This window comes from Onychostruthus taczanowskii, unplaced genomic scaffold (assembly GCF_017590055.1).
Source record: "Onychostruthus taczanowskii isolate IOZ18803 unplaced genomic scaffold, ASM1759005v1 scaffold38, whole genome shotgun sequence".
NCBI classification, from domain to species: domain Eukaryota; kingdom Metazoa; phylum Chordata; class Aves; order Passeriformes; family Passeridae; genus Onychostruthus; species Onychostruthus taczanowskii.
The window spans coordinates 5,939,154-6,227,511 of NW_024501237.1; the positions used below are offsets into that span (position 1 = coordinate 5,939,154).

The following is a 288,358-nucleotide window of genomic DNA, read 5'->3' on the forward strand; positions in this document are numbered from 1 at the left end:
TGTGATTCACTTCCAGACACCTTGTAAATCTGAGGGAAGATGAACAGTCTAGGTTATCCCATGTCGTACACTTCAATCATTCTGTGTCCTGGTAGATATTATTTTTTTAAGTATATCTAATTTTGCACTGTAATAATTTTTTTAATTATTCTTCATTAAGTATCTTTTTTTTTAAATCATGCGATTTTTAATTACTCTGCCAAATTCATCACTAATGGGTTCCCTATACATTAAAAAGCTAGCTTTCTTCTGCATGTTTCCATTTCTTTGTTATGTTCTTATGAGCTTGCAAATCTGTAAGCACTTTTCTCCATTTGCAGGCCAGTGGGGGAGGTCAGGATGTTTATAAAGACCTGGAATTCCAAAAAATTCATTTTGTATTTTAGTTTTGATTACTACCACTTAAGTGTAATGACAACATCCATCCAGTTAAAAGTCCAGCTTCATTGGAAATTGTGTTTTTTTTTTTTTCCAGTGAAACACTGCTAATCAAAAATGTATGAGCAATGCTTTCATAAGTAAAACAAAACAAAAAAAAAGGTAAAATAGTCTCATAAAATAAAATAAATAATGGAGAGTGAACAACTTTCTGTTCTAACATGGTCATCTGTCATTTATAAAGACATCACCCCATTAACCTGTCTAATCAACTCCATTCTTTTTTCAGAGTTGGTTAGGTAAGTTTATGAGGAGACATAGATGTTCTCTTGATTAAATGTGTTGTAAAATGGCGTCCCTGGTGTTCTGCTTTGTGTGCATTTACACATGTAAAGGTAATTACAAGTACATATCACTACTGTAAATTCCATGCTTGTCATATTACAGTACATGACATTTTCATTTCCTCTTGGTGAAAATGAAATCTGATATTTTCTGTTCAAGCAATAATGACCAATTAGAATTTGTTACTATTAATGTTTACCCAAAAGTACTCCAAGTCATGGGGTGGTTTCCTCCAAGGCAGCTGAATTTATAACATGGAAAAAAGGGAGTTGACATGTTGCTATACCACCTTCAGCCATTCCCTCTCAAGCCTGGTTATCCCTTCAGCAAACATGTAGATCCTTATGGAAAAGCCACAGTGTAAGGAAGAATATTACTGAGTTCACATTGAGAAATGAGGGATTAGCTCAGTTGGTCAGAGCCTGTTGCTAATAATGCCAAGGTTTTGGGTTTGATCCCTGTATGGGACATTCACTTAAGAGTTGGACTCTGTGGTCCTGGTGGGAGCATTCCAATTCAGAATATTCTGTGAAATCGTTCCTTTCTTTCTGTGAAACCATTCTCCTTGCAGAAATTTCAGAAGTCTGTCTCTGACATTTCCTCCCTGGTATTTTGCTTTTCTCACTGGAAGCAGAGCTCAGTTGTCCTGCTGTACTCGGAGGCAGTTGAGTTTCACCAGTCCCAGTGCAGTGTGGTTAAGTTACCTACACCAGGATTGCTTCAGTGGCCTTGGGGGCCACCAGCAACTGTGGAAATTATTGGACCCTCAGAAGAATTGCCCAAAAATGAATCCAAACTGTGCTGTCCCTGGGAATCATAACAGGAAAGTTTCTCTAGCACGTGGTCAAAGTTTCTGGACATAGCTCAAATACCGAGTATATTTTAAATGCTTGACTGGTCACTTAGGGAAGCCCCAAATAGGTTAACATAAACAGGCATTTGACAAAATGCCATTTTTTTCACTGCAAATTTCAGCATTTGGATTTTTTTTTAATTGCCTACTTCTTTTGTTTTAAAAAGCAGACACATCCTCAAAACCTGAGATGTGTAGATTTTCTCAGATTTACATAGATTTTTCTAAAAAATCCTTCAATGGTGACAGAAAACACCCTTACTTTTAGAAGGATTTGAGTCTGAGAATGAAAATTTGTTATATTTGAAATCTTCCCTCTAGAAACTTTCCTCTCTAGACGTAACCTGAGAGATGGACAACACACAAACCCACAGTGAAGAGAGGAGGAAAACCAGCCCCATATTCTATGGAGAGAGAGAGAGGGTTAAAAAGAGGAAACAGTTGGAATTATGTTGGGGCATATCATAGGACAGAAAGCAGAAGATAATTTTGGGGTGCTCCCTTTGGAAAATGGAAGCAGATCTGCTCTACTCTCACTGAAATTCAGTGGAGGAAGCTGGCTGTGGAGTGTTAGAACTCAAGGAATGGCCAGCACATCTCTTGACATATCTCAGTGCATTAGAAACTCAAAGGCAGCCTAAAAATATTCATATATAAATTAAATACCTATAGCCTTGTGTCTAGCATAGAGACAGAAGAATGGAGAATCTGACTGGTCACTTTTTCCTCTCTCCCAGGTCATAAGCACCTGTGTCACAAACACAAACATAATGTGGCAGCTGTTTCATCACCTTTTTCTCTCTCTGAAGGAAACTGACACTTGAAAAAACAAGGAGTAGGCTTATGTCACCTTTGTGATCTGAAAACAGCAGGATATGATACTATGCAGCAGCTATTTTTAAAACTTTTAAAATTGTGCGGTTTTGAATAATTTGTGCTTTACTGGCTCTTCCCTTAACATTTTTTTTTTCTCAAAAGTGAAGAGACAGAGTAGTATCAGAAGCAGAGAGTAGAAGCAGTAGTGGCAGACTAAAAACTGAAATTCTGCTTGTTCTGGTAGCCAGCAGACAGGATGGCATGAGAATTTGTGGATCCCCATCCCTGGAAGTGTTCAAAGCCAGGCTGGATGGGGCTTTGAGCAACCTGGTTTAGTGGGAGGTACCCCTGCACATGGCAGGCAGGTTGGAATGAGATGATCCTTAAGGACCCTCCCAACCCAAATCACTCTGTGATTCTGTGATTCATGGCAGGGTGCTCTAAAGGGCAAAGGGCCACAGAGACTGGTCAGTCTTGGATGCCAGACTCCTGAAAGCACAGGGACCATCCACCCAGAACTGCAGGAAAATGGGTGTACACAGAAGGCAGCCAGACTGGTTGAACAGGAAACTCCTAACTCAGTTCCAATGTGACAAGGAAGTGTGTGGGGCTGGAAGTGGGTATGGGCTTAGCAGTAGAAATAGAAGTTTTGTGGCTCTGCAGGGATGGAGTTGGGTGTTGCTGCTGCACGTTGCCAGACAGGGTGTCAAATAGACAGCTGTGGAAATTTTAAAAAACTGGAATGCATAAAACCCTGAGCAACCTGACTGAGCTTTCCACCCTAAATTACTAACAATCCTATATTCTTTACAGAAATCAGTGTTGAACAGGCCAGCCTGGACCATTTTCCTCAGGGCATTGTCCATCTGAGTTTTACTCTACAGAAAGGCTACTCGCCATTTTAACTTAGTCATATGAAATGAACCTAACTTAATCCTTTCTGTTTCATTTCTGGCAGTCTTTCTTTTCAGTTTGTGTGACATGTGTGACATGTGTGATATGCATTTCTTTCTTGAAAGGAATGTCCATTTTCAAATCAGGATCTGCATTATTATGAGGATTTAAAGATGGAATCAATGAACACCCTGATTAAATGTAGGGTAGAATTGTTTTTTCCTAAAGAAATAGAGGCTGAAGTCTACATTTTTGTTGTTTCTTTCTATGTGCACAGGCAGTTTATAAATGTATAATATGATATTTTGTAATGAGAGGTATTTCAGGTTCTTGTTAAAAATTGTCTCATTTTGAATATTGGTAGTTATATATAAAAAAAAATATTTACAAATGTTTTCTGATAGCCAGTCAAATCAGAAGAAAAAAATCCATGTGCTGTTAGCATGATGAAAAATAAAGAATACAAGAGTAGCAGGAATTTTCTACAACAATCACTGCACTTTTTATACAACGTTTTATATAAATGAATGGATCTAAAAGTATTTATAGCAGGGAAGTGAACTAGATGACTTCTTGATGGCACTTCCTGTAAAATATTTCTGTGATATTTCTGTGATATCCCATTGCTACAGATGTAAGCCCAGGGTTGAGAAGCCTTTCTGCATCAGTTCATGCGTATTGAAATATGGTGAGGTCTCTTTAGTTAGATCATTGTATTTAGCTCAAAAAGATCCAATAAAGAAGGCCTAAGTGCAGAAATAAAGATTTACATGATCTGGTAATGCAGCTGGACTGATTTCCATGAAAATATCATGGGCGTTTCTCCCCCTTTTATATTTTAAGTACACTTCCAGTAGAATGGCAAGGATATGTATCCATTTGAAAAGAATCGCTCTTTTTCAACTTAAAATTTGTATCTTAAAAGGATACAGAATTAAAATAGGTGCTATCAGATGTTAGCATGTAACCTCACTGTTTAAATTTAATAAATACAGCAAATTGGAGTCCTGCTTAAAGAAAGAAGAAAAACTGGACAAAGGGTTTGGGTTTCAGCTATATAAAATAACTCTAAGTATCACATGTTTTTAAAGGCTTGAATTCCAGCATTACACAAGGAGTGTGAACCTTGTTGGGGACTGGATATAGTATCATTCTAGTGATAAGTCTATTTGCTGCTTTTTGAAAAAGAATTTTCCACTAAAATCATGCCTGCCATATTTCCTACATTCCTTGCTTTCCTCAAATATTTTGAAGGCACCCATCATCTTAATGTAAGCTGTGAAAGGGATGATTTGGCCCTGGGACCACATATGCAGTAGTTCCTATGGCACTTCAGACAGCTGATAGACTGAAAAGCGCAATTTGAAAACTCTTATGTGAGCAAATAATCGTGTTCTCCACTTACTAAATTAATTTAATGGACCACATTGTAAAATTACACTGCAAACCATTCCCGGTCCTTGAGATGAAACATGCTACTCTTCAAATAATGCTGTACAGTGAAATATTTATTCCTTGAAAGGAAAAAAAAAATCACAGAAATATCTTAATTTAGCTGTAGTACCTGATCTTTCATATTTGTAACATATGGACCCAGTAAAAGTGGTGATTGGATAAACAGACATTCAGGCATATGCCTTTTAGACAAAAACTTTCAAAGACTCATTTTCTTAATTTGAAGTGGGTGCTGGATAAAACGCATGAGGAAAGTCAGATTTTTTTGCCAACTGCAGCATAGTGGAAATATTCTTGCATAATGAAGTGTTAACTAAGTCATGCTTTTGGAGAATGATTTAAAGTGTGATTCCAGCACGAAGAGACTCTGAAAAAAGCAGGGCACCATGGTGCCTCAGTAATTTCAGCACAGGATATGCTGAGTTTGCAAGGAAAAAAGGTGGGAATGTTTGGTTTGGGATTTTTTCCCCTTCCTAATTTCCAGCTGCCCAAACTCCTCCTCTGAGTTTTTTTCATTTCATGCATGATTAAGTGGAATAAATTATCATCAGACTAAGTTGCTATGATTGACTATAGCTCAGCTGGTAGGAAAGAAGAAGCGATTTTAAGCTGCACCATAGGCAAATGTGATGGGCAATAACTGATAAAGAAAATTCTTAACCACCTCACTAGGGCTCTTTTACAAAATAATATAGGAGAATCAGATCTTTCAGAATAGCATAACAATGAGCTAAAACAAGCTTCTATTAAAAGATGCATGCTGTTCCAGTTACGGGATAACTCACTAACAATTTTATGGATAAATTCCAGATTGTTCTATCAAACATCAGGAAAAAAACCCCAGGAAATTGAGAAGTAGTCAGGTAAATAAAATTTTGATAATCAATCCTTTGCTTAGGATAGAAGACAGGAAAAGGAAGAAAGAATACACAAAAATGCCCTAAAGCAGGTAAATGTGAACAATCAACTGAAGCATAACCTAAAAGAGCAGAGGATTATGGACCACAGGCACTATCTGCCCCCCCACCCTGTTTAATTTGAAAAAGTGAAAAATTAAGAGGCAGCAGCCTCTTTTCCCTACAGAGGTCACATTTAATTGTACTTACATTAAGAGACCATTATTTTGTCTAAATAGCTTTCTGCTCTTTCAACCAGAGGACTCTTAGGACTCTGGCTCTACCTGTGCCCTCCAAAGCTGCAGCAGAAGGAAATGGGTGGGGATTCTGGGGGAGAGGGCAGGAGTGGCCACTCCCAAGGAAGGGACTAATATGAGACGATGAGAGGGGCTGGAAATTCACTGCGGTCCCTCTTATTACTAATGCTGGGAAGTGATCCATGCTGGCAATAGATTTTTCTTCATAATTTATGTGCTATGCCATGGTGTTTTGCTACAGTGGGATCCACACTATTCCAAGTATTTAATTAACGAGGACCCATAAAGGAAGAATTATATATCCATGCAAGAAAATAAGACAGCAGGGAGGTTTTCATGTGAGCCCGGGCTCTGAAGAAAATGTTGCCAATAAGGCATAAGGCTGCTTGCATTTGGACTTAGACAGTGCTGTAAATACTTTGAGTGAGTTAAATAATATAATTTTGAAACAAAATCAAAAGCAGAGAATTACATAGGCTGTAGAAGTGCTGTAGAAAAGCATATCCTCACCATAAATGAACCCAGTGTGACAAAGTCCTCAGACCTTGATTTTTTTCTGCCTAAATTACACCTGAGCTGTTGACTAATGTCACTCCCAAAGAAATTCGGGTTTGACTAATCATTCCTTAATACCTGCTTGTTGTAGGCAAAAATAAAGTGTTATACATATCAAAACTAAATAATTTTTCCTAAATTAGAGTATCTTAATAAAAATTTAAGTGAATTTGCCATGGAAGTGGGCCATCAGGATCTGGCTGTGCCGAGGTACAGAGCTGGCTTGGCTTTTTTGCTATGCAAGTTATTTCTGGAGATATACCCTGCCTGTAAGATTTGCTAATCTAGAAGTGCAAAAACAGTTGTAGGAGTTATATGAGAAGGGGACAGGAGGACTTAAAACAAAGAGCTTGTGTTTTACTTTGCTTGTAAGGTAAAAACAAGGGGAAATTTGGGGATAATGTGTATTATTTATACTTTATGACAACTAAAATAAAAGGCAAGATACTTTTTCATATCTGGAAAGAATAATTTTCTTGATTCAGATGCTAAATAAAATGATGATAATTTCTCTCTCAAGCACGGAGTACATAAATAAGTTATACAGGAATACTGATTTTGTTGTGCAGTACATTCATAAATATTAGATAAAAAAAGAATCTCAGTTACAGAAAGCAACAAAAGCTGTTGCAGTCTCATGGGTTTTCCTTTTATTAAAATAAGTTAGTAGTCTTGCTTGGATTCTCTAAAATAATTTCTGTCCAGAAGTTAAACATATGTAAATAAATGGACAGAATAGATTTCCAAAGAAAGAAAGGCCCAACATTACTGTCAGATTTATAAAGTTCCCTGTTTTTATTTTAGTAGATGAAAAAATATATTTTGAAAAAAGCACAGTTTATGTTGATTACTTGATCATAGTTTGTATGGTCAATGTATAAAAATAAATGGTTTCTAGAAAAGAGATTGTTTTGGCATGAACTGAAGGTTTTCACTGATGGTTTAAAAAAAAAAGGATACCACAAGATTACATTTCTTAGGAACATTTAAAAATATCTTTGACATGTAGCAATAAGAAAGTGTTATTAAAAGCTTGATCATTTAAAGAGAACTAACAGAAATCCATTTTGTTCAGACTGGATATCTGAAAGGACAAAACTGAACAAGAATTTCATGCCCCTTTTTAAAAAAAGAACAAAGTAATATCCTGAAGTGTTGATTGAGCTGTGCACTCTCAGTTCTCCTTGGCTTTAAAGGTGCCCTACTCTTTGTCTGCAGTGTGTGATAAGGGAAGTGACTTCTTTTTTAAACCTGTGTAAAGATCTTTGGGACTGATTTGATTTTATTTGATTTGGGGAAGTTGAGAACAGGAAATTTCTGGCATTTCCATTGTCCTTATCTTGCATCATGATTATTAGCAAATGGTACTACAGAACCTCTTCATGTTGAGGAAACTCTTTGCAAAGGCCAGTAATTTTGGGTGGTATAGACAAGATCTCAAAACACTTAAGTAGTTTCATGGGAATGGACAAAGCTAGAGGGGAGGGCAGACTTGGCTTCCTCTATGTTTCCACAGTTTTGCCAGGAGCTACATAAAACATCCTGGCTTCTGAAGTAGGAAATCATGTTTATTCCTAGGTGGGAGTTACAACTCTTCATAAGGAGACAAACAGATCCTTTTCTCACAAAGCCTTTCAGCTAGAAATAGAAATTAAATAGACCTTAGGATTTAAAGTGAGAACTTCTTTAGCCCTTAGTTATTATCTTTACACATATATTTTAAACCCAGTTCTAGTGTAGACATGTATTTCACAACCAGTTCTGACCATAGGAAATAATTTTGTCTGACATGGTGGATATGAAAACCACATTTCACAGCTTATCTTCACTTCTGTCTCCTGCCAGTCAGCAGGAGCTGTCACGGGCCAGTCTGGTAGGACAGTGGACAGGAATACCTCTGCTGCTTATAGCCTCTGGTGAAGCCAGTTTTATTTAGAGAAGTACCAAAGCCTAATGAAGCCCTTTACTCAGCACTGTCGATGCCGCACCTGGAGAACTGTGAAGGCCCAGGCAGCCAAGAAGGCCACTGGTATCCTGGCCTGCATCAGCAAGCGTGGCCAGAAGGACCAGGGCAGTGATGATCCCCCTGTGTTTTGTACTGCTGAACCTGCACCCCAAATCCTGTGCTCAGTTCTGGATCCCTCACTACAAGAAGGACATGGAGGTGCGGGGAGTGAACCCAGAGAAAGGAAATGGAGTTTGGGAAGAGCCTGGAGCAGAATTCTGATAAGGGAGATAAGGGTGTTTAGTCTGCAGAAGAGGAGTCTCAGGGGAGCCCTTAGTGCTCTCTAAAACTACCTGAGAGGAAATTGTAGCCAGATAGGGGTTGGTCTCTTCTCCCAGGTAACAAATGACAGGACAAGAGGAAATTGCCTCAAGCTGAGCCAGGAGAGGCTGAGATTGGATAATTAGGAAAAATATACTAGCTGAAAGGGTTGTCAAGCTGTGGAACATGCTGTGTGGTTAAGTGGTGGAGTCACCATCCCTGGAAGCATGCATAACTTATATACAACCCCTTTGCTTTCGCAGTTTAGATGCGGCACTTGGGGAGATGGTCTAGTGGTGGGCTCGGCAGTGCTGGGTTAGCAGTTGGACTCGATGATCTTTAACCCCTAAAGGTGCTTTCTGAGCTGCAGGATTCCGTGACTGCGTGCGAATCCCAGCACAGGGACCAGCATCAGGCACGCCCCCAAGGCCGTGCCGCAGTGCATCTGTGGTGCCACCAGGCGGCGCCAGCGAGGGCGGCTCTGCCTCCCCCGCTCCCCGCTGCTGCGGTGCCGCGCTCCGGACACCAGGCGGCGCCAGCGAGCGCTGGGCGGAAGCGGCGCCGGCGCGGCCGCGCCGCGTAGCCAGCCCCGACCGCATCCCGGTGCTCCACAGCCTCTGGATCGCCCTGCGCTCATCGGATCCTGGTGCTCCGCAGCCTCTGGACTGCCCTGCGCTCATCCCGCTGGGAGATCTGCGTTACTGCGGAGAACTAGCACGGACAGCTCGTGCCAGCACCCAGCGCGGGAGGTTAAATCACAGCTGACGCTGTTTCATCGCCCCCTCCGGAAAAGCTCCCTAGGCCAAGAGAGGAGGGGAAAGGAATGAAGCGCCTTGAGGCACAGGTTTCACGGTGCTCACATGGCTCAAGTACACTACAGGTACTTTTGCTGGACATCATTATGGGAAATAAATACAAACGCGTACATCCTGCTCTCTGAGGAGGAAGTACGCTGGGTTTTGTCCCACGCTAACAAGCTCCCGATAAAATGTACTCTGAGGCACTGGGGAGACCCTGCAGGAAGGCACCCTCAAGGCTATTCCATTCCTTCAGCAAGGCAGACCAAGTGTTACAGTGTTGAAGGCAGTTCTTACCCGGCCATTACTCTGAGATACTTAAATCAGTTTACTGTTACCATCTTCATCCCTCTCCCAGTTAAGAAGTTGAAAACCACCCATTTTTCTAGAACTTTTTTTCCCATGCACAGATGGAGACACGATGCGCAGGTTTTGCCATGGCATTGCTGAGAGTGGGATATCCTGAGAACCCAGGTACCTGAACTACTCCTGCTTGCAGTCGCCACCCTGTGTGTTTCCCCTCAGAAACCAAACTGAAGCAGGGAATTTAAAATGTGTTTTCCAGTTATTGGCTCCTGTGACACTGTGCAGACAATCCCTATGACTGCTGCTGATGGGGGAAACCACAGCCCTGGCCAGACACAGGACACGACAGCAAAGATCTCATCTGTCACCTACAGGCTGCAGAGTCTCAGCAGGACTTGGCCTGGTACTTGTGCTTTGTGCTCTTCTTCTTCATGGAGCTGGCACTCACAGTGGCTTTTCAAGGAAAGGGAAATACTCACAAATATGAATCAGTGCAGTAGGAATTGCAATGCTGCTTCTTTAACTGGCATGAGGGTCATGTTTCGTGATTTATTTCTGTACCAGAGGCCAAGGTTATATTTAAAGTGCCCTCTGTATGCTTGCTGGGGTTGAGGCAGGCAGATGAGCAGACACAGGTCTCAGAAGAACTGCTGATTTCAGAGTTGGTCCTGAGGATGAGCAGCAAGATACAAAAACGATTTTGTCAGTGAGCAATGCATTTACACAGATATATTGCATTTCCAATAGAGCAGGTGATGACTGCCCTGTGCAGACATGGACACAAGGGAATAACTGTGTGGGGAGATAGATTTTTGCCCGTGCAATGATTTGGGGAAAGGGCATTAGAATAACTTTGCAGCTCACCTGCCATCTCACCCCCAGCTTTTACTGTTGCCCAAGATGTCTATGAGAATTTTGGTAGGAAGAGACATGATGAAAAGCCATTGTGGTCCTGCATTTGTAATTCTGTGTCATGGTTTAATCCCAGCCAGTACTTCAGTCCCACAAAGCCACTCAATCACTCCTCTTCCCTGGTTAAAGGGGGAGAGCATCATAAGAGTAAAAGTGAGAAAACTCATGGGTTAAGAGAAAGACAGCTTAATAGGTAAAGCAAAAGCTCCACACACAAGCAAAGGAAAAGTAGGAATTCAGTCACTACTTCCCATGGGCAGGTGTTCAGCCACCCCCAAGAGAGCGGGTTACTTGGGAAGACGAACACCATCACTCTGAATGTGCTTCCCTTCTGCCTTTCCCCCTCACCTTTAATGCTGAGCATGACCCCATATGTTATGGGATATCCCTTGGGTCACTTAGGGTTGGCTGTCCTGGCTGTGTCCCCTCCCAGCTCCTTGTGCACCCCTAGGTCCCACTGCTGGGGTGAAGTGAGAGGCAGAAAAGGCCTTGACTCTGTGTAAGCCCTGTCAGCAATAACAAAAACATCCCTGTGTTATCAACACTATGTCCAGTACAAATCCAAAACACACTTCATGCCAGCTACTGAAGAGAAAAGTAAATCTACTCCAGCCAAAACCAGCACATCCTGGTTCTGTGAGAGAACCCAGTTATTAAAAAGGAAGTACAAGGAGGTCCCCTAACCACCATGTCCTCCTAACCAATCCTTTTCCTTTAGCACCCAAGAGAGACACGATCAAAAGTCCACATCTTCACCCAGGAAGGCTGCAAATAAAACCAAATGGGTTTTATTTATTTACCTCAAAATCTCATTTCATATAAGTGTACAGTATACTCATTCCAGATAAACACCTACACAGCATGAGAGACAGGTTTTCTTGGTGTCAGGCAATTAAACCTTTATCAAGGTTTAAGTTGAAACACCAGGTTACAAATCATTGTCATCAAACATTGCTGGAGGTTATGTTTGCCTGATTCTTTTCTACAGCTTACTATCCGTATCTTTCTGGAATATACTCTTTTAGATTTGTCAGAGAGTAACATAGAACTTGAATTCAGGTATATGAATGAGTCTTAAAATACTGGAAATAACATTGTGAGCTTTTGTTAAAGCTGCTTGTGCCTTCATTTATTGGCTGTTATATTCACTTGAACTTGTGTCATGTTATGGAGAAGTATGCACAGATATAAACCTGTCAGAGGTGTCACAGCCAACTGTTTTGGACTCCAGAGAACCTAAGGATCTGTCCTGTCAGCTGGATTGTGCACCTGTAACTGATACCCACCTGCCCAATTTATACATGTTGGGAAGGTGCCCAACGAGGAGCTGGGGCACCTGCCAGGTCACTGATTTCTGACTGTCACAGGCTGAGGTCTGTGAAATTTGACTTTGCTGTGCTACACAATTACTTAAATGCATTACCTGCCCTTTGAAGCAAACAAATCAAATTTGCTGCTGCTGCTGTACACTGTGTTCTACTGGGCACTGTGCCTTTTATTTATTCCAGCCTTATACCATCAAAGCTTTCATTGAAAGAAGATGTAAAATGGAAGGCAACAAACTGTCTGCATTAAGTGACATTTTACTATGCAGGTCATGCTGGATGGAGTCCAGTTTATCTCCTCTCTGTTGCTGAAAATCAGATCTTTTAGAAAGGAGAATATTTTGCATGGCTATATCAAACATTTTGAATGTAGTTCATGCAAATGTCAAGTGTTCCTATGTGGTCAATAAGTGATAAGCTATGTTTAAAATGCATCAGTTAAAAGACAATCTAAAGGTGCTGCTTTTCCAAAGGATCATGCAGGATTCAGAACATGCTGAACTCAGAAACAGGTACATCACGACTGGTGTGGGAAGTGCAGGCCAAGCAAAAAAGGGACAAGGTGCCTATGGAGAAGAAGAGGTATAAATCTTGCAGGAACAACAGCCAACTCCACTCACCTTTCACAGGATATTAATGCTAACCCTAGGGGCTGGCCTTGACTCCCCTGAAAAGAAGAACCAGGGCCTGTGTCTCTCCATGTCTCCTGTGTGCTAGAGTGCTGCTTTTCAGCCTCTGCAGAGGAACCCTGCAGAACAGCTGGGTTTCCCCCTCAGCTTACAGACACTGTGTGTGGAAAGGATGCTCCACTCCAGCTCTGCAGTTTGGACCCGGATGTACAGCAGCATTTTGGAAAAGGTGCACTCTAGCATCTCATTGGCTGTTCACACTGTGATTTAGGGTTAACAGCTGTTAAGACAGAAGCAGCACGTACATGTTGTTGTTTGTTGCAAGAGCATTAAAAACCAGACCTTGTAAATCTGCAAACAACAGTGGTGTTGGCAACACACTGTGCTCTGTGCAAGGGAGAACTCTGGCCAACCATAGCTGGAGCATGATGATCACAGGGAGGAAGGGAATCAGGGGCCAGAGAAGGGAGAGATTCAACAATTAGATGTGCTCTCACAAAGCATTTTGGCTGGTTCTGTGCTACAGGAAAAACCTTTTTCTTTGCGGCACCAAGCATAAAATATGTTTTTGCTTATTTCAATACATGGATCAAAAAGCATTGGAAAAACAGTCATTTCACAGGGGTGTAGAAAAAGGCAAGAAATTAAATACAGACTGGGAGCAACCTGAAACCCAAAATGAGAGAGAGGGAACAAAATCATGCACAGATGCCACTGTGCAAAGTGACTCACCTGAAACGCAAAAGGCTGAACAGCCCACAAGAGTCTTAAGGAGCAGAGATCAAAGGCACGTGGAGTCAGGACCCATGAGAACTTGTGAGGGAACACTTCTTTTTACTGAGGTTTTTCCATCTGATGGGATAACCTTACGTGTTTTCATTCAGGACTACAGCTGGGCCAGGCTCACCCAGGGTTAGAATACAGTAGGTGACACTGAATCAGGATGTGCCTATCTGCTCAAAATTACCATTTCCTTAGCTAGCTGCAAAAAACAGGTAGGGTCTGCCACCTCCTGTCACAGTAAAGCCAAGAATTAAGGCCATTCTTCATTTTCATTTTCATCAATATTTACTATCATTTCTTTCAGAACAATTATTTTTAAAATAGCCTTCTGAATTACCCTCCACTTGATTTTGAAAACATTAAATTACATTCCTAAAGATCATCCTAGGTAGTTAATCCTGCTCAGGTGGATTAAGCACAGTGTGACATTTAACAACATAACTACCATACCTCCACCCTGTGAACAAAGCTAAATGCAAATATTATTTCTTTCCTCTCCCTGTATTGAGTTGTCCTGAGAACTAAGCAGGTTTTTCCTTCAAATGCTGACAATAAAATTTGTGTTATTCAGCACAAATGTAGAGTTTTGGAATAATCAGAAATGGAAGAAGATGACAGCAGCAGATATTCTGCAAGTGCAGAATCACAGTACCCCAGATTCCCAGTGCCTGTAATGGGCCTGTACAAAAGGTAAAAGACAGAAAAAGGCAAAGCAGCTCAGATCACACACAAAGTATGTTTCTACATTACATTCTCATGCCAAAACCAAAGATTACATACATCTGAAGTTCCATTCAATGGAACATGATTTAGAATGGGACATGATTTAGAACTGGACGTGATTTAGAATGCATCCATCTTCCTGTGGACCCAGTGCCATCCATGCCAGGTCAACATGAGGATTCGCTAAAATTTCCGTATGCTATGGGTCAGGACCTGCAAGTTCCCAGGCTCACTTGTAAACATAAGATTTCATGAAATTGTTTGCATTTCAAAATTATGCTTGAGGATTCCATTTTGCATGTGGGCCCTGGTTTTTTTGGCTTTATACAAACATGTAATTTAATTTGAATATTGCTTCAGTTTTGGTCTTACAGAAGTGGCATGGATTTACAACACTGAATGCTTATTATCCTATTCTTATTTTCTCTTAAGATAAAACAGTAACCCTTTCCATAACAGCAGACAATGGTTGGAGTAACAACTGGTAAGCAAAGATGAGTAGGAAATAAAAAGGAAAAGGAAATAAAAGCTGCTAGTAAGTACAATAATGCCACAAACTGGGTCACACATGAGCTGTCTTCTGCACGATTTCTACTTTGAAGAATTTGTGCTGATTTCTGCCTTCAAACCCATGAATACAAAGTAGCAACTGCTTTCAGAAAGCACTCTCTTTTTCTGTGTCAGTTCTAGAAAAGCCTTTCTCTTGAGAGTTTCTCTTGAGAGTTCTTGAGAGAATGAAAAGCATGGCCAAGCAAGAAGCTACTGCTACACATCAGGCTTACCTAAAGAAACAAGTGTGAGAATCTCTTAAAGAATGCTTGTCAGCAATTACCTCACTTCACCAGCCCTATTTTCCAAGTCTGCCCCCAGAGACGCCAGCACTGCTGGGGCATCCGATGAGGCTCCCACAGGGCTGACGACAAACACCAGGCAAGTGCTCTCCATTCAGATCACTTTAGCACATCTCCCCTGAGCAGCATTTGTTTTCTTGAAGATGCTCAGTTCAGTTCTGCTAAAGGTGCCTTAAATCCCAGATGTCCATAGCAAATAAGGAAGCCAATCCAAATCAGAATGAATACATAACTGGAAAGCTTTGGAGAACAGCAGGAGATGTTCTTTATGTTAATGATGCTTCCAGGATTCTCCATCATTAATGGCTTTACATTCTTATTGATCCTAAATGCTGAATATGAGTTCGAAGGATAAATTATGTGATGCCCCAGACAGCTGAGATGTAAAACAAAAAATAAAAGAATGCAGACTGTGCAGCTAAGAGCTGTGCTTGCTTTCTCTTTTAATGGGGAACCACAAGTCACAAGAATTGTCTTGTGGTGGGGGGTGAAGCATAGACAAATGAGAAATAAACCCCCCATTCCTCGGGGCTGTTGGATAACACAGCCAATGTGAGCATGGCCAGCTCCTCCACCCCTCCGGACGCCTCTGCCAGCTCACCACCAAAAGGTGTATCCTTACTCATCTGCAAAAAAGCCTGGCAGGCAGCAAGCTTCCCTCTGAGCTCCGGGCTGCTGGGCAGTAAGGAACTGCACATGACCCAGCAGTGTTGGAAACGAGTGCCTTTAATACTGCAAGGCTGGTCTGAGTCCAGCAGGATACTTAATAGCATGGACTGATCTCTAAAGAAGAGTGGTTGCCAAGGAAACCACTTAAAAGCCTGCTTTAAAATATTTGCTACATATTCAAAAGCCACAATCATTTCCTGCTGTCAAATTACAACAGCTCTTCAGAAATCATTAGGAATATTCTTTAATCATCAAGGCAGAAATAGCCACGTGGTTATTCTCAGCAGGCAGACGACTGAATTCTGATCTGGAATATTATATTTGTAAAACCAAATCTATGATACTGAAACAAAATCAGCTGTGCTGCTGTGCAGCCATCCCAAAAATCAAATCTTTCATATTCAAATAATACAAAGTTATCATGCATGGCATCCTCATATTTTGAAGTATCACAACTTCTAACTTATGATACTTCCCAATAGAATCATACAATCATTTAGGTTGGAAAAGTTCAAGGAGAAATTCAATTTACACAGCTAACATGCTGTAATTGGAGAATGCCAAAGGCACAATGTGAAGGGATAGGAACATTCTGCTCTAACTCACTTTTCCCTGCACTTAAGAAGGCATATTCTTCACTAGGGGCACAAAAAGCTCAGCCAAATTTTTTGTTTTGTTTTGTTTTTGGTTTTGGTTTTGGTTTTTTTTTTGGGTTTGTTTTGGGTTTTTTTTTGTTTTTTGGGGGTTTTTTTTTTTTGTTGTTGTTTTTTTTGTTTTTTTTTTTTTGGTTTTTTTTTTTTGGTTTTTTTTTTTTTTTTTGTTTGTTTTTGTTTTTGTTTTTGGGGGGTTTTTTTTGTTTCCAAATAAACTGCTTGAATACTCCAAAGCCATTTGAAGTCAGGATAAACAATTCAACTATTTTCTTTTACTTTAGGAAACTCAGTGTGTTGGGTTAGTTAACTTTCTCATAGTAGTCCTAAGTGCTGTGGTTTCTGTTTGTAGCTGGAGTGGTGTTGAAAGCCTAACAGTGGTTTGGCTACTGCTGAGCAGTGATGGTAGTGCTCCAAATAAACTTCTTGAATACTCCAAAGCCATTTGAAGTCAGGATAAACAATTCAACTATTTTCTTTTACTTTAGGAAACTCAGTGTGTTGGGTTAGTTAACTTTCTCATAGTAGTCCTAAGTGCTGTGGTTTCTGTTTGTAGCTGGAGTGGTGTTGAAAGCCTAACAGTGGTTTGGCTACTGCTGAGCAGTGATGGTAGTGCTCACTGAGGAGGGGGAGTGACAGTGGCTTCACTAGGTCAACCCACCACACTGGGGATAACCAAGGAATGAAAGCTGACTTTGATTTGAATGACAACAGCCAATCCCCTAGGCATGCTCTTGATCTGACCTTCCCAGCACAGTGCTTAGATACAGGCATTTATTTTCCATCTTCACCAGGACAGAAGAAGCCATGTCATCTGAATTGAGAGGAATCCTGTGGATTCCCATGGATGTACATTTGACTCCTGCCTTCCCTGCCAGTGAGAACTGGTTCAAAACCTGCAGTTTGATCTGAGCAGGCCTGGGAATGTGCTTAACCTACACCACAGCCCTTCTGTTTCAGAACGCCTTCTGTCTCTGTGTAAACCATGAGTCCCAGATGAAGTAGAAACTTATTGAGTAGGATAATCAGAGGAAACGGGACCACCATATCCCAAAGTCTGAGCACAGAAGGTTTGTCACATCACCCATAAAAGTATAGAGCACAAGCTTGAGAATTAAATGTTGCACATCATTTGAGCAGTGCCAAAACCAATATTTTTTATTTCTTGTTTCTAAACAGAATGCCTATTAGCTTGCTTAGTCATGTTTCAGTGTTAACGCTGTGATTATTTATGCAAGGGCAACACCTGGCAAGAGTGCCAAAAAGCACATTTTCCTGGAAGAAAAAAGCTGCTTTCTACCCATACCCTGAGGACTGTGTGCAGCCCTTGTCAGCAGGGAGAAGCATGGCTGCTCCATCAGGGCTGGGGATAAGGGGGATGGTGAGGCAGGCAGGGACCTCCCTGACAGCTCCATGGCACCTAAGGAGAGCCAGGCCACTGGGGACAGCAACAGGGGGTCAGCTGCAGTCCAGGGACCACCAAGCCTGACCATAGAGACTAGCCAGCTTTGCGGTCAAGACAGAGGATCCGTCAGCCAGGGAAGCACAGGATCAGTGAGGTACAAGGCCAGGCATGGGCACACCCAGAGCATGGCTAAGGCAAGGGTCTGAACTTAAATTTGGCTCCCGATCCAAGGAAAAGAGATCCCCAATAAGCTTTCCTGCAGCCCTTTTCTCATCACCAATATCCACACTGAGAGCTGGAGTATCCAGAGCTTCCATGAGCACAGGCAGTCAAATGGCCATGGCAGGGGTGACACAGTATCTCACCTGATTTCTAAGGGCTGCCTTTGAAAAGCACTGTGAGAAATTACAGCTGTTGCCAGTTATTTGAATGTTGATGTTAAAATAGTGGCCACTCCACCATAGCCACAAGATGTTTTCTGGTCTCTTCTGACCTGCTAGGAGACATAGATTGTACAGACAGATAATAAGCCAGAAGTGTACCATAAGGAAAAATTTTTCTCTTATGAGGATAGAAAGCATGGTGTAAGAGTAAATTCTTCAACCTTTAGCATCATGTGCTGGTGAAAAGAGCATGGTGTTCAGAATCAGCTTGTCCTGCATTTATAGCTTGGTCTGAGATATGATACATGGAGATTACAATGGACATTGCTTTTCCCCCCACCCAGAATTCCAGCTGCTGTTTGTTCAGTTACAATGCTGGGCAGGACAGCACACAGACAACAAACCTGCCACTGCCCCCAGGAGTTTGGTTTGTTTTCCAGTCACACAAGACAGTCCAAGATTAAGGGTTTAGAATTTGAAGATGGAAGATGCAGGAAAGATGAGTGAAAAAAGGGAAGAGGCAGCAGAAGAGAAATAACCACAGAAAAATATGTGCAAATCATTAATAAACTTTAATAAAAAGGATAAAAAATAAAGTAGAATAGGAGGCAAGGGAGGGAAAGCTCAGGAATATCATGAAGCAGCAAAAACAGAGGCAGTAAGACAGAAGAGAGAGAGAACCTTGCAGGAGCAGAAATTCCTTGTTAGGAGAGCTGGAATCTAAGAATACTTAACTCATCCTTTAGGGGAAAAAAACTTGTGAGGGGAAAGTCCAAATTAACTGTTTGCAGTCAAAACCAAATATTGCATAGTACAAATTCCTGCCTTTTGTATTCCAGATTTTTTTTTGCCTCCTGTCCTCCAAGTGTTATCAGAAGCCCCTCAAGTACCAAATGCTGCCCTGCAGCCCATTCTGCCTGCCCTGTGCCCTGACCTCTTCCTCTGTGTGCTCTTGCCATTGTGCCTTGGCCTTGTCTTCAAGCCTTCTGCCTTCTCACAAAGCTATTCTTATGCTTACTGCCTCATTTTTTCCTGCTGCCTCACCAGATGCCTCCCATTTGCCTTCCAAAGCCTTGTAAAGATAAGAGCAGTTCTACTGCGCATAAGGGCTCAACATGAAACATTTATCATTTCCATGCTGGCCTTTCACTGCCAACTCAGTGGGGCAGAAATTGTCTCCCAGCACTTGTGCCTCCATATAGTGTAGGACCCTGACACTTCTGAGAAGACCCCACTGGTGCTACTCTGTAAATCTGTTTTACAGATAATATGCTGGTTTGTTCTCAGGAATTCACTGTGCTAGCTTGGATACACTCCTGTATGAATCCTTTGTGCTCAGGAGAACTGCTACTCTCTGCCCAGTGCCAGGAGAGTTGGCAGGAGAGCTTTGTTTTTCCTGTCTCACTGAGGACAAATGGGAACCAGAGAACAACCTGCAGTGACAGATGACACTGCTGCTATCCCCAAAAGATTCACAGGATCAAATTCCATTCTAAATGCTGAGTGGGACGCCATACATCTGGAAACCAGAACAATCTGGTACGTGCTACCATGTTCATCTAATCCCTTCTTCTACAAGTAGAGCTGTATAGTGAGAGGTCTGAGAGGTTTTATTGCTGCTTTTCTGGTCAGGTTTTGCAGCAACAAAAACCTCACTCCAACAAAACAAAAGCTTCTTTACCTCAAAAATATATAGGACAAACTTGACAGTGACCTCCTTAACCTCCTATGGAAATTGTCTTGGCTCTCACTTTTCCCTCAGGTGTCTGTTTTCGAGTGATCTAGTCTCCAGCAGACAGCACGAGGTGGAATGGAAGGCGTGTTTCAAAGACTTTTGTAATCAGAGCCATCTGATTTGCTAAATTGCATCAAAGGTCAGAGACTGGCAGTAGCACAGTGTGGAGCAAATGATCCCTTTAAAATCTTCATCGGACATGGGTCATGTCAGGAGGCAGCAGGGCTTTGCTCATGGGAACAGCTGCCTCGGAGCAGTGCACACAACTGTGTTTAAATCTTTCGGATATTTGTTGCATTGGGGCATCACTGCTGCTTCCAGAGGCCTCTTGGGCAGCCCGTGGGCAGCAGCTGCAGGCACAGCCTGGCTGTCCTGGCCCTCGGGCTTCCACCTGCCGAATCCAGGCCTGAGAAGAGGCTGTAGCCAGCGGGGGTCGGGCTCTTCTCCCAGCGTCGGGACGACGGGACACGTCCTAAAGCTGCGCCAGGGGAGGGTTAGGCTGGACCCTAGGCAGGCCAGGAGTGGCTCTCCAAATCAGTAAATTCCATGATTCTGTGAAATTAGGGGGAATTCCTTCACAGAAAGGGTGATTAGACATTGGAATGGGCGGCCCAAGGAGATGATGGAGTCACCCTCTCTGGATGTGTTTAAGGAAAGACTGGGTATGGTTGGACTCAATGATCTCTGCGGTCTTTTCCAGCCTAAGCGATTCTGTGATTCTGTGAAACCGGAGCTGTGCAGGGTCACCCCGGCCACAGCCACGGCCGTGTCCGTGCTCCTGGCGCAGACCCAGGCCCGCGTGAGGGGCCGGGCGCAGCCGGCGGGCGGGCCGGGGGCGGCGGGGGAGGCTCGGCCCCGCGCTGCAGCCTTGGCCGGGGAGGCGCCGCTCTCGCACCGCTGAGGCGCTGCCGCCGCCGGGCCCAGGGAAGGAGGTAAGGGCCGCCTGCCCGGGGCAGGGGCAGGGGCCGGGGCCGGGGGGCCGCGCTCGCAAGCGTCTCCTTCTTTTGCCCCTTCCGCTCTCTCTGCTCTCCCTTCTCCTTCAGCCGCGGCTGCTGGGCGGGAAGGACCGCAGCGGGGCTGGGAATGTCAGGGAGCGGGGCTGGCCCATCACGGAGCGGGGCTGGGCACGGCTGGCGTTCCGCAGTGGCTGCCGCTGGACGCCGCAGCTTTGATTAGCACGGAATAAACGCTGTCTGTGGTAATTCGTGATACGCAAACTGCAGCAGAGACGTCTTTTCTTTAAATTGCTGCTGTCCGTGTTCAGTTTGCTGTTCAGGCAGGGAGCCGAGACTAGATTGTCACGGACGATTTAAAAAAATAAAACCAAACAACAAAACAACAGCGCACCTGCTTTATGGCGAGCTTAACACCCAGAACCGTACGGTCCTGCCCACATCCGTGGGGTTGGGAAGGCACGCGAGGCAAGTGCACTTGGAGTCGTGCATTCCTTTTGACGTACGTCGGATCCCCTGGGGCAGCTGGCATGCCTTCGCTTTCTTCCGGGTTTCCTTTTCTTCCCCTTTTCTTCCCCTTTTCTTCTGGCAGCCTGGAAAATTTCCATCTTTCCAGCAGCGGGCAGTCTGTAAAACTACTGTTTTAATCACCTTATCCCGCTTTAAGTGCTGTGTTTCCCTGCCTGTCTGTAGGAGCTGTTTCCCTCCAGGAAAACGTGTACAGATGAACAGGATCAGATGGAGCACCGCAAAGCAGATTTCTGTCTAGAGCTGTCCATCTTGGACTTTGTCTCTAACACCGGTGCCCCCCTTTTCTTTACCTCAGTCTTGTTTTGTCCAGATGGGTCTGCCCAGTGTTTGCAGGCATATCAGCTGGGAAAGCACAGACTGTTGTGTGTCCAGAGCTGTTTACATAACAAACTAAAGAGCAGGTTCCTACTTCTGACTTGCAGAGACATTTGGAAGGCAAAATTATCTCACTATTTTTACTTGCCTGGTGAGAGTTGAATTTGATAGGGAACAAATGCATTAATTAGCTTGTGAGTTTGGACTGATCCTCTGATTCATGCTGTGGATACTGGGTAGTCTAAATATAGTGAGAATTTCATGTTCTCTTCTCAAGCTGACAGAAGTGAAAGCCAGTGTGGGTTTTGCTAATTGACAGGCTTTTAGTTAGGTCCTGCTGTGTTTCACAGAAGGAAGTTAACCTGCTGCTGTTATGAGTCAAGGATAACATGAAAGAAAAAGCAGCTCCAGAAAGTAAACTAGGTTTTAAATACCTGTAAGGATGCTAAAATAAGGGTGTATCACCCTGCAGTAAAATGGAAAATCTAAAGATTTCAAGTAGTTTCATATTCAGCTGGTGCAACAACAGTGATTTCCAGAACATTCAGCCTTTTATCAAGTCAACAGTTAACTTCCAAGTGCTAAGTAAAGAAACCTTTCCTCTTTTCATGCAACCTAATAATTGCATGAAAGGTAAACCCACAGCATCTGAAGCAACATACATTGAGCTGGGAACAACATGTTTATTGAAGGCCTTCTGAAAGCTCTGTTGCTGCCATTTTCTACTAAAGCAACCCATTACTAATTTACCTTCGATTGCATGTTTTTTATGAGTACACAGATTTTTATCTAGCAACTTTAAAACATAGTTTTAACAAATATTTCAGATGCAGAGATGCAGTTGTGATTGGCTTGGACAGAGGACAACAGTGAGGCACTCCAGCCCAGAATTAAAGTGTCTCTGGGGTACAAGTGTTGCTCTTTGCTGCTCAATTACATCAGATTACCCTGCTGTCTTTTTTTTTCTTTTTTTTTCTTTTTTTTTCTTTTTTTTTCTTTTTTTTTCTTTTTTTCATTCACCGTAAGTCTGGGTATATTTAGACCTTTTGTTGTCATATAATACTTCTCACTCATAATTTTACTCTTAGCAAACTTTGAGTAATTAAGTTAGAAATTCCTCACTGGGCTTATATCTTTAGTGTGGTTATTTACAGTGATCTGTGTGGTCCGGTTCGAATTAGTCCATTGCAACAACATGTAATTATTACAAACTGCGTCCTTGGACTTGGTTGAAGTTGGGTGTTACTCTATAAAAGATCAAATAATCCAATCTTTCTACACTTTTCAGCATGCTAGGTGAGTCATCATTAGCGAATTTTCATCTATGCTGATCCAAGTGGTGTGTTTGAATTTATCTGGACTGGAAAAGAGATCTGAGAAGCCAGTAGAAGACCTTGTCTGCCTGTGTTAGCCCATTTCAGGGTTAGGTGGCAGAGAACTTCAAGCCAGACAAAAGAGCAAATAACTGCATGGGGTTTTTTGAGGGAGAAGTTTGTGTGTACAGCTGTGGATGTCCATGGATACACTCTTAGTAGTCATTATTAGAATTTTAAAAAAAATCACAATTAACTTAACAGCTCTGTGTTAAAAGGTATTGTTCAAGACCTCCATAAATGTGACAGCAACAAATATCACATGCAGATAAAAGTTTTAAAATCTAAGCATGTATATTTTTCCTCCCCTCTGGGAGTCACAGTGCAGATATCTCAGCTGGTGTTTGCATAGCATGCATGATAAGCTCATTTTCTCAACCTTATCTCATATTTTCACATATTCATATTTTAGTATTATCATCACTCCCATTTGCTCCATCTCAACCCCTTCAGCCTTTGAAAACTCGGGATGTCATTCTGCAAGGCGCCAGCAGAAGTGCCTCCCTGGCTCTGTGTATGTGGGCTGCTGCTGGGTGTGGGATAGTTTCCCGGTGAGTCACGCAGATCCCGCTGCAGTCGCTTCCAGGGAGGGCTGTGCTCCGCATGATTAGCGGCTCTCAGGGTGACATTGTTTCCTGAATGATGCAACTGAAAATTCCCTTTCCTGTGCTTCTTGTTTCCTGATCGATTTTCCCTCATTCTCTAAGACATTCCAGCAGCTGCACATCTTTTGTTCCTGGTCTCTTTTCCCCTACGAATCTCTGCGAAGACAAGTTATGTCCACAGCTACACTAATTAATTTGGTACGGAATGGAGGGTTCCAAGTAAGAAGGAGAGCCGCGCTCACGTCCCGCTTCCTGCAGGACGAGAAGCGCCCCGCAGCCGCCTGCTCCATCTCCACCTGCGAGCGCCGCGCCTCCCGCTTCGACCCCGACGGGAGCGGGCGTCCGACCACATGGGACACCTTCGGCATCTGGGACAATCGCATCGATGAACCCATTCTCCTCCCACCCAGCATAAAGTACGGGAAGCCGATCCCAAAGGTGAGCCTGAGCAACGTGGGCTGCGCCAGCCACATCGGGAAGCGAAAGGAAAATGAGGACCGGTTCGATTACGCTCAGCTGACAGAGGATATCCTGTACTTCGCAGTGTACGATGGGCACGGCGGGGCAGCAGCTGCAGACTTCTGTCATAAGTACATGGAAAAATATATTAAGTAAGTGCTCATCAAGGCAATGTGTGTCAAATAAGTTGCAGCCGGGATTCCTTCTTTAGGGAATCAATGGGTTGTACATGGTACCTAATCCTCCCAGGTTATGTAGCTGCCTGTCCTTATGGGACAGCAGGAGCACTGGGTGGAACAGACATGCTATGAATTACTTAATGCATCGGTGCCTGCCCCACTGGGCAAGCCCAAAACCCCGGGAGACGAGAGCACAATTGTGCCCACTGTCTAGGAAAGGTCTTGGAACACAGGGAGAGTATGGACTAGCTATTTTCACACAGGCTCTCTGTAATTGCTGACCTATGGTTTGCTTACTGTCTTCTGTATCTATCATATCCCTGGATGCTGGGTATATATATATAAAAACTTAGATATTTGCAAAATTACATTATTATGCTTTCAGTGCACACAGTTAGTAAAATCACATTACCTTTCCACTCAGGTCCAGCATCATTCAGTGGGTGCAGGGAGGAGATAAGACTGCGAAACAGATTGATCAGGATGTATATTGCTTGGAAAGAAGTTTAATTTCTTTGTTTACTTGCTTGCTTCCAGGGAATTTCTTGCTGAGGAGGAGAATTTGGAAAATGTTTTGAGCAAAGCTTTTCTAGAAATAGACAAAGCGTATGAAAGGCATGCTAATCTCTCTGCTGATGGTAGGTAAAAAAAAATATTCATATAGGTGTGGAGAATAAAGTTTGTTTATTTGCTCAGTAGTTTTGCAGTAAAATGTCCAGAAAACTGCTTGAAAACAGTTTTACTTAACACAGGATTTTGCTCTGGTCACTTGCTGCAAATAATACAATTATGCTTTACCTCCTAAAAATGAAATAACTACTGTAAGTCTCAGTCAAATTTACTGGAGGAGTTATGAATCTGAATGTTAGCATAATCATCAATGAATTTATCTTTATGTGGTTCTAAAAAGGATTATGTTTGTCAAGGTAGCAAAGAGTGATTTAGATTTGCAAGGGCCATAATTTTACTGGTAAGAAATGTGGAGAGGGGTGTTTTTGATTCACTTTTTTTTTTATTTTAGGGGTGTGGGGGTGGGTGCTTTTATATGTTCGCTTGTTTTAAAGCTGTTAATCCTGTGGATTGAAAGCACCAGTGTCAAAGTTCCCCTTCCTAACTTGGCTGCTGCACCTGAGGAGGAACATAAGCCAAAATTAATGCAATCAATATTGCTTCTGTACAAACAGAATCACAGGAGTAGCTGAGTGGGAAAGGGAAAAAAGCAGTGAAGAGGAAAACAAGTTTGGCCGTGGTAAGGCTGTGGTAAAGCTGGTACCAGCTCTTATAGATTCCCATTTAATCTTGGCTGTTAATTAAGCTCTTGTATATGTGTCTAGAGACTAAGTACATCTGAAGTTCCAGTTGCAGCAAGCAGAGCTTATAGAGAGTAACTTAGGAAGGGAGATAGAAGTGCCTGTCCCAGTTCTGTCACAGGAGCTTTCTGAGCCATGAGATACAATTTTGAAAGTCAGTTTAGCCAGTTTTAAAAGAAAGCCCCAAACAAACCCAATTAAAAAAAAAAAAAAAAACCAAAAAAAAACCAAAAAAAAAAAAAAACAAAAAAAACCCAAAAAACAAAAAAGCACCTACCCAGGACAGAAAAAGAAAAACAAAAACCTCTCCCTCCCCCTGCTGGTGCAGGCACAGGCAAAATAACTGAGGTTGTACCAGAAGAACAGAAACTGTAAAAGTCTTCTCTCCAAGAAAGACTGGAAACCAAGAAACCCTGTATGGACTGAAGTGATACTGTATTCTCAAGCTGCTTTTCTGAGGCGCTGGTTGAGTACAATCAAGTAATGGAGTAGCTTTCTGCACTTTAATTGCTAGATGAATCTAGGTAGACTCAAATGCAGGTCAGGTAGCCTGACTGCTGCAGCACTGCTTCTTACTTCAGCCTGCACCAAGGGTCAGGAAAAAGTCTTAAGTCCTGAGATACAGCCCTTAAAAAAGGAGGATTGAATCTATAAAGGTAATTTTCCCATTGCATTTCATGTTGTAAAAAAGACCAGAGTTACTTTTGACCTATGAGCTGAGTTTTAGCTGACCTCTTGAGAGACATCAGCAGAGCAGATGTGCTTTTTACCCAGAGCCTCTTTGGAAACAAGTTTGTGTGCTTCCCCGGATCAGACCACTTCATTTTTCCCAGAGCCTCTTTGCAAATGTATTTTCTTACCAACCCAAATCTAAGACAGCATTTGAGTACAAGTTTGTGTGCTTCCCCGGATCAGACCACTTCATTTTCATATCTAATTGTCCCTTTCCCTGCCCCTTTGTGAGTAAGACAGCTCTTGGTTTGGCTCATTGTTGTGCCCTCTGTGTCAGAGCAGCTTCTTGAGGAGAAGGATTGAGAACTGTACTGGATGTATTATTCTGTTTTTTTCTGAAAACTATTTCCAATCATAAAGCTTTGTAGGTGAGACTTACAGAATTGGATAACAACAACATTTGGCAAACTGTGCAGCAAGCAGAGCATTTTGGAACTGCTTATAGGATTTTTTTCATTCCATTTAACTAACTGGTGCTGCTTAATGCCAGAAAAGAAAACGTATGCAATGGTTACCAGGATACTGCACAAGCCCCCTTCATTAAAAAAGCAAAACAGAGGGCAAAAGACTTGCCAAACATCCACAGGGGCCATGCTCTGGCAGGCACTCAGTGTTTCTCAGGTAGGCTGGACACTTGCAAGCTCTTGCAGGAACTTGGGGGATCTAAGAGAGCCCATTGTTCTTGGCTGAAAATCAAGCTCTAAGGCAAAGAATGGAGTAACAGGGTGCAAAGTCAAGTTTGGATTTCTGAACAGATTAAACTTCTTGCGTATCTGTTGTTAAAATAACTCAATACTTTATTGACTGCTTTTTGTGGATATTTTTGTTGTCACTGATGTTTTGAAAGTTACATAAAATTTCAGTGCTTGGCATGTATCTTTGTTAGAAGCCAGCAAAATTTCTGATTGAGTGTGGCTATTCTGGATGTGACAGTCAAGACAGTTGCTAGAGTATCTTGAAGTTGGTGGTTGATTGTTTAACTTGGTGTATCTGGGTTACACTGGATGCTCCCCAAGTCTGACCTCCTTTTGAAACCTGGCCATAGCTGATGTAGTGCAAAATAATAGCTTTGGCTTGTTCAAGCAGATGACCCTTCCAGGGCTCACTCTCTTCACTGTGTCTGCACAAAAACAGTGCACATTCAGGATGTCCAGGTCTTGACTAACACACAGCCAGCTTTAAAACTTGTACCGGGGTGTTTGAAGGAAACTAAACCCTGGGACAAATCCCTGTAGCCAAAATGTCACATTTGAGGCATTGTTTATAGTACTATTTAAGGAGTAAAATCTTACATAAGGCACAAATTTAACAGGACTAGAGGCGTGCCTTGTTGGGAGACCCCAACTATGTCTTCAAGGGTATGTCCCTCTGTAGGTCACTTAACAATGATACAGTATTTGAAAGTAGAGATGGAAAATACATAGCATGGTAGTTCCTGTGAGCTTTCCATAACAAAAATGGTTTCTGTGTGTGTTCCAGGTACTGCTGCTGCGTCTGGCATGCAGTTCACCAGTGCTATTGCCAGCGGTATTGGCCTGCTGGGGCCTGGTCCAGTAACCCCTCTGACAGTGACCTATACCTGTTGTTCCACACAAAAGCATAAAAAACTTGCTGTAGGCAGGTCTGGGATAATCTGTGCTCTGCCTGAATGCTGTGTAATCATTAACAGCTTAGAGCTGTGTCTGAGCCCTGAAGCTTGATGTTTGATACCTCTTCAAAAATGTGTTTTCATTCACATCCATGCATTTAAATACAGGCCAGTCACTTTCAAATCACTGCTAAAGTTAGGTATAGAACATAAGGGAAGCTTACATCCAACAAATGACATTATCCATGGCCCTCAGAGACAAGCAGAACTTTCTGCTATTTTTTACCAGCCATAAGAACGAAAATGTAAAGGCTGAAAAGCTCAGCAGGGATAGAAATAAGAAATTAAATTCTGTGCTTGAGGAAATTTGAGCATTTCCCTGAAGAAATGTGAGACAACCCCTTTCTTGGCCTCCTGGAGTCCTACCTGTTACTGCTTCTGTTCACTGTGAGCCAGAAGAAACAAGAGGGAGTTTGTCCATCAACCTCCACATTCAGTGCATCCAACTCTAATCACATTGGTCACTCACATCTGGAATAGCCATCTTATTAAAACATAGCCAGGTATTAACTTGTCTACCCATGTTTGAAAGGCTTCTTACTCTTGAATCTTATTATGCTGAAAAACAACAGAAGTTATTTTAAAGTAATTATATTTTTAAAGTAATGTTTGTTTTGTTGGTTTTTTTTTAAGTTACCATTCAAAAAATTATTTTCATTTCTTTAAATATGTTAACCTGCAACACTGAGAGAAAGGGAGAGCTGCAGAAATTGTACTTGAGCATTTAATAAATTTATCAGCATTGTAAAGGCAGCCTTTTTATTCAAAGGCTCTGATTATTACCTAATCAATTTAAAATACACTAATTACAATATTAAAGGGATGTTTGTTTTGCCTATTTTTCCATTAGTCAGAACAATTCATAAACTTCTATTCAGTGCCTTTAAGATGGCCCCATTTCATTTGGCACTGGTTTGAACCACCCGTATTGGTGCAATTACCTTGAGGGAGCAGATGTTCTTCAGTGGCCACTCTTGTCATATATGAGACAGCTGATCCTCTAGCACTCATAAAATTCTTAATTTGATCTGTTGGTTGATTACTTATCTCCATAGGGGAAACTAAATTTAGAATTTATTTGGTCTGAATTTAAACTGGTTTTGTCACACAGTTTCAGCGAGAAGGCGAGAACAGTGGCAATTCTCCAGAAATACCAAGGCTGATTTACCAAGGCCAAAGATGCAGGTGCTTCCTACATGACCTGCACAGGGCAGTGCAGGCAGACCTGAGTGACTGACTCCATCTCTTTTCTGCAGCCCTTATTCTTGCATCTCCAGTGTTGCAGGTTTATTTTGTTTGAACAAAGTCCCTGGGTGAATTTCCTATTTGCCTCTGTGTGCGTGTTATTTGTGGCAGACACTGTACCTGGTCAGCAGCTCTAGAACTGGAGGCCCTGGACACTTTAAGCTGGGCTTCAGTGGAAAGAGAGATCTGCTTAATTTTGTCCCAGGTGAAGGAGTCCAGCGGTTCCTAGCCTGGACTACTGGAAGGTTTCCACATCCTCTTTGTCACATTAGTTGAGATGACTTGCAGTAGAAGTTGTCCAGTGAGTGTTAAGAACCTATTGAAACATCTTAGTTTTATAGTGATATTGTTAGGAAAACAAACTCTTTAATTGTTAAAAGCAATACATGTGCTGATGCAACATATTTTGTGTTAAACTAGTAGCAGTTGTAGAAAAGCTTTAGAAATGGTATCCCATCATCATTACTGTGGTTTTGAGCTGTGCTAGAAATCACATAATGCTGCATCTGGCTTAATGCATGTGGCTTCATGCATGTTCTTGCATCCCTACCCAGAGCATGAACTGGATACAAGGAAGAGATTGTGAGCAGCAAGTATTTTTTCCTAGGAGTGCAATTTCATAAACTAATAAACACATAACGTTCAAGTCACTATGTTCATTACCACAATTCTGGACAATGTCTTGTTCTTTAGTACCATCCCTTGATTTTGTGATAGCAACTCTTTTCTTTGGGAGTTTGCACTGAAAAGATGCAGATTCACCTGAATTCCAAATATTTCCAATCTTCTGTGAATTGAAAATTATGATTTAACTTTTTATATGTTTCTCAGCATAGTTCTAAAACCACAGAATGAAATGGGAAAGTAGCAGCAGTTCTGCATTAATTTTAATGTCTAAATAAAAGGTTTCTTCTGTAAAATAAAAAGGTAGTTTAACATAGGTTGCTCTATTTCATTTGTTCTAACTGTTTGCTAAAACAGGTATTTTACTGGTTCTACTAAAATTTCTAATTGCACTGGTACTTTTTAATATGTTATTTTCATAATGTGCCTCAAAGTGACCCTGCGCTGGGCTAGTCCTTGCTTCATTTGAGAAACAGGATGTCGGTGCCCACCAGTGCCACCAGTGAGAAGCTGCCACATCCAGTTTCCCGTGTCCCAGCCTGCGTGGCCCTGGCACAGCCCAAGGTGTGACCATGGCCACTGATGGTCACCCCTGAGCTGCTGGTTCAGTGTTCAGCTAAACCCAGTCCTCACTGCAGTAATAATACCTGTTTTAAATAATAACACCTGCTTAATTAACACCTGTTTGTGAGGATTTGTGTTTGGGTTTTTTCATTCATGGGCTCTATGCTTTCACTGCACAACAAGGCTCAATGCATCTTCCAGGGCTTGGTGACTTCAGTTTACTCCCAGCCCCGTTTGACTTATATGGTGCCGAAACCTCACAGGGTTGGGGAAGGAGGCTGTAGAGATTTCACAGCTCTTGCATTTCTGTTGCTACCTGTTGGCATCTGGTCAGATTTGGGGCTGCTTGGCATTCCTTGGGGTCAAACACAAAGTCCTGTCTCAAATCTGTCCCATGTTCCCCGGGATCAGGGCTGCAGAACCAGAGGTAGGAGCACATGTAGTTGTAGCTGATCTCTGCAGAAGCAGTGGTGGAAAGACAGTGACATGTTAACTGTTAGTACATGAAAACAAGAATATAACTGGGGAGTCACATTTGTAGAGAAGCCCAAAACTCATCTCAAATTGGCTTGCTTTGAAAAACCAGAACAACTGGAAAAGGCCAGAATGCAGGTGACCCACAGAGGGCCTTTCAAGGGAAACTGCATTGGCTGCAGATGCAAGTGTGTTCCAGACAGTAGCTGGTCCTGTCCAGACATTTTGGTGTAACAGCTCAAGTTAGCAGGACCTTTCCAGGCCTCTCTTGCTGGGTTACCTCTGCAGAATCTGAAGGAAGATAACAGCTGTAAAGTGGGACTTGCCCCTTCAAAAAGCAAAGAAAATGAAGAAAGCTGAGCATTTCTTCACTGCAGATGATACAAGAGATCTTTTTCCTGAAATAGGCACTTGCATTTCTCTTTTTCAAGAGGGTGTTGTTTTTTTTTTTTTTTTTTCAAGGGGTTTTTTTTTTTTTTTTTTTTTTTTTTTTTTTTTGGAGGGGGGGTTGTTTGTTTGTTGTGTTTTGTTTGTTGTTGTTGTTGTTGTTTTTGGTTTTTTTGGTTTTTTTTTGTTTTTTTTTTTTTTTGGGAGGGGGGGGTGTGTTTGTTTCTTTGTTTGTTTGTTTTTGGTTTTTTGGTTTTTTTTTTTTGTTTTTTTGTTTTTGTTTTTGTTTTTTGGGGTTTTTTTGTTTTTATTTTTTTGGGTTTTTTTCCCCTCCAGACCATTGTAGCAATTGAAATGAGAAGCCCTTAAATCTGCTTGTGTGAGTGAATCTGGCAGGTCCCTGAATGCAGTCAGCCAGCTCAGCTCACCCCCTTGCCCTGCAGAGAAGGAGGGCAGCACCAGGGCTCTCTTTTGCCCTCTGGGCCCTCACAGTGAGCCCCTGCCAGGTGATCCCAGCAGTGCCCTGGGGAGGCTTCCCAGACAGCCATGGCCACCTGCATCTGTTTTCAGGCACAAGGCAAGGCTGAATCTCAGAATCCAGCTTCACCTTCACACTGGGACCTCCAGCAAGTTGACAGGGAGCACCTTTCCTGGAAAAAGCCAGGAAGCCTGTTGGCTGAATCCTCCTCTGGGGGAAGCAGAGGGGGAGTGTAACAGCTCTGACAGCAACAGAAGGATGCCACAGACTGATCTACTGGTTTCTCCCTGGTGGAATTACAATAACTGTAATTATAATTTATAAATTAATATATAATTTCCCGCTTCACCACCTAACAGAAAGAAAGAGCCATCACCTTTATGGTGACCTACTTGTGCAGTCACTGTGCCCAGGGATAAGAACAATAAGGCTGTAACTTGAGGCAAGCTCATGGGACTGAAAAACTCTGCTAGAAACTGAAAGGAAGTTACTGTGCCTTGTACTGCTTTTATCCCACTTGCCCTGTTTGCATGGAGCCATGTTGTTGCACAGAAACACTTAATCCTTCCCACCCTGCCTTCTCTTCCTCCAGGCCTAGTCCTACATGCATGCATGTTTGCACTTTTTTTTTTTTTTTTTTTATGCATAAATTTAGTTTAAACTTAAAAGCAGTTACTTGCCGATTAGGCAGAGCGCAAGTTGTCTTTATTTTGCCAATTGAAACTGTTGCTGTTATAAAGGGCTCCACTCTTTGAGGCAGTGCTAAAGCTTCTCTCTGATGACATTTGTAGCAACTCTGCTGAGCTCTGGGACCACTGCAACAGTGGCTCTACTCCGGGATGGAATTGAGCTGGTTGTGGCAAGTGTGGGAGACAGTCGCGCTCTGCTGTGCCGGAAAGGAAAGCCCGTGAAACTCACCATTGACCATACTCCAGAGAGAAAGGAGGAGAAGGAAAGGTACCTGCTGGCTGGCTGATGATGTGGCTTCCCAGAGCACAGCCTCAGTCAGGATGGACTCCTGCTCTGCTGCTGGGTTGGGCCATGGAGAAAGAAGAGTTGAACATAGAGCCCTTAGACCGCTCTGAGCTGGCAGTAAGCTCCAGTTAATGCACTGGGTCCTGTTTGGTGGACCAGAGATGTGGAAAGAACTCCATGAGCATAAGATCTCAGCAGTAAGACCAGCATCACAGATTCAGAACAGAGCTATGACCACATGGCTCAGACTTGTCCAAAAGTGGGAAGTTAGAATCAACTTAGAACCTGAGGAAATGCACTGTGATTCCCAGGTCAGGACTCAGCCCACCAAGGCACATCCCTTCCACAGAGCCCTTCAAACAGCTAAAGCCAACCCTCAGCCTCCCAGCTTAGGCTCTCCATACATCATTCCTCATTCTAGCTACTGACAGAAATAGAGAAATAGAGGATAGAGATAGGGGTAATGGTGTGAAACAGTAACTAATTTCCTTTTTTTTTTTTTTTTTTTTTTTTTTTTTTTTTTTTTTTTTTTTTTGGTACCTCTGGACAGGATTAAGAAGTGTGGTGGCTTCATTTCCTGGAACAGTTTGGGACAACCTCATGTGAATGCTAGACTTGCAATGACACGGAGCATAGGAGATTTGGATCTTAAAAACAGTGGTGTGATAGCCCAGCCAGAAACAAAAAGGGTTCAGGTAAAAGAAGGTCTGGTTTACAGGGACAGCAGCACTTGGACTAAGGGCTTCATAGGTATTTGATGCAGTAGTGGTACCCACACAACAGAAGCTCAGGTGAAACCTGATGGCCATGCATTGGTTTTTACTGAAATAACCACAGAACAACTCTCATTAAGTTGTTTCAGATTAATACTAAAAGGACAGAAAGGAATCTGGTACTAAAGTCAACCAGATCAACTTCTAAATCTCACTTCTCACAGCAAAATATATGATGAGGGAAGAAAGATAACACATGATATGTATTACAGATGTTAGTATTGTTTGGGTCCTGTGGTCAAATGAATAATTTTGAGGTTAATGCTGATATAAAACCATCACTGAGAACTGGGTGGGATATGGATGGGCTGCCATCAAAAAAGTAGGATGTATAGAGATTTGCACAGTTGAGATGAAGAGGGGGAGGAGGAAAGGACAGCTGCATGTGTCTTACCATAGTTCTGTAGTCATCTAGAAAACAAATTAAACACCCAGAAGGTATTCAACCTCCACTTTGGCAGGAAGGTCTCCTGCCACTTCATATTATGTTTGTTACTTTTCCCCAGTGCACCTCCCAGGGCCCCAAGAACTTACATTGTTTTTGTCCCAATAAAGTGCCACCCACTAGGGGTTTAGGGAGACAACTGCAGCACTAGCATGTCTTCCTTGAAATCCTCAGCTTCAGGAGAGCACACGGCACCCCAAGAAAATAAAAAAGTGCTCTGCAAGAGTGTAAAACCATGGGGGCTGTTCCCTTGCCTTGCAGCACTCACCAGGGTGATGCATCCCATGTGCCTCTGTTGCAGCTGCACCACGCAGACGACAGCTTCCTGGTGCTGACCACCGACGGTATCAACTTCATCGTGAACAGCCAGGAGATCTGCGACTTCATCAGCCAGTGCCACGACCCTGCTGAGGCCGCCCATGTGGTTACTGAGCAGGTGATGCCAGCACTGCTCTGGGCACCAGGGGCTCCTGGTTGGGCTGGTTTGGCTTAAAAAAGCAAGGTTTTTGTTTACACAATAGCACACATTCAACTGAATTGAACAGTGCAGGCTGGGACATTGACCAATCCTGCTGGCCAGCCTTTTCCTTATCCTGGGTCTCGCCACATCCTTGACAGGCGTCACGTCAATTAGCTTGTTTAGCTCACTGTCCACTGAACGTCATGGGATCGTAATTGCAGCTTCTGCCTGTGCTGAAAATGTCATTGTCATAGACAGAAATGGCCAGTTTCTGACCTTGGTTCTGGATGGTGGCATATCCTATGGGAAGCTCTGGAGCATATCAGAATGGACTATCAGGGCTGGGAAAGGGCAAGGGAGTCTCAGGCCTCAGGATTGGGAAGGGGCAAGGAAGTCTCCGGCCTCAGGATGTGCCATCCCAGGTGAAGCCAGACACTTGTTTTCCTTTCCAAGCAAGATACTGATGCTGACACTTTGTTTCTTCTCTCAGGCAGTGCAGTTCGGCTCTGAAGACAACAGCACAGTTGTCATAGTGCCATTTGGAGCTTGGGGCAAGTACAAGAATGGGGAGATCACCTTCTCCTTCAGCCGCAGCTTCGCTTCCAGCGGGAGGTGGGCGTGAAGACAACGACACAGCGATCCTTTCCTGCCATCACCTGGACACAGCGTGCTACAGAACACCTCCATCTGTTCCTAGGCTGACTCAGTGTCTAGTCCATCTCTTCTGTTCCCAGTGTTAGAAGATGCCGCCGCTCCCTTGGTGTGTAGTGCCCGTGTTGCTTCCTGCTGACCGTGTCTCGCTGCCTGCGTTATTCCCAGCAGCATCGGGGCAGTGCCCTGGGTTTGTCGCCCCAGCAGCTCCGCACATCACTTTGTTCACACAGACGAGGTTCTGGGCTTTCACCTGAGGCTGGAGAGGGTGCACAGTCATTTCATGCCTACTTGTATTCCTCAGGACCCTCAGCTCCCTGGCAGTTGTGAGTCCCTGAGCCACATGCTGACTTCCTTGTCCGATAAAACACAGGGGAACAAACGCACAATGTTCTTAGGTAGACAGAAAGAGGGTTTGTTGTCTTCTTCTGCTGCAGCCACCTGAAACTCCCCTGTGCTCCAGGAGAAGTGGGTGAAAAATAAAGAAGTTTCAGAATGTTTAGGTTCTGATGCCAGTGGCATTTGATGTAGCTTCTCAAGTTCCTGAGACAGTGCTGCTTTGTGCTCTCACTGCCATCATCTGTGATCCTCTAGCTCCAAGGAGACAGACCAGGCTGGAGCCATGTGCTGTTGGACAGATGGGAACCTTTCTCCATTGGGTCCAAAGCCTGTGCAGTCTCTGTGGACCATGCAGCAGCCCCTTGCACTGTCTTCTCTTTGCTGTCAGTGCCTGACAGAAGCACAGAGGAGGGAAAAAGATGCACAGTTTTGATATCCAGAGACTCTCATCAACTTGAATATCTTTTTTTTTTTTTTAAATAAAGAAAATAAGCTAATTTCAAAGAGTTTACTCTTGAAGATCTGATGCGTAAGACAGTTTATTTCTTCATACATACCTGAGGATTTTCCTGCCTTCTGCTGAAGGTGTCTCAGTTAGTTGTGATCTCTCATGTCTCTTCATGGTACACAAGGAAGTATAAAATGCCACAAACAAGCTAGAGAAAGGAGAGAGCATTATAACAATGTAAGGTAATTTTTGTAAGTTTTGGGTATTGTTTCTAGTAGATGTCAGATATTCAGATACCAGAAAGGAATTTTATACTTAAAGAAAGTGTTTCCAGTTCCCTTTTTGGAGGGGAATCTGTATCCAGTGAGGCATGGGGGGACCCGAGCTCTGATCCAGCTCATATCACTGCTGTGATATGGACTGCAGGTGACATATTGGCACAGATGAAGATCTGTCCCAGTGTGCCTCATTCAGACCTCTTCTTTCCTCCATTCCATGTTAGCTGTCAGCTCCTGTGGCAGTGAAATATGGGCAGAGAAGAATTGGTCTTTTCTCAGACTTGCCACAGTATTTTTCCTTCTATGGATGCTTCCAGTAGCACAATTGTAAAAACAAAACGAAATGAAAGAGAAGTTGCCTGATACTAAATCATCTTGTAAAAAAAGAAAAAAAAAATTCTGAGGTGCCTGGACTGATTCTGATTTTTCAGTGTGAAATACATCTCTTCATTTCCTTTAATCCAGGACTGATTCTGATTTTCCAGTGTGAAATACATCTCTTCATTTCCTTTAATCCAGGGTTACCCCTTAGGCAGTCAGTCCATTAGTGTTTCCTTGTCTGTGGTGGAAGGCCCAGCAGCAGCCAGCAGAGCACCGTGTTGTGCTGACAGCGTTAAGTGCTGAGTGGGCAGAGTGCCCTGATTTTGTCTGTCCCATCACTTGGTGTGCCACGGTGTGCACAATGTACTTACTTGGGTTGTAACAGTGCTGTTTGTAAATCTCTGCTGTACTGGATGCTGGTGCCCAGGCCTGTGTAGTGAGCACACCACTGGTTAACAATCCTAATTCTCTCTCCTCAGATTTTCCTCAGAGGTGGGGTTCAGTGTTCACCTGAGGTCAGGAAGGTTGCTGTTGGGGGTTTTTATTTCTCCTAACAGCATAACTGTCTTCTCAGGGGAAGGATCTACCCATAATTTCTTTGAAATTTTACCAAGGAAGGGATAAGACAAAGCTCTGTGAAACAGAGGATGATTAGATTCAGGTGTATTGGTGGTTGTTATTGCTGCTTCTCTACTACTGAAGAAACTCTTGGATTGGGAAGGACTCCCGGGCACCATCTCACCTCCAGCCCTTTCTATTGCACCCATTGTTTTCTTTGAACAGTTTCTTTTCCACTCCTGGGGCAATTCCTGTAGTTGCTGCTGTTGTTTGAGTCCTGCCTCAAGCCCAGCCCTCTCAGAGCGCTGAACTGAGGCTGGGTAGGCACAGGCCAGGCCAGGTATGGGGCAGAAGTTGCTGGTTTTCACTGGGGTGGGCAAGGCACCCCTCCATCAGGTGACACACCGGTTTGCCAGGGTTGGTGCCCATTCAAGGGTAAAGTCCCAGGCTCTGGGTGGTGATACCTGTGCTAGGAACCTGCCCAAATCCTTCCACACACCCTGCCAGCCAGGGAACAGCCACCTCAGGGTGCATTTCAGTATTGCTTCACCCAGAAATCTCCTCTTATACCGTGATCACAGCAGATTCCACCAACCCCATTATGTGCCAACAGTGTTAGTAGCATTAGCAGCTCATGTAAACGTGAATGAGGACCCCTGGACCCTGCACAATCATCCACACCGATCCAGAGTGGGGAGAGGGAGATGTATTCCCTCATCCTCTTGTGGAGACAAGACAGCTCCCGCAGCTCAGCGAGGCTATCCATGCCAGGACACAGCCCAGAGCCATTGTTTGTACTAGCGCATTCCCAGCTTCAGCCTTATAAAGGATGAGCAGTGCAGCCAGCAATCTCCCTGACTCCCACAGGCTGCCGCTGCTGTAGCAATGACACACTGGATACAAAGCGGCCATTGCCACGTCCCATGCTGGGCGCCAAAAAGGACCATGGGAGATGAACCTAGCCTGAACATCAGCTGCCCACCAAGCTGCACGTATCATTCCCCTCCACAGCAGAGTGAGGGCAGGGGGCAGAAAATAAAATGAAAAAAACCCCCAAACCTGGTCAAGATAAAGATAATTAATAGTGTTACCAGCCCCTTTTCAGGTGCCAATACAGCACTGTGAGGATGCTGTGGGCAATGAACTCCATACCAGCCAGGCCTAATAAACACTTCAGGTTTTCCATCTGGTCACGAGGCCTCCTGCAGCCCACGGCAGCTCTGCAAGCAACCAGCTCCACTGTGCCCCACCAGGGACTGGCAAGTTCCTCCCGCACAGCAGAGCTCCTTCAGCTTGAGGACAAAGAGCAAATTGTTCTAAAATGACAGCTGCCTGCCAGAGAGGTTTATTATTCCAGGACAGTGAAGGATCTCACACTTCGAATGAAACAAAATGGAATGTTTGCTCTCTAGCTCACTGTCTTTCTGTGCATCTGAGGTTACAGCAAAAAGAGTAATTTTTGTTTATCACAGGCTGAAACAAACATTAGGGGTGACCTGCTGAGCAAACTGTAAAAAATGTTTGCTTTCTTCTACCTTTTGGGGGATGGATTCTGAAATCCATTGGATTGGTAAGAATATTTTCCTGCCTGAACATGCCCCCTGGAGCAGTGGAATCTCTCTCTGTACAGGCACTGCAGGTGGGTGGGCTGTGGGTGCAGAAAGACAAAAATGCTGTCCAGCTAAGTATTCATTTTTACTGTGAGGATATGGCAGGCATGGGGGTGGTCTTATGTTGCTGGAGGATTTACTAGGAGAGGCGTTGAGATTGCAGATGGATTTCCAACTTAGGTCTCTCCCTACCACTTGCAAAGATGGGGGTTTCATGCTTTATAGAGGGAACTCCCAAAAAAAGTAATTTGCAGCCTGCATTTAGGAGAGCTGGTCTCTGTGGATGATGAACATAGCACAAGAGAGTGAAACGGGACAGAGATCCAGTAATCAATTTAATACAGGCATTCATTACATTTAGTCCCTTTGTGCTGAAATGCTCAGGGCTGGAGAATAATCCTGGAGCAGCTGAAAATGGGGGTGTGGAGAGAAATCAGCAATATCACCATTTTTTATATATTTGGAAATTGAAAGGAGCTTAGACACACCACAGGATTTCAGCTGAGTTCCCAGTGGTCAGGGTTCCATGACCCACATTTTCTGTCTCAGCTGGTGGATGTGCTGTGGTCAAAGACATTGGGATTTTTAGCTAAGGGAATAATTTCTCTTAAAAACCTTCAGCTGGGCACTGCCAGGTCATTGCTCACTCACCCAGGAGGTAAAATGTACAGTACAACCCCACTCTGGGCATTCCTTGGTTCCAAACTGCTGTTCTGAATGCAGAGATACCCATCAGGTGCCCTCTTGACCCGGGATATGAAGTGCTTGAGCAGTGGTGCCTGCCATAACTTTCTTACAGACTTAAGTGCAATTGTGTACATTTACTACATGCTTTGCCTTAGGACTGTGTCTAATTTCTGTGGTTTGATATTTATCTTTGGTGTAATCAGTGTTCAAATTTCATCTACTATGAAATTTTATAGAGGTGCCCATCTTGCTTTTTTTTTTTTTTTAATGTTTTTTTCATCTTCATCAACTCAAAGCTACAGTAGAGCAGCTAAGTCCGTCCTGGAATGCTTTTAAGAGCTTTCAATAAAGGATTGGCTTCTAGGAACTGTGTCACTACAAATGGATTTTTCTTCTTCCACCGCATTGCCAACTACCAGAAAAGCTGCAGCTTCTCAAGCTGTCACAGCTGTCCTGTTAGCCCTGGGCCTCGGTGCTTGCCATAAACAGCTTCTGATAACCAAGGCTTTGGCTACAAAGACGCTCTCCCAGAGATAAGCAGTGCAAAGCACCTCCTGTCTCTGGGCTGTGCTGCACCAGGGTGTCACGTTCTAACTTGCTATTTCTGTCTCCCTGGGTGGCTGTCACGGTGAGCAATGCCAGCCTGTGACACAGGGCAAAGAAACAAATTCGGCCTCTGCAGGAAAATGTAGTTTTGCTGCTGCATGAATTCAACCTGCTCCATTACACTTGAAGAAACTATAAGGAAAAAGTAAGAGCTGAGGGTTTTAACTCAGATGCAGAAGTAACCCTGAGATCACTGGTATTTTTAGTTAATACAGCTTTTCACAGCTGGGCTCAAACCTATTTTACTTTCTCTCCCTTGAAGGCAGCAGCCTTGAATTCAATGAGGTCTTAGTTTCCTACAGCTGAGCTCCAGCATTTCTTTTCAGGAGCAGAGTCCTTTTTTGCTCTCCTTTGTTGCCAATCCACATCTCAGCTCAGTTTGGAGCTGATGAGCTCTTGGATATATGCCCATATCCCATGGTGGTCCTGTAATCACTGCTCACATGGGTAAATTTGGAGAGCTTGGGTGGTGTGTTGGAAAACCTGCTGGCCAGCTCTGCCCTTTCACAGGACTTGGGAAATGGCTCCCAGGCTTCTCTGCAGTTGGAGCATTCATCCTCTAATGAGCATCCCTGTGAGCTGCTGCTTTGTGAGAACAGGGCAGCAAAGCACCAGCAGCACCACAGTGGTTCCTTCCCCAGCTTCAAGATGGTCTGGGCAGAGCAGCCAAGCTTTAAGGAGAGCATAAAGCTCTCAGAACCTGGGCCTGGGAAGAGCTGGGAACTCTTCCGGAGCTCGTGTGAGCACCACCCCACGCACTCACCTGCACAGGATTTTCATCACTGCTGTTGGGCAGAGCCTTTTTACACCTGCCCCCAGCTCAGTGCTGGCAGTGGAAACACTCCCACCCAGACACTGTCTCTGCCCCTGCACCAGGGGCTCTGGTGCCCTCTGGTGCAGGCAGGATTGCATTTAGGTTCATCCATGACCAAGTTTTGGTGCCATTCCTTACAAATTGGCCTTTTTTGGGGGGCCGGGCCCACATTCAACGCAGTGCCACACAACTCTTCCCCAGGAAGACAGGGCAGGATTTGACTCCCAGCGCATCAGCCCTGTTCCTGGGCTTGCTTACCCCATCCTCCTGCCTACGTGGTGTGGTACAGTAACCTCACTACTGAATCAGATCTGTATCCTCACATGGAGATGTGTCCCACTGCCTTAAAAACACTAATGCACTTTATAGAGAACACCAAGCCTGGAAAGCAGCTCAGCCTCACTTTTCTGAACTGAGTTACTGCATCTGTCATGAAAGACAATTCGGTCACAGCAAATTGGCCACAACTTTGGTTTTACCTGCTAAATGGAATTCCTGGTCCCGGGCAGTGCTTCCACCTGGCAGGAACGGTGGTGGAGCCAGAGCTAAAGGCTGGGGCACTTGCAAGGAGCTGTGTCACTCAACAAGTGCCTCATTTCACTGCAAAACTGGCTGCTGGCCCAGCTGATGCCTGTTGGGATTTTACCAAGGGCCGGGACTGCACTTTCGCAGTCAAAAGGTCCATCACGATTGTGGGCTCCACCACTTCCCAGTGCTTGTTCCTGGCACCTCCGCTCTCCATCATGCCTGGAAAATGAGCTTGAAATATTGCATACAGTAACTGACCCAGCTGCACAGAGCAGCCTGGAGCTGCTGTTAGTAGGAAATCTCTCCCCAAAAAGAGTGGGAGGCAATGCTAGACCCCACAGCCCAGAGCTGGTATGGTTACCTGGCTGAGTGCTTCAGTAACATCCATCCATGACCTGCCCCCTGGCAGCAGGACACTCAGGCTGCAGCTGTCAAGTGTCTGCAGCTGCTGAGCAAAGTAACTCCCCCAAAACTGTTGAAGAGAAAGTTTTTTTTAGTGTGTTGAAAGATTTAAAATGTGGAAATGGCCGAGTGTGAAATACCTGAACCTTTGAAAAGTGGACATTACCATCCTATATAACCAAGACATGCCTAAGCAAGGCCATGGAAATGGCTTCTCTAACTCCCTCCTTTTCCACTGCCCTTGTCCAGCATGACTTAATTATTTTTTGTCTGCTTTCACTGTATTGGCAGAGCCTGTTCTTCTACGCACTGTCACATTCTGCTGTTGCAGCGTGGCAGGGTGCCAGGAATGCTGCAGCCTTCTTTGAGGCATCTCCTTCAGAAGTAAGGCCACGGGAACAGCCATTTCCAGTCCATGCACACGCCACAGATGGCTCAGCAGAGGAAAGCCAGGAAGGGTCTTTGCATGATACATTCCAGCCAGGGGTGTATCACACCCACCACACCAGAGGGACCAAAGACAGCACCGTGTGCTCTGCACAACTTAAGCGTGGGGTCAGTGACCAATGACCTGGGGGCACAGGGGCGGGCAAAGGGCAGCAACCTGTAGGGGGATGAGGGATGAGTAACTGGGGTGGGCGGTGTCAGCTGGCCAGTGGGGGAGGCAATCTGATGTGGATTGGCAGCAGTGCTGCCGAGCACCATGGGTTAAGTCTTCTCTATCAGCCTGGGTGGGGAAAGCTCTGTGATATCAGAGGATTCCACATTCTGCTGAATTCACACTCTACAACTTAAAGCAAAAAAGAACAAACTAAGGCACGTGATTTCATGCTGCACCATCATGAATGGGCATACTCACATTCAGAAAGCAAAACTGTGACAAGTAATAGAACCTTACTCCTCATGGTCACACAGAAAAATGTTACTCATTAGTTACCACTCCTGAGTTAAAAACGTTTATTCAACTGCAAATGACGTGTCTTTCCAACAAATGCAAACCATCTTTTTGGTGGTAAATAGCAGGTATTTATTTGAAATGAAAAAAAAAATACTTCAGTACCTGAACTATTGCATTTAATCATGTATTGTTGTAATCGTGTTACTCTACCTTTTTGCATTGGAGACAAATATACAATGAACATTCAGATATCACAGATTGCACACTAGATAGTAAATCGTCAGGCCTTTTACGTAACCACCAAAAAACAGATATTGGATTCTGCAATATAGTACAAAATTCCACACTCCAGTCTCAGCCAGTTATCTTCAATTTACTCCTGATGCTGTACAAATAAATGGCCATTTACCTAGGGCTTACAAGTTAATAACAGAACAAAAAAAATATACATTGCACTGACACAAAAAGTCAGCTGTGTTAATAGTCATGCAACAAGTAACCAAACTTGCTGAAATTAAAAATACTTTCTAAAAACAGTTTTAACTGCATAAGTATTTTATACACAGTTCATTTACCGAAACAAAAGGAGTCTTTAAATGATCCAAAGCAAATATAAGTTTCTACCAATTTTATACATAAGAAAGTGCAAAATAACTTACCTAAAGTGTTTTGCTATTGAACTGATGAATGTTGGCTGGAGGCAGCCAACCCCTCTCAAAAGCATGACATTACAGTTGCACACTACAAACGAATGTTAGGAGTACATGGATAAGTTTACTACAAAGAACAAGGCAGGAGAAGACATGTGAGGTACTTGCAGAGAATACAGTCCACTAATGTTAGTGTAAATGAGTATATTTTTGCTCAACAGATTTTTTACATGGAAAACAAAGCAAGTATTTGCATTAGAAGCTCGAATGAAATGGAAAAAAACCCCACTCCCACATGAACACCACAGTTGCCCACAGCACCAGCTGCCAAAGGGAATATGAGCAGGTGTGTTTGTCCCCCTCCGCCTCCAACAAGCAAAACCATGTTTTTTTGGGAACAGAACTAAGTCAGAGGGCTGTGGTGGTCTGCTTGCAAAATGTAAACTGGGCTTAGCCTGCACACTGCAGAATTTGTAAGGAATAAGGATTTCTTTAGTGCGCTGCCAGTGCCGCAGGCACGAACAACACCCGTACAACGCATGTGGCGACAGCCCCACCCTCAGGACCCCACAGCAGGACTCTGTCCTGGCTGCAGTGCTGGACCACATCAGTGCTGTTGTCATAGCCTTGCTTTTATTAGGGTTTAACAATGTGGCTGTACAAGCTGCAGTCCACAGAGAAGAAGGCTTCCTTAAATTTGGGGATGATTTGGAAATCTGGAGGCAAGGGGAGAAAAACTGTGGACTCAAAGGCATTTAAGAGTTGTCAAAACAGCCTTTTCTTCAAACAGAAAATGTTAAGGCCACTAGCCTGTCTTCTGAACTATGCTGGTTTTGCATCATTTTGGGAAGGGTGAAGGCAACGTTAGAGAGAACAGCTGAACACAGAAATTCCAGTGCTCTGCACATGCTTACCCAGAACCTCTTCCTGTTTTAGGGTCAAATCTTCCAGGTAGCCAGTAGTCAGTGTGGCTACTTGACCATCACTCTTTGGATCCAAAATTTGGGTCAGCTAAGCTCAACAAACCTGCATTTACTCAACAGTGTGCAAGGGCTATAGAGAAGCCTTTCTGCTCATTTGGGGACCTAGTATACATACCTAAACAGGAATATATCTCATTTTACAGACCAGCACATACATAATAAACAAACAAGTATCAAAATACATATTTAACCTTCAGTGCATAAACATGTGATACCAGGGTAAATAGTAAGTGGTCAGAATTAACAAACTATTCACTGCTAAAAGCTCAAATCAAGAGAAGGCAGGGGTGCCCCCACAGTGCCAGGGACCCTCTGGAAGGAGCTCAGCCCAATAGAGAGGGCCTGGAATTTTTGATGGTGCAATTCCAACAACAATGCTGGTTTTAAGGATTTGCTGTCCCAGGGCCAGAGCCTGCCCAAGTCATTCCAAGTGAAGGATAATCTCATCCCTTTGAGTGACAACATTCACTCAAGTACTGCGAGAGCCACCTGTCTTCTGTTGGCCTGGGTCATATCCTTACCTCTGTTTAAAAGAATCCATTGTGAATATACCTAGCTCTAGATCAGTTTGTCACCCTTTTACAAAATATATACACATATGTCAAAAAACAAAAACAAACCGACCACCAGCCTGCCTGCTGCCCTCCCTCTACCCCTTTGCCCAAACAAAAACCCATTGGCAAGACCTCATGCAGAAATTAAGTCCATGGGCCTATCCCAATGCACGTGCTCCAATCCCAGCAGATATCAGTGTCTCTACTTCATCCCACATGTAGTGCAAAATAAATGACAGAGTAGTAAAAAAATACTGCAATTAAATTAATATTGAAACTTAAAAACCATAATGGAAATCTACTGCTGTCCTCAAGCTGATGGTGTGTGCTGAAAGACAAAGAGAGCTCCAAGGAGCATTTCTGACATGACCAAGATCACCCTGCTTTAGAGCAATGCCTGTTGTTACAAAAAGGTTTTTTGCAGAGAAGCTATGGGACAACAGCAGTTCAATTTTATGCACAAGGAATTAATTCTGTACCTATATGCAAAAGCCAATTGCTATTGACTAAAGAAGGTAAAAGCTGGTTCTTGCACCGCATGAATCAGCTGCTAATGAACATTAAGTAATTAACAAAACTGTAGCTCTGACATATGTATAAAAGAGGCCTTATTAAATATGAACAACACTGAGGTGGTAAATATTTTGGTATAAAACGCAACACAAGTGTACAATTTAGTTCCTGGTTATCTTACAGCTAGAATAAAATACTCCAAGTTCCTATTCTCAAAAATGTTTTCTTTTGAAAAAATCTGTGTAATTCTATGAATAGCCTCACTTAAATTAAGATACTGTGGGCAACTGAAAGAACAAACATGCACAGACTGGATTTTTAACAGAAAAACACATAATGCCTTTGAGTTTTCTGTTTTTCTTTTTTTGTTTTTTTTTTTTTTTTTTTTTTTTTGTTTGTTTTTTAACATTCATATTTAAATTGATAGATGAGATAAAGATGCCACACAAAGTACAGTGGTTAATCTGAAGTCCCATGTAACAGGCAGTTAAGTTCATATTTAGATAAAAAGGCCGTTATACCTATTTACAATATACACAGTTGCTTGCGAAGAAGGCAGATTTACAACTATCTTCTAAAAAGCCTTGCCCTCCCTCCCCCCAGTTAAGATGACTAACTCTACAAAAACAAGACAAGAAGGGATGTTTAGGATAAGTGAGGATTTTTGCAACAACCACCCCAGCGTGGGCTCAGGGGCTGCCAGTTCTGTTGGATTTATGGTTATTAACCATGTCTTCCTGGGCCTTGCTCTTCTCCTTACGCTGTTCGCCTCGTCTGCCTTCTGTCAACACAAACCAATGCAATGATCCCTTTTTACTCTTAGTGCTTAGAATGCAGTATAAACATAAGTGTAAACAGACAATATTCCAATTCCTTCCGATGCTCTCACTGGTTCCTGGAGTGACAGCGGGGCTGGATGAGGTTTGCCAGGCCCCCATCAATTTCTAGGCCCCTCCTCTGAGCCCCGCTCGTGCTGCAGATTGTAGAAGCAGTTCTGGCACACCCTGACCGGAGATGAAATCTTCAGCCGTTTGATTTCTGACTGAAACCGGCTGCACCTGTGGAGAATAAACAACCATCACTGAATGCAGGTCCTCCCCATTTCTACCCATTTTCTGACGAGTTGTGGGAATTATCACCACGACTTCAAACACCAGAAAACTGTCCTAACTCACCTTGACAGGGAGATGCAATGCAGTGTGGCAGAAGCAGAATTTAACTCAAATGGTCACCACAGAGTCAATGCAATGAGACTGTGTGACAGATAGCTCAACAACAGCTGTTGTCACCAGTTTAGACTCAGATCAAACTAGAAATATCATCTCTGACCCAGTGGATCAGAGATGAGACTTGCACTTCAGTTTGTGGGTAAGGAGAGCTCACAAACATCCTCTGTGTCATGAGTTTTGTCTAAGGCTACCTGCTAGTGGTCCCTAAATCAGCATCCTCACAGTCCTGCACACAGTTTAGGCAGCCTCAGTGTTTGACAACAGTTCTGTGGTATTTCACAGCTTTACCCCACCTAAAATCCTGTATGGAAAAAAGCCCAGGGGAGGCTGTTGGCTGCTTACTTCTGGCAGAACAGCTGTCCGCAGTTCCTGCAGTGGTGCCGCCTCTCGGTGAGTGAGAAGCGCACGGTGCAGCCCGAGCAGCTATCGCCGCCCTCGTCCTTCACCCAGTGGTCGGCCGCGGACCGGCCCGGCTGATCGCTCACCGACCAGCTGAACACCCTGCCCCGGCCGTCCCCGATCAGGATCCTGCTGTGATCCCTGCAAGGAAAAGCAAAAGCATTCCTGCAACAACTCTGGCACGGTAACGCACAAGCATCGATGCCTGATTTTACATGGCAGAGCATAAAATGATCAAGCACTGGTGTGGTGACTAACGCCCCGACTGCCCTGCTCTAACTGAGAAAGGGGGCTGTGACACTCTGTGTAACACAGTGCAGCTGAACAGGTCTCCCTCTCTTTAGTGCTTTTATCTCAGTCCTTGAAGAAGGCTACCCCGAACAGAAGCACCACAGAACAGAGTTATAAACAGTGGCACTTCTTCCTGCTGACAACAGCCAAAAATGTTTAAAGTCGTCATGTGCGAGCTACTCACTTGGAGATGCCGAGCGCAGTGATTTCTGCTGGGTGTGCGTTGTCCTTGCGATCAAACGCCGTGTGCATAGTTAGTTTGCTTCTGAACACCAGCTGACGCTCCCATCTGTATCCTACAAAGGAGTGGGAAGTTGGAGGGGATATGAGCAAATTTGCTTTTCTCATTTTTGTTCTCTCCTCCCCCAACATACTTGTAACTGCAACTTTGCAACAAGAGCACAATCTCCCTCAGAGATTAAAGTTTTTCTCTTTTTCTATAACATTTCACTTAGGAATAAAACAGGGCTGTGCACAGTTTCTTTTACCTGGTTTGAGCTTGCTGTAGTGCCGTGCTTCGGCATAGCTGGGGTGGGGGTGGTTAACCTGAGCATGGGGATGCATTTTTGCTTGACCCTCCGAATAATTCACAAAGATAAATCCATCTTTCTCATCCAAGCTGAGCTGGTCTGACCAACGCCTGGAGTCATCAGAGCCACTGTCTGCTGACCATGCTGCTGCTGCTCTGGCTGACGATGACCGAGGCCTGTGGCTGGTGCTGCTTGGCTGGCTCTGGCTCTCCTGCACTTTTGTGTCCTGGCCTATGCAAGCATCGTCTGCCTCAGAGTCACTGCTGTCCTCTTCATGGGCTTCCTGCCCTGGATTGGCACAACAGGGGACAAGGCACTGTTAGTGAACCTGGTTATGGCCTGAGCTTTTCCTTATTCTGCTGCTGCGCTGCCTGCAACCCAACGGGCACCAGCTGCTGACAGAGGGACACTGCATGCAGGCATCTCAGAGCCTTTTCAGAGATTCAGCTCCTGCCACAAATCACACCATTCCTATCTTTTGCACTTTTCTCTGTTTTGCCAGAGAATGACACGCTGAAGCTATTTCCTACAGCAGTCTCTCTGATGAAGGCTATGATAGACAGAAGGAGTAAGAACTCCAGAAACACTCAAGCTGGCAAATCCTTTCAGCAAAACTTACACAAGTAAGCACAGTCAGCTATGCAGAAACTCTGACTGAAAAACATGATGCAGACTTGTTAATAACAAGACTTGTTAACACAAAAGAGGAATTAACAAAGACATTTATACTCCAAGTGACACTGAAAATAACCAAAAGTTGTATTTATATAATAACTTATGAGTATCACGAGATTCAGATCCTAATCCAGATCACATCTTCAATATGAAGAGTGCAGGAGGAAGACGAGATGGCTAAAAGAAACAGTCATAATGCATAGAGCAAAAGCTTCCAAGAACAGAAAGGGATATCATTGCTTGTCTTGTTTAAGCTGTTCAATCAGTAGATTTAACTCAGCTGTTGTGCTATAATTCCACTTCATACTAAAAAATATCTAGCTTTTGGACAATCCATTGAGCATGCCAACAGCCGAAACAAACCCAGAGAGAAGTTCCACCTTCACAGAACAAAAAGCTACGACGGGCAACATTTTTCTTGCTCATAGCAACAAGAAACTACCTTAAGTAAGGTAGTGAACACAGAACTCGGATACTCTGTTCATTGTGCCCACTGGATGTCCACTGCCTTTTGAGATAAAATCTCCATCACCTCATTCTGCACTGTATAACCACAGGACTTGACCTACCTATAGCAAAGATCTGATACAAAGGGAAATACCAAACACTTGTCAGGAGACATACCTATCTGTGCGTCCTGACAGTCCTCTTGCATTTCCAGCATCTCCACAGGCTCTGGAGCTGGTGTTTCTGGTACTTGTAAAAACTCCATCCGCCAGAACTGCAGGGACAGGGGATAAGCAGAGTGGCACTTACTGAACTCTTGGCTTTTTCCTGAGCTACTTGAAGAGTTAAAATTGCTTAGTAGAACTGTGTATTCGCACTGGTAGCATGAAAGGCAGGTCACATCTCCATACTAAGCTCTGTTTTTGAGGACTAGAAACTGTAAGAGGACATCTGTGTTCGTGCCTGAATCCACTCTACACAGCTGTCCAACCAGCAGACTCTGCATCCAAAAGTACTGAAAATTTGATTAGACTTGTAGCGATCTGAGATGACACTAAGTTTCTCTTTTCTTTCTAGCCAAGCCAAATGAGTTGTCTCAAGGTGTGTGAAATTAAAATGGTGAACCAAAACGGTAGTCTTCATACCTATGAAAGCTAGTGACCAAAACAGAGCAGGAAAGAAAATGTATGCTCTGCTGACTATTGCTGGTTACCATATCCCAATGTGGACATCAAAAAAGGAGGAGCTGTTCAGGTGAAATTCCCAGGTAAAGCAGGACTGCTTTTGGTCCTGGTCAGGACACTGTGTTGTCCTGGACAGGTATGACTTTTCTAAATACTACCACCACCAAGGCATAAGCTTTATTTTCCAGGCAGTGATTCCTGGTACTTACCCGGACAACTCCGTCCGAGTGCCCCGTTACGATGACATTCTGGGTGTCCCACTCATTCATTTCTGACACAAAACAACACATAATTTGCTGGCTTCGGCCAGTGAAGGTGTTTACACTTGCAGTAGGGCTGCCATTAATGCTCCACACGTGGATGTAAGTGCCAGCACATGATACAATGTCTCCCTGCAAAGAAAAATAACACCTCCAGATTTCAATACAAAGGTGCAGGCATTCTTCAGCAAAAATATAAGTCAAGTTCATTTATAAGTCAAGTTGCAAGGCTGGCACTTTTCAGGAAGTTCTATTCAAGGGGCATCTGGCCAGCTGAAGAAACCTTTAGGATTAAACCATTTTTTTTTGTTTTAAATTCTACCTAGAAAACCACACTTAGTAGCAACCTATTTGTTCTATTTACAGCACAGAATGAGTTGACCAATTCCTCCACTATTCATAACATAACAATCCAACAGCCTATTTTTAGTACTTTCAGTTTCCAAAGACTGCCCATGCTGACATTGCTCTTTTTCACAAATATGTACCACCTTAAATTTCATTTGCTTCCTCATTGGGAACAGTCCAAACTAGCGCAGAGGAAAACAGGAGCTGCAGTCTAAAGCACTGCAGCACTACAGCCAGACCAACAGCTAATAAACTATACTTGCAACACCCTGCTTGCATTACAGCCCTCTCTTGTCTTGATTTTAACCACTGCATCTGCTCCAGCTGCAACAGGGTCCATCCAGCCTTGATGGCCATGCATGGGAGCTGGAAAAATGGTGACTTGTAACTCACAGGACCACCGGGTATGTCTGTTTCCACTACAACTGGCACTGCATTGTCACCCCAGTTTCCTTTAAGTTCAGCATAAGACAAGAGAAGCCAACCAAGGTCACGTATCAAAAGCTCTTCTTAGCTCCTGTGGCAGATCTGGCAGCTCACTTGGAATGTCACATTAATTACACTGCTTCTGGCATTGTTAATAAATAACCTCTTCTGAGCTCAAGCCACTCGGCGTGGAATGCACCTATGTAGGGTTCTACACAAATGACACAAATTATTCCTAAACCAGTTGTTAATCAGTTTTCAGATGAGTTATACAAGTTCTGCCAAATTAACAGGAGAGCCTAGTGGTTTTTTTCCTTTGGTTTAATGATTTCCAGCTCTTGCTACTGTTCCCACTGCAGCCTGGTGGATGGAGTTTGGCTCTCACCGTTAATTCATTTATACAGAGTGCTGAAATTGGAGCCCTGTGCCCTCGGAGCTGTGTCAGGAAGGAAAGCTTATTCAGATCCCAGATGATGCAGGTGCGATCCCGGGATCCACTCACAATTATGTGATACGCTAGTGATGCCGTTAAGCATGTGACAGTGTCAGTGTGACCGAGCAGTGCCTGCAAAACAAGTCAGGAGCAAAAGTGGGAATCAGCAAAGAGCACAAAAATTCCACATCAAATCCTCTTACCGGAAAGATTCAGATAACGTAACCAGAATATTCCATCAGAAGATGCAGCCACCTTATAAGTCTTCAGTTGATAACTATTTCCATAACTGAAAATGGTAAAAGTAACATTTTTTCCCATTTAAAAAGAGCTCTGACAAAACAAAATTTCAAGGGTCTAATGTTACAGATCCTTCCACTGAAGAAAACCCCATTCTGCATCAGCAGCCTGTTTATAAGGTCAGAAAGTGTTCCAGGCTGCACCTGAAATTACATCCTGACTCCTACAGTAACTGCTGATGACTAAGAGAAGACAAAAGAGACAAGAAAGAGTTGCAGCCAAAAAAAAGCAAAGTCAGTTGGAAGGAGGAGAAAAGTATGAACATCTACTCATATTAGGCCCTACTTTTACATTTAGGCTTCATCTAACTATTGGAAAAAGAGTCTGAAATACAGTCAGATTACTGCACCTTACTCAGTTAAAATGAAAGTTGCTGAATACAGTAAATGTATTCAAATATACTGCCCCAAAATTTAAGATACGGTGTTCTATCATGTACAGTTTTAAAGTAAAACACTTCAGAAAAGCAGCTTTGGACAGTTGATTACTGCACAAGGAAAGTTACTGAATAATTCTCTAAATTTCTTTTCATAAATTTGAGGGAAAGACTTCTTCTAAAAAACAGTCCTTCTATTGAGATGCTAATGAAACAGTAACACAACCTATAACAATGATACACAGCTGCTAGAATATCTTGACTTAGTTGTGGTTGGGTTTTTTTGGTTACATTTGTTAGGTTTGTTTTTTCTTTAGTAAACACACAAAACTTACTCTGCACTTAGCTGCAGCTGACTTTAAAGCATGGGTGCTTGTTTTAGATTAAAAAGTGCTATAATTAAAGTAATTTTTTTTTAAAAAGAGGAAAATTAACCTTTAAGGCAGCCTCCTTTTATGTCCTTCCTGACACAGTTTTTAGATGGAGGTATTACACATCTGCTACAAATGATCATTTGTACATTTGTACAAAGCAGCTCATTTCACAAAACTCACTTAATTTTGTTAACATCGCAATCAAATTCCCTTTGTCTCCAGAAAGCTCCTGGTGATCCACTGTTCTTAAAAACAATGCAATTTTAAAGATGCATTTTGCCCATTTTCAATGCAGATCACTATCACAACTACTCCATTCTCCAGAGATCTGCTGGATTCATGGTTTCAAAGGTGGGCAACACCCATTACACAATTACTTTGATCTTATAACATTCCTTTACAGCTTTATTGTATTTTACCTGTTTCAGTGTGAGGGCTTTAGCTTTTTCTTTGGAGACACCCATTTCCCACACACACACTGCTGTGCTTGTTCCTCCAGTGATAACTAATTTGGGGTTGGGGCAAATGGCACACAGGATCTGACCCCATTCTGACAAGCATTCATAAACAATCACAGCCTAAAATACAGAAAACAAAGAATTACTTGCAGAACTAGCACTTTGTAGGATAAAAAATAAAAACATGGCTGCCACTTTGCACTCATTAGGTCACTAAGACCTGGTAAAAAACTATTATGAGTTAATGTTATTCTGCCAGCATCCTGGTGAAGACCCTCAAGAGGGAGCAAAAAAAAAAAATAAAATCTGATGCAGCAGAAGATTATTTCATTCACTTGTGAAATAAATGTCCATTGTTATGTTTTTTTCACTACTGAGTACTGATTGCTGGCACAAATTTCAGATTACAAACCTTGTCTGACTCATAGGTACCCAGTCGGCAGCTGAGGTCTGCATAGCCCCAAGCAAATGTTTTATTCCACGTGGGCGGGATGAGAACCTTGTTCTGCTCTACTGCCAGAATGCCTTTATCAGTACACACGATCTGCCCCACAGGCTCCTTGAGCTCTGAAAGAGAAGATGGGGTTATGTTTTATTGCTGGGAGAGACAAATACTATCTGATCCTTTTAAGTACCTGCTGCTCTTCCAAAGCAAGGTCTCTGTACTGGCTATTTATACATTCTTTGCATCGGCTGCAGTGATGGCAACTTTTGCTCCATTCCTAACAAATGCAGAGCCAAATATAGATTAGAGCTTTCTAATTTCCTGACTTAAGAGTCTTCTCTCTAAGCCCTGCTATGCCCCATTTAATAGAATGTCCTTCTCTCCTTACAGCAGGGAGCCACAGACTGCTTTACAGAAATCCCTGTATAGCATTTACCGGCCTTGCAGACAATTAAGTTTTGTTCACTGTCAGATTTTGTCCAAATAAAAAAACACTTTCTTTTGTCTCAGTGCAGCTACCAACACCATACTTTCCTGCCAACATTCCTTAGTATTTCTCAGCACTTTGATAAATAATCCTTTTGCTGTGAAAATCACAAAAACAGAGGCTATCACAGGCCCAGAAACAACGTATTCTGAATGTTGTTTTTTAAAATTCAAATTCATAAAGAGGTGCTTGGGCTGCATTTTATCCCTTTATTTTAAAAAATGTCATATTAAACTGGTGTATCTAGTGTTTCCCAGGTTCCTTTGAAGTAGCTAAGAACATAATCATACAGCATTAGGATATTTTGAATTTGTCTCTCACAAAACTATGGGCAGTAAGGATATTGGAAGGAAGAAAAAGATGGAAAAGTATGAACTTGCTGAAACTCTGAATGCCTGGGCAACGAAACAGCAATAACTACTGTGAGTTTAAAGCTTACCTTTCACTGGGGCAAGAGATGGCCGCAGGTTGTCCAAATGATGGAAAAAAATCTTGTCACCTGTGGAACCAGGGGGCACAGAGGTTCCCACAGCCTCTCCATTCAGACGGCTTCTAACACGCTTTGGTGGGTGGGGTTTTTTGAAGAGCTGAAATTCATAAAGAAACTAATGATCATCAAAAATTACAGGTTTACAAGGGCACTAGCTTCAAAAGATCATAAATGCACCCAATATGTCTTCTAAAAATTCTGCAGGTAAGCAAATGCTGTACTGCTCTCAGTATTCACTAACAACTCATGGTGAACAGTTCAAAAACCTTCAACAAACAATATGAAAACCAACAAGGAGCAAAGTTGCTCTGCTCCCTCAGGCCGTGGCATCTCAGTACCCTCATGAGAGCCCTCTTCCAAACACACCACCAGCTCTGCAATGTTCTGCATCATAACTTTTTAAAATATAAATCCAAACTGCCAGGCACATTACTAGTGGAAGAGATGGGACAAAGAAGATGCATGTTACATTGTGCAGGAAAGGAGTGCAAAAATCCACAGCAGCCAGGTCACTGAGAGAGCCTGCCCTGGATCCCCCATGGAAAATAACAGAGGGAAACAGCAAAACTCCACAGTTACATAAAAATGTGCTCCAAGAGCACTCACCATCAACAAGACCTTAAGGAAGTTTTGACTTTCCCCAGTTTACTGCAGTCTATTTCCTCCAGCAAAGCATCATGCAATTCCTGGTAGATTTCATCACAACTTTGTACCTAACAGGCATCTGAGGATGCAGGCAGAGCTCTGGACTCAGCTGCAGTGCTCTTCTATTGCCCTGCCCTCTGCCCCAGTCCTTGTCTGTCCATCTGGCTTTAGCTGGGCCACGTCTGATTATCATCACACAGAGGGATTGGTATTACATAAGAGGAGAAAACCATACAGCCACTACATAATTACATTATTGAGAGAGAGCAAGGAAGGGAAAGGATTAAAACCACAGCAGAAGACAGATGAGCAGTTCTTAGCCTTCCTTCCAAGCAATGAGAGACAGACAGCTCTAAGTGGGTTGCCACAGGAAATATCTTGTTTATCCTGAAACATTATGTGCTGAGAGTTGAGTTTAGAGTTTACAACACATGGCTTGAGTTTCCAGCCAATTGCTGAAGGCATCTGTGGCTTCCACCAGATCTAGGATTGGAAATATTTGCCAAAGACATTTAAGATTTTCACTGGATAGCAGAAAGACTCCAAAGAAATGCCCAATAAAAAACCCAAATCAAAACAACCAACACTGAGATCCGCCCCCCAAACCTGGACCTCCAGATCTCATATTACATTGAATTATTTAATGTAGTCTCTTGAAGAGCACACAAACTTTAAAGCTGCAATAAAAACTGGTCTTTACAGCTTCTTAACTATGGCTGTCCTACAAGAGTGAATCACCCATGAGAGTAGGGGAAAAAAAGAAGCAGAAGTTATTATAGAAATTATTACAGGGTAACTTCAAATACCTTAGCACTAGGCATTACTTTGAAGCTGCACTTTCATTCCTCCCCTATGACTTTGTGGCAGGAACATACTTCCTTTTTTTTTTTTGCTGATTTTTAGAGTTGAGCCTTCATTATGCCTTTATTTTAAGGATGTAAAGGTGAAAAAAGACATTTCTAATCTCACAAGTAAAGTCCAAAGTCAATCTTTGTGTAATTTATGATGAAAACATAAATGATTTCGTATCACTGGAAGAATATTTATGAATAAACACTCCCAAGAAGTTTCACCTTCCTGTTTTATATTAACACATTTCAATTTGAGTGTTAACTGGAAAAGAAGAATTCTACAAAGGGTATACCTGCTTTGGTATCTGTCCAAAGTTATTAATGAATCCTATGGTAGCTGTCTCTTTTAAAGGATCATTGATGTTATATATGTCCACTTGTCCCTCATAGAAGAGATGGTGAAAGACATTTACAGCTTCTACTGCAGCAGGACCTTGCTGTTTATAGCCAAAGATCAAATCAATCCACTCATGCAGGTGAGCACTCACAAAGTCACATTCCAGAGCCTGAAATTCAGAAGGCATGCATTAAAATGAGACAAATTGCTCATTGGTTGAGTTTACTACACTTGCTACAAGGAGAAATGCAGAACATGACTTGACATATTTTTGTTACATTTTGACAAAGCTTTTAATTGAAGCAAGTCTTGCCTCAAAGTACTCTGTAGCCAAAAAGGAAGGAGAGGAAACACTGGTTCTACAGACCTTGGCAACAATCAGACACCAACCCTGAGCTCACAGACTGGCCTGTGACTCCACAAATTTAGCTTAGATTAATGTGCAGTGCTAAGTCCCAAAAGACATTGTACTGTCACCATTAAAATTTAAATTACCTCCCGATGGACTCTGATAAACTCACGAGGATCTCCTTTTGCCCATGGAGGGAGTATTACATCACCAAGTTTAGTGCCATTTTGTTTACAACCTAATAAAAAGAAAAAGAAGGAAAAAATTTGGACAGAAGCATTGAAAATGAACTGCAACAGCAAAGGTGAAAAAAAGTGAAAAAAAAAAAAAAGGAATCAAATTCTAATATCATGTATGGTTAAAGGAAGCTATTTCAGTCTTTTGTTTAAAATACCACTGTGGTTTTAAATGTCAGGCAATAAAACATGAAAAATTCTGCCCCGGTTGTTCATGTAAGATGGCTTTCAGGAGAAAGAATCCAAACACTCCTCACTAAGGCTTCTGAAGAGGAAAACAGCATTTTATCATAGAATGAAATGTCATTTTACTCCTGAGAATAGCCTATACTCCTGTGATGTGCAGCCAAATACTCATTTCCTAACATGCAGAGCTAACTGGTATCCCCCACAAGCTCCATGCCCAAGGATACTGCCAATTCCCCTGATATGCCCATGGCCTGGGCACAATACATTCAACTCTGTCCTGGACAGCCCCCTTCTCACTCTGGACATCAAATAGTGGCATGTTGTGATCAACAAAAATATATCTGGTAAAACTCCTCAGTTATATTCTTGTTCTGTCACTTGTTGTCAAGAGACAATTCCACACTTCCCATTAACTCAGAGGAACACCTCCAAATTTCCAACTTTATAGGGGCACACAAAAAATAAGTGCAATGCTCCAACAGAAACATTACTTGCATCAACAAACTTCAAATCTTCCTTTCTTTTCACCTGGCAGGATGGGAAGCAGGATTGCTACAAATTACCACAGTCAAAAGTACCTCAGTGTTTGGCAATTGTTCCTAAAAGAGCCTTTTCTACTGTTGGTCCAAATGCTCAGTGAAGAATTTCCAGTGGTTACAGTCCAAAATTATCAGATACAAAGATAAGTGGACAAGAGCTCAACATTTTTTCAGTAATACCCATATTCTTTAGTGTAAAATACAGATGGAAGAGCTTTTGCAGTGTTCTTTGGGTTTTGCTTTTCTTTTTTTGTAAGGTTGTGCTTCCAATCTGTTACAATATTTAGAATAAAGGACTGCAGGCTGTTAAAACCTATAATTTCATTAATCGTTATTATTGGTAATAGATTCACAGCACAGAGCTCAGAATATAAGAGCTTAATACCAGTGTTAAGAATGACATATAGTAAGTAACATGCATCTCCAACAAACAGGTCTCCTACACGACTCCTGATGAATAATCACTGTCACAAATGCTGTGACGATTCAAAAACCTTTAGGAATATTTTTAAATTAAGTTCTAAAAATGAAGATTTGTCAAACAGATTTTTGAGAAGCTTAAAAAAATTAACAACAAAGATGGCGAACACTATCATGGAATAGGTTACATGGAGAAAAATGCAAAGCAGAGAAACTCTAAGTAAAATGTGTTTATCTGTACATTTTGAACTGGTAAAAAACCCAAAACTGAACACAAAAATACACCCTCCAAACAAAAGTATTTTCAGGGACTAGTTCTGCAATTCTCAGAAGACACTTTGTACTAAACTGCTTACAATGAACACTCTCGGCTTGAGAAAATACCTGAAGTCTGTGTGGCTCTGTTCTCCCACCCACAGCACTGCTATCAAGCTGTTTTTGCCTACCTAAGTCAAAATTGTTGGAATTGAGCAGGAACTCGGGGAGGTAGAAGAACTCTGGGATGAGCTCCTTCACGTCTGCCATGTTGTGCTTGGAGGCGGAGTACCAGGCCTCGCGCACGCTGTGGAACATGCGGTCAGCCAGGTCGAAGTGACCGCCCTGCCAGGCAGAGAGAGGAGCACGTCAGTGTCACAGCACTCCCCAGCATGGCAGGCTTTGCCAGGAAGGTAAATCAGAACATCCTCTGCCAAATGAAGACACTAGTACATAGCATATTTCTTTCTTTAATGCAGCCAGTCCAATCAGCTGCATTACTTTCAGGTACATGATAACAGAAAATATAGATGCAGATAAAGAGAACTTTAGGAAAAGATTCATCTGTCTGATTTCATATCTCTTTCAGAGATATTCTCTTTCGTATTCTCTTTCAGAAAAACAGCAAAATATTTTTCACAATAAAACTCGTTTTGGTTTTTGTCTGCTGCTACTTTGTTTTGCGTACATCTAGAAAAATGTTCAAACTACAAGGGAAAAAAAAAAGGTGAATTCCATCACATCTTTTTAAAAGACATACCAAAAACCTGCCAGGCAATAAGGACTCTGCTAAAAGATGTTTTTTCTATGATATTTGATGAAAACAAAGCTGGCTGATCTTATTTCCTATTGATGTTTGAAATACACAGCAGACAAAAAACTTGAAGTGAGGTGATGTAATTTTTACCTGTAACCGTAAGAAAATCTGAGTAAAAGGCTCCATCCGGACAAGATAGGAAGCCACGATCATGGCTGAGGAATAGTGAGTCCCATAGTGATAAGCTGGGGTTTCCCCTGCAGATTAAAAATCATATACATAGGAGAAATAAGGTAGTTAGGTGACAGAATCATTACTAATGGAAAAAAAAAATTAACACTGCATTTTAATTACTCTGTGGCCTTGGACACATTCAGAACTGGAATTTGTGATTTTCATTCTCAGATGTCTGAAAGCTTTATGTTTTGTCCCTTGAGTTTGGGCTGCAGTGAAGTAGCCTTAATTCAATAGGGCTCTGCAAAGCAGTACTGAATGGTTACTCATTTTTTATTTTAACTAATTGAAATGTTGCAGTGCAACTACAGTGATTTCTGCTGAAGACACATTTTTAAAAAGATCCTTTTTTAATTTTTGGTCTTATTTTTTACTATGGATTTAAAATCTTGGGCAGAAATACTTAACAGAACTGTTGCCTACAGATTTTGTACAGCTTTTACTTTCTTAATTTCATGGCAAAATGTCTGCACAAGCACATTTAGAAAATAGTGATTTGTTTCTAAAAATGAAATGTCTTTGCCACCTACTTCTGTTTGACACAGAACAGCACTGCAGTAGTTAAACAGGCCTCTATCTTCAATGAAAGCACACAAGAAAACTTGTCTTGCCAAACAAAGAAGTTTTATTTTCAATATATAAGGAAGCTCTAAAATCATGACTAGGTAACTTAATTGCATGTCATTCTGAGGCCTTTTTAGCCAAGAAGCTGCTGTTTCCTTAGCCAAAAAAAACACACTTTAAGATTAGATATGTAAAAGTTAGAGTACTGCTAATGCAGAAGCATTTGCATTCTTTGTACTACTAATTTTCATGCAGCAGCAATCAAACTGTGTTAGTGTACACAGCTGTTTGTGTGCTTCACGTGCTGCCCATTCCAGTCTTTATAAAATACAAAAGTCATCTAAATGTGCAACTGTTCTGTTTTTGTTTTTACATATAAACAAAGATGTAATTTAGATTTTAAACAAACAACACAGAAAGAAAGCCAATGTCCAATTATTCTAATTTAGACTTGGTTGGACAGTCAGCAAAAAAACCATGGTAGAGTTCTGCACATCCAAATCCAAATCTCTTCACCCACATTATAAAAAAATCCATGAGTCCCTCCTATGACGCAGGTGCAGGTTCCTCTGCTCTCTCTGCAGGATGGATTATTACTCACCATTGGGATCTTCCCAATCCTTGTATCGCTTCTTGTACTGGGCTAACCTGTCCTCTGTCTGAGCTCCCATGGGCTTGGCCAGGTTTCTGAATGTTTTGGGATTTGTAAGATCCAGTTCCTTTAAAAATAAATCAGACAATTATTTTATAAAACCAAACCACATCCTTTGAAAACTGCTGATTACCACAGTTAACACCACCTTCCTCCTAAGGCTGTTATCCCTGCTTTCTACACACACAGGAAGTGCAATGTTGGATATGCTTAAAACAGTCCTTCAGTCTGATCCAAGACAGCCAGCATGCTTTTCTGAAATCACATCTGGGCTCTGCACAACTTTTGCCCTGCTCCCTTTATCCTATCCCCAGTTTCCCCTAATTTTTTCACAAATACTCAACAAGTCCCCTAACAATATTTTATGTAATGGTCTAGTTGGTGGCAATGGCTGTCCACAGAAGCATTAATAGGATGTTTCACCTTTTTCAAAAGCATATTCTTTCACCGTGGGGTCAGATTTCATAGTAGCCCGTACCATAGTCTTCTGGACAAGGATGCTTTCTCTGTGAGCTTAGCATACTTTAGGATACACAGTTTAAAGCTAATGCAGACTTTTACAGGAACTGCTGCAAGGTAAAGGGGCAAATGTCTCTCTCTGGATCCCAGCCCTCACCTGTGCACAGACCAACAACATCTGTAAAATCAGCCCAGCCAAGATTCTCTAATACCCTCCCTGTTGAGAAGTGGGAGAAACAAAATAGAAACCTTCAACTTATACAAGATTACAATCAAGGCCAACAAGATGTTTTATTTACCTCTGAGTCATAGTCTGCGAGGATCCAGGGGAAGACAGGGTACTGCATGAGGTCGTTATAGGATCTGCCAGCCAGAGTGTTCAAGTGCATCAGGTACTGGAAGTTACTGATTTCTCCTCTCTTAAGGAAGACAGATAACAGCACAGTAAAGTTTTCACTTTACAACAATCAAATGTCAACCTGCCAGACTGTCAATGTGCAGCCCTCTCCAAACATAAAAACTTACTTCAATATTGCAATGCTCACTCTACCTTTATTACAGCTCTCCCCCTGCAATTCAACAGTAGAACCACTTCCTATTTGATGATGATACCATGAAATACTAAAAATTAAATGCTGAGATACACTTTCTACAACAGTATGTTCCACCTGTTAGAACTAAGAGGATGCAACTTATGTGTATTAATTATTTATGTATCACTACAAAATGTGGAATTTAATACAAAAAATATCCCAGCACTTTCATACTTACTTCCCATCTTTGAGTAACAGATTTTTCTCCCACTAAAGTGCTAAGCAAGCCAGACCTAGCGGGAAGAAGAAAGTGAATTTCTTGACTTTGCAGTAAGAACTGGGTTACATCTTCACAAGACAACCCAAAACTTCAAGATTAAAAATTGTAAATTGCAACCATTAGAAGAACATCTCTCTTTTCCTTTTTGCAGTACCTTTTTTTAGAATTCTAAACACACACTGTAAAAATTATGCATGTTAATTACGCAATTCAGTGCAAGTGGTGGCTGATGAGTGAAATATTTTTAACAACTTGGATAAATCTGATGGCTTCAGCACTCCAATACCTTTCAGAATGTATCAGTATACTGATAACGTTAATTCTGATATTCTCCAAATAATCATGATAGCAATGCAAACATAATTTATTGGAAACTGATGAGCCACAGAGGTTGTGAGGAACAGAACCACCTACCCTTGCTCTACGCTGGTGTTTGGTCTTTGTCCAGACACCGACTCCGAGCTGTCGGTCAGAGAGGGCACCACAGCCAAAAACCTGCAGCAGCAGTTAAAAGATTCTGATTAGCGTTTCTGCCCTCGGGATGTCATCTCCTGAATAGCAGCATGCATTCAGTACAGTTACACACTTCCTTTTGAGCACCTCCACAACATCTCCAACAAAATTGCAGGAGCTTCTTCAAGCTCCTGCAATGTAAGTGCCTTCTAGCAGCTCTTTCCTGCAGCAGTAAGGTGCTAGCAGGCACCAAAAAAGCCTCCACATAGGTATTGGCAAACATTCATGTTAAATACTCTAATTTATTTTAACATTACCTTTGATAAACTTTGTTTCTAACCCCTTTCTGGAAAGCTAGAAGATAGTTCCGTCCATCTCCTGAGAAAACTTCAATTGCAATTGGCTGAAAACAAAGAGAAAAAACCCATGTCAACGATAACTTATTATCTTGTCACCTCTGAAGGGCAGGCACAGACCAGTTTAGTCATGCTACATGTGGCACTAAATTATGGTGAAGCAGACTTGGAAGCTTAGTGCAACCAAATGTTTTATTTTTGGACCACTGACATTGACTAACACGCCCAAAAAAACTAGATCTGGGTAAGTTCCAACAAGGATGCCCAACCTAAATGCTTCAATTTCAACACAGTCAATAGCTTTTCTTTCCAAATATTCTTCAGTTATGTATTGATTTTCATTTCTAAAAATTACATCATCAAAACACTCCAAATATGCCTCCCCCTATCCAAATATGGTGTCCAAGTTACCTGCAAAAGGTATCTCCTTTTATGCACCTCCTTGATATCTTCATATGCAAAAATGCTGCAAGTTCTTTTGAGCTGACTTGGACCTTGCCTTGCTCCCCTAGGTATGATTGGCTCATGCATCCTGTAAAGGAACATAAACAGGCACGACATAAGTGATTAAAAAGAAATTTTCTTCTTGGAAAAGAATTATCCAATTAATTTCATATGAGAGTCCAGTTACAGAAACAGCTGATAGCATGTTTTCACAATATATCATACTACAAATTGCTCAGTACCTGAGGTCTTCCTGCATTGTACATTATCTTAGAACTGACTCCTCAAAAACCTCATTGAATACTTCTTGTTCAGCCTCTAAGGATCAAGGAAACTCCCTACAAATGTACTCACTTTGGAGGCAGCGTCTCGATGTCCCGTATCTCCCTGGTGGCTGTCATGGTAAACCCATCGATGACATAGAAGTGCTCTTTTCCAAAAAGCAGCAGCCCCTCACTGGTGTCAAGACCCTGAACCCGAGCACAGCGGTACATGTGCTGGATCTATGAGGAAAAGCAGATGCTTAGGGAAAGCAGGTTAAGGAGCACAGGCTCAGACCCCTGCTCTGGTACACAAGTCCCAGACACTGCTGTATCACTTGCACATACAGCAAAAATCCTGTCAGTCTCTCTCCCCTTTAATCAGGTCTAATCCCAGTGACTAGTAACTGGGGAGGAGGTTGGATAAAGTCTCATTGGTATGATATAAATGTATCTATTTACCAGTTTTATCCACTTGCATGACACTGCCTGAACATATTTTAGAACCTGCAGCCTACTCAACCATGATCACAATGCTATTTAATGGTATACTTCAGGTGGACAAAGCCTGAAACACCAAATATACAGCATGGTAAATCACCAATGATCTCGGGGATAAAATACTACTTATCAAGGCTTCCCATTCTAATGAAGGCAACAATTAATTAGGAACAGCGTGCCAAATTCAGTGCCTATATTTTCAATGTTTATTTTCTATTCTGATCTTTAAGTTGGCAGGACAATAAACCAAGCGTGGGATAGCTCATAGCCTTCATTTCAGGACAGGTGAATTTTCCCTTGCAGGCAGAAGGGGAAAAAAAAAAAGAAAATGTTTCCAGTACAGCATTTTTAGGGTCAGGCACACAAAGTACACATTTTAAGGAAGAAGCTGATGAAATATACAGACCAAGGAAGATATATATGATATTTAGTCATGTTTGGGACACATAATGAAGAAATTCCAATACATTAAGTTCTAAGAGTGTTTGAAACAGTACCTTCTCTCCTTCTTCAAGAAGTCGAAGCAAAGTTGTATTGTCAGTCTTCTCGTCTTCATCAATTGAACTCCCCTCAATAATTTGATCCTGTGACTGGTCCTGGCTCTCATCATCTCCTCCATCAGGAGCAGAGCGAGATCGTTTCAGGGGAGGCTTCACCAGGCCTGGAAAAGAACAGAGACAGATAAATGTCACAAAGAGACATAAAAAATTAACGTCAGAAAACCTACAATCTTTCAAATTACTGACCCAATGCTAAGAGAGAAAAACAAGAGTGCTGCAGGACTTACGCTTGCCTTAATGCAAATGCATGAGAGGATGACAAACCATACCATCTAACCTTTGACTCTTGCAATAGTGTCCTCCCCATGCTCTGGCTCCTGCTGAGCTGTTTCACCAACGGTGTTCTCTTCTATGGCGTCCTGGAAGACCGCGGGGTTTCCAGAAGCCAGGCGCATGTAGTACTCCTTGCTGTCATAGCTGATGGCTCTCCGGTAGCGAGCAGGTTTCTTGGGAATAATGGAAGAAATCGCTTGATCAGTCAACTCCTCACTCAGTGCCTCAGTGAAGGTCTTTCAGGAACAGAGTGTGCAGCACAGTGCATGTCCATTGAGTGTTTTGTGCGTGCTCATATACCAACACAGACAGGAACAGAGACTCTTCAGAAGATCTGATCTGTTGGCTAATTTGCAAGGAGCTATAGAGCCAACTCAAGCAAACACGGGGTTGCAGAAAAGCCTGCAGATGAAACTAGAACATGAGGAGTAGGTGTAGCCAGTATGTTATGAACTGTCATAAAAGGCTGGGATTCTTGTGCTTAACATTGATTGCTCAGAAGGCCATTTTATCATCTTTTTACTCCCTTCCAACATATGCAGTTTATTTGTTAGCTAGCTGACTTCTTTGTCAGGCAGTATTTGAATAAAAAAATTGCCTTAAGAAGATACAGTGATGTGGAAGCTGGTATAAACTAAAAGCACCCAGGGATTTGCTTTAAGTCTCAAAAATTCTTCATTAATTTAGTTGCTTCTTTTTTTAGTAAAGTTTCTGATGGCTTATAGGGAGTAGACTGGCATGAGAATATGCATGTACCTGTAGTAAATATGTGAGCATTGTTTGTACCTTTGTGTGGTGTTTTTGGTCTTTTTTTTTGTGAGGGGTTTTTTGCTTTGTTGAGCGTTTGTTGTTTTGGTTTGGGGTTTTTTTTCTGTGTGTCATGTTTCCTTCCTCTTTGTCTGTCCTAACGCCCATCACAGGATAATTCTTATGTTCCTCACTTAATTAAGGAAGCAATATTCAGAACAGAAATCAAACTAGCATTATTACAAGTTGATGCTCTGGATGATAAAGATACTAAGTTCAGCAACACAGAAATTTATTATTCAGGTCAAATTGACTGCTCCCACAAATCAAAAATTTAAGGCACTGTAATTTAATTTGCTCAGTCATGTTTAACCAAGTTTTCACTCCTTATCAGCACGAAACTGCCACTTAAATGATGCTTGAAACATTTGTGGAAACAACTTGTGTATAACCTACGAAGAGAAATCCTTTATAGCACTGGTAAGGTGAAGAAACGAAGGAAAACAGTAACAATTTATATTAGATATTCTGTATAATAGAATTACTTGCATTTATATGAATTAGACAGTTGTAGAAGGTAATTCAAAATGAGTGAATGCACATTACACGCTGTACTTAGTGATGGGCAAGACTGCAACTCGAATTAACAGAGAAAGACATAATACTGAAATGCTTGCAGAGAAGCCACTTCCAAGCATGTCTGTTCTTTTCAAGAAGGGATTCATATTTTTTAAGCAAATGTGTTCATTTTATTAATAGCAAAACAGAGAAGAGTAAACTAAGACAAAATTAATATGGGCTTTAACAAAAGTCAGCCTTTTAAAGCCCATTATGGACAAAAAGGAGAAAAAACGCTCCTGAGATCCTGTCTTAGAAGGAAACACTTTCCCAGTAAGTGCTTCCAAGTGATGTGTTGCCCATTACTAAATGTGTTCCACTGACCAACAGTTCAGGTCCCAAAGCCACAACACTCCACACAGTGAGAACAGTGGTAGCACAGCCCAACACAGCCTGTTAGTGTGCAGCAAAGAAGGGAAGGTCTACAGAAAGTTTTATTAGGTGAAGGTTGAAGACAGCACAGTAACATCTTCTAATGTGATTACTGAAAAAAACCCTTAGGTCTGGAATTGTTTACTGAAAGAGCAAGTTGAAAGCCAAACGTAGAAGCCTTGTTAAGACTGCCTAACATGCAGGAGAAGTTGTATTTATTTTACATTCTTTCGGTCAGTGTACTTGTTTCTTTACCTTTTGAGGAATGGTATCATCAGATGTCTCAGGAAGTCTGTTTGAGAAGTCAGACTGGAAACAGGGCATCAATTACATAAGCATCAATTACATCAGAGAAAGAACACTTTTGAGAAGAATGTATGATGGCATGTTCTCTACTTCATGTGAATTAGACTGTCACTACAGCTACTGTGTGTCAGACCACAAGCAGGCAAAAATATCTAGTAGTTTCAAATTGATTGACTTCAATTGACTGCTTTTTTAAAGTACTCTGACACTCAGACATAATTTGAGGGGAAAAAATCCTGCATGCTTACACACATGCTTAAAAAGACATAATAAAGACTGCTTCCTTTCTTATAAGCAGTGTTCCAAAATTAACAGTAACTAACTGCAAAGCTTTCAAAGGCCACAAATATTTCTGCTACACAGCCCACCTTCATCTTCACAGACTGATGAAAGTACATTTCACAAGTGCACCCAAACCAAGGCCTGTAGACCTTTTTTCCTTTTTTTTTTTTTTTTTTCCCAGATCACTGTTTTTTTCCACATTATGTAGATTAAGGACAAGAATCTAGACTGAACCTCACACAGTAATGGAACTTTCAGTCTCTGGAGGCTTGTGAAGATGCCAGTGCTGTTTGTTGGCAGGATCACTCAGCACACCTCACATTATATTGCAATATATCCAAATTTGCTTGGTTTTGAGCCAAGTGACTCTGTCCCTTCCCTAAATATATCATGAGGAACAACTGAACTTTACCAACCATTTAGGACAGACACAAGAATATCAGGTCATACCAACAGAGTAAAATATCTTTCTTAAGAAAAACCTATCCAAAAAAAAACCAAAAGAAAAAAATAAAAAAGCATTTTGCAACAGGGTGTGTAATCACCCATCCTAAACTCCTGAATACTTACCAGCAAGTTTGTTTCCTGCTCAGCCTCAGGCATGTAGGGATACTGAGTATAAAACATGTCATTCCGCACCATCTTTTTCCTCATTCTGCAGGGACCCTCAGTCATCTCCAACATCCACTTGTCCAGGTGGGAGCCGATGGGGGGCCCCCAGAGCCCTCGCTCTCGCAGTAACTCGTACTCGATTTGGGACCACTCCTCTGTCACGTATTTCAACGCATTCTGCTGACGCTGAACACAAAGGCATTTGTAAATGCACGGAATTTGAAAAATTATTTTAAGAATGAAACCAGACAGGAGGACTTCCTGTCCTTACTTGCACAGGGGAGAGAAGTTCAATGAAGCAAAGTTTGGTGGTTGTTTTGTTTTTTTTTTTTTTTTTTAACAAATTGCTTTAAATGACCTGTTTCTCTCAGAAGTTACTTCTTAAGATTTACAGCACGTAGCTCAGCAACCAGTTTGAATGAAATGTCTTTGGGAATGTTTGGCAGACACCACAGGGTGGAACAATTTCATTCTGGAAGGCACAGACCAGCCACTTTCTAATACTGCATGATACCATAAAATTTTCTTTGTGTTACTATGAAAGTAGCATTTAGACAATGCTTCTCCACATTTCCTCTTAGATTTTCTACAATGCTTTAGAAACACAGTGTATTTCCAATCACTCTCTTTTTGTTCCCTGTTTTAATTTTTTTACACTTATAAGGAATTTAAGCTTCTTAAAAAGAATTCACACTTAACATGTGATATTGCTACAAGAGTTTTCATCTACAACCAGATCAAAATGAGTTTTGCTATTTGTTTATTTGATTTTACCTAAAAACCCCGTAAAAATAACAACTGTACGTAAACATCCAAGCATTTCAAATATGAGAGCCCAGTATTTCACAAGCTTCATACTGAGAAATGGCATTGGTATAACCTAACAGGCCAAAGTATCAGTGTCAGGTAATTAGCACTGCAAGCCATCCGTACCTCCTGGTATTCTTTATACTGCATATCAACCAGGTCCCGAACCACTGCAATGTGAGTAAACATCCACTGGGAAATTTCCTAAGACAAAAACAAGGTGCCAAACAGAGTAAGACTTTATAAACAAGAGTTTGTTTGAATGAAAACCCTAGGAATGCACCAGGTTGCTAAACTTGCTCACAAAGAATAGTTCCTTAAAATAAACATTCAGAACATTCCCAAACAGACGAAGGTTGACACTGAGAAACACTACTTTTCCCTTCTTCCTTTTAAGTAATATTTTGTGGATGGTGCCTAGTTTGCTGGAAGTCCTCAAGACACCCACCCCTCCTCACTTTGCCCCATGGTATCTCTGTTTTCACTTATTGCTTCCTCTCCTGATACAACCAGGAACAGCTCCTGTGAGCTCTGTTTGTTAAGTTCTTCCCTTTCCCCTTCATTATATACCTGCTCACTGGGAAAAGGACTGAGACCACTGAGAATTCATTAATTTCTCAATTCCACTGATTAATTTTCAGCTCAGAAAGAGAACTAGCAACGTATTTTTCCACAAAATTTTCAAACCCCTCTTTCCATCTTGAGGGCAGAATGGAAAAAAACCCTACATCTGTATCACAGCTTCCATTTCGGTGTAGTATTGCAAAGTGAACTTAAGACCCAGACTACCACAGTCATGAACCAGAAGCAGCTGAGCAGTCTCACTGACAATGAAGGGCTGACTCTTAGCTTAATGTTACAGATGGACCTAATAAATTAGACACACAGAAGCAAGATGCCCAGTCTGAATAGTCAAAAAAGGGGAAGAAAACCAAGCACAAGATAATACTTCACACTGTGCAAGTATTATTGGGATATTTACCACAAATCCTGAACACACATTGCTGGATTTTAGACTGCATGTTATTTCTTGACAGAAAATACCTGTGTAGAGAGGTTGTGTTTACTCAGCCCACTCTCCTTGCGATTTCTCCTGGAACCAGTTAGTTTAGAGAGGCCAAATCCACTGCTGACTCTTGAAAGTTTGGACTGTGTGGCTGGGACCAAAGCCTCTCCTCTACTGATGCATTTTTTCTCATGAGCTGAAAGACAAAGTGTTGGGAGCACTTTTTAGAAGTCTTTTTTCCCCCCTCCCCCCATTATACTTGTTTTTTTTAGACGGAATGACCTTTTCTGTTGCTTCAAAAAGGGTGTAGCTGTACTCAAACACTTTCTGCAAATATACTGGCCATCAGGGAGATACTAGAAACCTGAGCAAATATCAGCCAGAAACACATAGAAACACAGACTGCAAAACAAGTATTCCAGGTTTACAAATATGTTTTCTGTACATCCAGGTTAACCTCAATTACTTCAGAACTGTGAAATCATCAAATGAGTCACATCTATGGAATTTTAATTTCTGCTGTCTAAACTCTTGCTAATACAGTCAAGCATCAGTTGATCTTTATTACACAGATGCAGAGCTAATCTGTCCATAACTTGTTGTCCACCAGGATTCCAAGGTCCTGTTCCTGCAGAACTGCTTCCTATGTTGAACATATTTCCTAGCCAAGAATTAGTCATAGCATCACTGCTGCTAGAGAAGGACTGCTCAGCCACCAATTTCCCATCTCATCACCAGACCAAGAGTTTGCAGGCTGCACCCACACATGCTCAAGAGGATCCCCCTCCCTGCCTGGCACATCTAATCCTGGGAATGGTAATAAAGCTCACCACAATCCAAAGGTTCATGAGAAGGAGCTCAATGCCTCTACCATTTTAATCCACAATATGCTATTTGCTGACTCACAGAGGGCCTTATGCACTGGAGTGTAAGAATATCCCTTTTATAGTCCAATTTCTGAAGGATTCATGTTACACAGTGCCAGTTTGTAGAGTATTTACAGCTACAGGAAAAGTTAAGCCTATATTAAAACATCCAGTGCATACAGTTCACTCTGAGGAAATCCAACCTTCAGGACAGACAAATCCTCAGTCAGGACTTACCTAAATGATTTTGCCAACACTTTAAACTTGCTTCCTCAATGAAAGGTCTGGCAACAGTTATATCCACTTGGCCACGATCATTGACAGGTAGTGTCACTTTGAAAACTTCTTCCAAAACCTGTTTTTTACTGTGGATCAGCTCTGTCCACACTCTGTTTATGGCTTTTAAAAGAAGCTGGCGACCTGCATAGGTACAAGATCACAAACAGCAAGCTCTCTTCAGTGTTCGTAGAATTGGTATTTTTACAGTAGTGAAATTAATAATTTCTGTGATTACACTGTAGTTTCTCCCCCCTTGCATGATGTGTGAAATGCCGTTGGCCAGAGCACTTTTTTTTGCCATTATGTATGCTATCAGAAAGTCTAACAATTAATTTTGGCAGGTTTTTCTCTGTGAATTTGAAACACTGGCTCTGATTAGTTGTGACTCATCTCTCACACCCATCTATTAATAAAATGAGTTTGAAAAAACCTTATACGAGTCTGTGTCTATAAATATATATAATTCTATACATACATTATGCTTCAGCATTTCTACATTTAATGTGTGCCTAAGTACCTGCATCAATATTAAATACATACATTTAAGAATCACCGAATACTTTCTTCCATAGCTAGTTCATAAATTTCCTTTGAGTGAAAGATTGTAAGTATGCCACAAAATAGTAACTGTATAGTTTATACCATATATTTCTTATCTTAAAATGAGCCACTTCTATTGTATTTAAAACAGTGCAATAAAACTGTATTTCTAATTCTGGAGCATATCCAGAAAACAACAAAGAGCTCTCACTATTTTAGCAAAACGTTAATTTATCCTCAATGTGTCTATCTTAGTACTTCCAACAGTCTTTTAATCTATTTTTTACGTAATTTTATACACACACAGCCCCGATGCCCCTCCAGAGAGTAACTGGGTAACACACACATGCCCCGAGTCACTGGGGTAAAAGATCAGTGATGACAATACAGAAGAGGCATTACAAGCATCTGTGGCTTTGTCATTCTCCGATTACCTTCACTGACATCTTGACTGTAGACTCCATCTGGCTCTATATCAGAGGGGATCATAATGTGCCATGTTGTCATCCGGGCTTCTGCTTCCAATCCAAACCCATCAACATTGCTACAAACACACAATGGATTAACAACCATCAGAACAAAAAGACACAAAAACCCAAGCCAAGATAAAGCACTTGATTTTGTATCAGATTCACAAAGATTAATACACACTACTACAGCAAAGCATCTTAACTTCTGTCCATTTGAGTTCTGGCAATTTGTGGTCACAAGCTGAACCAAAGGTTTATGAAGAGATGATGTGCCACAGATACTGGTGTCACTAGCAGAAGATGGTGATATTTGAAGAAACACAAAACAGACAAGGCCAGAAAAGGAGAACACTGAGATTTGATGACTGTTACTAAGCATCTTTGGATGAAAGAAAAGTTGTGGATCTTCTTGGAAAGAACAAATGAAAACGCCAGGCTGGCATTTGCAGCAATGCAGGAAAGTAGGTGTCTACATAATTCGTCACAGACACCTGATTTAATGCATGACTGGCCTCACTCAATGCTATACAGAAGAAATACCAAGATATTGAACTCGTATGAAATGATTCAACAGACAGTAAATCCAGTGACAGGACCCTCTGACTATTAATTACCTAGCACCAGGGTTTCTTTCTATCTTTTAAACATTTAGATTTATAAAAGGTTAACAACAAAATAGTTGGATAAACACATTTGTGAGTATTTAAAATACCTCTGCAAAAGGAGGTAAAAATGTTCTCTATTTCCAGGATCTCCAAACCTAATTTTGTCTCAAAATGAATTTCTTAAGGTTGCTTGCAACCCACTGGCTGGAAAATTATAAACAGCCCTCCAAAATTTGCTGACTTATTTGCAAGGTGAGTAAAAAAGGGTCATTTTAGTACTTCCCTGCCCTGGCTGTGGAATGCACTTCTGCCTGAGACATTTACCTTCCCACATGCAGATTAATCAAGCAGTGAGCTAGGCAGCTGATGAACTCCTGATCATGATTTCCAGGTCCCAAAATTAAGTTCCTGTTCACAGTAAGGACCCTCAGGGAATCAAGGAGAGCCACTTGCTGAGGAACAGTTTTGTGCGCTCTTGAGAACTGATACAGGATGGTTCTGTTCAGGCAGTGATAAATGGCATCCAGCGAGAGTCCCTGAGATCTTCTTTTTGACTGATGGGGTAAAAAAAAACATGATCAGAAGCAGCACCAACTCGTTTTACTGGCACACAATCTTCCGTTGAACTGACCCAAGCTCATTTTCCAGAATTAGCATCTTACTGTGTCAATTCCATCAATTTCAAGGTCTAAAATGACATTAATGATTAAGTACTTTGAATTTTAACATCTATAAAGATGCTGCTGATTTCTAACAGTAAGTCTTCCAACAATTTCCAATAAAAGTGTGTGAGGAAGGTTCCCAAAAATGTCAAAGCAAATTCAGGGAACTTCTCAAAATTCATGTGAGGCAAATTTAGTTGTTTATTTTGGGGGTATTTCTAAAAAATAATGTGATCTGAGAGCAGTTCTGACACAACCGCTCTTCACAGAAAGATGTGCTAAGAAAGCTCTGTAAAGAGAGAGCGAGCCTGAGAAAGAAAAGCATATTTCTGTGCTGACCCAAACATATATCACTAGCAGATTGTTTAGTGACATCACTCCATGCATTTCCACATAATCTGCAAAAATGGTTTTTCAGCCAGGTAATACAACAAACAGCCCTGTTACCTGTGCAATGAGCTGGATTATGAAGTCCACAAGAAGCTTGGATTCTTTGTTGAACATGCCCTGCCAAAGCTTATCTACCACACGCTGTGTAAAATAAAACACATTGTTCACCAGCACTTGGTAGCTTCCTCCACTTGTTATAGGCAGAGATGCATCTTCACCTAGGTAATAAAAAACCCCAAAGTTTTCTACATTTATCCAATAGCCCCATCTGCATAGATACATTCACATTAGTTTATGCTTTCTAGACTTCCATAAAAGAGAAAGAAATTCAGTCAATGAAAGCTAAAACCTCATGGCTTCCCTACAATAGAACTTTCCCTTTGATGTAAGCAATCACAGCTCTGGACTTTTATCTTTAAAAAAATTATTCTGAATTTTGAAAACATGATTCTGGATCAATTTTATTAATGCACTGCACCCACAGAAAGACTGTGGGTCTTATTAAATTAAATTTATTAAATTACTGCTGTGGCAAGAAATGGGGAGCCTTACAAGGAAGTTTGAACAGAAATGCATACAGTCTCTCATGAAACCTGGGATGGAGTTAAAGCAGCCCAAGAGCTTCTGGGAAGTCCAGCAAACCACCATGAAACGTGACTGGGTCCCCTAAGCCATGTAGTTTTTGTGAATAACCTATTTTACAGCTTTGGCACAATGAAGGTAGGGAGGGAACATGCAAGCACATCAACACCATTTACATATCAAAGGGGAAAAAATTAAGATGATCAAATTGCAACAAAAGATAACACTAAAAAAGTCACAGAATCAAAACCTGGTGACCAAATCAATAGACTGACTATTAAACTGTGCTATATTACCCAATAAAACATCAGCTGCAAGTAGGTGGTCCATCACTCCATCTAAAACATATGTCTGAAACTCCTTCTGCTGGGTTCGTGTTGATCTTTCAGGAGAAGCCTAAAAGAAGATATTAAAATAATATTAAGATAATTAATTATCTCTGAATAAAAGAGTGGGAGAGAGAGGGTGTTCTACATTATTTCCTTTTCTCTCAGCTCCCATGAACTACTTTTTTTTTTTTTTTCTCTTAACATTCTCTCTCAAGTAAAAAGTTTTGGCTTTATCAAAAATCTAAGCATGCACATCAAGTATATACTGGCTGCATGCAGTCTTGCAGAGCAGGCATTATTCCTTTTTAAATTCAGGAAATTTATCTTCTGTCATTACAGGTACTAGAAAAGAACACATTCTGAAAAGGTACATGAAACTCTCCACTATAAACGTATGTTCAACCTGTGATTTCCTCAGTTGACACAAGTCATCTCCTTCACTAAACAATGAGCAAATGGGACAGATAAAACGTTTAAGTTGCAGACAGAGAAATAACAGTAAGTTTGGCAGTGTGTACCTACCTAACCCTATTTATGCTAATGGGCAAGTAATGCTGACAAGTGATAACAAGTTAAAAGAGCTGTAAAGAACTGCAGCCACTTCAACATGATCTCAAATATGCCTCCCAGTGTCTGTGGATAACTGACATCTTCTGACATTTCATTTCTTTTTGCTTTGTGACAGCAAAGAGGTGCCCAACTGCCCCAGGAAATTTGTTAGAATATATACAAGCATGCAAGTATGGCCCAAAATTCCTGCAGCTTTCAAAAAAAATCAGGGAGACTCAGCAACATGTAAGGTGAGGTAACTAACAGGTAGATCACGGTGAACAAGAAGTGAACATTTGAAGTACTGTCTGAAGGTGTAGGCAGTAAAATAGTAACTCAACTCCTTACCTCCTTGCCTCACCATTAGCAGGACAATGCTTTCTTCAAGTGTCATGAACTTCAGAAGTTGATTTACAGCAAGATAACACAGTTATTTTGTGAGGTTTTATTGTATATGGCCCCATATGTCTTTTTATCTAACTGACACCACCTATGGCACAATTTCTTTTTATCTAATACAAACAGAACAGAAACGCTAATTTCTGCGGGGGTTTTATATTTTCAACAAAGTCAATACAGATCTCATGGTTGGAAAGGTGTTTAACCATTGAATCATACTCCACAAAATAAAACTTGAGGAAAGCTTCTTATGCTGGTTTTCCAAGCCATTAAAGAAAGGTGAACAAGCTACTCTTTATGAAACATTAGTGTTTCTTTTTATTCCCACTCTTACTTCATGACATTTCTACTGAATCTCAGGTCATTCCTAGTCTAACTTTGTAAGGTAATAGAAGAAAAAATACTTTAGGAAAATAAGATGTCATAACTAAACTCAAATAACAAAACCAAACTAAAACACAAACCACAAAGAAATTCTACCTCTAGCAGAAGGTCTACCAGTGGAGTCTGTTTGCTGGCTGGTGTGAGACATAGGTTATCAATGATCATGACACGCATGAAGTCAAACACGAACTTCTTGGCAGGGTGGTTGGTCAGGTAGGTCTTGGTGCCCACATTGCAGTATTCTGATTGGCTCCTGTTCATGCCAGAATCAGCTGCAAAGGCTTTAAACTCTTCAGCTGGGGACCCAACTTCGTCATCGAGATCAGTGACCTGTAAAAACGAGTACGTTAAAACTGTAGAGATTAGGTAATTAATGGCAGTTTCTTCACTTCTCTATTCTTTGCTTGTCTTTCTAAGGGTATTTCACTTCACATTTTGCTTCTTAAGAAGTCTTTTTAGAAAACTATGATGCTCAGAATCAGTTCCCCAGTATGGAAACATCCAGTTTTGGATTCTCAAGGTAAACAATGATCTGGCATGAGTTACATTTCATGCTCCCTGACCAACAGAATTGGATGATTTCTAGATACTTGGCAAAAATAAATGTTCTCATTGAAAAAAAAAAAAAAAAGAAAAAAAGAAAAAAAAAGTTTTGAAAAAGTTATTAACTAAAGCAGTTAAAATAAAATCAAGACAGAAGCCAACTAAAAAAGGTCATCAAGCTTACATAACATAAAACAAAAAAGGAACTGAGCCTTTTTTTTTTTTCTTTTAATACAATACCTTCATCAGAGTGCAGTTATGGGTAAGCCGGTTTCCCAAAAATCTCTAAAAGAAGAAGAAAAAAAAAAAGGGTCTCCACAGCTTTCCCATTTCTGATGAACAGAAACCTTGAAAGGCTAGCTCTTAAAGAGGACTGTAATAAAAGCACAAACAGTAATGAAAGCTGTCAAATCCAGAAGACTGACTCTTTTTATGCAACTCCCTTCCTTAAATGAAAGAGGAGGCAATATGATTTCCCTCAACAGGCTTCTTGCATCGCCAGCTTACATGTCAAGTAACCAAATGTTCTGAACATTTGGTCTGCTTTAACAGGAGAGTATTTTCAAGAAATTAAGAGAAGCTCAAATACATATTCTTGCTATTTTTAATAGCAATCTCAGAAAAGCTGAAAGACCTTTGAAAAAGTTAAGGATCTTCTCTCAAGGCAGAATTTAGATTATAATGTTTTGTTGCAGAAATCTGGCTGTGATTCAGATATTTTACCAGGCACTGATTAGTGCTACACATTTGGGCAGACAGAAACACTGGAGGAATAAACCAATTTGGAGTGAGGAGCACCCTCAAACAGCAAAGAGCTCAAGTTGCCAGGCACTATGCAGAAATTCAAGTAGTTTAAGCCTGCTTAGAAACACAAGGCTCCTCTAAAAACTCTGTACAGGTGAATGCCAAATCAGCATCACCAGTTTGTAAATGGAACTTTTTTTTGAGAGAGCAAGCTCCTAGTATGTACTTTAAAGGCAAGTTTAGCAAAAAAGCAAAAACCCCCATGTCTTTGTGAGAGACTCACCAGCAGGCACTGTTAAAAACTGGTCTCCCACTTTTACTGACAACAAAACAATAGCACACCACAAGTTACTATTTCCTGAAGTTTTTTTATCATACTCTCCATACTTCTAGCATTTGGCAACCTCTAGACAAATTATTCTTCCATGTTCTTAATAAAATTACTTTTAGATGTTGGCTAACAATATCTGTTTTTTTCCTTTCCATTCATATTCTAGAAATAGTATCATTTGCAAATGACACTAGGCTCAAAGAAAACTTCAGCCAGCAATGCAAGCAAAGTTGAATTTACACCCTCTCTTGGCTTGAACTCAGTAGTTTCAGGAAATACAAGAACACTGTTTTGTGGTTAAGCCACAAAAACAGAAATGGGAATGGGAAATGTGAGGAAAAAGAAGTTTTAGGTTTCATCACATCCTCCAGAGCTGAGGACTGACAGCCTCTTTTGCTTGTATAAATCTCAGCTAGCATTTCTCATACGATGGAAAATAATGTCCACTAGAAAACAAACAAACTGTCTATTGCCCCTAAAATGCTGCTTCTGATGTCCTTGCACAACTACCGCCCTGCAGTTTAACACACTCTTCTCTCAGATCCACAAGTACAAAACATCCAGCTCAGCCCTGATGATGACCTCTTGTGCAAGTGAGTAGAGCTTTATCTTGGTATGACTGGTAACTGATAAATCCGCAAAAGTAACACTCGTGTGAAAAACAGAAAAGGCAAGCAGCTGGATTTCCTACCATCTCAGAGTATGGTCGGATGTTGAAAGGAAACACTGTTGCTGCCAGCGCACACAGGAACTCTGGACTCATCCACAGGGAAATGAGGTCAGGTACATTGTGATACAAATACCGAAAGAACTGCATCAGGGTGACTGGATATTCCCGAAGCCAGGAGCCTTCTTCCTCTGACTGCCAGGGCTGAGTGGAGAAACAAACACCAGATTAGCACAGACAGGGCCAATTGAACACTTACTTCAGAAAGGAAGAGCACACTTTCAAGCACGTCTCAAACAGGAGACCAACCACATTTTACAGCACATCATTGACCATAAGCTAAAATGTGTGCCCTATCATGTAATGACTGAGAAATATTGGCAAACATGACTAGACTGAAGCCAACCCAAAATGTGATGGCACAGTTGAACACGCCTGGTGTCAGCACACAAGACACAGCACGTGTCTCTAAGCATGTCTGAAGTGTAGCCAAACAGGTGAGGACCAAACACAATGATCAGTCACCAGCAGAGAGACAGAACATGTGACAACAGGAATGGGTACTGCAGCAGGTACACTTGTCCAGAAGATGCTTCTGGACATGTTACCTTGGGAGAAACATACAAGCAACAGAGCATATCGCATACACATGATGATCCAACAGGTGACAACCAAATAGGTGCTGCTTTTCAAGCACTTCAAGAGGCAATTTTCAGCAGATAACACATTCTGACTTCAAGGAAATACATGATTTTCCCACTGAGAAACCAACTTTCCCTACTCTTGACGTTAGATTCAAAGATGAGAAGATGACACATTTCTCTGGCAGTAAATTAATTTCCTCTGGCATGGGGCTATTCATAGTTGGGGACTTCTCTGCACAGGGAAGGTTCATGAACGAAATCTGCAACTCACATAGCTGTGAGCAGATGGGATACAGAGTCTCAAACATTCTCCCATGATGTTAATCAGGAAAGAAACTGAATTATCTCTGACAAGGACATTGTATCCTTCTGCTTTCTTGTTTTGTTTTAACTGCAGCTAAACAGAAAGCCCAGCCTTTTTGTGGAAAAGCAGTGATAATTTTGTTGCTACTAAAATTTCTATAGATACAGGGAAAAAAGTAACAGAGAAAAACCCAAGAAAATTACATTTTGCACCCAAGTATTATGAGACTAACAGCCAATTTTGTCATGATACTAACAAAACTTCGACCTTTCTAATTTGGCTTTTAACCATGTGGAAAACTTGAACAACACAGTATATACTGAAATACAAGCAACATTTCTGATGCTTACAGAATTCAGCATGCTCCTCAGCATTCCCAGTAACAAGAAGGCAGCTTCTGTGCAAACACTGTGTATTGAGGAGGTAACAGTGCCACAGGAGGCAGGAACTCCAAATATGAAGGTCCAAATGGAGTCTAAATCAAACTGCAAGAGGTGAAAGAGAAGACATGAAATTATTCTTTTCTCCTGGGCAATTGTATACTGCTTTTTATTACAGATACAATATACTCATTTTGCAGTAGATAAAAAATTAATTGTTTTACACCCTCCAAACTTTATCACCAAACATTATATGAAAGTCACATGTCACTGAAGAAAATTTTTTTAACCATGAGCTAATGCAAACTGCAACTCTCATCTTCTCACTTTCTTCTCACTTCTCATAAAGTATGTAAATATTTTGAAACAAAAGAATTGTCAGCACTCATGCCACACAATCAACTTAGTTGACTGACATCTAGCAGTAAAACCCACATGGTATCCCACAGAAAAAAAAATGAACAACACAAACAAATCAAATTGTATTTTCCAGCAAATCTACATAATTACATCAATTAAAAATAAAAAGGAACCAAGTGTCCACCTCTAGCATTAAGAGTGCTACTAAGTAGTTGAATTTAGTTTCAGTGTAATGGTGTCATATTTCAAAGCTGTAGGAGGAGTGAGTTTCATGCCTCTACCTCATGGTAGCAGTGCTGAATGTGCTGTCAAGTATTCCCCTTGAGAAAAAAGGCAGGCACCTTCTGGTTTGAAAGTTTTACTTTTCAGTTCTCACAGATAAATAATGTCAGCACTGCACCCATTCTAAATAAGCACCCTGTCTATCTGGAGTGTCTGTGGCTTTTCTTCCCTGGGGTTTTCTAGGACTGTTGTAGGTCATATAATATCTACTCACTTACTTCAAGAAAGCCCAAAATAACCTGTTCAGAATAAGAACAACCAACATTTTTCAGCAACAACTGAGTTGTCTCCCTATAAAACCACAGTGACTTTCTGAAATAAAAACAACCTTTTGTTGCCTGTAACCTGTGAACTCTCTTTAACAGAGCAACTGCCGACTCCTTAAACAAAAAACCACAAAAAACCCACCTCACAATCAAAGCAAGCAAGTAAAAGATTATGTTCCCTTCAATGCCCACAGCATGCCAGTTTGAACTAGAGATCTACTTCTCATTTGAACCCAAAATGGACCACAGTGACACCAGTGACTGCTAAGCCATAGCAGGCTGGCTTCTACATAGTCCCAACCCAAAGGGCTTAGCACTAAACACCACATCATGACTGTGAGTCAGCTGCAGAGAAGGAGAGGGCCTGGTTAATTCATTATTTTCTTTCATGACAGACAGAATTACATTCACATCTTACTGGATAATTCCTACCTTGGCACCCTGATTACACTGGCTGCTGATGACAGGTGCACTGACCTGCAGGTTTTCAGGCAGTTCAGTGACTGGCTGCTGCAGGAAAAGGGCCATGAGGAGGAAATAGAGTGCAGGCACGTTAGTGTGCTTTGGGAGAAGGGACTGCAGAATGGGGAAGCCTGGGAAGTGACAAGCATCCCGGTTAATCTCTCGCACTGTCGATCTACCACCAGCACTCCGGCCGACATTGAACCCTATGAGAGAAAACAAGACACAAAGCCAACAACGTTAAGAGGGTGACACCTGTGTGTCACCATGATCTTTTCTGAAAAATCCTCTTTGCCCAGGATTCTTCTCCTGGGAAGATGAACAGCCTCAGAGGAAAAGAAAAGCAATATTATCTGATTGCTTCTCCCTGTGTTTTGCTGCTTAGGAATGTGGTCAGCACATTGTTTACCAACAGGTGCATCTTTGATTGGTTCCATGTGAATTGTGTTGACTTAATGACCAATCCCAGCCCAGCTGTGTCAGGACTTTGTTCAGTCACGGGTTTTTATTATTCATTCTTTTCTAGCCTTCTGTCTGTATCTTTTCTGTATAGTTTAGTATAGTTCTAATATATAATTTCTTTTAATATAACATCAAAAATTAAAAAATAAAGGAAATTACTGCTTTCCAGACCACATAGATGACACTCTTCCATACAGAATGCTTAATATAAATGCTTACACACACACATTAATTTTCTAGCTGTAACGTGGGCTTTTAAAACACCCAGGTTTCTGAAAATAGGTATTTTACTGGCTGAGAGTGAAATATCACCTTAATCTCAGTTACAGATTTATATAATGAAGCAGCAACCCATGATCCATTTAAGTCAATGGGCAGCTAATTGTGTCCAGAGAAGTCTCAAAGGCATCTTATTTCAGGTATTTTGCTAATGATTAATCAGCTGGTAGTAAGCATTAAACAGTCTTATTTTATATAAGTGCTGCCAGAACTACCTTTTTTGACCGTGCTCCTACCTATGTATTTCAACATCCTACTTAAAGGAAAAAGAAAATACACCTGGGTGACAGAAGCACTTATTTTCAAGCAAGGAAAGAGGCAGGAAGACAGTTCAGTCTCCACATCAGCACTGCGAGCCATTGGTCTGACACTGCCAGTGGTCAGATGTTTTTTCTGAGGCTCAAACACAGATACACTTTCCACCAGAAAGTGACTTTTTAATCAGAAAATCTCTAGAAGGAATCAGACTAATGAAATCTGTGCTACATAGTTGCAGAAATTCCATCAGCAACCTTCAACAAAAATTCATCATATTTGGTTTAATGAGAAATCTTGGAGCCAGTATGTTATGATTTCTTAAAAAACACAGCATGCAAAAATTAGATAATCTGTCACTATCAGTTTATGAGACTCAAGAAAAATATCTTTTTCACCACAGTTGAGCTTGGATTCATTTAAAGTGATAGTATAATAGGAAAAATAGGGACACTTGAAAAATGCTTTCAAATGTAATTGTAAATCAAAATCTTACTTAAAAAGATTTTGTAACTGAAGAAAATGTTTATGCTATTGGACATTTAAAGTACATACTAAATAAAAATGGTCCATTCCCTAAAATGCTAATGGTTTTCAGGTTTTTAAAGCACAACCAGGCAAGGGAAATGCATGTGCAAAATTGTTTCTTAAATAAAATAGCAGAACCTTAATCAGAATAAACCAAACAACAGATGCTTTTTATTTTAACAATAAAATATTTGCATGTGTTTTACAGCTTCTGAAAAAACATTTTCCTTAATCCTCCTAAATCATGGCAATGCAAAGAATCATTCTATGCTCGTAGCTGAATATCCTGAGGGATATATTGTGGCAAACAGTAAAAAAAGTTTCCTTTAAGCAAAAAAAACCAAGATACTATATTTGAAATTGATCAAAGATACAAAGCAGAAAGAAATATTTTTTATATTTTTGTATTTTTGTTTTAGGAAGAGCCCTCTTCCTGAAGGAAGATCACTTCAACAACACTTCAATTACTTCCTTATAGTAAACCAATTCAGAAAAACTCTTAGTGCAGTAACAGATCATGTACTGCTGCAACGCAGACAGGTGGCTCCTTGAACAGTTATTTGCAACAATGAAGTACTATTGATACCACTGTTCTGATCTAAAGGTTACCGAGGCTTATGAAAGACCCTCATTTAATGTCAATGAGTTTGCACCAGAGCCTGAATAGACTTCATCTGAAAAGCCCTATTTTATTTAGACTGGGAAAAAAAAAACAGGTCAGTGGGAAATTGCCACTACACCTCTCTATAAAGAACTGACAAATGTTATTTCAAACATTTGGATATACATTTCAGACAGCTCAGAGATGCCCAAAATGGATCCTGTAGAACTAAAGCCTTACACACAATTCTAGGTCACAAGGGGTAACTGAGAGGTCTGATAACCTGGCTAACTGAGGATTTAAGAACCTGAAAAAAAAGCCTTTAATAGAAAGTGTGCTTGTGTACACAAAAATGCAGGAGAGGGAAAGGAAAAGGAATGCTGAGATTATACTGTGAACACATAAATTTCCAAGACAGCAAAAATTCAAACTGGTAAATTTGATGGAAACAGCACTCACAAGGCAAAGCAGCCCAGATATAATGCTGCACAATTAACTATTACAAGTAAACAAACAAGCAAATTTTACTGAATCTTTATTAGTTGTGTGCATAAAGTGCTGCTCTATGCTTCCTTTGCACGTAGCTCAGCCAAGCCTGCCCACAGGACACACTTAACCTTACCCTGATGGTAAGACAAAAAAACCAATTAGCTACATATGATGCACCAAAACTGAACTACAACAACATCTTTGTCATGTCAGCTAAGGGCAGCTTTGTAAAACCACTCCCTTTTGCCTAGGAAATCTTAACTCTTGCTTGTAAGAAAAATGAAGTGCAGAAGCATCTGATTGCAGCACAGACAAGAGTAACAGAAAGGCCTCAGCCAGACAGCACCCCCACAATAACCCATAGTTCAACACTGAAGCACAGGTGCTCCCTGCAATCCCTGAGGGGCTGAGATGCCTACCTAACACAGTACCAATCTTATTGGTCAGGACAGAATCCGTCTGATCCAGCCAGCCTCCACCGCTGAGACCCTCCTTAAACTTCATAAGGATGGACTGATTGCTCAACAGGACCACGAGAATTCGCATGGCTGCTGTGACTGTAGTGGAATGAAGATGTTCTTCCATAAACATCATAATCCAATCAAAACCCAGTGTCTTGACCAGTTCTTCACAAGCCCTAAGCGAAGGGGAAAAAAAAGGCACATTTTACAGCATTTAGTTTCCTACTAGACAGCAAAAATCATTGTCCTCCACTGCAGGGCAAACCTTAACAGCAAATTCTTAGTTAAGTTTGCTACAAACAAGTAATATCACTTATCAAGTCTTTATAAGAAACAGGTAATGTGCATTTGTTCGGAAGAAAGGAAGGACTAAATAGAGCTCCTGGGACTAATTCCATTGCATGAGATTTCTCCAGTTGCTGCTTTTGATAACAAATATGGAATTCTGAACTGAAATCATTTTGTTAAACAAGAAGTTTTCACATCTCCTTAATGAACTAGTATTAAAAAATGAAGGAAGATTGTTTCTTTCTTTGTTTTAATTATAGGAAGAGTTACTTGGGAACATCTGAAAGTGTTTTTTGCAATATTAAGGGGCATTCTAGTGTTGATGATCTTAAGGATAATGCCTACTGAAGCCTCTGGATCTCAGCCCAGTGAGAATCTGACTTAAAATCAAAAGTTTTCTCTTTGACAGATTTTTTTTTCTATAACCACACATGAAGTTGAGAGAAAACAACAAATTTAATACTGTATCCCATTTCTACTAATATAGATATATCCCATAATATCTACTAATATATATATCCCATTTATACTAATATGATACCTGAGAGTAATTCAGTGACATCTACATAAATTATTCATCATTTTCTATTAAATGATGCAATTCAACTAGTGATTTGAAGGGAGGCCCTATAATTCTTCCCCTTGAAATAAAATATTATATATTTTCTCTGTCCCAGGGTTTTTTTTGTACTTACTGCAAATTAACAGTTGTCTTTTCTTTAGATGTATACAGAAGTTTCAGAAGGATATCTAAAAGCCTGTTCCGCAATAGAATAAGATTAGCTGAAACAAGTCCTCCAAAATCATCCTCTGCTCCTAAATATTGAATAAAACCAAACAAAAAAAGAGAGGTAAAATCAAGATTTTGGAACTTGGGCGTTTTAAAGGCTATTCATAAATTCCATACATAAGCAAACACAACCTGACCCCCCACTCAGGCTCCAAGGAAGCTGTGCTAAAGCGCAAGCAGCCCGTAATACGGTGCTGAGAAATGTCTGGTGCCTCCTTATCACTGTCCCACAGACTTTGGGCAGCTTGAAGAACAAAAGGAATTCAAAAGGAACACATGAGGCACAGGAAGATAATGATGAATCCCACCGGACTATGGAATTGTTTGGGTTGGAAGGAACCTTGAAGATCATCAAGTTGCTACCCCCCCTGCCATGGGCAGGGACACCTTCCACTGGACTTCCACTGCTCAGAGCCTCATCCAAACTGGCCTTGAACACACCCAGGGATGGGGCATCCATACCTTCTCTGAGCAACCTGTGCCAGTGCCTCACCACCCTCTCACCACCCTCACAGTAAGGAATTTCTTCCATATATCCAATCTCAAACAACTCTCTTTCAGTTTGAAGCCATTCTCCCTCACCCTATCACTACATGCTCTTGTGAAAAGTCCCTCTCCAGAATGTGCAGACTGCCAAACCCTGTTTTTTGTGACACCACATATAACTAACTGTAAAAGAAGAAACATCTCTCTCACTTGTCCCTCTGCACCAGTGTATTCCCAAGAGATGTAGAACCAGAGGTTCTTTGGATAATTCTACTATTTATTTGGCTGACATCCACTGTGGGACTAAAACATTTCTGTTCAGGGAGACTGAGTGAAAATGCAATTGCGCAAGGTAAATAAGCGTATAAATGGTCTCAAATCAGTTCAATGTAAGAATTATTGAAGGATGGTAACATTTCTTTTTTTGCCTAAGAAAAGTTACTAGGTAGTCTTAGCTAATTCTTTCACTTCTTTCACACCTGGAGGGCTGATGCACCTAGCAACCAGTTGTTTGTTTGTTTTTTTTCCTCCTCTTCCCACAAAGAAGCAGAGATACACAGCTGATTGGAAGGAGCAAGTGGAGGAAAGAGAACAAAACCATAGAGTGTTAAATGAAGGAAACAAAAAAAAAGTGCTTTGCTCCGCTTTGCACTCAATACTGAAAATTAAAGCCCCACTAACTAGCAGCCACGTTATAACAATACTGCAACATTGTTAATGACACTATTTATACATTTTTTGTATTCAAGCACAGAAGAGACCATAATGTATTTTATTCTACTGCTTCTAAATACTGTCAACACTTACCACTATCAAGCTTTTCTTCATTATTAATTTCCATGACTACAAATTTCTCACAGACTGCAAACGTAGGTAAAGTGGAAGAGATGAACTGTCCAAACCTTGACGGATACAGAAAAAACATCACTCATTGATATGACAGATGCACTCTCATCTATCAATAATTCACCTTAAATATAAAACCATGACACCAGTGACAGGGAGATACCCAAAAATGTCAGCTTCCTCACATCTGAAGATTAAATGAAGACCATTTTCATCAAAGTTACTAGCCAAAACACAAATTAATTTGTAGTAATTAATAGAATACTTGCAGACAAGTCTGCAGGAAACAGACTCTAAAAATGCTAGGATTCAGGAAAGGGAACTGGGAGACACCTCTGAGTCCTACTAAAAGGAACACCTCAAGTTAAAGGAGGACAAAACATTATTCTCAACCTCTTAGAGCTGAACAATTATTACATCAAAACGGTGGTTACTCAACTCTGGAAGAACATTTATGCCTATAGCTTGAGGTTATGTAACACAGGGTCATGGTTTTCCATGACAAGACGCTGATGTACCACTCCAAGAAAGGAGATGCAATATATTTCTTTCCTCTGCAGCTAATCTGAAATGGCCCCTAGCGAGTGCAACTTTTCCCAAGTTACGCAACATTTTTCATTCTTTATTTCCAGGAAGGAGAACAGGGAACACCGGTCTACAATCTATTCTGTAACCATTTAAGCATAAAATCAATAGTTTTAGTCTTGAATCATTTTTTGTCCTGTACAATTAAAACAAAGAAAAGATGCTTAGGTTGAGGCTTCTGATACCTTTAATTGTGCTTAAAAGTAAGGAGCTGGAAACATGACCACACATATGCAAAGAGCTCCTAAACCCCAAAATATTTTATCCATTTCTATTATAATGAAATAAGAGATGAAAAAAATCTAGTTATCAAGGAGTTAAACTATACTTAAGGCATTTCAAATACTCCTGTACACATGAATTGCAGTAACTAGTGTAATTTTCATCAGTCAAAATTAGTAGCACTATATCTGACAGCCTTAAATACCTTCTTATACAGTGATGATTAAGAAAAAATCTGAAACTAAACTTTGCATTCAAGACAGTAATCAGAATTGCATTTTAACCAGAAATATCTTTTTAGCCCATGTCAAATAATATTCAGTGGGATTCAGGAGGAGTGCTTAGTGCTTTACATGAACAAAAAGGGCTGCTCAGCACCTTCATTTTTCACTGGTAGAACATTAAGCTAGTTTGACCATTAAACCAGTTTGGCCAGATACAAATTGAAAATCATATGCAAATCAAGGTTTCAATATATTCCTAATGCCTAGTTTAATCTAGTTCATAAAGGAAAAAAAAAGTCAGTATGTGAGCATTCCATGTCACACACTCCTCAGCAGTATGACCATGAAGTACTTTTGACCAAGGTAACAGAACCAAGAAAATGATTCAGGTGTGGGCTACCTGAGTAGGTCATAGCTGCTGGGGAAGCCCTGAAGTAGAAAGCTCAGCACATTGCTAATCGCAGCAATAGTGGGCTGGGACAGGGACATGTCTCGAAGAGTCAACAGCAGTCTTGGGATGAGTTGGAATTCCCTCATTAACTTTGCATTCTTTGCTGCTTCACTGGAAGAAGAAAAGAAATTAGATGACCATTTAAAATTGGATGTATTCTCTACATATCACCTAATCCTGCAAATCCCATTACTAGGCTTGCACCAGTTCGTACCTTGACTCAGTGAGGAGCTCAATGAAGTGCTCAAATAATGACAGATGAAGCTCGTAGGGCGCATGAAGCCAGACCTGAAATACAGAAAAAAACAGTATTTTTTTTGTACATAAATTGACTTGTAGGTTAAAAACAAGCATTAATAAATAAAAGGTTATGAAGATATTAAAATCATTCATATACATGACTCTTTACCTGGGCATGAAGAACAACACACCAGTTCAAAAAATATTCTCTGTAAGGGTACCATGCTGAAAACTTATAAAGGGATCTAGACAAAAGGTCACACACCTTTGTCTTTTTGTACAGACTTTAAACAGACAGTGCAATGACTCCAAGGGAGCTATTGGGATTTACAAGGCTGTGTTAAATTTATTTCATTTAGGTGAAGGTTTATGTATTCATAAAATTAACTTACTACCTTCTTCCAAGATTAAACTCAAGGTTTTCCCTGATTTTATTTTTTACCCTGCATTGCCTGCACTTAAATTATTTAGATTCCTTACCAAAACCCCCAAAATATCAATTGTTCAATCAATAGAAGTAATAGAAGACATAAAAGCCAGAAAGCTCAGCTACAGCTGCAAATCTCAAAACTGATTTGCTATTGAATAAAGCACAATTAATATTTGTTCTCTGGTGTATAAAACTGGCTTAAATGAAAAGCTTTCTAATTTTTGCTTTTCTCCTAATCTTATAATTTAAATGATGAGAACAAATCTTTTAGTTTCCCTGTTCTGCATGAGTAAGAACATCTAATTTATCCAAACTAAGTGAAATGTTTGGGTCACTGATTTCTGAAAAAAGTAAGTAATTAAAACAATCAAAAAACTGAAAAAACAATAGCCAAAATCTCAGACTTTCTTTTTAAATAAGGTTTCCAGGAGTGCTTTGAAATACTCAAACAGACATCTAAAAAAAGGAAATGGTTAAGTTTATTAAGTCATTTGTGCAAAACTGACTTCAATATTAAGTCAGCAACTTACAGCTGGCTTAGCAGTGGTAGTAGGGTTTTTACTTACTTACTTTAATGTACATGAATCAGAATTCTGTTAGTCAGTCTATGTCAGGTACAGATAATGCCAAAGGAGCACATCCTAAAGGGTAAGTTCTGGGAATCTTTTATCAGCCTCTACTGCATTAGCATTTCCCTCTGAAATTTGCTACTTTCCTTACTTTAACACAGCATTTAAGTATTTCATAGGTCATGAAAACAGAATTTTAACTCCCTTACTAATAACCTTGCAGGAAATGTATGATAAAGTGATTCCCATGTGCTATGTTGAAAGTTTACCTTCTACTTTTATTTTCAGGGCACTTTTCATGCCTTGATATATGTACTGCAGTAGAACACACAGGTGAAAAGAAATTGAGGAACAGAAAACTACAGAATGTTGAATTCTAAACTAGCAAAAAGCAGAAACACCTGTGGCACCCATCCATTGTTTCTGCAGTGATTCAAGCCATTTCAGCAAGAAAAATTACCAATAATCTTGCTGCTCACCTGCTTTATTGTTCTATATAAGAAATCAGATGTTCTCAGTATAACAGTCTAATTTGCTACTGTTGAATATTTAAGGTACACTATCAGCATCTGACTTAATCGCTATCCACCATTATAATCACTCTTCTGTGCAGCTCTACATACTTCAAAATCACAGAGCAGGTCCTGGAAGGCAGCAGAATTTGGGATAATGGATGTCTCGTGTCCGCTGTCAACAGTTCCCACCAAGGAAAAGGTCAGGTGGAGTATGTGGCTGTTCAGAAGGGACCGCTTCTTCTTTAACAGCATTGCCAGCAGCTTGAACAAGTAAACAGAAAAGGAATTAGTCCTGTGAGCACACAGCAATGTTGTCTAAGCATGCCGGAGAACAGATGAAATGCCTGTGCCCCTTTTGAGAAGGTCTTTAAAGTATGTCTGCTGGTTGATACTCTTGATGAAAGAGTTTGAAAGTTCATTACAGAAGTAGCATATCCAGGACACCCTCTAGCTCATAAAACATCTGTTTACACCACAGATAGGATCTAGGCCCTGAGGATTAGGGACACACACATCGCTCTCAGCTCTCTGGCAGTCAGTCAGTTTAAGACAGCACATCCTCAAGCAGTTGTGCTCCTGAACAGGAAACATGGACATGGCAGACCAATGGAGCAGGCCTAGAGCACTGCATGCCCAAATGAGAGGTATTCTGGCACTGAAAAAAAGTAACTAAAATATGAATAAGCCTTTTTTTTTTTTCTTGCTACGCTTTGTTCTCCTAGGCATGACTGCAGTCCCCACTTCTGCTCTAACTTATAATCTGGGCTGGGAAAGAACCATTTGCCAGATTTACTGCTACAGTCTCTTTTCTTCTGAAGCAAACTTGTTGAAACAGTCAACATCCTGGCCTGTTCAGCTTTACCATCCTCACTGAAACACTAAAGAAACACAAATTTCTGGGAATCTCCCTCAAACCACACTATTTGCTGATGTCAATACAAGTGGAATGTAAGGTCATTTGTGACGCTCCACTACTACTCATGGTACAAGAAGGACACTGTCTAGACTTGTTTGGCCACAGTAAGCCAAGATCTGCACCAGGCTCTTTGGAATGATACATTTTGATGTAAATGCACCAGGCACTAGCATTTCAAGGTTTGCAGCTACACAGCTCAAACCACAGAACTTTCCATTTCAGTAAAGCAGCCTCTGTGAGAAACATAAAGTGCATTGCTCATGTGAAGACCTTTTCGAATCAGTCAATCAATCCTTCTGTATACGTGATTGCCTTTTCCCCATTCCAATGAAGAATTAATGTCTTCAGCTTGAAAGGATACAGCATCACTAACTACAAAATCCATGCAGTCTCCTTAAAAGGATGCTTCTAGGAGTTGACTTGTTTGGGTTTTTTAATGTATCCTTATCCTCTCTGTTGCTGGCATATCAGAGACACCCCTGGGCTTGCAGGGGTGGGATCAAAATCACAAGAAAAGACTCATTTAAGTACGACAGTTGTGCTCTTCTGTGGTGTTACTGAAGGCTCAGTTTCAGCAATGCAGCTAAATGTGCACGAGGGCTGAGCAAAAAACTTTTCACCCTCTCCTTTAAAAGACATCGTAAATAATTCATCTATGCTAACTAACCAAGAGCTCAAGTAACTTCTAAAGAGAAACTTGGGTTACAACACAACAAGAGATTTCCACGGGAACTGTGATGACAAACAGTGAAATTCAATTCAATCAGCCTAGTCTGTTTTAAGACATTTCTTACATACCTGATAACCTTTGATTCTTTCCATCTCTTTGCTGGCCAAAGGGTTGCTCTTTACCACACAGACCAAAGCTTTCACAGCTGCATACAATCCTTCCACATCTGATGCCATGGCTACAAGTCCCAAAATAGCAGCAGCTCCACCAATGTACTGTAGCGTAGTGGCAACAGGTCTGGGGACAAATGTTCTTACTCCTGAGCACAGAGAAAATGAATTAATATATTCAAATCAAATTTTTGCATGAAATAATTGTGAAAATGTGAAAGCAATTTTCATTTTAGTATTACTTGAATTATAAAAGAATGTTACTAGGAGAATTATGACACCTTAGGAGAGGAAGTGAAGGAAATATAGAACAATAGTTTACGACCTAAGGTAAAGTAATTTAATATATTTTCATAATAATGAATCATAAACTGAAACAAGCATCCCATGTGAGCAAAAGAAGATAATAGTATATGCATAAAATATAAAAATGTTCAATAAATACAATGCACCATTAACACTCATCAGTCACATGATTTATCTCCTAGACCTAAGTTCTTACTGACAAGTAATAAATAACTTTAAAGCATAATAATTCTTAAGTGCTCAACTCACCCAAATACCCTATCAAAGCTGCACCAATGGAGCGTGCTGGTCCATTCAAATGTCCTGCTGAGTTATGTAGTAGCTTCACAGGTGTGGCATTTTCATGAGAAGAAATTGCCAGCTAAAGAAAACAAGAAAAAAACCAGCAGGGATTGAAGGGAAGAGGTTATTTTTATGTAAGCCTAAAATTCATAACTTACGAATTTCCCTACTGTGATCAGGAGTAACATACAACAAACCCAGATTAAGCCTTTCCTCTCAGGAGAGATGCTCCATCCCCCTCTGATCATCTTGGTGGTCTTCCCTGGACTCACTCCAACAGGCCCATGTGCTGGGGACCCCAGAGCTGCAGGCGGGGTCTCACCAAGGATGCAGCACTGCAGGTGGGGGTCTCACCAGAGCAGGGGGGCAGAATCCTCTCCCTCACCTGCTGCCTATGGTGCTTTGGATGTAGCCCAGGACATGTCTGGCTTTCTGGGCTGCGAGTGCTCATGGCTGGGTCATGTCCAGCCCCTCTTCCACCAGCACCTCCAAGTTCTTCTCAGCAGGACTGCCCTCAATCTGCTCATCCCCAGCCTGGACTGATACCAGGGATTGCCCTACCCAGGTGCAGCACCTTGTACTTGGTGTTGTTAAACCTCATGAGCTTCCAATTGGCTCACTTCTCAGGGCCCACCTAGCCCTGGAACTCATCTAGATCCCACTGGATGGAATCCTGTCCTTGAAGTGTGTCAATAGCACCACTCAGCTCAGTTTCATCAGTGAATGTGCTGAGGGTGCACTTGATCCCTCTCTGTCATTAATGAAGGTATTAAATAATACTGGTCCCTACATGGACTCCTGAGGGACAGCACTTGTCACCAATTTCCACTGGGACTCTGAGCCATTGACCATTACCCAGTAGATGCAACTGTCCAATCACTTTCTCATGTATCTTAACAGCCCACCCATTGAATCCATCTTTCTCCAGTTTAGAGAGAAAGAGGTATTGGGGGGCTACGACAAAGGCTTTACAGCAGTGCAAATAAATCACATCTGTACCCCTTCCCTTGTCCACTGATGCAGCTACCCCATCACAGAAGGCCCCAAGTTGGCCATCTAGCACCTAGAGAAGCTGTGAGTTCTCAGTTCCTGAAAGCATTCAAGGTCAGGCTGGAATGCACTTTGAGCAACCTGACACAGTGAAAGGTGACCTTGCCCACAAGAGGGGGATCAGACCAGATTGTTCCTGGCTGCATTGAGCAAATTGTCTTGAAGTAAGTTGAAAGAAAGGAAAAAGTCATACACATTTACTGACTGATTTCCCAACATACCTGTTTGGCAATAGCTTTACTATCCAACTTGTTGTAAACTTTCCTTATTTTTGCCACTGTAAATGAAGAAACTGACAGTGCATAGAGACCAAAGGAGACCTTCTCTTCTGGTACCAAAGATATCGGCGATGGATTGATTCCTTCAGACTTCGAATCTTTACCTTAAAGACAAAATAGAAGTTCCCTTCATTAATGGCGTTGTTTTATTTTAATTTGAACAGTAAAACCTTAAGCAACTTATACTGCAGAATAGGTATAAAAAAAAGATTCTGCAAACAGCTGAGATGTGATATTGTCCTGCCTAAAGGCTGTAAATGTCCCTTCCCTTCTGAAGGAAAACAAAGCAATCAAAAGTCAGAGAAGCATTTGGTAAATCTGCATCTTTGCCTGTGACAACTGGCTTTTTACTACAGTTTGATAGGAAAGCTGCCTTGGAATGGTATGAGAGATGCAAGATTCAAAGAGAATATATAATCATATCTTTAAAATTTTGTATCCTTTCTCATTTCACTTTCTACAGGTAAATATCGCATACAGTATGAATAATGACTTTTCTAACTGGTTTAAAACCAAAGCGAGGAATACAAGCACTTCTACTATATCCCAGCACAAGAATTTAGATTCCTATTATCCTCTTAAAGAGCAGCTACTAATCTCATTCCTGTGAAGAGCAAGCTTTTCCTCCCTGTTCCTGCATACTCTCTCACCTCTTCTGCCAGTATGCACATAAAGATTCTAGCACAGCTAGCCCAAGTTACCAGGTGCCACCTGGCCTGTACTTACATGGAATATAAACTGCTTGGAAGCTCCCGACATAGTTGGGTCCCAGCTCATAAATGGTGCTGACCCCTGGGGCAGGCAGCACTTCCTCCAGGAAGTGCGTGGGGCCCAGGCGCCACACCAGGGAGGAGAGCTGGCGCTGTGCAGGTGGCGTGCCGATGTAGGCGTACACTGTGCTGACCACGGGGGGGTTGGCAGAGCCAGAGCCACTGGGGCTGCTGTGGATGTAGTGAAGCTGTGAGGGAGCAAAACGCAGGCAAGTTAGCGAGGGAGCAAGGGTACCGTGACAAGATCAGAAATTTTATCCAAAAATGGTTTTGCAAGCCAGGGGAGGTATCAAATTATTGCTATGTAATGAAGGGTATTCTGACGCTGTACTGAACTACACAGTGAAGAATACTAAAAAGAAAGGAAATGTGAAGACCAGAAGTGGGTATCAGAAGATGAAGGTGTGTATGGAAACACAGGAGAACATGAGAATTCTGTGTCTATAGAAGCTGTATCTTGATTCTAAAGACATGGTGCTCAAAGTAGTGTTGTTTCTCCTTTCCCAGCCTTTGGAAACTACACCATTTCAAGCTCAAGTGCAAATGCGATGAACTAAATTCAGCAAGACTTTTCAAATAATTAAACAAATACACAAGTAAGATCCTGGCCAATATATAAAGAGAAGAACAACCTCACAGGCTTTTTTTCTATTTACATTGTAAAAATTCTGTTAGTAGCTATTAAATGTAGTCATGTATAGCCAGAGAGATGGCCAGACAGACACTTATGTATTACAGCTGTCAGCATAACTGCTGTGGTTCGTTTTGGTGTGGGGGGGCACCCCGGGCTGTCCCCGGAAGGCCCCCTAGGCTGTGAGCTGGCTGGCAGCAGCAGGCAGGCAAGGTGACTCCACATGGCTTCTGAGGGTGCTGATCAGATGAAGGTTTATTTGGGGTCCCATCCCCGGAAACAGCATGATTACTGAGTGGGAAGGGGGAAGGAGGGGGAGCCTAGGGGAGGGAAGGGACAAGAGGCGGGGAAGAGGCTGGGAGAGAGGAAGGCCTAAGAGATCGACCGACTTCACCAGCACAGCTTAAGAGGGAGATTGACGTGGGCACGGAATCAGACTTGGGCCAATGGGATTACAGGTACATGATGGTTCAGGGCAGGACCACAGGCTTAGAATATAACATACATTTTGGGCGGGTGAGACAGGGCATACCATTTCAATAAAATGCAATATGACACATAACAACTTAGGGTAGTCCCCCTCTTGCAAAAGGAATACTGAGAGATAAACTTTGAAAATCAACATGTTGTTTTACCTACAGCAGTACAGTAACATTAGCTAGTATAAAGCCCACACTTGCCAGTTGTCAAATGATGTTTGGATATCTGTTATAGCTTGGGAATACTGTGCTCAGTGGACAGGTCCACAGTGCTCTTCACTGCTCTCTGCAGTTCTTTCCACCTAACAATGAGGTATTGACCTTTGCAAATAAACGTGGTGTTTGCTTGTTGTTTTTTGTTTTGTTGCTTGGGTTGGGGTTTTTTTCTGTTCTGTTGGGGGTGAACACCTTTTAGATGGGGTGGTGGTGGTTGATTTTGCTCTTTTTTATTGTAAGGTTTTTTTATTGCACAGAGAAAAAAATCACTCCAACCAGTAAAAATGAGAATTGAAAGATTTATTTTACCTTAACAGTGTTAACAAGCTGTCCGTCGAGGTAGAGTGCAGCTGTGCTGTTCTTCAGCATGCCTTTACTCATGACCAGAACTAGGTGATGCCACTGGCCTTCCACAATGAGGTCACCGCAGCGGAAACGGGCACAACAGGGAAGAATTTCATAAAATGATGATTCCTCACTGAAGTCATCAACTAAAAGAAAAGCACCAGTTAGTGGGCACCAGCAGAAATGTTACAAGAGCATAAAAATCTCAGGATACATTCAGACTTTTGACAATTGTATTTTACTTCTCACTTTCTCCACTCCCTTCGAAATTTCAGCTGGAATTACTAGTTGGCGCAAGTTTTTACTTTCTCATGCTGCCATGCAAGTCACAGAAAGGTATTTTGTTGTTTTCCTAAAGAAGCTTCTACAGCAGCAGTCACCAAGAACCAATAGATGTGTCCCCAAACCCACAGAGTTATTTTTCACCTTTCTCACACTGTGAAGAGGATGATACCCATGTTCCAGGCTTTTTATTCCCACTTTTGCATCACAAAAATGACCCTTACTCAAAAGCTGTCCCAATAGAAAAAAAAAAAAAAAAAAAAAAAAAAAAAAGATTCCCCAAAACCCAGGGAATGTTTCAACCATGAACTTTTCAGATCTCTCTTCATTTTTTCATACTGAAGGAAAACAAACCATTAATCCTCTTACCACAACAGCTGCCTGCACAGGGAGAACAGTAATTTCTTTAGAAACAGCACAAGGAAAATGTTAAAAGCAGAGTATTTAGAACTAACATTCAGATACAAAAATAATCTCAAGTTATTTTACATAGCCTAACATCTCTAAGCACATTTCTTGCTCTCAATAAGAGTCCTTACATCACCCCATTTACTTTTACAAGAGACAGCCAGCACTTCCATTCCCTGTGTTGTGCACAGCACTTTCAGTCTCAGTTTTTCAGGTCCCTACCTGCTCAGCACTCAACACTACACCACCAGCTATGATTTAGACACAACAGGGTAGCACTTGAGTGAAGCAAAGTGTCCTGGTTGAAGTAAAAAAAAGTCTTTATAGTCAGAAACCTTCAGATCTTCTCTAACAAAGCCTTTTCAAATCCTGTCTCTTTCAGGGAGTTTGATTATAGGTGCTCACTAAACTAAAAACTTATGAACTATAGTTTCAGTGCAGGCTAAAGCAATTAGTGTGAAGATAAATTTGCTTCATTCTCTAAGAATTTGGTCCTCAGAAAAAAAGCACTGTCAGTATCTCTGTAATTTAGGGGGTTTAATTCCTACTTTACACTATGGGTTTTCAGCTCTCAAGTGTCAGGTTTTGAACTTGACTTCTACTAAGAGGGAGTGCTGCAGTTAATGATGTGAATGTCTGCTTACAGATGATTCCTTATTTTCATGGTAACAGTTCTCTTAGTGGTTTGTGGGAGTTTTTTTAAAAAACAACAATTTTATATAATCCTTATTAGTGCTGCTTACTCAAAAAGTAAAGACCAGAAGCAGGAACAGGTTTTTGACAACCATTTGGGCTGGTCTGGTGAAGAGCTAAGCCTGAAACACATGCAGAAGGCTGCCCTGCTCCTCTCAGACTGCTCCTCCACAGACTCAGTGTGTAACAGCCTGTCAAAACCAACCACTTTTGGAGGCTCTGATGGAGGACAAGGCTGGAGACAGGAGACAGTTCATCCTCAAGCCCCTGAGTGCACTGATAGCTCTCTCTAGCAAATTTATTGGTATCACCAGCTTCACTTAGATCTTCAATACATCTCCTGTAACCCCTCCTTTGGTCACAGATACTGAATGGAGATACAAACTGTTTCTGAAAACTGAACACAGCATTAAAACATGAAGTAAATGACTGCTTGCCTTCAAAAATCCCCCCAGTACTGGGACTATCCAGACTGAAAAAGCCTTCAACCTATTAGTTTACTATTTCCAAACTTATTCAAAGCAAAGACAGTTAGAATTTGCACCTCAAGACCTCAAGAGATGATGTCTAAAATGAATGACACAAGATAAATCAAAGTCAAAACCTTTCAAAACCAATTATGTAATCTCTCCCCTGAATACGTATTACCTGGGGTTTTGGTAAAAAAATTTTCTTTTATATATAGACATCGAATCTTCTTTGGAAATTATAAAAGCTCCATAAATTAATGCTTACATTTTGCATTTTTCCATTGTCAAAAAATCAGGAACTGGTGAAGCAGCAAAAGAAGTTCTAGCACATGCAATTCTTCTGGATACTGGGTTTAAAATAAACTTGCCGTTGCATCCCTATAATACTGTCAGCATTAGCTGATGACGTGGCACAACTCTTACCATAATTCTGAAGCAATTCTTCTTTAGTTGAAACAATCAGTGAGCGATCTTTTGCCGACAGGACAATGGCAAGGCAGACGTAATGCTGCTCCGAGGAGTTCGCACGCCGCACTACAGTGAGGAGTCTCACAGGATGGTTATTGGGAGGTGTACTAAAATGTTCAATACAAAACCAAGTTGAGTAGCTTAAACCAGATGGTGGTGGGAAAAACCTTTCACCTAAAAATAAAAAGAAAGCCCATTACAGAGCTGCAGTTCAGATACCTACTTGATCCTGTTCCTTTTTTCATATCAGCTCAGCTAATACTAGCTGTATTTTCTCAGATCCCGAAGAAGCCTCTGTTAAGGGAATATCTCTCTACCACATACATGCGACTCCACTTAATATCCAGGATGCTCCCACTAATTCTATCTTACTGCAGTGAGCCTTCACTTTAGTTTTTAGACTTAGCAACTTGTTAACTAAGTGACCATGTTCAATTAATTCCACAGCTTTTAATTAAGCATTCCAGGTTCCTGTAGGGTGAATAATCCTCAACAACATGTAAAAGTGATGACAAACAATTTAGATGGGGCTTTTGTGATGGTGTGTGCAACTACACCTGTAATAAATGCAGTCAAGGATTCAGCAGAACAAAGTCACAAGTACGGCATTACAATTTGTTCCACATTTCCTATTCTCTACACACTATGACCTCAACTTTTTCTTAATGCATCTGGATTATTACTCGTACACCTTGGTTGATTACAATTTAGCCTTCTACTTTAAGCTTTTCATTTTAAAGCAATCACACATTTTATATTTTATATTGCTTTTCATTCTCTTGGGGGCAACAGAAACACACAAAAAAAAAGACACAAGAAGTTCTTGATTGTGGGTGCACAGTGTCCAACACCATACTATCAGTTCATGGCTAACCAAGAAGGCCAAGAGAACTAAACATCAGATACAAATAACTGTTTGTTACCAGTCATACTGGAGTACTCACCAGTTCCAATTCCGCTCACAACGGCACCATCAACAAGTCCTGTAGTAACAGCATTATTTGTAGGTGCATTGTGGGGAGCCAGACTTGGCAAGAACAGGCAGCTGTTAAACACAAGACCAGTAACACACTGGAGTTTATGAAGTCAGTGTGAGTGGAGTTCAATACAAACAAAACATGGCTTAGAAAAATATAACATAAGCACACATGCTTTGTGACTTTCTGTAGTAATGAAAAATAGGAATTAATTCTCAAGATTGCTCATTGTGAGTCTAAATTATTGCTAGCACAAAGAACTTTGGCAGTGTATGTCTTTGGTGTGAAGGTATGGAATCATGCCCATGTGGCTCCATAACCTAAGATGTTCCCTTGTGGGCACCTGCATCTTGCAGCAGCCGTTGAGTTGTTCTGAACTTTCTAAAGAGACTGGATCAGCTAAATAGTCACAGGATCTGACAACTGCAGACAATGATGTTCTTATCTTAAAAAAGCATGCTCTCACACTAACATCATATTCCACCAACTTAGCTATGTTTGGTCCTTACAAGAGCCACTGATGCTGTGGACACAATGAAAATCAATATAAGGAGAAAAGTTCTTAAATTAAAAAAAAAAAATTATTATAGAAGCCTTCTTAGTTGGCTTGCTGAAATTAAAAGAAGTCACAGCTGCATTATGTGAGTTACTTCTGGACATGTTACCAGCATCCACAAATCTCCTGAAGCAAACACATTGAAAATTCATTTTGCCAGCCTATTTCTAGTTCTTAGGTCCAGACAATTTTTTTTCTTCTCTCTTATGAAGGATGTAGAATACATCTTAGAGTAACATTTGTTTACTAAAAAAATAAGTGTGTTCCTGACTGTACTGGATATTAAGGTTAGATGGAAAATGGAAGCTGCATCCTTGCTTTGCAGAGCTGAAAAGAGAATGTAGACAGCAGCACAGCTCCCAAGTACTCAAGTTTTTCTATTCTGTTTTTATAACCAAAAAAGACCAAACATTTCCCTTAAACAGATGTTGAGAATGGTGTCATGCATTCATCTTCTGAATAGTTAAATCATATTGCATGATCCTCAAAAAGTGTCTCACTCAGCAGGTGTTTAATTAGAGAGAGAAAAACAAGCAAGTGGTGCTAAAAGAAAAAAATTAGCTAAGCATGATATCCAGGCTATTCCTACAGTTAGTAATACTAGGTTTCTTTCAGTTCTTTGAACTCATCATAGTTGCCTTGTCTGCTTCATTTGTATTTCTGATACACTTTCACATTTTCATGTTTTTCAGCAATTTTAAGTGGCTCAGAATACCTGTGCCATCCAAATGTCATACATAAATCTCAGCAACTCTTCAAGGGTATGTTGGCATCACTTTGTTGTAAAAGGGATGTGAAACCCAGAACTGAGAGAGTCCCACCAATGATACATACTTCTTTTTTTCCACTTTCACACATGGCAAGCAAGCATTTTTTATCAAGATATTAATGAGTGAGAAAGTGGAAATATATGTGATTCAAAGCATTCCTTTCTCCTCTTTAAAGAGTTCATTTGTTCCTTACTTGCAAACAGTCTATTAAATTTTACAAGCATTCCTTTATGAAAACAGGAAGTAAGCAAGCACTGCACTGTCCCATGCTACTCGAGAGCATGGCAGGACCTTACCCAAAACCTTCCAGAGATGTGTCAAACTCGATGAACGCTGGCGTCACCGATGAGCCGTGAAGCCTGATATCATGTGGGGTTGTCATGGAGACCAAACACTTGACTCTGGTCAGGGGCACTGTGCTCCCTTCTGCTGGCTTGAGCAGGCTCCTGCTGATCCGATAGTGGCTGTCCTCGTGCGCACCGAAGACGCTGTCAGGACCCAGACCTTCCATGGAGGTGACCATGCTATCTACAGGAGAAGCCAAGAAACAACAGAGTGTTGCAATGCAGGACTGCAAAAGGGAGGCATTTTCAAGCTGTTTATTTGGACCTTTCAAGTCTGGTGGAATAGCTGAATTGTCACACATTGTCAGCTAGTTTAGCCTCTCATCAGATGATGAGCTGGGAAGCATTGCTTTGATTATAAAAATGCTCTAAGGCAGGAAGATGAGCATGTTGCACAACACGCCAAGGAAAGTCTGTGGTAAAGGGAAGAGGCCTTCCCATTGCCTCATGTCAGCACGGTGTTCTTTTTGCAGAGGCTCTGCTTTGGATGCATTCCTGCTACCTAATTTAACAAGCAGGGAAAGTTCTGCTTTGTGCTTTTCAGATGCAGTCTCAGAGCTCTTAGAGAGTATAAAGTAAACTTAGCTTAGGTAGTTTAACATAACTTGTGGTATTCAGAAGGTAGCTTTGCATTCTCTTTCCTAGGCTAAAAACTTTCTAGTCTCACATTTTCATAATTTTCCTTTTTTATTTTTCCGAGTGATAATACCCTTATGCAAATATATATATAAAAATAAATAGAGCACTGGCCAAGAGATAAATTAAATCTCTTCTTCTCCCTTCTTTTAAAATTTACTGAACTTGATAATAAAACATGAATTCAGTTAATTTATTTTTCTTATTTATTTAATAATTTAATGCTTAATCAGTATCATCTAAGATACTTTCTAAATTCTTTTAAATATTTCAAAAATTTCAACTAAGGTATTTTTAATGATATGTTACAGCCAGTCATACAATGAGCAAGCTGACACATAGAAATAAGTATCTTGTCCTTTGGAAGCTTTTCAACAAATTCTTTGTCTTATAATTTACTGAGACTGTCCTATACTACATGAATAGCCATTCCTAAGCTCTGCAACTCATAGATAATAATAGGAGATTGAGCAGTTATTTTATCTGATACCTTACTGAATCCATGGGAGATACTACACAGATGTAATGATTTGTTGAGTGCACATGAAAGTAGCTGAGAAAAAAATATTGTTAAATAACTACAAATGTAGGACCTACTCAAGACTTAAAAACAAACTACTACCATATTTAACAGTTACTTCCTAAAATAAAATCCTATAATAATCTTTGCTGGATATATATTCAATAAAAGTACTACACTCCCTCTGGTTTTGGAACTTTTCCAGTCCGATGGTTCTGATGATTTCACATTCATACAAAGCTGGGGTAAAGTTGGGTTTTATGAATGCCTATCTAAAAATTTTAAATAGGTATGCAATTGGGGGTCATGAGTGAAACATTATTTACACACATTTTTAGCAATTCAGCACCTACTTCTCATTTCTGGTTCAAAACTCAGTGAGCTGGGTTTGTGCACTCGGTACTGTTTCAACAACTTTTTGTCCCAGGCTCCGCAATTCAAAGGATTTCCCAAGCGTAAAAATTCCCTAAGAAAGAGAATAGAAAAATTTGGAAGTCATTTTCTCTATTTATTTGCCTATAGTGGCACCAAATTTAATAGCTCTTTAAAAAAAAGACAATAATTGCTTGCAATAAACATAACTTTTAACTAAGAAAATAATCCAATGCATAATCATGATCCACAACATATCTGATCCATTCAAAACAATTTAATTTTGGAATGCATGCTCTCAAAAGTGTACACTATTTTAAAGAATCAAGCCATTTTGATAAAGTAATTTATCATAAAATAAAGCAATTTTGATAATTCCGTTCTCTTCATTTGAAAACTTGGCAGGAGGCTGCTGCATTCTGTTCTGTCCTGAGAACATCAGGACATTGGATGATTTATGTCCAGCAAGTTGAACTCTTCTGGAGAGGCAGATCATAGGCTGAAGTAAGCAACCTCAGCTTTGTTTTACCAGTGTATCCTATTTGGCTGGGGGAATCATTTCACAGCTATCAACATCTGTATCTCTAGATAACTACCTCACTACAGAGCTACCCAGGCTACCAGTGTCTATGCTTAGGGAAGCATAAGTCCCTGTAAATGTGACTATGAGCTAGAGGGCTCCTTACAGAACCCGTTCTGACACAGCAACCTGCCACTAAAGGGAACGGAGCAGCTGTCCTGGCTACAGGTCAGCCAGCCAGTGATCCATAGGAGATAATAAAATTAAATTCCCTCTTACAGCTGAGATCACAGAACCCCAGGACAGTTTGGGTTGGAAAGGACCTTTAAGGATCATTTGGTCTAAGCCCTCTGCTGTGGGCTGGTACTGCTTTCACTTACACTAGATTGTTCAAAACCCTGTCTAACCTGACCTTGAACATCTCCAGTGATGGGACATCCACAACTTTTCTGGACAACCTCTTCCAGTGTCTCACCTCCTTCACCATAAAAAATGTCTTCCTCATGTATAATTTAAATCCAGTCTCTTGCACTTCAAAACCTGTGGCACTGGTCCTGTCACTACAGGCTCTGGTAAAAAGTTTCTCTATGTCAAGACACAACCTATTTGATGAGAAAAAATGGGATATTGTGCTATCTCTCCCACATCAGGTCACTAAGGCTCTCTACCACTGCCAGCTATTTACAGTGAGCCAGGAACAGTGCAGGCTGCAGGCCTAGTCCAACTGAACTTCAGGGCTATCCTTCTGACCTCAACACCATGGGCTGCAGAGCCTGGGAGGCCAGCCTTTCAAACATCCTTTGGAGTGGTGGATGCAAGGAGTGGTCCTCATCTGCCAGAGCAGCGCTGCATCTTTGCAGAAGTCGTGCGTGGAGCCCAGCTTCACACATGACTTGCTGGTTTCTCTCTGTATGCACCAGAGATTGCAGGATGTTGGCCACTGCCAGCTGGAGATCCAGCGCATGCTGAAAAAGAGAATAGCACAGGGTTTGAGAAAGTGCAAACTGAGAAGGAAAACAGAAGAAAGGCTTTATACATAATAATAGAAAAGAAACTAACATTAGCAATAAATACAGAAAATTAACTGTACTTAAACACACATGAATGCACTTGTGTGTTTTCACACATGTCTGTGTGAAGAAACACTCTGTACTAAAAGAGTAATTAGTTATACAAAGGACCAGAACTATGGTCAAGAAACATAATTCAGGTAAGAATGGTCAAACTAACCTCTACTTTTCACCAGCAAAAAGAACCAGCTCAGAGAGAACTAGAAACTTTTATTTTTGTGACTATTAAGCTATTCCTAGTAACTTAACTTGGAAACATAATCATTTAGGTTAGACCTTTAAGATCATTGAGTTGAACTCTTAACCCAGCATGGCCTAGCCCACCACTAAACCATGCTCCCAAGTGCCACATCTACATGTCTTCTAAACACTTCCATGCCTGGTGACTCAAACAGTGCCCTAGGCAGCCCATTCAAGTGCTTAACAATCCTTTCGGTGAATAAGTTTTTCCTAATATCCAACCTAAACTTCCCCTGGCACAACTTGATGCCACTTCCTCTCAGCCTATCACTTGTTTGACTTGTTGAGACTGCCCCTCCCCTCGCTACAACCTCCTTTCAGGTAGTTTTAGAGAGAGGTAAGGAACCTCCTTGAGCTTCCTTTTCTCCAGGCTAAAACACTCCCAGCTCCCTCAGTTACTCCTCCCACGACTTGTGCTCCAGACCCTTCCTCAGCTCCTCTGCCTTTCTCTGGACACAGTCCAGCACCTCAATGTCTTTCTTGTAGTGAGGGGTCCAGAACTGGACACAGGATTTGGGGTGCAGGCTCAGCAGTATCAAGTACAGTTATACAACTCAACCTGTGAAATATATTAGTTTTTCAGCACAAAATGAGAGGACATCACCAGCTTTCCTATTTCCCACAGCCATCCTTTTCCCCAGCAACTCCCAAAGCTTCAGACCATACTTTTTTCCCCTTACCTCTGGGTGTGTAGCTGATCCAACAGAGGCCAGAAGATCCAGCATTGCAAGCATAGCACCAGGGTGAATAATGACTGCATCAAAGCTTTGTATGGACGTGGGTCCTGTTTGGAGTTTCACATCAGCTATGTTTTTCTGAGGGCAAACAGGAGGTGTTGAAACAGAATGATATGCATGCCTGCAGGACAGAAAACAGCCCATGGTTACAAGACCCAGCTGCATTTTTCAAACAGCTGTAAAACTGTACTGGCCTATAGATGTTACTCCCTTTTCCTTTCTCTTCCCTCAGTTAGACAGAACAAGTGTTCCTCTTCTCAAACTTGTTGGGCATGTTTCTCTAAAGACAGCCTAGAGAGGTTTCATTCTTGAATTTGGAAGTGTCTTTCCCAGATGCAACATTGTTTCAAGAACTTGACAGACTGTTTTTATTGCCTCCCTCTTTTTATTCTAGTTGCAGCAGCAGCGCACAACTGCAGTGAGCAACCTACCACTGCTGTTCTCTGGATGTGTGTCTCCCTGCTTGCTTTTCATTAACAACTGATTATGAAATGTACTATCACAAAACTCTCAGCAATCTCTAATCAGCCTAGGGGAATAGAAGGGTGGTCTCTGTGGTTACTCATGCCAGCAATCTGTATGTTCTCAGTCCTTCCATGACTGCTACGGCCATTTGGTTTTACATGAAGATGCTTTAGTCTGACCCAGGGAAAAGATGATTTGACACACTGACTTAGAAGCAACCACTGGTCCTGAGAAATGCAGACACGTTCATCATTGAAACTCTTGGAGATATCAGCTTGATGCCACTCTTCTTTCAGCAAGGGTTTCAACACACAAACAGCACGAGCAGCTTACTAAAGCAGCTTACTGTGTTTCAAGATGGTGCTTTAGAAGCAAAAGCAAAATCAAGACTCATGCTCACCACAAAAAAAAAAAAAAAAAAACACAAAAAAAAAAACCAAAACCCAAAACACACAAGAAACCCCCAAAAGAAAAAAAACCCACAAACCCAGAAAAGCCCCAATCAAAATCACCCACAGCCACAGTATTTATCATATGCTTATTTGTAAGAAGAAATAGAACAAACTCTGTGTGAGAATTTTTTTTGATGATCACATGTTGTCCTTTGTTTTACAACTGAATATAGCAAAACAAGAAGGGTTTCTTCTTATCAAATCAGTTGAAAGAAGTACTTCCTCTCTTCTGTTCTCAGTGACAGAAATTTACCCAAACCCTGACCCTAACACAAGTTAGACTTTGAGACTGGCTGTTCTTCCCCCTTTAGACACTTCCAACAAGGCTATCTTTCTCTTGGGAAAAACAGGACATAGATGGGAGATGAGGAAGGCTGCAAGCAAAGATCTGCCCTGAACACAGCCACCAAGCCCAATCCCTCAGCAAGAAACACATCTATGGGGGAAGGGTGAGACATCGGATTATTCAGCTTAAGATAGGACAACAGGAAGCACAGCACAATCTTCTTGTGCTGGCTGAAAAACTTGTTCAATAAATAATGTTCCAATAAAAAGGTTCCTACTGAAAAGCTTTATGGCAGATCAGTAAAAACTTGGCACCTGAACAACCCAAGAGTACTGTTCAAAAGAGAGTTTTTAAGAAAAATTAAATTACCGATGCTTTACTCATTTAGCTAATGCTTACAGGAAACAGAAAATAATATGGCAATTCTACTGAAACCAACTGCTAAGAAAAAGATCTCCCTAAATGAGTTTTTTTCTAGTATTTTTTACAAACCCCTAAGCCATTAATTTTCTAAACTTCTCTGTCAGCCCCACCACTTATGGAAACATCTAGCAGGTAAGAAAGGCTTCACTGTGGCTTTTAAAATGAATTAAGAACAGTGTAACAACTGGTAATACTATCACAAAGAGATGTAATCTCAAGCCTCTGCCCGGACTTACTGCAGAAATTGGAACACAGGCAATTATTTCCCATGCATCCTAAAAGCACTGCTCTTCTGAATGAGAAAACTGAAGCCTCTTTCCAATGTCACCTTGAGCATCTCAATGCAAGTTTTACAGGTTGCAGTTAAAAAAACCTAAATATCCATTTATATTTACAAATTCCCATTAGTCTAGTGAAATTCCATTCTTTAAGACATTCTGTCCACTTTTAAGTACAAATTTTACTTTTAAGCACACTGATCTGCACTATCACATTCACCTTGTTAGACAAATTATGAGGTTAAAACATGGTAGTACACAGACAGCATAACAAAAACATTGTTCACTGTGAGTCACAAACACAAATATGATCCTGGTCTCAAACCACCTGGACTGCAGCATTCCACATAACTGAAAAGGCAATACAGTCCAGACTAGGCTTCCTGTTAGCAGTCTAAGGAAAAATTATCTTTTTAAGCCATATATTATTGAAAGTTTTTCATATAACTTTAAAATATCTTCTATTTTTAGTTTTTCCATATAAGGAAAACTTGTATCAATTCAACAGGGAAAAAAAACAGTTTGTAAAGATATCTCTACATAGAATAAAGAAAACAGATCTTACAAAATCCTTCCAAAATATTAGTTAAATGTTATTGTTCTATGGCTCAGGGTAGAACTTGCAATAAATTAACTTAGCCATACTTCCACATTTTTATACGCCTCCTTTAAGGAAGGAGAAAGAAGAAGCAGCAGATAATGGAAAAAGGCAGTGTGCACAAGATGACATGTATCTGTATGTCTAATCTTTCTAATTTAATAAAATATATAATTGAAGAGAAATTAAATAATTAATACAACTTTAATTATATAATTAGCTACAAGTATTGATGAAAATTACAACAGCATTTTGATTTGGAAAGAAATAAGATTTACTGTAGATAAACCCTCTGCATATCGTACCCCAAGAGCAATCACTATGCAAACTTTTTAAAACTAATGGCTAAAAAGTCAAAGCTACATTCTATTCTCTACTTTACCCTGTTAGGACCAAAATATCCTAAAAAAAAAAAAAAGAGAGAACGACAGGAGTGGAAGAACAATGCATTCCAGGTAACAGGGAGGACAGCCACATACTGCCATTCCAACACGTGCTGCAGGAGTCCCACCTACTCTGCTTCCATAAAGGAGAACACTTGGAGGGCAGCACTCCACTGGGAAATACAGCTTTGAGACATGTCTGAGAGAGAATATTAGCATATCGGTGCATCTAAAACTATTCTAGACTATGTGTGAAACCAGAACTGTGCTATTTTTGTTTATAAGAATTATCTGTGTGCACAGTGTCTGCTTGCTCTTTTAGCCAAACAACAGAGGGCTCTCCCTCAGGCATCTGTCTTACAAGGTAAAAGGCAGAAAACCAGGCCACAACAAGGGAGATCCCAGGGATGCAAAGCAAAGGAGACAGAAAACAATAAGAGAAGAGCAAACACCTCTCTGGGAAGAGTCAACTTTGACAAAACTCGACCATATCTGACATTTAGGAAGAGAAAAACATAATATTGGACTACAAACCCCAAGCTGCTTATTTCTGAAAGCAGAAAGATCACAGCCACTGGCACTGAATTCACTAGGAATGAAAAACATGATGCTGTGAGAAAGCAGACAGCTGTTCAAACATACTTTTTGGAAAGCCTAGTTCTCTTTTTTTACTTAAAACATGCTTTTCAGAAAGGATCTGAAAGTCACCCAAGCAAGCATGATCATTCTTTCTGTCCACATTTACTTTGAGTCTTACACAATTTGTTACAACCCAAAGGCTTTTTTTGTTTGTGAAAATCCATTTCAAAAGCACTTAACCCCAGCAAGTACCTCCATTACTGTACTGGAGCTTACCTGAATTGCTGAAAGCACCCCACAGGGATAATGACTCTTCAAACTACCCAATCTTTACCTCAGGTTTTCAAGCAACTGCTTGCATTTTCAGTACCACAAAAAAAAAAAAAACAAACAACCCAAGGGAAGCCTAACGTATCTATTCATATATAGCTATATTTATATTTTAATTTCCAGGCTGTGTCAGCCACCCATCTGGCAGTCTTGCTCATCACACCCTGGAATCAGCTCCTGTTTGGCAGGCACTGCTTGTGTTCTGCTGCCAGCCTTTGCATAACTGTATGTTTGAGTAATTCAGTGAAACTGAGCAGCCCTGCCACCTACACCTGGGAGAACAGCAAAACGTAGCAAAGGGATGGGCAATCTGCAACACTAGAGGTTAATGCAGGGCTGAAGCTGTAAAGAGCCTCCATAGGACACACTGTTTTCTTACATGTTTCTTCAGAGTAAATGACAGGGAAAAGACTTTGGCAGCTAAGGTTTTTCTCTGTAAACTATAATGTTTGTTCTTAAATGCCTCAGTGTTAGAAAAGAAAGCAAATGACAATCTAAGTGGTTCTGGGTTACTAGGAAGGTGCCTTTCTCCAAGCCACTCCCTGTAGAACACCCAGGTATGACTTGGGTAACATTACCCAGTAAAGAAAAAAGGTTCTCTTTATTAAACTTCTTTAGTATAAACATTCCTTTCGAATCAGTTCCAAAAGCATCTTTGGTTGTTTTCCTTTGCAGAATATTTTACATTCCAACCATGAAGCCTGAATGCCTATATTATGCAGTATACCACTCAATAATGATCGCATTTTCTACACATGGCACCTGCATCTCAGATAACCCTGTGTCTTTCAATTGCCTTTTTAGCTTTCAAAAGCAAATCTCTGTCTGACTTGCATCTGTAGATAGTGAAGGGCTGCTCCCTTCCCTGGGGACTCCAGGAAAAAATTGGTTTGCATTTGCACAAACCTCTAAGTAACACTGGTCAGACAGTAACCTTTATTTTTAAAAAATGTTAAAGTCTACCAGACACATTAAGATGCATAAGAAAAGACTGTAGCTTGGGAGTGAAAGCGGGTGCTTGGATTTCTGAATTGGGCCATGTGTGCTTTCTTTCCAAACATTTTAATTCAGCAAGTCTCTACATCATTTGGTAGTCAAGACAGGTTCATTCTTTACTTTTTATTCTCTGCAATTACTAACAAATGAACACCTTTACAAGCCATCCACCTTCCACCAAAAGTAAGCTTCCTTGAAAAATTAGTCAGGAAAAAAGAAATCCTGATGTATTTATTGATCTACTAGCACAGTAGATGCCTTTGAATTGCTCCTGAGAACATCATATATACCTCTCTTAGATAATTTCTCATACTAGGCTTTATTTGGTTTTGAAACACAAGCCTAACTTTAAGTGCTATGGGAATCTGGAGACATCTCTAATCTCATCACTGCCTAGGATTCAACATGAAACATGCCTTTACATTTTTTTCATCTAGTAAACACACAAATGGAAATGCACTCCTCAGAATAGCAATTTAAGAGAAACATCCCTCCTCCCAAAACTAAGAAACACAACAGCAAGAGAGAAAAATTGGAAAGGAGATCAGCTTCTCTTTGAAAGGTCGGTACCTTTTCCTGGACAAAGCTGGCGTACCCCAAGGAGAGGGGAGAGAAGTCTCATTTGTCAGGCAAGGAGGGATCTGTTCTGCACGACTACAGACAAAACAGACAGGGGTAGGACAGAGAGGTTAGAGAAGAAACCAGAGGCCATAAGCTTGTTAGTTTTACAAAAGCACCAATAAAAGTGTTACTTGGATCCACCCTTCAGAAACAACATGGATGACAAAGGACAAATTGAATGACAGCCTCAGGTGAACACACAGACATGCAAAGTGTGCACAGGTCTTGTGGTGTGACTCTGCACTGCTTGTTCATTGCTCTGCTGAGAGCTACTGATACCAGCAAAGCAGAACAACTTGCAATGTTCAACAGAAGAAACTTAGAGGAGAAAGTAAAGCTTCAGTAAATTAGATATAACCAACAGGAGTAAGAAATAAAGTCAATGTAAATTCAATAATGAATGATGAACAGGAAATGTAAAGAAGAAAAAAATCACTGAAAATAACAGCCAAAAAAAAAAGGAACTTAGTACGGTATCTTATGCAACATCACCATGTGATTTACTTACCCCATTGTTTCCTCATTCACTATTAGCCAGTGTCAACTTCTACAGTACGAGCAACACACTCTTAATACAAATTGTCCTCCTGCTACCTGAATGCTTTAATAATGCTTCAAAATGAGACAAAATAAACTGATTTCTGAAGTTGGCTTTTTGGTGAGTGCGTCAGAGCATGAGTGTGTGTTAGGGTGGGTTTTTTTGTTGGCTTGTTAGTTGCTAAAATTTTCTTTGAAGAAGAGAAAAGCATTAAGATCTCCCACTTGGGGGGAAAGATGACCCATCTTATTAGAACAGGGTCACATACATTCAAAGGCCGGGGTATAAATAGCTTAAAGGTCCCAGATACAAAGCTTAGGTCTGTGTTTCATGTTTTGTACCTTAAGTTGTGGCAATAACTACTTTAAGACAAGCTAATCTTCAATACATATTTCACAAAGTTTTGTTGTCATTTTCAACCTTTAAAACACATTTCTGTTCATTTTGAGTCTCATAATTTAAATTCAAGTTGTTTCACTCTGGGAGTGTCTCCCAGTTAAATTTAAAAAACCAGTAACTTACAGACTATCTAGAACTTTAAAGAACAACCAAATCCATGTAAAACAAGATGTACATCTTATGTGCTAGCAAGGAGAAAAAGAGGCACAGGGAAGGCCTTATCAGTCTCTAATACTACTTGAGAGATCGTCATAGCAGTAGTGTCCATCTCTTTGAAATAACTAACCAAAAGGCAAGAGGAAATGGCCTCAAATTGAACCAGGGGAAGTTTAGATTTCATATTTGGAAAAAAAATTTCACCAAAAGGGTTATCAAGCATTGGAACAGGCTGCCCTCGGATGAAGTTGAATCATCATCCCTAGGGGTCTTTAAAAGATGTGTAGATGTGGCACTGAAGGACAAGGTTTAGTGGTTGATTTGGTAGTGCCAAATTTACAGTTAGACCTGATCTTAAGAGTATTTTCCAACCTAAACGATTCTATACTTCTAAATTAATCATGGTATTATTTAATCATTTACTTTAAAACTCCACATCAAATGAAACAATGAAGTTAAGGTACGACATTCAACAACCAAATTTTCATTTACTTAATAAAACCAAAAAAATATAGTATTTCTAATGATGATAATGCAACCTGTCAGCCTATCAACCAACAGGTTGCTTCAACACATCAAATATAACCATGAACTGATACCTCTATATTAACTGCTGCTACAATAAAAACACCCAACATCAGAGAGAATGCTGTGCACCCTGGAGAACACCAGCAAGCAAAGTCATTATTTGGTCAGATGTTGACACCTTATCCTCCTCTCAGTGGAGTGAAGGAAGAAAAAAGTAGATTAACACGGAAATACAAAAGCAATGAAGGTATCTGAAGAGAACACTGGCGTGGGACAGGCAGAGAAGATGAAAGAAAAGGAGGGAAAAAACCCCCAAAAAACAAAGGTCATACCTGTCAAAAGAATCTGTTGCTACCTTGTAGAGGTAAATAAAAAGTTTGCTGCAGTGTCTTAGAGTAGGTGACACAGAATCCAGGGATATTAGGTCATCATCCAAAAGCCTTTGAAACAGCTGTGTATTTGAAGGGAAGACATTCAAGGGACTTATTTTCCTCAAGTCTGAGAAGCAGCCAAGTAATCGAACAGCATCTGCCAGTTTTTCATACTGGATCTCTGTCTTGAAGAAGTGAGAGTTGGCTGGCTCGTAGCGCATTGCTGCAGTCAATGTGCAGAACACAGTGTGAAGCAGTTCAAACACTTGGTTCTGGTTTACTTTTTCCCAGCCATTCTTAGGTGGTGAGCACAAAGATCTTTCCATGGCAACAAGTAAAGATGTGACGTACACAAATCCACCAACTTTCCTAAAAACAGTTCTTGTGCGGTGACTCTCTCTCAGCACCAAGAGTAGAGCCTGTGGACAAAACAAGCAATCAAAACAGGGAAACAACAGCAACAACAAGCAGCAGCATTACAAACAGCCTGAAAAAAGCTTGGAACATTTTTGTTCACAAAACAGTGTTGTGTTAGCAAAATCCTTGTGTCATTTGTCAGAACTTGGTAATCCCTGAAGTCAAAAATGTAGTAAAAGTTGTAGTAAAAGTTCAACAACTTTTCAGCAGATCAACTTTTCAAAAGATCAACTTTTACTATAAAAAATTCTCATACTCAAAAGTTTACAGAATAAAGAAAAAGATTAGGGGGGAAAGTAGAACATTGCTCCTTATTTAGAAATAAGAAATTACCTTCCAACAGAAAAGACCTGACCAAGCCCAGAATGGAACCCAAAATTGCCAAGTAATTCTCTTAGTGACAAGGTGGAGAATATCTCTGTTAGAAAGGAATCTTCTCTGTCATCACACTTCACAAACAATTTCAAACAAGAGCAGGCAAATGACTTCTTGCAGCAATGAGAAATCTAAACCTTGGAGCATCCTAACAGTCTCCTAGAAATCAACAATGCAGAAGCACCTGGCAGCTATGAAGCCACAATGGCACTCAAATGTAACACCTAGTTAGCAAGTTCAGGCAGCAAAAATTAGCCAAATATACCCACTTATTTTTAGCTTTCCTCTATAAATCTCTGAATTGAGACTGAGACTATATTTTAAGAGTTTATTCTCAAAAGTAAGCCATAGAGAGAAAGAAAAGTGGATAAAACCTTACTTGCTGAACAAATAAATGCAAAGCCATGGTATAAACAGCAGAAAATACATGAACTTAGGTACTAGAGAACAACACCCATTATCTGTGAAATCAGGGGGTGGAGAAGCACCTCCACACAGCCAAAAACAAATGAAAAGGATACCTGTCATGGGAAGTTTGACCCACGTGTGAATATAGAAGAAAAAATCTCCCTACAGAAAGCATCATAAATAACAGAAAAATGTTACTGATACAGAAAAATAGACCAGGGGGAATTTCCCATGACCAGAAGTCTACTTCTTCAGAATCAAGTTGCTTTTTTAAGCACTCAGAAGATGGGTAGTGAAACAGAAGACTGTCATTCCTCTGAAGGCACTATCTCCTTTCTTGACGAACTTGAACAAAGAGTAAGAGACACATCACTGCACTGTTCTGGGCTGTCAGTTCCATAACCAAAACTTCTGAGAACAGCACCAATGGAGGACAAGTACAACAGGTTAAGGGAAAGACAGAAATCTTGATTTTCTGTTAAATCCTCTGGGGAACTCCAGTATCTTTTCTTTCCCCGTAAGTATGGTGAAAAACACATGGTCAAAAATTGCTGAAGACCTTCACAGACATTACACAGTAAATGAATAGTTTTATTACTAGCTTTCCTTTCTGTGTTTTGTAATAATATGAAGGTGCTCATCTGCCAGAGAAATACAGCTCCTTTGAACAGAAATGAACCTAGATGTCTGAGTTCTCTTCATTAAGACTCATTTACTTTCTGCTATTTGCCTCAGCTTTTCTACCCTAAAATAAATCAGTATTTTGTCAATTTTAAAAATAACATTAGCTACTCTGAAGAGAAATTGTGGGTCTAGATTAGCAAATAAAACACCTAATACAACAGGAAACAGACAAGAGTTTTCTTGCTTCTTCCTCCACTCCCAGCCTTACTTTCTTACTATTCCACTATTTTGCTTAAGCAAGCAAGTTCTTCAGTTTTATCTTCTACTGTGATCATTACAATTTGCATTTATATTAATTATTTCAGCATTCCTAGATACAAATTAGTAAAATAAAATGCCACAGAAAATGCAATCCAGAGCTGAAAATAAACGTACGTTACTTGCTTGCTTTTTTTTCCATACGTATTCCCATCATTTTTGACTAAATAAGACCCCACCAGGGAAAATTATCATAACTGCAGAACCTCATTTTCTATCCACAAACGTGATGATGCCAAAAACATATTCACTAGCCTACACCTCCAGTTCTGAAGGCTACCATGGATAGATGGTAGGAACTAAAAAAAAAAAACAACAACAACCATGGAGCAAATAGCAAATATAAGTATTTCAACTCCAGAGACAATCTACATACTACCTGAACACCACCCAACCAATCCAGCTCAATCCAAAGCCCTTCTCAGTGTTTTCTCTCTTTGAACCACACCTTAGGAGAAAGAGTGCTGAAGAAGAAGCCTTCACCTACCCTTAGGATGTCGGTTTTGAGCTGCAGTTCCGTAGGTGGGGCCGAGTGCATCAGCCCCAGCAGGGTGCCCATGTCGTCCTCTCCGCTGGGTGACAACACCAGCTGCTGGATGATCATCAGGGCGTGCTGGCGGCACTGCGGATACTTCACGATGTTGTGCACGCACCTGGCACCACCAAACTCCCTGAAAATGCCTGCTCGGAAAGAGGGTGGCAGGGTAAGCACTTTAAGAGTAAGCAAAATATAACCAGTGGCAAATAATGACAACAAAACAACACCAAAGGTGTTAATTTTCATTTCTACAGAATGAAGGGCAGAGTTTTAGCTCTTTGGGTGTGTAATGATTTACTACTAATTTTCCTCCCCTAACACAAATAAAAATAGAACTTTAATGTCTTCTGATAAAAATTTTCACTAAAGGCATTGTGTACAAGGATGGAGGTCAGCTCTAAGAATTTCTTCAATAATTCTGTTACTCCAACAGAAGTTACTCTTTACATGCTAGAGGTCAAAGGGTCTCAGGATGAAATAAAAAATCTACCAAAACCTCCATGTTTTGTGAAGACTATGCACTGTTCTGGTTTAGGGTAGTGTTTTTCTTACATTTAGTAATGACCTAAATGCAATATGAACTGAAAATATGACTGGGATGTTTCTGGAGATGAGCACTGGTTGATAAGTGGCTCAGTCTACCCACATAATTTGTAAGATTCTGCAGAAGATTTTTTGTGGCAAGACCTATCTCTGTAGAGATTAAGCTTAAGTCAAACAATGTTTTTCAAGTTTCCTGGCTACTGTGATAACTGAAAATTATATGAAAATTGATTCTGAAAGCATCACAAACACCAAAGTAGAATATACATGGCATACATAATGTGTGTTTAGTAGTGTCAGCACCTGGACTATTGCTCTATGTTAATTACTGAAGATGAAAACTGACTGGAGAAATGGATCAATGCTGCATTACTGCATCAAAAGGGATAATTTTCCACATGACTATAAACTCAAAGAGCAGTTTAAATGACCAAGTTCAGGATTAACAAGTTGATTCTCTCTAACATATATATATATATACATATATATACAGACATGAATCCCACCATCCATTTCCTGCCTCCTGCTTTCTCTGATGTCCTTTGGCTCAGAGATGGATTCAGTGCAAAAGGAGAGACCTCAGACCTTGAGACAGGTGAGTTTGTTGCACCCTTCCACAAGTAAACGCATCTCCTTTGTGGTCAGGTTTACATAGACTGGGATAACATTTTATGTTTCTCCCACTCTCAGTGTAGGTTCTCTTCTCAACTACCCGGTGAACCTGTTCCTGTTGAAATGTAGTTAGCAGTTCTGCAATACTCTGGAAAGCTTATCAGAGAGACTGGTTTAAGATCAGAAACCAAGCACCGAATGTGGTATGAATCACTGCAAGGCTGCATCTACTTATGCTTCTGTGATGACCTACAACCTCTGCTGGCCTCTGGATACAGCGCTCACATCCCAGTACAGACAGGAGCCAAACTTTCTGAGAAATAATTTCTCAGCTCCTCCTGTATGCTCTGTCCTACTCCTGAACTGGGAGAGCTACTGATGAAATGAGGCCCTTGAACGCTCCAAGATTCCTCAGAAACATCATCTGCGGCATCATCCCAAAGTGCCAATGTCTTTTACATTCCTGCTGTTGTTTCTCCAGTGGATATTCCGAGATTAAATCAGTCCTGAGAAGCAGCAAGTATCAAATTTGCTCAGTGTCCCCGAGCGGGAAGAATGATGCATCTGACTCCCTGATATCAGAAGGTTAATTAATTATTTTATTATACTATATTATTCTGTACTATATTACACTATATTACATTACATCTAAACTGAAACTCACAAGCACTCAACTCTACTGAGCTGAATCTCGTGACTGTCTCCTGACGGACAGTCTGGACACACACTTGGCCCTGACAGGCCAAGGCAACAAAACACCATCACTCTGGGCAAACAATCTCCATATTGCATTCTACTTTGGCACAACACAGGAGCAGCGAATGAGGTAAGAATTGTTTTGATCATTGTTTTCTCTGCTTCTCTCACTGCTTCTCTCGGGTTCAGAGAATGTGAATCCCACAGCAAGGAGGCCTTGATGGCTGATTGATGCTTCCTAGGTGAAGTCAGGAATGCCATCTAACAGCAGCCAAGGGTTTGTCGCAAGGCAGGTGGATGCTGCCACGGTCTCAAAATCACTAAGTCTTGGTTAATGAAGCATAATACAAAACTGCCTGATTTACAAAAGGACAATTGTAACAGAGCTCTGTCTGTACATACTGACTGGGAATAACTCTTTAATGAAAATGAAAAAACATCTTTAACTAAAGATACAGGCATTACATTAAGTAGACACGACACTGTGAACACTGAACTAAATTTCTAATTATGTGCTTAAATTTTTGAATATCCAAACAGTCTTACAAGCACTACCATGAATTATTATAAAACTGCTGAAGAGTGATGGGGTCTGGTGTTTGCCTTCAAGTAAACAATACCAAAGAAATTTAAGTTAAACACTATCTTGTTATCCTTATTTTATGGATATGGCTATGCTGTCTGTTTTCTTTGCTGGGAAAACTTGGCCAGAGAGAAAGTATATTTCAGCGTATTTGAATACTGGCCTAAAGATAGAAAGTCAAGACATGATTTTCTTTATACATATCTTGACAAGAATCTCTTCACTCACCTGCATTTGTGTTTGATCCTTGTAGTAGTACTGTCAGGGTCTCCATAACCAATAAAGCCAGCTGCTTTTGGTCCTCAAATGAACTGTTTCTTGAATCCACTACAAAAAAATTTCAGAAGCTAAAGTCATAGAAAATACCAGTCTTTTCAAAGATGCTTCTTAATACTTTCCACCAACACTTTTCTTTTCTTTGCTTCCCTAGAAAGCATGCAGCCCCACCATTTTCCAAAGCAAGCTGAGAGTCTACACATGCATTCCTGGGAAAGCTTAACTATGAATCACATGAAAAGTTAATTTTATAAAGACAAGAATTTAAACTGAGGTTTTAGAGCACTGTGAGCTGCACTGTGAGTGCCTGACATGAAAGTTATTGTTTCTTTGAGCCACAAAACTACACCAGTTGAAGATTAACTACATCTGCTCTTGTTCAGTTTTCAGTACCTGAAGAGAGAAATTCCGTACAAAACCCACAAAACTCCACTCACATAATTACAGCAAACGTGCTTATTGCTTAACAGGTGTGGCAGACCAACGCTGCAATTGGCACAGTACACACAGAGAAACACTCCAGGAAAAACAGTGGGGTTTTGGTTATTTTAAATTACTCTAATAAAAAGTAAACCCCACCACAAGGACATGTGCACCCAGGTAGCACCCTGATTAGATGACAGTTTCATTCATTTGTTTACAGGAACATAAGAACTGATGTGTTTTCCAATGGAGTTGAGGGGGAAAAGGCTTTCTAACTAACCTACAGTTACCACTCACTAATGAAGCTTCATACAATTAAACCCAGGTGAAACATCCAGCAATTATGATTAAAAATTAAGTGTCACTGATGCACACAAGCTTGACTGCAGTTTGAATGAAGAATGTAAAAATAAATGTCTGTGTGCATGTAGGCTCCTATGGCATGAGGCAGAGCCTGCTTTGGAGGCCTAGCAGCTGTGCAGCTTACCTGAGATGCTCCAGTCTGGAGACAACTGATCTTAATTTATTTTTTTTAATGCTTAGAAAAATGTATACCCAGCTCATAAAAAAGTCTCCTATTAAAAGCTCAGATATGCATGCTATAGTATTTTTTCAAATCTGGGGCTAAACACAAAGTTACAAAGCACCTTTTGTTAGGAAGAACATTGATGCTATACATTGCCCCTACACTTTTTTTCACATTAAATAACAAATATTGAACCAGTACATCAAAAAAAAAAAATTTAGAAAGGAAAATATGAGCTCGTACTACTTTACATTCATAGAGCATCATTCATTAAAGTTAGCCTCAAGCTTCTCTCAAGAAACTGAGAGAAGCAAATCCAATGAGCTTTTAAGATGGCACAGCAATCCTTAGCAGAATTCAGGCCCTGAGGTACATGTTCAGACTCTCTCATTTCTCCTAAATGCAAGACTCCACTATTTCCAGCCAAAAAAGACAAGTATTAGAAAAATGGAAATGGACACACTACCTTGATCATTCAGTGCCTGAGTGGGATCTTTCAAAAGGGCTGCATATTTATGAAGAAGATTTACCATCACCTCCAGAAGCCCCACTTCCCTGAAGACATCCTTAAAGATGTAATCATGACGAGTGAACTTCAAGAGCGTCCTCATGGCAATGATGCTACACTGAAAAGAAGTGCTGGATTTTAAAAGGATGCTCACACTGATCAGTTCTTTACAGGGTATGTAATTCAAGCTGAAGACAACCAATTCCAGCATCTCAAAGTATTTGGTCTGCACTTCTGGAAGTTTAGGAATTTTCTCTGCAAACTGAGACAATGTATGCTGCGATTCCAAAATGAAGTAGTTGGCATTGTCCGCCATATAAATATTCGTGATGGCGTCAAGGATGATTTGTGCTAGATAGTTGGTTTTTGCTCTCAAAAATGCATTCTGAAGGACAGAAAATGCTTGAATATTCCTCACACTATGACCTAAATCAGAAAATAAAGTGGGATGGGAGGAAAAAGGAAAGAGAAAGTTCTTAATCACCATAAACAATGAATACACTTATTAATAATGATCCACGCATTTTAATAAATAGGAATAAAATAACAATGTACGATGTCACTTTTCATTAAAAAGTCATTAAAAAAAGCCTCTGCACATCCACTTACACTGCAAATTCCACAACCTACTATTCTTTAAGATGGCATCTTAATCTTTGGTAGTAAGAGTTTACGTAAGCACCTAAAGATGCTGATCAAAGATAATTTCTTTAAAATAGATAAGTATACTGATTTAGTATTAAAATGTACATAGGATACAGTCCTAGAGACAAAACAAAGCCGGCCCATCACATATCCATGCCATAAGAGAACTCATTATAGCAACAGTGATACATTCTGTGTTCCGTAATGCAGAACACAGCCCTTGCAGCTGGGAATAAAAAAGCTTTGGCAGCGTTCAGTACTATTAACAATTAAGGAATTAAAACACAGGGAAAAAGTTGTAAAGCATAAAGTAGCTATAATATCAGCACACAAACATCTCACAGCTTTAAAGCTCAGTCACATTTCTTCTTGTAAGTACCTTCAAGTTGATTGATATCTCATCCACTTAGCTAAGAAATGCATCATTTATGAGGATGCTCCAAAATTTTCTATGGGCAGATATTATTCTTATTCTACTCAAAAGATGCCTTAAATTCAACTTTTTAAACTTCTGTAGGAATAGTACAAGACACAGTGGACAGATACCATGATACAGAAAACAACTAACAGTAAAAAATAACTAAAAAAATACACAATCAAGAGTGAGAACTTTAAAGACAATCTAAACAAAGCATTTAGGATGTTTTAACAGTAACATCTTATTTTATTTTTTTTCAAATAAAAGTATATGCAAACTGTCAACCTGATTTGAAAACCCTTTCATAAAGAAAAAATTCTTATTTATGATATATTCTCTATGGCACACTACTCTCTTCATTCTTGTAAACTAAGTTGTCCAACTGAACAGTACATTCAATTATCTTCATGCCTAGCCTCCACACCTTCCATTTCAGTATTTCTCCAGAAGGCAAGAGAAAACTCCCTTGTAAATGAGCATTGGAACAATTCAACATCTGGAAGAGCATTTATTACATTATAACACAGTTGTTCCTAAAAAGACTTCTTTACATGCTTTTTTTACTATGAAAAATGTTCAAATTAGGGGACTTAGAGCTTATTAAATATGACAGGAACATAACAGTGTCAGATACAACTATTAATATTCTTAGAATCAACAGTTGTTCCAGGCAATCAAGTAGATTAATAAATTGTTTTTGATTATTAGGAGGACCCCTGAAAAAAAAACAAATTCTAACCAGCTTTTCAGAGTTCAAGAACTAAAATGATTTAAATGGAAATAACTGAGATATCAGTAAATTGAGAAAACAAAGTTTTCATAAAAATACAATTTGCCAACATTATGAAAAGCAGGTAAAAGGAACAGAGATGTCCTGACAAATATCACAAAGTTGCAGAACTCTTTTGCAGATTGCAACAGACCATGGTTCTCTCATAACATTGTATCAGAAAAGCTGATTAATCAAAAAAAATTAATATTATTATCAAAACATGGAAAAATTGAACTCTGAGTGTTCACCTTCTTTCTCTATTTAGTGCAAAAGGAAAACAATTCCTAAGAACAATGAACTCTCTCCATACCAGAGAAAGGAAGTCACTGTCCAAGGAACCTAGGATGTATATTCATTAGTCTATAAATTTACAAATGCAATCCTGGAATAAACTTTTCTTGTGCCACTGCACACATTGTAGATCTCATAAAAGTTTGACAAAGTAGCTCCACAGTCACTATTAAATTCCAAACTCCTTAGTAACATACAAGACTAAACTGAATTTTAAGTTTATGCACAGGATATGAAACTTAAGTTTATTTTTATACAACACTTCTCCCCCAAGACTTCCTCAACCTTATCTCCAATTCACTGTGGTTTCAACCACACCACAGATTTTATCACTCTGATCACACTGGTGATGAAATAACAGATTTCAGCTCACAAGTTACATTTCCCTGAGCTGACAAAAGGTAACAGAAAGAAAAGCGGAGTAGGGGAAGGATTTAAAAAAATTAAAAAAAAAAAAATCAAGCCAGCACATCAGCCTTTCATATCAATTTAGTAAGACAGCAGCTTAAAACACTATAAATAAAATCAGTTAATCTCTCCAATAAGACAATCTCTTCACATTTCCATGTAGAAAACTGTCAGCTCTGCAGTGAAGAGGCTGGACCTGTCCTCAAAGACAAAAGCCCTAAACTTTCTTCTTTGGGTACCAATCCCAAAATAAAATATTTGAGACCAAAATAACTGAGTATTTGATAATCTTAGATAAAGAACCTAGACTTAGTTGGAAAGGGTTTGTGCAATACACAGCTGCTCTGTATCTTGTCATGGGCACTTAGAACAACAAAAAAGCAAACAGAGAGAGAAAGAAAGCAGACTCACCTTTGCCGGCAGGCTGTGGGACTGCAAATCCAGGTAGCAGGAAAGGTACTCCAGTAGTAACACCAGCTGGCTTTAATTCATTGACACCGTATGTTGTTAAAGAAGTTATCAAATTAACTAAGTCCTTCAAAGCATCCTTAGATTCAGCTTCTTTTGCCTGCTCTAATCTAAAGAAAATACAACAGGATCAAGTTAGCAGCACTAGTTTATCTGAACTCAAATCACTTTAGTAAGATCTCTTCTATTCTATCAGTTTAGAGATTAATTTTACTGCCTGATTCCTGCAGTGTTTTCAATGTCCATATTTCATACCATTAAGTTAGTCAAACACTGGACTTAAAAGAGCAAACAGTTATTTGCCATAGGAATTTACCTCATAAATCTCTCCTTGAACTCAACAGTCAGCAGAAAGACATGAAAAATTACATTAAAAATCCTCTCACAGACATGAAGATACTGTATAGGAAAGTACATGGAGAGTCTGTAATTAAATAGATATCTGTAATTAACTTGCTAGACTACATCTGCCACTTTGAGAGTGAATGTTTCATGCTAATGAAATGGTATCTTGGTAAAGGCGTAGCACTCACAAGCATGTGATGAAGCACGCTCACTGGAACTACAAACACCATCTCTGAACACAAGAGAACGGAAATGTTAACATCCCATTCCAACCACTGTACTGACAGGAACGCACCATCCGACCAAACCCTAAAAACTGACTCTGAATCATAACACCATCCTCATTTTCCTGCTACTTCACCACAAATAAAAGCATGTTTAATTATTTATTAACTGTAGATCTCAGCAGTAAACTGGGGACCACATTCTTCAATAGACTCAGGCAGTGCAAGCTCTGTTTTGCTTCTTGCTGACAAACGACTGTTGGAGCCTTTTACAAGCAGCTCATTCTGCATCCTCCATCTTCTTAGTCAGACGTGGCTGAGGAAGGAATCTCCTTCAAACAAGAACCTCCTGCAAACAGTCACTACAGAAGCACAGAGCTCACCTATTACCATTCTACCAACTCTCCACATGCCCTGCCCTTTCACATCATCCAAATGAAACTAAAGAAGAGCTCCTCTTGCCCTCACAGATCTTCTGCAATTTCTTACTGAGCCACCTTCTTCACATCCTTCTACTTTTCCAGCTCCAAAGCCTTTCCTCTTTGCAGCTTGAGACCCAGTGTCCAGATTTCACACCCTCACATGACACTTATCATCATAAAAGTGCCCCAGAGCTGAACAAGTCTCTGTGGGTAGGTTTGAACAAAACAGGGAGAACACATCACTGTGGTCCATCACTGACTGATGCATGGGCTCATTCAAGATCACTGTTTTTTGAAAGGAACTACTTTCTTCTAGAAAACCCCCTCAGGAAGAAATGAGGATAACATATTCCTACGCTATTAACCTTTACTGATGTCACCTGATGATCCCAGGTGTCCTCCTTTTTCAATGAGACATGTAAATCCCCAGTCTTCCTATACATTTGGCAGGGATCCCCCATTCTTTGACTTAAGGATGAGCAAGCCCAGGGGAAAATTTGTTTAAAACACTTCATCTACAGAGAATCACCTTTGTATCTCAACATGTAACATGACAGCATGTTCCCCTTATATCTCCCCTAAACTCTGGCTGACAGTTTCTGGAAAACAACTGAATTTGAATTACACTACTTTGAATTAATGCATTAGTGAATATAACATATTCCAAAACTCATAGAACAAGAAAAATAACAATTCCTTAACAGGTGCTTTAGCTTTTGTGGCACCAAAGGTAACTTATGAGTGATTTTAAGTGTGATTAAAAATGTCAAATGCCATGTCTATGTCTGGTATTCATTTAAAACAAACAAAAATCCCCCTCAGAAGTATACAATGTAGTGGAAAATTTAGTTCAAATATTTGAGTACCAAACCTCAGCATACTAACACCAAAAAATATGGAAATAACAATATTAGTATTTTTCAGTGATAATGTCTCAAGCATCTTTGACCCAAATGCACTTTGTAAGGTGCAGACTTATAGTTACCCAGTATGTACCTTGGATTCCTAAAATATATATATATTTTACAACAGCAACAGCTGAGCATTCTTCTTCAGAACTTCATGTTCAAATAAAGCAACACAGACTGCCCAGAGATTTTACACAAATAAAGCAACAGACACTCTTTTCTTTCTCAGTCAGAAAATTAAAGAAGTTTCCTTCATGGAAAGAAAAAGGAGATCGTGGATAGATCATGTACCAAAGGTTTTTTGGGCAGGCATTTTCATGACCGTATTTTTTAATGCACTAGCAGCTTAGAAGTATTTTTAATTAGGGAAAAAAACCCCTATTCCCTCATTGCATTCACCACATTTACATATGGGATTTTTCATTATGATAGCATGATAAGACAATAATTATAGAATTATTTAGGTTGGAAAATGTCGGAACCCATGACATCTCTCTGGATGCCCTGGATGTCTCAAAGCCCTGGCAGGGGATGGAAGACCCTGGCAGGAAGCCAAGGACACCTGGGAATTCGATCTCAACTCATGGAGCAAATTACCAACGTTATATGAAGAATTACAAGTCACAAAAGTTTACGTAGCATAGTAGTAGCAATCACAGGGTGAAGGGAAATTTTGGAGCATGGTACAGGGGGGTTTGGAATTCTGTACATAGGGGTCAGGGGTTCCAAGATGGAGGGATTTGGGCGTGCCTTGTCCTTCTTTCTTCTCCCTGGCGTCCATGTTCAGGATGATGTTGGCATTCACAGATTGGTTTAGAGTAGAAAGTCACTGTCTAACATAGGTGATAGGTATTGGAACATAATTGCAAACACAGTATACGTAGTTTTTAGTATAAAAGATAGCACCAGCCCGAGAAGTGGGGTGTGTGCCTCGGACCGACCTGCAGAACACACATTGGCGGGCCAGGCAGAAAATGTTTTAGATAAAGAAACAATAAACAACTTTGAGAACATGAACTGAAGACTTCTCGACTTGTTCTTCGGCTGCTGGGTTGGGGAAAAGAGACTTTTTAACAGAGACACACCTCGGGATCTTCCCAGCCAGACCAGACCAGAGGAGATCCTGAGAGGAAAAGACCTTCAAGATCATTGAGTCCAGCTGTTAACCCAGCACAGCCAAGTCCACCACTAAACGATCTTCTTAGACAAAACAAAACAAACTCCAACCACTCAAAAATCACTAGTTGCAGCTTAAATTTTATGTTCTGGATTCTCTCTAAATATTTAGTACCAGTTTTTTTAAGCAACTGCTGTCTTTCCAAAGCAAGAAACATTTAGTAATAAACCAGTACTAAAGAACAAAAAGTTCAACAAAGTAGTTTAATAAATGGAGAGAAACACAGAATTCAATGTTTTGGTCCTAATATCTTCATTCCATAATGATCTATAATCACTTATTTGTTTAAGCTTATTAATCTACTCTTTATTAAGAAAACGTTTTTTGAAAAATGCCCAGTGATCTGTCTGCATTTCTTCAAGCACTTTCGCCTACCTGAGGAGGAGGTCACAGAGGAAGTTGTATCCTTGCCATATCCTAAAATCATCCAACAATGTTTGGGATACATCACTGGAGTCTTTGAGAAAACAAGAAAGTCCAGCAAACATCTCAACTATTTCTAGGGGAGAAAGGTCATCAGACTGCTGCATGTTCTGGACACATGTGGACAAACATTCCTTTTCTGAAAAGAATTGCAGTGGAGAAATTTAGGATTTTACTGACATTAATGACAGCAAGAGGCATAATCAACATACAAAACACAGCAATAAGAGAACTTATTCAAGTATCTCTTGTCACAGAACACTTAATACTACTTGAGGATGAGAAGGATTCTCAAGTGGCTTTGGATCAAAACCCTAACCTCTTTTTGCCAGCCTCTTCCTTCCTTTTACAACCTTTACTCTTGTAAGGGAGAAACTGTGTAGATAATTACCATTTTTTAACCTAAAAAGTCTGACCAGATAACTCAACAGAATAAAAAGACAAATACGGCAAAGAGGGATAGCTTGTCTTGCCCTGCATAATTCTCATATTCCACCAGTTCAGTTTAGGTCAGTAACAAAGTTTTCTCAAATCTATAGTGAGAATTTAACTCTGTTTTAAAGATGCTCCCTTCAATTATTTGCTATTTTAACTTTGCAGCATGCACAACACAAGCACAAATCTTTCTAGCTAGACTGGTAGCAAAATTTTCCAGAGGTTAAATCAGAGCATGAGAGTGTGAAAGGTGCTCCTTTGCATATGATGAAATATCTTAAATTTTTCCTGCACATAAGTTGAGCCTTGTGACAGACGTTATTTCTTAAGTCAGGTTCACTTTTTTAATCAAAAAGAAAGAGGCAATGCTGATTGGTTTTCTTTTTAAGACTCCATTTCACTTTTTAAAGAATCTAGAGTATCTTTTCACATGCCAACTTCCCTCCTCTATGGATCAAGCCCATAGAGAAGCCATAATGGTAGCAACTGTAACATGCCAAATGACAGTCAAAACTCCAGTTATTTTCTTTGTCACACTTAATAACAGCTTCACACGCATACATACACTTTCTACACTCACCAAAAGCTCACCAGAAGCCTATCACCTTGTAAGTCCTATCTAAAAACACTCAACTGGTGACTGTGCTGTGCTTTGAGGGATATTGAACATTCACATCTTTTTGACTGGAATTAGAAACACACTGCTAGCACAGAAAAAACCGACTGAAACTTTCTGTGAAATATGTGGGAGCAGGGTGATGTATTCAATAAACCATCAATATGGAGCCTTGTAGCTACTTGTTTCTCAGGGTGTGAGCAACCCAAAATTGTGGGTTTCTTCTTTTCCAGTAGGTGTACACTGCTAAAATGTGTAAGGATGCTAGTTCACTCCAACAGTCAGTCCAATTTAAAAACTACAATTGCATCCTATGTTACCCGTCAATCTAAAGGCCTTAAATATAACATTAGAAACATATTTTATCAGATTTCTTACCTCAAGTCCTGCATACCTAAACACCCATATGGTTTTCAATTAATGCAAAAAGAATGATTTGTATTCAAACCTGCTTCCAGGCAGCTAATATCCTCTCCAACACTGGTTTTCATCTACAAGTTGTTGTGAACCAGCTTGGCACCTCCCTCTTTACCAGCTCCTTGCAAAGATAGATGATGACTAAAGTACTACTTTCATTAGCTACCAAATCTGTAACCAGCTACACATATGTCCCTGTACAGCTTCCATGCCAGCAACAGCCAGGATCTACTTGTCTTTAAAATGGACAGGAGACAAACTGGAATGATTCTGGATGCTTCCTTCATTTGGTGACTTGCAGGTTGGATTAAGCCCATGAGATAACTTTAACTTGGCCTTCAGCATGCACAAAATCTTCCATCTGTAATCTGCAAGGCAAGGTGGGGAAGACGAGGGCCTAGCAGAAGAAATGCAGGCAGGCTGAAGTGTCAGCAATCCAATCAGTGAGAGACCTGGGAAAACATAAGGGCTCCAAACCTGTCCAGCACAGGTACAGTTCTCAGCCAAGCAAAGAGCCTCCATGGGCCAGGCCCTAAAAACAACATCCTTGGGTTGGGAAAGCTGGGCTGGACCACAGCAGAGGAAGTCAGCTGCCTGCTAAGAATTAATCCATCTTCACAGCAAATATTTTTCAATACAGGCAGTTACTGAAGTTACTGAAAGCCTTTCCTTTTGCTTATGGTGAACTCTACACCAAAACATGAGATGAAACTATCCTTCTAGAATAAATCGACATGTGAATGAGACAGACTCAGCTGAAATCACCTCCCTCACTACACAATGGCTTAGAAATGTTACCTTTATGTAAATAAGCACATGTTCAAACCAAAAGCCTAGCAGCTTCCCTATTATTTTCATGCCTATTTCCCAAATAAGAAAACTATGAAAGAAGAGCAGGAAAAATCGCAATAAATAATGCAAAAGAAAGACACATACCATGGATGTATTTCACTACATTGACACTAAGGCCATGACGAGATATGGTCATTAGTACTTCTCCTGCACTCTTCCTCCAAGGCAGGTTATAGGGAGGGCACCATGAGGTTATTGCACTGAATAGAAGCTGGAGATCATCCTTCTGAGCCAGTTCTTCTGCCGGGGACACAAAACTGCACAATTTTACTAGGATCTGAAACAGGAAGTTATTAAACAACTAGCATTAATACCTTTATCACTGAAAATTTTGCCTAGACTTAGTAAAAGGTGAAACATTCTTCCACTAAAGAAACACATTAAAGAAGGTAATGTGCTGGTTTCCCTTTGTGTGTTTCCGTACTTTGAACATAAGACAAGGTTATTTTACACATGGTTATTTCAAGTCCCAGTTCAGTTTAAATTGCTTATCAGAAGACTGGAAGCAGAATTTAAATCTCTTAGGCTGACACAGCATATTTGCAAGGATACCAGAATATTCCATTCTTGAAGATTCTGCCAGTTGCCTAATTTGCAGGTTTAAATTCTGCACTGGGAGAGAAGCTCTGTGAGGCAAACTGCTGTATTCCTTCCCAATGCAGGAAGAAGGTTATTGATGGGTTGTTGGCAGAGCAGCAACCATAACATCTTGGTCAAATTAAGTTTGTCAGGAAAGGCTACAGCAGACCTACCTGAATAATTGGCACCTGGTCTGAATTTCCTAATTACCAAAACCAAGACAAAATGCAGCCATACAAGTGAAGCTACTACGTCATGCTCACTTTTCTGCATGTTTTGAGATGTCTGATTTTTTGCATCTTGTGGAGGGAAAACTCAGGCTCCATCTCAGAAAACTGGAGAGAGGCTGTCTGCAGCTCTCTCAGGGGAGGGAGGGGGAGGTCTGAAACCTCACTCATTCCAGTCAGTTCATTTGAGAGCATCACTTTATTATCAATACTAATGTTTTTTTACTACATCTATTTCAATCAGTAACAGCCAAAGATAATAAGTATTAGGACCAGCTAAATGAAATCAGAATAGTAGTCCACATGTTGCTCCTTTTCAATATCTATGCAGAAGAGCTGCACAGATTTCTGTGCAGGAGGTATTTCTCAAAGACAAAAACAAGAGGAGTGGGAATTCAACCTTAACTGAGCTTGTAGGAAAATCCACCTCCCTCTTAGCTATCAGTTTTTTAAGAATCAAGGAGAGTAAAACCTGGCTCAAGTGAAAAGTTTCTAGACTTTGCTCACATGAAGTATTTACATTCCTCTTGCGAATTCCCTGACCTATTTTACCTTTCTTACCTGTACAAAGACTTTCTGTAGTAGCGCTCGGCGCTCTGCGAGAGGTAGTTCATTCTGTGCTCCTCCAACTACCTCAGGCACGTGTGGAAGGTCAAAAAACAGATATAGACATTTAACAAGTGTGGAAGGCACTGACATTGTAGTCATGCAGTCCACAGTTTTCTGAGGAAGAAAAAAACACAGCAAAAAAATACCAATTCAGCATATTATGTATTCCAAACATCAATAATAAGGCAGTTGATTGAAATGCCGGTTTTTCTTTCTCACGCCTTTGGTGAGGTGTTGACACAGCAGTACAGATTCACCATCTATTCCTGAGTGCCTATCCAAACAGTCATTTTAAAAATAGGATGATTTAGTTACAGCACCTCACAGCCACAGTTCAGAGCAGTCAATGCACAGGACAGAAACAAAACCTGTCAGTCTCAGCCAACAGAAGTTAATTACAAGACCTTCAGCCAAGCCTTTATCAGCTATCAATTCTTTGTAGTAGGAGAAATGGGAGTGGGAGGAGGACATTTCAATTTATGCTCTCACTTGGCAAGAAGGTGTAACGAGCTTTAAGAAGCAAGGTAGAAGAAAATATGAAAGCATCAGTGGGAAGAAAAGACAAATTGATGTGGAGGCTGGTGACATACTAAAACAGAGATGATATGCTGAATTACAAAGGCAGATTAGAGCAGAAATAACAAACCACACAGCTGCCCAGTATACTGCCACAGACAGCTCTCTGATGGAGAGCAGCAGTAAAAGCAGAGGCAGGAATGATTCACTACCACCCCCATTCATCATTGCTGCTGGCCTTGCTTTTTGCAACTGCTGTGGCCTTCCTCCAATGAGGTGCGCAAAGTTCAAGGTCTGAACTATTTAGGTGCTCTATGTGTCATGCATCTCATGGGGCACTAAGCAGCAGTGCAAGAGAAGCCTTTGGGCAGCAATAAAAGTTGCATGCATTATTCAGAAGAACATTATAAATTAAAGTCTCAAAATGACTCTTTTTTCAGGCAACTGAAACCACAAGGAGCTAAAGCATAAGTCCTGTGGCAATATAAGAGAAAGAGGATCTTATCACAGAAAAGCAGAATATAGTTACATCTTTTGGAGAGTGTTCATGCAGTTCATTTTATTATTGCTTTTGTCTCTTCCATTCCATAATTTATTTTTAGCTTTGCTGTTTCAGACTAACCTGTCCTGATGAAGCTAGTAAATTGATTGTGGTGAGCAGCATCCAACCTCTACTTGCTTCTTCACTTTGATTGACCTCCAGAAACTGGACTATGGCACGACTTGCAGCCTCTGTAGGAGGCAGTAAAAATTTAAAAAAACACAGTAAGAATTCAGTTAGTCTGCAGAAGGGAACACATCCTCTCAGCAGCCCCAAGCACTGAGCATAAATTCACCTTTACAGCACTACTTAAAAAAGGACTAGGCTTAGGCCTATGCCTTCCAGACACATTCCAGTCTTACACACACACTTGGCTTTGACACTGGCAAGGTGGCAAAAAGTACATTCTTTGGTCACATATCATCCTTTGACCAGCAGACAGACTTCAGTAACCTGCAGTGACATCTGTTTGAGTAGTTTTGCTTTATCAATATACAATACACTTTTCCCAAAGACATGAAGTCACCATCAGTTAGTGACCTCTGTGGAAATAGCTGAAATTTCTGAAAAAAAACCACTGCACTGAAACAACAGTATGGAAGATAATGGGGATTTTAGGGAAGGAGAAGTGCTGAAAGACAAAAGGGAAAAAAAATAGGAAAAAAAGTAACATTAAGAGTATGATCAGCAATTACCACATCCCCATCCTACATTTTTTGAGAATGAAAACAGTAACAGCTTACGGATAATTCTTATGATTGAGAATCACTTCTGGATACTACTTTGTATCAGTCAGAGCCAAAGACAAACACTCAGCCTAGTAAACAAGTTATCAGCCTCAATAAATGAATCAAGAGAAAATGCAACCCTATACCACTGCTGCATGAATACACACTTATATAAGAAGTCTATAACGCCAGTTGTGATGTCTACCATTACCTTCAAGAGACATCTAAAAACATGTTTCATTAATAACTGTGTATCAATCATGTCCTGTGCTTTTAGTGTCAACTGGGACAGAAAAGGAAGGTGAATAATATCACATAAAAAAGAAATGACGAAGGAATTACTAATGGAGGAATAAACCTGCAACTGAAGAAAAATCCTATTTAAATATTGGGTTGTTTGCTTCAGCTGCTATTAAGATTCCCCAGCATATTCTTGGGAAGTTTATTTGAAAGGCAGCACATTTCATATGGCAAAATACTTATCAAACTTGTGTATCAATTACAGTGAGAAGATCACTTTCTGAAGCATCATACTGTAAGCTGTGCAGATTTGGTTCATTTGTTCAATGGCTCCTCTCTCATGTTTTTGTCTGTCAGACTTTTTCCCATAACAGACTTTTGTACAAACCACTGGCTTTTCCAGTTCTGGTGCTAAAGTAAGGAGAGGTCCCTACGACTTCCCTCCATGAGACTGAGATAAAGTTTGAGATACCAAGGTGAAAATAAGACAATTTATAAAACTCACACAAACAAGGACAAGTAGGAATTTCCCAGCATGCTGACCTGAAACTATCAGTGCAAAGCACTGGTCAGGTGGTTGGGTATATGAACAGGCCAACTTAGAAAGCACAACAGCTATGACACAGTTGCATTTCCTACACTAAAGGCACAGGCAAAATGCCAGAATTCCTGACAAAAGCCGTTTTTCCTCAGTTCTGAGAGCCAAGCATGTCTAAAGCATGCACTGCTGCTACAAGGACAGTGCCCCACCAGCACAGCATAAGGTTTGATTTTTTAGGTCTATTGTCTTTTTATCCCACCACAGACAGAACTGGGCAATCAGTCTCTGCCTCCAAGAGACTGTCTGTGCACACCAAACAGGGTGTGCACAGCCTCCTTTGGGCACAGTCTCCAAAGCCACCTAGGGAAAAAGGGCTCATTCAGTCATCTTAGAAAGCAAGACTTAGGGGTTAAGGCCATGCTTCTGAAAAAGCTGTCATGCTGCAGGCATCCTGGCATAGCAGTTGGACACTATAAATAGCAGTTTCAAAACTGTCACTCTTAATTAAACACTACCTAAAACACAGACAACATTTTAAGTGCTGGAACACTTGTCATCTGCTCTGAGCAAATTTGATAGCACTATCATTTAAGATGAACTTATATCATCAGCACTAGTCTTAATTTATTCCTTGTACCTTTCCCCTGTTTTTGAAGTGCCCAAGTCATCATTTAATAGAACATCTTCTGTGTGCCCCACCCAGATGTCCTTAGCACTTCAACTTCTGCTGAAGAAGAAAGCCAATTCAGTAAAACTAAAACTACTAAAACTAAGTAGTAAAACCAGCAAAAAGGCAACGAGAAAAACCTGTAAAATAATATGTAAATATACCTATTGTGACAATGGTGCAAGCATGTACATGTGAGTATGACCATGATTATGTGGTTACATGGTTAATACACAGGAGTCAGATTTTCCAGCATGGATTCAGTATATATGGAATAGAGGCTTGGTAGAATCAAACAACAAAATTTGTTTCATGTGTAAGAGGTGCACTGCATCCTGGACTTCAGAAAACCAAAAAGACAGCAAGCAGTGGGATTAAAGTAATTCAGACGCGTAGCAAAAATCAGTGCTACAAGCACTGCAAGCAATGTTGTTGCCTATAGCAATAGTACTAAGGGCAAATTTAGTACAAGAAGCTTTTAGTTAGATGATCTAGAACCATAAACATAAACCTAAACCATATAACAGCATAATCAGATTCTGTACAGCTTATTCTGGAGGGGAATATTAGTGAAAAAGAGTATCTGTGCATGTGCCAAGGGTGGGAGGTGCAGTCAAAGGTATGGATGGGTGTGTCAGGGAGTGGTGAAGGTGAAGATGAAGGTGAAGTCAGGGATCCCTTCTCTAACGGAGCCTTCTAGAAGTCTCTGTTTCTTCTTTTGGGAAATGCCTGAAGACACAGTTAGGTACCTAAAGTTACAGAATACAAATAATTCCAACTACCTAGATAGTAAGAGAGAAGTAGCAACCCAAATAAAAATGTGATGGCACAAAGTCTGCCATCCATCATCAGGAGCAGAGTTGGGCTGTCATCACACGTGGCAGATATGAAGTGGCTGATGCCTTTGCAGAAATGGAGGGCTGCTCATCCAAAGATAAAACAACTCAACTGTGCCAGCTTTTAGCCTCACTAATGCAGATGATAAAAGAACACGCTTTCTAGGATCTCTTGGAAAGACTCTATATTGTACCATACTTGCCTTGCAAAAGATGTGGTAGAAAGTACCACAAGCAAACAGAAAGTTGACCAAAAGTAATAAGATATAGGAGCTGTTGATCAGAACTGGCATTTAATGAATAGTAGCTGACAGGACACTTCTTTTTCCCTACCAGAGCAATTTCTATAAACACAAACCAGAATCACCTTGTAAAGAAAAGTCCCCCACAGAACAGGAAAAACATTTATATGCAATGAAAAAAACCAAAATGTGCAGTCCCAGCACAGCATGTGAAGTCATTTCCAACAGTCTATTCTCAGCAGAAGAAAAATTAGCATACCTAAAAAAGGCTGAAAGCAGCCCCTAAGTGCATTTATTTTATTGATAAAGATTCTCCCTATCAGGAAAACTTCAGACTTCATTAGGGGAGGAGCCTGAAATGCACCTTAGTAGCACAAGAAGATCCCTTCAATTATTATCTGTAATTCACCCAAATGCAAGATGCACTTAAATTATACTAACTTCTGTGGATTGAGGATAAACATAAAATTAGTTCTACTGATGTGAGAGAGATTAACTGCAAAAAAAAAACCAAAACCAAAAAAACCCACCAGAGTTTGCAGATTAATGTATCTTTAAGAAGAATAAGGGTAGGCATTCTCAGAGGCCAAATACCAACCACTGATGTGGTTTTCTGCAATGATGATGAATGTTTATCAACTTGATCTCCCAAAATGGTTTGATGATGAAATAATGACAGTCTTTCAGCAGATCTGCTAGAAAAATGCCGGAGGACGTTAAAAGTATTTTCAGTGATGAAACAGTTGGAGTCAATCTGTGAAATTAACAGGAAAAGAAAGAACACCTCCCCCAGAAACAAACTAAAAAAAACAAAACAAACAAAACAAAACAAAAAAAACCCCAAAACCAAAAAAAAACCCCAAAACCAAACAAACAAAGAAAAAAACTCCCTAAAAACTAAAAAGAAGGGTGAAAAAAAAATCCAAACTGAAAAAAAACCAACCCACCCCTCCTTCCCCCCCAAAATTAACCCTTTACAAAAGACAAAAACCACGACAATGGTCAGAGGGTATAAACAACAACTGAAAGTGCTGGAGGTAGGAAGGATTAGCTGAACAGCCTAGCAGAACTGTAAAAATAAATTTAGCATTCAACAGTAAACAAACACAAACAGGACATGTTGTAAATATGAAATGAAAAACTGACTGAAATTATTAGAGACACAACTTAACTGAACTTAGAAGGTGCACAAAGCAGTGATGTACAATAGCTAGCCAAATAAAATCACCAAAAAACCAAACAAACTTTTGAAACTGTCTTTGAAAGGAGGCTAAAAAGTTCCAGACCTGTGATGTACCACTTTGCTTTCTCATTGTTCAGTTTTCTACCCTTCTTCAGTTTCACCCGTCCTCATAATGACTTATTCAAATTCTGTCTACAGTATGGCTTTCCAGGTAGCAGGGAATCATCGCTTAGGGAATCATTCTGAATCTCCCTGGGATAAATGTTAATGCATTAAATAATGGACCCTGACTGGATTCATTTCGTGTGCTCGAGATGCAGACAATCGAGAGGACTGAGTTAGAAATCCCTTTTTGTAAAAATGGAGTAATCACTACCACAAATAATAACCAATAACCACCAAATCATAGGTTTGCACATCCTCAACTGATGAAATATGCAAAACTGTTTAGAGTGAAAGAGAGATGTTGGTTAGAGCCTGGTGCCAATAACACCAGGTTATGGGTACAGGTTGTGGGTACAGTTCACATAGGGACCACAGACCTAAGAGTTGGACTCGATGATCCTTGTGGCTCCCTTCCAACACAGAATATTCTCCAACTCCTTCCCTAGCAACTTTAGTTTAAAGACATGCTATTGGAATATCTGCAAACTCACAGAACCACCAACTTCACCAAGAGTGTCTTCAGAAATACACAATAAATCAGAGTGTGCTTCCTCTCCAACCAAACTAGCCATTAGTAGCTAGAACATTGGTTCTAGCAAGTTTCAGCTGCGCCTGTCCCTTTTCTCAGAAGTCTTTTTCAGCTCTGAGCCAGATGCACTTGCTCCCAAAAGAAAAGTTCATCTCAGAACTGAGACTATACTAGAAAGAGATGTTTGAACATATATTTTATATAGTACTACCACAACTTTTTCATCAATTCAGACACAAAGTTTGACTTATTTGTGACAAATAATGCTAATAATGCTAAAAATCTCAAGTATACAGAGCTATCTCACCCATGACCCCCACCATCTTCTAAACAAATAGACAGTCCATGGCAAGGGAAACTATTCACTAATACTCAGTTACTGCTGTCATCAGAAAATCATCCCTGTTGTACAGCAAAGACTGAAACCTGCAAGATAATTTAATTCAGATGTAACTGCTTAATTTTTCTTACTATCCCTACCAGAGAAATAAGGCAGTTGAAATGTAGCTGAACACACAACTACAATGCCAATGTTCAGAGACCACTTAAGGCAGGGTGCTGGCACAGTTACTACTGAATCACAAAACACTGTTCTGAGAAAACTACTATAGTCTGCCAAGAATAACTGAGATATGCCTCCACCATTGCAGGCATTACTCACATAGCTATTAGCATAAATATTCAAAGGCCTGATGAAAATAATTGCCCTGTGTTCCATTATCAGATGGAGTAGGAAAAAAAAAAAAGCAAAGAAAAAAAACAAAAACCCCACAAACAAACAAACAAACAAACACACACACACAATACCAAAAAACCCCCAAAACCCCAAACAACCACAACATACTGACAAGCAAGATTTAACCATACCACATTCCCCACTGTAAAATCCTGCCAACACATTTATAGAGGTCAAGTTCTTGCAAAATTTCTTACCCGGCATTAACTATCAAAAGTTGACTTTTGATTGTATGGAAAGGTTGTCTCTAACACAGGCTCAGCTATTTTGTTGACTTACATGAAGCACTTCACACCATGAGAATTTGCACTTGTATGTTACCAGAGACATTTCCTGCATGTTGTTGTTATTGAAGTTTTTTACTTTTAAAAACATGCTAGGAGATATAATTACCTGTCAGCAACTATTAAGACCTGTTATATCGCTTTGTTTGAGACATAAAAAGAATGGAAGTTCTAAAAAAAATTATGCAAGAGTCTTCACAATCCACAGACACAGTATGAGGTCTTTAACATAAAACATTCTAAAAAGCCAATAATTTCTATTTTTTTTTTAATCAGCATCACAGGAAGTGTGTATCTAGCTCTAATCATTTTAACACAGAAGTCTACAAACTGAGTTTTAACAGTGTGTTAATTGGTAATTTCTGGAGAGGAAACTGCAACCCACTAGTCCCACTGAGAGAGTCACAATGCAACTGCACAACATGTACCCATCAGACTTTCTTGAGGTCTAAAAAAGGTTTGCTGATCAGAGTAACAGCAATCCTGATAACAGAGGAAAAATGACTGCTTCCTATTTTAACAGAAACATTGGTATTCATTACATTAAAGCTTAGAAGAGCACCAAACTGTCTTTTTAGTCATTGTGATCAAGTTTCCAATTGGGGTTATTATCTTGGAGCAATAAGCAGAGCTATAGCTGAAGTAACATACAAAAATGGTTATTCCCTGCAGAATCCAACTGACTAGCAGGCATAACAGATGTTCCCTGGGAAAAAAGGTCAAGCAAACACCTCTGTTCTGCTAGCACGGCTGTTGGACACTTATTTCCCCCTAATACTCAAAGAAAAGACATTTTGTGCCTGTTTACCCATAGAGAACAGGTTTTGTCTATGATATCTGTTTAGCCATCTGGAATGTTTCACTGCTTCACTGTTAGTCACTCTACTTTAAATGGAAATATATTGTAATTGGCACAGTGTGTGACTCCTGACTTCCTGCACAATAATTTTCAGAGCCTTTTCCAGTCCTCATTTACCACCAAATCCAAACTGAGAACACGGCACAGATCTTAAAATTATCTGGTAGGCAAAGACTTGATACTTCTTGGAAGCATTCCTCTTCAGAAAAGGAAGTCTAAGAGGAAAGCTAAAGAAACCGCCCTTTTGGTGCACTGTCCTCAGTTATGCAACTGCCAATACTACATCATCTGATACATTCAGGGGTCAACAGAACCAAATCTCACCCTGACTGATTTAATAATCAGAGAAGAAGAGGAGTCCACTGACATTTTTCTAGGACTGGCATTGTTGGTCTGAATGTGGGACTTGCTGTACTTTTACATGTTATTAAGCTTCCTGGCCAGCAGCTAATTTAAAATGCATAGTTTTGGAATGTTAACATATCCAAGTGACACAACACACCACCAACAGGCACCTCAGGCAAGATACAGCAGCTGTTCACATGCATGTTCTTGGCCTCCTCCTCCTAGTAGGTCATGCAACTCAGTTCACACTTCTCTCTCTCATCTGCTGAAATCTTGTGGAACTCAGCTTTCTCTGTAACCCAGGGAGGAAACCTCTAACCTCTTCCTCCTCCTCTCTCTCTCAGTCCAAAGGAACAAAAGACAACACATTTTCATTGCTAAAAATTCAGTTTCTGAGCCTGCACAGTTGCTGTGAATGGCAGTTCTCAGTATTCTGACTGACCTGAAAATCATGACGCACAGATGTGGAAAAGGTCACCCTTGTGCCCCATGCAATACCTGTGGACTTATTTGATGCTCTCCGTCGAATTTCAGTCACCATCAATCGTGACACTTGAGTAGTAAACTGCAGGAGGTCAGAAAATTTCTCTGTCATTGTACTTGGAGGAGCATTTCCAAACACCTAAACCAAGAGAAAAATGTATGCGTTAAAATAACTCCGTTTACAAGGATCACTGCAAACTACCACGTTCCTTTGTGAAGAAGCATTCCTATGGAGATTACAAATTTATCTTTACACAGTGCATGCTCTAAGATATGTTCATGGTTGGAATTCAGACCTCGTTCAGGGAGGTAAAATCTGATAAATGGAGGGGAAAACAGAGTTGTAAGTTTTCTTGCAAGATGAAAACCCTGCAGAGCCCCAAAAGACTGAGATTGCACTTAATGGGGTAAAGAACAGGTACCAGACCAAATTCTCCAACAGGCCTTCCGTTTTTAAAATCAACTCCTTTACTATTTACTAAATATAATTACATGTGTAAAGTCTTTTAAAAGGACTAAGAATTAGAACTGCCCTGTTATGTCCTTCCTCAATAAACTGACAATACCAGGAAGTCTCCAATTTTGCTGATATCCCAAGGACTTACTCTCCTCTTCTGAGATCCTCCTGAACACAACAGCAGGCTTTTTTTTTTTTACAAATTGTCACATAATTCTAGTAACTTATTCTTCATGATTAAGCATTGATTTTGTTATTAAATAATGTATTAGATCACATATAACAGGGAAAAATGTGTTAACTCTGTGGTATTACACTAAGCTGTGGAACACAATCTCAAAACGGATTAGCTAGTTGCTGCAGTAATTTACTCTTCATACAAGACTGCACAAAAATGTGCAGTCTTTATCCACATTTCCAATGTAAAACTTGCACTAAAATGATTACAATAAACCCATGATATTCATTATCAAACACAGCATGCAATCCCAATTATGGTATCATCACTTGTGTAAGTGCTGAAGAAACAGAATAGCCTGCTTGGCACCTGAACTGTCTCTGCTTGTTTAAATTTTTCTCCCTTATAGGTATCTACATAACCTTCAGTAGTGTCCCTAATGAGCATAAACGATGACAGTATTTTTCTAGCAAAACCTATGTTCAACAGGTTATGCTGGCCTCCCAGAAGGAGGATGTGTTCTACAACAGTACAGTTGATTTGGACTCAACAGCTGCTTCACCTCTGTCTCCTTTCTCTGGGTGACCCAGTTATCCTATTACAGCTGAACTGCTGACATACTTGGCTGAGATCATTCTCCAGTGAAATCCATGTGAACATCCAGTGAAATCCATGACTACAGTCAACAGGGATGCAAGGTAATTGTGGTGCCAGCTAACCTTGGAACCCCTAAGTCACTGAAGAAGACTTAAAAGGCAGAAGGAAAGAGTAACTTCTCTCAAAGTTTGACTTCTTACCTCCCTTAGTATCAGTTGCTCTGGCACATCACAAAACAGCCAAAAATATTTCTCCTGTCTACTTGCACTACAAAGTCATGATGAAATGTAGCCAGAAATACAACACTGAAATGGAATACTCAGTTTCCTCAAAATAAAAGTAATTTTCACCAAAGGCATAAGTATTTCTCATACTGGAAAGATCAACCACCATTATTATTAAAGCAAGCTACATTACAGCAGACAACTGTTTTCTGCAGACCAAGAAAAACACCCCTCATTTGAATTACAGACTGCACAACATGCCTAGTACAGACAATCAAAGTTTCCCTAAATATTTCACAAGACCTCCTTTTGCAGTTGTCTGCATCAGCTCCCAATTCATCCAAGAGCCCCTAACTTCCACAAAGCTGTAAGGAGGGAAGAGGGCCTTGAGGTTTGCATGTTCACATAACATAAGCAAGATTATCTAGATCAGAATGCACATTAGCATCTTGCTGTCACGAATTGTTTAGTGTTCTTTCACCCAGACCAAGGAAAGAGGAAAAACTATTGGCCCTGTTACCTGTCCTGAACTTGCTCAGATTTGTCAGCAGTTACCAGGAAACACAGAGAATTCGAAGTTCAGATAAAAGATTATCTGAGGTCAAGTGGATTTTAATTAGTTGCCCCATAACCAAGTTTGCACTATGTAGAATAAGCATCTCCATTGGATATTTATACACCCTTAAGACTAAAAGTGATAGTAAAAAACAGGAAGAGGATGTTACCCATTTTAGTAGTAAATAATATTTTTAATGCGGAAAAGCAAGGTTCTTTCAAGATAATGTAACAACGTACCACTTATTCAAAACCAGCCTCTTCATCATTCCATCTACTTTTCTCACATACTGCACAAGCACTACCACGTTGGTAGAGCAGTGCTTCCACAAACTCACTCAGCTCTGAAAGGAGCCTTTTGAGTACTCTTCCACGGGGTCAATCTTTTGTTAATCATGCACCAATTTAGCTTTTCATTACTATGTGATTCATCATTTCATAAGCCTCCCTGAACAATGAAGAAAAACAAATGGTCTGTAAACCCACTTCTTACTAGAACTAGCAAGATCATTTTATCCACAGCAGGTTTGTGACATGCTCTATCTATAAACCAAACTTAAGAATGCTTTAGCTCTACTGAATTTACTGATTAATAATCCTCAAAATAAAAAAATAAAAAGGAAACAAAACTGCGTTTCCCACAAAACTTAAGTTACCTCTCATGAAAGGAAAAAATTCAACCCCGTGGCTAAGCAAGAAAGCCTCAAGAGCTCCTGGATACCCTGGTTATTTAACTGGCTGCCAGCTACTGGCCACTTGGATGCCTCTGGGAAGCAGAGTTACCTTCTTCACTCTAGATCTCTGCATGCAGCAAAATCAATGCTTCTCCCAGGACTCCCTACTGCATTTTGTGGGCACACACACACACAGATTCCAGCCACACACATGCAGCTCCCACTTCCAACAACTCACCACTCTGGTATAGGAGACATTCTGGGCTACATGTAAAGGGATGGCACAGAAGCCAATTGTGTTCTGAGCTTCACAATTTGTTTGAGTTTCTCCTCCTAACACAAACATCCCACTACATGTAAAGGGATGGCACAGAAGTTTTGTTCTGAGCTTCACAATTTGTTTGAGTTTCTCCTCCTAACACAAACATCCCAATCTTGTAACAGAAAATGCTTTTATAATATACCATCATAATCTTTGTTTAAGGCAGTAACAGAAAAAGTACTCTATCACACTTCAAAATCTTCAACAGAATAACGATAAGCATGGAAAGTAACTGATGGATGGATTTAGAGTCTGAATTTGCACAAAGTTATCACTTAAAACTTCTGCACTGAAGGATTATGTTTGAGAAACAAGAAAAATTTTAGAAAGGAACTTCCAATAATGTTTTAGTGTTTTCTGACAGCAAAAGTGTCCCTTCTCAGAGACAAGCTGTGTCAGAATTTTAGAGTGAACCAAGATTTACCATATCTGCCATTGAAAATCTCTTCCAAGACTCTTAAGAAAATGAGATTTTTTTCTTGCAGTATTTTTAATTCCAATCAGCGCTTGTCTCGCTGTGACCTGCAGCGTTACTAAACTAGCAGGATTGTGCCAAAACAAGCTGTATCAAGAGTTGACACTCCAGAAGACATAAAACTAGATAAGCTGAGGAAGCCATAGCAGACTCTGTATATGAACATTAAAAGAAGAAGGTGGCATTAAGGAATCTAAAGAGGTAAACTGCAAAAGTAGAAATAGATGGCATCACAACTGCTCAGCCTCTTGAATAGAGGAAAACAAGAATGCCTTTATATGAAATGCAATGGAAAAAATCCCCCTATAGCAGAGACAGGATGAGACCTGACTGATCAGGAAAGATGAGTTTCGTTTGGGTTACACTATCCCAGTTAATCAATAACTGATAATAGTTATCAAGGTCTGCAAGAAAGGAAGTCAAAGAGCAGAAACAATACCTGCTTTCCTCAATATGCCAAGCTATGATCCAGATTTTAGAGACTGAAAATTGAAGTGACAACATCTGGCAAGAGCCTGTATTTGTGGCATGAAGGATAGCTCCAAGAAGCTCACAAGCTCCAAGCAGGTAGAGCTTGAGGACAGTGATGTTAAAACTAAACAAGGAAACTGGCGGGGGGGGGGGGCGGAATGAGGAAAGAGGAAGAAAACAGCCAGAAGTAGGACTGAAAAACAAAACATCTGGCAAACAAATAAGAATGTGCCTTTAGCACCAAGTTCACTTCAGTAAAGAAGGGTACAAAAGAGTCTCTAAGACTCAGAGAAAAGAGACCATAAACAAAACTAGATGGATTCTGCAAAGAATCGAAAAGAGACATGGGGAAGGAAAAGTTACTCCAAAAAAGGGGAAAACTGAGGAAAAGAGTAGACAAGATGCATTCATACAAATAAAAATCACAGAAACCATCAATCTGTTCAAGAATATAAATGGTACCTGAGATTATTTAGACGAGAGGTGATTTTCAAGAACTAAAAAGAAAACTTGGGACCACTGATTTGGTTTTCAGAATGCTTCAGCACGAGTTGAATGAAGGACAGTTAGAACATATGGTGCAAAGACATGAAGTAACTTCAACTGGGCTTCAGCAGAGTGCAGAGGAGGAGCTGAGAATTAGGACAAAGTCAGCAAGTGGTGTAAAGGGACGGGGGTGGGGGGGGGGATGTGTATTAAGAAAAAAAAACAAAAAAGAGAAAATGCAGAAACAATGGAGAAATTAAAACTCAGATTTTTTTTTTCACCTCAGAAGTCTAATCAAAGTCTTTCCTTAAGACTGCTATACATGCATTGCTACACTAGTTTTACTTAAACCCAATAATATCACCACTACAATTTTTATAGATATAACGCTTCTGCCAGTAGTTACCACAAAGGCTAAGAAAAAATTCTTCTCCACCTGCACATCAGAGTTAAGTGCTGAAGAAGCTCAAGTGGGGGCATTCTATTTTCCAGAAGCATCAGCCTCCTGCAACCACCAGAGGGAGATTTCTAAGTGTAACTGCATCAAAATAACCTTCATGGGCTCAAGGCAAGATTAGGATTCTACTGTGTTAATTTGTAAAAACAAATCAAGAAAGTCCATAACTAAAAGGCATATAATCTAAGAATAATAATATCATAAGAAGATAAATTAAAGAGGAGGCATATGAACTGAGCTTACTTCTCCCAAACTCACAGAACAGGTTACCCGTAGAAATAAGACCTAGGGCAACAAAATGGCATTCAAGTGATCCATACACTAAAGCATGCTACCTACTAGACTGAAAATCCTAGTAATACCATGTCTTGACTAGGATTAATTTTTCTACACAGCATTGCTATGGTTTAACCTCAACTTGCACCACACCAGCCCACTGCTCTCTGGTGGAATAGCGCAGAGAAACAGCAAGGTAAAAGGTAGAAAACTCATGAGTTGAGAAAAAGACAGTTTAACAGGGAAAGCAAAAGCCAAGCAAACAAGCAAAGCAAAACAAGGAATTCAGTCTGCTTTCCATGGGCAAGCATGCCCAGCCTTCTCCCGGACAGCAGGGCCCCATCATGGCTAACAGTGACTTAGGAAAACAAATCACTTTGAACATCCCCTCCACCTCCCTCTCCTTCTTGCCCCTGTTTTATAAGCTGAGCCTGCCATCATATATGGGGGATATCCACTGGGTCAGCTGGGGTCACTGAGTCTCCTCCCAGCTCCATCTGCACTCCCAGCTTCTTCACTGGTGGAGAGGGGTGAAGAGCAGAAAGGCCTTCCTTCTGAGTAAGCACTGTTCCACAATAACTAAATCATCCTCGTATTGTCAGCATTATTTCCAGCACAAACCCAAAACACAGCCCACACTAGCTACTATAAAGAAAATTAACTCTATCCCAGCAAAACCAGCACAAGCATGCAAGCAGCTCAGTGTCTAGCACCTTCATAAGCCATACTTTCAACAAAACATCCTTCTAGTTTTATAATTATTCCAGTTCTCTGAGGCAGCATATACAAGCACAAATCTATCACCCAAGAAGTAAAGAGTAAGAGCACACAGTAGGAAAAAAACCAGAAAGCTAGATGTGTACCTACTGGTCCTTCATGACCCTAGAACTACCATCAAAATTATTATTTACAATAACCTGCAGGGTAGCTGACTGATATAAAGACATCAGGAGGACTTAACTCCTATTAATTCCAGTGACAGTTGCCATAGTTCTGCCTCAAAACAAAATCTCAGTGCCTAAATACAAGGGAATAGTGCAATATGAATGCCACAGTAGAAGTGGCTATTATACATTCCCTACAGATTGCTTGTTCAAAATCTCCCGTGTCCATGAAGGAAGATTCAGACCCAATACACAGAAAAAGGCCTACAAGGGTGATAAGAACATAGAGAATGTATCACATGAGAAATTAAAATTGTTCACGTAGCCTAGGAAAACCAAGTTGACAGGACATATTGTGACTGTTATCTTTAAGTATGCATCAGTACAATAAATGCAAAGAAGGGAGAAGAGCTATTTAGACTCAAGAACAGTGCTGTCACACAAAAATGGTGGGTATAAACTTGCTTGCAAAGTTTAGGTTGGAAATCAGATGACTATAACAGCAGTGAGCACTGCAGAAAAGCTGTCAGTCTACATGCATCTGTGGATTACACTTGAGAAAAAGTGATAAGAAAAGGAAATCTCCAAAGGTAAGTTTATCCCCTAACACAAAACTGTGTGAGGATAAGGGGAAAATTGAAAGGATGTCATTGGGAGAAAACCTGCTGGGCTAGAACCAAAAGGTCTTGGGAATCGAAAATATGAGCAAACAATTCCAATAAAGAAAACACTTCTTGCAAATTGCCCGGCTTACCCTGTTGAACACAGGTAACATCATGTAAAGTTTTTCTTCCTGCTCTTTCTGGGTCATGTGCCGTGGAGGATGACAGAGCTCTGTGAAGAGGCGCCGCAGATGCATCAGGCCCAGCGCGTTGTCCTGGGGGCTGCACTCCTCCTGCCGGGGCCGGCCCATGATCCTCTTCACCATATTCATCTTGGCTGACTTTGGGAAGCTCCCTTGTATCCTGCTCAGAAAGGAAAAGGAACATGCTGAGTACAAGAGACTAAGGCATTACTTCACCAAAGCCTTCAAATACATAGCACCCTCTCTCACAGTAAGTATCACACTGGAGTTAAGAGCATTAGCTAATTTTACATGCCAGGCATTGATTAGGAGAATTTAAAGCCAACAACTTGAAAGAGCAAAACATCTGATATTGTCCAGCAGAAAGCATGGCTGGCCAGGCTTTGAACACTGCAAAATACTTTGGTACTTTTTATTGGATGAGTTTTATGATCCTTTGGTGCACATCCCACGGCATTTACAACAGTGTTATCTCCATCATGCAAAATATTCTCAAATTCATTCTAGAATAAAAACCGTACTTTAAAATCAAGACCTTCCAACTCTCAGACATCGGCTTTATCATACAGAGACAAGCGTAAAATTTTTTTTCCTGTGGAAGAGAGACAAAGCTGTCCAGTGGAGCTATTGTTCATCTCACCCCTCAGCTACTGGCTCTGCAGAATAGCACCTCAGTCCTCAAAACAACATGGACCAAGTCTTCCAACTCTGCAACTAAGCCCATCAGGCAGGACCTTGCACAAGAGGTGTGAGGGTCAGAACAGGTAAATCCCTAAACAGATGTAACCAATCGGACATTGCAGCAAAAGGGACTAACCTCACAACCAAGTTCACGTTAGGGAAGGAGTAAGGGGAATACATGGAAAACAGTTTCTGCTCCATACATAAAGACCACCAACAATTAAATACTCCACAGAATTGCAATGCCTATATCTCACTGCTGAAATGGAGCCAAAAAACCAAAGGTCAGTAAAAGCTGTAAAAATTATTCAAGAGTAGAAAATGCCTTGCAACAAGAAACTTAAAGAGCTTAATTATTTAAATTATCAAAAAGAGAGGTTACCACGAAGGGTCGATTAATAATAGGAGAAGTGATGATTCCAAAGGTGCTGTAATTGGAGTAACAAAGGGAAAGTAGATGTTACTGAAGAACTCCAACCCAAAGCTTAAGTTGTGATAAAAGACTGTAGCTGGATGCTAAAGCCAGGAAAATAACATCAGTAACAAACTAGAGCTATGCTTGTAAAAGTGAAGGAAATTAACTACAAGAAAGAAACATTAACGAAAGAAAAATATTCTCTCTCTAACCCAAGAAAGAGATACCTTTCTGGAACATGTTCGGAAAATGTATTCAAAAGTATTTTATTAACACATAGTAAAACATTGGGAACTAAAGCTAATGAACATTTTAGTACCATTATTTTCATAATTCATGAAGTGAGAAAATGAGACGTCATCGAAAGAGCTAAGCTAAGTTACAAGCCAGCAACTGTAAGTCCATGCTGGAAATGTGCACTGGCTTTTCACAACTGAGGAAAAATTAGATAGAACTGAGTCCTGTCTTTTAGCATATCATCCCTAAGAAATAACATAGGTAAGACTTCGAATCAGCATTAACCACGCAGCTGAAAATAAAACACAGTTTCCTCCAGAAACCCATAGCTTTTCAAAAACTCCTCAGTTTGAGCATGCTTCTCTTGCTGTAACAGGTAAACTAACAGAATACCACATCTGAGCTCAAAGACCCAAACCTTCATTGCCTAAGCAGCAGGAAAAAAGTCTGCATCTTCTTTTTAATAAACCTTTTAAAGACAATATTTTAAATTTCTTTTTATGATTCACAAAATACTGAGAACTTATATACCCACCCATAATTCATATTGTCATCAAATCCATGACTGCTGTGGACTTTTGCTCACGTGGCCAATTCTTCTTTTAAATTCTATTGCTTTATTCAGCCTAAGCACACACCTAAACCAGAAGCCTACACTGGTTCAGCCACACACTTGTAATTATAGATCTGACAAGTTCTGTATAGTCAGAGAAGTCCAAAGAAATGTTACACAAATGTAAAGAAGCCTACTGGAATGGCATTTCGCAGCTCTGATCTATTTAACTCCACCGGAGCAGTTAACCCCAAGGGAGACAAATGCAGAGAACCATTACAATAGTCCTCACTTCCTCAACACAGTCATGGTCCCTCCTGCCTACTCCTCACCACAAGAAGAGGAGAGGGGAGGGGAGGGGAGGGGATGTAATCACGATTAATTACTTTTTTTTTCTTCAGAAGTAACCAAATTCCAAAGTAGATACTACTTCTGGAATTATTCCAGAGTTGTCTCCTACTGTGTATTCTCTCTTATTAGAAAAAAGGCTAGTGTGGGCTCCAGGCAATGTCATCTGAAATATATTGTACATAAAAACTGAAAGAATTTCTGTGATTTATTTTTGCCTGCCCAAATCCAGTGATATCTTCTCTGATTATCACAGCACAGATTATCTATGGGAAGAGAGCTGTCAGCTCTGGGACCTCCAGCATTAGGCCCAAATCTTAGCTATGTGAAAGTGAACAGTGAAAGAACAGTGTTGTATTGCTACTTTGTCCTGTACGAATATTTTGACTGATCTTTTCTTCGTTTAGAATTAGGCTTGCAGAGAGAATTAGGCTTGCAGTACACCTAAACCTTTCACTATAAATAAAAAGAATCTAGAAAAAAGGGTGTTCCTATTCTAAGTGACAGCATCTGCACAATTAATCTTCAGTCAGTTGCAACCATCACATGTGACTTGAATTCAGCACTAAGACCTGGCAGATCCCTTAATGTCAAAAATGAAAAGATTCCAGTATTTTCAGTAACAGCCACTTCACCTGCTCACAACTGCTTGTTTACATCACATGACAGTAATTAAGACAAGCAAACCCAAAAGCTAGGGAACACCAGTATTGTAAACGATTGTAGAGCTTGAATTTGGCCTGGCTCTGCACATGCATTGCAGTAGTCCTAAACTGCACACTCACTTCCCCAGAGAGTCTCCTGCCTATCTCAGCAGATGCTTCCTGAGCAGCTGGTTGGTATTTTGTTACTTCATCCCTCTGAGCATGATGCTAAACCTTGGCTCCTACAACCTGGACTGAAAGGCTGCTCTGCACACCCAGTTGTGCATTTCCTCAGGGATCAGAATGCATCACAACTAATAAACCAACTTCCTTTCACAGATATGCCCCACAGCACAGGCGTTGCAACAGTCTCAATATCCACACAATGAACACACATCCTTCCCTCATGCTAAAATTGATGATGTCTAATAATATGGTATCTATTTGAAGATGCTTTGGAGAGCAGCTAATCCTTCAATGCTTGAATCTTTCTGCTTGCTTGCATTGTGTCCCTTAGAGAGCAGCTGATGTCCTTCTCCTCTGAGCTTGTGATCTCAGAGTAAACACCCAGTACACCCAGATGCAATTAGAGGGCAGCTCCAAAAACCTCAAGAAGAGTTTTGTGGAAGTGGCAAGGACAGAAACCTGTTCCCAGCACAGGAGTCTTCCCTGCCTCGCATTCCCTCTTCTATATCCCACTGCTACCCCACATTCTTTACTACACAGCCCTGATTAGTTTCTTCCCACAGCAGGCCCAAGCAGGCACACTCTTCATAGCGAACCTGTGAGTTGGACATTCCAGCTGTTGGGTGTTTGGCTTTTTTAAACTGAGGGAGAAGTTATAAGTTATTCTGAGAAAGCAAACTAAGCACGTGGAAGTTCTATGACGCAGACCCACTGTGACAGGCACATAGTTTATCAGGAGGGTTGAAGCATTTCAGCCTATTGTACCCACCTTCTGCTACTAGAGCTAAAAATGCGAATTAATGGCAGTTGCAGAGCATCATGTTCTGTATGGACCAAGACTAAAATAAGACACTTGATGAGTAGATTACAAACATGCACAATAAAACCACCGCTCTTGTAACAAAAATCACAGTTTTCTCTTAGTGGTAGAAGCAGAAGAATCTCCATGTGAGGAGAAATGAAGCAAGCAGTGAAAGCACAGCATAAGCATCCTCACTTTAAAAACTGCCCTTTGTTTTTTTACACAGGCTGTCAGATGGCTGCACATTTCCCCATGAGCATAAGCGGGGTTGACCCATTTGAACAGCTTTGATATAAAGCCATTCACCAAGGTTCCTCACTTTTCTGTTAAATTTGTATGGGAATCCCACAAGATGAACCCATAAGATTCTCCAGAGGTTTCACAGGAGTTAGTGTAAGAGCTAATTTCTACCCTTCAAAATATTTTAAAGTTTTTTCTGCTGTTAGTGGAAGCTGTTGGAAAAATGATCATAAGTTATGTTACAGAAAATACCAACAGCTTACAAAGCTCAAAGGCAGACTCTACAGGAAAAACACAACATACACACAATCATTAACACAAGTTAGGGTATGATAATGTATGGGTAATACTACTACAGCTATCAAAACATTTGTGAAGAAAAAAAAGTAGACAGAAACTGCATGAGACACACTCATTTTCACAACAGGTATTATAAATCCGAGCTCTGTATCTAGTTCCAAAAGGATGTTATTTAAATAAGCAGCTAGGTAATTAACTGCTTAGTAATTACAGTCACAAGTGCCTGTTTCTGCAGGCACTATATTGTTATTACATCAGCAGCTTAGCAGTGAAACAGGAATCAACTTCTCTCTGCAGCTTATAATGGGACACCAGTACACACCTCCACCCAAACTATCTCAGGAAAATTAAATGTAAGTCTTCTTGATATAATCAATCACAGAAGTCCATTAGGATCAGTAAATTCCACACCTGCTAGTTCCCTCCCCATTAGGTCTGTTACTTCTTTCCTGAATTTCAGGTTCCCTACCCATGTAGTGAATACTAACACTCTGAAGATGATCATCAGTATGCACTATTCAAAAGGACATTGTTTGGCCTTCAAAGGAAACAATAAAGAGCTGTTACTGGCTAGATAGACATCCATTTTTGCTTAGAACTGAGCAGGAATAAAAAATTCTCTTTGTAGACAAAAACATCAGTAGGAGGGGAAGCGAGGAACGCAACTACTTCCTCCCATTCCCTTTCCCCCCACCAGTCCTGCCACCAAACACAAAACAACTACTCACACACAAAGAAAATCATGCACAAGCAAGCTGTGTTGCTGAAAAGGATGCCATGAGCTCTCCCTGACAGACTGAACTGGCACACATGCCTTTGGGGAATGTTGCCTGGTAAGAGAGAGCCTGAAGTAAATCTCATATTCTGCCCCAGTAATAAAAGTGCCTATTCCCATACTATGATTTCCTCTTGTTAAATATCCAGTCATCTGGCTGAAACAGGAACTACTTCATTAAGAAATGCCCCCAACATGAAAACACCACCAACTCCCACTCCACCTTTTAAGTGTTGCTAAGTACCATTAAGGAAGTTAAGGAAGACGCGCAGGCAAGGATTTCCAAGGTCACACTATTATTTCAAAGTCATTACATTTGTGTGTATGGTTTGGCTTTTTTCCTCCTTTGCTAAATAGCAAAATTTGAAAAAATTCAAAATTTACCTTGAGTAACCTTATACTACCACCTAAAATGAACAGAAGAGCTAATACTGGTCTGTTTTTATAGGCTGAAGAGCTGCTTACAGAGGTGCCTCAGTTCACAGGGTAGTATCCAAACCTGAGAATTCAATGCAGCTATTTTTTGCTTTAAGACCTCTATGAAACAAACAAACAAACAAAAAAGCCTTGCTATCCTTATTCAGGACTTGTTTTTTCTGTTTTCTGAACTCCAGTCAGATGACAGTTAAAGATAAAATTTCTCTGTTATTTGCAATATTAGAAATGCTATTCTTATGCTTAATCTGACCTTAATGCCTTGAAATCTCTGCAAAACCAAAAATTCCTAATGCTTCAACAAATATGAAGAACTTTAGCAACTGTTTATTGAGAAAGATAAAGATATAAAATATATCAGTCTTCTTCTTCTTCGATTTCCCACAAATTATTCATGATAATGACACATAATAGCAAGTGCTGATAGAGTAGATTTCCTGTGGTTTGTTCCCTTCTGAAGGTTAATGTTTTATATTCAGTGTAAAAGGACAACCATTAAATAACAGTGATACTTTTGACCTGTGCTGCAGGGATGGAGGAGAGCTGTCTTTCTAAAGACTAATACTGCATATATTCTTACTTAGTAATAACTTAAATGAAAATGACCTTTCGTTATATCAATTTTTTGCACTTCATTTTGTTCAAATAAGAAAGTGAAGTACTGCTTTTGACCTCTGCAAATAGCCTATTTTTTCCCTGACTTACGGTGTAAAGCTTGTATCTAGAAGATAACTGTCACTGCATTTTCTAGTGCTTTAATAACCACATTTCCCAAAATTACTTGCACTATTATAACAGGTTTTTTTCAGGCTACAAGCACTTCTTCTGCCACCTCCAAAAAATAAAGCCTGTAAACCAAAGTATTAAATCCTACCCCAGCTGAAAACAGTGTGTAGTACTTCTCCAAACTGCAGCTGAAGTTGCATCACTTTTCTTCATTGCTATCTAGAAAAGCACAGACAACTTCCAACACCTCGAGTGCAGTCCCACAATCCAGAACGCCCTTGGGACTGAAGGCCCTGCTTCAACATCATTGTTCAGAGCAATAGCACAGAACAAGAGTCACCTGGCATGAAGGACTACCCATTCACATGTGGAGGCAAAGGATGTGACTGCAATCATTGCCCACAGACATCTGGGGATCGTGTACAAAACTCACACCTTGATGAAACAGAAGGGAACTACAAATTACTTTTACAAATAGTAAAGATAAGACAGTGCACAAGGAAGCAAATGTGTGCCACCTTTTCCTACAAGGAACAAATCTATCCACATTGCATCTAAAATGTGACTTTTGCCTGGATGAGGATAATTCCACTTCCTATATCTTTATTTAGCACTCATTATGATCTGCCATCACCATGAACCAAATTCTCAGTACCGTTTTTCTTTAAGGAAGCCTTTAACAAGACTTAAGGACTTCCATTTTCACAGTTCAGTAATAAACTGATAACCAAGCTAAAGAATTGAAAATGCTGAAAAAGCAAACTGCCAGAAAGCTCAAATACAGGCTATTTAGACTGGAGACATGTGGATTTAAGGTGTCTGCCTTTCTACACTTTACATCTTTTTCAATTAAAATGAAAGATGAATTCTTATTTTGTCTCAAACTATCACACACAATCCTGAGAACCAAGAGGTAAATCTTCTGTTGTAAACATTTGAATAGCTAAATCCACCACTTGTTTAAAAGCAGCTTTTGAAAAACATCACGGGAACTGAATGAGTAATTTTCACTTTTCAGAAGCCAAATGGCATGTAATGAATATTGTATCCAGCTAGGAAGAGCAGAAAATCTCATCTGTAACAGATGGTCCTTCATCTCTTCACAAGACCAAGAAATACCATCCAACCAACCCTAAGGCTACCTGAAATCCGTATTTGACTGCTGAGTTCTACACACCTTCATCTCTGAATTTCAACGCAAATTCTTAAACCATCTCATCTGCATATAAACACAGACCTGATCTCCAAAAACCAGTTTAGGTTTGCCAGCCATGAAGGAAGGTAGAAAATTCCGTATCTCAAACTTGCTCCATAGTACCTGCTTAGGTTGGAGAAAAAAGCCAATATTTACACCAGAAAAAGGTTTTCAATAATTCGTGCAAGGCAGAAATATATTGCCAGTGCAGGGCTGAGGACCAAACAAACTCTTCCTGTGTAAAAGAAACGTTTCTCTTTATGAGATGAGGAATGGTCATTCCAGAAAATAAATCCATCTTGCCATGTTTCATTACCCCTAATCATCAGTCACAGTGAAGATCAAAGTACAGGGCTCTATGCAGGTATTATGTTAGAAATGGAGACACCTGCATTAGCACCTTCAGGTGGCTCATTCATAGACATCCAGGCTCCAAGAAACCATTTGCCCCTGCTTGTGCAATCATACCATTGAAACATTTTTTCCACTCCTCTGACCTGTTCCAGTGTGGTCTCAAAGCTGGCAATCCAGCTCTGAGTGCCACGAAGTCTGAACTAGCTCTGGACATAAAATTCCTCCTCTACTCAAGGAATGCAAAGGACATTTTTTATATAGAAAATATGCTAACCGAGGAGACAAAAATATGTGTAACACAAAAATCCTGACAGGCAGAAGCAAAGTCCAACTTGGCTGGAGCAGACACAAAACATGACAAAAATAGAGCCATTGCTCACCAACATGTATTTTTGAAACACTTATTTATAGAAAAATGATGCCTAGTAAGTTAACAGGTTTTGGACTGAGGGAACAGAAATTCTGTTCTTCAGTGTAACCGACATGAATACATTATGAAATAAATGGGCAGGAGATCTTTTTTCCTTTTTAATGCCACTTGGAGCAGTGCATTTCTCATCTGCATACGTGGTCTCATGCCACTCCTATTTTCCTGATGCTGCTGTGTCCAGGTGTTGCTCCTGGGCAAGCATCAGGAGGACAATGGCTAAATCACCAACCATTGATGGGCAATTAAAGAAGAACTCTTAACAATAAAGCTATTTAACAGCAATTGGTCTAACCGGTTTTAGCTCTGTAACCTTAAACAAAAATAGATAACACATTATAAACCCAGCAGATTACTTTTGGAACCTATAATTTGTCAGATTAATGTTAATCTGGAACTTTGTAACTGGATATTTGAAGTGGGAATGACCCCACTTAACACCTGCTGGTTGACAAGACAGTAGATAAACTCATATTATCCTGCAAACCTCAATGCTGCTATAAACACCTGGAGCTGAAAAACACATCGAGGAAAAGTAAATACCAAAACATCATTTTAGTTTTGAATATATGCTGGCAGAGTTGAAACATCTCAGAAACATTTGCAGCTCAGCAAAATTATCTGAAATGGAGGAATCAATTGGAACATTTTATCGGAAGCTTATGAACCAACTAACCTATGCAGCATCAGAATATTACAAAGATAGGTAACAACTGGTTAAAAAACTCAAACTAAGAACAGACTATTTGCTTCCTCAATATCTTGGAGAGCAACTTCTAATTGAATTCTTGACGTGTTCTGTGGTAAAGTATCTTGAGCGTCTTTGAATGCTGGTTTTCTCGTTTTGTTTTTGTTTTGTTTTCAAAAGGCCTAAATAAACTGATTTGCATTAATTGGACAAACAGGATACTGTTAGAGCCCATAGTTAGAGCCCATTGGGAATACAGCAGAACTGAAATTTTAGCTTGAAGTCCCGAACTGCATGACAATGACTAAACCATGAAATTCAGGAGAGAAAATTCTGCTAAGAAGCTCCTAGAAAACAAAAAAGGGGTGAGAGGATGAGAGGGGAAGGCACACACACAGAAAAACAAACAAAAATGGAAGATAATCTGGGATCTGAGGAGAAAAGCGTGTGCTTGGTTGAAATGCAGACATCAACAAATGCATAGGAATAATAACACTGCTCTGGAGAGTGGCTCTTGCATTCATAGGAAACAAGCAAAGCAAAAAAGCCTTCCTAGGAAAGTTATTGCATTCGAACCAGTAGTGAAACAATGAGCCACCATCAAGAATGGGGAAGAGTGCTTCAGTCTATTCACCTTTTGAAGTAATGGGGAGTGGGAGGATGTGGTGGGGAAGACGGGGAAGGAAACCAGCAAAACTGGAACAGGAGACAGCCTGTATATCCTCACAGCAAGGCCATGCAGCAAGCAAAGTAGCCCCAAACAGGGACATGTTCAGTAACGACAATAGTGACCCTAAGCATGGTTCTCATATTTAGCTAAAAAAGCCACCGAATTTTTTTAACAGGAGCACGGTCCCCATTTGTGGTGCTGGTGGTAGCGGGGGGGGGTTTTCTTTTTTCTTCTCAACAGCAATCTAAAGCAAAAACTTCCTGCAGCCATGTAAATCAGCCATTTATACACCAAAAAGAAAACATTTCTTCTGCCTTTAGGAAATTTGCATATGAAGGAACAGTAAGTAGAAGCCCATTACCTGTAAAATTTGTCTCCATAGAGCCACCCTTGTTTCGAACAACATGGATAAGAAAAACAACAAAATGATCCTACCAGCACATGTTTGGCTGATGTAATCAAATTCCTCTCTCTGCTACCATCGAGGCAGAAAGATTGTAACAAAAACTGCAGCATATCTGCATTTAAATCAGCATTAAAGGCTGGGCACAAATTCTTGTTTATTCTTGAAGCAATAGGAAGTAAATAAAGGTGAATAACCCCAATGTTTTAAGCCGCATGTTCATAGTATCTCTAAGTGCAAAACAAAATACAGCAGGCCAAGGCCTTATAATTAGCAATTCAGTCCAGAGATTAATGGAAAAGAAGCAGAAATACTTGCATACACATTATCTACTGCCTGGAATTAGGATGGTCCAAAGGCATCCACTGAGCTCCACTGGAATCAAGTTTTGCATACTATACAGTACAGAACCAAAGGACTACTTAGGCTGGAGAAGACCCTTAAGATCATCAAGTTCAGCCTCTAACCTAGCACTGCCATGTCCACCACTAAAGCATGTTCCCAACTGCCTCACCTGCACATCTTTTAAATACCTCCAGGGATGATGACTGGAGCAGCCCCTTCTCTGGGCAGACTTTTTCAATGCTTGACAATCCCTTCTATGAAGAACTTTTTCTTAATATCCAATCAAAGCCTTCCATGGCAAAACTTGAGGACATCCAGCAGCTGACACCACCAAATGGGATCCTGGGGTGCATCTGGCAGATTGGGGGAGGTGATCCTGCCCTTTTACTCAGCCCTGGTGAGGCCACATCTGGAGTACTGTGTTCAATTCTGGCCTCCATAGGACAAGAAAGACAAGGAGCTACTGGAGAGGGTGCAGAGGAGGGACACAAAGATGATGAGGGATCTGGATCACCTCTCATGTGAGGACGGACTGTGGAAGCTGGACCTGTTTAGTATGGAGAAGAGAAGATTGAAAGGGATCTCATTAATGCCCATAAATATCACACAGGTGGGTGCCCAGAGAACGGTACCAGATTCTCTGGCAGTGCCCAGTAACAGGATGTGGAGCAATGGCCATAAGCTAGAACACAAGAAGTTCTACCTCAACATAGAGGAAGAATTTCTTCACACAGAGGGTGGCAGAGCCCTGGAGCAGGCTGCCCAGGGAGGTTGTGGAGTCTACTTCTTTGATGATATTTCAAATCCACCTGGACATGCTCCTGTGTCACCTGCTCCAAGTGACCCTGCCTTGGCAGGGGGGTTGGACTGGATGATCTCCAGAGGCCCTTTCCAAGGCTAATGATTCTGTGATTTCTTCTCATCCTGTTACTTGGGACAGAAGACTGACATCCATCTCATTAGCACTTCCTTTCGGGTAGTTGCAGAGAGCAGGAAGGTCCTCTTTGAGCCTCTTTTTCCCCAGGATAAACAGTCCCACTTCCCTCAGGTGCTCCCCATAAGAGGCACTACCAGTGGGAAAAACAGTAAAGATTCCTATGCTTTGTATAACTAAGCAAGTATTGTAAAAATGGGAGAAAAATACTGTCTTTTCTCCTCACCTTCCTTCTCTTCTGCTCCTCCCTCTCTTCTCCTTCCCCTGACCCCTTCTCTTTTGGGTGGCACAAATTGCAGATAAAAGCAATTCAACCCCTCTCAGTCTGATCTTCAGTCTTCCTGAGGATTACCGGTAGAGCTAGACTACGTCCTGGGCTCCCAGGGTGGTTTTGGATCCAGCTCCACCAGACTGCACAGGGAAACACTTCTCAGGTTTCAAAGACAAAAGAGCTGATTGTGAAGCTTTCCTTACAGAAAACAGCTCTAGCTCCTCAGTAACACAAGAGACTGCTGCTCCCAGAACACTGTCTTGCAGAGAAAGCCTGGGACAGATCCAAGGCAGGACTGAGCTGTTTGGATTTAGAAGTAGCCCATCAGAGCTACAAGGTTTCCATCCCCAACAGTGAATGAATGTGTCAGATAAAGGATTAAACAGGAAAAAATAAAAGAGAGGAAAGAAAAGACAAAACACCCCCACAAAATAAACACTTAACAAGAAAAAACACAAACATACAAAGCAGACTAAAACTGCAGACTGTAAAAGCAATATTAATTACTCAAATGAATGGATTCTTCCAGTTCTCCAGTGATTTTTTTTTTCAATGGCACACTTATTAAATTATCAAAGTGGGCGTAGATATTATTGTATACTGTAAAGCTGGTGTCTCTCACAAAGGGAAAAAGCTGCAACAGTTTAGAAAACCCATACTTATTTTGCTCATTTTTGATTGCCGATAAAGAGGTTGGTATATTTATTATTTACCATAACTACTTTCAAAACTATTTTTGTTTTTCTTTTCATTACTCATGGTTTAACCCTGCTTGGCAATAGTACCAAAATAAAACCTGTATTTCACAGTGAATAAATGATTTCTCAACACCAGTTTGCAGTGTATTACAAGAGTAAACATCTAGAAATCCCCCCAGAAGCGAGTTTCACTTATTCAAAGGGGGGAAAAGGAAGCCTATAGCACTCAAGAGTCAGGGAAAACACTACCTTAATATTATTTTCTCCAACTTGTTAGATTTCTTAGATTTGTAACATAACTCGATAACAAGCTCGCTTCACAGCACAAGTACTGCACTCAAGGCTCATATTAGCTGTATTTTGAAAACTACCCATATGACAAACTAAAATCAATTATTTTCTTCCTTAGCTGGGATGATAAATGTCAACTACCTACTTTTAACACATTTCTCTAGAGTCAACATCCTAAACACAGAGAATTATGCACTGGTACATTACTCATTTTATTCAAAAATATCACTAGATTTTGATTAAATTTCTGGTCAATCGTAGCTTTGGTTCTCCTATAACTTCTCCTATAGCAGCAAGTCTGGCAACAAGAGGTACAACTTCACACGTGCTAGTCGTGGAATTAAATTTTAGTCTGTGGGGGAAAAGTATCATGCAAAGAAATACGAGTAGCTGGGATTCATTTAGGTTTCATCCTACCTTGAATTCTTGAAGTTCAGTGCCAGCATCTTAGTTTTCAAGTCGTCCCCTTGTAAGACACTAGAGACAGGAGACAAGCTCCCGTGCCTCCAAGGTGCTGCCGGCCCTTGGTCAGTAAACATCCCTGTGGCAGTCAGGCGGCTCTGCCGAGCTTAGCGCCACCAGGCCCCGCGCCGACTGTACCAGTGCCCAGGACTGTACCAGTGCCCAGGACTGTACCAGTGCCCAGGACTGTACCAGTGCCCAGGACTGTACCAGTGCCCAGGCGGGAGGGATTGTAAGCAGGGAGCAGCTGCTCTCTCCCGGCAGGCTGGGACTCCGAGGGAAGGGATCCCTCATCCTTGCAATGCACAGGCCCCAGTCACTGATACAGCTGCTTCACAAAGAATAAATCCAACTCACACAAGCACTGGATCAAGATGAAAAACTGTGTGCTCAAGCAAATCAACATCCGGTCAGCAGTACAATCACTGCAAAGGAGAATGATGTATCATGGCTTACAAATTAATTTGCATGATGACATTTTCTTGTTTCTCTTATCACACAAAAAAGTAAATACGTTTCAATTTTGGTTACAATAGAACCAATTATTCTGGGGGAAAAAATAAACTAAGGACAAGAAACACCCCTTACTAGAATCTGGATCAGATGTAATGTGGATTTTCTTGATTAACTCTTCTGCTTTTAAGGGCTTTGTTGATTTGTTGTGTTTTTTTAACACTGTTTACTATTCTAGCTTGCAATGCCACTTTCATGTACAGCACCATACAATCTAGAACTGCCAGATGTTTTGTTTCAATAAAAAAAACTATTCAGAAGTGGTAGTATTTTCCAAGGAAATGCATTATGTTATCCAAACTTGCATATTATGTCTCACCACTACACTTGCCCCCTCCCTTAGTAATAACCAAGGGTACAGAAAACAAATTATGATTGAAGTTGCAGTTCTCTGAAAAGAATTCTCTCAGAATGATATTCAAATGACTATAGCGGACACTGCTTTCCAACTGAATTTATCCCAGAAGAAGAGCGCTTGAGCATCCACTTAGTAAAAGCACAACTACTGAGATGGCATTTTTCCCTTGGATTCACCTACGCATACACACAATACTCACTAAGGAAATAGACTTCCTTGCTGGAGGAAAAATCATGAAGAAGACAACAAAAAAAGGAATAGTAATTATCTATCAAATGCACTGTAATGTCATTTATAGATACAGAAATTACTGAGTAGTTATTTAATGCAAGTCCTTTCTTCTGTAGTGTATCTGTGAAAGTGTATGGCCTCACTTAGATGACATGCACTGTTTGGCTGTTTCTGGATGCAAAGAACCTAGGGACAGAACTTGCTCCCCACAAGAGAGAAAAACAGACTTTTTTAGTTGCTACCCCTTTTCTCTAGTTTTGTGTTCCTTTTAAGCTTTGACAGTAAGCAGTGTACAGAATGAGGATAACTACTCTTGTTTTCTTGTTTATTTTTATGACAAACACAATGCAATAACAGAGTGAAACCCAACAATATGCTGGCAAACAAAGGCACATTAAATAATTAGGTAAATAAATGCTCAATACTAAGATTTAATTGCAACAATAGTATCAAAGCAAAGGCTTCTTCTCTTATACATCCACATATTCCTTCACAATTTTAGCGTACATTTCTTTCTTTAGTTTGATTTTATTTTACTCCTCTGTCTTCTCCTAAGGTGACCTTTTAGCAACAACAAAGAGTTAGCAGTACTTCTAATATACTCTCACTGCAACACAGGCAGGTGGTAGCCCACTTCTGCACTATTATTTCCTCACTTATAAAAATTGCTGCACATCAGTTTCATCTCCCAGCACTTTGAACAGTTATTCTTGCGTCGACAGGAATGTGCCTTTGAGATTTCTCCCAGGCAGCTTCCTGAAATTAAAATCAAACAAGGGAAAGCTCTAAAACTAGGTTTACTGTGTCTCCAGTTGTTTCAATTCATGGGACTTAAAAGTCTTTCCGAGGGACTGCCTAAGGCTTGCCTTTCACAGGTTATCACTTACCAGCAGTGGCTCTTCCAATATTCCCCCTCCCTTTGGGACAGAAGATGGGGCATGCAACTTTCACAGCATTCCTGTAATTCCAATTACACCACTGGTGCACCACTCTCTGCTTCTAAGGTGTACCTTCATAATTTGTAGTTTTTCTAGAAAACCATTTGCTAGGATACCAAGCAAAAAGCCATACCCCAAGAAGTCAGGAAAACAGCAGGAGGGATCACAGAACATCCCCACAGAGATAACTTAAATAGAGATTTATTTTTTTTGCCTCACTATGCTTCCCATCTGTAAGAAACTACGGCATCACAGATGAGAACGTGTCAGACAAGGGAGTTTTAGGCATTAATCTATTGCTAGCAAAAATTACTGACCCAGTGTGAAATATCAGTGCTCACCTCTAAGGGAGCCATTAAATGAATCTTTCATGATAACCTGACAACTATGAGAAGAGCATTGTGTATACAAGAGCATGGCACACAAGCACCCCTTTCTATCACAGGGCATTTAAAACAAAGCAGTATGACAGACTTGTCTGACACCATCCCAAGACGACAATTATTTCCATATTTCATATCTTATTCTACAAAAGCTCTTAAAAAAATATGGTCACTCCTCCCTACTCACACATTTTTCTCCCTGTGGCATAATAAAAAAATTGCTACAAATAAACAAACACTCCTTTCAAGGTCTAGGTTTCAGTGCTGCAGTTTTCTAAAGGATAGAAAAGTACCACAAGCTATGCTGCGAGTGTTGGAAGAGGCCATCCAATGCAGTAAACTCAGCATAATTAGGTTACACACACTGACTGAGCTCCTTGGGTATAACAAATAAACACAGGGTGAGTCAGGTTAAGCCAACAGACACACTTTGATTACTCCAGTGACCAACAGCTTCCTATCAACACTCTAGGCTGCCCATTCTGTCTACTCCCAAACTGACCTCACCGGCACAGCTCATAAGTGAACTCCACTCCATGTACTAAAACCTAAATCATGGGTGCCATTGACAAATCCAGCCATGACAAGCTAGTATAATATGGAAGCCTACTTCAAATGCTTTTCCAAGTGATCTCAAATCCCTATTAAGGGTTACACAGAATCATTTTAAATAATTTTTGCTCCTGCAATATAGTAATTTAAGGAAGATCCCATTTGAAAAAACCAAAATACTGCACATATTACACTCAAAAGAACATCATTCAGAACCTTATACACTTCTATTTGTATCACTTCTATCCCTTGCCTCCCTTATGCACTAATCTAATTCATGTGTCAAGGAAGCAAACTAATCAGTTTGATACAATTTTCTCCCTAGCAAATTTATGTTGGTTGGCTGTCTTCCCTTATCTCATTATCTCCTATGTGCTCATAAACTGCATCGCGATTTTTACTATTATCCCATATAGCTGCAGGTAAGTCATTCCACAGCTGGAGAGAAACTCAGTGTGGCCCCATGGAGAGCTCAACCAAATCAAATATAGCAGGCTTGGGTCTGAAAGTAATATAACCACAACCCTAAAACCAAGCTGTTAAGTTCTACCAGTTCTTCTATGTCCTCAGAACTGGAAGAACAGGATGCATGATGGACTAAGGAAATATTTACTACATAAGTACCTGAATAGCAGATCCGGATCCTAACAAGACAGTCTTCACAGTGTCACAAAATAGTTTGCATTCAACAGGCTGCTTGAAACCAACTGCTTTTACTAAGTCAAAATGGAGACTACCATGAGAGGAGACGAATCTTTCACCTTCTTCTATTCTCCATAAAGTAGTATATATGTCTCAAAAAAATCTAAACACAATAAGTTGAAGGCAGCTAAAAAAAGTAAAAAAAAAAAGCATACTTCTGTCAGACCCCCTTGTGGACAGGTTTGTGGTTTTTGTTAATGAATAAAACACTGGAAACAAAAGCAGCAGCACAGAGCTAGAATGAAAGCATTGATGTTGGAGTGCAGGATTTCACAGGGAAGGATGTGCTTTGGTGTTTCTGACTTTCTGGATGCTTTTGTTAAATTAGAAGTGATACCTCACACTTGAACACTTTACAACTCTCAGTTTTATATGAAACAATATAAAATGGTGAGAATACATCAGTGACTAAAGCTCTTGATATGAAGTGGCAGCACTTGCTCTTCATGCCTCAAAGAGTGACGCCAACTAACATTTCCTTGTCTTTTCCCACCAGGTCACCTCTTCACTTTCAATGTCTGTGACATGTTGCAGCCTTTTTTCCACTGGGCTGTTTTTCTTTTTGCTGCAAACAGGTCTGTATGTCAAAGGGTGTCCTAGCAAAGCTTGGACATTACTCTTCAGTAGCCACACCACACATACACCCCCATGCTTGTAAAGTAAGCTAACAAAGATTAGAATCCTTTACAGTAAACCAGACAGATTTAATAGATTTTCACTCAACTGCTCCTATGGAAATTCACCTCCTTGCTTCAGCAGTGCACTTCAACAGGGCTACCTCTTCCCTCTCTCCCCCCCCACTTACTTAATCTAATTTTACTTGCTACATTCATTTTTTATCAGCAAAACCAAGCCTTACTGAATTTAACACCTACACAAGCTTTTATTTTACTTCACTAGTTAAAAAATACTCCACTAGGTAATAAATATACTTAATCCTTGGCAATTTTCAAAAAAACATGGAAGTAAGCTAGACTGAAAGACCTAGTTGCAAAAGAAAGCCTCTTATAGGTTGTAATATTTGTAGTAGGACTATAGAGCTCTGGGGAAAAACATTCCCAGCAAGCAGTCTATACAGTTTGTACAAACCCAAGTAAACTAGGATATAACACCGAAATACAAGTCACTTGAGGCAGAAGTAGAGATAACATTACCTCTGTGTGGATACAGAATGGACCCTTCCTAGCCTGTCAACTCTACTGAAGATCAGGAGTATTCTTCTCTCAAAGTAAAAATGAGAGAAGAATACTCCTTAAAAATCAAAGAAGAATCAGGCACTACAGATTCATGTACTGTGATCATTCTTACCCTTTTTTTTTTTTTTTAAACCCATTGATGAACACCTACAACTTTAATGCAACTTGTCTCTGAGCATGCATCACACCCACACAACTTTCTGTGACCACCCAGCAATGTATTTCCACAGCATCCCCACAAATAAACAAAATCCTAAATTTTGTTTGGGAAGAGCAATTTTAAGCTGACTCTGCTCTGACAGTGCCTGAATTAACTCCCTCTCTGTGACAGGCAAATGAACTGCTTCACACAGAATTTATTAAAGGGTGTGCCAATTACAAATCAAAAGGCAATTTCCACAAAAGCTCTTCAACGTTCACATCACTAACCTCTACAGCATTACCAGGAGCAGGGCAAACAGCTTCAAGAGAACAGGGCCCATTCCTTTCCGAGGTTTCTCTTCAACACCAAAGCTGCTCTCTCACTAGGTAAAAGAGAAAAAGGTTAGAATATAAATGTGACAATGAAGTCACAGAGGTCTGCTCTTCATAAATGAAAGAGGAGTCATTCCTATGACAACTGGACTTTCACAAACTAAGAAATATTTTAAATAGCTCTGGGAAAAGGAACAGTAGCAAACTAGAAACTGGCAACACAGCACTATTTCTCTGATTAAATGACACTCATTTGTGGGATCTCAGCACATCACTGTGGATGTGCAGAGACACCAGGGGAGCCCCTGGGGGGCTCGGAAACCCTGGAATGCTGCCAAAAGGGTTTGGTGGTTGGATTTCGATCCATCAAAAGGAGAAGAACCTGTGAATGAGGAAATGAGAGCTTCTTGGGTGTGAATGGTACATTTATGGAAGGAAATATAAATTTTAGAAAAATAGGTACAGGGGGGGCATGAAGGCAAGATGGAGGATTCAGGGCGTGGTCCTGTGTTCTTCTTTCTTCTTCATGTCTTCCATTTTGGGGGGTGATGTTGGCACTTGGGGATTGGTTCATGGTGAAGGTACACTTGTCTATAAGGGTGAATAGTATTGGGAAATAAAGGTAAATATGTCACACGTAATTTTCACTATAAAGGACACAGCCGCCCTGTGGGCGGGGGAGAGTGCACTCGACTGTCCTGCTGAGCGGACCTCGGCTGGGCAGAGAGAAAAACTTTGTAGATAAGAGATAATAAACAGAACTGAAGACCGAAAATCTAAGAGTCCAGACTCATCCTTCGCAATCGCGGCCGCCCAGAACCACCTCTCCCCGTGTCGGGGCAGAGACACATAACAGCGGACCCCGACACCCATTGAGAGCACATGAAGTGCTAAAAGAGTTAATACAAAGTGCAAGCCCAGTAATCAATGCACTGACAGCCCGTGGTCAGCAAGAGCATCCCTCTGAGGAACCAAGTGACTTCTCATCATTAGAGCAGGGGAATAAGAACTAAACTACATTGATACTAACCCAGCTGAGCAACTGTGAAGCTACTGAACACACAGTTTTCCCTGGCCTCTCCCCTAGTTTGCCTGCCTCTTATTTTCAGAGTTGTAAAATATTCATCTTAGAATTTGCAAGCAGACACACACAAGCCAACAAGGGGCACCAAGTCTGAGCTCACTTCAGCACAACTCCATGAATCCATCACAAGGTTCTCCAGCTAACCCAGACAGGTGGTAGAGGCAGTAAACCCAGCAGTGGCAACTGTAGGACCTGGCAAACAACTAGGTGAAATGCTGCACCTTGGTTATTAGCCATGAGTTGGCAGACTTCTGATTAATTTACCTCTGATTCCCAGTCAGTCCCATTTGGCACTATTAGTACAGTGTTCCCACACTCCGGGGCACTGCACAATACCGGCATACCTAAAGCAACTGGAAAAATTTGTATTTATATCATTTATTCTTTTAATATTATGTATATTAAAAGGAGCAGATAATATTTTGGTGGGTGGAAACTGACTTGGGTAAAAAAAGCAGTACAGCATCAGGTACCTTTGAAAAGTTTTGCAAGAGAGATGGCACTAATGTGAAAATCTTGCTCACAGTGATGTTGCAGAGGTTAAAACAAGATAAAATTTTGTTACTATGTTGTTCCATGCTCTAAAATCTTAAGTAACTTGCTAGCAAGTTCAAGTGATCAGCATTAACAGCTAAAGGAGAATTTCTCTCTTAACTCCCTCGTCCATGACCGTGAAACCTCCCTCCAGTTCTATCAGCTCTCGGGGAAAAGTAAGGAACCACCAGCCACAATCAAATACTACCTGTGTGCACAGCACGTAAAACTGTAGAATTGGACCATGGAACTCAGAAATACCAAAAGTAGGGAGAGCTCTTTGATTTTATCTCTGCAGAAGCAAATACATATTTAAATTAAGATGACAAACAAATGGTCCTTTTGTTATAGGAACACTTACTGGACAAACCTTAAAACAAATAAGGAACTGCCGTTTCAGCTAATTTCATTTCATCCTCTTAAGAATTGTATTATATAACCAAATGCCTCTCAGGTTCAAAATTATAGATTTTTGTTTTTAAATACAGACAATAGAGGTTTCAGGCTCCAAATCAGAACAGACTGTGATTGCACTGAACTTAATTAACACTTACTATATTTGCAAAGATCCAATGACCAACTACACTACAAGTACACAAAATTCACAAGCTTTCTTGAGCAGAAATTAAAGGGTAGTATCAGCGTCTTTTCCAGCTAAAATTGTAAAAAAGGCCATGAGGAAGTACAACCTTGAAGACAGCTTGCAACCCTCTTTCATATGTGCTATTTACTTGGTCCTGAACCAAAAGTTTATCTATGGTTCATCTATATTCCCACTGTACATTTGGAATGCCTTGTCTCTAAGTCCTGATTCCCTTACATTTATCCTACTTCCATATTTTGTCAGGGTCACAATAGCTTGAGAAAGACTTTATCAAATATATCTGCACAAAGTGAATTGTTTTGACTTGTAGTCTCAAAACCAATAAACACAGGGGAGCAGGAGGTCCTGTTTAAACATAGTTAACAAAAACAAAATGCCTTCTGCGGTGCTAAAAAATAAAGTACTACTACCTTACTTCCATCAACCAATCTTCAGTATTGCCCAAGCTTTAATTCTCCCTATCATCAGTTAGCAAAATTGACTGCAATACCAATAGCACACACCATCTATACTGCAGCAATGAGAAAAAAGATGTTTTCAACCTTGAATATCCCAAAACACCAACATTCTCCAAAGAAATGCAACTAAACTAAACAACAAAACAGGTTAGTTTTGAAGCCACCAGTTAAGAGTAAAACTCTGGAAGCACCAAAGACAGTTCAAATGATTCCAGTTTCCTCACACCCCCCAGTCTAGTGGAGGCACAGAAGCCCTCAAGAAGAAATGGCAGCTACTCTGACAAAAGACCTGCTACAAGTTCTGAGAAAGGAGAACCAGTTCTGGTCAATGTCAAGAGGGCGGCACAGCTTAGTCACCTTCCTGCCTTATTGAGTCTCCAGTGTAAAGGAGAAATATCTCTGGGAAGTATATTGACTGGCACATTCAACAAAACCTTTCCTGGACCAAAGGATTATGTTTTTCAAGAAAGATTCAGATTTAGCTTTCCTAGATTATTTCTTAGGGCATTCACCCTCTCTCCAGCTGAACTAGATTCCAGACTTTCCACAGGGACCATGGATCTCCTGGCAACACGCAGACAATATGGTACTCCATGGCTATGTTGCCTCCAGGCTTCCTTGTCCATCTCTGCCCACTAAAGGGTGCAGAAAGGAACGTAAGTACACCCTGGACCTCTCCAGACAGGCAGCACCTTGCTCTCTGGCTAATGGCTTTCCCATTTGCAGATCACACACTATCCAGAAGCTGCTCAAACCCACAAGAGAAAAGCAGCAGAGCAAAGAACGAAACTGCCCATTCCGTATCCGGTGTCTGCTCCTGACCATTTCAAAAGCATCTCAAGTGGCAATTACCTCATGAAAAAGTACACCGTAAGTGTACTAATACAACAGGGAGTAAGCAACCAATACAACAGAGAGTTACAGTGGTTCCGCTTGCAGTGCGAAACGAACAGGATGGTGATTTCTCCTCCCCAGAACGCTGCACACAGGTAGCTTCAGATTCAGCTGATGGCAGTGCAGACGAGGTCTGCATCACCTCGTTTTCATGACCCACCACTGAACCCTGGCAGCAGCCAAGTCTATTATTTTCCAGAAGTGTCATTCAGCAAACAAGTCTCAGCCATCCAAAACACCCCCACCCATGGCTTACATAAAGCTCCCTGCTGCACTGAAGGCCTTTCCCTCAGTTCAAAGAGTTGGAACATATAATTTGCAACTATTTTCTTAAAACATAATATTAGGATGGCCAGCTTGAGCATGACCAATAAAAACCTAAGTGACACTTCACTGCAGTTACCATCAATTTTAACAGATATCTTCTTTTTCAGACAAGTCCCAATCTACAGGCAGTTCTTGAAGAGTTTATTTAGGTAATCTGCATAATTACATAAGGTAATTAAATTTTTTTTTCCATTATATGAATAAAAGCTTTTTGGCTTTTCTAAATGGAAAGTCTATTGGCTGAACATGTATTTTATAACAAATGAAATCTGGAATTATAAGTTGGGGTTTTTTTAATATAAACATGTTGAACTATTTCTTATCCAAACACATTTCTTCCAAACCAATGCCAAAAAGTTTAAATCAAGTTCTAATAATATGTATTTATGACTTGAATAACTTCTCTTAGCTGCCATTACTCCTTTGTTCTTGTGAATTAAATAATTTGTTGCTGTAACAAACATTTCCAGACCTACATCCTACTAGGTATTCAACCTAGTGTTTTAGGTCTTTTTATTTTGCCTCAGTATCTCAGTACTCACTATTTCTAGAGCTTAACAACTCAAATAGAATTTGATCGCTACCCCCAACAGACATCATACAAAAAGTGCTAAATAACAAAACCTCAGCAATCACAAACCTCTTGGTTCCTGCAAAGAGGAAAACTGATCAAGTAACACCATTCAAATTTGCTTTTATGTACAACTTATTTCTGAAAAAGAAATACAAATGTTATACAGACTTTCATCTTAGTTGCTTTCCCCTTATTTATTTTCCAAGTATTCCTCTGTGGATAAACTATATTTATCAACTTTATGCACGCCATACTGGTGCCATCAGAATACTAAAAAATGAAAGCCCTACAGGAACATAGGGTTTCTTCTGTGCCTACACACACCACAGATATTCAATAGGAACCTATTCACACCTAACCAGCCATTTTCCTCTCTGCTTCCACATTTTGCAAAGTTACAAAACTCACTCACATGTTACATCAAAGAGGAGTCAAGGAAGACATTACATATAAACTGTTGTTGATAGGAATTACAGTAGCTGAGTGCTAGCACTTACTCCACATGGGATAAAGATAAAAATCCTGCCTCTGATGGAAAGAAATCAAAGGGATCATAAACATGATGCGATCCAAGTACATTTTCTGCCTTTTCTAGCAGAGATGTGTGCTTAGCATGCATTCTCAACCTCACTGGTTCACTTTCAGACACACTGCAAGGGATGTGATGTCAAAGCCTGACTTCAGCCAGATGAGGTCAGAGGTCAGGACCACAGATCAGCAGGAGCCTGGATCTGAATTCACACTGCCTACTATGACGAGAAATAACTTTGGCAACAACATATTTCTGCTGTACATAAAATCTGAGAGAAGAAACACAAATGCGGGCAATATGTTATAAAAGTACTCCCAGCTGTTTTAACAACACAATGAGAATGGAAGAGCCAGATGTTTCCCTCCAACAAAGACAAGACCTTAAAAGCCAACATAAGGGTCAGACCCATTTGTAAAAACCAAACAAAAACCTCAAACAGGTAAAAAACTACAGTTTCTGGCTCCCTCCAAAACACTCTTTTCATTATTGTTTCGTATTCACTACTTCTGCTAAAACAAACTCTAGTACTGCAAAACTGCATGCAGGAAGAAATAAAGAAAGGTACCACATCTGTTTCCAGTAAAGTTCACAACTCCAACACCTGGTTACTTTCTTCTCCTCACCAGCATTCCTGGATTCTTTTGCTTTTTGTTTATAAATCCAACTTTCAGCAATGTTTTCACACTTCCAAATGAATGCATAATTCCTAGTGAAGACTTCATTACCTCCTCCTGCTCACGGAGGATGAAGGAACACATTAAGGCACTTCACTTTCTCAGAGATCAACCCCAGAGGTTCACAGTAGAAAACAGCAAAAATGACACACCCAAGCCTACAGACACTTGTCACAACAGACTGCTTAAAAAATTTTACTGACTATTATTCCATCCATCTTCAAATTAGAATATGATTGAACACCCGTAACTGTGTTCTTGCTGTCCCCAAGACCCCGAGAAAGATGATACCAGTGGTGAGCACAGAGGAAACACCACTACAGCTTAAATACAAACTTCTGGAGGTGGAGGAGGAATATATAATCCCAACAACTAATCCTGTTTAGACAGATAAAAATTAATTGGGTGAAAAAAACTGAAGATACCCCACTCTGTGCAACAACATGCCAAGTTCCAAGCCAATCTTCAAAATACCTTCACTCTCAAGAGTGAAGGGAAGTACCCTCACAAAAGGGGTCTTAATGACAGACTATTACAGCCACACTATGATATACAACTCTTAAATGTTGCTCCTCTTCAGTGAAGTTGTGCAAGAGTCAAACACAAACAACAGAAACCCTTCACAGATCACTTGGGCACCATGCACTTAGAAGTTCCTCCTTAATCTAAAAAATTCCAGTGTTGCCTTTCAGCCAGGTTTCTCCCAATACAGCAAAGCCCGAGAAGATGTAGATGCAAAAGGCCAACCAGACACAATAAAAGGAGACATCACCCAAGAGAAACTGCTTGAGCTGCAGCTGCATTCACATCTCCTCCAGAAGCATCCTCTATACAGAAAGGCAGAATGCAAAACAGGAACTTCAACAATCTGGCACAGGGTACAATTTAAAAGCAAGGACAGTTTAAACTTTTTTAAAGCAAGACAATGAAAGTCAAGGAAATAAATTCAGCCTCATCTATTGTGGACAAGCTCTGTTGGACAGCCCAAATCTTGCTTCAGTGTAACTGCAGTCATTTGGAAGTCAGGAGGGCTTAATGCAACACCTGTTTTCTATGCCACTGGAAAGAAAAGTTCTCCATAAATTGCATTTATGTTAAGTCAAAGTCAAAATTAGTCTGAAAAAGGAACACGAAAATTGTCATACACGCTTCATGTTACTTCACCTTTTAATTACTCTCTAATTAAATTTGCATACTTTAATAATACCTACTATTATAAGATGATGTTCCAAATGGAAAGAAATGATAATTCTCTCTGCAAATGAACCATCAAAACCACGTACATTTAAATAGATTAGTAAAATTTATTTCAAGTTGTCTTCAGAATACTCTCACCTACCAAATTGAATCCTCAATTTACAAAAGTCTACCAAGGAGGCATTAATTCAGTCACTTATGAACAGTCTTCTGCTCTTAACAGCCAAGACAAGTGCTTCTTGTAGAAATAAATCACAATGTGTCAGTGCTAAAATCCAGATGCTCCCTACATAGACACGCTGAACTGACTTGTAGGTCACCTGTGACATAAAATTTCATTAGTTATATTGCTTGATAAGAAGCACTGTCTCTTTTACATAGAGGTTTTCAAACTAAGCAACTGGGTCTTAACGTTATAGCATTATGATCTCTGTCACTGAAACACTGGATGTTGTTTGCATGTAAGTACAGAATGGTGTAGGATAGAAGACTTCTGTGAAGCTCAGTGCAGTTCAACCTCTGCTCAGCACAGGGGCAGCTTAGATCAGTTGCTCACATGAGCTCTGAGCATCTCTGAGAATGGAAATCTCATGGTCCCTTTGAGAAACCAGCTGTGCTGTTTACCTTCATGGTATAAATTTCTACTTTACTTGTAACTGGCCTTGTGCTGCTTGTGTCCAATGCCTCTCATCTTATCCCTGTGCATCTCCAAGAAGATAAAGATAGTCAAAATTTCTACAGATTAGTGACCACAGAGATACTTTATAAATTGATCAGATATCTGAGAACAGGGCCCTTAATCAGATCAGTCAGGTACACACTGAAACAGTGAGAGTCTTTTTTTACACAAGCTATTATTTTATTTATGAATTAATAAAATAAACATAGATAAACACACATAACATTTTACTTCATCAAATGGGAAATAAACACCAGAATAATAGAAATGGGTTCTTTGTTTATTTCAGGAAACTAATGACTGGCTCACTCTTTAGCTTTCCACAGGATGAACAAAACCCTCTGGATATAGAGACAAACCCAGACTATCTAAATCACTGATATCTAAAATTCTGAAATCCAAAAGTCAAATACCTGCCTGGAGGACAGATGCTCTGGCAAATGCCAGAAATCTAAGAATAGATTGGCTACCTTGGTATTTGGAGGCATGCAACACAATTTTAAATCTATGTTCAATTACCTCATTGATGGATGTATGGTTATTTGTTTCTTTTACAAAGAGAAGTGTATAAGTTGTTGTAAACAATACACTCAAAAGTAAATAAAGATTTTTCCCTCTCAATTAGTGTCTACATGCTAGCTTGCTCAATGTAGCTACACTCACTGATGCTATATTGCATAATGCAATCAATATATCACTATGCTATCCCTGCTGTTAATTCCAAGCTCATAAGCATTTCTATTCACTTTAATTAATCACAAAGTCACAATTTCCTAACAAGGACTGAAGGCTGACCTATGTTATAAGGCTATTGGCAAACCAAAAACCAAGTCAGGCTTTTCTCAGCACTGCATGGTGGGAGGACAAGAGACATAAACTGATAAAAGATAGGTTCAGACTGCACATAACAGAAGCTTTATTCCCGCACTGAGAACAGAGAGGCACCAGAATGGGGCCCAGAGAGGCTGTGCTGTCTCCAGACTTGGAGGCTTTAAAGACATGACAGGATCAAGTCCAGTACAACCTGGTCCCATCTCAGAGCTGGTCCAGCTGCGCACAGGAGGTTGGACTACAGTCCTGCCAAAGTTTCTCCCAACTTGAGAGACCTTGAGAGTTCTCTTCCTCACTGTCATGTACAGAGCAAGTCTTAATCCCAGGGTCCCATTCTAACATTTAATGTGCAAAGTCAGCTGACTTACTGCCCTGCTTTCCCAAACCTCCCAGCTGCATGGATTCTTTTCCCTCTGCAGCCTTCAGCTTCCTGCCTATCCTGACGCTTTACAACAGGGAAGGTAACCCTTCACCAGTAGATACAATTTTCTCTCCAGGCATCTACCTGAGGGCCAGAAAACCAGTCACTACGTCTGGAGTACATGAAAAACAGCAGGAAAAAATCAGAAAGCAGACAGACTACAGAACATGCTGGGCAGAGGACAGGTCCTCCCCAAGCATACAGATCTGAACAGCAAAGCCTTTTGTATTTGTATCACATCCAATCCCTACAGGTTCCAAGCAGCTTCCTCCTGAGCTCTACCAGTCAGGCAGTCCAGCACACAAGTCCTGTTACAAGTTTTTCTCCAGCTCCTGCAGTGTGGGGGTAATATTTTGGCCTGTGCTAACAACCCTTCCTTAACCAGGAACACAGAGAATCTCAGCATGACAACATTTTGGTGGTCCTGCTTGGAGTCAAGACTAGGGTACTACCCAAAAGCAGCTGTCGTGGTGAGCTGCCTTTGATAGCAGCACAACCATTTGCATGGTGCTGTACTTCAGGTAACATTTTAATACAGGCAAGAGCTGTCTTGCATCAAGTGGATTCTTGCATCTGTGAATCTCCGCTTTTGTCCATCTGTGACATGGAGAAATTGTCCCAGAGCTAATGGAGCCGTAGCTGTGCTTCCTGGAGAGCAGCTTTAGCCTACATCCACCTCCTCAACAGTGTCCTCACCTTCAAACACAGCACTGGGCCACTCACAGCATGCACAGCACTGGGCCACTTGCTCAGAGTGTGCTGAGAGAAAGGAAAATTAGGGCATCTGTCAGAGAGGAAGATGACTTCCAGGTAACTGGCCAGCCAGGCTACACACACTTCCCACCAGTGCTCCTGCCCTCAGCTCAGCACACAGTTCTCAGGCTGTGGGCTGCACAGCTGGTGTCCAGGTATATCCAGGGATCAGAAGAAACAGATTTGCAGCAGAGCTTCCATTTCTGGGTTTCCAGGTAGCTATTTCTGTTCTGCAAGAACTCTCTTGTGGTCAGTGACCTTCGACTTCAAGCCTTGAAGGACATGTTTTTCAAAAAATCGTTTCCTTGTTGTTAAATTAAATGTTACTGTTCTGAGAGGGTCTGTGGGTCATGTCTCTTTTCGACAGAGAATTGTGCCAGCTAAGATGAAGTTAAGGCAGTAAGTAGCCTGTCCACCAAAAGAACAGATGAGTATGTTTTTAAATGTTTATTAACAGACTGAAGATTCTGTTCAACATTGCAACTGAACAAGTCAAAGTTGATGATATACAGGAATCCTAATAAGAAAGATTTATTTATTCTATCACACATTCCACCATGAATCTTAAGCTCCCAGATTCTGTTTCCAAGGCCCATGCACAACTATAAAATGTTTTGTAGTTATTGTGGTGCTAGTCCACAATTGTGACGCTATCACCACAATTTGCCAGCCTTCACCTCTCAGGAGAGTGCTGCAGAACTCTGACTCATCTCACAGAACAGTCTTTTTACTCAGCTCCTTGAACTCCCAATAATAACCAGTTGTTTGTACTCTGCAAGTTTGCAAGGCTGGTATATATTTGGACAGCTTTCTCCAGGTCCAATTTCTAAATTAAATGAAGCAACAAGGCATGATAGAAAAGGAACATTAGGAAAACAATTTCCACAAATGCAGATTTTACTGCAGCATCTGATAATAAATGAGAGGATGCCTTATTCTAGTAACTGCATGGAAACAAAGAAATCCACTGAACTACAGCCACCATGCTGAGAGAAGACCGATATTCTGAATATCTGTTCTGAACAACAGATATTCAGATATTCTGAATAACGTCCAGTATCATTTACAGTGTTCTTGGGAGAGCCTGTTCTGCAGACTGCCTGCAAAGTCCTCACATCTTTGGGTTCTGCCTTCTTGGCAGCTGCCAGAGATCTCATTTTGAATCAAACTTCCCCTGTCTTGTACAGTTAATACATATATTAGAAATAAAATTTTTAAAAATCCCAGCAAAGATCAGCAGAATAAAATGATACTGAATATCCCAATAACCGCTTCAGTTTGCAATGTGAAATCAAAGAGTGCCCAAAGTAAAAAGCCACCTTCTTTATTTAGTGACCCCCAAGCTGAACAGACATCTCCTCACAAATGGGGGTCAGACCTCCCTGTGCAGCACATCACTGGCACTTAATAAATTAAGCTAATTGACTTTTCTTTTTCCTTGAATCAAAGGGAAACTAAGGTACTGCAGAACAAGTCCTACAAGAAAAAAGAAGTGTCTAAACAGACTCACTCTTAAAATCATCTGAAAAAATTATGACCATGTACGTCTTTCTCTTCTTTCAGAAAGCAGCACTCATTACTTGAAACACGCCAGCCTGTTTCTTAAAAGTGTCTCCTTTGACTATTCCTTCATTCTTCAATGCACTCATTCCTTTTTCCTGAGATGTCAGATCCAAGAGAGATCAAAGGCAAATAAAGATCTCACAATACCCACTCCTGATTATTATTAACTTAAATCAGATTCAGATGAGTAAGTAATACTAATTTTTATTTTTATAAATACATTTTTATCCTCCAAGTAACAGTATAACCTGATGTATTGCCTAGCAGTCCTAAGAAGTTGAAAGTGTAAGAATGCAGATAATATATTTAGTTTTCAATGTTTTCTTTCTGTCATTCTATGCAAAAAGCTTCCTGCCAAGATTTCACACATAGATGTCATTACATAAAAAAACATGGGTAAATGTTCACAGCAAAATCTGTAAAAACACATGGATGCAAATTTCAGATCCAGACAATCTTCAATGGCTAAATTTTAATGCACACAGGAGGGGAAAAAAAGTTAAAGACACTGAATGACTTAGGGAAGTGCAACTTGCCAATATGAAATTACAATGTCTCTTCAGTCATCCAGTAACCTCAATATTTGCATGATCTGCATGACCAATCATGAAGATATGTCAACAGATAAGACATTTAACTCTTCTTCCAGTCATCCAGCTCTCCCTCTTACACAAGCACAGAATCATATCTTCATTAGTAAATATCTCTAATAGATTTGTAGTTACTGAGTTTGTGTATGCAAGAAGTTTTTGTTTCCATGTGGATTTTTGTCTTACTGTTTTTTGGGGGCAGGTGTTTTGACTTGATTTAGGGTTTTTTGGTGAGGAAGGGAAAGGGGACAACATTTAAGAAGAGGACTCTAACAGCTACTTGATGATACATCTTGATCCTTCCTTGCTCTTAACACATTCTTACTCAACTTGCTGCAAATATAAGTTGAAGAACTTATTCTTCCTCTGCCTGTGAGCTACCAACAGTATCATTCTTTTACAATTTTCCTTCTACTACCTGCCTGGAGTATTTCCTAAATGAAGAAATCCTACTACTTACACTAAATGCAATCTAAGTTGTTCATAATTATTTTTTATATTGAAAAGTTAAAACTATTTCAAAAGTCTGCACTAGAATTATCAAAGTAAACCAGGAAAGCAAGATTCTGGCTAAAATTTTTTGTGCCATAACCAAGTGTCCATAATGGAGAAAACTATGTCCATAATGGAGAAACATAAACTATGTCCATAATGGAGAAAAAAATAAACAAACCCCCAAGCCAATAATAAAATTTTGTTACCATTCTGCTACATGGTAGCAGAAATAAGTGAAGAAGAAGAAGTCAAAAAAACCTAAAAATTGGTGAGGTATGAAAGCTCACCAACTTGTTAACACTATTTAAACTGTTGTTTATTTGTGTTTGGATACATTTTTCCAAGGGAAAAGAAGTGTATTTACAGTTACTCTGAAAAATATCATTAATGACACCAGGCAGTCATAATTTCACTACTCTAGATTCCTACCCACTCTGTAAAGAAATGTCACATTTGGCTTGCTGTCCATGTCATTGAAAAACAAACCAAAGTTCATGTGATGTTATTTTGAAAGAATTGAGCTTTTCATGACATAATCAGAAATATTTAGGTTTGCTCTGGCAAAATGAGGAGCACTGCTGAACACTCTGGAGTGTCAAAATAAACACATTTAAAAACTGAGATATGGTGAAACAGAGCTCAAGAAAAGTATCAGGAAACACCGTATGTACTTCTCTTGTATGAGACAAGTCATTAAGCTTATTGATGACATCATCTTCCTAGATAAGGGCTTCAGTTCTTTAGAAAAAGAAGCCTAACCAAGATAAGATACTAGATTTTCATGCTTTTCGATGTCCAAACAAAACTGTTTTTCGTATTGCAACCAAAGTCTGTCAGGAGATATCAAGTTGGAGTTATTTTCTTTAGAGAGACCGATTCAGGCAATAATATTTTGCTGTACTTGCAGTGAAAAGTTACCACCTCAGTTCTCTTCTCGATCTAGGTTTGAAGTGCAAACAGTCTTTAAATAGTGTGATCAAGTACCACTCTTGATCAAAATTATTCTCATGTCTCTCCTTAACAGGTAACGCAATTCAGATTTACCTCTTGTAACAGTAAAGGTACAATGGACAGATTAGTCTGAAATCTCTTTTCAAGAGAATTAATATTTCATTAATATGTCCTCAGTACTTAGAAAATCCAAACTGTGCTTAATAGGAAAGAGAACAAACTGAAAAAGAAATTCTTCAAGAATATTACTGAACTTGAGCTGCTGTTCATTTCCAGTATGCTCTTAATACCATTGCAAATTGGTACTAACCCTCACCTGCAATTCAACAGAAACATGTGTAGAATTATCACTTCTCATTGCCTTCAACAGAATAGAAACTCCCCAGTAACCAAACTCAACACTGCACTAAGAGAAGATTTAGGTAATGGCAACACAGAAAAGAAACCACCAGATTTAAAAACAAACAAAAAATCTTTTCTCCAAAGTAGGAAATATTTTTCTCCTAAATTGTTCAATTCCTAAGATTTCTAACTCAACTGCTGACTAGTTTTCAAAACCAATACTAAGAAAAAGCAAGTCTTCTAAGTTACCAGTCTACCCAGACCTTGTCATCTAGTCACACATTAGTTATTCATATTCATTGAAACAGCTGAACAGTTGTTAAATGTTTCTCAGGGATCATACTGATTAAATCCTTGATGAATCAGTTGGAAAAACTACATATATAAAGCAGAGACATTGAGGCAAACAATAAATACCCCAGGAACACACTGCTATTCAGACCACAGAATATTTCACAGGTGCTAAAAGCAATTTCAAAATTCCCAATTGTTTTCTACCTTACAAAAGCACTGCTTTTGTGAATTCTGCATTAGACCAGGGCATTAGCACCACCATGCTGACAAAGAATTAGACATAATATCAAGCTTTTTTCCCTTTAACTCTTCCCTTCTCATCATTACTTTCTGCGTTTCTCCAGTACCAGGTGCTCTGATAAAGTACAACATTCTCATATTCACAGTGCCAGAACTGCAAGGCTGAGGGAAGAATTCTAGCAGAACCTTCACTAACAATGGAAATAATCAAGTAAGTCTGTGATAAATGTGGCTACAGCATACAGTCTCTTCCAAGCCAGAACTCAGTGTCTCTGTCATGAGAAACTGGAGGGGAGAGGTGTAAGTTGACAAGACTGAAGCATGCACGCTATATATCCAGTCTTTTGGTTGCAAAAGAGAGTATATCTTCTGCGTGCCTGGTCTGTTGAAAGCAGAAAGGGACAGACTGCCACTGAAGGAAAAGAAATTCCAACAAAAAGAGCCCAGAAGAAAGGACCCAAATTTCCTACAAACGACAGCACCTTCCCACCTCTCCAAATACCCCATCTACAGTACAGACACTGTGAGCAAGAAAACACAGTCTTTGCACTCACTATAACATCTTCAGCATAAGACTTATAAACTAAATAAGGACCTTAAACTCTTAGCCCCAATTCATTTCCTGATATAGGACACTAAGCACTAGAGCCTATTTATGACTGATGCAGATCACAATTGACATGGCAACAAGCAGTGCAGCCAACAGTGTGGTATCACAGATCAACTATAATTTCTTTCTACTGGGACTTGTAGATGATATACTTATTTCATCTGTAAGCAGGGAAAGCACTGTAGTCTACAAGTCTACCATCTCTTCTCCCATCCCAAAATGTTTTATCAAAGATCAAAACAACCTGCCTTAGTCACTTACACTCCCAGGAAGCCATGAAACATGAAATGGAAATTACATGACATAAAACTGAGAACTGAAAATGAAGTGTGAACAGGGCAAACATTTTTACAATATATTAACTGCCTTCATTATACTGCAGTGAGATCACTCAGCTGTAAAAGTACGAGATTTACAACTACCTCATCTTATACACAGGAGTACTCATTTTATTTGGTGATCCCAGGGCAGGGCTAGGAGGAAAAATTAAAATTTCTCTCAGGTCCACCCTCTGAAGGAAGAGGAAAAAAACCAAGAAACTAAACAAACAGCAGTTATTTACATGTTTCTAAAATCATGAGAGCATGAACTTGTAACTTTTGACCTGAAATCCAACAAAAGCCATCTGCAATATTTCATTTAGATCCAAGCAAATGCCTTTTCTTATGTACCCATAAAGTATCAAGTTATTTTATTTCCCTATACATTTTATATTTGCCATTATGTACATGGGCAGTTTGATTTTGCAGCATAGTGAATTGAAGAATGAACCCAAAAAAACCACTGTCCCACTGTCACTGGAAAAACAAGGAAACAGCAACATGAGGAAAAAAAAAAACCTTGTTCACAAACAAATCAGGGTGGGGGCACAGGGGAAGAAAGAAAAGGAAAAAGCAGCAACCAGAGCACAAGCAGCTGGTGCTCAGGGACTAGGAAGGACTTTGGCTCCACAATAACAGGATCAGTTGCATAATCACTGCTGCCTGAGAAGTTATACAATGTCTGCCCTTCTCATCATTAAGAAAACAAATAAGCAACAAAAGTCTTTTTAGGGCACAGAAGCTAATAAATGAAATACAACATGTGAAGTCCTACTAAAGAGAAGGAGCTCTGTAGTTTCAAACATTACTTTTTAGGTTATTGAAACATTAAACACCAAATTGTATGTTGACACTTGCTAAAAACATCTATTTCCCCTACAAACATTATGTCCTAAAGCCAGTGTCAAGCCACAAGATTTTCCCACCTGGCTTTTCCAGTCCAGACTCTCAGAAGACATGTTTGCATGGGAGAAAGCTGTCCCTAAGGCCAACTTGCATGACATGTGACCGCTCTTGCTGCTATAGAACTTTATGATTTCTGTGGCTATTGTGGCATTTGAACCAAAGTCATAAACTACAAAAATATCCCAAGCATTAACACACTAATTGTTCTAACTGGATTTTAATTGTCTAACTGGATATTTTGCAGATACTTACAGGAGAACCAGTGTAACATTTATAAGAGAAACAAAGACAAATCAACTTATGACATCACTGAAGAATGAGCAGGAAAGAGATTTTCCTGAGTGGTCATGTATTGTGCAGACCTGACACTGAGGCATTGCACAAAGTGTGAAAGTGAAGTCTGATTCAAGAGTGAAAGACCACAAAGATACTGCATGCTAATTAAGAGGCAGTTGAATTTGAGTTTGCCAGCACTGAATACATAAAGCTAATTCTAGCCTAATTATAGCTCTCATTAAGGACGTGGGCCAAAAAAACAAAAGCTCTATCTCCTCATCTAAAATTTGCATTTCCCGGTGATTACCTCTCTTCTGCTCCAAGTCTTGTCCATTTGGTTCTTCTTACCTCTGGGTCAGAAGTTTTGTCTCTTTTCACCACAATTTGGGCTCACAGCCCAAAGCTACTGCATTGCAGAATCAGCAAAGACATGATGCAGCAATATTCCTGAATTTCTTTGGATGTGGAAGTACATGTCATTGCTGCCAATCTCTGAAAGCCATCCAGATGAAATTCAGAAGCCCATGGCATTTCAGAAAAAAATTTTAAGAATCCACAATGATGACACTAAGATGGCCATCCTGACACTTTACGTCCCGTTGTTATTTTCCAGCCAGCATCTAGAACACTGCAAAATTCACTGATTGTGCAAAGACAGAAAAAAAACATTTACTCTGCTACTCACCTCTAAAACTCCAAGCATTACCTCCTGTGCTCAGCATGCACCACTTCCAGAAACAATTGTAGGAATTAGCAGAGAAGTGGAAATACCAGGATCTGTATTGCAGTGGAAGTACAGACCAATTTCAGAAGGAAGAGAGACACCTAACCTGTATCCCTCTTGCCTCCACTCCAGCCTGTCAGCTCCTGGATAAGCAAACAGAATGAAAATTGCAACATTCCTAGCAAAGGGAAAGGAAGCTGCTAACCTGAAAGCCTGCACAAAGGAATATGCTAGCCATGCACTGATTCTGTATACACAAGATATTGAGGGACCAGCAATTTGAGAAAGGCACTCTGCCCTCTGCTTAACTCACAAGTGCTAAACCTGCCTCAGGAAAATGCAGCAGCTGCTGTTCTGTCTCATCAGCCTTACTACACTCAGCAGATTGTCTTGACCAGTTACAACTCCAGAACCAGTGGCCAGGTCACATTAGCAACCACCTTAACAGGAGAGCAGCAAATTCCAACTCCACCTTTCTTCTACTTTTTTTTTTTTTTTCATATCAAGGATTGCTGCAGATGGCAATAATTCAATCCTTAAAGACCCTTACTGTGAATATGCTACAATGCAGCATAGCTTTATCCATAATATCTCAGTTCTGAATTAAGTAAGCCACTTACCTCTCCTAATGCTTCAGCAACAACTCAGAATTTTGATTAATGACCTGCTCTGCCACAAGCACCCCTTACACCAACTTCATCAGCAGTCCCTCAATCCCCACTTGGCTCTGGCAAATGCTTTGAACAATTCTCATGTTTGGGACTCAGGGGAACCATTTTACCTACTCAAAGAGTAAAGCAACACCAAGCAACTCTCAAGACACTACTGTACACTAATCCAAGTGCAACTGGAACAGCTATTGTGGACAAAGAACGCAATGCCCTTCCTTGTGGAAACGAAAGGAAGATCCAAAAATCCTACCCACTCTCCCATTTCTTTTGGACTTGGTGGTAAAGAAGGAGCAGAAGGAGAAAAACCACTAACATGAAGTGCTCCAAGAATCCAATAAGAAAAATCTGGCACTGTAAAAAAATTTACTTATAAGGCACATACTAAAAATGCTAAAAACTAAGTAAATAGTAAATCTCACAGCTAAGCTTCCAAAGCTCCTCACTCTGCTACTCACTTTCATTAGAAATTGTTTATATAAAAATGTGTCTTATTAGTAAAGACTAACACATCAAACAGATTCAGAAGACACTTCTTAGGTGGCTAGGGTTGCTCTAGAGTTGATAATTTCTGATTGAATAGCTCTCTGAAAATATGATCTTCAAACCAACACCCAAGGTAATGGGAATTAAGTACCTGCAAAAGACAATTATTTCCTCCCAAGGCTGCAAGGGCATTCCACACTCTATCTTGATTTTGGACAGCTGGGTTCGCACCCTTGAAAGAGGTGAATTCCTCCCTCTGTGCAGCTCAGCTGATGAGCAGTTTCTCTTAACTTAATCACCCACTATCCACTATCAGATACCTCAAGTCTATAATGATCTCTTTTCCAATAAAGAATGGGCACACAACTAACTCAGACTCACTGCAGAACCACTCCTAAGACTCCACGCTTTTTACATCCTGGTAATTTGTCTTCAGGCTTCGTAAATGTAATTGAAGCTCACTCTGGGTTCTGAAAAATATTCCCCATTACACTAAATCTATCTCCTTCTTCAAAGGGGGCAGAGAGAAAAGAGCAAACTACAAAGAAAGAGGAAAAAAACCCCCAAAATACAATTATCAGTGACTTGGAAAAAAAATTACAAAATTGAGCAGGGAAGTTCTGGATGCAGGAGGAAAAAAGGAGATGTATCCAGAAGACATGAAGGAGACAGAAAATAGAAGATGGACTACAATTCTGTGGACACACAAGTCCTGAAAACCTATTTACTTAAACCATGAGAACCTCAAACGCAGATGTTCAAATCTGATTATTCCTGCTTTATAACCCTAAAGCTTACTTTCAGAGGAGGTCAAAAAATGAAGGCAACAACAGCATAAAATAATGAAAATAATCACCATTTGTTTTTCTCATTAAAACATTAAAAGGCTTTTGCCCGCTTTGTCGGTAGCATAACCTAGGAAATCCCACAGCTTACTGTGTTTTGGCCTAAAAAAAAAAAGCAAAGGATTATATACCACTTCCTGAACCTGTCAAGTCTCAACAACTCTCCTGCCCAGCAAAAGAAAAAACCACAAAACTTTCATCCTTACATCATCCTAGTCAACAAGAAATGAACACAAAACAAAATTAGGATTTAGGATTTACATATCTTGCATAAAACTGAAGTTAACTCACTGATCACCAATCCTATGGAAAAAAGGATGCCATTCCAGATTCTATTAATCAGAAACAATTATGTTAATCCCAAATTACCTGTGCATGTATATGCTGAAACAAAAATAACAGCAAATTATTTGTCTAAAAAAGCAATAGTATTTAGAACATAAATGATATCCTTAATTTAGATGAACTTAACTAACTAGAAGGAATTAAGAGGGGAAAAAATCTATTTAATCTTCAGTTTATTCTCCCTTTGATTTTTAATCATAATAAGGTCTCCATAGTTAAAAAAAAAAAAAAAAAAGTGGGGGGGGAGGAAGAGCAAGTTTTGAGATGGGGCCAAGTGCATCAGGCCCATGCTGCTATCTGTGGTTTCTCCCCTTCTCTGATGCATTTCCAGGAGGACACTGGAGGAATTCTCTGTAACAATCTTTTTCCAAGCAATATTTTGGCATTATTCCAAAGCACTTGTTTTAAAACAGAAGCCCAGCAGTCTGGATCAGCAACAGACCCGCAGAAAGTCCACAGAACAATTTTCTTTCAAGAGCAGATCAGGATCATCATACAATTGAGATTATGCTGCACAAAAAAGACTCCAAAAAATCTCTCAAACCAGCAGAATGGATAAATGAATGCTCTGACAAACCAGCACAGACACACACACACACACACAACTCTCCTTTGCTTGCTCTCATAAGCAGCATTTTTTGCAAGAGGAAAATATTAACAGACAAACGAACAAACCAAACTCACTGGGCCAGGAAAGGGAATTAATGCATTTGTTTCATTTAAAGCAATCCCAGGAGCAACAGTAGCACTTACATGCCAGACTTCCAAGAACAAACACTGCAACAGAAACACTAACTGTGAAACAGAGATGGGTCACTAAGCTGGGTTCTCTTACTTGTGGCAAGCTGACACATTCCATCCCTCTGCTTGTCCAGACTTGTCAGCATTCTGCTAGCAAGTGGCTGAAAAACCTACAGCCATGTTGACAATGTAAGTACATTCAGAGAGCACCTCCTCCTCTATCAGCCCAAAGGGAGAACACCACCAAGCAACAAGTGCCCAGCAGGGCACAAGGGTAAAAAGGTGTCACTAACCAGCCACATGAAGGAGGAAGGCAACAAAGAGTACAAATAAACACTCAGGGTAACTGAAGAGTAAACAGTGTCAGAGGTACAAAAGAAATATTCCCTCTTAAATTTAACCAAACTTTCTCATACAATGAAAAAGCAGGGACAAATCTCTGCCTATGTCCCAGTCAGACTGATTAGTGCTATTTCCTAAACTAAAAGATGATGAGGAAAAGAGTGGTATTGCATGACGATTGCAACACAATTTTCTTAAGCTTGCAGATCTACAAAATAGTTCAGAAGAGAAACTGTCTTCCAAGACCTATTGTGGTACAAATGGCACTGCTTTGTCTCCACTTCCATCTCCCTGCCCTACTGACAATACAACCAGCACACTGGAAGCCAAAAAGAAACAAACTGGTTTAGTACTGGGAGAACCTCACATTCTGAAATCATCTGACATGCTTAAAATATTGAGGGGAAATTAAACAAAAAAACCCCTCACACCGGTAACAGCAAAACAAAACACAGCACCACAAAAAACACACCAAAATAACACCAAATCCCACAAACCAACTAAACAGACACAAAACCCCAGGTCCCTCCAAACCCTCACCTACTGGGTTGAGTAATTAAATTTCTACCATTTTGAGACTGAATTGTGACTACGATAATGTTACTTAGACAAGCTATACTAGTTCAGATTTGCCAGACATCTTTCTCAGAGACATTTATATTTGCTATCTCACCTGCATTATTAAATTGATCATTTTGAGATAAGCATGGTATCTTCACATGAATATACTCAGTCACTACCAGAGCTGGCACATGCTGCTCAGCATTATTAAACTGATACCTTCAGCTCAGCAACCTCCCTTTAATCACATTAAAGGTACACCAGCTAATATAAGAAATAAAAGCCAGTAATTCATGTACCTGGATGAGCACACTGGGGGAGTAGGTGGTAATTACGAACCAATTATTTGGATACAATTATTTGCACCTCTTTGCAGACAGGGCACCTTCCAATGACACCAATTTTAGTATCTCCAAATGCATGGCTATGTGCTAGAAACCAGAGTGGGATGAAGGGATCTGAACACACGGAATACAAATCCCAAAAGAAACAGCACGCCCATGGTAACATAAGTTACATGACCCTTGAGTGCAGCAGAAGGCATCCCTGAATTGGGGAAGGAAGGGAGGGTTTCAAAGTAAGCAAGAAATACTACTGCATAAACCAGCACACCAACAGACTACTCTGAGACATCTAAAGGTCAGCCTTCTTATAGCTCAAGAGAGCAACCAGAATACAAATGACTACCAAACACTTAAATAAGTTTTATTACTAAAAGCTAAATTTATTATTGAAGGTCAAGATAAAGTTAAAAAGAGCCTGGGTCGTCATCTCTGCATGCAGATCATATTTATACAGCTCAGAGCTCTTGGACCAAGCAGATAATGGCAACACATACTTTTCATACTGAAAGTGAGCAAACTCACTTTCAGTATGAAAATGAAACCTCTTAGGACTGGTAACTGGCCAGGAGAACAGATTATTAACCATGTAAGATTCCCCCTTAACTCACAGCCATTAATTACACAGAACATCTTTTTAAAAGAGATATCTCCATTCAAATAAAAGATGTTGCAACCATTGCAGCACCGTTTATGTGGACAATCATTTCTTACAGCAAAAAACCATTACAGTCACCAAAGTTGATCACCACCACTGAAGCAACAGATCCTTCAAAAGGTAGCTGTTTTCAACTAGGAAAGGACACCACATAGAGTGAAAAGATCTAAAGCACTGTAATTATAGTGCTCCATTACGAATATTTTTCAGATATTGCTCTGGAACGCCCACATTCTCTGTTCTTACCCCTTCCTCTCATCTTCCTTTACCATGCCTTTTTATTGAAATAAAAATTAATTTAGACTTGGCTAGCTATTCTTCAAGATGAATCAACATGATGTTTCAAAACAAACAGAAAATGAGAGTAACCTATTAAGAGGTATAAATTTTGAGACAGTAGCACAAGCCTACATACTTAGTACAAGCCTTCAGCTCATGATGAAGCTTTGCCATCGTCCTCCCAGACCCGTTCAACATTTTCTATGAGGTCTTAGAAGAGTCCCATCTCAGGAGTATTTGTTACAAATGGTATAAACTATTAACATACTTAAGCATAGCAATGAAAAAAGAAAGGGAGGGTGAGAACGCCACATTCTTTCTGCAAGAGAGGAATAAGAAACAGTATTAATGCAATATCTGTAAGCACATACACTCCACACAGCTCAGCCTAAGCATTATTCTATAACATTATTCTGTAACAGTAACTGAGGAGAGAGCTGGAGGGCAACACAACTTATTTTTAACCCAAACACTAAGAACTACAGTAAACTACACAGTAAAATGGTCACAACAAAATCCTCATGTCTTGTTTGCCAGACCAGGGTTTTTCTTCTCCTACTTACAAGTTGCTAATAAAGAAACTAGGGACAGAGGGAAAGGGATTATTTTGCTGGTTTAACTTTTTATTGGTAGATTTTTGCTTGTTAACTGGCAAACTGGACATCACCATATAAACAAAACTAAAAAGAAGTTGAAAAGAATTCTACAAAATTCAAGATACATGCAAACAAATATCTCTTGTCTAGACTAAAAAATAACCGCAATACTTGAATTAAAGAGAAAATAGCACAGAAAAAAATAAAAGTCTTCATCATGCCTCCATTTTCCATTCATGTAGACAGAGCAATCTTCCTGAAACATTTATACAGAAAACTACTCAAAGACAGTCTTCATACATTAGTAAGAAAATGCACCACTGTGCACCTACTTTTCTTCCTTAAATATCAGGGCCATTCATGAACCCCAAATAGTGCAATTCTTTTAAAAACATGGGTTGTTCAAAGACTTTTCATCCAACATTACTTAATGCTTTAACAAGAAAGTGTGACTTCTGACCAATGTTCTTTGCATGTTCCAAGTTAACAGTAAACTTTCAATCAAGTCAGGGTACTCCTGATCAAGCTCCTGTCCTTCTCCACCTGATTAAGTGCAGTCTCATTTCTTTGAACATCCACCCTAAGCCAAGTAAAAGGATCAAAGGGCACTTGTTTGTAATTAATTTGTTTAAATTCACAAATGCAGCTTGCTTTCTCCTTGGTAGAGGTAAGAGCCCTCTGCAATCTGTGCTAACTTTTCAAACAAGGTTTCCCTCAGCCACTGCTGGGACCTCACAGCTGCTGGCACATCACTGCTGCCCACCCTCTGAGAGCAAACACAGAAGTCTGAGCAACAGACTAGTTATAAGCCAAAAAAACCAGTTACAGTAAAATATGCAGTACTTTCATAGCCTACCACGTTAAAAATTATCTATCTTCAGGATCATGTGAGGAAAAAAAAAAGAAGAAGAGAAAAAAACACCACTCTCTCCCTATCTGCCACTGAGTGTCACAGTGGACATGAAATATTCCCATGATTCATTTGCTATTTAAAGCATACAAAAAGCTTGTCCCATACCCTTACCTCTTCCTGCAAAAAGTCAGGGCTCTAAACACCATGTTCCCAACCTCTGCAAATGTCCTGCTTCAAGCACAATTACAGATGCCCCTTCCAACCAAAATTTGTCTGGTGTGTTCAAACTTTTCCAGGAGAACTTAAAATTTAAGATGAGTCCTTCCTCACATCACATAATAAAGATGAGTATTCAAAGACAGCAGCAGTCACTCTGTTGAACCCAAGTGAATAAAATGTATTTCAATTTACAACGACTCTGCAGTGCTTGAGCTGCTCCACTTTTCTACTCATTGTGAGTATTTCAAAGGCAGACAACAAGCATGTCTAGGGATTTCCACCTCAGCACCACAACCCTCAACTTAATGCAACAAGACAACTCTAAGCTGAATTCCACACAATATGAACATCTACTAATGATGGTGTCCTTTTCCTAAACTATTTAAATAAGCTTATTCTCATACTTTGTGCTATTATGTTTTCATTTGAAATGTTTATCCTTACTTAGGTGGCAAGTTCAACTTCATCCTGCAAAGGAACATGGAAAAGATGATAGACATGAAAGAGGAAGAGTGTTTTCACCTTTTAAATTTATTCTGTCTGTGCCAGAGGAACCTAAACCCTCACCTTGTTATACGTCTACTCAATCTGAGCAAATTCAGAAAAACATCGACTATATTGATCTCCTCCTATAAAGAAAGATCACAATGGAAAGGCACATAGCTAGACTAAAAAGCTTTTTCCAGGTACATTATTTTCAGTACCCACACCTCCTCTGATTCCTTTTATTAAAAAGGAGAAAAAAACCTCAACCAAACCCCAACAAACAAAGAACTAAACATTCACATCATCACCTGTATTTGAAGCATACAATATATACATAAGTGCTTTACTGAAATAAAAGCAGGTTATAACTTTAGGGTTTAACTGATCAGTAGGCTATCCCAATTCATACCAGGAAAGTTTATGTGCTGATTTTGGCTGGGGTAGAGTTAATTTTATTCACAGTGGCTGGCATGGGGGTGTGTTTTGGATTTATGCTGAACTCAGGGTTAATAATACAGAGATGTTTTTGTTATTGCTGAGCAGGGCTTACACAGAGCCAGGGCCTGTTCTGCCCTTTGTACCAGCCACGCCAGCAAGGAAGCTGAGGATGCTTGGGATGGTGGGAGGAGACACAGCCCAGACAGGTGACCCCAGCTGACCAAAGGGATATTCCAGACTATATGACGCCATGCTCAGTATACAAAGTGAGGAGAAGAAGGAAAGGAGAATGATGGTGTCTTCCAAAGAAATGGTTATCCATGACGGAGCTCTCCGCTCTCTTGGAGAAGGCTGAATAGCTGCCTGCCCATGGGAAGCAGAGAATCCATCCCTTGTTTCACTTTACTTGTGTGTGTGGCTTTTGCTTTCCCTGTTAAACTGCCTTGATCTCAACCCACAGGTTTCCCAACTTTTACCCTTCTGATTCTCTCCCCATTCCTGGCGCACTGCAAGTGAGAAAGTGGCTCCATGGGGCTTGGTTACCAGCTGGGGATAAACCCTGACACTGTACAAGTAATTAAAAAAAAAACAAAGTCCTGCTACTTATACAGCACATCCAGAGTCCTGTCTGTACAAAAACATCACCAGCTGAACTACAAGGGCTTTCAACAGACAGCAGGGAAGCCATGGTCTCCCTATCTTGATCCAACACTGCTGGGAGCATGGCTACGTTGCTGGAAAGAAACGCAAGCAAAATATTTCTGTCTCCAGAAATTGCTACAGTCAACCTAAGACAAGTTGCTACGGTGCCTTTACACACTCTAAAAATGAAAAGCTTGAAAAGATACTCCCTGGTTACTTCATGACCCACTCAAAACCTAAATTAAGTATTCAGCACTAGCTTAGGCTCACTGCTCAGAAATGTTTAAAAAGAAACTTTTCCAAACCTAATTAACAAGCAAACTATCATTCTCTTAGACCATATCCACAGAGACTTTGTTTTTAGATTTGTACTGTGGCTCACTGCTCAACTGCTGACTCAAGTATTAGTATTTAACTTGTGATGCAATACCAAAATGGTTTCTATGGCTATTCCACATGACTGCTTATAAAATTATAACGAATATTTACTTCTGCCTGTTCAGAGAGACATCCTTTCTTCTGCAAGTGTAAAGAAACTCCCAAATAAAATAAATTTCACTCCTTCTCAGTCACTTTATCAGACAGGAAATCAGTGATTACAAGAATATTACCAGCTCTGATTACAGCTTTCTCAGCCTCATACCTGTGGCACCCCAGTCCAGAGCATTTTGCCATGTGAAGATTCCAAAGATGATGTAACCCTCACAGTTGTGGGGAAAAAAATGACAACTTCATGGTTAAGGCTCAAAATCAAAAAATAAATCAATTTGGTTTGTGCTTTCAATGCTTTAAAAGCCATAACTTGAGCCAATCTCACTACTGAGGGCCTACACCATGACATTTCAACTCTGAGAACAACAAAAGGCCCAACTTTTACATTAAGAAATGCACTCTTTAGCTGTTTTGTCTGTCATTCTGCCATGTGATACATTCCGTACTCTGTGCACTCATACAAATACAAACCAAGGCCTCATCTCATTCCTGGCTCTCACTTGAAGACCCAAGGACCTCCTTAAAATCCCATTAGAAGTAAACAAGCCTTGGCAGGCATACAAATGCAGAACCAAATCCGGAGACCATCAATGGCACTCTGAATGCTATCAAGGTGGTAAATTCCTGCCTCTTGGTTCCCATTACTCCTTTCATTATCTTAAGGCAACTGTTCAGTTTGATTTTTTTTGTTGCTTCAGGGCTTTTTGTTGGGGCTTTTGGGGTTTTTTTTTGTTTGTTTGTTTGTTTCTTGGGGGTTTTCTCCTAAGTATCATTTCTGAGCTTGCTCCACACATCGCTCGCCCCTTCCTCTGCACACTATGGCTGCAGGAATCACGTGAACTGGTTCTGCCACTGATGCCTCCATATCATAAAAACAAGCTTCTCCTAGAACAGCTCTCTGCCACAGACCGATACTCCCCACTGGTCTAATAAACCTCAGACAAAAGCTCAGGCTCATTATGCCAAGTGCACTTACATCCGATTAACCTTCTCAGGGATCTTTACCTAAGGCACTCTGAACAGCCTTTCTCCCTTTCGGGATTGCCCATCATCCAAGCACTTAAAAAGTCTTTAGAAAGTTTTACTACCAACCCAAGTTGATATTTTGACATATTTTATCCCTCTGTATCCTTTAAACAACATACCTTCTGGATACCCTAAGCATTTGCTTAGCCCTGCAAGTTCTCCTTCTATTCCCCTTATCTCAAATTAAACAAAAAGAAAAGGATATGCTTACAGTGCCAAATAACCAAACATAGACTGTAGGAAGTTCCTGCTGTACAAACCCCCTCTTCCTGTTACAGCCCATCTGTGAGCTCAGATTTTGGTTCTCAACAAGAACCAAGGATAAGAAGTGACACTATTTATCACCATGGCATTCAAACACATTCCACCTTCTGAAGCAAAATCCCATCACCTATTCACACAAACCAAACCATCCTGCTTTGGACAACAACGAGATTTTTACCATGTCTTCAAATGAAAATAATAAATCACCTGGTAATGTAAGAACATAAAACATGGTTCACTTGCACCCACACTCCACCTGGCAGAATGATACTGAGAAAAGTAGCACTAGGTAGAGCTACTCTCTCATACCCAATGCATGGTGATAACTCTGACAAAAGCTGCAGTAAAATAGAAAGCCAGATGTACATTTTTCTCAAGAGCTACTGATCCACACTCTCACTGAAGTCATCACATTCCGAAATTGAAAAAGCCCAAAAAAAACCCAAAACACCTAAGAACGTGTAGGAGTATCTTCTTCTAGCCATGTGTCTATCTTTGCACTACCAAATTGTCACAGCTCTGAAGGTTTGGGGTTTTTTTTTCCCATTTGCTTATTTGATATAGCTGATTTAAGATAATGATCAATTTTGCTAACTCTTCCTTAACTCCGAAATTCTTCACTACAAATCCTCAAATGCAAATTCAAAATCAAAACTGTCACAACCATTAGCAAGAAAATGGATGATTCAATAGAGGGACCAGCTTTATAGTTAAATGGGTCTGACTTCTCCAAGGTAGATGTCTTAGAACTGGAAAAAGAAGCTTAAGTTACCCATGGAACTGATGAATACTCAGCCAGCATGAAAAAGCAGGAATTTATCTCTTATATGCTTCCAGTGAAACAAAAAAATTCTGCACAGTAAGAGAGAAAGGGATGAAATAAGCCACCCAGAAAATCCACTTCTTCTATGTGTTTTCAAATTTATTATTGTCTGTACATTAGGCTAGCCAACCTGACTAAAGCTTTTTCCATGTCATATTGTAATAAAAACACATGGAAATAACAAAATTTGTGAAGGTGTAAGAACGAAAGATCCTATGCTTCTGATTGTTACAATTCAGATGCATCCATCTCATCTTTCGCAGACATTTCTTAAACTTTGCCCAGAAATGAGAAGTCACTTGCCTTCATACCATCCAACATCCCTTATTGTTTATGGCTCCCACACAATTCCCTCTTTCCTAGCACAACACTGTTCTACTGCATTTGAAATTTCAGAAGGTATTTTTTTACATCTGCAAGTTCTGCAAATCTGTTCCTATTCTGCAATATGTGAGAAGCATTACAAGTCACATGCTTAAGATAGGCAGAAATCCATCACAGGGTAGTGATGAAACACCAAAACCAGCAAAGCAGTCAAACCCCTCTTCCCTCATACAAGAAAGATCCCAAAGATGGCATATAGCTCTCAGTTGAATAAAGTAATTCCAAAAAAAAAAAAATCAAACTTTTCTTCCCCCAAATCTCAATACAGTCCTACTTCCACTATCACAGCTTTGCTCCACAGGTAGGGAGAGAAAAAAAGAAAAAAAGAAGAAATTACACCATAAAAAAAAAGCCAAAAATATTCCCTGCTGTCATTCAAAATTTCAAAAACATCAGCACAATTGTCAAAAATCATGTCAATTGCACATTTCCACACAGAACAAAAAATCAGAAAATTTTGCCCCAGAACTTTCATGGGAAAAAACTAAAGATGTAGGTCATCTTCACTCACAAAAAACTTAAAGAAAAGAAAATAAAAACCTCCTGCATACTTAGAGCAAAGCAAATATAAAAGGAACAAGACCTATTCTTCCTTCTTTGACTGGACAAAGCTGCCCTTCGCACTTGTTCTGAAAGCCTTGATACCAGCCAAGAGCTCCTAGCAGATGTAAGAAAGTTCCCCCAACAGTGACACCAGCACCTGAGAGCATGCCATGGCCTCCTCAGCAATATGTTGTCATTCAGTCCCTGTTTGTACCAGGAAGGTGCTGTACACATTTACCTGTAATATCCAGAAGAACAGGGGATGTGACTAAAAAGCCAAAGCCTCCACTACTGCCTCATCAAACATGGGTTGCTTGCCAAACAGATGCTCTCAAGGCTGGATCACCACTAACGCATAGCCGGTCCTGCAAAGCTTGCAGTGCTCTCACCTGAGCCAAGAACTGCTCTCACCTCCCCACCAAGGACTTCAGTTAAAATGTTACATCCTGCCAGCAGGGTTTTGTACCCAACAAAAGGATATGGCAACACTTTCTATACTGTCCGTGGGACAGCGAAGTAAAACAAATGTGCACAGGGACCTTACAATCATGTCCTCCCCAGCCTGGACAAGGGATGAACAGTCCAGCAGCAGCATGAGAGTCTCCAACAGAAGAGAAACAGTTTCACTCTTGTATTACGAAACTGTAAACTAAATGACAAAGTTAAAGAGAGCTGTTCTAGGAGATATGGCAATCTTACATCAATGAACCTCACTCCTTCAACGAACATGAAGGCTTAAAGACTCAAGCTGTTGGTCATTTAGGACAGATAACACAAAAAGTACTTTTTAAAGCAACCAGCATTCCAAACACATCAAAGAAACTAATATTGTTATGTACTTGTCATAACTTGGACATTTTCAATAGTGTACTATTGTAATCAGCAGCATCACCAGCATGAAAAAAAGAATCAAGAAGGAAACCAGCGAAGTTAAAAGCTTCTATATCAAAGCCATGAAGAAATAATTTGTTTTCCACCTACATACATATCCAGAAATTGCACTGTGGACCAACAGAAAATTCTATTTACCATTACCAAATGCAAGTTACATTCTAGTAACATATCGTAAGAATAGACTTCCATAGTACTAATTATCAGAAAAGCAAGCAAGCAAGAGGGGGGTAAATTGTTACTTAGATGCATGGTATCTCACAGCATACTTTATCTGCACTTTTCAAAATCTGTTTATTTTGGACAGATGACACAAGACTTCCTCATGGCAGGAAGTCCTGCAAGTCAAAGGCCACTGCTGAAACAGCATTTCCACTATTTTGCAATAGGGACTGAAAATCACTTACACACATAAACGAAACTGCTAATTAACATGAACAGATTTCTCCTCTGTCAATTTAACCACCCAAGAGGGAATCACTGTCTTCTCTTTACATTTTTCAGTTTAGCGCATCTTCAGAAACCAGACATGGAACAATTAATATCAACACTTGGGAAGTGAAACACCATGTTACAACACCAAAGTTTCCAAACAATCTCATGACATTGAGCATTTCAAGGGGTAAGCAGAACATCTGCCCACACTCAGCCCCATTCCCTGCACATGAAGCACCACTGAAATTTCCTGAACACTAAAAATCCCACAGAACACTTGCAGAAAACTGTGAATTAGTTAATGCAAGGTTGGTGGATGTGAAACACACTGCTGAATTCCTCTACCAGCAGCACACATCCTGAAGACCTGCTCACCTTGCATACTTCTGCCATTTTAGCTCCACTAAACCAGAATTAAGTACCAAGGTTTGCATAGCCACACAGACAACTGTCAGATCACCTTCTCAGACCACTCCTGTACCAAGATGCAACAAGATAATTTAGCCTTGTTATGCCAAGGTTGAAATTATCAATAACTATAATTATTTTTTTTATTTAGCATCTTTCTGTTACCACTTTGAACAAAAAGATAAGAGCTCTTTCCCCATAGACCCGTTCTCTTTCCCTAGCACTGTGTGGTAGAAGTACTACCAAGTAGCAGATCTTGATGTACTAAACCGAAAACAAACAATTGACTGGACACACCAACCCTTACTTAAACCTTGATATAGAAATGCTGTAATACATTTTCAAATGGGTGCTGAAGATACTAAGTCACAGCAGCACCATGATTAACTTGCTTCAACTAGATAATCAGCTGCCTAAGAGATGCAATATGACCATAAAACCCAAAACATACTACACTTTTATTCCAAGTCTGGCAGCCTAAAATTGCCTAACTAGAAAAGGAAATGTGTCCAGTTCCTAGCAAACACATACCAAACTGAAGAATACCATGCACCATCCTCCAATCTGATATTTGAGGGATTCTTCTACCCAAAACAACTTGTTATCAACAGTGTTGAGTATTTCAGAGCTGGCTCTGGAAGACCCACACCACACAGTGAGGAGACACCCACTCACAGACCAAACATGCAGCTGAAGTTAGACTGCCAGCACCTCTTGACCAGGACCACGGAACAAAGGCACAATGCCACGTTAACATGGACACATTTCCAGGACACAATGCCTGCTTGCCTATAACCTAAAAGCAAAGAGACTTGGCTGGCTTACTGCCACTGACCAGTTCCCACAGCAAGTAAGTTCATATCTTCAAATGCTCTATGTCTACCAAGATTGCACAGGATGAGTGAGATGTTGCAAAAATGTCAGTTCACACAGACTGTACAATTTGTTCACATAGCCTACTTCAAGATACTGCTAGCTTGTCACCAAAATGTGCCAAGGATGCAATCAAGCTGGCTCTCTGCAGAGCCTGACTGGATCCATAGGAGCCTGTGAGCTCAGGAATATCCTACAGCTGTACAGCCGTAACTGGGCACAAAGGCATGCACAGGCATCAGGGAGCAACCTAGCTTTGGTGCAGAAAAATAGCATCTGTTAGCTACAACATGCAAAAATTACTTTTCTTAACAGGAAAACCACCACTTGTTTTTTGTAGTAAAATTTCATGGTCCAATATGTGGGCATGCATGGACCTCGTCACAAACCTACATTACCAAGAAACCAAAATTCAGTCATTAAAATAAGGCCAGGACTCAGAGGTCTACACTGAAATCTTGCTAGTTACTCTAGCTAGCCAAAAAAATTTCAGTTTAATCATTTATGAAACTATAGGTCAAAATAAATACATCTAGTCCTTTGCACTTCTTCCATAAGTGTTTTGCTATGCAGCCACAGCTAGAAATTATAGTCTTAATATTTCAAGGTGAACATCACACAGAGTTTCAGCACCCAGCACTACTGACTAGTGCAAACCTCTCCATTTGAGTGGAACACCTCTCAGAACTGCAGGGCGAAAACCGCGCTCAAGACAAGGAGCAGGTACTTCAGCAACCCCGCAAATCCCCCTAACACCATGTTCCGAACCCTCCAGGAGCCACGACTCCCCTGTCCCCAGGGACAAACCTGTCGGGTTCCGTAACTTCAATGTCCCTGCCGCACCGCGGGGTCGACAGCTCGAGACTGCCGCCAAAATCAGTACCCGCACGAAAAACCAAAATAAAACGCGGGGGAAGGGGGGGAAGCCGACTCGACCCACCGCCTATGAGCCACCCAGTGCCCGCGGCGGCCCGGGGCGACACCCCCACACTCCCTTCAGGCCTCCCCAGGGCTGGGGCCGGCGGGCCCCTCCCGCACCCCGCCGGGGCTCCCGCAGGAAAACCGCCCGCCCCAGCCACAACAAAGGCGGCCGGAGCGGCCCAGCGCTCGCGGGGCTCCTTCGCGACCCCCGGGCTTCCCCCGGGCCGCCCCTCGCCGCGGCCCTGGCACAGCTCCTGCACTGGAGCCGGAGGGGGGGTGCCCGCGCCCTGACAATGATCGGCCGCCCCCGGCACCTGCGCCGCCACCCCCTCCTCCAGCCCGGCCCGGCCGCTCGGCATCCCCGGGGAGCGGGGCCTGCGGCCGGGCTGAGGGAGCGCCGGGTCTCCTCGGGCCCGCCGTCGGCGCAACAAAGCGGCGGGGCCCGGGGGGCGGCGGGCACTCACCGGGGGGCAGCTAGGTCCCGGCGGTGCGGCTCTGCCGGCCCAGGGAGGAGGCGGCGGGCGGTCCGTCCCTCCTCGATCTCCTCTCTTCGCTGTGCTCTCTCTCTCTCCGCGAGCAGGGCTCGGCTCGGGGGGTTACGCGGCGCGGCGGCCGCGGCCGGGCGGTGCGGGCCGGGCCGGGAGGACGGCTCCTCCCGGGCGGGCTCCAGCGGGAGGCGCCGCCGCTGCTGCTGCACCGTCCGGGCGCCGGGGTCGTCCCGGCCCCATCAAGGCCGGGCCGCGCCGAGGGGGCCGCGGAGGGAGCGGGGCCGCTCCCCGCGGCGGCTGGTGGCCATCTTAGTCCTCCTCCTCGGCTCCGCGTGCCCCCTCCCCGCTCGGCTGCCAGCGCTGCCTCCTCCCTCCGCTCCTCCTCCTCCTCCTCCCACTGCTCCTAGCTGGCTGCGGTAGCTCCCGCGGCCCGGCGAGGCCGCCCGAGGAGAGCCGGTTGGTTCTGGCAGGCCGCGGGCCCGCGTCTTAGTTCTGGGGCTTATTACAATCATCTCACCTTTTGGAGCGGTGGGTTTGCCTTGTCCCCGTCCTGTGACAGAATTCCCACTCCGCTAGCCCTGACCGCCCGTGTCCTCTCCCCTTTGCCTCGCTGCCACAGGCCCGAGCAGCTGACACGCGAGGAGAAGCCGTCCCAGGCGGGGACCTGGACGTGCGATGAGAAAGGGAGTGCCGGAGCAAATAACCCACCCTTGAGCTGGGCTTGAGGTGCTTTCCCTTTTGCTCTTTGTCAAGTGTACATCTAGGGAATGTCCCCTGGATATCCCTAGTGCCGACCACAAAGACGATTGTATTCTTGTGTTGAACGACCACTCTCATCTGTATGATCCAGATGTTTCAACAGAATTAGTTACCCTTTCCCTACTTAATTCAGAACTCCTGTTAAATTGCCAAAGCCGAAGGACTCCTTTTTGTCTGCAGGACAAAACATCGGTTTAGCCTCGCGCTGGGCACACAGTGCAGGGTGTAACTGCAACCCCAGGGCAAGCTTCATCCACTTGGACACTCCTGAGGATCAGTGCAAAGGTGTGTCCACACGTGTGTGACCAGATATCCTTCTGCCTTTTCCCAATCACTTATAAACTTACCTCCTCAGCTGATAGCAGCCTTTCACTCTCTAGCAGTTTTGTTGGGGTATTTTTCTGTTTACAAAATCCCTTCTGAAACCTTCATTGAAAAAACAAAATAGCAGTTTGGAGAATCTGGGTGCAGGGGTAAAAGCTGCAATAAACAGTGCACAAACCATCCGACACCTCTGTGTTTCATTGGCAAATTATCACAAACACCAGGAACGAGGACCATCGCCTCTTGCCTATGCTACAGGGGCTTATTAAAGGAAGCTGTGTACTGTGTTGTGCTTGAGGATAAATGGAGTAAACACCATTTATCCATTCTTCTTTCTCTAGCCGTTAGCATCAAACGTGTAAATGCACTTAAATGTTTTTTCTGGCTGATGTTCTGCTGTTCATCTGGCAGTGGAAATTATCCAGTTCCATTCGGATGGGAAAAACTGCTTAAAACTTAGAGATGTCTTGAGAGAGGCTAGCTCTACTTCAGCTCCCAAAAAGCACTCACTGAAGACAAAAATATAATTCCAAACAAAGAAAGCCTACTTCTCCCAACTGAAAAACAAAATAAGCAAGGAAAAGTGTGTAACATCCTTGCCTACACAATTCAGTGCTATCTTTACTTATTAAAGACATCTTCAGGCATTCAAAATTCACTGTGTGGTCAGAAGCAACATCTAGCCCAGCTCAGTCCAGGCTATAGTTTGGGTTGGAATGCAGCCAACTGTCCCTTTGCAATACCTGTATTTTTTTTTCTGTGCAGGACAATCAGTGGAGAACAGGCACCAAGAGAGAGATCACACACAGTATATCAGCCATAGTCCTGTCACAGCAACTGTAATATGATCAGTGGCAGAAGCTCTTAAGACAGTTGGTATTCTTGTGTCTTTTGGGAAAAACTCAAATTTTATTCCATGTGTACCTTGTTTTGCCCCTCCTAGTGAAATGCTTACTTTTGCCTACTTTTTAGACATAGAGCATTGTAACAACTTCTTCCTAACCACTCTTTGCAGCCTCCCATTCCTACATCACCTGCTATAACACCTGATATTGTCACTGTCTGCTACAGAAAAAAAAATACATTTCTCTGTGGCTAAGGCCATATAGGAAATGTTACAAGGATAAGAAGGGGAAATGAAGATGCTCAAAACACGAAACTATAGATTTTCTTTCAGGGGATGCCTTTCTGAGGACACTGACCATGTTTTGTATGCATCATATAGCAATGTACACACAGAAAGGAAAGTATGTGTGTTGGGTTGCTTGCTCTCACATACCAGACTGACATGATTGAAGGCTAAGCTCAGGAGTCAGTGGAAAATATGTTTCTGCTGCAAAACTGCCAAGGTCTCTATCTCAGTCCATTCTAAGCTAACATGCCCTGAATTTTTACCGATGCATCCTCCAGCCATGGCAGTCTAGAAGCAAAAACACAATGAACTCTTCTAGGCAGAATTTGGCCCTGTTTGGTGTTTTCATTCTGAACTGCAGCAAAGGAAAGCAGTGATTCCATCAGCTTGTTCCAACAATTATTTCACTTACTGTGCAAGATGCAGCCTGTGAATAACATAGCAGTTACACTTCACAAAACAAACAATCTTCTCCCTGTAATTTACGTGTAGGAGGAGACTTGTATCTTTCTTAGCTAAAGGTTTATCAGGACCTATCTGAGCGAGCTCTACTGAGTAAGAATCAAAGCTAACAGAGATGGTGCTGTTCCTAATTCATTGTAAGTAGTGGGAAATCAGCAAAATCCCCCAGGATGGCAGTGGGAGTTGCAGGGACAGCTGTATGCTGTGCCAGATACACGTTTTGCTGCATGCCAAGTTACACTGTTTTTTCCTTCTTGCGCAGCTAATGCTCATTGCATTCCTATTTATAGTTCCCATCTTTTGGTCAGTTGTCACAGTTCCAAAATAAATAATGGCAAGCTGTAATGTTCCATACTGAGTGACACCAGACACTCTTTTTACCTTCTCAGCATCTCTCCCCTCACAAAGCTCATCACAGGTACCTGCTTGTCTTTCTCAGAGAAGGTGGGAAATAGTAATTATGGTGCTATAGAAAGACAAAATAAAGTATTTACAGTTAATCTTTCTTCCACTTTGCAAAGCAACTGTGCACAAGGGATTGCATCAATAATTAAAAAAGTGGAGATATATTTAAATTTCTTAGCCTTCTTTTTTAGAGGATAAGGAGTAACTAACACAATTGACTTCCAGCGGTGCAGTGCCACTCCACTTTCAGGTGAGATGCTCATATACTTTGCATTTATTTCACACACCTTGGGCATAAAGCTACATCTGTTCTCTTTGTAGATACTAGCTTATGGCAAAGTACAGGCAAATCCAGAACTGGAAAAAAAATTGCTACAAGAAAGTGAGATAAAATAGAAGGAATTTTAGTATTTTTTTAAATTAGATTTTTTTTTTTAACAGAAGAAAATAGCACTGTTTCCCAAATTTACACAGCCTAATGTTTTAATCATACAGGATTCTTAATACTTCCTCTGAGAATTACTCTTCCCTCCCTCCTTCTTGCTTGTTTACAGATAGTTTTTGGTATTAAATAAGAGGAAGGGTGGGGCTGTCAAGGATCTAGTGCCCCTATCCTGTGACACTCATGTTGAATTTGGCTGAAATTTGAAAAATAAAATAAAAGTAAAGTCCCTTGTCACACAGGTTCTTCAGAAAAATAATGGCCTGCTTGTCAGAAGTTAATAAATTATACAATCCCCAAATAGTCTACTACTGAGCTCATAGCATTTGTAAAGCATTAACACAGTCACCACAGCAGAAACACCAGCAACCTGATGGAGTAACAGTCAAAGAAAGCAGCAGCCAGGGCTGCTACTCCTTCACCCTCTGGGGCCCAGCAATCCAACCCCACTTTGGATAAAGAGTCTTTCTTATGCTGTCAGTGTTAGTCACATCATTCAAATAAATAAACATTTGCATCCCAGTGCTGCAGAATTCAAGTTTAAAGGTAGATGATTTAAGAATAGTTTTTTACAGCTGGACATAATGTGTAGTTTTTTTTCTTCTAAGACAAAACCACTAACAAAGCAGCATTGAAAGCAATAACATGAGGATGAAGGGAAGAAGCAGAACAGAGGATGGTGAGATAACAGAATTCCCAGCCCACAAAGCTTTAGACCACGTCTGTAACTGTAAAAAAACCCCAGAGCTTGCAGTTTAGTTCTCAAAATCCCTGCTCTGCTTCAGATTATTTGTCCAGAACTGAGTTCTTTCAACGGAGGTTACAAGTCTAGTAGCGCATAACTTGACACGCATAACTTTTGTATAATGAAATATTATTCAAGGAATAAAGCACTGATAGAAAAGGACACATGCCAAACTTGCTTGTAGGCAAGTATTACATTGTGAACATGTGTATATGGAAAAGAGCATGTAGTTAACAAGAATATCAAATAAACTTCATTATACTTACTATTTAGAGGATGTGGAAAATTTAGAGGTCAGAGCCCTATTCTGTGGTCTAATTTTTTTGCATACCTGTTTCTAATGATTCTTTTTAGACTCTCAGACCTGCACATGGAAAAGACAACCACAACTTCAAGGGCCTGGATTGTGCATGTCCAATAAAAGTAGGAAAAAGGAGCAGGTGGCAACAGAAAAGGTGCAGTTCAGCTGAGGTCACTGTGGCTCACAAAGCCTCAAAGCCTGATGATCCCAGGAGTGAGTCTGAGAGGATGAGATCACACTCAGTGAGGGAAAAATGCTGCCATCTGGTGCCTCTGGAGAAAAAAAAAAACTAGAAAAAAAAAGGATTATGTTGATGGTGTGTTTCATCTGCAGTGGTATCAGTGCTTCTGGCTCAGTCCTGCAGACCTCCAGCTGTCTTTTTGTTGTTAGGAGGTGTTACCATTCTGCAAGTCTTACTTTAAACATGAAGAAGTGCATTTTACAGTGGTTTGCCCACAAGAGGAATATCGTTAAGTATTAATATAGTCTTTAAGGCAATTTTAGGAAAGATGGTTTCAAACAAAGTCACGTCTGAGAATAACATAGACCTTATTTATTTTGATGAAGTTATGCATATTCACATCCAGAGATTGCAAAATGCTCTCCTATCACAAATCCTATATATATGTGTGTGTGTGTGTATATATATATATATATATATATATATATGTATATATATATATCACTATTATGTAGCAGAAGAAACTAGTAGTCTGTAAAGTACACCTGAGAGAAGAGAATGGAGACACTGGGTTTTGCTATCAAGTTAAGTGAAAAAGTTTAACAGAACAGGAATTCAATGCATTTCTTTTGCAGAAGTGACTTTGACCTTGAACATCACTGCCCAGCCTCTAATGCCCACTATTTTATCTTATGAGCATTGTAGATTATACTGAGTGCTTGTCAGAAGCCTCAGAGGATACAGGACCAGACACTAAACACCACTTACTTTTATAATTCGCCTTTTACATCAGCCTATTTTGGATTGTTGTTGATAGAACCTCAGAGATTGTGCCAAATATGTACTGAGACACTCCACGGTCTTAGAATGAGGGACTGTTATTTTTGTCTAAGATATTTTTATTTTTACAAGCTTTCACAGACAGCATAATGGTAGCTTGGAGAGGTTGAAATTACTGATTCAATTTAAACCCATACATTGCTCTATTTTAGATGTAATAAAGATAGCTCTTTCTGGGAACTTAAATTTGTTTATCCCTTGGCTAAGGGAAAATCTGAGGGTCACGGGTCAGCTTCCGACTAGAAGTAAACTGAGTAAAGTGGTTCATATACCATATTCATTTTTAGACACAGCATTTTTGTAATAAAGTCGTCACAAAACCTCAGGAATGAAATTCACTCTTGCAGATAAACTAACTTCCTCAACACCATAGATTTCCTAGAAAGATACTCTAATCTAAGAACAGCTTCAAACTCATGAAGTAACCGAAGGACCAGAGAGCCTAGCAAAGGATTTATTGTACAACTCTGCTCAGCAAAGATAAGGAACGTGTTCCATTTAGTTCCTAGCCTTAATGTATCTACAGCCACTTTATATATGTTTTTCCTAAAACATCCCTACATTTTCATTCAAAACAGAGCTAGGTCCTTATATCACTAGTGTTGCATTGGAAGAACTTGTAGTTTCTTCCTCTCCAATGGCATTGGACTTGCTTATGGATACATGGAGGGAGTCTGGATTTTTTGCATGTGTACATAACTTAAGATAGCAGAGTAATTTCTTTGACAGTCCCTTGACCATGAGCAAATCAGGCACCTTGAAGCCCTTCTAATATTCTTAGCCATATCATATAAAACTAGGTTTAAGAAACAACAAAAAAGTTTTGTCAGTGTCTGTGGCAGCCTTGTTAACAGCAGCTTCAGTCATCAGTCTCCCTTCAAGTTACAGTCTGGGAAGGGCATTTAATTTCACACATAAAAGTGATTTTGCACAACTTCCACCTCCAAGTAGGGTAACTGAATCATGCCAGCAAGGTGATCCAAAGAGATTCCTTAGTAGCCAAACTTTTGGCTATTCCCAAGGGATTTGATGAGAGTTTTTGTAGTAGGTTGGTAGATGGCTAAACAATCCTCTGAGCAAGCTGTGGGAAACGTGGCTGGAAAGAGCCTGTACCTTATCAGTGGGCTTATATTAACCCGGTCTACAGGGTCCACATCTCCACCAGATCACTCTTTAGGTTCCTGCCTTTGGAGAGGAGTGGGAAAACACCAGGCTAAAATAAGCAGGGGTCCAGATATCCATGGCCCAGAGAAGTGGAATTATAGTAGAGATAAGCTATAGCCCTGGTCTATATGTGGGGTCTTGACGATAACAAAACACAGCTCATGGTCTCTAAAATGACTTGCCCAATGCTTTCCAAACGACTAGATGTGTTAACATCTGGGCCCAGGTTGCCATGATACCATGAGATGTCCTTACAATTAGTTTCTCAGAATACTTTAGCCATTGGCCTACAATCGTTGCTCAGTGCACTCATGCATTTCAAAACCTCTGTTGCAGGGATAAGAGAAAGATGTAGCATGTCTTAGCTTTTCCTTGATTTATGCAGATGGGTGTAGATAATTACCTGCCAGCACCATTGTCCATCTGTGCACTAGCATATGCTACTTTAAACATGTAAAAATGGCACTTTCCTTCAGTTAAAAGAGGAAAGCAGTGACTCCTAGCTTTTTTATGTTATCACTTTAGCCAATCAGCTTTTGCAAAGACGTTTTTTGGTACACAAAATGGATGCTTAACCATTTCTGGGAGAAGATACGTGCAAATATCCCATAGTAAAACTACCACCAACTCAGTACGTGGATATCCGTTTCCTTACGCTTTTTAAATAATTTTTCATACATAAATGCTACCTTAAAGAATGGCTTCTTCTTTCAACAGCCAATTGCCACTGCCAGATGTAGAATGTTGGCTTCTGTAAATGAAGCAGACCCCTCAGCTACCCCCTGAAGCAGAAGAAGTGGTTGCAGCCTGATGTATTCTGCTTCTGAAGTTCAAGTCAGCCACATGGCCGATCACACAGGATGGGGTTTGAACCCTGCTTTGCCAGATGCACATTCATCCTAATAATGTTTGTGGCTAGCATGTGCACTTATTCTATTACAGGTGGATAACATGGCCGAAAATAAGACTTGGGTCTGAAAGGCAGCAGTTTCCTGCATGATTTTAAGCTTGGGGTTTTTTCCCCTCCCACTAAATCAGCTGATTGAAAAGTACACAAGCTAGCTTGCATGTTCATTTTAATCCTCTATCATCCTCCACCATATGATCCTTTCTTCCTCAAAATGCCCAACAGCTTTGTACATTGTCAGCAGTAAGAAACCAAGTACAGGAACCTCCAGAATTTCATGGGCCTTCGACAGAAGGCAGTCCTGAGCATTATTGCTTGTTGTCTTTTGCAATAGACAACAAGTGTCTATTGCAGAGACACTTGTTATCTCTGCATGAGCCACCCTGCTTTCTCAAAATATCTAATAAAGACTCTTGGAAAACAGTCCCTTCCTATAAACTCTTCCTGAGAGTATTCCTTCACTTGTAGCACAAATCCTTCCTGTCAACAAATTTTCTCACTCTCCTCATAATTTCCTCCTGTACCCTCTGAAGAGATAAACTGCAAACCCTGGAACTGGCTTTTATTTCCTCATTCAGGTGCTGACCAGAAAGGCACGGGGGTATTCGCTTGTCTAGTCATCAGCATAAAATGCTGACTATCACGACTGAGCAAAGAGATGGCAGTTCCTGCAAAATCTGTGATCTGGGAAGTGGCCAACAGAGCTTGAATAACCTCTCCTAGCTGGTTAGTGGGAGAATCCATTAGTACATCTGAAACATTACATTTTCCAGCAGAGGCTACAGGAAGGAAATCAAGGTAAAGAAGTGATATTTATGAGGAAAATAATGCATGTCAATTCAATTGATTCAAATTATTACAGAGATGGACCTGTGCAGAAAACACTTCAGCTGTTCCTTCTCCCTATCACCTAATAAGAAATCATGCAAGGAGATTTTTCTCTCCATTTTGAAGGAAAGCCACAAACCACATTTTTAGAAGAAGAGGAAGTGCCCTGCTTATCTGATCTTACTAAAGCCAAAGAGATGGAAGGCAATGTTTGCATAAACAATTTGTGCAGTAATTTCATTATCCAGCATCTTCAAGAGGTGCCAACCTTTTGTCCACCAAGACCTCAATTATCTCTCATAAGGAAGTAATTGATCTAGTTTATTCTGTGATTTGTGACACAATGTTGAATTATTATGAAAATGATTCACCTTTGGTCAGAGATAAGGACTGTAGGAGAAAAGCTGCTTCCCTTCAACATCTGTGATATAGACTCACCAGATTCTTCTCATTTCCCCTCACCAGGGAATCACCCTCAAATACAGAGTCTTCTCATTCTCCTCACCTGGGAATCACAGCTGGTTCTTAAACCTGTCTATTGCCAGTTTGCAATAGGATAAAACTCCTATGGGAGTGGTCTTCAGTTCGAATTCTACTAGCACAGTGACTGAAAGGGAGAAATGAAGAAAATTTAAACAAATACTAGGACTAAAGCAGAGAACAGCATCCTGAGTTCACAGCAGAATTCATGCTAAGATTAGAATTTGTGGTAGACTCACAGTATTGGATTAATTGAAGGGATTTTAACCTTTATGTGCAATCTTAAACAAGAAATATTAATGGGGGGGGGGGGGCATCAATATAATGTTAAGTTACATGATTTGTCTTTTCCTCCATGACTGTCTAAAGACTGGGTGAAGGCAAGAAAAACCAAAAATCTCAAATTATATTGGCACATGTGACTGACTTCTAATACTCAGAGAATCACATCTGTGACAATTTTCCAGCAGTAAAAAAACTTCTAAATTAAAGGTGAGATTGCTTAGTCATCAGGACTTGGTGGTGTGGTTGTACCTGTTGTAGGGATTGTATTACATGACCTATGATTACCATTCTATTCCTACTTCTGTGTTGCACAAACTGCCCAGCAGAATTCCTAAAATTGAAAGGTGACTCAATCTCCCTATCCAGAAATAACGTTGATATTTTTTGCATGGGTATAAGCTCTAGCTTGCAGTGTGATGATAAAATCCTTCCTGAGACACCCAGAGAAGGTCTCTACCATGTAGGAGTTTCCATCACTGTTCCTAGAGGCTTACTGAGCAATTCACATGCTTCCCACGTACCACATTTCCACCATCTGCAGCTTCCACGTGGTTTCCAGATGTCCTATTGCCACCAGCAGCTGTTTGTGAAGCAGCCTCCAGAGCAGGGCTTTCTCGCGCTTCCAGGGCAATGCAACATGGCCACACAGTAGCCCCAGCTCACCAAAACACCATTTCCGGCCTACACAGCATCCCACCACCAGCCAGAAGGCTAAACTCAAGCCAGACTCGCCTTGTCTTAATTGCACAGTGATTCAGAGCAAGAGGAATTGTGTCCAGCAGGCTGCAGAGGGGATTTTTTTGAAGGTGGATTGAGGGGTGAGAGCTGCTTGCAAGAGACAGGTGCCAGGAAAGGGACAGAGCTTTTGGGGGATGGAAGTGTTTTCTAATGGAGATGGCCTGAAGTATATGATTTGTGTGCCTGAGCAGGTCCAACCAGGCTGGCCAGCTTTGGTAAGGAAGTGCTGTGTGTTCCTTCCTGATCGTGGAGATCTCAGAGTTGGCTGTTTTGCACAATTGCTTTCATTTCCGGTCATCTCAGTCCATACAGAAAAACCTTCATCTGCTTCTTCTATCATTCTCTTTCCAAAATACAGAAAAACCTTCTTTTAAGTTTTTTTGGTTTTTTTTTTTTTTTTTCTCAATGAGCAGATGAGAAGCAAAAGCGGCCAGTTCACAAGGATGGTCTGTCCCAAAGTTGCAGGAGGCATTTGCATTCTCTTGTGAAAAAGATATGTCACTTTAGAAGATTACTTGATTTTCAAGTTGTTACACCTAGATGAAGTCATAAGGTAGAAACTCGCTTGGTGTTTTAAACAGCTAGTTCTGGCAAAGTGCCATCTTTCCCTCAGGTTTGGGGAGTTTGGTCTGTGAATACAGCTAATTTAGGCATTATACTACATTCCCTTGGCTGGGTGGGTGTTGGATCAGGTACTTGTGGCTCTGGGGGACCACCAGGTAGGTGCACTCTGCAAGGCCATCCTCAGTGCCAAGGGCTGCAGGCTTGCCTTCAGGGTGGCTGGAACATGAGAATGTCACCCCAGCACCTAATACCCAAAAAAACCACCCCATTCTCAAACCTCTGGCTCTGCGTTGAGGGTTTTCTTTGCAATACCTTGCAAAGGAGATGCCTGGTGCAATCTGTATTTCGCAGCCGAGCAGGTGGATGCTGCAGGTGGGCTGTAGGTTGCAGACAGTACAAAAGGGGAGGGAATCAGTATCTTCTCTGAAGCTGCAAGCAGCTTCTTCTGGGGGTAGGCACAAACAAACTTCCTCCTCTCCTCTCACTGTTAAATCAGACAGTGTTCAAAAGTACTAGTCTGGTTTTGTGGAAACAAGGGCTGTTCTCTAAAGACATTGGAAGTAGGTAAAGAATCTAGCTTGGTCCTTTTGTCTAAAGGAAACAGGTTTCATTTGAACTACCAAAATATATTCTAGTTCTTTAGTCCAGGACACAAGTATTGTTTTTCAAAACACTGCATTCAGCTGTCAGTCTCTTCCTATGTGAATGCACTTGATTTCCAGGTTTCTCCTCAAAATTCTTGCTGTAGAGATTTCTACTTTAGCACTTTTTGTGTGTTTTTTAAAATAAAAATAATTAACCCACCCAACAAACATCCATCTTTACATCTAAAAAGACAAACATAATATAAACTGTTTACCGATGGCTTGATAGAGAACAAAACTGAATGGTGAGAAGGTTGATTTATAATGAGTTTTCCCAAAAAACAGTTACTGAAAGAAGAATATGAGAACAGGCTTAAGCAATGGAAAAGTTGCACATCATTTAATAATAATAAAAAAGTTCTATATTAATCCTCAGTAAAACAATAGTTTAGTCCTTCTCCACTCTAGAAGTACACTAAACTACAGTCTGAACAAATGTAATATTATTCACCCAACTGTGTTCTCACTTAGGTCAAGTTTAATTAAGACTTGTCTTAATTCAAACAGTAATCACATCCCTGATAAAGCGCAAGTTGAACCTCCCCTTGCATTGAATGCCATCACATTCCCAAGAGTTTCAGTGTTAGCTCAAGTTAATTATGTTTAAATTATTTCCTTTAGTGAGCCAATGTAAAGATCATCATCTGACCCCTTAGAACAGGAGCAGCAAATTAAAGTGGCTTTCTGCCACTGCCAGCAAAGGCTACCTTACCACTGCACCTTCATGGTGGTTTGCCTGTCTTGAATTTTAACACTGAAGGACTACATCATGTAAAAATCATTGCTCACTTACACTGCTTGGCTTCTTATCTCTTAAGATTCTTCATGGGAGGTTTTCAAAGTTCTTATCATCCAAATATCTTTGTCTGGCAGTGGCATGAAAACAAAAATCACTGAACTCTATGGAAGTTTTCAAGCATGGGAATGTGTAAATTGTAAGCTGCTTCTGTCCTACAGCACAGCTAATGACACATAACTTCCAGGTGAGACAGTTGAGAAAAACCTGGTGTTTCTTGGGCAGCATTCCCTTTTTGACTGTTTTAAAATGAGCCCTTCAAACAGATGAGGGACAGGAATGAAAGTGTATGAAATTGCCTCAAATCTGTTTTACAAGTTTTCAAAGTTTTTAGCCCAGGAACATTCAAATTATCAGACAGTTGGGATATTTTTCACGTATTGTGAGTATACAGATGCTCTGGCCATAAAACCAAACCAAACAACAATGAACCAGAAGAATTTGTTTGTAGTTAGTGTTATCAGTGGCTCGAATTCTTGTGCTGAAGACATGCCAAATCTCTGCACAAATTAAAAACCAGCCATGAAGTACACAAAGGGACCTTTTCTGATTCTGGCAAATTTCTTCTGACCTTTTGTGGTGAATTTCTACACTGTAAATAAATAAAAAAATTACTTAAGACTTTCTCCTAGAGACTTACACTTTGTGATCTGATGAGTAGGGATGATGCCACCTGCAGAAGATTGGCCATTCTTTTGTTCTGCTGTACAGGGGTTTCCATGGGAAAAAAAGTGCTTAAAAGCAGCAGAAATCTACAAGCTGTTTTTTCTTACAGCCTCTGCTCAAAAAAGGGTGGCATTACATTTTCTGCATATCAGATGAATAAACATGATAACCTCAATGCTGACAAATTGTTTAAGAGAAGGCAGAAGGCAAATACTATGTTGTCTTCTAGCCAAAGCTTCAGAGGACTTTGTCCTTGGTTTAAAAATTTGGTCAAATACACCAGTGCCGGCAGACTAGCACTCTTTTCAGTGCCACCCTAGCAGGGGGCTCAAAGTCCCATCCAACCTGGCCTTGAATGCTTCCAAGCATGGGAAATTTAAAGCTGTTCTTCCTTTCTCTATCACTACACGCCCTTATAAAAAGTCCCTCTTCATCTCTGTTGTAGCCCTTTTTGATACTGGAAGGCTGCTAGAAGGCCTCTTCAGAGCCTTCTCCAGGCTGAACAACCCAAACTCAGCCTGTTTTCATAGAAGAGGTGCTCCAGCACTCTGATGATCTTTGTGCTGTCCTCTAGACTCCCTCCAACAGTTCCATGTCCTTCTCGTGTTGGGGACACAGTACTCAGGGTGGGGTCTTAGGAGAACAGAGTAGAGGGACAGAATCGCCTCCATTTACCTGCTCCTTGTGTCACTTTTCATGCAGCCCAGGACACACTTGGCTTTCTGGGCTGCAAGTGCACATTGCTGGGTCACGTCAAGCTTCTCATCCACCAACATCCCCAGTTCTTCTCAGGGCTGCTCTCAATCCCTTTGCTGTCCAGACTGTACTTGTAGTTGGGATTGCCCTGACTCAGGTGCAGGATCTTGCACCTTGTTGAACTTCATAAGGTTCACATGGGCCCACTTCTCAAATCTGTCAAGGTCCCTTTGGATGGCATCCATCCCTCCAGCATGTCCACCACACCACATAGCTTGGTGTCATTGGCAAACTTGCTGTGCCTCCATTCAATCCCACTGTCTATGTCCCTGTCACACACTGAGATTTTAAACAACTTCTTTTCTAGCTAAGCCTTCTTTTCCCCTTTGAATAGGAAGCGTTTGTAAACATGTATTTTTGCAATGTGAAATTACTTTAGTTGTGGAATGACTATAATTTGTCAGTTTACAAAAGAGCAGGCTAAGGTCAAATTTACATGCTGCTTTTGAAAGTACATCTGGCACTAGAAGAGCCAAGGATGCTGCTACTTGAAGAAAAAACCTTCCCCTCATGTCCATTCACATTCCAAGTAGCCTCCCTTGTTTTTGTTTGAAGTTGGAATTAGCTAGTTTGGGACTGGTTTGGGAATTCATTTTTGCTGAAGAGAGGAGGGCCATTCAAGTGTGGGAAAAACTGTTTAGTAACATGGTGTTAGATAGCTTTGAGTCTAAGCTGAAAACCTAAATTTTTCCTTTCTACTTGCTAACTATGCTTAGCCTTGAAGTAGTACTGATTGCATGGGGTAGGCCACTTTGCTTAAGTGCCTGGGTATAAAAGCCTCTAGAAAAAAAAAAAAATCCATCAAGATAAACAAATCTTTCAGATCAACATGGTATGTTTCGATTAAGCCTACTCCAGTTAATGCAAAATCTAGAGTTTCATTTAACCTTTGCTGCATGTTTGGGAAGCCATAATCTCAAAATACATTTGAAGTCACTCTTTCTCAGAAAAACAGAAAGGTTAGGGGGTATTTAAATGCCCACATCCAGATATGTGTTCTGCAAGATTCCTGCTAACTGATCCTGAAGGTTTTTGACAATACAAATGCCCACAGGCTTTCAAATTAAAGCTCCCCACGTTCACCAACTTCTGCTTCTGATACAACTCAATACATTGGTCTCTTTCAGCCTGAGGATTAGCCTCCATATCCATGCTTATCCTGAACACACCAAACCCAGATCATGGCTTGCCACATCCTCCTCTCTAAGGTGCTTGGCATGCAGTGTCTGCCAATGACAGCTTTTTCCAGAAGAGACCACAAAGACATGATTGCTTCCCAAGACAGAGAGAGCACTAGGAATTGGGACCTGCAGCTTTGGAGGTAAGTGCCTTGCCTTTTAGGATAACTAAGCATGGAGTTTCCTTGTAAGACAACCTCTGCATCATAGAATTCTGCTACAAGCAGCCACTGTGGGAGACAGGATTTAATTCCTGACATAGTACAGAGGTGCTCTCTAGAGACAAGAAGGAGACTGGAACCTGAGCTGGCCACTGTTTTACACTGGAGTAGACAAGGAGGGGTGATGGCTGCATTCCTGCCCTGCTGCTGGATGTAGAGGGAATGATGGTCCTTGCTTGACTCTCAAGAGAGAAGAATTTGTTCTCTCTCTTCAGCAACAGGAGGTAACTTACTATAAATCACAGTACCAAAAGACACTGTATTCTGACCAGAAATTTAAGGGACTCTAGGATGTGCAGCTGACTGCCAGCTCCTCGTTCTGAAACACCCAATTCTTATCAACATTTTTTAAAATGCCCGTTACCAAGGCATTGAAATCGCTAAACACATCAGGACATCCAGATTTCTAGCATCAAAACAGTGTATCCTTAGTGCAACTGGAAGTCTGCTGAGACACAGCTTTGCCCAGTAGAAGCTGTCCTTTATTCCTGTGACCTCTACCACAGCTGGCTGTCCCTTGCTATTCTTTCGGTGAAGAAATTTTCCTAATACTCGAGCTGTGTCTCCCCTAGTGTAGCTCATCCTGTTGCTTGCTACTTGGGAGAAGAGACTCACCCCCACCTCGCTACACCCTTTTCTCAGGCAGCTGTAGAGAGTGATAAGGTCTCCCTTGTCTCCCGATCCCGCAGCTCGGCCGCCAGGCGCGTCCTTCCGCAGCGCCTCCCGCCGCGACGGGAGGGAGTGGGATGAGGCGGGATGAGCAGGAATGCGACGGGATGCGCGGACGGCGGGGACCCCTAGTGGCACCGAGGCCCCGCCGGGAGAGATTTTAGCTCCTGCTGCCTTATGCAGGTACCTGGTGAAAAGCTTGTGGAAAAAGTAAAGTCAAGTCAGTATTTTTTGACCACTCTGTTCAAAAGAGGGCAAAACCAAGTTCACTGTGAGTAATTGTAACAAAACCGGGTCCACAAAGTGTGGCTGCTTGCAAGTGACACACACTTATTATTTAGCCTAATACTCTTTAAGTCTTACAAACCTAGCTTAAGAAGGGAGATGAACTGTTAGAGAGGAGGAGGGTCAATTCAAAAACGGGATGTACTCAATCCAGTCAAGCCTCACTTTAATGTCCTGTGTCCAACACTGACATTAAACAGCTGACACCAAAAGCATAAGACCAGAGCCTTCCTTAGGGACACTCCAAATACTCATCCGACTTCATAATTTTCAGCTCATGCTAGGCCACCTACTGCTGTTGTCCATTTAGGATGTCTCAGTGTAGTGCAGACATGCCTTATACTCATGGGGCTGCAGTGCTGCAGCACAGTGGCTGGCCCTGGGCAGAGGGAGGCCCATCCCATCCCATCCCATCCCATCCCATCCCATCCCATCCCATCCCATCCTGTCCATGGCACTCACCTATCTGGGTCTGCTATGGAGCCACCAAGACCATGTCAGGGAGGCAAGAGCTACTCCTTGCCCTCCTGCTGCAGGAGGTCTTTCTTAAGCAGATATAAGAACTACAAGACAGATAGTTCTGATGCCTGCAGGAGCCATCACCTGCTTAGAAGTAATGAAAGTATCCTGTGAAATTTAAAACTGTACTTTATTTCAGCTTTTTGTATTGAACCAATTTTTTTGTACACACATAACTCAGTTAATTGGGCTAAACTGACAGTTTTATTGCAGAAAAATTATAACATATTATATAAAAATATATATAAAACATAATCTATTTGCAAAATGTGTGTGATGAAAATGAACTAGATCTAACCATAATGCCTACCGGGGAATCACAGACTGGTGTCAGGAAGACATGGCCAAGAACAGTCTGGCAGCAGGATGGCCTGGGGACAGTCAGATGCCTGAGGCACTGTCCCTGCATCCATCCCTGCTGTGTTTCCCTGTGTCACTCTCTCAGAGGACGCTGCTGAGGCTTGGAGCAGCCATCTCCAGGCACCTGCCTGGTGCTGGGAGCAGGGCACTGCTGCTCCTGCTCCCGTGGGTGGTGAGTGCCAAAGAACGCCCTGCACACAGCCCTGAGTGCCCTCCTCAACAGGGACTGTTGCTGCTGTTGCACCATGGTGTGACTGGCTGTGAGGGAAGGAGATCTGTCTCCAGGGGCCTGTGAAGGCAACAGGGAAGCTCCTGCCTGTGCTTCTGGCACTAAGAGCACTTTCCAGGAAGAAGCGGATGGTGCATGGCCAGTGCTTGTGGGTGTGGTGCTGCTGGCCTCCCCTTGCTGCTGTGATGCTTGAGTTGGGAACATTGCTGGCTCATACTTGGTGTCAGTGGAACCAGCCAGGTCACGAGATGTGCTCTGCAGTTTGCTGATAGCCTCTTCTGTTGTTTCTGTGCTCTTATCCTCTTCCCATTGAAACACCTCTTGGTCACTGTACACTTCTGACATGTCTCGGGACTCCTGGCTTTCACTGCGGTCTTCCCACATGTCTGAGGGCACTGAAGTTGTGATGTCCTCTTCCAATATCTCATGGGACTGCTCCTTGTTTTCACAGTCCTCTTCCTCATTGGCCAAGGTCTGTGGATCACTGGGGACATGGACTTCAAGCCATTGCAGCACCTTCTGTGTGCTCGAAATCACCTCCAACCTCTCCAGGCCTGTTGGCAATGGCTGCCCAAGGTTGAGAAATGCACTCGCCTGGGAGGTGAGAAAGGAGAGAGGGGTATTTCTTGAGGAGTTCTTCCCCAGCTTGAGTAAGAACTTCTTTACACTGTGCTTGCAGAGCCCTGGAATAGGTGATCCAGGGAGATTTGTGGAGTGTCTCCCTCTGGAGGCATTCCAAAGCCACCTGAACTTTTATGTGTGTAACCAGTTCAAGGTGACCATGCCTTGGCAGGGTGTTGGACTGGACTATCTCCTGAGATCCCTTCCAATTCTAATATTTGTGAATCTACATGATTCAGTGATTCTGTTATTTGTAAAGGTCATCTGGCTTCCTCCAGGAAATACCTGCTGGAGACCTGGCAGCAGCAGCTGCTGGAACAGTGCTGTGGGAGATGATGGGGCTACAGTGGCAGCAGCTGGCCCTGGTCAGAGGGAGGCTCACCCCCTGTCCCATCCTGTCCCATCCTGTCCTGTCCATGGCAGTCACCTGCCTGGGTCTGCCATGGAGCCACCAAGACCATGTGAGGAAGGCATGCTGCTCCTTGCCTTCCTGCTTGGGGGGAATTTTCTCCTCCAGGCTGTCCTGCTGCTGTGGCAAGATGGCACTCCTCTGCAGAGCCCTGCACATGAGATGGGCCTGGCCAGTTTTCTCCAGCCCTTGCAGAGGCTTCCACTTTCTTTACATGATGGCTGGGGAGCCCCCTCCATCCTGAGAGCTGTGTGGGCGGAGGAGCAGTCTGAGCCTGTCCCCATGGAGGGACAAGGCCTAGGCCTGGCTCTCCAGAGGCGCTGCCTCTGGCTGCCTGTGACGCACCCTTGGGAAGCAAGACCAACAGGAGGAAGAGTGGGATGGAGCAGCTGCCTTGGCATGGCATCCCTCACAGTGCCAGCAAACCCAGCAAACCCAGCTCCCAGGCAGCTCCGTGCAGCCCCATCCCTCAGCCGGCCTGTCCCTCCTGCCCCAGCCCTCACCCGGCGCATCCAGTCCAGGTTCAGCAGCCTTCTGTGCCTCTGGGAATCGTCATTCTTCGTATGCTTCTCCATGTCTGCCTTTGACACTCTGCTGCAGAGCTGCCAGGGGCTCCAGGGGAGATGCAGCCTCCTGCGGGAAGTGCTCTCAAAGGGCTCTGCGCTCCTTCAATTGCCCATGGCCAAGGTAAGGCCTCGCAGTGTCACAGTGGTCTCTGGGCACGATGCAGCCCCCTCATCACAAAGCCCTGGCAGCTGAACCCAGGCCCCGCTGCCTGTGCACATCTTCCATGGCAGACAGAAGAAATTATACAAAAACATTATATCCCTCAGTTCTTATACCTTAAGCAGTTGTAAGAACTATAAGACAGTTCTGATGCCTGCAGGAGCTGTCGCCTGCTTAGAGGTAAAAAAATACCCTGTGAAATTTAAAACTGTACTTTATTTCAGCTTTTTGGGATTGAACCAATTTTTTTTTATGCACACAACAGATAAATTGGGTAAATTGACAGTTTAGTTAAGAAAATCTAATACTTACTATATAGATATGTGCAATAAATTTTATTTTTGAAGTATTTGTAGTAAAAATATGAAACAGATCTTCAGACATTGTCTGAAGGGGAATCATAGACTGGTCTCACAAAGCCACAGTCAAGAGTAGTCTGACAGCAGGATGGCCTGGCTGTCATCGACCCATCAAGACTTGCATCCATGTCAGTGTTGGAAGCTGCTCCCCCTACTGTGGGAGTTGTCTTTCAGTGTCTCCTGCTGCCATGGCACGGTGGCATTTCTCCTCGGAGCCCTGTGCTTGGGACGGGCCCAGCTGTTCCACTGCAGCCACTGAGGAAGGCTTTTCTTGCCTGGCAGGGTGCTTGGGTGGTTCCCACCATCTTGAGAGCTCCATGGAAGCAGCTTGCCCCCATTGACGGATGAGGCCTGGGGTTGGGTCTCCAGAGGTGCTGCCTCTGTCTGCCTTAGTCCCTCTCTCCAGGAAGGAAGAGGAGTGGGATGGAGGCAGCAGCCTTGGCATGGCATCCCTCACAGTGCCAGCAAACCCAGCAAACCCAGCTCCCAGGCAGCTCCGTGCAGCCCCATCCCTCAGCCAGCCTGTCCCTCCTGCCCTGGCCCTCACCTGGTGCATCCAGTCCAGGTTCATCAGCTTCCTGTGCCTCTGGGAGCTGGCATTCTTCATATGCTTCTCCATGTCTGCCTTTGACACTCTGCTGCAGAGCTGCCAGGGGCTCCAGGGGAGATGCAGCCTCCTGCGGGAAGTGCTCTCCCAGGGATCTGTGCTCCTTCAATCACACCACAGCCAGAGCGGGGCCCTGCAGTGTCACAGCGGTCTCTGGGCACGATGCAGCCCCTCATCACAAAGCCCTGGTACCTGATTCCATTCCCAGTACAGGTATTCCATGGAAGATATAAGAGATCATATAAAACCATTATTTTTGGTTTTGAATCAATTTTTTGTGCACACACAACTCAGTTAATTGGGCTAAACTGACAGTTTTATTGCAGAAAAATTATAGCATATTATATAAAAATACATATAAAACATAATCTATTTGCAAAATGTGTGTGATGAACTAGATCTAATCATAATGCCTACCGGGGAATCACAGACTGGTGTCAGGAAGACATGGCCAAGAACAGTCTGGCAGCAGGATGGCCTGGGGACAGTCAGATGCCTGAGGCACTGTCCCTGCATCCATCCCTGCTGTGTTTCCCTGTGTCACTCTCTCAGAGGACGCTGCTGAGGCTTGGAGCAGCCATCTCCAGGCACCTGCCTGGCGCTGGGAGCAGGGTACTCACGGGTGGGTGCCAAGGAACACCCTGCACACAGTCCTGAGTACCCTCCTCAACAGGGACTGTTTTTGACATGCCAGGGACAGAGGAGGAGATCTATCTCCAGGAGGCTGTGTGGACATCAGACAGTGCATCCTGGCACTGCGGGCTCTTCCCAGGAAGGAGTGGAAGGGGTGGTGCATGGCCAGTGCTTGTGGGTGTGGTGGCGCTGAGCGAGCCTGGCCAGTGTTTCTCTCTGTGATGGCCGGGCCAGGCTTGCCCTCGCTTGGACAACACTTGACTCAGGGATGTGACTGGCTCATCCTTGGTGTCCATGGGACCAGCTGGACCAACAGACATGTTTTTGTAGGTTTGTTTCCATCTGAAGTCAGAAGCTTGTTTTGTGCAGTTGGACATGACACAGCATGGAGTCTGGCAGAGCTTGCTTTTCTCTCCGTCCTGGAACAGCCTATGCTTGTATCACAGTTTGTCACATCAGAAACAAGGTCAAAGTATGCAGAGCTACACACACCCTTCAAGTACATACAACCCCCAATGATAAGCCCCAGTTAGGTAGGTAATTGCCACTGTTGGGCAATAAGAGCTCTTGGTATGTTTTCTTTAGAGGTGTGCATGGTATCTGCCAGATAGCACGAGTATTTCACTTCCTGCAATCAAAGAGCAGGGTCCCAACAGTAGAAGTGAAAATCCAGCCTCTTGCTCTGAAAACTGTGTGGGACTAGCTCACAACTCAAGTTCCCGCTGAGCTGGGGACAACTGGCCCAGTCACTTCACATGGGAGCAGCAAGCGCTTGAGGAAGCAAATTGCTTCTATTGCACCTCGACACAGGCAAGTGCAAGTCACCCGGTGGTAATTAAAGGGGGCCAAACCTTGACTTTCCTGTGAAAATATGTTGGCTTTACACAATCACTTACAAAGGGTATGTGCATGCTGCCAACAAAATCCTTATAATACCAGTCTTTGCCACCTGTTCATTTAGGGATCAAAACGTGTTCCTGTAATTCACCAAGGAACAAGCATCAGTACTGAAAAGCCAGGGTGTGGTATCCAATGCACAAATGAACAAATCCCAGTGTCTGTACTACTCAGCTGTACATTAATGGAGGGCTTGGAATGCTCGGCTAATAGCTAGACTTGATCACGTCAAGGGTATTTTCTGACCTAAATTTGGTGTGTGTTTATGGGTGACACATTTCCACCTGTTTCTGGCATCCTGTCAGATACAGGACTCATGCTTAAGTTAATGCAATTTGAAATTGCTAAACAAGGAACTGAATATCCATTTTATAATTAGGAAACTACTTGCAAGAGAAAGAGAAATTGCAACTTAGGTAGTAGTACCAGCTGGACAAAAGGACTCTAAGTCCTTTTGTGAGTAACAGTGAGTAAAAGTCCCAATCATTATCTGTCTAGCAGGAGAAAGCTCACTTCTAATTTTCCCCTTCATTTCCTCAGAAGACCATTAAGAAGCAGATACAGACCACAGGAAAGCTCTGTGCTTCTCCACAAGTTTCCTAAAACCCAAGGAGGTGCACGCCCACACCCAGTTGGCTGAGGGTGAGTGTTTAACAGAGGTTACACTATGTGTAATTAAGAAATAAGATGCATTTTTTACCTGGCTTGTTTGAGGCTGCAGGAGGTGAAGGGCCTCAAATCCAAGACTTAAAACCAGGGAGAGGTAGCTGCCACCCCATCAGCACCACAAATGGTGAATAGTGATAGGTCTATATCAGTATTGTTGGAGTGAGCACCTTTAGGAAAAGATGACAGACTTGCATCTTTGGACATGAGGCATATGGTACAATTTTCAGCAACAGACATGGATGATCTGAAGCCTGGAGTGGCAAAAGGTTGGAAATTAATAGCAGACTTTCTATTAAGAACACAAATGTAAGGAATCAAAGGAATATAAATTCTTGTTAAGAAAACTCCACCCACTATATATGCTATAGGAAATAAAAGACAGGAGGACTTCTGTCCCAATTTTATTTTTTTTACAACACCTGCTTCAATGAAAGATTGAAACAGCCAAACTAAAACAGACATTAAATGCTCATACCATTTACAATATTTACAGAATATACATTTTTCTTTTTTGCTCAGCAGGTAATTATAGCCACTTGGGACAAAAGTGCAAGTGAAAAGAATCACTGGTGTAGAAAGTTAACTTTCCTGTTGATCATGTTGCAATGCTTGAACTAACAGAAGTAGCCAGTGTGGTAAATTCTCTTTATAGTAACCAAGCATGGATGTCACTTCACAGTGACACATCCTGCTCAGTCTTTACACCAAGCCTAAACCAGAAGGAAGCTATTAAACTACCTAGAAAATTGAGGAATGAGTTCACAGGTGATCCCATCTTCATTTTAACATTGAAAAGCAGAATTGCAGTGTTGAATTTTCTATTGTGCACATAGACAGCAATTAATTTCAAATGCTCTGTTGTATTAAATACTAAAATATATTTTAACTTCCTTATTGTACATGCTATAAAATTACACTAAAAATTTCAAGTTTCTGAAATTCTGAAACAATTACCCTTTTACATATATATTCTCTATATAATTTTTAAATATTTAGATTTTTTAATACCCAGGATAAGATATACTAGCTCCAGTATGGCTGCATTTTATCGTAACATACATCAGAGTCCCATACATAACCAAAGCCTCATCTAAAAGCTAGTTTTGAAGATATTCTGCTTTGGTTTCCTTCACATTTTCTCTTCCTTTCTTTTTAATCACCTTTCCAAAGCTAACTGTGATACCTTTTAACTTCAGGTTATGCTCTATCCGGAGTGAGGGCTGAATTTCCATCCCCTCCAGCTAATAAGCCAAGCCACAGAGCCACTGATGGACAAGCAGCAGGTGATGTTTTTCACCTCTTGGAGTGTTCCTTCAATACAGTACTGCAATATCCAGGTCAGACATAATTTAACTCTGTCGATACTTGACATCAACAGGAATTACTTCAGACCTGGATTTTGTTGAATGTTGGCTCCCTTTCCATACACAAGCTGTACGAGCCCAAGTGCAAAACAGAGTGCACGGTGGTCTCAGCTACATGGTGTTCAATAAAAAGCAGTTTGAATGTTACTGATACATCTTATCACCCACCCAAGTGATTTTCTCCATGATTGTATCCTCAAGTAGCACCAACCATTTAAATTTTAATCTTTAGTATATATACATACATCTTTTAATAATTTATATATACACACATAGATATGGTATCAGTATGTGGAGAAACTTATTTACAATTAGTTGGAAAAATGAAATTGCATCAATTTACAGTGTATGAAAACAAAATTGGCATTTGTGCTTTCTGTTTGTACAGCAGTAATTTTTGTCATTTCAAAAAAAGTTTATATTCTTATTTGCATCAAGACATGTTACACGATGAAAAAAGTTGTAAAACAACTAGGATTGAGAATAATGGAGCATTAAGTCTCCTCATATATCCCACTGAGTCTACAGAATAGCTGCTTTCTATAAAAATTGTCCATTCAAACCCCTCTGTGGTTACCCAAGCTTGCTTGAGGATCTTCTTAATAAATAATGACACACAGCAGAAGAACCACGCATCCTGTTTTGCACTGTGCACATTCATGAGTGTGTTTCTGCCTTCACTGAGTAACACACTTATAAACACCACTTAAACCTCACTCTTCACTCAGGACCTCAAAGTGCTTTTAAAAAGAAGGAAATACCTCGATTCTACAAAGCAGTTAGGTGGCACAAGGAATAAGGCTTGAATTACTGTCTTCATACACTGACCTGGCCACGGAAACTAGGGACTTAAGTTTCAGATTCTCCCTGATCTGTTTATTGGGCTGAAAAATTCTGTTTTCTCAGGTAATCTCTACTCCTGGAGGTACACACTTTTTTATGATGTGTAATGTCAACAACAACAACAAAAAGCAGCTCCACAGCCTGACTAACCAACTGTATTTCAATGCCCAGCTGTATTTCCATAAATGTACTTTTCTCTTGAAAGCACAAAATGGTTTCACAAGAAAGCTGTTAAATTAAAAACAGAGCTAGGTTTAATCTTCATAACAACTAAGTAAATACAGGTAGTCTGATACAGCAGGCTCAGACTACTTTTTTAACCAGGCTAACAAGTGTTTTCTGGCCAATAGTAATTTCAGCATCAGCCTATACAGAAGTTACTGCCTCCCTGATGTGTTTACACCTCATTAACCATTGGAGACCAAAAAGGTATTGCTAAGATATACAGCTTTAAATAATTCATTAAAAACTTACAGTGAATTTTATAAGTTTTTTTCTTAAATAGAAAAACTGTTAGACTGGGTGCTGAAGAATGCTGCCATCCATCTCAGGAACTAAAATGCACAGCATGTGTACCATTACTTTGTAAGCATTTGAATTATTTTAGGAGTAAGAAATCTTTAGTGTCCTAGTAGGAAGTAATAGCATTCACATTCTTTTCAGGAAACATTCACCTTTTCCAGACTACAAACTACTCTTCCTTTAGCCATTATTTATGTGCACTTTTGCAATGTTTTTCCACAGGCTTCTGGTAGATGGAGTTTTCTTCTAGTCCTCTGTTTTGACAAACTATCCTCTTACAGATGGCTGCAAGATCCCTTTTTCAACGAGGTGAGATTTCAGGGTTTTATACACACTTAATTGTTGTTCAGGCTGAAGTATCAACAGCTGTTTCAGTAATTTGCTGGGATTTGGACCCCTGTCAATGAAAAAAGAAATTTTGTGACCACAGCTCTAATGAGTCTTTTAGATTTCTTCTTGCTGCCCAAACAATGCCTTCCCTTTCTTGAGGGCACCAAGTTACAGATCTCTCTCAGTCTGTCTCCTCAGGATGCATGGGCCAGCATTACTGGCAAAGCATACTCTTAGCTAAATATAAACAGAAACTAAAAAGCATTTCTATTTGCTGTCAAATGGGGATATTAAGAAGGCTTATGACAAATAAGATTCCTTGATTCATCTTTTATCACTGTAATAAATTTTTTTATTAGCAGATCTTTATTTAGTATCTGTTGCCTGCCAGATAAGCTATGTACTACTGAACTAAATGGGAAATTGGCCAAGTCAGTAAAGAAAACTGCAAATTAAACCAAACTTTTCTAAATATCAGCCTCATTTCTAGCTAGCCACTTACAATCTACTTCTAAGATGAACCAAATATAAGGCAAAGAATCTGTTGATGATTAGGTATCTAATAATTATTTATTTTAGTAGCCATATGCATTCACAAAACTAAGGGCATGTCTTGATTTGGCCCCTTGAACCACCTCTGCCTCAGAAACTAAAATGTTATAAGAGAATTGTGATTCCCATGATTTCTTCTTGAAAGCTGATGTGGTTCAGGGAAGATGAGCAGTATTTTAGGAAGTTGTCTCCTTTCTTTAACTATAGCATTTTCTTTCTAAACAGAAAATCCCAAGGCAAGCAACTGAGAAATACTGAAACTCATGGGAAGAACTGTGGTCTCTCAACCTACGAGATCTTTAGGAACCACACAGGGAAAGCAGATGCTGCACAACCCTCCTGCCTGAAACCCCATCCTATGCCTTTCTGTAATCAATAAATTCGAATTAATTTTCTGATAACCTGCTACACAAAACTTTCTTGTATTTCAGGTACACAGGTTACCTTCAACAGCAGTCCCAGAAAATTCAGGCATAGTTTGAATCCGACACAAATCCTAGGCAGGGACACTGTTTTCTTAATAGTCCTGTATTTGAAGTGACTGGATAAATCCTACTTAGCAACCTGCAATCTCTGCTATGCATTCATAACTCCTATGCATTCATCATGGCACAGCTCCTGTGCATGTTTCAGTAGTTAATATTGTAAAAAATCCATACCTTATGAAACTGGTGATATAGACATGAACAAAAGTGGCCATCAAGTACTGACAATCAAAGCGATCCATTATCCCACCATGCCCAGGGATTGTGTCTGCAAAATCCTTTTGGGTGTGAATGACAAGAAGGGGAAAGAGAAAAAAAAAAATGGTCAGTGATTCCAGTGAGGACAAGAAGGAGAAAGAGAAAAAAAAAAAAAAAAAGTCAGTGATTCCCGTGAAACACACAAATGATGTTATCTCTTGGCAGCAGCACATTAGGGCTGCAAGTAAGCCATGGTTTCACTGCCTGGAGCCAAAAGTTAGCAAGAGGCTCCTTTGCTAAAGGAGTTTTTAACTGCAAAGGCAAGCCAAGGGGTGAGAAGAAAAAGAGAAGCAGCAATTTGTCCACATTTCACACAAGAGGACAGTAGTAGGTCAGGTGCAGGTGTGCCACTACTGAGAACGCTTGTGTGCCTATACACACTTCATTTTGTAGCAAACCTCTTAAGCTGCTGGCTGTTGTTTCTTGCCTCTGCAGAATCTAATTCTCCTCTTTAAGACTTCTTTGTTTTATCCTCTACCATAATTAAAAACCATAATATGTGCAAACAATAAAAATTTATCTAACAGAATCAAAAAACACACTGTGAAAAAATGATCACTACTTAAAAAAAAATATATTTCTGTTGCAAACAAGATACACTTGATACACTACCTTTGTGTTACCTAGCTTGTCTATATTACAACTTTATCAATCAAAATACCTTCAGACATCCTTTCTGTCAGCCACACTCACTCATGCCCTCTCTGAGTGAAAACCCTGGCCTTAGTCACGTGGGGCGACTGCCAGCAAGTTAAACTAGTTCTGTCCAGTGCGGGGCAGGCATGGAGTGTGCTGCCTTCAGCAGCAATTCCACAACATCCCTGACTTCTGACTGTCCTTCAGACAGTCTTCTGACAGTCATCACTTGGGGGTCCAGAAGTTTTAAAAGGAATCTATTTTTTTTACTTATCTACTTTAACAACAAGTGCTGCTTTTCAGCAACATTTTTTTCATCCCAAATTCCTTCTTCACACAAACAGTCTTTTGCTGTGTGGATGTACAGGTATGAGAGTGCTGTGGCCAGCAAAGTGCTGGGCAAGCTGCTGGGACCAGCACGAGAAAGAGGGGTAAGTACAAGCACATGTACAGAGTTCAGCACAAACAGAGAGGTTTACACACTTTTGTGCAAAGCACATGCCAGCTTGGTGGACATATGGAACAACAACATGAACAGCAACAAGCAACAGGGTAAGAATTACAGCAGTCCTACCAAGACATAAAGAAGGTCGGGAGAAATTTGGGGCTGCCCTCTTGCCATACTCCTGCTGCCATTTAATACCAGCCAAGGACAGCATTGCCACAAGCGACAGCGCACACCTTACAATAAACAGAGGGTAGCAGGTCACAATTTGCCAGTACACACTCCTGTTACAAGGCAGATGTTTGGCAAAGGCAGCCAAACATCTCATGCTTTGGTGAGCCTGACACACCAGCATCTGCCTGTGACACCAATGCCACCCATAAAAACCAGCCAGCCAAAATCTGAAGGGTAAACCACTGTCAGCACTTCTGAGGTGTCTACAGATCACCCTTCATGTCAAGTATAATACCTCACATCTTGCTTGTCTAAACTTGCAACACGATTTGGAAAAGTAATTATTGTCCAAACTATGTAACCAAATTATTCTTAGATTTCCAGCATTGAAGTCACATGCTGACTATGCAAAGTTTGAAGACTATTACACACACACATCTGATAAAACTAAGTCCTGCTTCTGATACTAAAAACCAGCCAAAACATTGTTGCAACTTAGTAGAAACACAACTACAATGAAGGACTAAAAAAACCCTAACCCACCAATTTATCTAATCCAAAGAGAAAAAACAAAAGAAAACAGAAGCTTACAGCATTCATTGCATACCTTGATTTTGAAAGCTCTTTTAAATCCACTGGCAAAGAATCCTCCAAATGGCCCAATTAACGAGGCAAATGTTGACAGTGCAAAGCTGTGCATCTGAAATGGGTACATATTCACTGTTTCCTACAAGAAAAATAATTAACACTGTGTTTCAATATGTTTGATTGTAGGCATTTTTAGCTTACATATTTAAAAAGTCGGAGAGTACATTACATGTAACTATTGCTGGTAGTACTTTTTCACACAGCATGGAAGTAATGGCACTAACACACAGGATTCTGTGTGGTGAAGAGAGTAAAACTTCAATCCTAAAAGCAGTTACACTAGCTGAAAAGAGAATTAAGTTCTACATGCTTACTTCAGCTTGCCACTAATTCAGGCCATAACAAGCCTTTGTCCACTTCCCACAAAAAATTCAAAGGTTGCTCTTCAAAAATAAGTTTGCAAAATGCTTAAGCAGCATCCACGTGCAGCACAAGGAGAACACAGGCGGGTTCCCTCGGTCGACTCCAGTGGTGATTCTGACTGGGTGACCACATCCCCTGTATGAGCAATGCAGGGGCTCATGGTATTGACTCAGTACTTCATGTTAAGCTTTACCAGCATTCAGCTACCCTTCTAAAACGATTTGGAAACCCAATTAAGCTGGGAACCATTAAATTTCAATTTCAACTAAAGCCTGGTTTTTTTCTCTTACCCATCCCAATACAGCCTGAAGCAATGGTGGCACAGAGTACTTCTTCATTTGAAAGAGCTCTGCAGGTTCACACTCTGTCACAAATCTGTTGGTTTCACTGTTGTATTCCACAGGGCAGACAAAGTACTGATGTTGAGCCAAAAAATAGGAAAACTGAAAAGCAAAACAAGAACTCCTGAATTAAGCATTTGTTATTACACTCAAAAAACCATAGTAAATGGCTTTATCACCACAAGGTCAGGGTAGTAAAAATCTTTCTAATAAGAGACACATAATGAAGAAAAAGCAGCCTGCTTAAACTAGAGAGTGCCTCAACAAGGCAGTTGTTCCATGAGCTTAGTGATGATTTCCCAAATTATTTTACTTTTTCTGTCTCTCAGATTTCTATCTAGTTATCTTCTGCATTATAAAATCCAAAAATGTCATCAACTCATATTTTTTTTGCAGTTCACTTTTCCATTAAAACTTGAATATCTCCTCTACTAAGTTTGGCTATTATGACTTCTGCTGACCTTGGTGACAAATTACTTATCACAACAGTTACTTATGATGGTATCATCATCTGTGCATATCATTTGAGTAAATTGATTTCCAGGAGAAATATCATTATAAAGCATGTAACACAGAAGGACTACTTCACAAAGCATAAATAGTGCTATTGATAAACTTCAATTTCAAAAGAGGGATGCAACTAATAGATAAAATTATTCCAGATACTGTAACAGAAATGGCAGAAAATGGTCAATATGATCTTTTCAGTAGAGGTTAAAACCTTGCCTACTCTTTCCGGCTAGTTATGAATTGGCAGAATTCTCTAGGCGAAAAAACACCCTAACCCTGAGGTTTTCAGGAGTTTGACATAAAATTAGTGATAAATTTAGTGATAAATTTGGTTATTTCAAGTAAAAATATGAAGACTGATTCTATACAAGGAAATTTCCATGTGCCTGGAAGTGTTCAAGACCAGGTTAGATGGGCTCTGAGCAATCTAGGGTAGTGGAAGCTGTTCTTGTCCATGGCAGGGGGATTGCAATGAGATGATCTTAAAGGTCCCTTCCAAACATGACCATTCTTTGGTTCTATGAGTGTCCTGTGCTTACTTACAATAAATCCAAATACAACAGTGGAAAAGAAGCCTCCAATGAACCCTTCCCAGGTCTTCTTGGGAGACAGCTAGGCACAAAAGAGAATAGTGTTAGTCCATCAGTTAAATCATTGCACCCTTTTTTACTGTATTTCTTGATCTCGTTTGTGAAAATTAACCTCCTACTTTATTTTCCAAAGGTTCATGTGAAATAATGAATGTCAGCAGCTGCAGCCACTGAATGTGACAAATAGAAGAGTATGGCCACGACTCCTTCCATGCAAGGTGGGGAAAAACCAACCAATCAACTTTGGCTGGTGCCAGTGGCCAATTTGAGAGAAGGGAGAGCTCCCATCCCATCCCATCTGCTGCTGTTTGGAGGCTGCTGCCGGCTTCTGGCTGCATCTGACCCAGATTAAGCAGCTTAACTCCCTTCAAGCACAAGACTGGGAGACCTGCATGAGCACACCTCAGCTCTGTTGGAGAGCTCTGCAAGCAAGTGCCCATTTAGATAGTGCCAGAAACCTGGGTGTGACACAACCACTGCTGGGGATGCTCCTCAGGAGACACAAGCTTTCTGCAGAGAGACTGGATAACAAATACAGCAAATAACTATAGAGAGACCAGTGTGCCAAGCTGTTACCAAATCCTATCACATTTTCAATTTAAGAGCATTTTAGTATCAGAACCAACTAAATCCCCAAAAGTTAACATGAAAATAATTCATGGCTTTCTGTGGCATCTTGCATATTCTACCAGAATAGGAAGATTAATGCTTGAGCCCTTCTCAGTCAACAAGAGGAGCAGGTATATATCACCTAGTGTCTTATTTCAAAAAAGTTTCTGTGCAGTAAGTATGCAGCCAAACCTGCATCTGAAATCTGAAAAGAATGTAATTATAAATTATGACGCAATAGGCTCAAGCTGCTTTATCCTGTAATGCCAATATCACATTCACATTAATCCCAGTTTCCCATATTCAAATTTTCAGGAACAGGATAGTCAGTTTGGGCTTTTTTAGCAAAGATGTGAATTATACAGTACAGTGCAAAGTATTTTTTCCATTAACATGCTTTTTAACAAGTAACAAAATTGCTATAGATTGTAAAACTTGTTAGCAAGGAAGTGCCTAAGCACCTACCTTAATTAATGGAGTTCTGCCAAAGAAGAATCCAAAAATATAAGCAGTAATGTCATTGCAGATAACACTTGAAATTGGAACCAGAAACCTAGAGAAAGGCATTAAAAGTTTCACAGAGAAAAACAGCCTGAACCTAAAAACCAGACTAAAACTGAAAGAGCTGAATTTCTTTCTGGAAAATTTTTCTGCAGTATTTAGAAGAAATTATGTTTCATAATGTGTTCACCTTGTTCCCCATGAGCACCCCACTTAGCTATACTGGTTTTAGTCTTCAGCCAAATTTCATCATAACAGATTCATGTTAGTTCAAGTTAAAGTGTTATTTTGTTGCATGACCTTAAAACATGAATGGGCTGGCTTTTTCCTACCAGGCTTAAAGACTGGTACCATAGGTAAGAAGAAATCAACATGTTAGTGTTTTTGGTGACACTAAAACAAGCAAATTACTCAACAATTTTAAATGACAGCTAAATAAAAAATAAAAATCATTTTCCTTATATGTTTTTCCCTTGTTGTCAGTTTGGAGCAGCTTTTAAAGTGATATTTGCAAGCAGACTGCATCTGAAGTTGCTACACAAGCCTATTAAGCACTCTTCCCCCCCCCCCCCCCCCCCCTTTTCAAAGCAGGGATGTATTAATAAGCTAAAAAGTCAGATTTTTTTGATCTCCTGCCAAATTGTCTAGCAAGAGTGGCAACAAGAAACAGTAGGCTAGCAAAGCAACTAGGTTCAGTTTTTGACATGTGAACATAATCACTATGAAAAGTAGTTGTATATAGAAACTTTTTCAAAGGTTTTGAGTTCTCTTTGTAAGTATGCCTTGTCTGCAATAATCTCCCCAGATGTACATGTATGAGGAAGAGAAGAACATACAGCATTATGTCCTTGGAAGAACACAAACCATCTTCCACATGCTTCTTCCTTCTTTCTCAACTTGAAATTTACCCTGTCCCTGAAGAAGAGAGGGGTAGGAAAACACACCCGCTCTTTGAGGAGTGGCTTTACATAACCAAGTTTAACTGCATTGCCAAAATTTAATGTATTACTGAAAATGGGGCACAAATGTTGCCCAACCATAACAAATATTAAAACTCTTAAAATATTTTAAGTACTCTGAATTTATTTGAACAGGACAGGCTGCAGGGAACATTGCCAGATTAGGGATTTCAAATTAAATGGTCCAACTTCAATAGCTCTGAGCAACTCGAAACTCCCAAGTAATTGCAAAAGAATTGCTGGATATTCATCTGTTCAGCAAAATGCTGTGGAAACTATTTGACCTAGCATGCAATCAATCCTATTCCCTGCAAGTAAATGAAGCGATTGTTCAAAACTATCAGACTTCTGTCTGTCAATCTAGATAAAGAGGTTTCTGCTTCCTCTCCTGTATGCTTTACCTCCACTCCCAATTCTTCCGATCCCCCTTCCAATTAAACATTAATGCTCCTACAATTTGTCCTGCTTAACTGTTCCCACAATTATTCCCTAACCAGATCTATGCAAAAGAAGCAAACTTTCAATGCAATAGAGGTACAAATCAGTTTGTTACTGTCCCCTTACCAGATCATGCCTTCAAAGAGATTTTGGATGACAAGATGAGATTGAGTTACAGTGATCAGCAAAGTGACATGAGTCCATGCGAACTGTTAACAATGCAACAACACAACAGTTAGTGATAACACCGACCCGCACACCTCCATAAATCCTGGCACATCAGCTACAGGAGCCACTGAGGAGCGTCCCAGGAACACCAGTTCTAGTGATAATGCAAGAGATGTGTGCATACAGTATATCACAAATGAGCTGGCTTTCTGAAGCAAGTTCTAGAACTTCAGCAGGTCTCTTCATCGCTTACCTCCACCCAGAATTTTTTAACATGCAGTTTTAAGACCTGATTTAATAAGACCTACACCTCCAGCATGAAAGCAGCAAAGAAGTTTAAGCAATGTGATATTCTGTATATACATATAACAGACACGTTAGAACTGTAACAATAAAATGCCAATGAACTACTCATGAAAAAGTACTGTTACACAGATGTGGATGTCTCTCATAACAGAATACACTTATGAAACATGAAAATTCTCAGGATTAGCAAAAATGAAGTGTTTGTTTTTTAAGGGCATGGTTATTTAAACAATCATTTAGTTCAGTACTGTATGTACTTGGTGTTTAATCTGTAGAGCCAGTGTACAATAAAGTGGTTTCCAAACAGGTTACCAGTAAAGACTCTGCAATACATTTTATTTTCCAAACGCTTTTAAATCAAGAACTGGTAGCTTTCCCATGATACAACAAACTTAAGCACTCTAAATGTCTGAGCCATTTACACTCAAAATGTCCTACTTCTTTAATTCTCTTATCACATGTGTTTACCTATGGCAGCCAGACTCTACTTCCAGATAAAAGAACTGGAGAAGCCTTAAAGGACAGAGTGGGGAGGCTACAAGAAATGACAAAAGGTTTCTGAAAGGATTACCTGCTGGTTAATTAATGCAGCGCTGCAGCAAAGTTTTTAGTATTTGTACAGTGACATTGGAACACCACCTAAACCCAAATACCTACTCTACTAGAATCATGGAGCAGTTTGGTTGGAAAGGACCTTAAAGATCACATAGTTCCAACCCCCTCACTACAGGCAGGGACAGTTTCCACTAGACCAGGTTGCTCAGGGCCCCATCCAGCATGGCTTCGGACACTTCTAGGGATGGGATAGACTCTCCTTTTCTTCCTAAACACTGTGTTGCCACACACTAGATATATGGCTTCACTTCATTTTGTAGCACTTCCTGGGTAGTCACATTTTAATGTTTTCTGGGCAGACAACAAGTCACATGACTGAAACTACACATTTTCACTTCCTTTCCAGAAGAGGAAAAAGGAAAAAAAAAAATCATAGCAAGTTAATATATTTAGGTTGTGCTCATCTGAAGATGAGGAGGGGTTTTTTTCTGTTTTGTTTTTTTGTTTTTTTTTTTTTTTCTTCTTTTTAAGATTAGAAGAGAAAGACTAGAAAAGCTGCATCTCACTGTCAGGTAAACTCTCCTACAAACAGGATATATGATTTTGAGTAAAAGATCTTTTTACATGTTTTTATAAGGCTCAGTTAAGTCCTAGTTTAGAATTGGGAATCCTCAATGGTGAAGTGCTACCGAAAGCAGTGCAAAAACAGAAGGGTTAACTGCATTACCAGAGCTTTAGGAAATCTTTAAATTGCGCAATGCCCTGATTGCTCAAGTTCTTTCAAGACAGGAGCTGTACTGCACTGTTGTTTCACTGTGATTTCTAATCATTCCTACATAGAAGTGGGAGGTGGGGTGTTGTCCATGGGGTGTTTTGGCTGTTTACTTTTGTTTTAACCTGCAATGTTACAGAATTAGTTTTCAACATATAAGATACACATAGGAAAAAGGTTCATGCTTAGCTTACTGTGCTGATTATTAAGTGGACAAATATGAGAGATGAAAATGCTGGTTTCTTTTAATACATCAATGATCTATTGAGACATTGCAGAGCAAAAGACCAGAACAGCTGTGAAATGTCATGGAGTAAATATTTCACACAGGGGTTAAGATCAAGACCCTTCATGGTACTTCAGTGGGGCCTCTAGAAGGCAACACTTGAATCACAAGAACCACTTTCCACACAATGCTGAACTGTTTGGCTTCAGGCCTGGTAGGGAGATGCATCCCCCTTCTCCAGCAACCTCTTTCATATCAGCCTATCACTAAGGGAAACATACCACGTTGGACTTGCACAAGGCCTCACCAAGGACAGCTTGTACTGACTGAGAGGCCACTTCCTGGGATATAATAATCACCATCATCTGGAAGGTGAACAGACAGAGTCCAGCATGACTTGATTTCACGTAACTCTCAATTTAAGCACATTTTCCACACTGCTCTTCCGAACTATTTTATGAGCACGTGGACGTGACTGTTTCGAGTGGCACTGGGAACATGAATGAGCACAGCAAAGTGGATAATACACACCATGTAGAACTGCAGACGATAATGTTTCTTCACTAAACTCAAAACAAACATGCAGAATCCTGTAAAATAAAGCAAGTGCAGTTTGTACCATCTTATATTTAATGACACTGAACTGTGATATACCAGTAATTCTCTTCCTTTGAAGCAGTTTTTAATCCCCCTGCTGCTAGAAGAGTTGGCTTATATTCAGTTAAAAGTACATATAGAGTTATTCTCATACAAGACTATGATTTAGTTGACACAGATTTAGCTAGCATCAGTAAAGAACATCCACAGTAAACCACCAGTAAAGAACAACCCTCTAGGCACACACAAGGTCCCATTGTGGACATCAATTTTTAGTAAGGGAGATCATCACTTTTAAAAGCCACTCAAAAGCCAGGTCAACAAACTAGTTTTGAATAATTAACAGAAACAAATGAAAGGAAAAGACCAGCTTGCCCCTTTCCCCCAAATAGGCATATGACTGCAGGCAATGAAAGTGTGAAGCACAGGGGTTGGAGAATTCAGCTGACCAAAAAGAACTTTGTGGGTGGCTAATTGAGCACTTCTTCTCTCCTATAGCAACTTCCTGCACCAACAGGGGGCCAGAGGCCCTCAAAAGATGCTGAACCCCAGGGACCGCCCCAAAGTGACCTCACAATCCCAGTGCCAGGGGGCTCTGCCTCCTCCTTTTGCTCGTGCTTGGCTTGTCTCATGTCTCCCCTCACCAGCTCACAAGGCATTATTTAAGTTAGTTTCCGCAAGCCAAAGGCAGCTGAAAAAGGTTAAGTTCTGCAAAGCTGGTTTCAAGTTTGTGATCTAAGCACTGAGCAGAATTTTTATTTGGTTTAAGAAAAAAAACCAAAAAACAGCAATAGAAAGATTGACAGTTCATCACAAAAATCAGATTTCTCAGTATACTTTAGAAATATTTGTAGCATAGCAGGCCCCTGTCCCTTAAACAGTCTGAGTCTTCAGCTGATTTAATTTTATGCTAAACTGTATTGCTGAAAAAACGTATTTACATGTTCACAAAGCAATACCCCGAAAAAGTACCAACTTGTGTCTCTTCTTCCTAGAAAAATGTTTTTTAAAAGCTTTTCTTTGGACAGGGAGGAAATTTTTCCATGAGGAAAGTATCTGAATATCTTGCAGACAAAATTAAGACTCAGGCATTTTGACTAATCAGTTTAAAAATATATTCGTAAATCCTATTACTGGAGACCTAGGAAAACACTTGCACAGTAAAGAATCAACCCAGCACAGCAATTACACACAGAAATCATCTCTACAGCCTGCCAAAATAGCACCAGGTCTTCAGCAATCAAAATTAATGCTTGCCAACCTATTTTGAGCACTATTATCTCAACTGTCTCAAGATCATCCCCTTGTTTAGGCTGCTTTCTTCTTCTCAGTGAGTGCAAAATTTGTACTCATCTTTTCACAAGAAAAATATAACTGCAAACACCTCATTTCCTCAAGTACTAAGAGGAAAAAGAGACTGGAAGGGCATAATGATGGGGAACAATTAATATTTTAAATTATTATGGGGAATAATTAATATTTTAAAATTAAATGAGCAAACAGCACAAAGTTCTTTCATTTTTGTGATTTCCTGCACTTACCTGTTAAATAGAGGGCAAAAGATATAAATCTGTGGTAACGAATGAGGAATTGCAGCTGTTCTCTTCTTTGCACAAATGTAGCAAAGTAATCAGCTACAGTCTCTCCATAAAAGAAGTAGTTCACACAGAGCAAAAAGTACCTGCAATATGCAACATCTAACAGTCACTTTAACACGACAACATATATTAAATGCAATTCTTAAAAACAAAACAAGCAAATAAGGATTTATTTAGAACAAGTTAAAAAAAATAAGTAGTAAAATGCCAACTGATTTGTCCAAGTTCATAGGGGGAACACAACTACAAAATTCTGTATTAGAGACAGATGTCAAGTTTTATGTCTGCACATGACCCACAGAGCTGTCATTCCACCACAACAGGTGAGGCAGATGATGATGTAAGTATCACATCCTGGCTTATTAACGTTCTGGCTTGCTACTCACCAGCTGAGGGATCTAAACCAGGGTAAATCATATGAGTGGTATACTCTGTAACCAATAGTAATGATTTCATGATAACACTTCACTTGGATGCTTAAGACCTAAAATAAGAGAAATAAAAAACTTTGTAAATATGCTGCAGTTGTTTCTTACAGGCAGTAAGGAGCACTGCAGCCTACATTAAGGGAAAACATTATTCTGAAGTCAAATTCCAGTCAGAAAACAGCTTTAAATCAAATCTAAGGAAAAACTAAGCTTTAAAACTTTTAAAAAAATCTCCAAACCACTGTACATGAAGGAAAAAATACCCCGCATTGGGCTGGCTTCAAGAATATATTTGTGAAACAAGAGACGGCTCCTGACCTGTCTGCATTAAAACAGTTTGATAGCAACAGGCCAGAAGTGCTTCCTGTAAAGAAAACTCTCCTCTTTTGGCTAAGTTTTATCTTTACATTTAATTCTAGAAATATTTTCTGGGCCCAATGGAAAAAAACTAGCTGTGCAACACAGGACACCTAGGTCTTTCACTTGCAAGCATCTCATTAAGGGTAATTAGCCTTTATTATTAGAGGCAAAGCTCACCTAACCCAGGCCTGAATGTCACACCCTCCCAGGCCTCCATTTTGTCTTACTGACCTCACTGCTTCCCTGCCTTGCCAGCCTCAGTGGGGCAGTATGTCTTGTCATGCCTTTGGGCTTCAAAGGACTCTGCCACATGTGTCCAACCCACAGTCTCTGAGCAGACCACCCTGCCCAGACATGGAATTGCCAAACTCAGCCCACGGTAACGCCGTGCAGGGCCGGAGCAAGGGCCTGCCCACACAGGCGGCGCTGTCAGCACGCAGGGCTCGGCAGCAGCCCTGCCCACCTGCGCTCACCAGCGCTTCTCATCTTGCTCAACTCGTGAACACGGATTCAGAGTCTTGCACCACCTCCATGAGTTCATTTTGACGATCCCCTGTCTTGTGCTCTTTCTTCTGCTTGGCCAACCTTATAAAACTTAAATGCTATAGACAAGAGCAACATTACAGGAATTCACTTTGCAGTGGAACAGGGCACCAGGGTCCAAGTCACGGAAGCCTGTTACCCAAGTACCCAGCAAATGCAGAGCACACACCCCAGCTCTTTACAGCAGTCTCGGGTCTTGTCCTCCAAACCTCACTGGATTACTCTTCCTACAAGTCTCTGGGCATTTTCAGTCCCAATATTGAGATTTGGTTTTAACATGACAACTATTATTTTTAAACACAAGCTATTTTATTCCAGTCAAATTAAATAATTCATGAACAAGACTGGTTTTTCCCTCCATTCTCCTTTTTATGTCATCTCAAATATCAACTTAATTACCAGCTCAGTATAATAGAAGACAGACTTTTTGCTTTATGGCACAAAAGAGGAACTCTATTACAATTCTCTACTAACTTTGATTACTTTTTGGTTCATGTCTTAACTGCTTTCCCATGATTGCAATCTCACAGTATACCATGAATACACAAAATCACCCTGCAAATTAATTAGTTCCTTTTTGTTCATAATCATAATTCTCAAATGTAACTGACTACTAAAGGAAGGATTGCAGGAGAAAAAAAAAATCTTTTTATAGCAAGCTGCACTTTAAAAGGGATTGTTTTGTTGTTTCTTCACACAAAAAAAAGAAAATCCTTCATGAATGAGACAATGAATTAGTAGTTTGTCATGTCATTCATCTGAAAACAGGAAATATTAACCAGACTTATTCAGGTCTAGAAACTGTAATGCAGACCATAATGCTGGTGAAACAGCATTCCAGTCTCTCAAGACACTAGATTTTATGACCTTTGGAAGAAGGGGCAGGTGACTCAGAATGACTACAAGGATGTTGTGAGGTTATGCAGAAAGAAAAGTAGAAGGGCCAAAGCCCAATGAGAACTTAATCTGCCTACTGCCATAAAAGACAATAAAACCCACCTCTATAAAGACATCAGAAGCAAAAGTAGGGCAAAGGAGAAGCTCCATTCTTTGTTGGATGCAGGAGAAAACACAGTGACAAAGAATGAGGAACAACATTAATGAGGTCATTAATGCTTTCTTTGCCTGGTAAGACCAGTTGTTGAGCTGGTTACCCTGTCCCCTGAGCTCCCCTGAGGGAGACAGGGGTTGGTCTCTTCTCCTAGGTAACAAGTGAAAGAACTTGGCCTCAGTTTAGATGGAGGTTTAGATTGGATATCAACAAAAATTTCTTCACCAAAAGGGCTGTCAAGCATTGCAAGATGCTGTCCAGGGCAGTGGTTGAGTCACCATCCCTGCAGATATTTAAAGGATCTCTAGATGGGGGACTTGGGGACGTGGTTTAGTGGTGGACTTGGCAATGCTGGGTTAACAGTTCAACTCAATTATTTTAAAGGTATTTTCCAACCTAAATGTTTTTAGGAATACAATCCTAGAATTCTCTCATAGGAGGCCAAGAAAAAAGTGTAAAAATTTTGATACCTGAACAAACTTAGAGTCAAAAACTGAAGCAGTTACCTAGAAGAACCAATTTCAGCATATTAAAAGCTAAATTCCTGTCTGTCCCTTTCTAAGGCTGAGAAAGATAGTTAAACCTTCCTTCCATAATAATACTAGCAATTAAAACGGTGCAAAGAAGCAGTAAAGGCTGACCTGCTGTATAGCGTATATGAAGATTATTATAACTTTTTTTATTGTTATCCTCATCAGTATTTCACTTCATGACCTAAAAATGCACTTTGTACCTAAGAAAGGGATCTAGCTCCAACTTACAGATAAATGCAAGGCCACAATGAAGTCTCATAGATAAATATGGAATTAAAGGAGCATGTCTGAGGAAACCCTTTCAGTGCCAGTTGCAGACAGGAGGCCAGGGCTGCCTGCTTTCCTGAGCCTCAAAATTGCACCAGTCTCTTAATTTTTTTGGTTTTAGATTTTTTTCTGTTGTTAGTGGGTCTGGAGTTTTTCTTGAATTGGTTTTGGTCTGATTTTTGTTTGTTTGCTTTTTCAAACAAATCTCAACGTGCAACAGTAGGTGATACAAACTAGTCAATGACATGGACCATACTAGTCAGGCAAGGCAACAGAAGTTCAACTTCTTGGAGCTACTTTAATTCCTAAAAAAAAATTTAAAAAATACAGTATATAAGAAGTCCTTAATCTGTAAGGTCCAGTTTTGAATCCCTCAAGTGTTTTTCAGAAGTATTTACATTTACAGAAATAAAAGACAATTGCTCTGAATTGTCCATGCAGTTTCCTTTCAGCTTAGGCATGATGAATGAAGAGATCAAATAACTCTTGCACAGAATGCATTTAAATAAACTTACCAGAAGCATCAGCATAAATGATCCCAGATATATAATCAGAAAAAAACCAGAAATCATAGCTAGGGAGAGAATTCCACGAATCCACCAATTTTTCCATCTATTAAAAAAAAAAAGCAGCAAACAGTTATAAATTAAAATTAATTCCACTTCCTATGCTAACTAGAGATTAAACTGTATTAGAAACAGTGGGAAAAGCAGAAGTTTTTGTGTTTAATCAATGCATAGCAAGAAACACAGAATCAAGGAACTAACCAACTGAACAGGATGCACAGTAAAAGAAATTAAAGTTGGACACCTTTCTTCTTTCCGTGTGCTGCCTCAACCCTGCCAAATGTCATTTGCAATGAATTGGTAAAACCCCATATTGGAGCTGCTGTGAAAAAAACAGCAGGACCCTCAAAAAGCATCACGTCAGCTGCAAGCCTGATGGGGGCCCAGCCACGCAAAGGCTGGCATATGAAAGAAAGGCTGCCAGGTAAAAAGCAAATGATTCTTTGAGGAGTAACAGACACACAACACCACCTCTGAACAAAACATCCTTCCTACAGCAAAGTAGCTCTTTTGCCAGGCAGGAGGTTATCTATTGGAAGCAGTCCTCTGCTCTTGTGAGCACTGGAACCAGGACAGGAGAATATGTGACAGTGGGGGTTTATGGGTCAAACTAGCTATACTCTTTTGTCCTTGTAGGTCTTGGCAGCTGCTAGTGGCTACCTAAGGAAAAGAGAATAAAAATTTCTGTTACTACAGAGTCATAGAATTATTTGAGCCGGAAAAGCATTTAAGATCATCAAGTCCAACTGTTAGCCTAGCACTGCCAAGTCCATCACTAAATCATGTCCCTGACTGCCACATCTACACATCTTTTAAATACCTCCAGGGATGGTGACTGCACCAGCTCCCCAGGCAGCTTGTTCCAATGCTTGACCTTTTTCCTAAATTAAACCTCTCCAAAGGTTTAATTCCAAACCTCTTTCCTAAATTAAATTTTTGTAACAGCCAACCTAAATGTCCTTTGGCACAATTTGAGGTCATTTCCTCTAAAAGTCCACTGAAGCAACTAGTCACAAGCTACTGCTAAACACAAAGCCCCCTACTATAGCCTGAAGACATTCTTCCTAATGTTTTGCTTTGCATCAGTCTTGGCTTTCACTGCTTCATCAGGAGATACACCTGGTTCAGTGTTAGTTTTGAATTAAACTCCAGTTCCAATGTAAACTCCAATAATTTGATTTTCTACAATGTGACTCATTGACAAGTTAATGGCAGCTACAGCCGCTAATTGGATTTGCCTTAAGTATCAGAATAGAGACAGGAGAGGCTTTATCACAACATGTTTTATGCTGCTTTATGATGTGGGATACACAGTAGCAGCTTGGCCCTGGTGCCATACCCATAGTGAGCAAGCCTCCTCCAGAAGAATTCAGCTTCCTTTATGAGTAATGGTAAAATACCACATGTTATCTCGGGGGTGTTGACAAGCACAGCACTGGAAAGACAACTTCAGTAAGACAAGAAGCTCCAGAATTTAGGAAGCTACCTGGCAAGTTTATTGTATCCTAACTCTCTGTTAAAAGTTATAGATACTATTTCTTTCAAAGGTCAAATACAAGGAGTATTCATATTTCTGAAACTTACAGTGCAACCCACTCACATTGCACATGATGAACAACAACTCCGCTGGGATTGCAAGCTACTGAACTGGCAGGTAATTTCAACTCCAGCATTCATAAAGCACCAAGAATTTAATTTTTCAGTCAAAGCACCCTTTATACACCTTGGTGCAAACACTCCAATAAAGAATTTCAAGCCCATGAAACAGGAAAGGTTTCAGCTGCACCTCTTAGTTTCAGACTTTGAGGTATCACCATGCCCTTTGGAACAAGTCTGATTTGGAGACCTGACTTCCACATTTAACACAATGACAGAACTCTGAAACACACACTCCTTGCAGCATGATGGCAATAGAGAATATTACATTCTGCTCACAGCTGGTGCAGTTTAGAAACAGGCTTTTTAAAACCCGAAACATTACATCTGCTTATAGCTCATGGACATTACAGAAACAGACAACAGATTAGAAAACGAGCAAGGCAAAAAACCCATTTCACAGTGTTGGAGACATCTGCTATCTAATAATTGGAGACTAGTTTTTTGACAAGGATTTGAAAGGTTTTAATTGTAGTCTGGATTAGAGATCCTTCTTTTGACTCTTGCAAGACCTAAGTTGCTTCTAAAATACACACTGTACATTGCTTGATTTGTTATATTGAACATAACATGTGACACCCATATTCATTTTACTAAGTACTTTTTTGGTATGTATCACCTAAATGCTCTTTCATTGCATCAGTGAAAAAAACATAATGCAACTTGCAAAAAACATAATGCAAGTGCCCCAAAAGCACTTGATGATCAGGTGTTGTAAAGGGACTGCATAAAAATTATACAAGGAACTTTATCTGACAGCCCTCATGAATATGCAGGTCCACACAACTATCTGTATCTGTGCACATACACATCCCCTCACATTTGTTGGCCATCAAGACCCTGGGAAGATGGAGGTAGAAACTTAAGTTTGAAAAGAAACAGCAGGGGAAAAAAAAGAAAAAAAAAAAAAGCAAAAAAAAAAAAGGAAAAAAAAAAAAAAATAGGTTTAAAAAAAAAAAAAAAAAAAAGCAAAAAAAAAAAAGCATTGCTTTAAAAAGTATGGACGTATCAGCTATGATGTATTTAACTGCACAGCAAATTATTTGGAAGGGTAAATGTCTCAAAATTCCAGCAAATCTTATCTTGAGAATTTACACATCTTTTCATTCATAAACCAATCCCCCTCTCAGTCTTTGAGGTAGGATATCAGTTTATTAAAACCTCCAGAAATAACCATTCTGTGGTTAAAATTCTTTAGGCCATGTTATTGCAATGCTCAGATTCAGTAGATATTTATGTAAACTGTGTTTACTTAGAAAAGCATGCATTGGGTAAAAACAGGTGTATGCAAAAAATATTCTACTGAAGGGACTATCAAAGCCTAAATAAATCAGTAATATCCAGCAACAATTTATCCTTTAAATTTTCACATCTACCATATGAAACTTAAAACTGCAATACAATTTGTAAGACTTAAAACTGCAACATAATCTGTATGACTTTTAGCCACCAGCTGTTAAATTTGAGATCTCTTTCTTTTGCTGCACCTGGCAGATAAGCCTGACAAAGCCCTCTTGAGGATTTCTGGAGTGCTGTCTGTTGGTGGAGGAACATCAGGAATATCCGAGTCACTTCTAAGGTCCAACTCATGAAGTCTTTCTTCCAAATCCACTTCCTATCACAAAAAGAAAAATAAAACTATCAGAAAACTCAATACAAAATGAAATATTATCAGATCTTTTGTCAGAAAACAGTATTGTGAGTCAAACATTAGTTTGTGAACTGATAATATCTGCATTACCCTCTAAAAAACAACAATGGTGTACTAGTGAAACTGTAGATGTTGTAGGAGACAAATGTATGCCAGTAAATGTTTATAGGAAGGCCTGTACTCGGATGTTGTGACATTACCTGCAGTACTCAAGAAACTTCCCATTCTAGGCATCACTTTTTCATGGATATATGTTTCCAGAAGTACTCCAGCTGACATGGAATACTGGAGTTTGCCAGAAATCCCCAAGCCTCTAACACACTCCCTCATCGACATCTCAAGCTACCCTTCTATGGAATAAGGGGAAGGTTAAATATCACATTAAGAAGGAAAAATAGAGAAAATGTAATGCATGAAAAAACTGTCCCTTAAAATAAAATAAATATAATAAAAGATATTTTTATACATAAAATATTACAAAATATAATAATAATAAAATGAGAAGAGGCTGCTGGCAGTTTTATTCATGGTACATTGAAACCTCAGGCTTGAAAAGAACAATCCAAAACCAAATTGTGAAATGACCAAGTGTCCCATGGACAGAGTATTACTCAAAATAATTTTGTGTATGACTGCAACACTGTAATTCTTTCTTCAGTGTTTGCTGAGGACTGCTAGAGAAGACATCATCTAGACAGACTGCGTGTCTAACTCGAATACAAAACAGGCGCTATGTATTTTGGTGACAACATACAAATTGTGACCAACTATCAGAGCACAATGTCAGGACTATTTTTCCCCTCAGTTAAAGCCAACTTTGTGTGACTTCAGTCATTCTAAAGCTGCAAACACCACAGGTCCAGGGAGCTGGAAATCTGCACTCAGCCCTGGTACAGCAGTAATGCAGAGAGCAATCTCTAGCTCAGTGTCCAGCTCTTCTGAGACCTGAACTTCTTCCTAACCTCCCTGACTCGCCTCACCTTCTTACAATCTCAAACAGCTTCAGCCTGCCCTGGTGCCTCAAGTTCATCAGCTCTTAACAGTTCTGGGGACTGTTAAGTAACTGTGCTTTAAAACTTTCTTCTCCACTCCTATATGCTATTTCTCCATCTCCCTCTCTTTCCAACTTCCTCATCTCAGCTCTTTCTCCTTCATTTCCATTCTCCTCTATTTCCATGAATTAAAAACTTCTGCTTTTCTTTCCTCCTCTTCCACAACAATATTACTTTCTCCCCTTGTTCTGAGTATTTTTGTCACTTTTTATAAGCCAGCAGAGGTATATCCTCTCTTTCGCCCCCACTACAAGACACCATAGAATTTAGGTGCTTACACCCCAGCCATCCCACCCAAGCCCAGCATGGTTACACTGTTTATAATCCACGGCCCTTTCCCTGCAGCTGCACTATGGTGTAACCTCTGTCCCAGTGCCTGGCCTCTGCAAACAACATGAAAATAAAGTCTTACAAAGCTGGTTGCCCAAAGGCAAGGGCCCAGCCCACACCTCGGGGCTAGGCAGAAGGGGCCGTGGAGAGGCCAGGGGTCAGGAGCTGACCAGGGTGCTGCAGGCAACTTCAGACCCTCCCCAGGCTCTCCAGGGACACTGATCAGAGGAAAAACAACATCCTTTCCATTAAGACAGTGCTTTTAACCTTTCAGAACCCAAGACAGTGTGCTGGCACTACACATATGCACAAGGCAAGTGGGTAGGTACATACTCTCTTTTTTTTGAGTTAGGCCTGGGTTTTTCTCATTCACTTGATGTACCACATACATGCCAAAGATGAAATCATCAATTTTACACCATTTACTTCTTTCAAAAAGGTGATCAATGCTTCCCCAGACCATGAAGCCCCATAGCTGAGTAATTAGACAGACTCTGACTATAATGAATATAAGTAACAACAGTAAATAAGCTGTGGTCCAGACTTCAGAAAGTCTGTAGAGCACCTGAAAAGCACATAAGTAAATAAAAAATTTCCACTCTCACAACCCTGCTATTCAGAGATGTTTCTCACAGTGTTGTACCATAGCCTAGGAAATCAACTATAGATGCAATTGAGGGGATCACAGCTCCCTCCAAAAGCCATGTTTCAGCTCCTGTGACCTGCTCTGGAGTGCAGCAAGCTGTCTGTACAGTCCTAGAAGACACTCCTCACTGTGCAAAAGACAGGCAGTAATCCTGGCCCTAAGACCATGACTTAGCATCTTTAATATTAATCTCTGCTTGCAGATGGCAGAGATGTTCTCTCTTCTAAGCACTCAGAACTAAGAATATCCCCAAACTTTTTTATTCTACTTAGGTGTTGCAGAAAACAATTGTGTTTAAACAATTTTTTAAAAAAATCATACTTAGTTTTGTCCGTCTTTAATACACAACTATCTTTAATACACAACTATCACTTATAAGCACCTCATTATCAGCAATACTTTAAATTTGCTACTTCTAGCTACTTCTAACATCTGAATTCACAAGTGCACAGCTTTCTTCAGAGTATCTAACCAGCCTGAAGAAGGGGTCTGTGTTTATCTGATGTAATTTTCAGCAGCTCATGGGAGTTTGGCTGGTGCAACCTGCAAGTTGCTTAGAACTTGGTGCACTTTTTTGCCTTATATTACTAAAATAACCAGGGGGAATCAACACCTCAACTATCTTCAACTTCCTTGTGCAACACACCTCAAAAATTAGCATGAATGCTTTAATTTCCAGTTAACTGCCATCACAACCACAACAATTTCCTGAATGAGGCATTTAATTTGTAAAGTCAGGAGCCAAAGAGGACATTGCTCACTAAAAGCTAGTTAATTGTCTTCTGCATCATTAAGTGCTTAGAACCCCATCACTGAGGGTCAAGACTTTCTCGCTAATAACTTTCTAAATTATTTTATGTGATTGATTATAAACATTCCAGTTTATAGCCACAAATAACAACAATCATTATGGAAGGAAACAATAAGTTAATCACTATAAAAGCACTCAAAAAAAAAAAAAAATCAATCAAGAGCCTTGCTACTGCAGCTTGACCTTGTAGAAGCAGTTCTGGAGTTCAGCACAAACCCAAAATGCCCTTCCTTCTCCTGCTCTTCAGATTTGAGATGTGGCCAAGCTTAGTACACAGTAACATCAAGGAGCTGTGAAGGTCTGTGGGAAATGCTGTGGATTCCACACTGTGAGCAGGTATTTAGGAGGTTTACAAAGATTAACTGAGACCAGCACAGGCTGTACTGTCCGAAGTGCCTCAGAAACGTTTCAACCCAAACTCCAAATTAAGTGTTTTATCCAAGGTGTTTGGATTTTTTCCTAGAGTTTTCAAACTGCTGGTGACAGAACTCTTCATTTATATACAGAGAGTGCACCACTCCTGCCTGCTTGATTCACACACAAAGTGTCTGTAAGGGGTAGATGGTTTAAGTTTAGTATTCTCAAAAGACAAGACATTCATCCTTGTGCTCAATCTTCTCCACAAGAACACAAGTACTTGGCCATACAAAGGGGGAAACTCAGCCACTCAAGGGCTTGAGCCTCCATACCAGGAATTCAGAACATGTGACATCTTGCCACAAATTAGGCTTCCAGGTGGATTTCTGCTTGCCGGCTATTTTGCAACAGCTCATGAAATACAGCCATGTGTCATGGAGAGAGAAATGGACCTCTCCATCTTTCATCATCTAAAAGGCCACACATCTGAACTGCTGTTTTGTACCACATGCCCTCCACTACAATTAATACATGCCAAGCAAATCACGCACCAGAATTATTCTGGTTACAAAGGCACTTGCAACATTCCCCTTGTATGGCATTTTTCCAGGACACTTTAAGGAACTCCTTAGTAGACAGCAAATATGTTCTTCTTTGAGAATACAACATCCCCACGAAAAGCAACCAAAAAAATGAATCCACTGTCCAACAATTTATGAGAAAAGTTAATGAGCAAAATAATTTAGTTATTTTCATTTTATAAGTCTAAGTGTTACTCGAAGTATGTTTTCTTCTCCATCTTTAATCTTTCTGCAGTCTCTGTCACAAGTTCCATAGTAAAAAGTCAATAGTTCAGTTAGAACACATTGTAGAGTATTTAATTAGTTGTACCTTGATACCTTCCTCTGAAGCCAAGACATCAAAGTATCAGAAGATCCTGAATAATGAAACCTTTTTTTCCAAGCTATTAAAGCCCGACATATGCAGAAACACAGGCGAGAGACCTGCACATACTGAATCAATGACTGGAAACTACAGACCCTTTTCTTTCTGCATTAGTACTAATTTACCACCATTTCCAAGAAAACAGAGGCTTGGAAATAGTCTGCCCTGATTATTATTAACATGCTTGCAGCAGAAAGCATAGAGGTTAGACTTCTCTGTGAAAATTAAACTGATCCATTTCTGGGGTCCTCCAAGAGAAGTAATCCCAATGAAGTAACTAAGTGATCCATGGCAGACAGACAGATCCACAATAGGCTATACAACAACTAGGAATTTCATTATCTCCCATCAGCTTTCTGAGGTTTTGGACATCGAAGATCCAAGTGCCAAACTGAGCTCCACAGGTCTGAGCAACTTATCTGGCAATTGATTTCCTGGAAGGGCTATCCCATGGAACAGAAACACCTTTTTCAATACCACAAGAGAAACAGCATTCAGTGATTCCAAGCTTCTTGTAGTTATAAATTATTAACAGCCAGCAATGCAATACAATCACAATTTCCCCTCCCTATCCTACTCTGACAACTCTGTATAGTACAAAGAAGAATAACTGTATGATTTCTTCCAGGATATGCTACTTTTTTTTGGAAGCATTTGAAAGCACTGTCCCTTGTTTTTTAGCAAAGAAAGCAAACAATTAAAATTTTAGAAGAATCATGAACACATGAAGATCAGCATCTGAATGCCAAGTCATTCCTCTTTCCCTCAATGCTCACAGGGTATTTATGAAGGCACTTTGACCAGACATTCTTAGGAAAAGAGCAGTCAGGGCAAGGAGCAGGGAGTAAGAAAGTGACAACCAAAAAATCACTCCTGTATGCCACAGGACAATACAAAGAAAACAACAAACTTGTGAAATTGCAGGACCCTACATGGAACAGGCACATTCACAGCAATTTTGCAAAATATCACCAGCAATTTTGAAAAATATCACCAGCTCAACAAGCTCAACAAGCCAGTGAGCAACTGGAGATGTTAAGACTTGCAGAGCTTGGGAACTTCAAGAAGCTTTCACAAAGGGTATATCACATTCCTTCATACAAAACCAAGGAATTTAACTTTCCTTTGAAACTACATCAATATAGAAACAGCTACCAGTTGTTTCCAATTAATGACAAAAAGGCACGCAAATGAGGAAGAAAATCCCCAACAGCTTCACTTAAATTCAGTAGGAAATGAGCATCTGCAGACACAGTAAGTGTAACATGAAAAGTACCAGATAGCACACTGAAAAGAGAGTTCAAAGTAGAATACAGAAAAACCTTCAAATGTATTTAGTATTTCTGGAGTTCTTCAATAAACACAGAGGGCTTCTCTGCTTGGGCAAAAGAAGCTGCATGTTGCCTTTATATATATGGAAGGCTTGGTTTGGGCCAACAAGAGCAGAAGCAGAATGAAGCACATACAATCCAAAGAAACAAGCTTTCTCCTTCATTACAAGTGATGAAGAGGACAATGTTTCTGTGCTGCATTCTAGAAAGCAGTGCAAACCTACTGCATCGTGGCTATCCTGAGTAGTTATCCTGAGCCAAAGAACCAGTTTTGAGTCCAAATACAGGATCATCACACCAAAAAGGTCATCTCAAAATAGCCAGAGGACAATAAATGTATCCATTTGCTGTAAAGTCCGGGCAAGAGATAGAGCAGAGTGATAACCATCTAGGAAGCTGTATAATGTGACACCTGTGAATCCTGATGACCATATGCTACTCATCAAATCATCTACAGCAGACATTATGTGTGTGCTCATATTCAAAACAGAGTCCCAAATTGTGACCACTAATTGAAACCTCAGTACAAAATACTGCTTTATCTCTACAGTTACCAAGGGCACTAAAGCCAGCTTAATATGTAAAATCAATCCTTACTGTCACTTGTGAGCCACGTCAAGGGTCACCAGTGCTGGGCACATTGCAGGTAGGTTAAACAACTCCAGTGGGAACACAGAGGGTCCCACAAATAACCCAGGAGAAAGTCTCTTGTGTAGTGGAAAAGGCTTTCCATATCTGTTGTTCATGTGAACACAAATGTATGCATGCTGAAATCCATCTCCTGTGACCAGCACCCCGGCTGCATACACAGCACCAGCCTCCTGTCTGCTCAACATCATCTGAAATGGGATGAAACACTAAAGTTGTCGAGCAGCTGGAGTAAAACCACAGTAGGCCTGTAAGTAAGAACAGCATTTTCCTCTCTGAAAATCACACAGGTAAACCAAGATTAGAAGCACCCTTTGGAGATCTGGGTAGCAGAGGCTTTGAACAGCAAGAATTCTTTAAAGGCAGCTCGCTGCACACCACAGAAATAAACTTACTCTGCAAAATAAAGCAAACCAGAGTATCTTCATAGAAAAACAGCTTGTGGAGCACATTGTGATGAGAAAAGTGATGTTTAAAAGTTAATTCTCATCTACAGAGAAATACTGTGCACAGCTATAGTCTAAACATTACCTTATGTGATCACAGCTCTCAATGCAGCACAGCACTAAAAATTTGCAAATTTTTTTTTTTTTTGCTTTTAATTAAAGCAACCAATGCATGGATTAAAAAGTCTTGAGTTTCACTTTCCAGTTCCTTGCCACAATGCCTAAGGCAGACTACACACTCTGCAACATCGACATCCATGCAAGTTTAAGCAGTTACTGATTCAAGTAAAAACACAAATATTGCTTCCTCAATTTAGTCATCAGAAAGCTTTTTTTAAAACTTTAATTCCAGTTACCCAAATGAGACCTTCTCTTTCATTTTATTCATACAATTAGCAGCTGTGATGTGGTGATGTGCTTAGCTTTTGTAGAGATAAGCCTTAACTCCACAGCAAACAAAAGAACAGCACTGTGGCTGTTTTGCCACTGTAATGAACCTGATGCATAGACTTAGTATTTCAAAAACCTCTTGCCTTAGCAGAAATGTCATACTGTAAGTCCTTTCCAGGCCAGAGGTGAATACCTATCACTTAACAGGCCATAAAGCAGAAAGAGTTGCTGAGGAAAGGCTGACACAGCGTTTAAATGGAGCAGATCACTGTTCTGAGTTAGTTCCATTGCTACTGGACTGGCCCAACCACACTGAAGCGTGCTCTTGGCCTGGGCTGGTGTCCCAGTTTCATTTGGGATAGAGATAATTTTCTTCCTAGTAGCTACTACAGTGCTGTGTTTTGGATTTAGCAGGAGAATAATGTTGATAACACACTGATGTGTTGGCTTCGCTGAGCACTGGTTAGCGCAAGTCAAGGACTTTTCTATTTCCCGTGCTCTGCCAGTGAGGAGGTGCACAAGAAGCCAGGAGGGGCCAGAACAGTTGATCTGACCTGGCAAAAGGCTCTCCTGGGGAGTATTGGCTGAGAAAGGCTGATTGCTGCTCGTTGTTGGGCAGGTGGTGAAGCAATTTTATTCTGCACCACTTGCACTTTCTTGGGTTTATATGCCTTTTTGTCATCTCCCTTTTCATTAATATTACTATTTCATTTCCAGTATTAAAGTGTTAATCTCAACCAACTGGTTTTACCTTTTCCCCCAACTCTCCTCCCCATCCCACCGGGTAGGGGGGAACGGGGGATGTGAGGGAGCGGCCGGGTGGTGCTCAGCAGCGGCTGGGGTTACACCATGCCGCCAGCTCCCTAGTCAAGAGGTGAGACACGACACGCAGTTACGGCGCTGAGCTTTCGCTGCGGGCCCGGAGAGAGCCTGGCCGCTCCCGTTTCGGTCTCGCCACGGGGGAATGGCTACGAGGTAAAACACGCGTGGTCACACAACCCCTAACTTGGCACCTGGCCCTCTCCCTACTCCCGCCACCGGAGAGCGCGGTCGCGTTACAGCCCGGCAGGGACCTGAGCGTGGCTGATGCCGGGGCCAGCAGCGCAGCGCGGAGCCCGCGGGCGGCGCGGTCCGGCCCGTGGCGGCCGGCAGCGCTGTCCCGCTGTCCCCTGCCCCAAAAGCCGCCGCCTCCTCGCGTCCTCACCTTGTCGCTCCCCGCCTCTGCCGCCTCCTCCTCTTCCTCTTCCTCCTCCTCCTGCTCTGTAGCCGCCCTCCGCCGCCGCCGCGCCGACATCGCGCCGCCGGAGAGCAGCGCCCACCCGGCAGGAGCGGGTGCAGGCGGGGCCGCGATCGGGACGGGGAGGGCGCGGAGGCCGCGCTGCGGAGCCCGCCCGCCTGCTCTGCTTCCTCCTCCTCCCGTTCGGAGTCCGGTGCCGTCCCCACCACCGGGGAGGCGGCGCTCCAGCTGCGGATGCCGCCGCAGCTCGGGGGCGCGGCCGGACCCGGCGCCCCGGGAGCGGAGAAGCGCCCGCGGCTGGGGCGGAGCGGGCGGGCGGTGTCGCTCAGGTGCGCCCAGCGCTCCGCCCCCGCCGCCGGCACCGCCCCCAGGGGCGGGGAACGACCGGCCCTGCCCGGCCCGGTGTATGCCCGGCCCGCGGGGCTCCCGGCCCGGTGTATGCCCTCCGCCCGAGGCCGGACGGCTGAGGCCGTGAGTACCCGCAAAGCGCCGTGACCCGGGCGTGGAGCTCCAGGTTGTTCTCTCCTGGATGCCAGAATGGCCGCGAGACGCTGCGTGCCTGCAGCCCGCCGGTGGAATCCCCCGGGCGCCCGGGACAGGCATCTCCAGCCAGCCCCGGTGTCAACTTCGTATCAGCGCCCTCGGGCACCCGTGCTGCAGCCTGCGCGGGTATCCGCAGAGTGCTTTATTTCCTTCTGGGATGCTCATGCCCGCCTGCTCTATGTCCATTAATGGAGGCAGGTGCAGTGCTTGGCTCGTCTCTGCCCCACCGTGCCGTGTGCCCTGCCGAGTGTGGTGCCACCAGACTGTGCAGAAAAGAAACACACCTGCCTAGGAGCTCAGAGTCGAGAAAAGCGCTCTGCAAGGCCGGCTACACATGCTGAATTCCTGCAGCGCCCTATATCGGTGCTTGTGCCACTCCACCACTTTTGTATGGCTACTCTTGGCCTGGCCATGGCAACAGCTGCCTGCCTGCTAGCATTCCCATAAAGACATTCAGTCTAGATGTCACCTCAATGTCCACACACTGGCTTACTGTGCCTGCAAACTGGGCCAGCACCTCTTGTGAGGCAGTGTTGAACCCCTCCTGCCGTCATTTACATTGTCCATATGGTGACTGGCTTTACCAACCTTGACTGGTTTTGTTTCTTTTCTTTTTTTCTTTCTTTTTTATTTTATTTTTTTTTAATTACATAAACAAGATTATTATTATGTCCCTCCAAAAGTATGCTTGGTATGTTTTTAATGTAAACACCATGGTTCAGAACTGATGCTGTGGGAGGACATACATTATGACATTAGTAAAACAATTCCAGTCTTTCTGCCAGGAAGTGGGGACTTCCCAGTATTTCAGAAAAACAGCCATTTATGTGAAAGATTTTACCTGTGCACTGCTGAAGTGTCAGGGGGTAGTGTGTCGGACCCAAAAAAACTGCAAAAATATGGTGTGCTAAGAGAAGGGCTGGTCCAGCACAAGGCAAAGCAGAGACCCAAAGCCAGGCCAGACAGGCCACAGAAGCACAGTTTCTGGCATTGTGTCCCTTGGTGACATAATGTGAAAGGTTAAAGCAGCAGCCCACTGCAGGTCAGTGGTATGGCCATACGGCCAGGCCTCTCCAACACTTTGCTCTTGCTAAGTAAAATTTTGATGTATTTCTCCATAAGTGAAATACTGTGGGGTAAATTGAGTTGGAAAAATTCATCTCTCCCTTGCTCAGAATATGAGAGGGTGGGAAACAGATCCCCAGCAGGTCAGAAACCTAAACCATACAGGGTGAGCAGAGAGGACCCTGATGAATAATGAGGCATCCTTTCCACTCTCTCCTTCAATATGTTTCTCCTATTGAGTTTTCCTTTGGGAATGTTCCTCCAGCAAAGCTCTCAGAAGAAACCAGTTTCCCTTGCTTCAAGTGCAAGGTGTGCATTTAGCCTGTTGGCCCTGCAAATGGGAGGAGCTGTCTGGGGGAAAGCATAGATGTTTATTTTCTCTGTGCAGAGAGAATAAGAAGTGGTTTGTGTGGTCCCCACACCTCGGTTGCTGCAGTGTGTGGAGCAGACAGCCATGCTGTTTCCCCCAGCATGCAGGTCCCACATGTTCATCAGTAGCCTGGATTGGGGTAGACACCAACTGCCCTATGTGCACCATGTAGCAGCTGGGTCTAGCTGAAGAAGTACATGCCTTGTTACAGCCCTTTCTGGTAAATCTGGAGTTAAAAATATAGGGCTAGAATGACTAGATTTCTTTTCCCACAGAAAAAAACCTTTCTGCGGTCGAAGAGACAGAGACTATGCTTCAACACCTGCTTAAAGATCATTAGGCAGATCTTTACATCCCATCTAGGAGAAGAGTAAGAACCTCCATTTCTTCTACATCTGTGCTCCATCCCTAACCTAAGCAGTGAAGGGGAAGACAATTTGTTTAGAAAAACTGAGAGGAAAAATATATTTGTTTAGCAAATGATGTGTTGGAAAAAAGTAGCAATAATGTCAAAGAAGGAAAAGGTGAAGTACTTGATGCATATTAATGAGCAGAGGCAAGGCAAATTCAAGAAGATGAGTCAGTGTACAGCAAGCAATGAACAACTGGTGACATTGGGGTGAGGGGTGAACAGTCTTCTGGGCAGGGCCACTGGGAGAGAAAATTAAAAACAAGGATTAGGCCCCATGGGATCAGGCAGGAGTCCAGCTCCTCTCTCCCAGCCAGGTGCTCCTGCTCCTGCCATGTACCTTTTCACCCACGGAGTGCTCAGAAATACAAGAAGGGACAGCAAAAACAGTTGTATCACAGCAAAGCATTTCAAGCCTCTCCAGCTCAGAGGGAAGAGGCAAGGGGCTCCCAGAAGAGTTGTGGGTCAGGGGGCTTATGTATGAAGCAGATCATGGGAGAGTGGTTGTCCTGCATCTCAGCTGCAGCACCTTGCAGCCATGGGAGCCTAGTACCTGGTTAGACTGGTTGGATGGGAATTTTCCAAGTCAACACCTTGTTACTCAGGTTCCTTTGGGGCAAGTAACTACGCTGGCTGGAATGTAACATCACTTCTCCAAATGTTGTGACCAGGCATGGTTTCACAATGTGTGGCAGAAACTTCCATATGCTCCCAGGACAGAGGGATTAGCATGTCAGCTGACGACTCTCCTGATATTCAAATATTATCACCACTCCTGGGTGGATTTCAGTGTCTTGATGTGTGAGACCCCAGAGGTTTCTGCTGCTCTGTGTTGCCTTGTATTCCCACATGAATTTAGTGGCTCAAAGCTGCCAGTAAACAACCCAAACCTCGTCTACCGACTTAACATTATCTGCAGCGCAGGGAAGCCTCTAACAAGCAAATCCCTGCACTTTCCCCGACTGCCCCAAGTTAGGACACAGCACCTGCCCGGGCTATGCTGCCCCCTGCCCTGCGCTCCGCTTATCCGCAGCAGGCAGATCTGCCTCGTCTGCTGCTGGCTGAGCCCGGAGCTGCCTCTGCTCTGTGCCTCGACCTACGTACAAAAGGAGGAGTTTTCTGCAGGCAGACGCAAAACAGGAGCCCTGACATTCAAGGAGTTATATAAGCCCTTACACAAGCTGCATCCAGCCTCCTGCAAAGGCAGCCGGCATGGAGCTGCTGCTGTCTCCACTGAGCAGCAGTAAGCCCCTTGCATGGCGAAGAGGCGGGGTGGAGCTGCTTCATGGCTGCAGCCGCAGAAGGAAATGGAAGGAACTGGTTCCCTGTCTGCTCAGAACCTGGGGAACAGAAAGTATCTGCCTCAAAACGTGTTGGAAAGAACGGCACGTCTGCAGTTGTAACACTGAGGATCCCTATTGCCAGCAGTCTCAGAAACAGAAGTGGTTTGCAGGGTTTGGGGTTTCTTTTTAATGGATCCCTACTAATGCACAGAAGTGAGACAAGTGGAAAATGTTGATACCTTCTGGTCAGCACAGATAGCAATGTCAGGCCTTGTCAGCAACAGTTCAGTATCCTCTTAAATAATATTAATTATGAACAATATTGTAATGTGCTGCATTTGATCAATTTATAATTTTTTTGCATCCCTAAATGATTTTAAAGAGGATAACCCCAAGTCAGAAAGAAGCAGAGGAAACAGCTATACAACAGCTCAATCAGGCTGTATGATTGCTCCCCAAAGCACAAGCCTAGCTATTAATACCCTGTGCTCCCCTGACGAAACCAAGAGCTGCAAAACACTGCCTGGTGCTGCTTTGAGGCAGCGCATGGGAGCCCAGGTGTTCAGGATATGCTTAAAGCTGAAATTCCAGGTCAGAAGCTCGTTATTACACAACCTGTGCACTCTGGGATGAATCCTCCTCCAGATCTAGGCGCTAGACTCAGATGCTAGAAAAAGGGAAAGCTGCACTGAAATATGGGCTTGTATGAGTCAATAAAGAAGCTGCTTTCCTCCCCTTTAAATGAACACAGCACGAGCTCTAATACTGTCTTACTGGGTTTAACAGGGGTCAAAAGCCAGTGATACTTTGCCAAGGCATCCTGAAGTGCATACATATCTATATTTTAGTAATTTAAATCTACTGACAGCACTGAATTGTTCTTTTGTGTTTAGTTAATATGTCGTGTAATCTGCTTTCATTTGCTAGTCTGGCATAAAAACCTCTAGTCTGTGGCATTTGTGGTTGACTATTTGCTTATTAGTTGTACATTTGAACTTTATAAAATAGGCCACTTGTATGCCAGAAAAAACAAAGCAACAAAACAAGCTGACCTCATTACTTCCAAGTTATGCACCAAAGTCTGAGGAACATAATCTGGTGACCACTGTGAAAGCTCTGCCAGCAGAAACCTTTGCCCTAGGCAGCTGTCACCTTCTGTTTGGTCCAAGTGACTGAGTATTGCACAGCTACTGAGTTATTCTTTTTCCTTTATTGCTATCATAATCCCAGGGATGGTCATATTAAAAAAAACCAAAAAACAAAAACAAAAACAAAAAACCCCAAAAACAAAACAAAAAAAAACCCCAAACCAAAACAAAACAAAAACAAAAACAAAAAAAATACAAACAAAAAAACCCCACCAGGGTTCATTTGTGGTGGGTGGTGGGTGCTTGGCAAGCTGCTGCTGTTTTTGCATTAGACATGAAATTAATTCTTGAGCTTGTTGAGGCTGTCTGGGCATGCCATGAAATTGCAACACACCCTCCTTGTGCAATTGCACGTGCACTATGTGTTATATTATCCACGCAGAGTCTTTCTTGTCATACAAACCTCCTTTTGGAATGCCATAACTTGCAACTCTTCTTTTTGCAAGCAGCTGTGGGCACAGAAAAAGGTGGAGACAAGCCTGATGAGGAAACAGACTTGGCAGGGTTAAGGACTATACGTTTACAGTTCCAGCAGGGAAAGGCTAAAGGGGTAACCACTGGATTGTTTAAAGGGACAAATGGCACCACTCTGTCAAACACAGGTGGCTGCCAGAGAAAACAGAGGAGCTGGCTCCATTCTAGTCAAGTCCCACAAAATGAAGCACTTGCAGAATCAGCTGTCCCCCAACAAATTCAGTCTAAAGTATTTGGAGAAACTAGTTTACCTCTGCGTGATTTGGGCAGGACTGAAGAGCAAACCATTCTTCAAAAAGTTGCATAAGATGCTTTTTAAAAGGCCTCAGTAGATACACCACAGCTCCTTTGGGTGACCCCACACACAGTAGCTCCCCAGCACCTTCAGAGTGGTACCAACCTGGTGGAGACTCAGGGGGTGCTGGGACACCTGATCCCTCACAGGACAAGGTCAGGAGCCCTAACTCACAGCCTGCAGCAGGATGGGTAGGAGGAAGGAAGAGGAGAGTGATTGCCTCCTACACAGCTCCCATCACTCTGTCTGGCAGCACCTTCTTGTGAGGAGAATCTGGCCGAGCAAAGTGATTGTTCCCAGTGCCACTTCCCAGCGGTTTCCCTGGAGGTGGAGTCCATTTATGCTAACACATATATGGTTGGCACCAGCCTTAACACCACAACTGCTTGCAATTTACAGCCAGCTGCAAGAGATAATCCCTTATGTATGACATCAAGGCAGCCGTGTTTGTGTTTGTGCCCAAACTTCACTGCCCTCTTCAATCCCAGGTCGCTCTGGCTCTTCCTGTGTAACTGAGCAGACCATGATGCTCTCTGATGGACAGATTCTCTGGGAATGGGCTTTCCTACCACACTATGAGCAATCCCCATTTTATCATCAGGCAACACTCACGTGCTCCCCCACAGGCCAGATATGAGGCTGAGCCCTGGTCCCATCAGTGGGAATTTTGCCGTCTTAGGCTGAGGCAAAAGCTCTTTGACAGTTTCAGCAATATGTCCCAATATTAGGTCAGAGTAGCTTCCACAGGAGGTATTTACTGTTTACTGGATTTGTGGTGCATGGAGCACAGCTTGCACTTGTCTCTGCTCTCTGTCACCAGATTTGCTCCCCTCCTCTTTGCGTTGTTTTCAATAAGTTTTATATAATTTCATTTAATTGAGCTCCAGTATTACCCACTCTATTACATTTCAGTTCATGAGAAAAGTTCATCTAAGGTATGATCAGGCGTCTCACCATTGATTTTTAGCAGTTTATGAAATATCACTCTGTTTTACCAGCAATACCATCTAACTATCTTATCTCAAGGGACAGGAGGAGCATTATGGCCCACTCAGAGTGTATTTTATAAGTGGTGAGGAGCCAACAGGATGCAATTAAGCCAAGTATTACAGTCACGATCTGCAGAGGTTGCCCTGTAAAGTCTTGGTTTGCTGCCACTTTGCTGTGGTAGTCTTCAGACTGAAGTACATCTTGTACTTTACAATGGTGTTCCTACGTATTCACTTAGGCGCATTCCCTGAAAGTTACCTTCTAGTGGTATAGCCATAAAAATACCCTAGAAATTACCAGCTGGTTATACATCTCTTCCATTTTTCTCCAAACCCTTTAGACTGGAACTGTGTTACACGAGATCCTGAGGTTTTTACTAGGGGGATACTTGTTGAGAGAAGCATCTTCCCCGTAATTGAAGAGTCAAGACAAAGTGAGCTTCAAAAGACAGAGACTTATGGCCTATTCTCTTTTTTTTCTCTGCATTTCCAGGTTTGTGGTTGAAAGCCTCTTAATAAATCCTCACCAGTGACTTTTGGATATATGCCACAGCACCCCCATTCCTGATCTCACTTTTCTTCTCCCTAAGTCACCAGCATATGCAGATGCAGCTCCCAGGAAGTTCTTCTTATTCCTCTTTTTCTTACCCAAAAATGCCAGATTTATTGGGAAAGCACTTGATCCTGGAAAGCTTCTTCTAGAGACTTGCTTTTTGTGCTAAATGGGCAAAGGCATCCGGGCTCCACCTGTGGGCCTATCCCCCAAGCCCCCCAGCTGGCTGCCTGACTTATTCACAATGAAGGATGGGTCTGTAACACCAGGAGGAGTGGGTACTAGTTGCTCAAAAGAGGAATCAGTTCTGCCTTTTAACATTTTTAACTCTTTTGGGGGCTGTGACCAAACTGGCTGGTCTTCAGTCAGCTACTGCCAGAAGAGCAGGACCCAAAATGGGAATGGAAAGCAACCATAGCAAGTGGCTTTCTACTGCTTCTATTGTGCCAGACAAATGTCTGCTTACCTAAAGCCTGCAGTGTAAAGCCAAAACAAGAGAAAGTCCAGAACCATATCTTCAGGCTCACTCACTCTTTGATCTAGGTAAATTTTTTTCATTTTTCTTTTTTTTTTTTCAGTAATTGCAAACTAAAGAAATTCTCTGTTTGCCAGCACAAGAAGACTCAGTTTTAGCCAGCTGCTGTACCAGCACCGTGCTTTGAGGGAGGGAGGGAGGGAAGTAACTCTTTCCAGCTGCTCACTGTACTGCCAGGCTGTTCTGCCCCAGGAAGTCCCAAAGGCAGGAATTCTACACACCAAAAGCACCAGCGGAAGCTCCAACCCTGACCTATCCTGGGAGATGCTCTTGCCCATTCCATTACTGCACAACAGCCTCCACTGGCATGGGGCAGGCTGACGCACACTCTCTTTTCAGACTGCGCAGATAAATTTGTGCCTTGCTGTGGTTTCCAGCGGCCGGCGGGCGCTCCTCGCTAGGTGGAGCTGCCGGAGCGAGCACGGCAGCGCCGGGAACCAGCCCTGCTCCCCGAGATCCCAGCGTTCCTGACTCCGCCGACATCCCTCGGCTCCTTTCGGTTACACTGAGGCAGAAACGGAGAAAGCAAGATCTTCTCTTAAACAAAGTCGTGGTACGAAGTACACCGCCATCAGTGGTTTTCTCCATCCTTTGGGATGAATCTGCTAATCAATGTGGCCCTGACAGCCTTTGATGTGATGGAAAATGCTGAAATATGATTTTCTAAAAATCATAAAATTATGCACATAATGATAGCCATCGCCACTGCTTTGCCCCTCCTACCCCCATTTAGATCATCAGTTTAATGATTTTCCGTTCCCTGACACTGGACCACCCTGTGTCAACAATTCCTAAGTAAAGCTCTCACTGCTGATTTCCATGGTGGGGCTACTTAAAGATCAATAGCAGCAATGGCCTAGTATACATATATTTGTCTCACAGAGTGAAAGAAACTGCATAAAAGCTCCAGCTTTGCCAATTAGATTTACATACATTTTTGCTGCTAACGTGGAACCGAAGTAAAGCCAGACATTAGTTTTAGCCATAGAGTATATGTGGTTATCCACATCAAGAAATCCCTCACGTGGATGCGGGAGCAGTGCCTGGATCCATATCCAACAGTTGTGGGGACACTCACTGCCCTGCAAGTGCTTGGGAGGTTCAGCTGGTCAGCCAGGGCTGGGGAATGACAGGTGAACTTCTGTTGGATTTAAACTGATGTCTTTATCCACATCTCATATGTACACATACTGCAAAATGGGAAGTTTCTGTGCAGAAATATTCAGTGGAAGGGAAAAGGAAGGAAACTTTGGAAGAGTGGCACCTTCACAGCCCTTAGGCAAAGATGAATGAAGGAAATGGAGCGCCAGTGTTTCTTGCTGTTGCACACCTGCTGTTTCACACCTGGCCTATGGCAGGTACACTATGGCATCACTGTTAACAGCAGGTTTCCAAAAGAGTTTCCTTGCCTGGGGCTGATCAGCTACATGCATCCAGTCCCCACAGAATTCCCAACTGGAAATTAAGGAGGTCCCTCACCAGCCATCACACCACAGACTGCGATGTGCAGAGGCAGCAGCAGTCCCATTGCTGCAGCTCCCAGATGGAGAGAAGGGCCATCCCTGCCACAAGGACTTCATCCTTTAGCAAGTTAGAGGGAAATACCTTGTCTGAATGTCAGGTCACATCACAGGCACATCTGTGCTGGCTGCAGTGTTTAGTAGCACACACGGGAATACACAAATATGGGAATGTTGAGAAATTTGTTGTGCACTAATCAGGATAGATGGAGGGCTGGTAATCAGTAATGTCACAGGGCTGTTGCTAGCAGGGCTTTGGGGCCAGGATGCCAGCAGTGGGGTGGGTGCACCTGCAGCACACCCCTGTGGCCATGTTAAATCGATATGTGTTGTTTCTACAGTGCAGTGTAACAGTGGAGGTGGTGACAGGTTCTGGAGGAGGAAGCTGGGCAAACTTCAGGTAAGGCTTGTACTGCCCACAGGGGAGCGTGCAGCGTGGGCAGAGCCTGAGCAGGGCATGGGCCTGGGGTGGGAATGGGGCTCGGAGCAGGACTGCGCCAGGAGCGGTCTCCGGTGAACCTGTGGCTTCTGAATAGACGCTCTGCACTCGTAATCCTCTCCTCCTAGCTTCCCCCAGCAGGGGTCAGGCTGAACCAACGATCACAAATCAAAAGTAAAAGTAACTATTCCGCTTCAGCAACAAATATTCTCAATGTTCCAGAAACGAGAAAAATATTTTGCCTTCCTGAGGATACAGAAAATGCTTGAGCATTTCACTTAAGAAAAGTAAAAGAAATATTGAAGTGGTAACAGAGGTGAGTGCTGGCAGCAGCCTGCAACACCCTCCTCTTTACAGCTGTTTTAAAAAGGCAATGACCGTGTCCTGTTCCCACTCAGTCGCAGCCTCCGCTCCCAGTAACTCTGGATACGCTTCAGTGTAAATGCAAAGAGAAATTCGGACAGAATGCGCGGACCACAGCGTTAGCGGGGCAAAGTGACGGGAGCGTTTCTTCAGAAGTGACTGGAAGCCCCTGGGGAAAGCAGAGCTCGCAGCATCCGCCACCGGCTGGAGAGGGAAAGCTGCTCCCGCACAAACCATTCCTGCGCGGTCAGAACAAGTAAGTAATCCAGAGCGGTGCCAGTCCTAGGGCGACTCCAGCACACCCCCAGAGAGAGCTGGCAACGTTTCATGGTCCTTGGCACTCTGAAGAGTAACCCAGGGAGTCCGCAGTGGGATCTCCGCGAAGTAACGCCTCTCTCCTAAGCTGTCACCAGAGGTCTGCGGGCAGACACTCTGGAACAAGAATGCTAAAAAGCAGGTGAGATGTACCCAAAGGCCCGTCTCCTGAAATTTTTTTCTGGCGAGCTTTGTCTCAGTTCATCGCCAGCAAGAGGACACAGGATGGCATTTCATGCGTGGAATTTTAATGATAAATTTATTATATTTTAGTGTATTATTGGCGTCCGATGTTGTAGTCTTACAAGAAATTTCCGTTTCCACATCTCCATTAAATGTCTGATTCATTTTCTTGGCTCGTGGTAATGCCTCAGGCTACATCACTGAAGAATCAGTGATCTGCATTAGATAAATATAAGACCAAGTCTGATTAACCTATTAACTATTTTTAATTAACTTTTACTGTTCTTCAAATATTCCGTGTTTTTGAGGAAGCAGAAAGAGGATGAGAGCAGGCTGGTGCTGTAAAGATGTATAGAGCTAGCATATGGACCGAGATTATTCATCATCATTGGCAGCAGCTCTGCTGTAGGGAATCTTGCAGCAACATCACAATTTTCCTGCTAGAGTGAATGTCATAATGGACACATTTGCGGGGTGACTTATGGCCGAGATAGAAAAAAAAAATTTCAATCTTTATAGCGTTTTTATGCTCTGTCTTCCTTTTTGGTAATCAGATCTTGATTAAGAGTTCGAATTAGCACCTAGAAGAACATTATGCTTTCCTGGCTCAGCTCCTTCCCACGATGTAGGGCAGGCAACAAATGATTCAGTGGCTTTACAGTGCTGCTACAACAAAAAGGTGTCTATATACCTATCCACCACTTTAGGAAAATAACCGGCTGCTTGCTTGCAAGGAGGAACATATGGTAGTGGCAAAATATTTTATTTGCTAAATAAAGTGACTGCTTCATTTAGTTCAGACAGTCTCCTCTCATAGCCACGATGACTTATTAGGGGAAAAGCTGGGCAAGGTGGGGTTCACTGTCTGCTGCTGGGCGCTGGAGCAGCTCTGTGGGGCAGAGCAGCCCTTCCCTCGAGGGCAGCACTCGCACAGCCGGACCCCGCGGGCGGCACGATGCTGCAGTGCGGTCCTGTCTCGTCAGCTTGAAGAACATCTGGCCCTGCAATACCAAAGCACGTTCGACCTTTTAATTTTAGGTGTCCTTATGGTTTGGTTGGGTTTGTTGTTTTTTTTTTTTTCCCTTTCAGATACGCTGGGACCATTCCGGTCGAAGTGAATTTTGGAGGCTTAGCTGCTCCAGCACTCGTATTTCCTATGACTCGAACGAGCAGTGCAGCTTTTTAGCTTTTTTTTTTCCTTCTTCTTTTTTCCCCCTTTTATTATTTTTTTTTTTTTTTCTGACAACGCTTCTTCTGCGTACCTGTGAATTCATTCACACGTCTTTACTTCCTCGCAGGGAGGCTGGGCTCTTCATCGCACTTCAGCCCCTCCCTGCCCCCAGCCCCCGCCCCTCGCAGCCCGGGACCCCACTGTCCCCGCTACCCTGCTGTCCGGGGGCTCTGCAGGCTACTTCCCCGAGGCCCTGATGGGATTCCGAGGGAGCTGCCCTCCTCTCCCGGCTTTGCATCTTCCGGCTTGCCGCTCGGCCCCGCTCTCCGCTGCACCGGCCGCCGGCCGGCCGCTCGCTCCTCCTCTCCGCCCTCACCCCGCTCTCGCCCTGGCGGCTGCTCTCTCTTTCATTATTAGACTTAGTCGTTGCTCCATCTGAAGCGGCGAAGCGACGATGAGACCCCGTGAAACTGGTGAAATGCAGCCGGGTATTGGTGAGCAGCCCCGGCTGCAGCGGGTCCCGTCAGTTACCCCATCTGCTCAAGAAGTACTTCGGCTGAGGCGTTTCCACACTGCGGCTTGCTCACCCTGTCAGGGAAGTTTGTTGCTGGGGTGGGTTTCACCCCCACCGCTGCCTGGGGTGCTCACGGTGTCCCCGTGAGCGACGCAGCTCAGCCCAGGCTGCCTCCTGAATTACTTTGCCTCACTACTTTAGCTTAGGGACTGACTGCTCTAGCTTAGGGAAAACAGAAGCTGAGTATGGAAAAGGAACCAAATATTAATGTTTTCGAATACTTCGGTTGTTAAAGACGGAGAGGAGGTAATTCTGGTGTCTGCTTTTGAATCCGTTTCTCATGCAGGGGCAGCCCTTTGGGCGCCATCCCACCTGCGATGCTATCTTTAGGGAAGCAGTTGCACGAGGAGACCCCCAAATAAACACTCGTTTTTTCAATATGCCATCAGCTTCTTACAGTAGAAAGGGAGGAAAAGCTCTTGTGCTGGAGGGATCGTTTTGTTTTACTTCCGCTAGAAAACAAGCCGAGAGGTGCCGGGCGGCGAACTCCCGGCCGGGCCGGGAAAGCGGCGCGGAGCGAGGGGAAAGGGCCGGTACCGCCGGTACCCGCCGGGCCGAGGGCGGTACCGTAGCTCGGGCCGGCCCGGCAGGACGGCGCTGGGGGCTCAGGGCACGCTTCCCCGCCAGCGCAGACCCGCGGCCGAAGTTGCCGCCGCTGCCGGTGCCCGGCCCTGGCAGAGTTCCCTCGGGGCGCTGCGAGGAGGGAGGCAGCGGGTCCGGGCCGGGGGAGAGCCCCTGCCCCCGCACCGTCTAGTCTGCAGGAGGGAGGAAAAGAGGCTCCCTTGGGTGCTGGACACGCAGCGGGGCCGCTCCGCGCCTTCCTCAGCACTTACAAAAGCAGTTTAGCATTTCTATCCCCCCTAATTCAAATGCAAATCGGTCTCTTTGAGAGGCGGCTCCCCCCTCTCCGGAGCTGAGCTTGGGCACGGCCGGGGCTGCGGGGCCGGCCGTGCGGGGCTGTCGCGGCCGAGCGCTCGCTGGCTCCTCTGCAACCAGCAGGAAAACACTTTTTTTGTTTTTTCTTTTAGAATATTTGCGAAGTGACAAGAGGACAAAGAAAAAAAAAATCAGACTGGGAGATTTAACTTAAGCTTCCCGGAGGTGCCCTTTTTGTGGTTGTGCCAAAGTAAAGGCGAGGCAATATCCTGCGTGCCCTTTCTACAAATGTATTCAGCAAATTTATAATTTAAACTAAAACAATTCAGAACAACAAGGGATTATTTAGAAATAAAAGGGAACATCGTTGCAGGTAGAGCACCAACCTCCTCTTTAGCTAAGATTCGTAATTAAAATAAAATTAATTTTCACATCATCCCGTTTTTCCACGCTCGAGGTAAATAGCGCTCCCCACAGGTACAACACACGGGCACAGACAGCACAGGGTAAAAATTGTTCAGGGTGATTTTGCATCACTCTTTCGTAGAATGCTCTTTAGGGGACAAATAGGAATTTTTTTTTCCCCTTGCAGCCTTAGGCTACGGGAATTGCCGTGAGCAGCCGGGGGCACTGGGCACAAGTGTCCAGGGACGGGGACCTCGGGTGTACAGCACCGGGCAGTGCCCGGGCAGGAGGGGCCAGACCCGGCGGCACCAACACCCGGTTCCAGCGGGGACAGAGAGCATCCACACGGTCCAGAGGCGTGCGGGAAGGGTCCGCACCATCCGCATCCCAGGGAAACGCCGGGGTAGGCCCGGCCCGACCGGGACTCGTGCAGCTCTGCTCTCTGGAGTCGCTCCCAAGGCACAGAGACAGAAAGACAGCGAGAGAGAGAGAGAGAAAGAAAGGAAGAAAGGAAGAAAGGAAGAAAGGAAGAAAGGAAGAAAGAAAGAAAGAAAGAAAGAAAGATGCAGACAGATAAAATGATGGGGGAAACGGAGAAATTAAATGAGAGAGGGGAAATAAAAAGAGAAGGAGAGAGAAAATTAAAAAGGAAGTGAAACGAGAAAGTAAAGGAAAAAGAAATAAAATGTAGAAAAATAAATTGCAATTTAAAAAATAAAAAAGGTAGAGAAAGGAAAAAACAAAGGAAAAAGGAAGCAAGAAAGAAAAGGAAAAAATAAGAGAAAAAAGACAAAAAAGGAAAGCGAAAGGGAGAAAAATAGGGAGAAGAAAGAGGAGAGGAAAAAGGGTAAACAAAAGCGAAAAGTAAAAGGAAACGAAAAGGGAAAGGAAAGAGAGGAAAATGAGAGGAAAAGGGAAAAGATAAAGAAGAGGAAAGAGGGAAAAGAAAAAAGGAAAGGAAAAAGAGGAAAAAGGAGAGGGGAAAGGAGAAGAGGGGGAAATAAAAGAAAAGCCGGGAGAGGGGAGCCTGGCGAGTCCGAAGTTGGTGGCGGAGCGGGCGCGGCGCGGGTGGGCAGGGCCGGCTGCCGCCCCGCCCCCGNNNGCCGCCGCCGCCGCCGCGCCCGCTGTCGGCCGTGCCCCCGCTAAAGGAGGCAGGGAGCGGGGCGGCGCGGCAGTGCGCCCCGAGCCGCGCCCGCAGCCCCGACAGCAGGCGGCAGGAACCGCGCCGGGAGGGATGCGGGGCGCCGGGAAGGAGGCAGGGACCGCCAACGCAGCCCCCGCGCCGCTGTGAGCCCCCGGCCGCTGGCGGGCAGCGGGAGCGGCGGTCTGTCAGTGCAGGCGCACGGCCGCTGCGCAGACACTCGCGTACAGCCGCCCTCCGACAGCACCGCCGCTTTCCGTCCCGGGAGCGTCCGCCGAGGCGCAGCCCCGATGCCCGGCGGGACGGCGGGGCCGCCGCTCGGGCGTGTAGCTCCCCGCTAGAGGCGGCGGCCCCCGCGGGCTGGATGCGCGTCGCCGGTGCGGGCGGCACCCCCGNCCGTCCGGGCCCCCCGCCCCGGGCCGGCGGCGGCGGCGGCACGGGGATGCTGGCGCTGGGGCAGATGGACGGCGCGCCCCGGCAGGGCGCCTTCCTGCTGGGCAGCCCGCCGCTGGCCGCCCTGCACAGCATGGCCGAGATGAAGGCGCCGCTGTACCCCGCGTACCCCCTTCCCGCCGGGCCAGCCTCCTCCTCCTCCGCCTCCGCCTCGCCCGCCTCCGCCTCGCCCTCGCCGCCCCTCGGCTCCCCCGGCCTCAAGGCGCCCGCCGCCTCCGCCGCCGCCGCGGGCGGGCTCTCGGCGCTGGGCACGGCCCCGCCGCAGCTCTCGGCCGCCACCCCGCACGGCATCAACGACATCCTCAGCCGGCCCTCCATGCCCCTGCCGGGCGCCGCGCTCGCCTCGGCCTCGCCCTCCGCTTCCTCGGCGGCGCCCGCAGGGCTGCTGGCCGGGCTGCCCCGCTTCGGCAGCCTCAGCCCCCCGCCGCCGCCGCCGCCCGCCCTCTACTTCAGCCCTGGGGCCGCCGCCGCCGCTGCCGCCGTGGCCGCCGGGCGCTACCCCAAGCCGCTGGCCGAGCTGCCCGGCCGGACGCCTATCTTCTGGCCGGGGATGATGCAGAGCCCGCCGTGGAGGGACGCCCGCCTCGCCTGCGCCCCCCGTGAGTACCCAGCGTCGCGGGGCAGCAGGGGGAAGAGCGCGGGGAGCCCCGGTGGGAGTCCGCTCCTGGTGCTAGGGAATCCCCGCGCCCCGGCATCGCTGTAAAACCCTTCCACCCCTCCACCTAGGGCCCGGCCGTAGCCGAGGGGGCTGGCTTTGCCTCGATTTCTTTTATTTTCGTTCTTAAATTCGTTTTGCCTTCTCTGTTCCCTCGGTCAGCGCAAAACTCTGTAATATGTCGCCGATTATCGCCGGCGAAAAGCGAAGCCCTCCGAGGGGAAATTGGCAGCGCTGCCGCCGGGGCTGCTGGGGACTCTCGGGGTCGGGGTTGGCTTTAGGGGCGCGCAGAAACTTTCCCCGAGCAGGACTTTCTGCTACCACCCGCTGCTACCACAGGGCACGGCTCTTAAAGAAAAAACTATCATTTGCCTGCTCAGATTTTTGTTCCTTAAAGGAAAAATAATCAGGGAGAGCCGAAAGGCCAGAGCCGTCGCCTGGCTTAGGCAGTAGTTTTCTTACACACGCACCCCCCGCGTAGAGACCCCTCCGTCCCCTGGGGCCGCTTGAGGGTGAAGCGCTTTCCCAAATCCGTAGATTAACTTGTCTGTCCCTGCCTTCCCTTTCTCTCCCCCCTCCCTTCGCCAGATCAAGGCTCAATTTTGCTGGATAAGGACGGAAAGAGAAAACATACAAGACCCACTTTTTCTGGCCAGCAGATTTTCGCTCTGGAAAAGACTTTTGAACAGACGAAATACCTGGCGGGCCCGGAGCGAGCCCGGCTGGCCTATTCCCTGGGGATGACGGAGAGCCAAGTAAAGGTGAGAGCAACAGCTCACGCACCGAGTGGTGCAGGGCTGGAGGAGCGGGGAACAAAAGGGCCCCACTGCGGAAACGGGGTCCCGTCTGAACCAGCCGGAGATGCTGCGGGCTGGCGTGGCCGAGCCCGCGGGCACACGGCGAGGGCTTCCCCAGCAACCACCGGCATTTCTCCGCTTATTGCCTTACTGCGGGGCCGAGAAGGTTGTTTTAAAGCATTTTTAAAACCAATCAAATTGAACCAAACAAACCCAAGCAAGACTGAGAAGCCCTGAACACCACGGAGGTGGCCAGCGTTCTGGGAAAGCCGGGGAAAGGGTGATGTTAGGGCGTCTCACTGCCGCACGCGCACTCTTACGTTTAGGTTAAAAACTCTGTGCTTTGGGCAAAGTGGAAGTGTGAGGGGTTGGGAGAGCGGGCTGAGCTTCCCGAGAATATGCAGAGGCGTTTGCTTGGCGGACTGGGCCAGAGGGGCCCCTCGGCGATGCTCGCGCTTTCAGTCTGATCTGCAGAACCTCCTTTGTCACAGCAAATACGTCCCGATGGCTGCGAATAAATTATTGCAGCTTCCGCAATATAAATGCCCCCCTCGTCTGGCAGCGCCCTGTCGGAGACTAAATACATCTGGCCGGGGAGGGGGACTGGGAAAGGAATCAGCCCCAAATGTGTGTTTGCCCGCCCCAGGCAGGATGGCAGGGAGCGGCCCGGGCCCGACGCGGGCCTCGGGGCATTGGGGGAGGCTGCGACCCCCGCGGGGTGCGCCCCGTGCCGGGCCGGGTGCCGGCGGCTGCCGGGGGCGCGGTGCCTCGGGGATCGGCCGCTTTCGTTGTGGGGAAATTGCCTGGAGGGCGGCGAAGCGGAAATCGCTGCCGCGGGCCGGGGATGGGACTGACAGGGCAGCGGGGTGGGAGCGGCCCGGTCCGGCCGCCGCAGGTGGCCGTGCCGGTGATGGTGACGGTGGCGGCGGGGGCAGGTCTGGTTCCAGAACCGACGGACCAAGTGGCGGAAGAAGCACGCGGCGGAGATGGCGACGGCAAAGAAGAAGCAGGACTCGGAGACGGAGCGGCTGAAGGGCACCTCGGAGAACGAGGAGGAGGATGATGACTACAACAAGCCCCTGGACCCCAATTCGGACGATGAGAAGATAACGCAGCTCCTGAAGAAACACAAGCCGGGGGGCGGCGGGCTGTTGCTGCATCCCCCGGAGGGGGAGGCCTCCGTCTAGCCTGCTTCGCCAGCCGCCGCTTTCGGAGATGTACAGATCTATTTTTCTAGACTCTACGCGCCCGGGAGGAGGAGGAGGAGACGCCGGAGGGAGAGTAGAGAGGACTGCGGGCAGCGGACCCCGGCGGGCCCGCCCGGTCCCCCGCGCCTCGTGTTGTTGTAGGGTGGCGGGCGGAGGGGAGCGGCGGGGCTGGCCCGACCCCGGCCCCGCTCCCGGCCGTGCGGCGGCCGCGTCTTTGCTGGCTCTTTGTAAATAAACCGTGAGTCACCGCGACCATAGGCGTTCCTTACTGTGAATATTTAAAATGTAATATACGTTTTGGTTGTTTTTTTTTTTTTTTGGTACAGCGGGGGCCGAGGGCGCAGCCGTCCTGCCCGCCCCGCGCTCCCCGGCAGCACCAGGGGCACCGCGGGAGCCCCCGAGACGGCGGCAGCGGGGCCGCCGAGGAAAAGCCGTCGTGGCCGCCACAGGTCCTTCCCTCGGGCCGAAACTGCAGCGGCCCCGCGTGCTATTTATTAGTATTTTTGAAACACTTTCTGTTGCGGTCGTCGTGCAAGGGAGGGGGGGGGCGGGGGGAGAGGGCGGAGGGACAGAGTTTGCTTTCATTTACACCGTTTCCAATCAACCGCGCGTTGAAAAAGTAGCTGGTGGGAATTGTCACAACCACTGTCAGTCAAAAGTATAAAATTAATTTAGTTGCTGTATTTGAATTTAAAGTGTGTTTTCTTTTGTATCATACCGAATACTAGAGAATGTAAATTGTTTTTTCTTTTTTTTAAAGCTAATAACGATGATATATCGTGATATAGCATCTTAACATTTATTAATTTATATTAAAAATAATTCGGTTTGTAAAGAGAAGAAAAGCCCTTTGCAAGACCAGTTAAATGTAATGCACTTTCTGTTAAAAAAAAAAAAAAAGCAAACAAAACAACAAAACGATAAATCAATTAAACCAGTTTAAAGACGTCTGCTGCCTTCACTAAAGGGTACAGATAATCTCATTTTATCAGAGATTAAATAATGAAACCACGGTACAGGGGGAGGAAAAAAAGGAGAAGAGATAATTTTCATGGTCTTCTGTTGATTCTTAGTAGCAGGGTTTTTGTTGTTTGGTTTGTTTGAAGATTTTCGGACGCTTTTTATTTTTTTTTTTTCTAAAAAGATTGGAAGTTGACTATTTTGCTGTGGGAGTTCAAGAAGGATACAAATAAAATAAGCCGCTGGTTGTTCGGAAACGTGAGCGGGCAGGTAGTTTCTACCCGACCACTGGAGAGGCTTGGCTCAGCCTAAATTAGGCTGTTTCAACTTCCTCAGAGGCAGGCAACGCAGGGCTTTATTAACGGCAGAGTGTTACCACCATTATTATGGGAAATAAACCGCTTTCCAAGAAGAAAACAATGGATGAAAAAGGAGCCCGGCTAAGTGTCTAGAACAAATAGACCCAATATCAGAACAACTGGTTTAAATTGAAACTCATTATCTGAAGCGATCATTTCCATATCTAAACAGTCCAGGAACAATCGCCTCTTTTTTTTTTTTTTTTTTTTTTTTTTTTTTTTTTTTTTTTTTTTTTTTTTTTTTCCCTTCCCAAGGACCATCAGAGCAAACAGAATAGCTGATATGAGAGAGAAAAGGGGCCAGCTATTCTGGAGGAGATAAATAAATAAATAATTTAGGAATAATTTTCTAAACAGAAAGAAAAAGGGGGTGGGGGGGAAAGCTAGAGCAGGGTTTTACTCCTCTTTCGGCTTTACACAAAGCCGGGGCCGGAGGAGGGAACGAGCCCGGAGCTCTGCGGCTGCCCCGGCTCTCCCAGGCCGGGGTACCGGAGGCTGCCCATCGCCCACCGGCAATCCCACTCCCACCCCCATCTTTCCCGGCTAGTTGTAAAGGCAGGAAGGGAAAGGCCGGTCGTTTCCCAGAGCGCTGACTCGGCCCTGCCGGCTCACGCCGTTGCGATATCCCCGCGGGTTTTGAGGGGCGGCTGGAGAGAAACCAAAATACCGCGGGGTCCGGACCACGGGGCTGGGGACCCGCCGGAGCCCGGCTGGGGGTCTCCGCCCGCACACCCTCAGCCCCTTTCCCCGGCGGCCACTCCGCGGCCCCGCTCCCCAGCGGCCGGCTCCCGGCCCCTGCCCGGGGCTGCTGCGAGTGCTCCGGCCGTCCCCGGCCCCTTTTCCAGTTCACCGCAGCACCGACTGAGGCTTTCCAGTTAATTTACTTCTGCACAGAGACCCAGCTGGCCACCAGTTGCAGTTGGCACCGTCAAAGTGGAATCGCAGGGAAAAGAGCCCAACGCTGTCCGCTTGGTTAGGCTGGTTTTGTCTCGGGCGCTGGAAGAAAGAGCAGGGGATTCACACGAGCTCACGGCCCCCCTTTTCGGGACATGTTTTGGAAGCCAAAGCCGGCTGGGCTCCTTCTCCAGGAAAGGACTTTTTAGGAAGAGATTCAATAGCTGACTCTGGATCTCTGCCACGGACAGCACGGTGAACAATTAAAAGACAAATGTCAGCTGGCTTCACGGGGCACGAGGTTCCCCCCGTGCGCGGGGGCCTGGCCGAGATCAGCTGCAGCTTCGGCTCAGTCCTTCACGCAGGCAGGAATTTGTGACGGAACTGTATAAACTCCAGGAAAACGACATATTAAAAGTGCTGCAGAACCGTGTCCATAGGGAATGGGGCCGGTGAAACAGCTCCCCGGCAGCCGCCCCTAGCTCGGGCCCCGGCCGAAACCCCCGTGGGGAGTAAGCAGCTGCGCACACGCGTGGGGAGGAGCGGGCGCTGGCTGCGCGGCCGCGGAGCGGGGCGGGAGGCCCCTGCCTAAGCGGTGAGAGACCACCGCAGGCCGCTCCCGACAGCTCCCTTCGCACACGGCTTTTGGCTTTCCTTTCCTTCTGTCACAGAGCCCTCGGTTTTAAATCCCACTTCCTTCCGCGTGCGGAACTTCCAGGCTCAAAGGAAATAAAAACAGCTGTTTCTGGGATTTCCAGGCTCAGGGGAAATAGAGGCGGCTGGGTTTACCCTGCCTCGGCCCCTGTCATGTGCCTTTTCTGGGGTGCAGAAGATATCGCGGGAGAAGTTCCCGGCTGTGCAATCCCAGAGTGCCCAAAGCATCCTCCCTACTTTTCCGACGCCCCTTCTTTGTCGAGGTACTTCGCAAAAGGAACCTTCTGCGGTGCGTCTCCAGCCCAAGCGAGCGTCACCAGGGACAGAGGAAAAACTTTTTCTTCCCTGTAGAAGCGCCCCAGGCACCGGACCCAGTAGCCGTGGGCATCGCGGGACTGCGAGGAGAGATGGAGGGAGGGAGGGAAGGGAGGGAGGGAGGGAGGGGAGGTACGGGAAGCAAAAGAGGGACCGTGGGCCACCCCACCGCCCGCACCCCACTCCCGGCCGGCAGCTGCTGCCTGCGGGACGCATGCATATGGATGTAGACATATGGACGCGGGCAGGTTCCGCACCGCAGTGCCGCAGCGGGGACACAGGTTATAAGGGGAAGCCCACGGCCGGCGGGCGGGAGTGGCCGCTGGGAGGGGGAAAAGGAAGAGCTCTCCTCTCTCCGCGGGGTAGCGAAGGGGCCGCTCTACTCGGGGCGTGTGCCCTGGGGGGAAGCCAGTCCGTAGGCCGCTGTCACCCGGTCCCCGACAAGGCCATACACCAGCGCTGTCACAGCCCCGAGGCCTTCGGACTCTCTCATTCCCACAGCAACTCCCACCCAGAGCCCCCGGCGCAGGCAGCAAGGAAGGCAATGCCTACATCCTGCCAGAGGGATGCCCATACCGACAGCGCGACCATTTCAGCGAGCGATGGCTTCTCCCGCCCTTTCCCTCACGAGTGGTCTCTTGTGATGAGCTCCTGAAATCCCGTTATCGCTCATCACTTCTCAGTGCTATTAATTTTTAACTCTTCCCATATAACACGCACGCCGTCTTCCCTCCACTCTCGCTCCGTTTGCTGCCGGGATGTTATTTCGTGCAAGACTTTCGTTGTGTCCCTGCCAGCCGCCTCGAGGCTTATTTGCTTTAGGCACCCCTTCCCTAGGGACATGAGTCGTCCCTCAGGCCAAAGTACACGGGGGTTAAAAGGAGGGTGATGGGCTTTCACCCCCGGCCCGGACACTCCGAGATAATTCCAGCATCGCGGCCGCGGGGAGAGGGAGCACTAGGAGCTTGTTGCAGGATGAACCTCTCAGAGCCGGCGTCACTAGCCGCAAATTAAAAAGTCAGATGAACTGCTCCCTCCTAATTGCAGCTCTGCCTTTACCTTCTGCACCGATAGGTACTTCCCAAATACGCGTTTCTGGCGGCGTTTGCCAGCTGTCTCCAACAGCGGTTGCAAGTCTCCGTGAGGGATGCAAACATCTGCCGGGGAGGAGGAGGCAGTGCTGCCGCGGGGAGCAGCGGGCACCGCACACTGCACCCGCACCGAGCCCGCACCGCGCCCGGCAGCGCCTCCGCGCCCAGCCAACGTGGTTGATAAGAATAAAGTTATTGATACCAGGGCACGAGCAGGCGGCACCGCGCCTCTCCGCATCTCCCGGGGGTTCAAGCCTTGCCCGGAGAGCCGGGGCTTGCGGGAATCTCTCGGCGGGGCCGGTCGGTGCCCGCGCTGCCCTCCGGGGCCGGCGGGCTGCGGGGAGCGCCTGGCACCGGCCCCGCGGCAATAACCCGCTTCCGCACACGCAAGTGCATCCCTGTAATAACGTCCTCGATCATTTATTAGAAGTCGTGTCAAGCGAGCCCACATAATTCATCTTTATGCAAATACATCAATGTCAAGCCATTAGTGTATTGCTCGGGTTTTTTATTAAAGTGCATTCTTTTTAATTCAGCTCAGTAAAATACGAGCCCTATTGCTCAAGAATTATAGCAACTATTAGAGTAACATATGGGCAACATGCACTCAGAAAATAAAAATCAACAGATAAAGTGGCAGGGTCACAACGGGGAGCAAACACTTAACAAAATGGCAGCGGGGTAATAGATTTTCCGCCCGCGCCCCCGGCTCTGGGGTGTCAGGAGGAGCCCGTCTGCGCGATGGTGGGGCGGCCCTGCCCATAGCCCGCAGTCATCCCAGCCCGGCAACAGCACCTTCCCCGGTCCCTTCCTGGCCGGGACTGCGGGAGCGCAGCCCTGCCCCACAGACACGCACCTCCGCACCGCCCCCTTCCGCACTCTCCTAGACTGTCCCGGATTTAATGAGAGAGTTGCCCACATCCTCATCACCCCGGCATGGTAATTGAGCAGATCTATTAACTTGTTACACTAGATTTGTTTAAAGAGACTATTACACAGTCATTTAATCAATTTGTTACACTGGAGGTCCTGACTTATGAGACACTTGCCGTATGATTCCTTAATGACTGAATTAATTTGTTTTAATAAAACCAACATTGTGTACAAGCACATTTCGAGAAATGTAATTTTGGAGACGGAACAGTCCAATGCTTCATCTGATTAAGTCTTTTCGATGGTTTATCAAAGTCTGGAGTTGCCGTCATAAACTGCATGTATGGGGTATTTTTCTTTTTTATAGCATCATTAATTTAATATGGATCATTAGTTCTTTATACACATGCATGTTCTGACAAATGTACCCAATGAATAATGCACCTAATGTGTTTGGGCTCAAATGCATCACGCCATAAACAGAAACTGCCGCAAAATAAATAACAATAAACAATAATAACAACAACTAATATCGCAGCCGCCCCGTTCCCTCCCGTACGGCTGCGCTCCGGGCCAATTTCGGGCCGGAGGAGCCGGGACGCTCCCACGCCCTCACATCACACCGGAATCACGGTGACGGGAGCGCCGATAGATTTACGGTGAGTTAAGGTTATCCCGAGAGTAGATGTAGGACAAGAAAATCGGTTTTGCTCCTGATGGGAACTGACGTGTGTGGAATAAGTGTAAATAAACACGAGGGTTCCCAAGAAAAGGAACTTGATGATATCGATTATGTAAAATAATCACCACATTACAAATGTTAATGTACTATGGTAATGCACTGCAAACAGCCGGCGTGCGAGGCCGGCGTGCGCAGGGAAGGAAAGAGCAGCCTCGGGAAACGCTCCGGGAATCGGAAGCAGCAATACCGACAGCGTTACCTACAGCAGTGTCGCTGTCGCGGGGACCGGAGAGGTGACCCCGCTGCGGCCCCACGCTGGGCACCACGGGGGTGGCGGGGCCCCATCCCCAGCCGGGACCCCCCCGGCCGGGGCATCGGCACACGCCAAGAGCCAAAACAGCTTCTGTACAGAACGTCCCAGCGCCTTAATATCCATCAGAGGAGGCGCCTGAACAGATTGCTCTCGTCTAAATCCTTACGTGCTGCCTTTGAAATTCCTCGCCCTGACGGTGTGGTTTGGTTTTTTAAAGTAATTTCCACCAATGACCTTGTGGTCCAGAAAGTCTGCTGGGCATCTACTTCTTTTTAAACATGAACGTGTACTTCTCGGACTCCAGTGGAACAAAAACCTCAGCCCAAAATGTGACACTGCTGCTACACCTGGCACCTCCTGCCCCAGATGAGTGTCCACCGGCCTCACACGTTCCTCTGCAAACAGAAACCTCAGCTGCAGAGCCCACCGAGCAGCAGCATTTTCCACACTGTAATCATCTGCACATAGCAGAACTTAAAATTGAAACCCTAAAAGGCTTATCGCTCAAGAAAACAAAACGAGATGGTGAAAACACAACTTCAGGGCCGTTTTTCACCCTCCTCACATGCTTTCTCGTAGATAAACTACCCCTTTTCCTCAAAGGTACATGTTCTATCCCCTTTTTAAATGCAGGCAGCACACACACCAGCAATGCGTGCAGGAGGTGTATTTAAGTAAATGGATTCGACCTTTTGGCCATTTTAACAGATGCTGCTTCTGACCACCCCAAAAAGCTTGTTTAAAGTTAATGACATTAAGCATTGGAGGTCACAAGGCCAATTCAAGGTCATTTTAATTCTGGCTAAAGGTTAATTAGATCACTGCATTAAAGCAAAAATAGGCTATATTCAACTTCAATGAGGACACCTCTTAACTGCTTCCTTTATGATAAGGATTTAGGGTATGTATCAGAGACGAAATCTTGCTGTCAGTTCCACAAATCAAGTTAAAAGAGTTCCTCTGGCTTTACACTGGCAAGGTGTAAATACAGCTCTTGGTTTGTTTGAACTCTTTTTTTATTTGCAAGATTGGGCATCTGGGTTTCCTGCTACTCTTTCCTCTGTCCTCTCACAGAGAGCCCAGGGTTGCTCTGCTCTGAGGAACACCAGCCTCAATGCCCAAATGTGCATGCTGGAGGTGTGATCACTGAAGTCAGCAGGACTCATCGATAGTGAGGCACTTTCCCTGGACTGGTATCGCCACCTCACAGAGACAACAAGCCTCTTTTGAAAAACACCACAATACTTTGCTTAAGAGTGCTGAACCAAATGAAAAGGCAGCTCCTGATCTGGCAAGTGTTTGTGAGCTTTCATAGTACTTTGCACCCTGCACTTGAAAAATCCAGATTTTCTTTTTTTCCAAAAAAATCCAGATAGAAGAGACCAAGGAAATGAGAGACCTTGGTTTGAACCCCATTATCCCTTCTGAAGGAAAGCAAAGACCTCTACCTGTGTCTCCTTTCTCCCACGCAATGGCCTGACTGCTAGGCTGCAGGATACTCTGGTGTGGACTTCTCTCTGGATGGAGCTGTTCAGGTTTGAGTCAGCAACTATATCAGAGCTGAGCAGAAAGGCCAGACATCCTTATTTTAGAGAAATACCCTCACTGATGGGCCTCTAGCTGATCAAGATTCTTATCCCTCATGTCTTCTCAAACTGGATGCGTAATTCCAATCTCCTTCATAGACACTTTCTATGGGAGAACTTAACCCAAATTATGGTTCCTAGGAGAAAAATGTGGCTTGACAGATATTTGTTTTCCCAGTAAAATCCTGCACTGTAGTGAAAATTCCTAATCACTTCAACATATAAAATCAAGCCAGAACATCAGGCTAGAGGTAAGGTTTGTATTGATTATTAAACTACAGGTATTGGATGAATCACTGATGCACAGGGATAATGGTGTGGCTCATGCTCCCAATATGACCATTTAACCAGAACAATTGTCAAAGACCACCAGGACATACTGTAAAGCCCCAGTCTGACTTGCCATGGAAGTGTGACTGGAGTCACCAGGAAAGGCAAGCCATCTCAGGGCTGGGAGATACAGAGACACAGGTGAGCTGGAGTACCAGGCAAGTCACCAGAGGGAAAGAAGTGAAGAAGAGAGAGCTGGGGAGCTTATGTGCCAGACAAAACAATGAAAACCCTGAATTATGAGTTGGCAGCACCTAGTCACTAATGTTATTTTCATCTTAAGAGAGTGTGAATGGCACAACAACACTTAGTGAGGTACCCTCAAAAGAAACAGCCTGGAAATAGCTCCTTCCTTTTGGTACCTCTGGGTACCAAAAAGATCTACCGAAATCAGAATCAGGTTGTTAGTTATTTATGATCACTGAAAGGACTGCATTTATTGGATAATTTATTTATAATGAATAATTCAACCAGTTTTATATGGAAGAGTTTAATTCCCTCAGGCTGCTCACTTGGAAGGTAGCAAGGCTGTTTCACTACTTATTTTTCAGAGACCTTTCAATTCCTAAATCTGGTTGTTCTGTTACTTAAGTTACAACACAATCACCAAATTCCAAGCTATTTTATGTATATATTTTCTATCTTGATACGGTGGTTTCCGACACTCACAGCTCCCAACAACAGCATAAAACATCAGTAGGAGAGAAACTTGCTCTTGGAGGATTTTTGGGGTTTACCCTGTATTTTTAAATGTATTGCTTTATTATAACAGTAATTTGTTACATTTATTGCTTTATTTAAATGGTATGATTGGTACATGCTGCTGGTGTCCTGCTATCCCCGCATGCTACATCACTATTTCCTGGTGCTCTCCCCCCACAACTACCCTGAGACTCTCATCTTACCCTGAGACCCTTTGCAGACCAGAGTTAGCTGCTGACTGGGCCAGCCAAATTCTTCCCCAATACTTCCATCAGGATTAATCCAAATGAGCACTTGCCCCACCTTCTGTTTTCCCTGTAGTGCAGGTGATTCAGACACAAGCCACACAAGCCATGGACTGCATCTTCACTGGACTTTGCCTTTCCAGTCATCTTAGCTCATCAATAAGCTTCTAAAGAAACTCACTTCAGTTTTTTGTGAGTTTGGCTTTTTCCTTATTTAAGTGACATGGTATTCTCAGTCAATATCCCACTGGAAGAGGAGCTCTATGGTCCACCTTCTTGAGAAGGAAATATTTATAGAGGACTGTTGCTTGGTTTCTTTCTGGGGTTTAGGCATTCTTTTTCACAAAGTTTTCCAAGATGTCTCCCACAACTAAAAAAAAGAAAAAAAAATTATACTTGCAAGGAACAACTGTGCAATAAATAAACAAATAAACCAAGCAGTAATGAATCTGATTCTCTGCTAGGAAAAATGATCCTTGCTTAGTCAGGTCATCTGCTGAGGACCTCGGCAATTGTCTTTTCCTGGGGGCTGGCAAGTTCCTGACCAAATACTCCAACAATAACTTTCTATTTTGGTAGAAATATCTTCCATTGGGGAAAAAAAGTGTCCAGGTCTAATATATATATATATATATATTAGACCTGGGCATATCCCATTACACACCTTTATTTGAATAGCTGTTAATCACTGATGTTCCCCAAGGAGACCAGCAAAAAGAATGTCAGGGGCCTTGCTCATAACCCAGCGGAATACCTGACTATTTTAAGGTACTCTGGAGCTGCATGAATCAGAAAGAAAACAGCTCCCCCTACCCATTTTATTAGAAGGCAATAAAATCTGGTGGTGTCTCATTAAATTTAATGAGCCTTCATAAAATAACCATTACACTGTGGAGGTAATGAAAAGAATAACTATGATGGTTAGTAAATAAACCAGCAAGGGTGATAGTACCAGACGTCCCAGATCCCTACCAGTATCAAACAGGTAAATGACTCTCAGAGAGGATTATGATGCCTTACACACCTTTTCATGCATTGATATCTTCTTCTGTATCAGGTTTGAGGAATTTCTTTCCCCCTTCCCATATGACAACAATGCCGTTTGTTTTTATAGCCCGATGTTGCATGTGTAAAACCCTGAAAAAATCAGCACACAGGGATCCTTAAAAACTGCATGCAAATTTCCATCAGAGGTCATGGATTTGGTGCTTGCCCATTTCTGAAGTTTCTTTTGAACTAGCCATCACGGCTGGAAATGTCACTGCAGAAGCCTCTTGGAAAACCGTTCTCATTTGGTATATATCAGCACTGTCCCAGTCTGTGCATTCTCTAATCCTGGTGACAGCTGCAGGCACTAAGATTTAAAAAAAGTGGCCCAAAGTGAAAGTCTTTCTTACCTGGCTCATGTATGCCTCAGAAATAAAAGAGTTAATCTAATTACAGGATCAGCTCCACTGAGAGGTTATGACTGCCCATAAAACAGCAAGAAAAGGGGCTGGTAGAGACTGGCACAAAACTCCAGAAGGTTGCTGCAGGAAATGCACCTTTTACATTTCCCATTTCACTTGAAATGGCACAAGGAAAGATTTCATCACAGTGGGATTATTCACAGGAACAAGCAATCTGATCTGTGGGCTTATTTCTATACCCATGCTTCCTTCTGAGATTCTTCTTGCTCCTACTGAGGGTGACTGTACTACAGCACTGTGCTCCTCTATGAGAGGAGACTTTTGTGTCAGTGTAGCAGCATGGGAAGTGGACTTACCAACAAGACCTTCACTTACTCAGAAGCCATTTCTTGGCAATTCACAGTCATTATTATTATTTTATGGTAGAGGCAGTGCAATTTTTGTTGAATTATAAATATTGCAGATCTATTTCCCCCCTTCCCCGGCAGTTCCCAAAGACATCTAAACTAACAGTGTGATTGCTCCCTAATCTAGTTGAGGTGATGAAACGGTGCCAAAACTCTCATTGCAATTTCATTAGGATATTCATGAGTCGCACTTTTGCAGTGTTGCAGAAACAACACAAATTGGTTTGTGAATTGTGAACTCCCCCTTCTTTGCCGTCATCATCATCTTTTTCTTCAGAATCACAAATTGTGGATTAGCAAGGCAAGTGTGCTTGGGTGATTTTGGGATTTGGCTGCTGCAGTTTGTTAATGCACATCTCTGGGTCTCCCTGTGGTTTTCCCCTTGCCTGGTGCCGGTCTGTGTGGAAGTGCTCGGTTAGCAGTGGAGCGGGAAGCGAGGTAGCTCTGAGGCTTCTGACTCTGCCAGCCGGCTGCACTGCCACTGCTCTGTTTCCTCACCAACAACAGGAATAACCACACCACTGGCAAAAATGTTAATGTGCAACAGGCACAGGCAGTTGCAATTTTCAGATGACAAGTACTGGAGAAGAGCCACTTCATAGCCTCGGCAGGCATAGATGTCCATTGCTGGCACTGACATCCTGCTGGTGGCAGGATGCCTTGTAGGGGTAGTCACCTGAAATTCAAGTTACCCGAAGCAATGGGCAATAATGTTTCACTTTCCTCTAGGATTGCTGGGACATACTCCTGAAAGGTCTTCTCTGGTCTTCAGCAAGGTCTCTGGTCTTCAGCAAGGTCTCTGATATTTTTGGGTAACACCTGCATGTTCCAGCTGATGGGACGGTTTGTGTTCAGAAACTGCAGCAAAATTTGAGGGAGGGTTCTCCCTGCAGCTCAGCAGTAAGTTTGGATGCTGGGTCTCCCTGTTGCTTTGGAGCAGGGAATATGTTTGCAGATGATATCCCAGGCCCTGATTTGTGCAAACATCATCATTAAAGTGCAGTGAGGGGCAGTACCCACTCCCTGAGCACATGCAGCTGAATTTCACAATAAGCCAGCAGCTTTTAAATATGTTCCACTTTAACCACACATCTAAAGAGACCTATTAGTTAACTTAGCATGGGCTGCAGTTACATCTCTTACAGGGAAGTCACTCCTGTATCCATGGGATACTACTCTGGTACCACATTTGGAAAACCTGAGGAGCTCCCCAGCTCTGTGGTGGGCACAGATGAGATGGGAATGCTGCTTCTGGGGAAGGTTTCTCACAGCTCACAGTTCTCCTCTGTGCAACCCAAACCTCTTAGGAACACAGGATATGAAATATATTTGAAATGGCAGACTTTCACATGGAGCTTGATTTAATTTTTCTGTGGAAAGATCAGTTTAGACTCGCATTGTTCACATGAAATAATGAAACATTACTGATTTAATTAGTGCTCAGTTTTCAGTCTGTGCTTTCTATATTGTTGAAATTGCATTTTGCATGGGACAAAACTATCAATAGATAAAGCAATTTAAAAGGCACATCTATAGAATATATTCTCTTCCCCTTTTCTTTTGCTAGTTTCAATTCATTGCTCAATTTAAGTATGGAAATAATGTTTGTCAAAGATTTCCTGACACATGATTTACAGGAAAAAAAAGAGAAGACGTTGGAAGAATGGGATGAAAAAACATCAGGGCATCTCCTGCTTGTACTTCTAACCCATTTATGGTACAATATAGAGATAATCCAATCTACTGCTGAAAACAAGGTTTGTGCAGTTATGCTCCACTACTTCACAATGCTTCACTTAAAACTTGATAGTTTTCTCATATTTTCTTTCTCCTTGAACAGACAAAGTGGATTGGGCAGGTTCTAACTGACGGAAATAACTTCACTCCTGAGCATTAGCTCTCCAATGTTTTACAAGGGATCTGTGAGTTTAATTTAAGGAAAACAGGGAGTCAGTTTGTGAGATCACCACATGTCCCTGAGGGCAGGGCAGGGCAGCAAGCCCCACTGCTGGGCCCCACAGTGGAACAGGAATGGGAAAGGGGTCTGACCTCCAGGGTCCACTCATATCACAGAGTCACAGAATGGTTAGGTTTGGAAGGGACCACAGTGGTCCAGCCTTCCTGCTCAAGCAGGGTCATGCCAGAGCACATGGCACAGGATTGCATCCAGATGGTCCTTGATGATTAATATCTCCAGTGAGATATTCATGCCCACACCCTCTCTGGACAATTGTTCCAGTGCTAAGTCCCAGTCCCTGCACAGTAAAAAATTCTTCCTCATGTTCAGATGGAACTTCCTATGCATCAGTTTCTGCCCATTCCTCTTACCCTGTTGACCAGCACCACTGAGCAGAACCTGGTCCATCCTGCTGGCATCCCTCCTTCAGATACTGACAGACAGTGATGAGGTGCCCTCTCAGTCATCTCCTCTTGAGGTTGAACAAGCCTAGCCTTAATCATCTTTTTTGCTCTCCACTGGACCTGGTCCAGGAACTCCATGTCTCTCTTGTCCTGAGGAGCCCAGGACTCGACACAGCATTCCAGGTAAGGCCTCACTAGGGCTGAGCAGAAGGGCAGGATCACCTCCCTCAGTCTACTGGCAATGCTTCTCCTAGTGTTCCCCAGGACATCATTGGCATTCTTGGGCACAAGGACTCACTTCTGGCTCATGGAAAATCTGTTGTCCACCACGACCCCCAGGTCCTTCTCCACAGAGCTGCTTCTCAAGAGGTTGGCCCCCAGCCTGTGCTGGTGCTAGAAGCAGGACTCTGCACTTGCCTTTGTGGAATTTCAGACAGTTCTTTTCTGTCCACCTCTCCAAACTGCTGAGGTCCTTTTGTAGGGCTGCACATCCCTCTGAGGTATCAGTCACTTCTCCCAGCTCTGCATTATCAGTGAACTTGCTGAGGAGGCCTCTGCCCCGCTGTTCAAGTCATTGGTGAGCAGGTAAACAATACTGGGCCCAGTATTGAACTGTGGGGGAGACCACCATGGACAGGCTTCCAACTGGACCCTATGCCACAGATTATGACTCTCTGAGATCTGTCATTCAGCTCAATCCACCTGACTTTCCACTCACCCAGCCCACACTTCCTTAGTTTGCCTCTGAGAATGTTGTGAGAGATGGTGTCAAAACCCTTGCTGAAGTTGAGTTAGACAATGTCCACTGCTGTCCCCTTGTCTGTCCAGGCAGTTATTTCATCACAAAAGGCAATCAGGTTGGTCAAACATAATTTACCTTTAATGAATCCACATTGGCTACCCTGATCCCCTTCCTGTCATTCATGTGGACAGAGATGGCCTCCAGCATTAACAGTTCCATAAATTTCCCAGTGGCTGAGGTGAGACTGACTGGCCAGTAGTACCCTGGGTCCAGCTTCTAGCCCTTTTTGGTGACTGGAGAGAGATTTGCTTTCTTCCTCAGGCACCCCTCTTGATCACCAGAGATGACTGTGAGCAGCCTCACTGCGGTGTCTATCAGGTCTCACAGCACTTGTGTATGCATCCCATCAGGACCCATCCATGTGGACACCAAATTTATGTAGGTATTCTTTAACCCAATTCTTCCTGGCCAAGGGGAAGTCTTCCTTCCAGTATTCCTCTTTCCCTGGTCTCCTCGGTCAAAGATTGCTGAGGGCTGGTCTTGTTAGTGAAGGTTGTTGCGAGGAAAACTGCTTGGTAACTTTGTCTTTTCTGTGTCCTCTCTTACCAGCCCCCCCCCCCCCCCTTTTGAAAAATGATTTAGTAATAGGCCCACAATATCTTTAGTTTTCCAAACACTCACTCCCAGCAACATTTCCAGGAAAGACCCAAACAAACACAACCAGAGTTGTGACTTCTGTTTTCTCCTCATTCAGAAAAAGAAGCCTGAAATATAGTTTTTGCTACTCACTTAAGGGATAGTTGTCTCCCTGCTAGCATAGGTGAGAAGTAACTGAAGCACACCCAGGAATGGGAGCTCAGCACTTAGTTGGACAGCTCTCAGCAGGGTCAGTGATTTTAACTCACAAACCCTATCATTGCCGGCAAAATCAGATTGTTTGGGCAATAATTAATGTTGATACTGATATTTGTGCAAGAATGTCAGCACAAGTTGTGGTTCACTGCTAGAGCCACAGAATTTTTCTGTCAGCACCAACAGGGACTAGGGGAAGCTTTCCCTAGGGCAAGGGTTTTGCATTGTCTTGTTTGCAGTAAAGAAGCCTTTACGAGCAAGCTGACATCCACCCTAAATTACATCCCTGTGTAGAGTGTCTGCGCTGTATAGTAGAAGACTGCTTATTTCTCATATTGATTTACACAAGGCAGGGTAGTGAACATACAATTAATTAATAGTTGACTTCATTGGAAGCCAGCTGTTAGCCCCATAATTTACAATGGGAACAAATTCAGAATAAGAAGAATTATACTTCTAGAAACTGTATTTCTGTGTTTAAAAGGATTAATCCAGCTTCCACTAAGGTTTGTGGAGACCCTCATGATCTGAAAGTGATGCTATGTGCTGATGCATACCACCATGAGTTTCATGTCTTACTGAAAGAATGACTTTTATGGTACATGTTATCCTTAGCTTAGTCACAGGTATTTTCCTCAGGCCAAATCAGAAACTGTACTGTTAAGTCTGCATATCTCGGTCCAGCTTTGCTCCTGAAATAAGTCCAATCCCACAAACATTTCTTTCAAAATTTCTAGGTTACTAAACTAAAACTTTCTACTGCTTCTGTTTAAATTTTATTTGTGTCTAAGTGCCATGAAATAAATCCAAGCAACACAGCTTGGCTCTACAACCAATGGATTAATTTATCAACAGAACCTTCCTCAAAATATTGGGTCAGATATTAAACAGTATTTAATTTGCTGATACCCTTGAAGCTAAAATATGGACATTATTTCCTTGTGTAGTCATATCAAGAATTCATCCTGGAGGGTCACGAATGAATACTTTCTGTATGTTTTGAAAATGCTTTTCTCAGCCTCTGTGAAGCACTTGGAAGTTAAATGCTTGCACTGCAAATAAACTGGCCTCTGTTCCCAGGCCTGATAACCTAAAGGGTGACCATTACTTCACACATTCTTTTTCCTGGTGTCAAATACACTGTGGGGAATATTGGAAAGAAGATAAGAGAAGAATGCACATTTTGCAGGACAGAATGCCAACATCTGACACCTAGGAAATGAAATCTGGCAGAGTCTCAGGGGCTGGCAAAGAAAACCTAATGATCCTAAGTTCCTTACATACAAGCTTGTTCCTGTGCAACTTTGTCTTCCAGGATTTTTAACATGAAATATAAGATGCTTGTGTCTTCCTGAAGGCCCTGTCATGCACAGCAGCACATCAAGGCCAGGCTTTGTTATTCTCTGAAGCAGCCAGTAGTTTAACAACTTCTTCACGTGGCTCTTTCTGAGGGTGGGTAGAGAAGAAGATGAAATCCTGTCAAGGAGGACTGAGGAACACCTGAAGGTTTTTAGCCTTATGTTGTAGACTCAAAAGTGCTGGAAGTCTTGCATGATTTTTGGATCAGCGTCTGTGCTTCAGACACCTGTGTCACCCCAGCTAGGTTTGGACCCAGAGGACATTGTCTGGCTTGTCTGCAGGCAGGCTGCCTTCAGTTCAGCTCAGGCAGGAGCCTAAAACTGAAGCAGAAGGAGCCCGGCAGATCCCTTGGGCGTTGGGGAGGGGTGGCTGGGTGTGTACATGGATCCAGCAAGGCTGTGGGACAGCCAGCAGAGCCAAGTACAACAGTCACAATAACAAACAGAGAATCCACATGATTAAAAGGAAAGATTCTCAGTGTTAGTATCAGGATGAGCAGCTGGGTCACACACTGAATTAACCCAGAGAAAATGGGGTAGGATTTTAAATAACCTTTCAAGTGCCTGGCTATACATGAATGCCACTGCTATTTGGTGAGAATATGCACGTTCTTGCCATTTATGTTATTTTTGCATGTTTAACAGTGTTGCACATCAAAGAGTTTAAAACTTGAAGCACTGAGCAGAGCCAATATCTTCTCTGATTTTTGTGGACACTGTGTTGGTCTGACTTGATGACAAAAGGTGCTGCTTGCTCACTAGTCCCGTGCTTACAGTGCCAGCCTCTGGGTAACAGCACCATTACAGGACAGCCCCTCAGGCTGCCAGGCCTGGCTGGAGAATGGGAAGGGAAACAGCTGGATCTGTATCCTTCTGCTTTGACCTACAGCTCTGTGAAAATCAGCCCCACTTCTTCTTGTCAAAGTGTAAGAACATGAGAAGAAATTATCTTTCATTGCCATGAAAAGTTTCTATCGAGATGCAGAAGCTGAACAGAGAAATGAGGTCTAGAAAGACTCTTTAAAATCCTTCTGAGGTGCTTGATTTGGGGCACAGTAGACAGCAGAGGTGCTGCATCAAAAGGAGATTTCTTACTGCATCCAAAGGATGCTGAATCAACTTCTCTTCATGAATTCATCTCAGAAAGGCTGAGATGAATCAGAAAATCTTCCTTTGAGGAAGAAAATGAGGGAACTTGTAGTTTTGTCTTCCCCAGCCAGCTGAAAGACTTATTTATAATAATAATAATGATGTTGATTTTATAATCATCAATCATTAATCATTATAATAATGATTATTTATAAACATTAACACTGAGAATCAGATTAATAACAAAAGAAAGGAAATTCCTTGCAAATGATACTAATAACAATAACTCAAATCAAGAATTCCTGTATGCCAGTTCAAAGCCTGTGGCTCTTATTCATCTCATTAATGTAAAGCAGCTTTTTGTTCAGAAAAGTATGAGACAAAAGCCAATATTTTAATGGTTATGTTGTTATCCTTTATTTGGTGACTTTTTTCCTGGTACTGGAATCATGCTACTTGCTCTTTTTACTGCTTTAGGTTCTTTATTGCCCTTACTCCAGACCTCATTTTGGAGATTTTGTAGTATTTAAACAAACAAGAGATGTAAGACTGCTTCCTCTCAGAAGCCCAGTCTCAGGTAGGACATGTGTCTCTTTTAGATATGTCTTGCAGTGACTGAATTGCCATTTTTCTGCGGAGAGACAATGGCAATGCACAGTAGCACAAGGCTGTTTGCTGTCAGCCTGCCAGGTGCACAATGTTGGGATACCTGATCTGCCAAAACCACCTCATAATATGATGAAAATTAAAACACTTCAAAAATTTCAACTACTCACATGCTGCATCTTCCTCTGCTCCTCCTAGGGCTTGCCTTGGGTATTGGAGAGCAGAGCTGGCAGCTCTGACAGCAGGTTTGCAGCTTCATTCACTTGCTCTCCAAACCTAAACTCTCTTGACCAGGCCATGGGAAAGTGGGGTGGGATGAAGGAAAAAAGGCAAAGATAACAAAGTAAAGGCAAATCTTACTGAAATCAGTTACACACACAGTACGTCCTTGGTACCTCCTCAGTACTCAATACATCCTCATACTCACAGAAAAAAAAAAAAAAAAAAAGAAGTTAATATTTCCTGTTTTCAATATGGTCACATTCTTTTTCATTGGAAGCATTTATTTCTTTAAAACATAATTAGTTTGATTAAAAACACCTCTTGATAATGAATTAAATACCTATTTTTTTAGTCAAGAATAACATTCTGCTAAACCACATAAGACTTTTGATGGATCATTTATCATCTGATGAAAAATAAAGTCTCTTTGGTTTTGACTAATTTAAAATACACTTTTAATACCCTACGCAAGGAAATTGAAGGAAGACCTAGTGTGCATTTGAACTACAGTATTTACCCCTGAAAACACTTCTTCTGGAAGAAAAACTGAGGAGCTAAGTATTTTGCTTTGTGTTGCTGTGTATCACATTCTTCAGGTTTTCTTGAATTATTTTTTCACATGATTTTGATGTCCTCACATATCCACAGAAACACCACCAGTACCCAACTCATAGCCAGAATTATTTCTGGTGGCTCCCTGTGTGCTTCTGGTAAAGGACTAAATCCAAGTCACCTGCTGGGCAAGGAAAACTAAATGCAAAACCAGTGACAAATGCCAGAATCATGGCAGGGCACCGGAGACAGGGGACACCAGCACGGCCATCAGCCCCTTTTGGGAGGATGCCAAAAAGAGACCTGAGTGGTCATGCTGAGACAAAGGGCAGGACATACTAATGAGGGCAGTAATGACCCCGGAGCTGCTGGATGCGAGCTGAGCCAGGGATCGTGCTGACAATGTGGGAGTTTTCCCTGCCTCTCTCTTCCTTTGCAAGATAGATTTTCTTCTGATTGTTCAATTGTTGTTCATATAAGATCATCAATGCTTCCCCCACTGATTTACAATTGATCAGGGAGCATGCTCCCTCCTAACCTCGTGTTTTTCCTCAGCACCAAACCCTTATCTGTATGCAGTGGAAGAGAAGCACCTGAAAAATTTACCCGGGGTTTTGTTAGTCTTCCTTGCTTGTTTTGCTTTCTCTCCTGGCAACAAAAGAGTTGTCAAAAGTAATGTTTATAATAATTTAACGGATTATTTGCTTATTAGATATTAATCATTCTGCTGTGGCCAGGGTCCATGCTGGTACTCCTCTACTAGAACAGTGATTCTGATCTCAATTAGATTATGTCTCTCTCCTTTACCTCCCCATAAATCATTCCGGCAAACTGAAATTAACAGCTACTGGAGCGCATTAATAATCTGCCTCACACATTGGAAAATGCATTAGCCGGAACCCTCCCATCACTCTGACTGTTAAGCACATCATTTTGTTTATGAAATATAAACATTTCATGGAAGAGCTCTCCCACATTTCTCTGGGCCTTGTGACAGCTAAAATGATTGCCCACAATTGCCAGTCAGTCAAGCGCCCAAATAAAGTTTGTTTAAAGCCATGGTTCTGTGACTGCCCTATTTTCTCAAGCATTAAAAAACCCAAGTTTAAAATAAAATTCCTCTTTATCTGGGAAGAAAGGAAAAAGAATAGCTGTATATCTGTCGGAGTTGTACAGAGACAGATGTACACTTTGCAAAGGCTCTAGGCTCTGTGATTTCAATATTTGGTTTAGCTTCACAGAGGAGGAAGTGCTGCCAAATTCTTTGTAAAATAAAGCTCCAGAATAATGATTTTTAGGATGATCTAATTAAAACATTTAATTTCTGACAAACTGACATTTCTATCAACTTGCCAAGTAACATTCCAACTTTCATTTTAAAAGCTCAGTGTCTTATTGTAAAGCTCTATGTTGAAATAGAATATTCCCCCCCCCACCCCCAACCTAGGAGTTTAATTTCAAAATGAAATATGAAAATGCAGCATGCAAAGAACATTACTGCAGCATGTTGTGTCAACATTGGGCTTCCTGGTGGTTTTCTTGCAAAGAAAAAAACAGACCATAATTAAATTTCTTTCAAGCCTGCTAGCCACTCAGCTCAAGAGCAACGCTTCTACCCGGTACCTCTTCCACCCAGCCCCAACATTCAGATTTGCCACCAGCTGGGAGTTGGGAGTTTTGTTTCTCTCTTACATGTGTACTGGCACTGCAGGAACACAGGTAGACCCACAGTGATAGTATTTCTCCTCTTCTCGGAAGTGAAAAGTCCAAGTTTTTTCAGAATGTAGATTGTTTTCACTTGATCTTGGACGCATTTGCACGTCAATACTGTCAGTATCTTGAATATATTGATAACAGCAGTACCTTAACCCAAAAGATTTGATCCTCTGCTGCTGCTAGGTTAAAGATCATATAGACTGAATTAAGCAGCAAACCCCAGAGAATCTACCTCTGAAACATAACACTAAATCTTACAGGGGCTTTAAATTGGTATGTGTAGTTTACAAGGAATTTATGTCCATCTACTTGCAACAACAAAACCAGGATATACCTGCTGTATAATGCATAAATGAAAACCTCACACCCGACTCTATTCAGCAGTCAGAGGTAGTACTTGAAAATAAGCAACACCTGGCACCTTCATTTTCACCTTGGTCTGAAATTGAGTATTAAAACTGCAATTAAAGTTCTGCATTAAAATAGTTATGCATCTGTGACCACTTTTGCTGGCTGGGAGGCCTGGTGTCCACATATTTTCAGAAGTACTGAAGGCTTGGGCTGAGCAAGCTTCTTGAAATATGTGCTGGGGTTTCTGGGGGCGTACTGCCCTCTCTAAAGCCAGGCAACCACTCATGGCCTTTGCTGAATCAGAGCTCATGTGAGTTCAGCTGTGCGGGTATTGGTATGAGAACAGAGTTTGCAGCTGTAAATTCCTGGGGGTACAGGCTGAGTTGCTCTTGCTGGGCTGTGGTCACCTGTGCACTGATAAACAATAAATAATTCTTATGAATGGTAGTATTTTTTAAAATACAAGAATGAGGCTATTTAAGATTTAGCTGAGTTTTGTTTATTATTCTCAAAATGCATTTGCAGCACATAGAGTAATGTCTCCAGAGGGCTGTTCTGCCATGGAATATTATGCGATTCCCTATCAGTAAATGACACAGCTTTTTATTTGTTTGAAGTAAAAGAAATAATTGCTGCTCCTTGTGGGGTTAGGCAATAAATTGCCTAATTATTTTGTTAAGTGTCGCTACTAGAAGAAAAACATTACTGGAGGTTTATGGGCAAATCTCTTCTGAAATGGGGGTGAAATTCTCGGAAAGAGCATATATGCTCTATATCTTCACCCTATCAAAGTACTAAACTCCTAACAAAAATGTCCTTTACTTAGGGAAAATTAAATTTGTTTCTTTATCAGTAGCTTGGCCTAATTTTTTAATACTTATATTTTTGGTGCCTCATAATTTCTGATCTCTCCCAGATGCATCTGGGCGCTGATGCATCTTGGCAGAACCAGGCTGGCAGAAGGCTAAGGAGAAGCTCCCAGTGTGCACTGATCTTTGGTGAAACAAGGGGCCTTGGAGCCCCACAGTCCTGTGCACGCACTGTGAAATGTATTTTGTGATGAGGAGCAGGAATTATAGCTCCTGCAAGGTAACAAAGCAGACAGAATCCTTCCTAGTTGAGATATAATGCTGAAACCTGGAATTTGGGATGCTTGGTACCTCAGGGCAACGTACTATTCACTCCCTGTAGAGATGCTGTCCCATGGATCTCTCCCAAGTTAGCAAAATTCCCATAATTAGGGATAAAAATGAAGGCACTGTCTGATCCTTCACAACTTCTCCCAGTGAATGGCAGCAGGGGCCTGTCAGCCTCCAGGCACTTAAGTGCAAATGCAAACCCAAACCCAAACTACAAGCTCCCTGCACTAAGTGTGGCTGTCATTCTTTCAGGAAGTTCAAGTGACATTGTTCACCCAATTAAAAAGGCTGGGATGAAGGAAAACAGAAGGGAATAATGCTACTTCGACTTGAAGCTGGAGTCCCAGACCTGCAAACCATGTTTCTTATGGTGATACAAGCCCAGTTGGACGGGACAGGAGCCTGGGAAAGGACCTATGGCAGCCCTGTCAGGATTTTTGGTTGCTGTGAGAAGGGATCCCAGAGGCTTTTGCCACAGAAATCACAGTGTCAGGGTCACTTTACATGGCCACCACATCTCCCTGCCTGCCAGGGAAGACAGAGTTAAGAGTCCTGTGTTAACAGGACCCTGCCCACAAGCTACAGCCCATGTGCTTGTGCAGCTGCATACCAGATATTTCCAAGGAATCCATAAGGCTCATCTCCTGGGCAAGAAAGGAAGAAAGGAAAAAAAGACTGGCAGAAAACAGGGCTTTACTGCAGCCCTCCTGTGAAATCCCTTGGGAGCACCAACAGGAATTTCACACTTCACCTACAGACCCCATCCATTTTCCCTGTGGGTGTGCTTCAGGTTGCAAGAGGCAGCCGGGTCCAGGAACCCAGCCTGTAGTTATTCAGAGGGAGATGGAGGACTCTGTCATATAATTATCTTCATAAACCCATCAAGCTTCATCTTAAAGCAGGCCAGGGCTCAGTTCCTTCTTTTCCTATAAGAAGTGTCTTGCAGATCTTGGCTCCTCTGCTGGTTAGAAATAATGCAATTGCTTAAATTTATTCACAGTCGGTTCAAAGCCATTTGTTCTTCTGCCAATATTGTTCTTTAGCTCAAACAGCTCTCCTCTGTTGCACAGTGGGCAGCAAATTTCAGTGTCTAAAAATCCAATCTTTGGGATGCATAAGGATTAGACAGGGGCCAACTGCAGCAGATTTGGAGAGGACACAGACAGACAGCTCTGGTTTGCTATGCTGTTTCAGCCATTCTCCCATCTTATCCTGCCTCATACCTTTACTAAAACTGACTTAGCTCTATTTCCTAAAAGCTTCCACATAAACAAGCTGTACCTGAAATTCTGTGGGAAATGTTATGTTTTAATTAGTGCAACAAGAGACTATTTAACAAGCCCATTGCACTTTCAGGAGGAGTGCTGGGGAAATGTAGTATCTGAAGCCCCACACTTTAAACAAAAGAATATGGTTACATGTGAGAGACATCAGCTTTATTCCATCCCTGCCTAAACTGAAGTTAAATGATTTTTTTTTCCATGGCCTACTGCATACTGAATGTAAGACAGCCAGAGGCATAGCTTGCCAAAATCCATCCCTTCCAATATTCACTCCCATGTACTTCTTCCTCTAGTGATCTTATAGCTGAACCAGTAGCACTTGCACAGCATTTGTTTTC

General features: G+C 41.9%; 4 protein-coding genes across 10 annotated transcripts; 2 read left to right on the forward strand and 2 right to left on the reverse strand.

Moving 5' to 3' along the window:
• The first annotated feature begins 20,693 nt into the window (after positions 1-20,693).
• On the forward strand, positions 20,694-35,900 carry PPM1K (protein phosphatase, Mg2+/Mn2+ dependent 1K). Of its 2 annotated transcripts, none has more exons than XM_041412078.1 (7): positions 20,694-20,815; positions 23,763-24,271; positions 24,836-24,936; positions 32,552-32,717; positions 33,286-33,430; positions 34,255-34,389; positions 34,904-35,900. In XM_041412078.1, exons 2-7 carry the CDS (start codon positions 23,832-23,834, stop codon positions 35,033-35,035), a joined length of 1,119 nt encoding a protein of 372 aa, XP_041268012.1. In that variant the 5' UTR covers positions 20,694-20,815; positions 23,763-23,831; the 3' UTR covers positions 35,036-35,900. The 2 variants fall into 2 exon arrangements, with proteins under 2 accessions (XP_041268012.1, XP_041268011.1); XM_041412077.1 differs by lacking the exon at positions 20,694-20,815 and adding an exon at positions 22,726-23,606.
• A 6,758-nt stretch (positions 35,901-42,658) lies between these two features.
• WDFY3 (WD repeat and FYVE domain containing 3) lies at positions 42,659-195,940 on the reverse strand. Of its 6 annotated transcripts, none has more exons than XM_041411900.1 (67): positions 195,844-195,940; positions 162,361-162,455; positions 143,928-144,138; positions 137,133-137,256; positions 129,361-129,470; positions 128,175-128,336; positions 126,892-127,084; positions 124,440-124,626; positions 120,932-121,098; positions 117,945-118,412; positions 116,482-116,580; positions 113,769-113,962; positions 111,101-111,558; positions 103,680-103,857; positions 102,440-102,654; positions 101,151-101,263; positions 99,594-99,825; positions 97,939-98,039; positions 96,950-97,168; positions 94,638-94,819; positions 92,959-93,190; positions 92,176-92,336; positions 90,872-90,983; positions 90,275-90,465; positions 88,669-88,821; positions 87,021-87,094; positions 86,756-86,917; positions 85,286-85,380; positions 83,898-84,018; positions 82,873-83,090; positions 79,810-80,045; positions 78,440-78,574; positions 77,166-77,345; positions 75,640-75,684; positions 74,953-75,186; positions 73,492-73,591; positions 72,671-72,831; positions 71,886-72,115; positions 70,921-71,030; positions 69,905-70,087; positions 68,840-68,997; positions 67,922-67,999; positions 66,947-67,174; positions 66,044-66,097; positions 64,056-64,224; positions 63,716-63,879; positions 62,812-62,960; positions 62,425-62,545; positions 61,975-62,060; positions 61,619-61,699; positions 61,163-61,217; positions 60,691-60,810; positions 59,882-59,999; positions 58,633-58,739; positions 57,917-58,070; positions 56,233-56,324; positions 55,694-55,906; positions 53,854-54,001; positions 52,895-53,049; positions 52,444-52,602; positions 50,927-51,106; positions 49,717-49,899; positions 49,002-49,098; positions 47,661-47,990; positions 47,357-47,468; positions 46,825-47,022; positions 42,659-46,311 (listed from the first exon to the last, which is right to left on the reverse strand). In XM_041411900.1, exons 3-67 carry the CDS (start codon positions 144,105-144,107, stop codon positions 46,191-46,193), a joined length of 10,545 nt encoding a protein of 3,514 aa, XP_041267834.1. In that variant the 5' UTR covers positions 144,108-144,138; positions 162,361-162,455; positions 195,844-195,940; the 3' UTR covers positions 42,659-46,190. The 6 variants fall into 6 exon arrangements, with proteins under 6 accessions (XP_041267834.1, XP_041267837.1, XP_041267833.1 ...); XM_041411903.1 differs by lacking the exon at positions 195,844-195,940 and adding an exon at positions 195,303-195,416 and having other exon boundaries at positions 79,855-80,045; XM_041411899.1 differs by lacking the exon at positions 195,844-195,940 and adding an exon at positions 195,303-195,416.
• Positions 195,941-220,123: 24,183 nt separating this feature from the next.
• CDS1 (CDP-diacylglycerol synthase 1) lies at positions 220,124-247,352 on the reverse strand. The gene is made up of 13 exons (XM_041412142.1): positions 247,133-247,352; positions 238,809-238,936; positions 235,615-235,711; positions 232,304-232,401; positions 231,861-232,000; positions 230,254-230,312; positions 227,822-227,904; positions 226,263-226,350; positions 225,142-225,210; positions 224,038-224,190; positions 223,344-223,463; positions 221,398-221,501; positions 220,124-220,253 (listed from the first exon to the last, which is right to left on the reverse strand). Exons 1-13 carry the CDS (start codon positions 247,220-247,222, stop codon positions 220,124-220,126), a joined length of 1,359 nt encoding a protein of 452 aa, XP_041268076.1. The 5' UTR covers positions 247,223-247,352.
• Positions 247,353-262,258: 14,906 nt separating this feature from the next.
• Positions 262,259-264,908, forward strand: NKX6-1 (NK6 homeobox 1). The gene is made up of 3 exons (XM_041411889.1): positions 262,259-262,868; positions 263,513-263,685; positions 264,657-264,908. Exons 1-3 carry the CDS (start codon positions 262,259-262,261, stop codon positions 264,906-264,908), a joined length of 1,035 nt encoding a protein of 344 aa, XP_041267823.1.
• The last annotated feature ends 23,450 nt before the right edge of the window (positions 264,909-288,358 follow it).

What these genes read in the sequence shown, in the direction of transcription:
- CDS1 (XM_041412142.1), bottom strand. Translation starts at nt 247,222, where the DNA reads ATGTCGGCGCGGCGGCGGCGGAGGGCGGCTACAGAGCAGGAGGAGGAG. An exon ending in TTGTCAGGCTTATCTGCCAG is followed by an intron (nt 235,712 to 238,808) that starts GTGCAGCAAAAG and finishes TTTTTTTAATAG; the next exon opens with ATGGAAAAATTGGTGGATTC. An exon ending in AAAGAGCTTTCAAAATCAAG is followed by an intron (nt 221,502 to 223,343) that starts GTATGCAATGAA and finishes CACACCCAAAAG; the next exon opens with GATTTTGCAGACACAATCCC.
- PPM1K (XM_041412077.1), top strand. Translation starts at nt 23,346, where the DNA reads ATGTATATTTTTCCTCCCCTCTGGGAGTCACAGTGCAGATATCTCAGC. An exon ending in GGGTGTGGGATAGTTTCCCG is followed by an intron (nt 23,607 to 23,762) that starts GTGAGTCACGCA and finishes TCATTCTCTAAG; the next exon opens with ACATTCCAGCAGCTGCACAT. An exon ending in CCCATGTGGTTACTGAGCAG is followed by an intron (nt 34,390 to 34,903) that starts GTGATGCCAGCA and finishes TTCTTCTCTCAG; the next exon opens with GCAGTGCAGTTCGGCTCTGA.
- NKX6-1 (XM_041411889.1), top strand. Translation starts at nt 262,259, where the DNA reads ATGCTGGCGCTGGGGCAGATGGACGGCGCGCCCCGGCAGGGCGCCTTC. An exon ending in CCGCCTCGCCTGCGCCCCCC is followed by an intron (nt 262,869 to 263,512) that starts GTGAGTACCCAG and finishes TCCCTTCGCCAG; the next exon opens with ATCAAGGCTCAATTTTGCTG. An exon ending in TGACGGAGAGCCAAGTAAAG is followed by an intron (nt 263,686 to 264,656) that starts GTGAGAGCAACA and finishes CGGCGGGGGCAG; the next exon opens with GTCTGGTTCCAGAACCGACG.
- WDFY3 (XM_041411900.1), bottom strand. Translation starts at nt 144,107, where the DNA reads ATGAATATGGTGAAGAGGATCATGGGCCGGCCCCGGCAGGAGGAGTGC. An exon ending in ATCTCTTGCCCCAGTGAAAG is followed by an intron (nt 53,050 to 53,853) that starts GTAAGCTTTAAA and finishes CTTCTCTTTCAG; the next exon opens with AGCTCAAGGAGCCTGTGGGG. An exon ending in CTGTCAGGACGCACAGATAG is followed by an intron (nt 47,991 to 49,001) that starts GTATGTCTCCTG and finishes GTGCCAATCCAG; the next exon opens with GGCAGGAAGCCCATGAAGAG.